Source organism: Pantherophis guttatus, chromosome 4 (genome assembly GCF_059756535.1).
Source record: "Pantherophis guttatus breed Tessera chromosome 4, ASM5975653v1, whole genome shotgun sequence".
NCBI classification, from domain to species: domain Eukaryota; kingdom Metazoa; phylum Chordata; class Lepidosauria; order Squamata; family Colubridae; genus Pantherophis; species Pantherophis guttatus.
Window position 1 is genome coordinate 73,033,507 of NC_142066.1, and position 242,695 is coordinate 73,276,201.

The 242,695-nt window shown below is 39.8% G+C and overlaps 2 protein-coding genes and 1 pseudogene across 3 annotated transcripts; 2 read left to right on the top strand and 1 right to left on the bottom strand.

The window, feature by feature from the left end:
• Positions 1-25,477: 25,477 nt before the first annotated feature.
• EGFR (epidermal growth factor receptor) lies at positions 25,478-231,054 on the top strand. 2 transcript variants are annotated; one of them, XM_034416501.3, is made up of 28 exons: positions 25,478-26,378; positions 149,117-149,268; positions 150,961-151,138; positions 151,967-152,125; positions 155,996-156,064; positions 157,779-157,897; positions 158,702-158,843; positions 159,832-159,948; positions 177,378-177,504; positions 177,592-177,665; positions 179,203-179,293; positions 181,159-181,358; positions 186,732-186,864; positions 190,478-190,577; positions 196,260-196,417; positions 200,820-200,855; positions 201,966-202,107; positions 202,531-202,653; positions 203,712-203,810; positions 208,883-209,068; positions 211,414-211,569; positions 213,372-213,447; positions 214,898-215,044; positions 219,272-219,369; positions 220,284-220,451; positions 220,638-220,685; positions 221,033-221,138; positions 225,078-231,054. In XM_034416501.3, exons 1-28 carry the CDS (start codon positions 26,240-26,242, stop codon positions 225,461-225,463), a joined length of 3,729 nt encoding a protein of 1,242 aa, XP_034272392.1. In that variant the 5' UTR covers positions 25,478-26,239; the 3' UTR covers positions 225,464-231,054. The 2 variants fall into 2 exon arrangements, with proteins under 2 accessions (XP_034272392.1, XP_034272393.1); XM_034416502.3 differs by having other exon boundaries at positions 221,036-221,138.
• Positions 49,070-50,982, top strand: LOC148114163 (uncharacterized; annotated as a pseudogene).
• On the bottom strand, positions 53,257-61,494 carry LOC148114164 (uncharacterized). The gene is made up of 3 exons (XM_087891574.1): positions 59,116-61,494; positions 55,965-58,098; positions 53,257-53,420 (listed from the first exon to the last, which is right to left on the bottom strand). The coding sequence occupies exons 1-3, from the start codon at positions 60,778-60,780 to the stop codon at positions 53,257-53,259; spliced, it is 3,963 nt and encodes a 1,320-aa protein (XP_087747700.1). The 5' UTR covers positions 60,781-61,494.
• Positions 231,055-242,695: the final 11,641 nt, after the last annotated feature.

The following is a 242,695-nucleotide window of genomic DNA, read 5'->3' on the forward strand; positions in this document are numbered from 1 at the left end:
AAGCACCTGAGGGTAGGACAAGAAGCAATGGGTGGAAACTAATCAAGCAACCTAGAACTAAGAAGAAATTTCCTGATGGAACAATTAATCAGTGGAACAACTTGCTTCCAGAAGTTGTGAATGCTCCAATACTGGAAGGTTTTAAGAAGATATTGGATAACCATTGTTCTGAAGTGGTATAGGGTTTCCTGCCTAAGCAGGGGGTTAGACTAGAAGACTTCCAAGGTCCCTTCCAACTCTGTTATTCTGTTTTTTGAGCCTACCAATAGCTCTTGCTAATGCCCTATCCATTAGTTAGGAGGCTAATCATGATCTAAGGCAGTGAAACAATTGCATCTGTAATGAAGCAATTGCCATTGCTGTCAGCTTCCTATAAAATGTCACAACATTGTGGAGAAGGCTGAAGCCCACACGAAGCACCAACATTATGTAACTGCTCATGAGAGATAGTGGTGCCATTGGAAGGGCACAGTATCTGATAACAATATAACTATTGGTGAATCCCTCCCACTTGACTCTTCATTGAAAACAAATAGGAAAATGCAACAGCCATTCGAGTTTATGATTAGTAATATTACTAATATTAATCATTAGGAATCCCTGGTGCTCTCTGAACATGGTTGTTAGTTTGCAGACATGTTTCATTACCTGAGTAGGTAACATCATTACTGCTAAGAAGTGTTTGTTCCCTGTTTATATAGTAGCTTTCCCTTCTAGCTAGATAAAAGTGGAAGTGTGGTTTAGTTAAGGTATTGGTTTTTTTGCTATACAACCCCTCTTCGTCTAATTGTATTTTTACCAGGAACCCAAACATACAACATAGTCCAAAAAATTAGTCTATGGATGTAAAAAAGTACTGTGACGTCAAATGAAACCATTTTCATATATTTTAAGTCTTTAATTTTTCGGTAGTGGGGATTTGATCAAATGTTCGTTACTCTCTGTGAGGTGTCCAATATTTTCTAACTTTTTTGATTGTGTAGTTTGTACAAATTACAAAGAAGTAGCTAGGCAACCAACAGCAGTTCCTTTTCCTGACAGCATAACCTCATTCTTGCCAAAATTATCATTGGCCCAAGATGATGTGGCTAGTATTTGATGGCTTTATTCTTTATGGAAAATTAATAGAGGCAGACATGTCCCCACATGTCATTGCTGTGTCTGAAAGAAAGTACTGGAAGAATAAACAAATATTACTGTAGTGGATTAAGGAATGGTGGTATATAGTGGAGTACTAATGCCATGTTCTGGATTGTTAGGGCTAATGAGTCACTAATGTGATTGGATCACATTCACATAAACTCCAAAAGAAATATTTAGCTCCTCAGACCTGGGGGCCCCCGGGCTGCACTGTAAAACTCCAGTTCACTATAGCTCATACAGGTCAATAATGTCTCCCAGTAATAATTCTGCAGTAGCAGATAAGCTATGCATTTGCTCCCAACATGGATATTTCTGATTTCAAACCACTAAATTCTAATCCTAAAGACACAAACTATCATTTATTGATCTGCAAAGTATTCTACAGCCTTCCAAGTGGAATATAAATGGTATTATATGAATGCCTGGACTTTATGAGATTCCAGAATCAACTCAGAAGAACCATGTGCTTTTCAATATAACAAGTCTTATAGGCTGTTTGAAACTACCAATATCATCCCAATCTCATGATTCATGATGTTATGCTAAAATAGGCATACCACTACAACTGGCATTAGATATCAAAATGTGCTTTGACTTGCAACGTAAAAGATGTGTGCAAATCAGACACATGTAAAATGTATGTCTTTATGCATATATTCTCCTCCTTAGTACCTCACAAAACTATGTCTAAAAATAATTTTTAAAATAAGAATGTCATAATTCATCTGAATAATCACAGAAAATGCAATACACCAACTTTTCTATAAAACATAATATTGCACCAGTGCTTAGCATAATTTTTTTATCTTAATCAAACATATTAGATTTTATTAAATAAAAAGTTTATTTACTACCTAGTTTCTTTTTTAAAAAAACAACCATTTTTTCCATTCAATCATGTTCAATTCTCAAAGACCTTTTGTTATATCTATAAGAAAGGATGTTATGGATGAATAAATATCAATTAACAAATAAACAATTAATTTTGTTTTTCAAATGTTCTTAACTCATAAAGACGAGCTGTTTCAGAAAGAAGGTATATTTATTAAAAGAGTAAGATGACCTTTCCTGACCCCTCTCTCCAGCTTTCTTGTGAGAAGTTTTATATCCAAATATATTTTATTCTTTTATACTGTTTCCATCTTTCCTTAAAATATTAACAGAATCCACAATGATCTGAAAATCAATGTCTCCACTACATAATTGACAGTCAAGCTGAAATTAAGTTAACCAACTAAAATTAGCAAACTTCCTCAAACCACCAAATAAATTACCTAATACACATATCATAGGATAAAGTCTGCAAACAGAGTTAATTAAATTAGGTCTTCCAGAGGAACTGCATATTCACAAAAATAAACATACCTATACACACAGACATACTTCCCTTCCTAGAAAAAGCATGTAGACCAGGGGTGGGTTCTACTTAGCTTTACTACCGGTTCACAACGGGATTGAGTTCGCTGATGATGACATCTGGGGTGGTGGGTGGGGCTTCCCACCGGTTTTACTACCAGTTCTTGTGAACTGGTAGGGGCAACCCACCACTGATTGACACCCTGGACAAGCTCCCCCTGTAAAAATCTGATGCTGTACTCCATTGCTCTGCAGCTTGCCCCTAAAGTCAAACTGTTTTGCTTTTAAGAATAAATATTTCTTCTTTCCTCACAGCTATCTGGTTCTCATTTTTATTTTATCTTGCACAGCTCTAGCTTGAGTTAGAACCTCAAATTATTCCTATGACAATGTGGCAACCCAGATGAGACTCCAGACTAGCCTGGCCAATAGACCTAGCCTGGGTAAGTTCATCCAGCTAATAACAGACTGTGTTTGTGGATATTTGTCCCGGGCTCTGACTACTTGGCACTGGTAGTAAAGGGGCTTTGAATTTTGAACCAGACAGTTGCTTGAAAAGAAGAAGTACCTCCAAATTTCTAATTTTTGTACCCAAGGAGTGAGTGAGTGAATTGTGTGTGCTATTTATGGGTTTTCCCCTTCTTTCCTTTCCATTACTGTTTGATTTTATGCTCTGTGCCTTTTCTAACTACCCTCAAACTCTTGTGCATTTCACCCGACTGTGACCAAGAGGAATTGACATCCCAAGGTGCTGTGAATCATAGTAGGTTGCATGTAGAAGACTGGATGTGCAAGTTTTATCAGGGTGATTGCTAGTGTCATTTCATATCAAAGCCATATATATAAGATGGGGGAGCTACGTACTTTGCTTAGGAGGTCTCCCAACTGGATGCATACACCCCAACCAATAGGGACATGCATGTGAGGTAGGGACAAGGAAAAGGGAACTTTGGCTTTGCATGTTTCCCCAACCTCTTAATTAGGAAGGTTGCTAGATGCCTGAATTTAGGTGGATGGACGCCTGGTTTAAACGGAAATGAAGAAAGCGAAATGCACAGGATTTATGTAAAAAAAAAAAATAGACTAAGATATAGAACGAGACTAATAATTTAATTCAATTTGTCAAAACAAAGGTACTTTCAATTGTAATTAAAAAAAGAACTATTTTCTTGAAAAAGTTGTTATTGAATAGATGAATGTTTCTATAAATTTAAATTGAAAGAGACTACTTTATTGTATATGTATGCATATTGTAATTTTATGTTTAAAGTAAAAAAAGTTAAAAAGATGAGTTAATTATGCTGTTTTAATGATCTATGAAAACCAATAAAAAGCAATATATTTCTTTCTGTTACTTCTCTTTACCTGTGTGTACCAGCCTCTAAGTAAAAGCTGGAGGGTGGGAGTGGGGGGACAGAGACTCTTTAATCCCTGCAGCCTATTCTGAACCTTTTTGCAACTGCTAAACATTTCTTTCCTCTAAATCTGTTTATGAAAACTAAGCTATGAGGAATAATCTTTCCACCTTGGTTTGCAAGGCTAGCAAGGCAATGTGGGGGAAAATCTTTTCCTTTTCATATCCCTTCCCCCAAGAAATGGGACAAGAATTTTTGTGCGAATGTCTTGATCAAAAACAGTTTCCTGTCTGTAATTTGTTTGTCAATGCTTCAAGGACAGTCTGGTAGATAATTTAATCAGTCCTAAATTTAGACAGCTGATTTCTTCTATTAAATCCTGGTTAACTTACAATTTTTCTTATCTGATATGCTAATTAAGAGGAAGAAATTGAAAACCCACAACCCAGCAAAATCTTGTTTCCAAAATTCCATTACAAACTATATTAAAAGTAATACTAACCCCATTCTGTTTTTGTATTTGTAAACTGCACTATGAGAGATGAGTGAAATGTATGGATAAGCAACATAAACATAGCTGCCATGTTTATAGCTTTACTTTTCATAAATGTATATGTTTTGTTTGTAAGAAAGTTAATCATTTGTAACTGTATGTGGAGAGTTTGAGAAAGGAATGCCATGTTTTAGAAGAGTAGTCTAGATAGGATTTTGAAAAGCAGCAAGAGAAAACCTTATACTGTATATGGTGTTGGAAGAAATATCCATCTGGTTCAGTTCCAAGTGGGGAGAAAGAACTGGAAACATGGAGACTGATTGGAAAGATGGTTTATTGAGGAACAGGACCACATGGATTTGAGGTCCTGGGCAGCTGGCCACATGGTGTAGAGAGAGAGAGGTATTTATACCCTCTTTTGGACCTTGCCCTTGAGCTTCCTGTTCCTGTGCAAAAAAAATGTATTCTATTGATCGTCAGACTTCCAGTGGTCATAGCTGAGGTTGTCTAAGATACATTTGGTTGAATCTTGCTGGGTTATGCAATGAAGGGGCTTGGTTGTGCCATGAGGTGAGCTCTGCTGATAGATAATCCTATTATGTCCTGGAGGGTCATGTCTTAATCTCAGCACCATGAAGCTGAAGGTCTAATTGTCTTGTAGATAGGCTGGCCCAGTCCTGCTGGGGCTATTAACAAAGGTGAGGGCTGCTTTTCAAGAACATATTTTCCTTTAGGGAAATAAAATATTCTGTCTTTTTAATATTTCATTCTTCTAGGAGAGGGGTGGATGCTAACTTTTTACAATGGTCAGTAATAAGAAAGTTTAAGAAAAGAAATTCTAAAACTAGCTTATGTCATGTAGCAAAATTTAAGTGATTTTTGCATTTTAATTGATGTATCCTAAATAATGCATTTGGAATTACAAAGAGGAGAGTGGTTGTTGCTAACTGTGTGATAAACTTGTTTTCTTTTCTCTCAAAACCAAGGAAAAGAAGGTAAACAAATTTGTGATGAGAGCCAGTTTGGTTTAAGGCACCAATCTAATCTAAAAAGTAAAGAAGGTGGGCTCAAGTCCTACCTTAGCCATGAAGACAGACTTTGGGCAAGTTATTGTCTCTTAGCCATAACAAAAAAGGCACATTTTTGCTTTCCCAACTGTTATTGCCTAATCTTTGTACTGTTTGCCTAATCTTCTGTGCTGCCTCCAAGACAAATTTGCACTTCAGCCTCTTTCAATAATCCCATCACAGGAATATTTCAGCATTGTTGACTCCATGTGGACCAGTAAGAAAAAAAATCTAAAAGTATATGATTTTTTTCCTCCTTTTACCTGTGTTTTGGCTTTTTTTTAAAAAAATCCTAAATAGGTCATGTGAGCAAGTTTAGTGGGTTTCAAGTTTACTGGGTTTCATTTTTGTCCCTTAACATGGCGTCTGATAAGGATGAAGACGTACCCGCCCAGTTTGCAAAATCTTATTCTGGGTAATTATTAAAAATTGGGGAAGTATTACGTACCTTTACAGTTCAAGTAAAAACAGTTAAAGCCTTGTCTTAGAATATAGCTGAATGTAAATAGTCCTATCCTAGTATGGCAATAGATTCAAGACAAGAGACTTACCAGATTCTGAAGTTGGAAACAACTCAAATTAATTATAGCACTGATCATTTTTAAAGTATTCTTTTAACAGCTAATCTGTATCCTGTTGACCATGGGAGTGGAAGCAGTGGTGGGATTCAGCCAGTTCGCACCACTTCGGGAGAACCGGTTGTTAACTTTCTGAGCAGTTTGGCAAACTGGTTGTTAGAAGAAATCATTAGGGCAGAGAACCGGTTGTTAAACTATTTGAATCCCACCACTGAGTGGAAGCCACTTTGAAATTAAGCCATCTTGAACCTCAATCAATGATTTGATGACCCTCACCTAGTCTATGCCTAGCAAGAGAATGTTTCCCCAAGAGAGATGGGGAATTCCATATTTGGAAAGAAGAACTTGCTTTCCTGCTGGTGGACATAATTGAGAAAAATACGTCTGAAAAATGCCCAACATCAATATGGAACCTGAAATGGGCACTTAATAACAGATTTGAATCCACTGGGTATAGATGTATTGTGAGTGTTAATGGAACCATGGCTTCCCCACAATAATATTAACAATTTTCTTTTGATTCAGTATACTTCAATAGAGAAACTGCGGTCATTTCAGAAAGAGTTCTCTTTCTGTATTGGACTTGGTTAACATTCATCAACCAAACTGCCTGCCTGATGTTTACTGAACCTCTTTCTGCTGATCATCATAAATGCCAAGACCATCCTACCAGCAATAGAATTGATTGGATTTATATTGGGACTCATGAAACAGGGAGGTATTAGGAAAAATTGGATATTCATTTGTATACTTGTAATTATTGCCATGTTCTAATAGATGCAATTATTATTGATGAACTTTGTATCCACAATGCATATGGCCAAAACAAGATCTTAAATGATCTCTCATCAAGTGAAATTCCGGGAAAAAACTGCAGAAGACTGGGTGTGGTAGATTGTGAAAGTTGTCCCTTGTTGAGATAATTAGCCTTGTACTGACCTTTTCAAATTATATTTCTTCCAAAATAATTTCTTTAGTCCATAGAACATAGGATTGCATAGTTTGAAGCACTATACTATTGCTTTTCTTCTAACAGTGTTAATTAATGAACCCCTCTTCCTAAAGATTATTTTCCTTATGTTACAAATAGACAAAATGTATGGTTATAAACTACACCATTAATAGTGTACACACACACACACACACACACATACACACAGACGATTACGAGAAATTTTATATCCAAATATATTTTATTCTTTTATACTACAGTATTTCCATCTTCTTAAAATATTAACAGAATCCACAATGATCTGAGAATCAGTGTCTCCACTAGATAATTGACAGTTAAGCTGAAACTAAGTTAATCAAATAAAATTAGCAAACTTCCTCAAACCCCCAAAATAAGTTATCTAGACCTAATCCGCATATCAACAGATAAGTTCTGCAAATACAGAGTTAATTAAATTAGGTCTCCCAGGGGAACTGCATGTTCACAAAATTAAACATACAGTATCTACACACACACACACACACACACACACACACACACACCCCTCAAGTGTCACCCTAGAATTAGCAAATAGACACTTCACCCTGGAGAAGCTCCCCGTATAAAAATCTGCTGCTGTACTGCATTTCTCTGCAGCCTGTCCCTAAAGGCAAACTGTTTTGCTTTTAGGAATAAATATTTCTTCTTTCCTCACAGCTTCATTGGATTTCATTTTTATTTATTCTTGTGCAGCCCGAATTGGAACCCCAAATTATTCTTCTGACAATCTTAAGGTTAAGTAATTATGCCAGTTCCTAGCCTCCTCCTGATTACATATATAGTGTTGAGTAAATCAGACATTTATATTTGTCCCAGACATTGTGACTGAAGTCAGAAGTCATAACCATAAAGCAGCATTGGAAAATGAAAGTGAAGGAGAATAATGTCATTCTTTTTCTGAACTGGTACTCCCATCTGGTTGAGGTTAAAGAAAAACTATCTGTAAACACAGAAGGTAATATACAAATTCTATATGAAAATAGTCTTGACAAGTCTACTATCTTTCTTCTACAAAACATCTAGTTTTGTAACAGTATTATTAACAGACGTATTGTGGGTGGAATAAGTATTGCAATTTGACATTAAAAATTCAAAGACGGCTGTTCTCTTTCAACCCTCCTACTTGGAACAAAATGAGAAGCAGTTATTGATTACTGACATATGTCCTTTACAAATATTTGAATTAAGAATTGTTGTGTTTTTAATAGAGAAAAAAGATTTTTGATCAATATGATCAAATATTTTGAAATTGTTCTGCTCATAACATAATTGTTCAGATCTTTCCCCTCTTTCCTTTCTCTCTCTCTCTCTCTCTCTCTATTATTATTATTATTATTATTATTATTATTATTATTATTATTATTATTATTATTATTATTATTATTTCAATTTATATACCGCCCTTCTCCTATTGGACTCAGGGTGGTGCACAGCCAAGGATAAAAAACATACCAATACAAAATTTAAAATCAATTAAAAGAATTATACAGCTTTGGCCCACAATTTAAAACAATCCAATTAAAACCCAATTTACACTTAAAAAGCTAAAAAGCTAAAAAGAGCTAGAAAGGGGGGGGTGTCACGCCAGCCCTGCTTGATGGAAAAGTTTTTAGGGCATGGCGAAAGGCCCGGAGATCTGGTATCCTTCGTATCTCTGGGGGCAAATCGTTCCAGAGGGCAGGTGCTGCCACAGAGAAGGCCCTCCCCCTGGGGATCGCCAGCCGACATTGCCTCGCTGACGGCACCCTGAGGAGTCCCTCTCTGTGGGAGCGTACTGGTCAGTGGGAGGCTATCGGTGGCAGAAGGCAGTCTCGCAAATACCCAGGTCCGATGCCATGGAGCGCTTTAAAGGTGGTGACCAACACCTTGAAGTGCACCCGGAAGACCACTGGAAGCCAATGCAGTTCGCGCAGGATAGGCATCACATGGGAGTGCCCCGTCGCTCCCATAATCCCCGTGCGGCCGCATTCTGCACCAGTTGGAGCCTCCGGGTGCTCCTCAAGGGGAGCCCCATGTAGAGAGCATTGCAGTAGTCCAGGCGGGAAGTGACGAGCGCCTGAGTGACTGTGCGTAAGGAGTCCCGATCCAGAAAGGGCCGCAACTGGCGAATCAGGCGGACCTGATGAAAAGCCCCCCTGGCCACGGCCGTCATATGCTCTTCCAAAGACAGCCATGTATCCAGGAGGACACCCAAGTGCGAGCCCTCTCCGTGGGGGCCAATGATTCGCCCTCAATAGCCAGCGTTGGCACCAGCTGGCTATATCGGGACGCCGGAAGCCACAGCCACTCGGTCTTGGAAGGGTTGAGTCGAAGCCTGTTATTCCCCATCCATATTATGTTTACTGATTGTTAGTTCATATTATATAATTAATAGTGTTGCAATCATACTTTTTCGGTTATGGATTTTTATATCATAAAATAAATATAAGGCAGAACATGAGAATAAATCAGCAAAACTGTAAAAATGGAACAATTGGGAAACTATGGAGCAAATAAATAAACTTATTTTGATAGATCACCTAGAACTGTAAACAGGAATTATGCCTGTTTAGTTTTTAGATTCTCTTACATTCTTTCCACAGCACTGCATATATCTACTTGCTTTTCTCTGCGTCAGTTTAAAAACAATGGATGTGTGTTTCTCCATGTTTTTCAAATTTGATCTGAATTTCTAAGTCTTCATGATATTCTATTAATGTTTAATATTAATAGTTATGTATGATTTTAATTACTTCCTTTTTTTAACTCTTTTTTTTAAATTTCTACACAGGCTCACTTAGATAGCTTGGATATGAATATATGTGTGAATGTCATTGGAAGAAACAAAAACAAGCCTTTAAATCATGTCTGGTACATTTCCTGTCATTATCCTGTCAGATAATGTTAATTAAAACATTATCAGCTTCAAACTGAACTTTGTTCATTGCCCTTTGATTCATAAGAAAGTAGATGCTGCTAGAAGGTTATAACATTGAATCTTACAGTTATAAACCTATCCATCTAAGATAGTATAACTCGTAAGAAGATAATGCCTTGATGGATCAGACCATACATCTCTTTCATCTAGGATCTTAGTTCCCACAAAATTCAACCAAGAATTTCTAGAAAGTCCACAAACAGGACACAAAATTAAAAAACTTAATAATATAAAACTTTTTGCATAAATATAAAGGCATTTCAGTTAAACTAATTAAAGCTATTCATTAATGGCCTTCACCGATACCAATATGAAATTCTCATGATATCTGTTTCATTATGTAATAATTATATTAAATACCTAATACTGCTTGCTGACATGGACAAGCAACTTCAAGATTAACTGTTTTGTCAACTCATGCTATGAACAGTTCATGCATTTAAAGATTCTGCACAGTAGCTTAGTTGTACATTGCACTCTTCTGGACTGTGATGTTGTTCCTGGAATCTGTGGAGCCACTCTTCCAGTTTAGGACTCACAGCCTTGGGTGCTCGTACCACACTGGCATGACTTTGACCTTTACTTTACACATCCTCTCTGGTTTCTCCTTCAGGCCCTGGTATTTCTCTAGCTTCTCATACTTCTTCTTCCTGATATTTCTGCCACTTGGCACCACTTATATCTATCACTACTGCTGCCTTTAGGTCATTCTCTACTACCAATGTCTGGTTGATTAGCTAATACATATCTGTCCATCTAGATCTGGGCATCCCACAGGATTTTAGCCCTCTTATTCTCCATAACTGTCTGTGGAATCTCTCTTTTACACTTGTAAGGGTCTAGCTCATGCATTATGCAGATGTTTCTATACAATGGCAGCTTCTTGATTGGATCATTCAAGACTGATCAAGACTGATCAAGACTGATCAACACAGCTCTCTGAAAAGTTAGACAAGAGCACCACAAAGTTTAAGTGAAAATTACTCTGTGATTACTTAAACAGAAAGACCAATTGTTTTCTGGAACAGGAGAGATCAACATAAGATTTCTACAATCTTTGGTGGTAATAAGATAATGCCTGTCATCTTAGGACCTGTATAAAATAAGCAGTATTTCATGTAACCTTACAAACTACAAGAGGTTTCTTATAAGGATCTAATATATCTCAAGTAAATCATAGGAGTTTCAGTTGAATTTAATGTGATTAACACTAGTTGTATCATTCCTTAAGTTAACAGAAAGTGAAATGTCCATTTTTCCCACAAAAAGTGCACATTGAATTTTTCATTCTGTTGCATTAACTGTAGGGTATGGGATCTTAACTAATTTCTTCCATTATCTTTTTTCTGCCAACCAACTTCCCATTTGCCCTCCAAAATATCCTCTATAATGGTTACATATTCAAAAACTAATTTTCATATTTGGCTCTAGTGTCAACAGTCCCATTTGGCACATCCAAAAAAAGAAACTCCTGGAACATAGGAACTACCAAGAGTAAAACTTTATTGAAAGATACAATTAGGGACAGCAGAAGCAAAGTCAGAGCTGAGGTTCTCCCATGAAAACCCACATAGGTAAAAACTTTTTCACGCCTGGGCCATCCACAGTTTATTGTCCACCAATTACACACAGTTCTTTTGTTTTGGGAAAATAGTCTGTGTCGGCTGGTAGTTCTGAGAACTTGGCCTTGGTGGGTATCTTCTCTCCGGTGGCAGAAGGCTTTTGTACATTACTTAACCCTCCCCCCCCAGGAATTTACCAACCTTCCTCCTGTTTCTGTTGAGCAAACTGTGAACTGGGAGTTGATGCAAGCAATGATGAAAGTGAGTCATTTTTGACAAGAGCTAAAATGATAACGGGCACTTGGGGTGAAAATATGGGAAACTATTATATTAATAATTACTTAAATTAAGTACCAGTAAATTAAAAATCCAAGTGTATTTTTATCCACAGGGGGTGACAGTAATGATATCAAAATAAAATTATATTCTTATACCTTGCATGTACTGGTTTACCTCAGGTAGCAAAATGCCGTGACTATACTCTCCCCAAGATCAAAGATTATTTGGGGGCAAGAAAGAGGATCTCATCTTTTTGTTTTTAAAAAGACTGTGCCAGTATCTGCGTGATTAAGTATCATATTGCTTAACCTTTTTCTGAACTCAGAATTCTGTTTTCAAGAGTCTCAGGCTTCTAAACACCACACCCAGGATTAAACAGGAAATTTAAAAGCACCTACTGAACATAATGTAAATTGGCTTTCAGAGCAGCTCTGCTTTTATACACATACAAACCAGGTGAGCAATTCAGAAGAAGAGCAACAAAATCTGACTAGTACATTTACCTTCTACATGCCTTCTTGATGTGTTGGAATTGCTCCAATCTCAGAATGCCTGTGTTTGGAATTCTAAGAGTTACAACAGTTCCAGCTTTACTCAATGCCAGGTTGGAGAAGGCTGGATAGTAGAATTATACATCGATTCTGAAGCACAACAAATATCTCTTGTGAACATTTGCTAGTTTGAATTTTACATGAGCATTTGGTAAGTGACTATTCTCTCAACTTCAATCCATGCACAGCACAAGGATTCACATCCCATTGACAAGATTGTTGAAAGATTAATTGAGGTAACTACAGTAAGAACACATAGCACATTAAACATTTATATACTGTATATTGTAAACATAAAAGTGCTACATAATATACATATGTGGGAAAAGCTATATATTCTTATTTAGTCAAAGTGAGGAGATTTTAGTCTTTGCTACTGTGTCATATTTTGATGGAGGGTTTTTTTAAAAAAATAATTCTGTGCTCATCACAGCTGACAGAACTATTTCAGGCAGTTGTCACCCTGGTAACCATCTTTGATATGTTACAAAAATATTTCTACAGGTGAAAATGTACCACTCAGAACTTTAGAAAAGAAGATATTCTAACAATTTTAAGTCTCACAACTGAGAGAAAAATGAACAGTATGAAATGGAAATACTCAAGGAATTGGGGCAATGGACAGGGTTCAATGGGCAATGGGGATAAGTACTTTCTAGAGGTAGTCTGCTAATCATTTGTTGGTTGTGATGGTTTGAAGTTACAATGGCACAGAAAAAGTGACTTATGACTGTTTTTAACACATATGACCATTGCTGCATCCCTACGGTCACATCGTCAAAATTTGGACACTTGTTAATTACCATGTATTTATGATGGCTGCAGTGTCCAGGGGTCATGTGATCACCTTTTGCAACCTGCTGACTAGCAAAGTCAATGGAATTCACTTAACAATCAAGTTACCGTATTTTTCAGAGTATAAGATGCACTGGAATATAAAACGCACCTTAGTTTTTGGGGAGAAAAATAAGAAAAAAGCTGATTGGCAGGTGGATCGGCCCCCAATCAGCTTTCCCAGAGGTGAATTTTAGCAACAGGTTCCTTGGTTGTGAGCTCTGTGCCTTGCTTTTTTTTTTTTTTTGCTTTTTTTTCTGCCTCTAAAATTTCTAAAACTCCATTTCAGAAAAAAAAAACTTTGTTTTCTGCCTCTGAAAGCCTTCGAAGCAGCTTCAGAAAAAAAGCCTCTGAAGCTCTGTTTAGGGGCTTCTTTTCTAAAGCTCTGTTTGGGGGTTTCTTTTCTGAAGCTTTGTTTCTGATGCTTTTTCAGCCTCTGAAACCTTCGTTTGAGAAGCTGGGCAGGGCTACATTTGGAGTATAAGACGCACCCAGATTTTCTCACACTTTTTTTGGGGGGGAAAGGTGTATTTTATACTCCGAAAAATACGGTATTAACTTAACAACTGCAATGATTCACTTAACAACTGTGGCAAGAAAGATCATAAAATGGAGCAAAACTCACTTAACAACTGTCTTATTAAGCAATGGAAATTTTGGGCTCAATTATGGCCATAAATTGAGGACAACCTGTATAGGAGATTTATGAACACAAATATATCCATTCAACCCCTCTGAGAGATCTGCTCCTTCTAGGGAAGAGATGAAGTCATAAGGAGATATAATCCATTCTAAAATCCATGTTAAACAATTGACAAAATTATGATTTGAAGTTTGGGATGCTAGGCTACTTCATTCTCTTAATTTCTACAAATTCTGGAATTGAATTCTTGGTTTTTTATTTGGCCATAAACATTATTTATCTGTACAAGTCACTGAATACTTTATTTTCAAGAAACATTGGAATCATATGAAGAAGAAAAAAAATTTTTTTTAAAGGTAGCATATTCAATTCAATGAATGCAATTCTTCCTGTCCAAGGTAAATCTAATATTTTTCTTTTAAGAAATAAACTACTGTTATATTTTCCAAGTTGATAAATAGTTATTTTTAAATAAATAAATCCATTCTGACATCTCAAAATGACACAAATTAGCTGTGGACAAATCTGGTTTCTGAACTTTGAGGATAGTGTCTGTGGCATTCTTCAAACTGGGAAAAAATTAACATGCTCCCTTAAAAATTAAAATAATGTTATTTGAGAAGTTATGCCCTTTTCAGTTTTAGACGTAACAAATGTCCAAATTTATATTCTCCCTTTGACAGAAACATGGAAGAAAGGAACTGTGCTGGAATATATGAAAGTTATATTGTTGCTAGAGAACAATCCATCCAGATAAGTTGTAAAAAGAGATGTTATTGTAGGGAATTTTCCACATCCTCCTAAATTAACAAAGCCAGTTTTAACATTTCTCAAATATTGTAGAACTAGTTATTCATATATAAAAAGAGTTTTTCTTTTCAGACTTGCTCATTTTAGACAATGTTGGTAGTTACAATACAAACTTAAATGATCTGTCAATTGGCAGTAATTGGCAGTAGTTAGAAAGAGAACTGCTAAAAGGAAAAGATACATTATTATTACTCATTTCTGTTTCACTATAAATAGAACATAAGCAAATAAATAGATATATGTAATAAAATGCATGAGTGATCTTGAGAAAAGGGGGGAAGAGATGCAGCCTAGGAACAGAATTAGACAAGAGGGACAAAACCCATAGTCACTTAAGGGTTTGAGAAAGGACTAAGAAAGGACCTCTCTAATGGAGGTAAATTAAAAGTAGAGGAACAATTAAAAGTAGAGGAGAGTACATTTGTATTTTCAGACTTGTAAGATTCTCTTAATGTAGCCTTAAAATAAAGTAGATTAAAGTGCATCCAGTTAAATTTCCGGCCTGATCTACTTGGAGTGGCCAAAGGTACAATGGGAAAGGAAGATGCTTTTAAAGAATTTTGATACACTAAGAAGATAATAACCAAGCTGCACACTGCTGCAACTATAAGGACCCAACCTTGTTCGTGAGAATTATAGCCATCTTTCTGTAGAAGAAAATCCCCCTGAAAGAAAAGAATATGATCCCCCCAGAGTTAATTCTCCTTTTGTTCTAATAGAATTATGAATTTTCTTAATCCTTTGAATGAAATCATTTTTCAGTACATTTAAATAGATCCAATTTAGGATGCTTATGTATATTTATTTATTTATTATTTATTTATTTATTTATTTTATTAGATTTCTATACTGCCCTACTCCCGAAGGACTCAGGGCGGTGCACAGCCAAACAATAAAAACACATACATACAAAAATTAAAATAGAATAAAATCAAATTAGATAATTTTGGCTCCGACAAATTTAAAACCCCAAACTTTTAAAACCAATTTAAAATTGAATATATAAAATACTAAAAGATATTTAAAATTTTAAAAATCTTTTATAAAAGAGGGGGAAAATTAGGCCAGACCAGCCTGGTGAAATAGTAAGGTCTTTAAGGCGCGGCGGAAGGTGCGCAGATCCGGGATCCTCCGTATCTCTGGGGGGAGCTCGTTCCAGATAGTAGGTGCCCCCACAGAGAAGGCTCTCCCCCTGGGGGCCGCCAGTTTGTTTGGCTGATGGCACCCGGAGGAGCCCCTCTCTATGGGAGCGTACCGGCCGGTGGGAGGCTATTGGTGGTAGTAGGCGGTCCCGCAAGTACCCAGGTCCTAAGCCATGGAGCGCTTTAAAGGTGGTAACCAGAACCTTGAAGCGCACCCGGAAGACCACCGGGAGCCAGTGCAGCTCGCTCAGGAGGGGTGTTACATGGGAACGCCATGTCTCTCCCATTACCACCCGCGCAGCCGCACTCTGCACCAGTTGGAGCCTCCGGGTGCTCCTCAAGGGGAGCCCCATGTAGAGAGCGTTGCAATAGTCCAGGCGGGAGGTGACAAGGGCATGAGTGACCGTGCATAACGAGTCCCGATCCAGAAAGGGACACAACTGGTGAATCAGGCGAACCTGATGAAAAATCCTGCCGGTCACGGCCGTCAAGTGCTCTTCTAAAGACAGCCGTGAATCCAGGAGGACGCCCAAGTTGCGAGCCCTCTCCGTGGGGGCCAATGATTCGCCCCCAATAGTCAGTGATGGCGTCAACTGACTATATCGGGACGTCGGAAACCACAGCCACTCGGTCTTGGATGGGTTGAGCCTGAGCCTGTTCCTCCCCATCCAGATCCGTACAGCCTCCAGGCACCGGGACATCACTTCAAGGGCATCATTGGGGTGATCCGGGGTGGAGATGTACAGCTGGGTGTCATCAGCGTACTGATGGTACTCCACCCTGAAACCACGGATGATCTCGCCCAGTGGCTTCACATAAATGTTGAACAGGAGAGGCGAGAGGACCGACCCTTGCGGCACCCTACATATGAGGGGCCTCGGGGTCGACCTCTGTCCCCCTGTCAACACAGACTGCGACCGGTCAGAGAGAAAGGAGGAGAACCACTGCAACACAGTGCCTCCCACCCCCAACTCTTCCAACCGGTGCAGCATGATACCATGGTTGATGGTATCAAAAGCCGCTGAGAGATCTAACAGGACCAGGATAGAGGAGCACCCCCTGTCCCGAGCCCTCCAGAGATCATCAACCAATGCGACCAATGCCGTTTCCGTGCTGTACCCGGGCCTGAAGCCCGACTGGAACGGATCCAGATACGTTGTTTCATCCAGGTGCTGGGGGAGCTGTTGCGCGACCACACTCTCAACAACCTTTGCAACAAAACGAAGGTTGGAGACCGGACGATAATTTACCAACATTGCCGGGTCCAGGGAAGGCTTCTTGAGGAGAGGCCTCACCACTGCCTCTTTCAAGGTGGCGGGAAAGTCACCTTCACCCAGCGAAGCGTTTATAATCCTCTGGAGCCAGCCTCGTGTCACTTCCCGGGAAGCCAGTACTAACCAGGAAGGACACGGGTCCAATAAACAAGTGGTCGCGTTCAGTCTACCCAGAATCCTGTCCACGTCCTCAGGGGTCACAGTATCAAACTCATCCCAGATAACATTCTCAAGACCTGCCCCTGTCTCTCCCCCTGAGACTACCCAGTCGGAGTCCAAATCTTCCTGAATCTGAGTGATTTTGTCATACAGATACTGAACAAAATCCTCGGCTCTACCCTCCAAGGGGTCCTCCCGCGCTTCCTGGTGGAGCAGGGAGTGGGTCACCCTAAAGAGGGCGGCCGGGTGATTATCTGATGATGCAATAAGAGCAGCAAAATAACTACATTTTGCTGCTTTTATCGCCACTAAGTAATTCCTAATGTGGGATCTTACTAGTGTCCGGTCAGATTCAGAAAGACTGGCCCTCCAACTACTCTCTAGGCGTCTTTTCCGGCGCTTCAACTCCCTCAGCTCTTCGGTAAACCAAGGAGCCAATTGAGATCGGCGTCGGGTCAGAGGCCGCAAAGGCACGACCCGATCCAGAGCACCAGCAGCCGCCCTATCCCAGGCGGCTACCAGGTCTCCAGTCGAGGCATGTGCCAGAACCTCAGGAAATGGCCATATTGGAGTATTTAGGCAAGTAACAGGAAATTAGAATAGAAAGGAATGAGCTGGAAGGGACCTTGGAGGTTTTCTAGTCCAGCCCCCTGCTCAAGTAGGAGAACCTATACCATTTTAGATAAGTGACTGTGTAGACTCTTCTTAAAACATCCAGTGATGGAATGCCCACGATTTCTGCAGGCAAGCTGTTTCACTGGTTAATTGTCCTCATTGTTAGGAAGTTTCTCCTTAATTCCAGGTTGCTTCTTTCTTTGATTAATTTCCAACCATTGTTTCTTGTTCTGCCCTCTGGTGTCTTGGAGAATAATTTGACCCCCTCTTCTTTGTGGGAGCCCTCAAGTACTGGAATACTGTTATTATGTCACCCCTAATTCTTCTTTTCTTTAGACTAGCCAAACCCAAATCCTGCAGCCGTTCTTCATTTTAGTATACAAGCCTTTGATCATCTTAATTGCTCTTCTCTGAACTTTTCCCAAATCTCAATTTTTTTTTTCTGTAGCATGGTGATAAAAACTGGTTGCAGTATTCCAGGTGTGGTTCTCCTTATAGGTTTTATAAAGTGGTACTAGTATTTCATGTGATCTTGATTCTATGCTTCTGTTTATACAACTCAGGATTGTGTTAGCTTTTTTGGCTGCTGCTGCACACTGCTGGCTCATATTCAAGTGAAGATCCACTAGGATTCCAAGGTTCCTCTCAGAGTTATTGTTTTTGAGCCAGGTTTCAACTAATGTGTCCTTATGCCTTTGATTTTTCCTGCCTAAATGTAAAACTTTGCTTTTCTCCACATTGAAATTATTTTGTTGGATAGGGCCCATTGTTCAAGTTTGTCAAGATCTTTTGGATCCTGAGCTTGTTTTATGGGGTATTGACTATTCCTGCAAGTTTAGTGTCATCTGCAAATTTGATGAGTTCTCCTTCTTTCTCCCTCATTTAAGTCATTTATGAAGATATTGAAGAATATTGGGCCTAAGATGGAGCCTTGTGGTACCCCATTACTTACTTCTCTCCATGTGGGTGTAATACCATTAAGAACTATTCATTGAGTATGGCTTGTCAGCCAGCTACAGATCCATCTGGTTGTGATGTTGTCTATTTCACATTTTTCTAGCTTACCAAGAAGTATTAACAATAATAACAGAAACAACGTTGGAAAGGACCTTTGAGGTAATCTAGTCCAATCCCCTGCTCACACAGGAGACCTGTACTGGGGATTCGAACCACCGAACTGCCGACCTTTCTGATCGACAAGCTCAGTGTCTTAGCCACTGAGCCACCTAGCCAGGCCTAGTAGATTGTAGTCTACTTTGTCAAATGCCTTACTGAAATCTAAGTATACTATGTCCGCAGCATTTCACTGGTCTACTAATATAAATCTAAACTAATCTAAAATAAAATTGATTCAAACTTCCAGTTAAGGATAAATTTCTGGTGAAAGCTATTGGTACATGAAATCACTTGTAAATTTTTCTCCATATCAGCAATATACTCAACAGAAATAGATTAAGATGAAAAACATACCAACAATCAAAACATGCTTAATTGCAAATTATTAGGTGTAAAATAGTAACTTTGATAGGGGCAAAATTAAATCCTTTCTTTCTTTCTAATCTTTAATTTTCAAAGCTAATTATTTTTAAAGACAGCATAATAGTAATCACTAAAGTATGAGAACTTTTTTTCCATTGCAACCAATGAAAAGGAAGAGAAAATGATTAAGGTTCTCTTACTAAGTCTCGATTTGACTTGAAGGGTGTTGTTGCTTACCTTTTATGATGAATGATTTCAACTTTTCATGATTCCATTGCTGTATGTTTCGTTTATGATGAGCTATGATGACTTATTAACATGGTCTGGGCAAATACATGCATACATTCATTTAACAAGTTAAGATTTAATAAATGGTACGTGTGGAGCTGGATTCCAAATGCCATCTCACAATAGCTGGATACAATTTCACAAAATTCAGTTTAATTAAATATCCATCAAACTATTAAATATGGCAATAATTATTTCATGTTATGAGAATTAAGAAGTATTATTTTTTTAAAAAAATAAATACAATGATGCTTTGACACAGAAAACCCTCTGACTGATTAATTGACATGACCAGTGGTGGGATTCAAATTGTTTTACTACTGGTTCTGTGGGCGTGGCTTGGTGGCCGTGGCTTGGTGGGGGTCATGTGACTGAGTAGGCGTGGCCAACTTGACATCACTCACCGCAAGGTAGGGTGGCACCTTGCTCTGAGTGACATCAAATTGGCCATGCCCACTCAGTCACATGACCCCACCAAGCCACGCCCACCAAGCCACACCCACAGAACCAGCATAAAAGTTCAGCCAAATCTTCTAGCATTCAACCTGGCTACCTCTCTCTGCCGCAGCATTCAACCTGGCTGCTTCTCTCCCCTTTCTTGGCCTCATACACACAGAGCAAACAGGCACATATCTCACGCCACCAGAGGGAATCACATCCCAGTGCCGTGAGATGTGTGTATGCTCTGCGTGAATTCCTGAGAAGAAGAAGACTTGGCCAAACTTTTCTGCCTCCCTTCACAGCAGAGCTGTGTCCCTTTATGGTCCCCCCTACCCCCTCGAAGTACTTTAAAGGGACAGACTGTGGTGGCTGCCTTCTGAGAAGCTCTGATGTGACACTGTCCCTCCGGCGAAGCAGGCCGTTCTCTTGGCTGAGTCTGGCAATAGGGTGCAGCCACGCATGCACAACAGCAGGCAATGGGGTGTGCGTGTGTGGCTGGTGCAAAGAACAGGGCGGTGATGGAACTTCAGGCCTCTTTTTTGGCCTGTAGGTTTTTGTAGTTTCGGCGCAAGAAACCTCTTTGCCAGCCAGAACAGAGCTGAAGTGGCGGCTGGAGGCTTCTTGTGCCAAAAAAGAGGCAGCAGCTGCAGGTTTCTTGCACTGAAAACTATAGGCCGAAAAAGAGGCCTAAAGTCTTGTCGCCATCGTCCTGCCCTGTTCTTCACACTGGCTGCACAAACGCACCCCATTGGCTGCCGGTGCTGCTTGCGGCCAGATCCAGCCAGGAGAACAGCCTGCTGCACCGGAGGGATGGTATCACAGCAGAGCTGCTCGGAGGGCAGCCAAAAACTACTCGTGGCTGGAGGCTTCTCATGAAAGGTAGCTGAGCCTTGCCATGTCCCCCCTAATAAGGCACGGATGAAGGTGAGCGAGGTGGAGAGCGAGCGGGTGGCATGAGGCCAGAGGCCCCGAGGAAGGCCAGATCTGGGGAATGGCACATTCCCCGACCCAGCCAAGGTGAATGGCGAGCGGGTGGAGGCTCTGGGGAAGGCCAGAGCTGGGAAATGGCATGTTCCCCGACCTGGCTGAGGTGAATGGTGAGTGGGCAGTGTCTCTGGGGCCTCAGGAAATGGGGCATCCCTGAGCCTCCGCCCTGATCCAAGGCAAAGGAAGAGCGGCGGCATGCTTACCTTTGGTGAGCAGAGCCGGCGAGGTGCAGAGGCAAGGCTATTAGCTGGGCCACATGGCAAAGACAACATATATAGAGCAGGGTGGGGCAGGGCAGGCAGGGTAAGCAGCAAGTGGGCAGGTCGAGCAGTGAGTGGGCGGGTGGGGGTTAGCGGCAAGCGGGGAAGCAAGCAGGCAGGGGGCAGGGCCAGCCAGAGATTATATTTGCCAGTTCAGTGAACCAGTTAAAATTTCCACTAGCAGTTTGCCTGAACCAGTACAAACTGGCTGAATACCACCTCTGGACTTGACAAACACGGAAACTGATATCCTGAAGAAACAAACGTGTAAATAACAAAAATACCTAAAAAGAAAGAGGTATCAAAAATACCATAATCATCAGGTCTAATATCATAAGTTGCAACATATGTAGGGATTCTTCTAGAAACATCTGGTGACCTGACCACTTGGAAGAGTCCTTTTTTCTATGCTGGCATGAGAATGGGAGAATAACATTGCCTGGGTGCTAAAATATATGAAAAGAGACAGTCCAAGATCACATGGGATACTGTTTCTATTTCCACCAAAAAATAAATTCCTCTGGGATATATTATTGAATCTTCCGTCTTGCTAACAAAGTTAGGAAAGCACTGTGGTAGTGAGGGTACAAAGTCTTCCATGTTGGTACAATAATTGTTTTCTAAACAGTTGGCATGGGAGAATGGTGTGCCAAACTGGTCTGCTCGTGTAAATGTTGAAATTTTGCTTAGACTGTGCTTGGATATTGGTATCAACAATGTTTGGTTTCAGCTCACTCCAAGCTCTCTTCAGGTTCTTAGGATCAAAGAGCAATGTTTTACATCTGTGCTAATGTCTGTTTTCCTATAAAGACATAAAGGTGCACTTCAAGGTCTCCAGAATACTGCCTTAAAAAAGTAATTCAGTCCAGTATTTCAAGCAATAAAACCAGACACAAGTTTTCATTGAAATTAGGCCTCATTTCCATTTCACGAGGGAATTTGATACACCACAAAGAATTTATAAATATAGACTGAACTGTCCTTATTGAACTTAGCTCAGGAGTAGCAAATCTGTATATTATATAGCAGGACTTCACAATCCCATTTCTGAAAATTGACATTGTACCACAAACAGAGTTATTTCCGTAAAATAACTTAAAGTACCAATTGTGCTTGAAAGTATATTAGCTTTGGTGGTAACATTTCTACGTTATTGTTACCACTTCTCCATGCTTGGAAAGCTACAGGGCAGTCTCTGAATATGTCAAATTTATCCTCCCCAAAATAATAGATAAACTACCCTGCCCAACACAGCAAGAGAAAAGGACCACTTTGATAAATTACAAATCTTTGTGGGCCAGAACAAAGTACCTGGATTGCTAATCAGCTGTTCTGCTGCCAGTGTAATAGTGGAAGTGCAGCAGCAAGACTTAAAAGATGTTCAGAAACATATCTTTTGAGGAGTGGAATCTCTACATTTATTCCTTTTTAAAAAAAGATTGGTGGGTGGGTTGCATTCAGGGCTGCATACAGTCCATCTAACTAGCATTGTACAGGTGTGGAATTTAGGACAGAGCGTCTGTCTCAAGGGTTAGAGAGTATATTGCTGCAGCATCAGCATTTAAAAGAACAGAAACAGAACAATAGTTTGCTGATGGGGAGGGGGGAGTGAAATAGGTTCTCTCAAAATTTGAGTCACAAATTGACTTGAGGAAGGGTGCTAAATTGCAACTTCACTCTTTTGTGAAGTCACATTAATTTTAGTAATTAATCACCTTCTCTTAAAATAATCTATTCTTCACATATCCCATCCCTTATTTATAAGCAAATTCATAAAATTTCAATCCTGATATTAGAGTTTACCAGAGATAACAACATATCTCTTTTACCCTTGATCAAATAAATCAACTTTGTATGCATTCCTTTTACTTCTAACAATCTTGATCTTTTGTCACTTAAAATAAAATTGACATCTTTTCACTTCTTCTTTGCCCCTCTTATAAGATCCTTCAAGTCTTTAACAAGCCTCTTTTGTAAATTCAATATAAGAAAATTATCCAGATGACACTCTTGGTTTGTAATTTGTATATCCATTTTAATAATTAACATATGATCCAGTTTCTTGTGTATGTCACTGTAAAATCTTTTTCCATTCTTGTAATTTGCCATTTTAAATTCATTTTCAAATCAATCTCAGTCTTGTCAGATAAAACTTGTACTCTGGCCAGTGGTGAGATGGGCAGCTATATAAATTAGACAAATAGAACTTATTCCTCATTCATAACATCTTTGAAACACAACCTATCTCTAGAGATAAATACTCTTAAATTTTACTTCTATAATTTGTCTGCAATTGCATGTTTTTCATAGAGAATACAATATTGACTTACCATTATTTTTTTTAATAATAGAAGAAAAATGTAGAGGTTCATCTCTTGTAATTACTATTTACTATTAAATTCAGTTTTTCAAATTCTTTATTTGAAGGTTAGTTTTTAATGGTTTCTGCTTTTTATCCTTTTCAAGAAAGTATTCTGCACTTTTTTATTTTGTTTGCTTGTACTGTCATTATTTCCCTTTAACGTATCTTTAGCATCACTTTTATCCAATAGATTCCCTAAGTGGTTTTCTCCTTTTACAATATTTAAACAGTAATATACTGTTCTTACTCATGGAATAGCTATTTTGTTTTCCTTTTCAAACTGTCTTTACAGCTTTGGAGTAAGTAGTAAGGAAAAGAATCATAACTGTTATTGACTGCCAAAATATATTGTAAACTCTGTATAAATACAGGAACAGAAACTACAGTTCCTGTTAAACTAGGAAAAGAAGAGCTGTTCTTGACTATTTTTTTCTCAAAATTTTCCTTTTGCCCAATATTATCTTTCTATTACAATTCTCTGTAATGAAAGAAATCCCTTTTAATCTTTGAATGCAGATTGTGGTGAACAGCATAGGAGACATTTTGTTCTCTAACCCATCCTTATTTATTTCTGTTTGCTGATAATCTACCAGAACAATCCACAATGAAAAAGCCTAGAAAAAGAATAATCTTGCCCAGTATCCTAATAAAAAGTTTCCTGGGTATGATGAAGGTACACAGGCAACTCTCAAATCCAAATGAAAAGCATGAAGATGGAGGTAGAAAATTATACACTGTATATACCTTCCTCGACTGATGAACTAGATAAGTGACCAAATATGATTTCAAGGAAATCAAGAACTGGATCATGAATCTGATGCTGCCATATTTATTAGTCATTAATAACCATTTTAAGGCTGAGCAAACAGAATATATATGGACATAGTGAAAACATAAAATTCAATCAGATCAAGTATGGTAAGACAACACAAAAACAGGGTTTCCTAGCTTCTCTTGTTCAGCCTTCTTCAATTAAAAAAATGGGTTTGGAAAAGCATTTTGTATATCTCTGTGTGTATCGAAACTTTAGTAATGAGATTCAGAAACAGGCATATAATAATATGGTGAGATGCAATTTTACCTACCAGATTGGTCATGGTCCTTGATCAATAAGGACTGTGCTAGTGTTGCAGTAGCTGGAAACCTGGTGATAAATGGGCCACACAATTCAGCAGTGTTGTTGCTAGGGTAGCTAGGCTAGTAGCTAGGGTCAGCAGGTGCAGGGCTACTGGAAGAAAAGTTGTTTATCCATTGCAAATATACAAAGAAAGAAATAATTATGTTTTACAAATCATTGAAAAGATGATATCTGAAAAGAATGCAACAGGGTCCTAGACCTAGACTACTTGGAATGTGAATTAATATTTTAGGCTCTGTTTGAATGTACTAACTAGTAGATTGGTGGAATGGGATAAAAACAAATCTCAGGAATAATCCATCAATCTCATTCCTTTGCATGGCCTGGATTCATTAATAACACCACCACAATTTGCTAGTACTGTCTATAGTAAAATAAGGATTGCCAAACAAATTTACACCACTGTAATTTTCTGCCAGTTCAAGGACAAAGCAATTGGAAGAGCTCTAAGTCTTCAAGATGTAACAAGATTTTATTTTTACACAACGGAATGGCTTCAAAAGATCACTGGAATCCAGTGACTGGCCAAGGTGTTGCACAAGCTGCTCTGGACAGTAAGCTTGTTTCCTGACTCCACTTCAGTTTAGCTACAGCTTTCCTCCAAAGTACAGACTGCCTAATGACATGTTGGTTTTTTTTTTTCTCCTGCTAGCACAGATTTAATCTGATTTCTTGGAACAGCGGGAAAGCCGCAGCCGCAGGTAAATCAGTAGCGCCGTCACTGTGGCAGCAGCAGCAGATAAACGAAACCATAGGCGGCGGCCCCCTAAAAGTGCACGAGAAAGCGCACATGCGTATTACTCAACTCAGCCAGCTGGACAGGAATTTCTGGCCCTTCCCATCACTGGCACTGGACAGGTACAAAACTCCACCTGAACGCAACGCAGATAGAGCCTCTCCCCCCACACCCAGTACTTTTTTCTTTCTTATAGTTCCCGCCTCTTACTTTTCATTGGTTTGCCCAACTACTCAAGAGGAAGTGTGTGAGATGTGCGCTAGGAGGAAAAAGTTTTGTTTGTAATCTTAGCAAAGAAGAGGGGGAGGATTGATGGAACGCGGATATTTTTTTAGTCTACTTTCTTTCCTTCGTGTCGTGCGTGCGGCTCGGCTGGGAGTTCTTCGCACGGTGTTTACTGTACGTTGGCCCCTCCTGCAAAAGGGCGCGAGCTTCTTTGCCCCTTGCGCGAACGCGGAGCGGGGCCAGCTTCCCGAAGATCGTTCACTCCTTTGCTCAGTCAGCGAGTGAGCGCGCGGCAGCCGCAGCCAGCAACCACTGTAAAAAGAGCCTCCTTTCGCTCCTCCTCCCTTTCTCCCCCACTCCCTGATCTTGGAATTGCCTCAGTCTTTCGGCATGGGTAGCGGTTGAGAGACTGAAGCAAAAAGAGAAAGGTGTTGCTGAGCAGAGTTAGCGAGGGAGCGATCGAGAAAAAGCGCAGCGAGAGGATTCACACTCTCGGACCATAGCCTCACTTTGCCGAGCGCGGGCGCTCCGGATTGTTGCCGCACACATCCAGGATGGGGCACGGAAATCGCCGATCTCCGGGAGTTTCAGCAACAGGCGCGGAAACTTTACGGTCGGCACGGGTCTCTACTGCTGTTGTCCTCTTCGCTTTGCTATTGAGCACCTTTAGCTCTGCTATAGACCAAAAGAAAGGTAAGTCTGAGACGAGAAGGAGCAAGTCACCCACCCAATTCCGCGTATGGGAATTTCGCCAAGAAAGGGACTGGGCTGTAGCCTGGAATCTGTCTTCTGGATGTATGGTGGGAAAGCTGTTGTTCAGGAGCACACTTTGCACATGTTTGGTTATGTTCATGTTGTGGCCTCTGTATAATCACTTTGGCCAAGAGCGTCCAGCGATCATTTGCATTCCCTCATTATTAAGCTAGGCCAGTATGACTTCCTACCATCTCTGTATTTCGCATGTGATTAAAAGCACTCGTTAACTTTACCACTATAAAGTTACTCTGGTCACACTGTAACTCTGGTGAGTTAAGTATAACATTATCTTGAGGATATTTTGAGATTTTCTTTTGTCTCCTTAAGATTTAGCGCGTCTGTCTCATCATTGATTATCAAAATGTGAGTTTCAGAAATTACTCTTGATACTTATTAAATGTTAAGTGATGGAAGAGGCCCAAGGTGGAAGAAATACTTCCCCTACTCCCTTCCCATTTTGACTTCAGGCTTTTGAAGGTGAGCTTGGTCACTCTAATGAAGGTGACAAGTCAACAAAAGAACCACAGAGCTGTAAAGTCACCCTCCCATTGTTTTCATATTTTTTTTTTGCTAGCACAATCTCAGAAAATTATCAGAAAACAAGAACAGCTTTTTAAAAAATAAATAAAGATTAATATTTAATTGAATGGTGAACCATATATGTGTCATGTGCCCTAAACTCAAATTTTGTCCTATGCTTCTTCATAGACATCTTTTATACTTCATTGGATGATATTTTTCTGTAGTTATATTGCTGCAAGTAGTCTATTAAGGTTTAGATACAAGATTCTCCTGGTTGTTATTCTGAAGAATATAACCAAAAGCTTCAAGGCACTCCTCTTTTTGAAAGAGTAAATCTCAAGTCCTTGAAAATTCAACAGGGATTAGAACTTGGCAGAAGAGACTGACCTCTTGTTTATATGACCCCTGTAAAAGACTGATGTGTGAGTTTCACAAGAGTGTACATACTCTGCACAGAAGTATTGCTGAAAAATTATTGTGCTCTTCCTGTAACGTGGGGAAAACCACCAGTGATTCATAGGAATGTCTGACCCCAAGAATCAGAATTCTGTACAGACTTGAAATTATAAATTCAAAATATGTGTTTTTGTTTGATTTTTTTAAATAAACCTTTCACTACTAGGTGCTTTATATTTTTCTAAAATGTAGTTAAATGTAGTATAGTGAAATAAATAGTTATATCATGGTCTGGGAAGGGAAGGGAAAAAAATGTGTTGTTCCCAGCCCAGATAATTTTTCAGATTAACTTGGTTGAGAGCCATTTTATCTTCTGCTGGATTTGCCTTAATGTGTTTTCAGGCAATAGTTTCTTCTCCTTTCACCTGGCCTACAGTTAAGTCTGTGAACAAAGCTTTTTTGTTGTTGCTGTTGTTGTTAAATAAGTTAAAGTATCAAGGAAGTAGTGGAAAGGATTCCTGTAATTTATATGTTGGCCAGTTGATGGTTTTCTGTCTGCTCTTTAATTTCTTTCACTTTGTGAAGTTTTGAGAACAAGCAGCCAGTTTTGGTTCCAGGCAAATCATCTTTATTTTGGAAGTCTTCCAATGGAGAAAAATTTATTTATTTATTTATTTATTTATTTATTTATTTATTTATTTATTTATTTATTTATTTATTTATTTATTTATTTATTATTGAATTTCTATACTGCCCTGAGTTTTTCCTCTGTTTCCTTTCATTGCCTTTTCGGAGGGAGGAAAAAAAAGGTAACTTAGAAAATATTCTACATGAACTAAACAAAAGTGATGTAAGTATTTCATGACTTGGGCAAATAAAACTATCTTAAAAAAGAAAAACACCTCTTTGAATAGCTAATTGCACAATCTTAAAATCAAGAAGCTTCATTTTGATCAACTCTGAAGAGCAAGTTTATACCTGCCAGTGATGTAATTGGGGCAGGGTTGGGTTGATTTTTTTTTTCCTTTATGCAATTCACATAGGTGAGAGTTGAATTGAGATGGGATAGGAGAGTTGAATTGAGAACTTGGGAGACAAAAATGAAAGGAGAATTTGAAAAAGAAACATTTAGAATAAAATTAGAATTTCCAATATTATGAAGAGGTAATCACATTGTTATCTCTGTTAACTGCTTTGACTCAGAAATATAACCAAACATGATAAATATTTTAAAAGAACTGACATTATTCATGGGATCATGGAAATGTGAATTTGCCATCAGTTTGGCAATCTGGTTCATTTTGTAGCATTTTGTAGGCGCAGTATTCTTCGTAAAGCTTTGCATAGTTTGATCCTGTTTTCTTTAAGAAAAGCCTTGAAATCTTGGCTCATTCAATAGAGTGATTTCACTAGAGTATCTTCACTTGTGATCCTGATTTGAACTGATTGATTGGGTAATTGTGTTGTTTTTTTGACATGTATTCTTAACGCTGTGCTATTTTTCTATTTCTTGTGTGGTTTTGTGTTGTATTTATTTATTGTATGTCAGCTATGCCTCTTGAGGTTACTAAATAAATAAATATTTGCTTTTATTTAGTTTTGGTTTTGTATTAATGTTTGTTATACATTGTATAATACTCCTGAAGACTGAAACATGCACATGATATTTTATAAGTAATATTAAAAATAACAGTTAAGTCTTTGCTCCAAGGAGCTTATAATCAAAACTTACCACTTCAGGTAAACAAAAAAGGACAATAAATATGTAAGTGAATAAAGAGAGTTAAACAATAAGCTTCATGGAAAAGCGAATTAATAATTAAGGAACTGCCCTTCAATGAAACACATAATGGAATATTCTCCTCAAATCTGTACCTGTTTCCTCTCCTAAGGAAGAGACAAAAACTGATAGTCTCGCTGTAGATTACAGTTATATTTGTTTCTCCTGTTGCTAAAATGATAAAAGATTTTGAAATATCTAATTATGGGATAAGTGTTTCTATGCTGGGGTAAACATTCCAATCTTATTTGCTTGGAATGTTTAATTTTGATAAAATGATTGATCAATATAATGTAATAAAACTAATAGGAGATATGTAGAGTATAGAGAAGTATTCAATGCAGATGAAATACATAATGTTTTCTCCTTTTTTCAGAATAGTATAGCTTTGAGTTGCCCAGGAAAGTTGATACCTAGTATCAGCATAAATAAAAAGCAATACTTCATGGATAAATTATTGACTTAACACTCTTCAGATATACTGGGACTGTAGGGGAAGACTGTAGTACCACAAAATTTATGATGATGCAATATCTATTAGTTTATAGCAGTTCATCAATCCCTTTATAAAGTTTCAGTTTGAACATCAACTCTCAAACATGTATGAAAATAATGTAATAAATACCACTTTAACTAATACTTTCCAATTATTAGTAATTACTATTTATTGATAATTGAAAAGTACTTGTTAGGTAGATAAAAATGCCATATCCAATCTAAACATCTGGCTTACTGCATCCAATCATATAACAAGAATAATTAATCCTATCATCCCTAAGTCATCAGTAATGGCCACTTTGGGAAATCCTGGTTTAGAGGCTGTTAAGAGTTTAGATGAATATGCCCATTGTGTTCTTAAGTATCATATTTCCACTTTTGATATTTTTGACGATTTAATATTATTCTTAATTCTTGGTTGATAGATACTGAATCCATTGCCTGTGAGTAAAGTGAACAGTAATATGCTATTGAATTCTACCTTCCCTGAGCAACTCCCATGGACATTCAGATTTAATTTACAGAAGGGACTTGCTGGAACATACTGGGAGATTTTCTAGAGAAGAAATGGAATGTGTTACTAGATGAATGTAAGAATGTAAGAATGTAAGTTGTAGAATTTGGATTTCACTCAGAAGTCTGTTGAATGCAAAATTTTGACTTGGTCTACAAAAGGGTTTTATATTCTGGGTAAAATGCACATTAAGTATAAATGAACTATATATCGTAAATGCCAGCTATATTGTATTCCAAACATCTTCTAATTATTCAGCTGGAGGTTTGCTCTCTTGAAAATGCTGATCTCAGTAGCAAAATTTAATATAACAGTTCAAACTCTACTAAAAATCAAAACTGCAAGTAATCTTTTTTTCTCAATTCAATGTGTTATAAGAGATGCATATATACAATCAATTTCCATTTCTCCAACAATAAACAAACAAAGAAAGAAACCTTTGCTTGCATTCTTGGGGGAAGTGGGAAAGAAAGGCAAAAAGGTTAAAAATGTGTATGCATTACCCTTTCATAAATATACCATTTGAACTTAAGTATTCTTATCAATGCTTACATTTCAAAGTAAAATTTAAAATTATATATTACTTCTTGGAAAAAGTACAAATAGGCAGTCTTTAAGTCTGTAATTCTATGTCTTATGTTCAAACTTTTTTTTTGGCTAGTGAAATTAATCACAAAGAGTTTCATTAATATAATCAAATTATGATCATAGAGATGTAAGTACAAAAGGAGATTAACTCAATATATGTAGCAATCTTGGGTTTTCCACCATCCAGTTAAAGTATAATTAAGAGAATCACTTAAAGAGGACAAAGTATTTTTCTTTATGTTTCAAACTACAAGGGAAATATTTTTTCTTGCAATTCAATATTGATCATATGCAAAACAAACTTTTAATTTTGCTGTAGATTTCTAACGCATATACAAAAACACACAATTTGTTCTGCTCTGGATCTTAAACGTATTAATTTTCTGTACAATTAGAGGAAACTCATGTTAATCCAATTTTGTACTTTGTGAATGCAAAATATATACAATTGGTACCCAGAGAGAACTCAATTTTGTTTTTGATTGCATTTCAGTCCACAAAGGTAATGTGAAGTTAATTTAATTTAATTTAATTTATTTTTAATTATTTAATTAAAATTAAATACAGTTTATATAATTTATTTTCAGCCATGTTTTAAATAATCTTTCCCTTTTGTCATATTAAAAATTAAACATTGTTAATATTTTTGGAAATCCTTAGGGGCTATACCTAATATTTGTATTGATTGATTAGATTTCATCCAGGGGATTTATAAAGTGTTGAGCTCTATTCCTTTAATTTTATTCTATTTCTTTAATTAATATTCTTTTAATATTCATGAGTTGAGCCTCCAAAATGATTTGTATATCAGTGTTGTACAACATAGAAAAATAAGATCCCACCACAAATCTCACGGTTTATTAAAACATAATATGGCTAGCAGGACTTGAAAACCTAAACCTAAGCTACTACATTAAACACTGCCTTTACGCAGAAATATGTATCAGATTTTGCTGAAGCTTTGATGAATCTTGGTTTCAATGAACTCAATAAAAACAGGGAAGATGTCATTTTTGGGGTAAAACAGCACAGTTGAATAGAACATAATGTTTCAAAATCTGAAGCCGCCTTACAGCATAAACTTTAGACAAGAAAGTGATCCCTTTTACTAAACTTACTTTTCTGTATTCTCATTTCCCCCCCTTTATTTTACATACTCTAGATAACAGTATATAAAACCAAAAAACTTTGCTTTTATCTGATAGGATATTGTTACCCTCTCTCCCAATCCATAGCTGTGCATGTTATTTATTTGCTCATTTAAATTTCTCAATATTAAACTAAAAGCTTAATTTGAACTGATAAACCTATCAATATGCAACAATAAAGCAGATAATATAAAAGTTAAAACAGACATCAATTAATAAGATTCAGGAAGTGAATATCAGCTTCTAAAAATAGGTCCTCTGTAATGTTTAAAAATAATCAAATCGTAAACACTATGCATTAATGGAGAGGGAATTCTACAGTACTGGACTTGCTACAGAGAAAGCTCTTATCTTTGTTGACATCAGCTGGTCTTTCTTGGCAATAATCTCAGAATGTCCTTGGTTAATAAGTAGCATTCTCAAATGCATAACTTATTTTAATCAAGTTCATTAGAATGTTAAAATAAAATCTGATTGGATCCTTAATCATCATCATCATCATCTCCTCCTCCTCCTCCTCCTCCTCCTCTTTCCCTTCCTCCTCCTCCCTTGTCTAGATCAAACTTTAAACTGCCAGAATGAAGCCTCCTACGTGGCTTTATCATTGCCCCAAAATAAGTCATTATTAGTACATGTTTCTGATATAGCTGACATACCCACAGATGGGCCAGGCTCTATATCCACATTCACATAGTGTGTTGTTATTCACTAAGAGCCTCCAAGTAATGTAAGGAAGGTCAGATCCTTAAGCTATATTCTCCTTTAATGTTATTTCTTGCTCAATGGTCTCCTCCTTCCATTTTTTAATTCAATTTTGTTCTTGTTGTATCCTAAAGAATGCTTGTTCTTGCCATAAAGCTGTTCCTAGATCTGAATCGGTGGGCTTGGGGCATATGTCCATTCAGAAGATATCGAGGATCACTCTCTTGCTTAGTTCTCCCAGCATCTGCTGCTACTTCTCTCCTGATCTTTGGTGGTGCAATGCCATTGAGAAAATATAATATTGAGATAATATAATATCTCAGTTGATGTAGGTTTGAGACAACCTGTCACTAAACTTACTTTTTCACTAAGGCAATATCAACTTGTTGATGGCAATATCAACTTGTTTTATATGTGCAGTTGTGCCCCACACTGGAGCAACATACTCTGCTGCAGAGATGCTCAACACCAAAGCTGATGTGCGCAATGAAGATGGTTGAGCTCCCCATGTGTAGTTTATCAATTTCCTGATGATATTGTTCCTTGAGCTGACTTTAGGCTTAGTGTTCAAGAAATCCTGTTTTCTCACAATTAAATGTCATTTTGTTAGATAGGCCTAGTGTTCAAGTCTTCTGTATCTTGAGCACTGTATCTTCTGCAGTGTTAACTATTCCTGCCAGCTTGGTGTTATCCATAAATTTTATGAGTTCTCCTTCTATCCTCTGGTCTAAATCATTGATGAAGATATTGAAGAGTACTGACCCTAAGACAGAGCTTTGGGATACTCTGCTGCATACTTCCCACCATGTGAATACAGTTCTGTTAAGGACTACAGGTTGAATGTGGTCAGTCAGTCAGTTATGAATCCAGCTGTCTAACCCACATTTTTCTATTTTATCAAGTAGTAGGTTGTGGTCTACTTTATCAAATGTCTTCCTGAAGTCCAAGTAAGTTATATCTAAAGCATTTCACTGGTCCATTAATTGTGTCACTTAATCAAAGAATGCAGTAAGATTTGTCTGGCATATCTGTTTTTGCCAAAACAGATATGCCAGACCTTGCTTTTAGATGTTCACAAATTCATTGCTTGATTATCTTTTCCAGAATCTTCTGATAGGTCTGTAGTTTTCTGGATCCATTTTTTTTTCTTTTTTAAAGATGGGAACTATATCAGCCCTTTTCCAGTCATCTGATAATTCCCCAGGATCTTTGAAAGGGCTGTGGTTCAGTGGTTCTGAGATCAAGTCTGCTAATTCCTTCAGAACCTTGGGATGTAATCCATCTGGTCCTGGTGATTGAACTCATCAGAGTGGATAGGTGTTCTCTTACTATTTTCTTGCTTATTTTGACTTGCATTCCTAATCTGAATTTTACAGGTTTTTTTTGATAGGTTGGACTTTCTTTTTTACTTTTGTGTAAAGACAGATGCAAAAAAATGAGTTAAGCGGTTCTGCTTTCTTTCTGCTGCTCATCATTTTCTTGCCTTTTTTCTCCCATTAATGAACTAATCGTTTCCTTGACTTTTTTTATTTTTTTATATGTTGAATTAAACTTTTGTTTGTTATTTCTTACTTTTGTCATAAGCCTTAGTTCATTTTGAATCTTATCTTTCCGGACTTCATCTTCACAGGTTCAGATTGTTTGCTGAACTTTGCCTTAGTTTTGTGCCCCTCTTTCCACTTTTTATACTTGTCCTTTTTGTCTTTCAATTTATCAGACAGTTCTTTGTGCAGCCCTGCTGGTTTCTTTTAAGATCTCTTATTTTTCTTCTTTATTGGAATTTTGCCAGACTGGTTTTTATAATCTCACTTTTCAAAATTTCCCAAGCTTCTTGGGTTGTTTTCCCCTTGAGGATTTTCATCTATGGAATCCTTTCCAAGCTCTCTCTAAGTTTATTGAAATCAGCTCTCTTAAGTCTAAGACTCTAATTTGACTTTGTTCTATTGCTTGTGCTAGCATAACATTGAATTCCAATACTGTATGATCATTCCCCCTAAGGTTCCTGTAACTTCAATGCCTTCTATCATTTCATCTCTGTTAGTGAGACTTAAGTCCAATATGGCTGATCCCCTCATTCCTTTCTCTACCTTTGGGGAGAGTTGTCTGGTAAGTGCAGAATTTGTCTCCCAGTTGATGTCAGGATAATTGAAGTCCCCTATTATTATGGTGGTGTACTTTGTACATACAGCAAAAGGTTCATCTGTTTCTTTTGGCTGGTTGAGTGGCCTGTAGTATATACCTATAGCAATGTCGTTATTTTTCCTTCTATATTGACCCAAATGCATTCAGGATGGTTTTAATCATTGTTCTACTGTAGAGATGGGCCATTCAGTTGCCCCAATTCCACCCCAAATAAAGGGATTAAAGGGTTGTAAAAAGGAAAAAAATCATTGGTGTATTGGCATTTGAGTCCTTTTTGACTGACCCTGTGTTTGTTTTCTACATAACCTGTTTTGTGTCTGAGCTCCCTTTCATCCTTATCACCTATTTGATTAGTGCACATGGTATGGCACACACAATCAAAAGCTTGATTTTTCTTAACGGAAATTAATATTCTTAATTGCACAAACCTCTATGTTAGGATTAGAGACCCTATTGGTTTTAGATTGCTGGAGATAGAAATGTTCTGTATCTGTTCTGTAAATGTTCTGTCCCCATTATTCAGTTTACCGTATTTTCCGGCATATAAGACGACTTTTTAACACATGAAAATCTTCTCAAAAGTCGGGGGTCGTCTTATACGCCGGGTGTCATTCTCCTGTAACCAGGCAGACCATCCCGAAAGGCTCTGACGAGCCTTAAATGGCTCTGACAATCCAAGCCCTGACGATCTGCTAATCAGGCAACTCAATTGGGATCGCCAGAGCCATGGAGAAGGAAAAAACTTTTCTTCTTTCACATGGCTCTCACGATCCAAGCCCTGATGATCTGCTAATCAGGCAACTCAGTTGGGATCGCCAGAGCCATGGAGAAGGAAAAAAGTTTTTCCCCTCCAGCTTGCTTACCTTAGCTGCTTGCCTTGCTTCGCTTGCCTGAATCCATTCCATCAGCAAGCCACTCCCTGCCTGCAACACAGGGGAGTTGTGGACTTCAACTCCCAGAATTCCTCAGCCAGTAAAACAAAGCTGTCTGAGGAATTCTGGGAGTTGAAGTCTACAAGTCTTAAAGTTGCCAAGGTTGGAGACCCCTGTTCTATTGGGTAAGTTTTTTTCCCCTTTGGGATCTTTAAAAAAAAAAAGTTAATTGGGGTTTTTTTTAGTTGTTCTTTTTTAGACCTAGGCATTTAAAGTTTAGGAAGTTTTAAATTTAGCTTTCATATAAAAATAAAAATAAAATAAAATAATATTCGTGCAGCTTTCTGAGATTTAGTATGTTTTTGTAGTGTTTCACTCTAACTACACAAACACACAAAATCTCACAAAGCTGTATGTGGAATTTTGTGTGTGTAAAGTGTAAAAGTTGTTTTTTGGAGCTTTTTGTGGCTGTGTGAGGTTCCTGCTTGTTTCAGGGGCCATTTTGGGTCTAGCACAGCTGCTTTTACATTGTGGATGAGCCAGTTGTGTTGTGTTGTGTTGTGTTGTGTGTGTGTAAAGTGTAAAAGTTGTTTTTTTGGGCTTTTTGTGGCTGTGTGAGGTTTCTGCTTGTTGCAGGGGCCATTTTGGGTCTAGCACAGCTGCTTTTACATTGTGGGTGAGCCAGTTGATGTTTTTTAATTTTTATTCGGTGTGCGTTGGAAGAGGGGTAGTCTTATACGGCGAGTATAGCCCAAACCCTATATTTTAACAGGAAAATTCGGGGGTCGTCTTATACGCCCAGTCGTCTTATACGCCAGAAAATATGGTAAATGCTTTTCCAGAAAACTCCTGAATTTAGTACTAACTAACTAATACAGTCCCTTTCTGTGATGAGTATAAACTCATCTCTTTAGCACAGCTTTTCATCAGACCAACTGCAAACATCATGATTAACGTAACCAACCTTCTACTTTATACCAGTCCTTTAGCCACACATTGAATTCCACTATATGCTGACCTTTTCCTTTTTTGTTCCTTATATACAGGTGAAAACTCTTAAAAGATGAGACTATAACCTATCTTGCTAAGTTCATACCCAAGCTCTGGAAATCCTTCTGCAGAGAAAATACATCTTTTTCAGACAGTGTCAAGATGCATAACAACATCACTCTTTTTACTAGCACTTTTGACTATCTTAACAACATGCCTTTTTCTCTGCTGGCAGTAGCACCAGGCAGACATCTCACCTCTTTCAAGACCTCTACATTGTTTCCTAAATTGACACTTCTTATAATTGAGTCACCAACTAGAAGGTGGCTTCTCTTTTTAGATACCTTAGACACCTCACATGACTGATTTGCAATACCTGATTCACATGTTTCCTTATCCAAAACAACTTCTTACCCTGCTCATCACCATCATTACAGACAACTAACTGAACCTGCCACCTTAGTATTCATATTAAATTCAGGAAGGGCACTGTATCTATTATTGAGGGGCACACCAAAGGTTTTGAGTTTATGGTCCACAGTTCTTTCTTTGCCAAATCAAATTGTCCATACTATCCTTCTCCTGCAATGACTTTGTAATAAGGGGAGCTAATCGTGGGGGCAGCTCAATAGAACACACTGGCTGAATTTTAATTTTTTTCAGCTTTTAGCTAAATAGTCTTAACTTTCCAAGTAAATCCAATAATCATAACCTATATATAATCATGTCAAAAGTTATCAGCTTTTGTTTACAATAAAAATATATATTATGATATCACATCATACATGAAAATTAATATTACTATATATAAGAAATAATTGTTGCAAGTTGAAACATGGGAGAAGTCTTATTCAGATCTGATGTTCTATATCTTTTTCTTTGCAAGAAAATGAAATGAAAAATTGTATTTTTACAAAATAAGCACATATTCATATTTTTATCAATCTAATTGTCACACTGCACCTTTTATTCTTATTAAGTTCATAACACAATAAAAATTAAAATATGCTTTTAAATGTTAAAATTTCTATCAATAAGACAAATTTTGTCTACAGATTTGCATGCAATCATATTTTAAGATTAATTGCCTTATATAACAGCTTCCTTTACTTATAAAATCCTTATCGTTCTTATTATTTTATGTAGTGTTTTAAGCTTTTGCTTTACAAAAACCAAAGTGGTTTATAAATGTGAGTTAAGGGTAAACATCTCTTATTTGTGAATATCAGAATATCTGTGGACATCTGGAAGTATTACAGAAAGGTGGTTTTGGCACTCTTGAATATTGTTGTTATTATCTGAGAAACTTATCACATGTTTTAGTCGTATATTTAAATTTAGCTGAGTATCTACTTCTTCATAGTAGGTTTCTGTTTATAGACTTGAAACTTTTTGCTATTATGTAAGGTAGTTTCTCTCAAACAAGCTCATTTTGTAACTAGTTGGACAATTCTATGTTGTGTTCCGGGTAACAATAGGGAGTGGTTTAATAATTGTCTTTTTCCAGGATATTTTTTCCTGTTTCCCAATCTAATCAATAGTTACATGATTTTCTGATGGTCTCCTATCGATGTATTTTTTAAAAATCTAATCCTGCTTATCTTTTTCAGAATAAACCAACAGCTTACTGTAACATTTCTGTAGAACCTTGTAGAAAGCAAATGTAAACACCATTTTTTTGGGAAAATACAAAATAATAATTATAAAATAATATAGCAAAATAATCAGAACTAGTAGCTTATTTAGTTCATTTGCACGGTGTTTGATAATAAACTGGAGTTACAGCATGGCAATATCTTCCATAATCAACAGGCTTTGTTCTACTTAGCATCTGAAAAATATGCTTTAATGCCATAACTATTCTTTGTTGTTGTAATTCCTATCATAAGAACTGTAGTAGGAATTATCTGTAAGAAAATTAACTGTAATTTTAGTCTTGTATCAAATGTCTTCTTTATGAGAATCAGGATATGATGAAGAAGAATTCTAATATTTATAAGTTTGTTAGAATGTTTAGAACATTAGAAATAAGCAAAACAAAATATCTTCCTCCTGAAGTCTCTGTGATACAAAAATTATTTTTTTTCAACCTTTTTGTTGTCTGGGGGAAATCTTATATTGCATATGTGAGGTATCTTCACTGCTCATTTAAATTCCTGGAATCTTGGCTTTCTACATGACTTTGAGGATTGTAGGGCTTTCAGTATTCAATTGTTCAAATGTTTCTTCAACTGCCTTAGCAAACTAGTAAGGCTGTAATTGTGAGTGTAAGTAGTAATTAAAACAGTGATAGGCAATTTAAAGGCTTGAGCAAAGTCAGGAACCAAAATAAATATTTCTTTACTTAGTAAAACACATTCCATGGTTTACCATGTGATGCTAATTACAGATTTTTTTTTAAAAAAAAAACTTTCTCTTTCTAATTTCATACCAATATTATATTACACATTATTAGAAATGGATCAGACATGTTGATTGCTGATACTTTTCATTATTGGAGTATATAAAGTTCAGTTCAGACATATAAAGTGACTAGAAGTTATAATTATATGTCAGAGTAACAACAAGCCTTGAGCAGGCTCATTTCCTTCTATTATATAAATCTTTCATTTGAAGGACCAGACATGAGCACTTTCTTTTTTGCCAAGTCCTTTGAAAATGGCAAATAATACTTAAATTCAGGCCAGTGACTTCTGCATTTATTTGATCTGTCTTTTATACTTTTTCAATAATGTTATAAAAGGCATTGTGCCAGGATTTATTGATTAGATAAAGTTCTGATTGGTTTCAGGAAAGTTGCTATAATAGCTTGCATGTACATAGATATCTTTCATTTGGATATAAAAATATCCAATATAATTTAATTGCAGAATGCATCATGTGGTATCCATTTCTGTATCTGAATATTTTAATGCCTGAACAGAATCATTGATATCATCATCATCATCATCATCATCATAAAATATGTAAAAGAATATCTTATTATGGTTCTCAGCTTTGTGTATTGTGAGAGAGCTACGCCAGAGGTTCAGCCATATTGGACAGATCTCATCAGAGGAGCCAGAAAAAAGTGTCCCTCCCATAAATAATACAGTGGGATATAATTTATAGAAACCCATATTGGATCTGATTCATCCAAGTCAACAAGGACCATGGTAGTAGGTGTTGTCAGTCCTGGATATCTGATTACTACAGTATTCAGGATAGCAACAATATTGTTTGCCTGTCACAAATATATAAAGATGAAAAACAAAAAATAATGATCCGCTTTTACAAATCAAGACCAATGAAAAGAGGGTATCTGAAAAGAATGTCTGGAAAAAGCATCATCACCCAGAATCAGAAATACCAGAGCACACGCTGGCAGTGATTTATAATAAGATGGAATGGAATGGAATGGAATGGAATTTTATTGGCCAAGTATGATTGGACACACAAGGAATTTGTCTTGGTACATATGCTCTTGGTGTACATAAAAGAAAAGATACGTTCATCAAGAATTATAAGGTACAACACTTAATGGTAATCATAGGGTACAAATAAGCAATCGAATCATATTAGGAAACAATCAATATAAATCAAAAGGATACAAGCAACAAAGTTATAGTGCGCGCACTCCCGTTGCAAACCGGTAGTAAAGGTATGTAGAACCCACCCCTCATACATATTGAAGTCTTGTCAGACATAGGTCAAAATATAGATAGAAACCAGGGGAAGTTGGCAGTAGAGGGAGCCAGTATAGATACTGAATCATTTTCGTTCCCAGATCAGACATCATCTCCTCTCAGAAAGAAAAAAGCACTCTAACTAAAAAAGAAGACTTGAGACAAAGAATGAGCATCTAAAAGAACAACAACCAAAAAATAGAATAGTGTTACTTGCATTGAAGCTTGTTCCAAAGAAACAGCTAGCACAAGTATTAAAAGATACTAATACTGTGATATCAAAGATAAGCACCAGATCACTGCAAGAAACAAACCAACAAATTGACAGCATGCCTGCAGTTATAAATAAAAATATTGGATGCAAAATCAAAAAAGGAAAAAAGCCACTGAAATAATGCACCACCAAAATAGAAGATCAGGTTGGAAGATAAATTAGCAAGCTAATATAAGATATAAGCAAATTATTCATTTGTATAATACATAAGCAACTATATAGATGAAAGAAAAGAAGAATAAGAAGTCCAAAGAATATCTGATCAAGAAGTAGCACCTAGAAACAAGGAAGATCAAGGAAATAATAAAGCAGCAAATAATAGCTATAGCCAGAAAGATCAGCAGATACAAAGCTTGAATTTCACATTAGACAAAATCTTAAATTTCAGTCAAATCAGAAAGATGTTTCCCAACCCATCAGTGGATAGAAAGCAGTGGACCAGTCACCAGCTGACAAAGAAAAATCACTGCAGTTTCAGGCACAGCTATAGAACAACTTAAAGAAATACAACAGCTTTGATAAAATCATGCCATAAATATTAAACAACAAAAACATATCCCAGGCTATCCTACCTCCTTTACATGGGTGATCTGAAGCTATACGGAAAAACGCAATTTAAAATAGAATCGCTGCTCAACACTTTACAATATCTTGTAAAGCCAAGATGTTGTTTGGATTGGACAAATGTGCCATGCTCACCATCAACAGGGGAAAAATGGTGAAAATTGAAGGAATAAAGATGTCAGATGGAAATTATATTAACAGTTTGAATATCAGGCTATTCTTCAACCTGACATCTAGCAGACTGAAGTCAAGAAGGTTAGAAATGAATACATTATGACACTGGAAATCTTAAAGTCTAAACTCTATGAAGGAAATGCCATCAAAGTAATTAACACTTGGGTAATTCCAGTTATTAATTATACAGCGGGAACAGTGGACTGGACTCAAGCAGAACTAAAAGCCCTAGATAGGAAAACTAAAAATACCAGCAATGAATCATGCTCTTCATTGATGCAGTGACGTTGACAAACTCTACGTACCAAGGAAACGACAAGGATGTGCAATATTGCAGGTACACAGATAGCTGAAAAAGAAAAAAAGGGATTGGAAAAAAATATGAAGGACAGTGAAGAAGATATACTGAAGGTAGTATAGCATGAAGGCTTATTGACTACTGGAGAGATCAATTTAGCTACAAGAAAGACCAAATGATGAATAGAAAAGAAACATATGGCAAGGAAAAGTATTACATGGCCAGCACATTTTAAAAAAAAAATAGCAGGGAAAACAGATAATAACAAGACCTGGTAAAATGGCTAAAAGCAGGAAAGTTGAAAAAAAAGACAGAAGGGCTAATTTTGGCTGCACAAGATCAAACCTTAAGGACAAATGCATACAAAGCCAGAATTGAGAAGACAACACTAGACAGCAAGTGCCACCTGTGCAAAGTAGCTGAAGAAACAATGGACCATTAGTTGGCTGCTGCAAGAAGGTTGCACAGACTGACTAGAAACAACAGCATGCTAAAATAGCAACAATGGTGTATTGTATCTGCAAGATATATATTTGCTTGCCAACAAGATATGGTGGTACTGTAAAATAGATAAAGTAGAAACTGAAAAAGCTAAAACTCAGGGACTTTAGAATTCAAACAAACAGCTTCAGCCCAAGCTGAAACTTGACAATTAAAAAAGTCTGGATAGTACCTGGAGACAGGTGACAGTGGACAAAAGTACCAAATCCAGTCTAAACATATGGTTGACTATGTGACAACAAGAAGAATTGTACAAGAATAATAGTATGATTCCATGAGAAAAACAGGACTGGTTTGCTACATGCAATATGAAGATTTGCACACAAAGTGTTACAATGTCCAAAGAGACTTGTTTATGGGATATATGTTAGAAAAGCATAACAGCACACTCCTGCTCTGTGATATGCACAGTCAGAATGCAAGTTGCAGAGTGGCCCCATAAGCGCCACTTCTCACTAATATAGCTGCACTGGATAAGATAAAGTAATGTTTATGTGATCTGCTGTATTGTGAGTGTATCTTTTCCATAGGATGTATCTTTGCCAGGATGACCTAGCACGGAATGGGACAACTCGCCACAGCCAACTTGCCATGGCTACAGTAGGTTTTTTCAAATGCCTTTATATCCCTTTATACGTGGATAAACACATAGGTGGATAATAAGACCATTGAATTTTTAATTAAAAAAGAATGAAAAATTGTGAAAAACATAACATAATGAAAAATTTGAGAGTTGGCTTATTCACAGATGAGCTTATAGATACTATATATGGTACTATTCATTATATGCCAAATTGCAAAATATAGGACATAAGAAGCATGAATATATTCTAAACTTGTTTCAGAATAAAATTTGAGATAGACCAAAACTGAGTCCAAGAAGTTGAAATGCAAGAAAAATCCAGTACCACACATATCATGAAATCCCCTCCATATAGTAGTACAATGAGTTTGAATTATTAGCTGAGGTTTTCTTTAGTAAGGCAGGCCTGAAGGTTTTCAGACATAAACTAAATAAAAATGTGATGAAATATTACTTCTACAGTAGAAAAGGTATGATAATCCAGAATGCAATATTTAACACAAATTTAAGAAACTATTACTGTCATAACTACAGTATTACACTTTTTAATTCAGAATCATTCAATTAACCCATAAGGGATTTCTGTATGCTTAAGCTTTATTTGTGTATGTGTGTCCCCATGTGCGCACTGATTTTTACGTTTTATATACTATGTCACTCTTCAGTGCAACTGAAATGTCCTCCCCCGCCTCCTTCTCCTTCTCCTTTCTCTCTGTCTCTCTTCTCTAATTGAAAATATGGAAACAAAAGGTGGAGGAAGAGTTATGATAAATAACTGGTTTTAGTGGTTTGGTCAGATATTTCAACATTGCCTTCAGCAAAGACATAAGAGATTGCTTAAATTAGTAACTGGTTTCTTGAGATCACGCTGAGACAAATTCTAACCCCATTAAATGGAACTATGGTTGGTAATAAAAAATATTGCATCCAGACAGATAGGCTAACAAGTCACAGACAATCTGGTGTCCCAAAACTTTTCTCTATTTTTCTTTTAAGATTTATTTTGTCTAGAATATTAACTGTGTGATTTTTTTTAACTGTTACAAGACAAGAGAGGAACAGAATGTTTTGAAAAAAAGTTCAGATATGATAATCATTTGCACCAACATGGTACTAATCTACTCCAAATGTAGACTGCTAATTTAACCTTGATTTATACTGTGAGTGAATAATAAAAACAGATTTCCAGTTGTTCCTGACCTGTGGGCCAGAATACAGTGAATCTGAGATTGCCTGAGATAGTTAAGCTAGATAATATTTATTATTTGTTCTGTACTATTCATTCATTCTTCCTCTGCAAATTGTATTGATAAATATCAGTGAAAGGATAACATTTGTACGTACAGTGTGATTGTCTGTAGCGAGAAGCTTTTGTGCACACAAGTTTCCACATGAAACTGAATATTAATAGTAAAAACCTATATGAGAACATGAAGTTTCAACATTGTCCCTAACTCTGATTTGTATAGGATGAGCTATCTGTTACAATATATGGCTTGAACAGGGTTCCTACAGTGAGGAATTTTGGACAGATTCTTGATTCTTGAACCAAAGACCTACATACAAACACCCGCGAAAACCTGAGAAAACACACACACACACACACACACACACACACACACACACACACACACACAGTCTCCCATAAGTCACAGAAGAAACAACATAAAATGTCTGACAGGTCTGAAGGTGATGAATAGAGATTTCATCCCACCATGGCCATTTTAACATCTTTCAACATAGGAAAAAACCCTGATTGCAAAAATATCGCACATTTATACCTATGAATCAAAAGAAATAAATATTTGACCTCTACAGGGAGGAGTCACAAAATATGGGTGTGTCTGGCTGAAGAGGTCTAAAAAGGCCGAAATAGTGCTATCCCAGTCTCCCATAAGTCACAGAAGAAACAACATAAAATGTCTGACAGGTCTGAAGGTGATGAATAGAGATTTCATCCCACCATGGCCATTTTAACATCTTTCAACATAGGAAAAAAACCCTGATTGCAAAAATATCGCACATTTATACCTATGAATCAAAAGAAATAAATATTTGACCTCTACAGGGAGGAGTCACAAAATATGGGTGTGTCTGGCTGAAGAGGTCTAAAAAGGCCGAAATAGTGCTATCCCAGTCTCCCATAAGTCACAGAAGAAACAACATAAAATGTCTGACAGGTCTGAAGGTGATGAATAGAGATTTCATCCCACCATGGCCATTTTAACATCTTTCAACATAGGAAAAAACCCTGATTGCAAAAATATCGCACATTTATACCTATGAATCAAAAGAAATAAATATTTGACCTCTACAGGGAGGAGTCACAAAATATGGGTGTGTCTGGCTGAAGAGGTCTAAAAAGGCCGAAATAGTGCTATCCCAGTCTCCCATAAGTCACAGAAGAAACAACATAAAATGTCTGACAGGTCTGAAGGTGATGAATAGAGATTTCATCCCACCATGGCCATTTTAACATCTTTCAACATAGGAAAAAAAAAAACCCTGATTGCAAAAATATCGCACATTTATACCTATGAATCAAAAGAAATAAATATTTGACCTCTACAGGGAGGAGTCACAAAATATGGGTGTGTCTGGCTGAAGAGGTCTAAAAAGGCCGAAATAGTGCTATCCCAGTCTCCCATAAGTCACAGAAGAAACAACATAAAATGTCTGACAGGTCTGAAGGTGATGAATAGAAATTTCATCCCACCATGGCCATTTTAACATCTTTCAACATAGGAAAAAACCCTGATTGCAAAAATATCGCATATATATATGTATATACATATACATATACATATGTGTGTGTGTGTGTGTGTGTGTGTGTGTGTGTGTGTGTGTGTATGTTTTCTGAGGTTTTCGCGGGTCTCTGTATGCAGGTCTTTGGTTATTCGGGTTTTCTCCCGTGTAAAATTGGAGGTGTCTTGGCAACGTTTCGACAAAGTCTCATTCGTCATCTTCAGGCTGGTGTTTTCGGCTTCGTGCTTCTAGGAGCAATGTGTGTGATCGCAGCTGTGGGAGTGGGAGTGGGAGAACTCACTGCTTATAGTTTTAAAAAAAAATGCTGTGCTGTGCTTTTAAATGCAATTTCAATTGCCTGGCTAATCAGCAACATTCCTAGTACTGTAGGGCAACCTCTTGTCTATTTGTCTTGGCACCTTCCTTGTAGCCTAACTCTAATGGTACTTCTCTCTATATGACTGAATAGAGAAAGAAACATACTCTAAAGTATTATACTTCTGTAAAATATAATTTTATAAAATAAAGTTAACTGCTATAAGAATAACTATAAGAATAATTTATGTTGGAAAACCACTTTTTTAACTTGCCTACCAAAGAATGCACATAAGAAACAACATGTCTATTTACAAACTTTAGTTAATGCACAGCCTCAAAAGATTCTTATTTTTAGTGTGTCCTATTGATATATATATATATATATATATATATTGTATTCTTAGACCTCAAATAGGTTTTCCAGTTTAAACTAGTTTAGTGGCCATAAGCCATGCATTAAGGCTCCAGAGATAGATACAGGACAGAAAAAAGCTGGAGATAGCAACACATTAAGTATTTAAATTTGGATTTAAAGCATGGGATACCATGCTACCAAGAAATAACCAATGTCAGTGACATAGTAGATTTATTTCTATTTATTTCATAGTAGATTTATATAACAACTGCTCCAGACATTGAGATGGAGCAGAATGAGTACTGTCCTACTTTCAGCCTGTTCAGTAGTTACAAAAATCCATCATAACTGTGTGCTTCCTTTCCTGACCTCTTTGCTTATGTTCTCCTTTGTAATGTGCAAAATAAAAGTCAATTTGAGACAAGGAACACTTGTATTTCTTTATATGGTGTCAGTGGCGCTTATTAACAGCAAATAATGTTGAGTCTAGGTTAAAGATCTGCTTGGGTTTCTCAGTGCCAAATATCAACAAGGAATTATGTATTAGAAGTAACTCTCTTATTTTTTATTAATATGTGTTGTGTTTACCCTGGGAATGAACATGCAGTTCTGCATTATTATGCTGACATTCTGACATAAACTCATTTTTTTTGCCTGATGCATTGCATTAATAATTTGAGAATTTGATGGCAAATTTCTCTGGAAGTACTGAGCAACTTGAATTTAATTACTCAATATTGTGAGCAGTATGTTCTTGCATGTAGAAATGCTGAAAAACTACAAGATTGTCAGTTTGATTAAAAGTAAACATGTTGGTTAGTCAGCTAATTAATTTTCCTTCAATCTAAAAATATTGTATCCAAATTATTGTAAGGGTAGTATGTCTATTTTCAAGCATTCTGGTTTTCCATTGTAAATTTGAAAATCACAATGGACTTTCCTGCAATTTTACGAATTATTCAACACATTTTAGTTAACTAATTGCTCTAAAAAATAGAAATAAAGGATAACTTTGAGGAAGGACCTAGGGATTATATGAGTTCAGATTTAGCCCATCAAATTTGGGAAGATATTCTGTTGGGTTAATTACCTTTGTATATGATCATAGCATATTGCTAGAATAATGATCCTAAGATTTGAAGATAAATTGGAGGTGAATAATAACAAAGTATTTACAAGAAAATATCCAGGCAATTTTCTTTATTTGTAATATCTAGTACCGGAATATTAATTATACAATCATAAAAGTAATTAGATTTAGACAGTACTGAGAAACCTGCTTTGCTTTAATTTTAAACAATTCTTCAAATTATACGTTATGAGTGTTCCTTTAGACATTGGACAGATTTAATGATTCAAACAGCTAAAATTGATTTCCAAAGGTGTCTTAGTAACTAGTAACTGCACTGATGATGTTACATATTTTGGAAATGAAACATCTGCAAGAAAACAACCAAGCTTAGACAGCACCAAGGACCCCAGCAAGCTAATAACTAAAATTAGTTTTAAATTGTGCCAACATCACTAGCAGAATACTTTATTTTGAACTGAGAAATATTCAAGTGATCTGTCAGACCTGCCACAGTTTGCTCTCTCAGAAACTCCATTTAGTTGAAGCAAAGAAACTTTTACTGAAAGAAACTGGTTGCAGCCAAGTCAGGTGGAATCTGGGTTCCCACACGAAATATAAAGCTGTTCTTTCCAATTCCCAATCCCTCCCCCTATGACCAGTCCCCCGGTCAGCCAATGTGATGCCAGTAAAATGGTTTGAGAAACTCTGAGATATGAAACTAGTAATATTCCATTTTCAGGGCAAACACCATTGAAGATCCTGGTACAAGCCGGTTTGGTGATCTAGTCTTCTTCCGTTGTTATTCCCCCCTCCCATTCTCCCCCCCCCCACCTCTCAGTTTCCCACCATTTGAATACACAGGTATGGATTGCTCCAAATGCCTCTCTCCTTCCTTCCCCTTTGATGGCAGGAATCCAGCAAGGCACCACGCCTACAATGGAGACCCTAATATGATCAGCAAGAGAGATAGATAAACTATAATAGAGAAGTTTTAAATTGTAGATGATAGTTCTCTTCCACTTTTTTTAGCCTTTCACTATCATCATCTATTAATGACGAAATTTACAAAATGCCTACAAAACAAATATTTCTTATTATTTAGTACTAATTTAGTTACACAGTTAGAGCACATAAAAGATACCTTACAATCTCCTGTGCGCTGCTTGGAGAGTCCAAGCAATGGGTTCAAGTTTAGCCTGGTTGGCCAGAGACTGAGTTGAATTTGCCTAGCCACGCCTCTTTCTCCCATGAGCCTCCAGTGTTTCAACTCAGTCGGCCTAAAGAGACTTGCTTTAAATTTTTCTGTCTTAGAAAAATTATTTAAAATACTGCCAGCCACAGAAAGAAGCCTCTTTCTCCCTTTTCTCTTTAAAATTACCACCAACAGCCTGAGGTGTTTTCCAGCTGCAGCCGGGAGCTCCGTGGAGCTAATTAGCTCTGGAGCTAATCTCTTGCCTCAGGGGCCTCTCCTAATTGCCGCCATTAACAGCACAGCGGAGGCAATCTTCTTAAAGGCAAAATTGACTCCTAGCAGCTTTTAAAGACAAATTTGACTTCTACCAGCTCAGAAACGGAGCAAAGCCTCAAACTTTTCAGAAACCTTCAAGGGATCTTAATTAGCAGTCCTGGTTTATCGGAAACACAGCAAAGAGCCACGTGAGTTTTGGCAATCGGGCCTAGCATTGCTGGCTGATTTACTGCTATTGCCTTTATGGTTTGGGGATTGTTGTGTCTCTCCCGCACCATTGATTACTGCTGCCTTTCTCTCATAGCATTATTAGAGCTGGTCATTGATCAGTCTCACGCTTAATACCTAACAGCCTTTCTCTCATAGCATTATTAGAGCTGGTCATTGATCAGTCTCACGCTTAATACCTAACAGCAGTGGAAAATTGGCACCATATTTACAACTACTGGAGTGAGGAATAATATCATTATTATAATCATTGTCCTAGTAAAATCCTCTGATTGAATTGTCTTTTTTGCTTGTCATTCCAAGATGGCGGATTGCAGCTCCTCTCACTCCAAAAGTACTGCATCCCATTCCTCTGCTTCTAAGAGAGCTAAGTCTTCAGATCACAGTAAGGCAATTGGGGCTCAGCCTGGGCCTTCCACCAGATCCAAGGCCCCTTCTTCCACAGCTGTTGATAAGGATGCAGAAAGAAGGCAAAAAGCCTTAGAGAAACAATTTGCAAAGGAAAAAAAGCAGGCAGAAGCCTCCTCAGGCCTAGGCCTTGTCATTGTTCACCCAGAGCCTAATATCCCTCCAATTCAGGATATACCTCCTTCTGCTTCAAACGAAGATAGATTGAATTGGTCTCCAGATATTACCACAGATCCTCCAACTGAATTAATTGAGAGTGCTGTGGAGGTTATTCCCATATCAGAACAGGACTCATCTGATCAGGGAGTTATTCCAGTACCTAGGAGGTCAGCTCCCTCAGCTACTTTCACCCCTACAGTGGCGGGGCTCCACCTTGAGGTAAACCAGGCCCCTGTTCTTTCCCAGGAACTCTGCCAGATGTTAGCTCAGACCATTGCCCAGGGCATTGACTCTGCCCTGCTTAGAAGGGGCTTTCCTGCTCCCGACTCAGCTGGTACCACTCCCAATGTACACCAGGCCCACCAGAATAGGGTTTATTCCCGGACCCCTCACTCGCCTCATGATTCTCAGGGCAGTGAATGGTCTTATGCTGGGGAGGAGGAAGAATTCGCAGATCATGATCTTTCTGAAGATGAAGGCAGATCTCCAGACAAACCAGCCTTCGCTGGCCTTTCAACCCTAGCATGTTCAAGACCTTGTTATACAAGGCCAAAACCACGGCCAATCTAGGGGTTGTGGCTGGGGCATCTGACCGCTCGGCTGAGCAGGATCCACATGCTCGATTATTTACAGAACCGGTCTCTACCCAGGACGCTGTTCCTTCTCCCAGATTATTCATAGACATTATTAAGAAGCAATGGCTTCAACCTGGGTCCTTGTCTAATCCCAGCAGATTAGACAAAAAGATGTACACTGTAGAACAGGAGGTAGAGGACTTGCTTAAGTTGCCTACAATAGATACTCCCTTTGCCAATCTAGCATCTTCCAATATTCTCCCCTCAGACTCTGCAGAAGGGCTGAAGACCGAGGATAGGAAAGCTGAGATGTCAATTTGTAAGACACATCAAGTAGCTGCCTGGGCGATCAGGTCAGCCACGGCAGCTTCCTTCTTTAATAGAACCTCCCTCCTTTGGCTGCGCCAAATGCAGGCAAGAGCTCCCCAGGGAGATGTCAGGTTACACCAGGACATCAACAAGTTAATTGCTGCAGCAGAATACTCTGTTGATGCAACCCTTAATGCGGCTAAGTTCGCTTCCAGGGCACTGGCCTCTAATGTGACTTCCAGACGTTTATTATGGCTTCGCCATTGGCAAGCCGATATGAAATCCAAATGGAAATTGGCGTCTGCTCCTTTTCAGGGCAATAATCTTTTTGGTGATGTTTTAAATCCCATTTTGGTAGAGACCAAGGATAAAAGGAAGGTACTTCCCCTGTCTCACAGAAGGACAGACAGGAGATACTCTCCATATTATCGCAGGCAGTCCTTTCGTGGGGCGGAGGGCGGTTACTCCACCCCAACCTATCAGAGGACTTACCCTCCAACTTCAGACCGATCCCAGGATAGGGCTCAGTTCAGGGACAGGTCTAGACTACCCAGTCTAGGAGACCCTTTCGAGGGGCCGGCGGTAGACCTTACCGCAGGTCCAAATGACTCCCAGTCACACGTTCCCATTGGAGGCCGCCTCTTGAGGTTCTCAGCCCAATGGGAGCTCATCACAACCGACGCCTGGGCTCTGCAAACCGTCTGGCTTGGTCTCACATTGGAGTTTTCATCCCTTCCTCCAAGGAGATCATCTCTTGCACTCTTCCCAGGGATGCCACCAGGAGGTCTCTGATGGAAGCCGAGATCCTTCATCTACTCTCCATCCAGGCAATAAAACCGGTGCCTGTCTCGCAGAAGGGTCTCGGTTTCTACTCGATCCTCTTCTGGTCCCCAAGACATCGGGGGGTTGCAGGGGAATACTAGATCACAAAAAAAAAAAAGACTCAACAAACACATCAAATACAAGAGATTCAAGATGCAATCCTTAACCTCTATTCTAAATTGCATCAGACAGGGGGATCTGCTTACATCCATAGATCTAAAGGAAGCCTACCTGCACATACCAATTCGGATTTCACACAGGAAATATCTCAGATTCTGTTACGCAGGGCAACACTTCCAATACAGGGCCCTTCCATTCGGCCTGTCCTCTGCTCCCAGGACGTTCACAAGCTCCTGGACATGGTGGCAGCCCATCTGCGGGCTCGCCCAATCAGGCTTCAATGTTACCAAGACGACATTTTGATTCAATCTTCATCCATCAGGCAGGCGAGACAGGATTTGTCAGAGACTATTCAGGCTCTGCAACTTCACGGGTTTTCAATAAATCTAGAAAAGAGCCAGTTAATTCCATCCCATTCTATCCATCATTTAGGTGTCCGGATAGACACAGTCAGTTGCCAGGTTTTTCTATCACCAGAACGTCTAGTCAGCATACGGGCCTTGATACATCGGGTCAGGTCAGCCAGGTCTGTCTCCCTCGCAGTATTGTCCCAGTTACTAGGGAAAATGATTTCATGTCTGGCCATCGTTCCTTGGGCGAGGTTACATTCCCGAACCTTACAATGGTTCCTCCTACCGAGCCAACGAGCAGGCATCAGTCACTCCACAACAAGAGTCAGAATGCCTCCAAAAGTTCTCCACTCCCTGAACTGGTGGACGTCACCTTCTCTAGAGAAAGGCTATCTCTTCAAGGAACCGCCACGTCTAACACTAACTTCAGATGCCAGTCTATTCGGCCGGGGGGCTCACCTGGGTTCCAAGATGGCACAGGGCAGATAGTCCCCAGAGGATCTGTTACACGACATAAATTGGTTGGAATTCAGAGCTGCCCACCTAGCTCTCCGTCATTTCCACCTCTAACCAACCGTCACGTGTTGCTGTTAACCGACAATGTGACCGCCAAGGCACATGTGAACAGGCAGGGAGGCACCTGGTCCAAGGACCTGATGTCCGAAGCAGCGAGCCTCGGCGTCTGGGCAGAATCACACCAGACTTGTTTCACCAACTGACGACCAGGTTCAGCCAACCATGCGTGATCTGTTGGCAACACCAAAGAACACTCACCTACCACAGTTCTTTTCCAGATTTCCGACGCCGGGGGCAGAAGCAACAGACGCCCTTTGGGCGCCCTGGCCTCGAGGCCTTCTATATGCATTTCCTCCGACACCTCTACTACCAAGGGTCATCCAGAAGCTTCTGGATGAGCAGGCAGAAATTCTGTTGGTGGCTCCGCAGTGGCCCAGAAGGTTTTGGTTTGCGGATCTGGTGTCACTGTCAGTGTCCCGCCCGTGGAGGATTCCACCAGACAGGATTGTCCTAAGCCAGGGAGCAGTTCAACATCCCGAGCCGCAGTGGCTCCAACTGGCCGTCTGGCGATTGAGCGAGAAATCCTGAGGGACTCCAGATTCTCAAGCGAGGTCATTTCCATCATCCAGGCATCTCGTTATCCGTCTACCACCAGGATTTACGATGCCACTTGGTCAACCTTCTCTAGCTGGTGCCGAAAATCGCACATTCCTTCCAGGGCAGCTTCTCTTCCGGACGTCTTGAATTTCCTACACTCAGGATTCAAACGGGGGCTTACTGCCAACACGCTCTGCAGACAGGTGGCCGCCTTAGCGACTATTCTACAGGGAGAGGTTCCTGTCTCTCTTTCTCAACACCCCAAGTTGAGGAGTTTTCTTCGGGGAGTTGCTAACTTACGGCCTCCTCCAGTCCATAGGTATCTTTCCTGGGACTTGCCTCTTGTTCTGCAAGCACTTACATCTGCTCCGTTCGAGCCCTTAGGATCCGCCAGCCTCAGAATACTTACCTTGAAGGTCACCTTCTTGATAGCAATCACATCTGTGAGAAGGATCTCCGAACTGTCGGCACTGTCGGTACGTGGAGATCTATGCATCTTTTACTCCGACAGGGTGGTCCTCAGGTTGGACCCGACTTTCGTACCAAAAGTCAACTCTTGGTTTCACAGGGCACAGGAGGTGGTTTTACCTAACTTTTGCCCTGACCCAGGACATCCTAGAGAACGACGTTGGCACACGCTCGACGTTCGTAGGGCACTCCGGAAATATATTGACAGGACCACATCATTCAGGCAGTCTGAATCACTATTTGTATCATTCCAGCCTACTGCCATGGGGAAGAAAGTTACCCCATCTACAATTGCGAGATGGTTCGAAGCTTGCATTGCAATGGCTTACGAACACCAATCTACTCCAGTGCCTAGAAACATCACTGCGCATTCAACTCGTAGCGGTGCCACCACGGCGGCCTGTGCTACTCAGGCTTCCATATGGAGATCTGCAGGGCTGCAACTTGGGCTTCTCCCACTACCTTTATCAGACATTACAAGTTGGACCTTTTGCCTCAGCTGAGGCTTCGTTTGGCAGAAGAGTCCTGCAGCAGGTTCTACCAGGAGAATGACACCTGGACCGCTCGGACTCCCGCCCTAGGGATACTTAGCTTGGGTATATCCCATTGCTTGGACTCTCCAAGCAGCGCACAGGAGATTGAACATTGGAGCTTACCTGAATGTTCGATCTATGTGCGCTGCAGGAGAGTCCAACCCCGCCCTACTGTAGCGGTCCAGCATCCAACACTTACTTATAGTGGACATTCTTCTATCATCTTGCTACGTCTTCTACAGACCTCTTCGTCGAAACACTGAAGGCTCATGGAAAAAGAGGCGTGGCTAGGCAAATTCAACTCAGTCTCTGGCCAACCAGGCTAAACTTGAACCCATTGCTTGGACTCTCCTGCAGCGCACATAGATCGAACATTCAGGTAAGCTCCAATGTTCATTCTTTTGTTTTCTACAAGTTTACAGATCTGATCAATTACCACACATAAAATAAAAGAATATCACTTCTTTTCTCAGATGTACAATATATACAATATAAAAGCTGTGCCCTTGACTAATTGCTGCTATAGGAACAAAAACAGAGCTCCAGTATGATTCATGGAGGACAATTTTTAAAGGCCAATTTTTCCATGTGCAGTAAACCAAAAATATGTAATTTAAATACAACTTGATTTTTCAAGGATTTGTGGTTTTTCTATTTTAGCAGTATATATTATATTAATTCAAACAGCAATTGGCAGAAGAAAGCTCAAGATGGTTGGAAACATGAGGAAGACATCTTCATCATACAGTGGATAGACAATGGCTAGAATGATGATGATGATTATATTCATTCATTCCTACACATCACATTTAGGTTGCAGTCCTTTGCATATTTGCTTATCAGGAAGCCCACATTAAGCAATAAATTTCACTGGCAAACTGCAACGAGTGATTTATCACTACATCCCTCCCCCCCCAAAAAAATCAAACATTGGTTTAATATCTATAGCCTGCCAATGAGACTTGCTTTTGAAAGAATTTTAGTCATGGGTAGCATAGAAAAGGAGAATGTAATTTTTTTCTAGTCACCCCATCATGAAATCTCATGCTTAAAAATATCATTGTGTTATGAAAAGTGATTAAGTTTTTTAAGCTTCAAAAAAATCATTCATGTTTTAGTCACCTCATGTCCGGATTACTGTGGTGCATTGTATATGGGGTTCCACTTGAAGACCATCTGGAAGACCCAGCTATTCCAAAATACAACTCTGCTGCAAGCTGCAATGGGTACCAATTAGCTTCAGTTACAATTCAAGGTAGCGGCTATCGCTTTTAAAGCCCTTCATGGCATAGGAACTGGTATTGGAAGGACCGCTTATTTCAACTTGTCAGGATGGGTGCATTTTGGGTCCTGTCAATAATGTTGCCTTATGCCTTACAGGAAGTACCTGTACTCACTTGGACTCAGTTGGACTCCGGAATGATTTCCAGCCTGAGATGGATGTGGTACCCACCTTCATGTCATTAAGAAAACTTTTAAGACCGGTTGTTCTTCCAGGCCTTGGGATAGGGTGGTTATAGAGCTCTATATTTCTGAGGAAAGTTTTTCTGGTTTATCTCTAGTCAATGTTTTGTTCTTCGAGTCAGTTGTGATCAGAAGTGTGGTGGCACAGTGGTTAGAATGTAGTATTGCAGGCTAATTCTACCCACTGCCAGGAGTTCGATTCTGACTGGCTCAAAGTTGACTCAGCCTTCCATCATTCCGAGGTCAGTAAAATGATGACCCAGAGGGCAATATGCTGACATTTATAAACCATTCAGAGAGTACTGTAAAGCACTGTGGAGTGGTATATAAGTCTAAGTGCTATTGCTATTTTATATGTTTGGATTTTTTAACTGTAAATTGCCTAGAATTCTTCAGGAATTGGATAGCCTTAAAGTTTGGGGACATAAATAAATAAATGATTTAAATATAATTAAGAAACATAACATTTTAAAATTTACAAAGCCATTTAGGAATAGTTGTCAACTTTAGGTTTTATATACTTCTAGGTGCATAAAGCTTAATATAATTATGTATAAAATATTATTGGTTTTTATTTTTCAGTTAATAATTCAGTAAATGGGCGTTGTACTTACCTGATACGCCTCTTCTCTGTCCTGGCGCCCACGGCAGTCATGCCTGGGTAGTGACACGGCTGTTATCCAATGACCGAGTCTTCTGGAATCTTTAGCACCGCCCCTTCCTGCTATGATCCAGTTTTGAGGCGAGGCTGTCCAGAAGACCGGAGTGTCTGTAGAAACAAAATAAAAAGGTAACAAATTCCCACCCCCGGAACCCAGGGACGGCCGGAACGGGTGGGGCTGACTGCCGTGGGCGCCAGGACAGAGAAGAGGCGTATCAGGTAAGTACAACGCCCATTCTCCTGCAGGGCGCCCACGGCAGTCATGCCTGGGACATACCAAAGCATGATGTCTCCTAGGGAGGGAGAGGCCGGACCTGCTGCAGAACTCTCCTGCCGAATGCTGCGTCTGCCGAGGCGTAGACATCCAGGCGGTAGTGCCGAATGAAAGGAGAGACAGACGACCAAGTAGCGGCCCGCAAATCTCGTCCAAAGGCGCCTGCGTGGACCAGGCAGCGGAGGTGGAGGCGCTCCGTGTAGAGTGAGCCGTAATATTCGGAGGTACCGGCAGCGACTGTGCCTCGTAGGCCAGCGCAATGGTAGCTCTGATCCACCGTCCAATGGTAACAGAGGAGACACGGGAACCCATAGTTGCAGGTTGAAAGGAGAGGAAGAGGGCCTCTGACCTCCGGAAAGTGGCCGTACGAGCCACATAGATTTTGAGAGCCCTGCGGACATCCAGCTTATGCCATAGGAACTCCTGGGGACGGCGAGGGGAAGGGCAGAAGTTAGGAAGTGTAAGCTCTTGCGACCGGTGAAAAATGGTGTTGATCTTTGGCACAAATGCAGGGTCGAGGCGAAGAACTACCCTGTCTGTATGGAAAATGCAGAGGTCAGAGCGGACTGACAGAGCAGCGAGTTCAGAAATCCGCCTAGCGGAGGTTACTGCAACCAGGAACGAAACTTTGAACGACAAAAACTTCAGACCAACTTCCCGTAAGGGTTCAAACGGAGGACCCGTTAAGGCACTAAGAACTTTGTTCAGATCCCAAGAAGGGAACCGGTGAACCGTGGGAGGACGGAGATTGGTAGCACCTCTCAAAAAGGATCGAATGAGAGGATCAGCAGAAATGGGCGAGGAGGACGAACATGACAGAATTGATGATAAGGCGGCCACCTGTCTCCGTAGGGTGTTAGGAGCTAGACCCGCAATGTAGCCCTGGTGAAGGAAGTCCAGCAGATGAGGGATAGTCACGTCCATAGGAGAGATCCCTTTCTTGTGACACCAGGATGAAAACACGCGCCAGGTGGAGCCGTAGATCCGGAGCGTCGATGGACGGCGGGCGGCCTGGATGATGGGAATAGCGTCCGGGGGAACCTGGGCCTTCGCTAAGAGGAGCCGCTCAGCCGCCATGCGGTCAGTTGGTAGGACCGGGGATCCGGATGGAGCAGGGGGCGTTGGTGGAGCGTTATCCGATCGTCGGGAATCCTCCAGTGGGGAGTTACTGACAGGCCCAGAAGATCGGCAAACCACGGTTGGCGAGGCCAGTGTGGGGCCAAAAGGAGAATCTCCGCTCGCTCCGCTACGATCTTTCGCACGACCTTGGAAATTAGGGGTAGAGGAGGAAAAGCGTAGAGCAGTTGATTCTGCGGCCAAGGACTTCGGAGTGCATCCACCGCCTCCGCTCCCTGACATGGAAACCGAGAGAAGAAGCGGGGAAGCTGCTGGTTGCCGGGGGCCGCAAACAGGTCCATTGACGGGAGGCCGAACCGGGTGCACAGATCTTCGAACCAGAGGGGATGCAGGCTCCATTCGGCCGGATCGATGAGGGAGCGACTGAGAGAGTCCGCTTGAGTGTTGGCAGATCCGGATATGTGCTCGGCCCGAAGCGACGACAGATGGGTCTCCGCCCAGAGCCCCAGCCGAAGAGATTCCGCCATGAGGGACCGAGACCGAGTCCCCCCTTGTCGGTTGACATGAGCCTTGGCCGAGACATTGTCCGTCAGGATGAGGACGTCCCGACCCAGGACATGAGGCTCGAATTCGAGGAGGGCTAGACGAATAGCTCGCAATTCTAGAAGGTTGATATTCATGGCTCGTTCTGCTTGAGACCAGAGACCCTGAGCCAGGTGCGAGTCGAGATGAGCCCCCCAGCCCGAGAGGCTGGCATCTGTAGTGACCACAATCCTGTGCTGGTCTCCGAACGAAGAGCCCAGGGAAATGGCCGACGACATCCACCAACGTAGAGAGTCTAGAACCGGTGGAGGAAGGACAATTCTGGAGGCCGAGGTGTTGGTGAAGCGCCTTTGGTAAGGAAGAAGCAGCCACTGCAGCTCCCTGCTTTGGAGGCGAGACCACGGCACAATGTCGTAAGTGGAAACCATCTTACCCAAGAGGCTAGAGAGATCCAGGAGAGAGGCGGAGCCCCGCCTCCGAAACTTGGAAGCCATGACGGAGAGACTAGCCTGGCGCTCGGGTGACAGGGTAACTTGGAGACAGGTTGAATTAATAACCGCCCCTAGGTGTTGTAAGGATGTAGAAGGTGATAGATGGCTCTTGGACCAATTAATGGAAAAGCCATGCTTTTGTAAGGTGGAGACGACCAAGGCAACATCCTCTCGGGCCGAAGGTAGAGACTTAGAGAGGATGAGGATGTCATCCAAGTAAAAAAGTATGCGAATGGGGATAGAACTAATGTGGGCCATTAGGGCTGCCATAACCTTAGTAAATACCCTAGGGGCAGAGGAAAGGCCAAAGGGCAAGGCAGCATATTGAAAATGCTGACCGTTATACGAAAACCTGAGGTACTTGCGATGGGCCGGGAAAATGGGGATGTGGAGGTAGGCCTCCGTTAAGTCAATGGAGGACATAAGGTCATCCTTCCTAATACAGAGCAGAATAGTGTGGAGTGACTGCATTTTAAAACGGCGGTATCTAATGTGCCGATTGAGAGATTTTAAATCAAGGATAGCCCTCCAATCCCCTGATGTTTTGGGGACCAAAAATAGGCGGGAGTAAAAACCCCGGCCACGTTCGTGGGAAGGTACAGGCTGAATGGCCTTGATGGCGAGAAGATGGTGGATGGCCTGAGAAAACCTAGCCCTTTTAACAGGGTCCAGAGATACGGGGCAACGGAAATAGTGATTGGGAGGGGAAGACTGAAATTCGAGCTTAAGGCCTAATTTAACTGTGTCCCTGACCCAGGAGTCAGAAACCGATAAATCCCACTGGTTGGAAAAATGGGATAATCTACCTCCAATAGAGGAAGCTGGTAGATCTCTAGCGGAACCTTCTAAAGGGGCGACCCCTCCCGCCACGATATGAGGACCTCGATGTAAACCGGGGTCCCTGTCTGACCTGGTCTCCGGAAGGTTGTGAAGGTCTGGAGGAGAAGGAACGGTGAGAGCGGTGCTGGAAGAAGTTGGGATCGGAGCCTCGAAAGGAAGAACGACGAAAGGAGCCCTGAGGTCGGGTCTCAGAACGACGAGACGCAGAAGGAAGGATCTTACGGTGGTCCTTTGTCTCGATTAACAGTGGATCCAGCGGGGAACCGAATAACTTGTCGGCTGCATAAGGAGACGAAGCGAGACGCCACTTATTCCTGGCGTCCGCCTGCCAATTCCGGAGCCATAGGAGGCGTCTCGACGTGATGGAAGTGCCGATGGCCTTGGCTGAGAATCTGGCCGCATTAAGCGTAGCATCTGCGGAGAACTCGGTTGCTGCAATTATTTTATTTATATCTTGATGGGCACGATGGTCGGAAGCCGGAAGACGGTCTTGCAGCTGGCGTAACCACAGGATAGAGGCCCTGTTAAAGAACGATGCAGCGGAGGAAGCTTGGATGGACCAAGCTGATGCTTGGTGGCCTTTGATGAGGGTTCTTTCAGCCTTCTTCTCTTCAGGCCGCAAATATTCCTCCGAAGGTCCCGTTGGGAGAGAGGTAGAAGATAAAGCCACAACTGGAGTATCGACAACTGGAACTTGTAGCAGATCGGAAAAATCTGAAGCCATGTTGTAGAACTTACGGTCCAAGTTGTTAGGAATCGGACCGGTGCTGGGAGAAGACCACTGGCGTTTTAAGACTTCCGAAAAAAGTTTGGGAGCCGGAATAGTATCCGATTGCACCTTGGGTTCCTGAAAAAGGACAGATGTAGGATCAGCTGGCCCAGGAGGGTTGGAAGAAGAAGAAGTCTCAATGCCGAGTCGGGTGGTGATCTTGGCTTTGTACAGTAAAGATCGAAACATGTGGGGCTTGAAGAGGCCCACAAAGGCTGGCTGGTCTGGCTCAAGCCCTTCGTCTTCTGACAGGTCTTGCTCAGGCAATTCCCCTTCTTCTGACACCGAATCCTGACTAGCGGAGTCGTGATCAGAGACCTCAGCGACAGATTCCTCATTAGAATGGGGGGCAGGAGACCGAGAGATGGCCCTATCCGATCTCTTAGGAGCCGCCGAAACCTGAGCCAGAGCAGGATGTTGCTGGAGGCCTTGAGCAATGCCCTGGCAAATGGCTTCCGAGATAAGATCGGCCAGGGATGACCGCATATCAGGGGGCAAATCGTGAGGCCCAAGAGAAACCTGAGGTCCAGTAGAAGGAGAAGGTGAGGCAGGAGGGACCTGAACAGGATCTGGGGAGCACTGGGCCTGGTCTTGGTTGTGGGCCTGGTCTTGGTTGTGCCCAGTGTCAGAAGGAAAAACCGAAGCCACCTCAGCTGTATCTATGACATCACCTTGGACAGACCTGTCAGGAGACAAGGCCCTAGAAATTCCAGATTGTTCAGGGTGATCAGAAGGAGGAGCTGTAGAGGAGCCTTGAACAGCCTTGGAATGAGCCCTCTCGAAGGCCTTCTCCATGGCCTTGTGGCGCCTGTCCTCGTCTCTGGAGCTGGCAGAGGATTTATGGGGGGCCGAGGATTGGGGGGCTGGGGCCCTGATCTTGCTTCTGTGGCCCGTGGAGGTACCCTCCCCAGGGTCCTCCTGCTGGCGGCGTTTTCCTCTGCCCTTAGATTTGGGTCTGTCAGCCATCTCGTCCCAAATCTCTCTTAAAATGGCGCCCAATGAGTTCTAAGCCCCAAGGGAATAACCCTTCTTCTCGCTAGCCTTACGGCTTGTGCGCGAGAACTATTAGGCGCGGAATGTAACTTCGCGCTAACCAGGACCACAGGCGGAAGATAGGGCCGTCAGTACCTGGATGCCGCTGTTGGAAGGCGAGGTGGCTGCCTGGTTGAGGCAAAAAGGCGCGAAAAAGCAAGCCGCGCCTGTCCGCTGAGGTGTAGATCGCCCCGGGGATAAGAAGCTAGCCGGCTCCGAAGCGGCGAAAAAAAGCGGCGCGGAATCCCTTCTCGCGCCTCTCAGCTGTTCGAATCGGCGGGAATTTCAAAGGGCGCGCCGATCCAGGCCGATAGAAGAGGCGCTGCTGCTGAGCGCTCCAGCCCCCGTTTCCAAGCCGAATGGGGCAGCAACGCGGCGGAGCAAGCTAGGCGAGCTCGTGCGCGTGGGTGGAAACCCGGCAGTTTCAAAGGCAGCTCCGCTATTGCGATCTCAATCCAGGTGGTGAAATTAGAACAAAGTTTTTGCAGAGGCTTTGGAGAAGCTACAGACACGACTGTTATGGAACAGACCGAGTCGAAAAACTGGATCATAGCAGGAAGGGGCGGTGCTAAAGATTCCAGAAGACTCGGTCATTGGATAACAGCCGTGTCACTACCCAGGCATGACTGCCGTGGGCGCCCTGCAGGAGAACTATTAAAACAAATAGTGAGAATTCAATGCTCTCTGCCCTAAATCAGAATATCTATTGGAATACTGCTTTTAGAATTGTATCTTTCTTTAACTTATTTCTTATAACAGCATACCCTATGGAACTATATATTTTTTAAAATCCTGCTGAGTTGTGATTAGGAGCAGTTATTTTGTATTCAGGAAGAAAAAATGTGGTCACTTTTTTTTTAACTTGAAACTTCACATCATTTGTATTTGGTTTGTGTATGTATGAATTTACAATTCCAGCATTTTATGGTAAATGACATGCAGAATTGCAACCTTTCAGAGTTTATAAAAAAGTGAACAGATGATTGGTTTGACTCTTGCCCTCACACATTCAGAAAATGGCAAATATTATCTAAATATTATCTAAGATAAAGAAGATATAATTTCTAAGTTAGATCCTCCCACAACCCTTGTGTGTCTGTATTATGTGTATGTGTTTACTCTCTGTCTCTCCTTAAAAATTGGCTCTATTTCAGCAAAAGACAAATCTTTTTTTAACTTTCTAGTAAACTTGAAAAGCTTTTTAAATGTTCTAGTAAACTTGAAAAGCTTTTTAAATGTAAGATTCCCTAAAACTTTGAGAAGAGCAGTGCATTTCATATGATAATTAGTCATGGAAAAATAAAGACATTTATTTAATAAAATAGAAAAAGAAAGAAGAAAAATATCTTTGTTGACTTTTTCTACTTGGTTAAAAACTCATAAAATTCTGCTATAGGTTTTCTGCTGTAATGATTTTCATTGGAATATGATAAATAAAGTTTTCTTTTGTGTACTTTTGTAATTACCTGCATTTCAAGAGACAATGAAAAGTCACAAAAGCAGAATACCTGTACAGTATTATTTCTCCTAGGCTATCAGAAGCAGATTAAGATCTTCTCACTTGCTTGACTAGATTCAGTTGATAGATACAAGATTACAGTAAAAGTTGCTGTCAAGCACCAGGGAAATCAGGAGATTCAAGCAATTCAAATGAGTACAAAGTTTTATTGCAAGTTTAAGTTCTCTACAAAAATCTGATCAACTAATCCTTTACAAAAATCTGACCAACTCCTAACAGCAGAAAACCTATAGCAAAATTTTATGAATATTTGACCAAGTGGGAAAAGTCAAGAAAGATATTTTTTCTTCTTTCTTTTTCTATTTTGTTAAATAAATGACTTTATTTTTCCATGACTAATGTGCGGGAGATAAGATAGGTATTCAAGATTGACTGGACTTAGATCTCTTGCAGGCGTGCAGAGACTCATGATTTATGACACATTTCACGCCTCCCTCAGGCTCAGTCCGGTCATCTCCTATAGTTGCAATTGTTTGATTTAAACTATTGGCTAGAATGGAAACAGTGCAATAGAAGCAGTTATTTATTTTTTTTAAGTGTGAATTTGTGACATCTACTGTATAGCAATGTCAAAATAGTATGTATTTTAATATTTTTAAAATTATATTTGAAATATATTAATTGTAATAGTCATTAATTAATAATTGTTTGTATTCTGTTTTTAAAAAGAAAGAAATGCCTGGATACCTTATGAAGGAAGAAAACACCATGACTTATTTTGAAGCTATACAATAGAAAAAAACTATAGCTCATTAATTTTGGCAGGACAAAAACTGTTTTAAATAGCAGCAACCAAGAGTGATAGACCTATAAGTTTTGGGAGCATGGGGGAAAGGAGGATCATGCCCTTGCCTCTGTAGCATTGACCACTCAAAATCTCTTTCCCCTTCACTATTCAAAGTGCTTTTTGGTAAAGAAAGAAATGTATTGTTATTGCCAGTAGAATGAGGTATAGGTTTTGCAAAATCACTGTATTGGAAGAAAAAAAACTTTTTTTTACTGTATTGTTCTCTGAGTGACTACTGTTTATAATTTTAAAAACAGCATAATATCGTTTTTACATAGTAGTTTGTAGTTTCCTTTTTAAACTGAGAACTAGTTATTCACTTACCTTCACAGCTAGTGGTCATATTGGCTGGGAATTCTGAGAATTGAAATTGAGTTGAGAATTGAATTTAAATTGATTTAAACTGAAGTGTATACTTTTTATTCTCCATTGTGGGTGGAGACAGCAGCCAGGATGGGGTGTGGTCATCTGTTAGGCCGATAGACTGAGCCCATCAAATTTGCTAAGTCCCGCCCTTGTTACCGGGCAAACCCAGCTTTTGGCTCAGTCTGTCAGCCTAGACAGGCGTGTGGGACTGATCCTCTTTTTTTTTTTTTATTGAAAAAGTTTTCAAATACAAATTTCCCCCCCCTTTTTTCCCCCCTCTCCCTCCCCCTCCCTAACCCCCCCTCCCCACCCATCCCCCCCGTGACTTCTTCATAACAAAAAAAAAACCTAATTCATAACAGATTACTTACTCCCTCCTCTAGATATTAACCTTTACTTACTAAAAATATTATTAATATTATAACATCCCCCTTTATCCATACATATCAAAAAAGAGAAAAGAAAGGGAAAAAAAAGACATTATACTATGACATTATAAAATAACTTCTCCACTTTAAAACTATACGATAAGTCCTACTTTAACATTTAATCTTCTATATATATTACTATAACATTCCAAAGCGGCCTTCCCCATAAAATCTAGTTTAACATTTATTCCACTCTATCCATTTCCTCCACTCCCCTAAATATAACACTTAAAAATCCCTTTTCTTAGACTAATCAATCTACTAAATAGCTTATTCACCCACTATCATGCAAAATTGCCATACACAACATTTCTTAACATCTTTAATTCACTGCCCACACTTCTTAAAAATATATGTCTATATTTTCCATTATATCTAAATAAAAAAAAAGAAAAGACAATGACTTTAAATTTATAATCCATATAGTATCTTCTTTGAGGTCTTTCCACTGAATTGGTAGAACCAACATCCATAATCGGTAACATAGCTTACTGGTGCAACAGTTTATTCAGGATCTTCAATCATATCTGCCCCCATCAGTAGTAAATATCTTCTTATATGTATAAAAGTAAAAACAACCACCCGAGTGACATTATAATTATATTCCATATAGTAATAATTGTGGGTTTCATCAGGATTATTAATTCCCATCATCGTAGTGGGTAACAACCCGATCTTCTGCATGCCCCAGCATAATTCTCTTGCCTTGTGATTCAAGATAATATAATATGTTTATCAACACAAAAAGAAATTCCAAAATGGATAATTCAAATCCATCAGTTTAAGGCTCGTTTCACGTCCCCAGATTATGGCCATGCAGAGATCTGCCACAAACCTCAGGATGATATTAACCAATACGTCGCCTCTTCTGTGTTTACACATAATCGTTCATATTTTAAAATCACTGGCTTCACTGTTGCCTGATTAGAAATTTCTGTTTTTATGCCACCTATTTCTTTTTTTCTTTTCTTTTTGTGGGTTTGGTTTCCATCCTGGTTCCCTTTCTATAAAGTGTGTATCATCTGGTCGGTTTTTATTCTGCTTTGTAGATTGGTCTTGTTGGTTTTGCTTTTGTATCTCATATTTCTTTTTTATCCCTTGTATATCCCCTAATTGGTTTCCATGTTTATCCTTGCCTTGATAAGTCATCACATTAAGATTAGATGCCTCTTCTCTCAAATTTGTAGATAGTCCAGCTGGGGTATCCAATAAATCCAAAGGCAATTCATCTGGTACAGTCTCTGTAATTCGATATTTTACCTTTATTTCCGGCTCCTTCTGCTTATCCTGTATTATACCTGGAGATGTTAAGTTCATTTTCAACCTATTTTGATAAAATTCTTCCGCTCTTTCAACAGTATTTAGCTGATATCTTTCTCCTTGGTATCTAAATATAATATCCACTGGGGCGTCCCACGTGTAGGAGATATTTCTCTTTTTTAACTCATTCACCAGAAAACCAAATTTCTTCCTTTCCATCAATATCTTAGGTGGGAGTTCCTTGTAAATCCAAATCTTTCTTCCATACAATTGCAAATTAGAATTGAAGGAGTTTTGAACGATATTATTCCTAATCTCCTTATCTGTAAAATAAATCACCACATCTCTAGGCCATTGCCTTTGCTTAGCAATCCAGGAGTTGATTCGATAAACTCTGTCGATCCTACAAAACACTTCGTCAGGTTGAACTTTTAGAATCCCAGCTAGAAATTCAGAAGATATTTTCCTTAAATCATCTCTATTATTTTCCTGCAAACCTCTTAATCTTATTGCATATTCTGTAAAATTATATTGTACCATTAGAATCTCTTTTTCAATCTTCTGTTGCAGATTTTCTGCATTACCATACTTTTGATCAGCATCCATTTTAGGTTTTTCTTCTAAGCTATTATCCTGAGTGTTTGTCAAATCATTTTCAATTTTTTGAATTCTATTGTCCAATTTATCTTGAATTTCTTCCATTTTAGACTCTAGTACATTAGTATTTGCGTCCAACTGTTTCATAAATCCTGTAAAACCATTAACCACTTTTGAGAGTTTTTTCTCCAAAAAATCAAACTTAGATTTCACCAATTCTTTAATTTCCTGCTTAAATTTTTCAAATTGCTGATTCACAATCTCCTCCCTTCTTTCAATCTCCTCTATAAAAAATTCTATTATATTAAAGTCAGGTTTCTGAGACTGAAGAATTAAGACTTGTTCCTTTAAGTTGTTGGTGGGGGGATCCCCCCCTTCTTGTTTATCTGACTTTATGAGTCTCAGTGCCATGTTTCCGCCCAGGCAGGCTTTGTTAAAAAAAAAAGCAAGAAAGAAAAAAAAAAGGGACTTCTTTCCAATCAACAACAATATCAGGTCTCCAAGGGAAAAAAAAAGAGAAAAAGACACAGGAGCAAAGTTTTGTCTACAAATGTAGCCAGTGGTATTTATTCCGCTACATTGTAATAATAGAAAACGGAAAGACTTTCCTTTCAGCCTCTCCTCCAGCCAACGCCATTTTAAAAGGCTTCTTTTTTTTTCCTCTTTCTTTTCCTCCTCTCTCTTAAGTAATTTTTTTTAAAAAAAAAATCAGTAAAATACTTTCAGTTCAATATTACAGGTCCAGCTCACATTTTCTTTGAGTAGTCTGTTAAATTTGCAGGCTTGCTTTTGACGCCTGGCTCTGCATCAGCAGAGGTCTCCCAAAGCCCGGAGCGGCGGCTGGGGATACGGGGCATCTCATCCGCTCCATCCCAAAAGTAAAAAAAAAACTTTTGGGACTCTGCAGAGAGTTCTACCCACCCCTGCCGGCTCTATCTCCGTTTCCTCATGGAAACGGAGTTTTTTCGAGCCGCCATTCCGTTGTGAAGGCGGCTCTAACAGGCGATGGAAGCTGACGATCCCAAAGGAACGTCTGGCAGCGGCAAACAGCAACCCGGAAGTCCAGGGGGACTGATCCTCTTGATCATTTTCTCCTTTCCTGGCTGCTTTCTCAGCTTTTCCTAACTACTTTTCTGGTTTGACTTGGACTGTTTATTGGATCTCCTCTGGACTTCGATTTCAACTTGGCAGTAAGCAAATTCCCCAGTAACTGTCTTTGCTGGCTACTTGGGGGTGGGTGGGAATTCCTCCGCGCCCCTTCCCTTGAGTTGGGGAAATCCCTGGGAGCATTGTGGAGTGATCGCACTCCCTTTATCACCACAACTGGCCGTTTCGGGTCTTGGGGGCAATTCTAGCGTCTGTGGAGCTTTGCGCCCCCTTTTCAAACCTCCCGGTGGCCATTTTGGATTTTAAACTGCTCCGCTTTTTTTCTTTTCGCCTAATTGTCAGCGTTTTTAGCTGCCTGTGGAATTTTTAACGCTCCCGAAGGCATCGAGGGAGGCTTGAAGCCTTTCCCTTTGATCACTGTCGCCCTTAGTGGCCAAACCTGCCCCCAGGCTTTCTTTCGACGGCGCAAATCAGCTGGTGGAGCCCATTGGCTTTAGGCGCCTTTCCCCTCGGCGCAGCTTGAGTGGCTGAGGATATTTTTGGCGCGATTATTGTTTTCAGAGCCTGGCGGAGCTGCACGCCATTCCCTGCTGTCATAGGGAATTTACTGTTGTTTGCTGACCTGCCTGGCCTTAATTGTGAAATCGTGGCTGGTGGAGCTTTGCGCCCCCTCTCTCTCTCACGTTTTGTTGGTGGACTGTGCGTGCCTGGGCTAAGAGAACACCTTTGAGTGGGGTCTCGCACCCCCCCTGGTCCTCAGCTTTGCGAGCCATTAATAGTTCATCTCTGCTTCGCCCAGGTTTTTTTCTGACCAGTACTCGTGGAATTTTCTACGCTCCCAGGTGTTATATTTGGGGCTAAACCATTACTGATTGCTGCCACCTTCCTTTGGCCTGTGCTCCTTGTGTCTAATCTTTAACAACTATCTGACAGTCCTCCTCACTGTCATCAGGCCTAAAGCCTCCCATAAGTCTAAACATTGTCACAAGGCAAGGAGTTCTGATTCTCACCATCATCATGGAGTTTCTCCTGCTACTAATGAGGTCCCCTCTGGATCTTCTTCCAGACCAGACCCTTCTGGCTCTTCTCAGCCGCTCAACAAGGCACCTTCCCAATTTCTGCCTTCCCGTGCGGAAGCTCGTAGGGACAGGGTCCTAAAGAAGATTTGCGCCAAGGCCAGCAGCGCTCAGTCAGTAGCCAAGGAGACCCCGTCAGTCTTGACTCGCCCTCCTATGGGATCTGATTCTGCTGCACAAGGGGATCGCCTTTCCCTTCAGGACTGCCCTGCGGTTATTGAAACTACTGATCTATGGCGCTCGTCTGCGCCTACGGCTTCTGTTCCTCCTCCGGAATCATCCCCAGCTCAACCAGCTGAGGAAGCTGTTCCTGCCGGGATACAACATCATTCTTTCCCGTCTACAGAACAGATACAGCAGATGATTGCTGCAGCGGTTCAACAGTCGTTGGCTTCGCACTTTCAGTCCACTAGTAGAGCGGCCTCAGTGCGTTCAGTCGTTTCTCCTTCTCGAGAGGATAGGGATCAGGAAGATGTTTTGTCCATTGATGCTCCTGACTCACCCGTGTCTTCTATGGCCAGCAGATCCCCTTCACATGCGGCTGATGAACCCCATGACCTGGAACTCTCAGAGGATGATGATCTGCCTCCTGAACAGCCTGCCTTTACGGGTCTTTTTCCCCAGGCCTTGTTCAAATCCCTACTACATAAAGCCATTGCTACGGCCCAGCTTAGCTCCCCTTCACCACTGCCAGTTTCTGATTCTGCACCCAAGGGTACTTTAAACCCTTTCTTCGCCGAACCAGCTAGGACTGTTGATACCATTTCTACTCCTCCTTTATTTCTTGATGTTACCAAGAAACAATGGTCTTCACTGGGTTCAGCCCCGACGCCTACGGCAGCGGATCAACGAAACTTCAGTATTGCTCCGGACCTAGATTCTCTCCTTCAGGTCCTCAGTGGACGCTCCCGTGGTGGCCCTCTTACCTCACTCAGCGGTTCCTGGTGATCCTGAGGAGGGCCTTCGTCCGGAGGAGCGCCGGGCTGAACACGTACTTCAACGAGCTCATCAAGGTGCTTCATGGGCCATCCGAGCAGCTTCAACTGCCTCCTTTTTTAATCGAACGACGCTGTTATGGCTTCAACATTTGCAAGAGTCGTTGACTACAGAGGACGTTCGAATACGACAGGATTTAAACAAAATTATTGCTGCCACACAGTTCTCGGCGGCGCTACCCTGAACGCCGCTCGCTTTGCGGCCAAGTCTCTAGCGTCTTCGGTTACTGCACACCGTTTAGTTTGGTTACGCCACTGGCAGGCTGACGCCAGACATAAATGGCGCCTGGCATCTGTTCCTTTCGCTGCCCCCAAACTGTTCGGGGACTCTCTGGATCCTTTCCTCTCCGAGACAAAGGACAAAAAGAAATTCCTCCCAGTTGTCTTTCGCAGGGGGGATTCCAGGTTCCGCCCGTACACTCCTCGTCCCCAATCTCGCCCGTATGACCGATCTTCCTTCTCCCCTTCCCTTCCTAGGTCACAGGGGAATTTCCAGCCTAGACAACGGGGCGGTCAGGACAGACCTTCCAGAGGTAGGACCTTTGCGCCCAAACGGCCCTTTCGAGGGGGAGGAGGTCGTTTCTCCGGTCGCTGTCGCTAAGTGCATCCCAGACCCTCCCATAGGGGGCAGATTGGCCCTTTTCGTCTCCACTTGGGAGGGTTCCACGTCGGATAAATGGGTTCTGGCCACCTTAAGGTCTGGGTTGGCCATTGAATTTCTCTCCCCTCCTCCGAGGTCTTTTGTGTGCTGTCCGCTTTCTAATGATACCCAGAAACGATCCCTTATGGATTCGGCGGTTCAGCACCTCCTTTCAATCAGGGCTATTCAACCAGTGCCCTTGATTGAGAGGGGCACGGGATTTTACTCTCGTGTCTTCCTTGTTCCCAAGTCCTTGGGGGGGGGTGGAGACCCATTCTGGACCTTAAGCGACTCAACCGGTATGTCCTATACCGGAAATTTAAGATGCACTCACTTAAATCTATCCTGGACGGTGTCAGGAGGGGCGATCTCCTCTCTTCTATAGACCTCACTGAGGCCTATCTCCACATCCCCATCCTCCCTTCCCATAGGAAGTTCTTTAGGTTCTGCAATGGGGGGCGCCATTTTCAGTATCGGGCCATGCCCTTTGGCCTTTCCTCTGCTCCTCGTACCTTCACCAAGGTACTGGCTGCCCTGGCAGCTTCCCTTAGGGCTAAGTCTATTTGTCTACAATGTTATTTAGACGATATCCTAATTTTGTCTCCTACTCCGCAACAAGCTTCCTCTGACCTGCAATTCACTCTCCATGCCCTTGCTTCTCACGGGTTTTCGGTTAACTTGGAAAAGAGCCAGTTAGTTCCTTCTACTAATTTGGTTCATTTAGGGGCCCTGATAGATTCCGTGGCGGGGAGAGTTTTTCTCTCGAGCGAGAGACAGGAGAGTTTGAGATCCCTTGTCTCCAAAGTTGAACGGGCTTCATCTACTTCTCCCCTGATCCTGTCCCAGCTCCTGGGCAAGATGATTTCCGCCATTTCTATAGTTCCTTGGGCCCAGTTACACTCGAGGGAACTTCAGTGGTTCCTGTTACCTCTCCAGAAAACGGGTAGGGGTACCTCTCCTGTGAAGGTTTCTGTCCCTAGAAAGGTGATTAGGTCCTTAAGGTGGTGGCGGTCTCCAGCACTTTCCCGAGGTTGTTTTTTCTTTGATCCACAGAGAGTGGTGGTGACAACGGACGCCAGTCTCCAGGGCTGGGGTGCACATTGTCAGGGTCACCTGGCTCAGGGCGTCTGGACCTCTGTCGACTCCCATTGTTCCATCAACTGGTTGGAACTGCGAGCGATCTACCTGGCACTTCGGACTTTTCATCATCTCGTGTCCAACTCCCATGTCCTGGTCCTCACGGACAATATCACAGCGAAGGCCCATGTCAACCGTCGGGGGGCACGCGTTCTCTTTCTCTAATGTCGGAGGCATTGCGGTTGGGGCTCTGGTCGGAGATCCATCTGGCGTCGTTACGGGCGGAACACATCTCCGGTGTCACCAATCTGCAAGCCGACTGGCTCAGCCGTCAGCGGCTTGCTCATGCGGAGTGGCGTCTCAACCCTCGTCTCTTCCACCAAATCACGACGCATTTCGGGATGCCGGTGCTCGACCTTTTTGCCAAAAATTAGCTGGCTGGCATGCGCATGTGCGCTGGAGCTGAGCTAGAGCAACACTCGCATGCCCACAGATATTTCTACGCATGCCACCTGTGGCATGCATACTATAGGTTCGCCATCACGGGGCTATATCAATAAGTGAATTGACACTTTGGGCCCCATTTGGACGTTATCACTGACTTTTGTTGCCAGCAGTTTATACATTAATGGCTGTGTGTTGCATTATTTTGAGGGGACAGCACATTTATACTGTTATAGAAGCTGTATACTCACTACTTTACATTGTAGCCAAGTGTCATTTCTTCAGTGTTGTTACATGAAAAGGTATACTTAAATACCTACGTTTGGAAGGCCTGCAGAGTGCTCCTGAGGTCTGGGGAGGGCAAAAACACGACACGTGAGGAGTTTGGGAGGGCAAAAATGGGCCTGTTTTCATGAAAACAGGGCCCACAGAGGGATTGGGAGGCCTGCAGAGTGCTCTTGGGGGCTGGGGAGGGCAAAAATGCGTCACTTGGTTTGGGAGGCCAAAAATGGGCCCGTTTTTTTGTGAAAATGGGCCCGTTTTTCACAAAATCGGAGCGAGCAGAGTGTTTGGGAGGCAGAGTACTCCTGGGGGCTGGGGAGGACAAAAACACCCCTGTTTTTGTGAAAAATGCCCTGTTTTTGGCCTCCTAATCCCCCTGTGTCACATTTTTGCCCTCTCCAGCGCTGAGGAACACTTTGCAGAAATACTCTGAGCACTCAGTTTTTGCAAAAAATGGGCCCATTGTTGGTCTCCCAACCCCCCCACGTGTTGCCCTCCCCAGCCCCAGGAGTGCTCTGCAGGCCTCCCAAACACTCTGTTCGCCCCGATTTTGTGAAAAACAGGCCTGTTTTTGCTGAAAAACGGGCGGGGTTTCAGGAGGCCAAAAACGGCTGTATTCAGTGTATAAGATGCACCAACATTTCCACCCTTTTTTAGGGGGGAGAAAGTGTGTCTTATACTCTGAAAAGTACAGTATTTACAAAATGTGAGGGGGTGTACTCACTTCTGTGACATACTATAACTGTGGAGAGTGCAAGCCTCGGTCATGTCAACTTTTTTCAGTCCTGTCATCATTTCAAATAGTCACTAAATAAACAATCATAAGTTAATAACTGTCTTTCACTAAGCCTTATAAATTTCCAATAACTAGATTACAATTATACATTAGAAGCTGCCTCAGGGTTGTAAATATCTTCATTGAAAGCCTAATGTCTACTATTAACTGAAGAGATGAATGGCTGAGAAATGTACTACATTTTTCCGAATACAATGTACTATTGTATTGTAGTATTGTATTGTAAATGAACTATTACTATAATACATTTTCCTGAAAAATATGCTGTAGTAATCTCCTCTATTTTTCCACAAAAATGTTTGTGATATGTTGTGATTTTTTTCCCTCCTCAACTTTACTTTCCTGGGAGAGTTGGATGCTTGCAGCTGTGCAAATTGGCATGCTGCTGCTTCTTCAACAGATGTTCTTACTGAAATGCTCAATAATACAGTTGTGTTCTGGCCAGATGTTGGAGTATCTTCAAACTTATGAAAACAATGTTTTTTTTCATTCCATTCAATTCTTTGTAAATTAATTTTACACTTTTATTGAAGTATTGCACATTTCAACTTGAAATGTTACACATCTGAATGAGCAACATATCTCTTTACTTGCTTCTTTCATCTTCTAGCCTTAAAAATGCAGTTTTTAAAAATGAAGTAGGAATTGAGGTGGAGATCTCCCCAGGCTTGCCTTTAGTTATGATAATTTTTTCCAATGCATCAATTAGGATATAGTACCCTTTTCATGTATCAGACACAGTACTGGATCTGCTCAATTGTCTTCAGTTTCTGGTTGACTCATTACTTTCAACCAACGTATATCAGCCCTTAGATTGACAATATTAATTCTAATAAAGGAGAATATTTGTAGCTCAGGGTTGACATGAGGGTCCTTGGTGCTCTGAACTTGCATGTTTTCTTGCAGATGTTTCATTAACCAAACTAGGTAACATCATCAGTGCTGTTGATGTTACCTTGTTTGGGTAATGAAATAACTGCAAGAAAACAAACAAGCTCAGAAAGCACCAAAGACCCCTAATATTAATTCTAGAGTGTGGCTTCTTTTCTAGGATTAATCTGATAAACATTTTTAATAAATGAACGAATTCTTTTGAGGGCTAGATTTCTATAAATAATGATTCCATGTGAGATAGGATTGTTCAATTAACTTCAGCAAAGTATTTTCCAAATCAACTATTTAGAAGTATAGCATACATGCAAAGCTTGAGAGTAGAGTTTGAAGAAAGTGTAAAAGAGTAGAAAAGTACATACATTTGTATTTATAGAACAAGTTATTCAAGGGAGTAAGTCATAGCCAAAGAAAGAAGTTGACTATCAATTCTAGAACACTAATCATATTGAAATGTAATGAGATTTTGCTGCTGTCAACACAGGTACACGTGAGAATTCATAGATTATTTTTAAAACAAAGTGTGTAGACAAAACTGCAGTGTACTTGTAATTTGTATGTGTAATACACTCCTGTTCTATTCATTGATTCTTTATTATTGAATATATTTTTCTTTGCTTAAAATCGTATTCCCTGACAAAAACTGGAACAGTAATAATAACTATCATTGATCAATCAGAAAAAGGATTCTCTAGGACAGTGTTTCCCAAACTTGACCCTTTGAAGATGTATGGACTTCAACTCCCAGAATTCCTCAACCAGGCATACTGGTTGGGGAATTCTAGGAATTGAAGTCCATGCATCTTAAAATAGCCAAGTTTGGGAAACACTGCTCTAGGAACAGAACAAGCATATTGAAAGCTATCTTATATCAAGTCAAACCCTGCTCCATCTGATTAGTTTGTAAAGATTGGGGGTGGTTCTGTTAGGAAGATGTTATTTTGGTAAATTAACTCCGCAAATTACAGCAAATCATGAATATATGCCTAGAATATCCACTTCCAATTCTGGAAAATTGATTTCTGGAAATCAGCTAGACTACTCCCAAATGGCCAAATAGGGAGTGGTCCAGGGGAAGGATGACATGTCCATGAGAGTTCTGGAATGATCAATCCCTGGAGATGGAATATGTTACACAGACCTAGTATATGTTGTGGTTCAGATGACTAGAGCCAACATTGTCTTGCCTTTGTACACACTGAATTGTTTTTGCAAATTAAATAGTTGGCAACTAGTATTACTTCAAACAATTTTGGAAAGTGACTACTATTTTTTCTTTATAAAATGGTGAGTTTGAATTAGCTATAACATTGCTTAGAATAATAAACATATATTAACTCGCTTACAGTACTTAGTTATATACAATATAACTCTCCAACTTGCTTCTGTTCTTTACCATCTTTACTATCTAATAAGATAGTAAAGAGTAGCTCATCTTTCTAATTATTGATAGAATCATATTTGCTTAGATTGATGATCATGCATAAGTGTTTAGGAAGGCACATTCACCATTTAATCATTTCAGTTATGTAGTTTTATTTAGTTTATAATATAACATACAAAGAGAATACAAAAGGAAATATTAGGAAGATTAGGAAAGGAAAAAGGGAAGTGAATAGTGGGGGAAAGGAAGGGGAAAGGAAAAAAAGGCATTGGCTTCCAACTCCTTTGGTGCAGTAAAAAAGGCATTACGATTTACCTTCAACTTTTTACTTTTTCATAATAATAGAAACTAGTCATTTCTGTAACAACAAATCTATCTAATCGGTAAAACTAAAGGTCAAAGTTTCATCTTTTTCCACCTCGAGCACAAAGTCCAGAATGGTTTCCAAGTCTAAGAAAAGGTGTTTGTGTAATCTTTTCATGGATAGACAAGATATATAGATAATCCTCGATTTATGACCACAATTGAATCCAAAATTTCTGTTGCTAAGTGAAACAGTTGTTAAGTGAGTTTTGCCCCATTTTACGAACTTTCCTACCACAGTTAAGTATCTCATTGCAGTTGTTAAGTTAGTAACATGGTTGTTAATTGAATCTGGCTTCCCCATTGACTTTGCTTGTTAGAAGATTGCAACCATCATAAATATGAGTCAGTTGCCAAGTGTCTGAGTTTTGATCACATGACTATGGGAATGCTGCAATGATCATAAATGTGAAAAAGGTCATATGTCACTTATTTAAGTGCTGTTGTAACTTTGAATGGTCACTTAATGAACTGTTGTAAATTGAGGACTCTCTGTACAAGAATTGCCCACAACATCAAAGATTTTGCATAGGTCCTCCTAGGACTAATACTCATTTTAAAATTCAATTTACAATGACTACTCTGAACTCACGACATTTCCTTAATTTAAGTCTATATAAATGCATATTTTTACATTACCAGTATTCTCTATCCAGAAAATGAGGGATAATACTCACCACTAATAAATAAAAAATTAATGTCATAATTGGACTTCCGATTTGGCGTCGCGGCGATGTAGTCGGGAAAACCCTGACTGGCTAACCGCTGCTGACAGGTCTGCAGACCTACCCTGTCCTGAAGGGACACGGGAAAGAGAGGGACCCCTTGGGTGGCCGAGAGGAACGGGCAAGTTCCTCGGAGGCTGGAGGCAATCTCGGCGGGGGACGCAGCCATGGTGGCTGCCTCGAGACTGCAATAAATCAGGACAAGCAAAGTGCAGGAGGAAGGAAGAAAGGACGATGTGCTTCGGAGCCGAGTGAGTGACACCAGCCCAGGCGAGAAACAACATGTTAATGAGAATATTTACAAATAAGACCCCCAGCCTTACCTAGTGGCTGAAGATCTGAGGGGCTTGAAGATTTTGTAAAATAAAGAAGTTTAAAACCCTTTAAGAACTTTATTTCACCACTGATTGATTGGAGTGAACTGCTTATTAACTAAATAGAGCTGGATATTTGAACCTTCTTGCTAAAACCGAAATGAACTTGAAAAGAGAAAAGTGATAATTAAGGTTTTGTCACCTTTAAAAACCAGACAAAAAGATCAAACGGATTGTTACATAAATGTTTCAAAATGGCGATTGAAGTTGTGACTAAGTGAAAGTGTTGATTGCGGAAACTTGTTTTTTCTTGAAAAGAACCTATTTGTCTTGTTACATATTGTGGATTACTTTGAAAAAAGCTATGATTTTTTGAACTTTGGAGATTCCTATTCTGTCGTTTAATGTCTTTACAAAGAAAGAAGAAATACAATGACTAATTATTATTATTATTATTATTATTATTATTATTATTATTATTATTATTATTATTAATCGAATTTCTATACCGCCCTACTCCCGAAGGACTCAGGGCGGTGTACAGCCATGAAATAAAACACATAAATATACAAAATTTAAAATCGAATAAAAATGAATTAAATAAATTTGGCTGAATTAATACCCATAATTTAAAATACCCCTAATTTTAAAATACATTAAAAATTTTAAATTTACATTTAAAAGGGAGAAGATTTAGGCGAGGCCCGCTTGATGAAATAAAAGCGTCTTCAACTCGCGGCGGAAGGTGCGCAGATCCGGGATCCTCCGTATCTCTGGGGGGAGCTCATTCCAGATCGTCGGTGCCCCCACAGAGAAGGCTCTCCCCCTAGGGGCCGACAGCCGACATTGGCCGACGGCACCTGGAGGAGCCCTTCTCTGTGGGAGCGTACTGGTCGGTGGGAGGCTGTTGGTGGTAGTAGGCGGTCCCGTAGATAACCAGGTCCTAAGCCATGGAGTGCTTTAAAGGTGGTAACCAGAACCTTGAAGCGCACCCGGAAGACCACCGGGAGCCAGTGCAGCTCACGCAGGAGAGGTGTTACGTGGGAGCTCCATGTTGCTCCCATAACCACCCGCGCGGCCGCACTCTGCGCCAGTTGGAGCCTCCGGGTGCACCTCAAGGGGAGCCCCATGTAGAGAGCATTACAATAGTCCAGACGAGAGGTGACGAGGGCATGAGTGACTGTGCGTAACGAGTCCCGATCCAGAAAGGGACGCAACTGGCGAATCAGGCGAACCTGATGAAAAATCCTCCCAGTCACGGCCGTCAAGTGCTCTTCTAAAGACAGCCGTGAATCCAGGAGGACGCCCAAGTTACGAGCCCTTTCCGTGGGGGTCAATGATTCGCCCCCAATAGCCAGCGATGGCACCAGCTGACTATATCGGGACGTCGGAAACCACAGCCACTCGGTCTTGGATGGGTTGAGCCTGAGCCCGTTTCTCCCCATCCAGATCCGTAGGGCCTCCAGGCACTGGGACATCACTTCAAGGACATCGTTGGGGTGATCCGGGGTGGAGATGTACAGCTGAGTATCGTCAGCGTACAGATGGTACTTCACCCTGAAACCACGGATGATCTCGCCCAGCGGCTTTACATAAATGTTGAACAGGAGGGGCGAGAGAACCGATCCCTGCGGCACCCCACATATAAGGGGCCTCGGGGTCGATCTCTGCCCCCCTGTCAACACAGACTGCGACCGGTCAGAGAGAAAGGAGGAGAACCACCGTAAAACGGTGCCTCCCACCCCCAACCCTTCCAGCCGGTGCAGCATGATACCATGGTCGATGGTATCAAAAGCCGCTGAGAGATCTAACAGGACCAGGACAGAGGAACAACCCCTGTCCCGAGCCCTCCAGAGATCATCAACCAACGCGACCAATGCCGTTTCCGTGCTGTACCCAGGTCTGAAGCCCGACTGGAACGGATCTAGATAGGACGCTTCATCCAGGTACTGGGGTAGCTGTCGCGCAACCACACTCTCAACAACCTTCGCAACGAAGCAAAGGTTGGAGACTGGACGATAGTTAGCCAATACTGCCGGGTCCAGGGAAGGCTTCTTGAGGAGAGGCCTTACCACCGCCTCTTTCAGGGCGGCGGGGAAGACACCCTCACCCAACGAAGCATTTATAATCCCCTGGAGCCAGCCTCGCGTCACCTCCCGGGAAGCCAGCACTAACCAGGAGGGACACGGGTCCAACAAACATGTGGTCGCGTTCAATCTACCCAGAATCCTGTCCACGTCATCTGGGGTCACAGGATCAAACTCATCCCAGATAACAGTCTCAAGACCTGTCTCCATCACCCTCTCTGGATCTATCGCGTCAGAGTCCAGACCTGCCCGAATCTGAGTGATTTTGTCATACAGATATTGAACAAAATCCTCGGCTCTTCCCTCCAAGGGGTCCTCCCGCGCTTCCTGGTGGAGCAGGGAGTGGGTCACCCTAAACAGGGCGGCCGGGCGATTATCTGATGACGCAATAAGAGCAGCAAAATGAGAACACTTTGCTGCTTTTATCGCCACTAGGTAATTCCTAATATGAGATCTTACCAGTGTTCGGTCAGATTCAGAAAGACTAGCCCTCCAACAGCTCTCTAGGCATCTTTTCCGGCGCTTCATCTCCCTCAGCTCCTCGGTGAACTAATAAACTTTTAACTAACTGGCGCAGCAACAAAAGACTTGGCGCAAGAGCAGAACTGAAGAAACTGATGTTTTACTGGAAACAGACTTTATAATAGAATTTAAAAGGATATGCAGAGTTTTAAGCGTGGAAGTATTGACTTTGAATTGAAATGTATATGGACAGATAAGGAAACGAAGAAGCAAAATAGATAAATTAGATAGCAATGTTTGAAAGTTTAATTGTTTAAATCAGCGGTTCTCAACCTGGGGGTCGCGACCCCTTTGGGGGTCGAACGGCCATTTCCCAGGGGTCGCCAAAGCCCTCTCTCGCCCCCCCCCACGCCTTCACTCACCCTCACCCTCTGCCGGATCGCCCGGTCGCCGTTCGTTTACCCCGCCCACTCCCAATCTATTGCTGCCTCCGGAGTCCCAGCTGATGGCTAGAGGGGGAAAAAACTTTAAATTCTTGCCGCGGGGCTTCAAAGAGCGGCCCTACTCTCAACTGTTTTGCGGAGGGCTCTGTTGCTAGCTAGCTGCAAAGAGGTAAATTCCTGGAGCAGATTTTTTCCCTCCTAGCTATGCTGAGAAAGGGAAATTGAAAGTAAGCAGGGTCTTGGCTGCAACGTGACAAAATGAGGCAGAGAGATTTCTTTTTCCTCACCAAAAAAGGTAGGTGCAAACTGCAAACAATGGGAAATTTAGGGCAAGAGGAGGTTCAAGATTTTAAAACACAGAAGAAAAAAAGCTCTATTTAACTAGGGAATTGTAATAATTGAGATACTATTAATTGTATATTGTGTTGAAAGCAGAAATGGTTAAGTTGAGGTTTGGAGGAATATATGGAGGAAATAATTTGGTTTATTATTATTGGTTAATATAATTAATTGATTTGTAAGAAATTGGATTGCATGGAAATAATTGGAATATTCATGTTCATATTGATTAATATACAAAAAAAGTAGCTATATAACTAATTGATTTATATTAAAATGTTGAATTTGTATTAAACAACTGTATTACATAATTAACCAATGTGAGGATGGATATAAAAATAGATGACAATGGGAAGGGGTATAATATAGAATAGAAGGGAAAAATTGAATTTGATTAAGATTAGAGATGAGGATGAAGGGTAATATTGGTTTTTTAAAAAATAGATGAGGAATAAATATGGTAAAAAGGAAATATAAAAATTGTAAATTTAATTGAAATGACTAAATACTGTGTTGGAAGAAATATCCTTCTGGGTTCTGCTCCAAGTGGGGAAAAAGACACTGGAAACATGGAGACTGCTTGGAAAGATGGTTTAATGGTGGACAGGATCACATGGCTTGATGGGGCCCATTGTGTTAGTTTCTGTTGCTATTGTGTTGCAAATGTCCTTTGACAAAGAATTGAGTTTCTGCCTCTGGCCCATTAACAAAGGGTGGGGGGCAGGAAGGTGGGAGTTGCTTTGTCTGTAAAATATGCTTCTCCATTTCTCATCCAGGTAGGGAAATATAATATTCTGCCTTTTTAATATTTCCCAAAATATTTCATTCTTCTAGGAAAGGGGTGGATGCTAACCTCCTACAACTGTTTAAATTTGTGAACCGGCCAAATACTCTGTTCAAAGAAAATACGTTGTTTGTATGTGTGTTTCTAATTATTGCTATTTATTGCTATTTGTTCTCTTTTATTCTTTAAAGTTTAACAATTCATTCTTTATCTTAATATCTTAATATTTGTTTGGGGTTGGCTTTCTTTCCTTTCATCTTTTTTATTGTACAGCAATCTTTCTCCTCAAACCTACGACCTCTCTCTTTTCTTTTCTTCTTACTTTCTCTTCCTCCCCTTCTTCTTCTCCTCCCTACTTCCTCTTCCTTTCTCCTTCTCCTCCTCTCTTCCTCCCTCTCTTACCCTCACTCCTACTCTAATTTCCCTTCCCTTCCTTCATCCCTCTCTATTGCTGTATCCTTTTATGCATATGGACTACTCAAAGGGCTGAAAAAGTTATTTTTGACTGGTCCTCGCACTTTTGACCAGTCCTCGAATTTACGACTGTCCTCACATTTTACGTTTTTTGCCCTATCTTATACCATGTTGAAGAGAAGCAGTTGTGAAATGAATGACATGGTTGTTAAGAATGCTGCACGGGCATAAATGTGAGGATGGTCATAAGTGTGAGGACCAGTCAAAAGTGTGAGGACCTGTCAGAAATGACTTTTTTCAGCCCTCTGAGTAGTCCCTATACATATAGCCATGGCCACCCGGTCACATGACCAGCTAGCCATGCCCACAAAATAAGCCACGCCCACAGAACCGGTAGTAAAAAAATTTAGAACCCACCCCTGGTTGGGGGTCACCACAACATGAGGAACTGTATTAAAGGGTCGCGGCATTAGGAAGGTTGAGAACCACTGGTTTAAATGGTTTAAAATTTAAATGAGCTTTAAATAAAAAGAAGTGTTTATGGTAAATAAAGATAGAAATATAATAAAAATAGAAGTGGGAAGCGAAGGTGACTAAAAGTGATATGTTCATAAAAGCACAACTTGTTGCAACATGTTTTAGTTCTAACTTGATAACAAAGTAGTGAGTGATAATTATGATCAATTGTTAAATGATTTTAGATGATATATTAAGATATACAGATGGAAGTTATAACTGTGATTGCATTTAACACATGTTGGAAATGATTAATATTAAGAAATAAATGGGGATACACCCTGGAAGAGTATAGTTGGAAACAGTGGATTAATAGACATCATATGGAAAAAGAAATTTTTAATAAATTAGAAAAATAGAAGTTGGAGTTAATGGAAGAAAATATTCTGAGAAATCAGCCAAAATATGCCATGCTGGAAATCAGCCAAATAATAGGTGAAGTGATGGAAGAGAATGAGGAGAACATACTGAAGAATAATTATTAATAAGGGGTGAAGAAGAAAATATTGGGTGATAATTAAAATGAAATGGTAAATTTTGAGGGGTCTGTGTAAAAGTTTAAGAATATGATAGGATGAATTGGGTTTAGAAAACAAGAAAAATAGAAAGAAATTTTGATTAATAAATTGAAATAAAAATTGAGTTGTATACACTTGGAAATTAAGATTTGTGGTGATAAATTGTAAGATAAATATAATAGAATAGATTGTTTTTGTGTTTAATGTTGATGTTAAAAGCAAGGGGGGAAAATTTAGATAGAGCGGTATCGAATTTTGATTTATAATTGAATTTATAATTGAATATAAAAATGCGCTCTGTTTTAGTAGGAGATTAAGTTGTATAATGAGTTAATAGAAAGACTTATTAAGATGTTAGAATTTATGTTAAAATTGTTTGTTCTTATTTGTTAAATTAGTATACCCATTTGTGACCGGACCAAGACTTCGTTCTTGAAAAAAAAAAATTATGTTTATGTTGGAAAAAAATAAATTACAAAAAAAAATGTCATAATTGACAAGAAATTCTCCATATTTGTTCAAATATATTCATGTTTGTATAAATTAACAGGTTTTTCCCTATACCAGTTTGTTTGTTTGTTTGTTTTATTTACTTACTATTTATTTATTTAGTGTATGACATATCATACATGTACTAGCAATACAAATTAATATTTCAGCTAGATTAGTACAATCCAAAAGAATATGAACGTCAAAAAGATCTCTGTTCAAATATCAATGTCTAGCCTATCTAACCATTGAAGCGTAGCATTGTTTAAATTTAAAAAATCAGATTTTGGACTGGTATATGCTTTCAGCTTACAGACAGTCACAATGTGATCTGCAGTTTGACATGGGACCTCAAAGTCATACTGAGGGGAGGATATTATACCCCATTTATATAGAGAGCCCCGGCATACATATGGCATGTGAGGTATGTATCTTATACAAGAGTATCCACTGCTGACATAGTACAAAGCTAGCACCTTTTTGAGGAGTCATTTGTATCTCTTCTATAACTGGGCATTCAGCAACTCATTTGGCTTTCCATTGAGACTTGATGTTGAAGTTGTTTTTATGCAAGTGCCGGTGGGAGCTTTCTGGATTTGAGTCTTCCTGCTGATAAATGAGGAATGTCCGCAGGCACCAATAGGAGTGAGGAGTTCATAATTTCTCTGTATTCTCTCACTATTGCATCTTTCCTTTGTAAAGCTGGCTGCGCTGTATGGCTCAGAACAGAAAGCCAGCAAGTTGGAATGGTTTTCATACATTCATTTATAATCCTCATGATGTCATTGAATCTGGCGTCTAATTTACTAGTTTGGCAGCTGTTAAGACTTACAGCAGCATAGTATTCTGCTGCAAAGTAGACCAACTCTAGGGCTGATGACCTGAGGGTAGGAGCTGAGGCTCCCCATTTAGTTCCACATAATTTCTGTAGTATGTTGTTCTTAGTATTGATTTCTGCCATCATATTCTCTATTTCTTGTAGGAGAGAGTCCGGTCCAATGTTACTCCAAGGTACCTTGGATGAGATCATAGGGGAGTAAGTTGTTGTTTAAGTAAACCTTTGGGGCTTCATATGCTAATTTGTTGTTAAGGTGGAAAGACATAGTTACTGTTTGCTAGTGCTAGGAGTGAGCCTCCAGTCAGTGAAGAATTTTCTCAAGATTTTAAGATCTTTGGACGGGAGGCTATCGGCCACCTCCATGTGTTTTTCTTGTATTGCTATGACCAAATCATTAGCATATCCAAATTTGTGTTCCCTGTCACTGGCATATCTGATATGTATAAATTGAATAGCGTAGATACTATTACAGAGCCTTGTAGGAGGAGTCTGTTGTTTAATCTTCTAACCTTACTTATATTGTCCCCCATTATTATTTGAAAGGACCCATCACTCAGCATGTTATTAATTAGTTGTTAGGGATTTTTGCAGTGGATAATATGGCACAGTTTGTATAACTGTCCTTCCAAGTTTTGCTGTAGCCACAGTTAGTTCTATGAACTTAGTTTTGAGGCCTCATTGGAATCCTGCTTCAATATAGCCTGTTAGGCGTAGCACCTGGCCTACACAGCTCTGGTTTTGTCAGAAGGAATAAAATATTGCCTCACATGTCCTTATAAGCGTGGTAATACATATGACATACAGCTTTCTCCCAAACTTCAACAAACAGATTTTGTTAAATCCTCACAGTTACGACGTCTCCGGAGCCTGCCCTGTTGCTACCCCTCTTCTATTGGCTAAGATATGGGCTGCCTTCAAGTGGGAAAAGCACAGTGTTCTTATTGGTTGTTCTGTCTGACAGCTTGCTATTTAAGCAGCTGTCAGACGGCTTCAGTTTGCTTGTTACACACACATGCACTCGGTTGTCTTTTTATTGCTGTTAGCTTGTTAGAAATAAAGTGTTCGTTCAAGCCTAGCCTCTGTGTCCATGCCTTGTTCTCCGGATAGAGCATTGGCAACGAAGGTGGGATTTTGAGGTTATGACTGCTGAAGTCACAACAGAGCTGTGGTAACCCAAGCGAAGCGGTACCTCAGTCATGAGCGATGAGACGTCGCTACAAGGCACATTTCCGAGCATACACTGACCATGTCAACCTTCTTGCCTGTGTTCTCCCTGTTCGTGCCTGCGTCTGAGACATGGGACACTTATATGGAGCGATTCGAATGTTTCCTGCAGGCGAACGCTCTAACCGATCTCTCCAGTGCACGTAAAAGGAGATATTTCCTAAGCTCCTGCAGGAGCGAAATCTTTGGAACTGCGAGGGCTCTAGCCACCCCTCAGCAAGTCTTCGATGTACCATGGGAGATGCTTTTAGAGAGGCTAAAAAACCATTTCTCCCCGACACCGTCACACATCACGCAACGGCATGCATTCTGGCAACGCTTTCAAACTGAAGGGAAGTCTGTCAATGACTATATGGTCTCCCTGCGATCAGCGGCCCTACATTGTGAATTCCACGACCTGGATGAAATGCTGCTAGCCCAGTTGGTCTGTGGAATCAAAGACTTGAAGCTGCAGTGGCGTCTGTTGGCCCGATCTGAATTGACCCTTCAGATAGCCCTGGATGAAGCCAGGGCCACCAAAATGTCTGACTATTCGGCCGCTGAAATCCAACGTTTCCAGATGACCTCCGCAGCCACTGCTAAGCCTCTGTCCACTATGAGGGCTCTGATCAGGACGAGTCCTCCGACGATGAGGGGGAGGGAGTGAGCCGCCTTAGGACGATCCGCCAGAAGAAGGGAGCGCCTAGCAAGTTCCCAAAGTTCCCTCAAGATAATTGCTTGGGCTGCGGCGGCAACCATCGCAGAACTGACTGTAGATTCAAGACCGTCATTTGCTGCCATTGCGGAAAGAGGGGTCATTTGTCCCGAGTCTGTAGAGCGGCCACCCCAGCGTCTGAGGCCCCGTCTGTGGCAGTGATGGATTGCCGCCACGGCCGGAAAGCGGCTGTCCACCGCAATGAGTGTTTCGCAGTGACCCACTACGAGGAACCGCTGGAAGTCGCCGTAAGCCATGCCACCTCAGCTCCCTCTGCTAATAAGCTTTTCCTCACGGTGGTTCTAGAGGGAGCTGCCTGCCAGATGGAGGTTGACACCAGCTCCTCCACATCTCTGATAGCGTGGTCTACACTCTCCAAATTATTGCTGGGGGTCTCCTGGCGCCGGCTCAAGCCCTGCCCCGTCATCTTAAAAGACTATCAGGGGAAGACCATTTCAACCTTGGGCTATGACACCTTCCAGGTGTCTTATCAGTCCTTCTCTGGCAAGCTGCTGTTGATTGTGTTGAAGGAGGATCTTCCCTGCCTATTAGGTCTGGACTGGTTTGCTGCCTTAAAGTTGAACATCTCTGGAGTGCAAGCAGTGTTTCCTGGTGTCTCTTCCACCCTGGCCCGCGAGTTCGAAGATGTTTTCTCTGACCACCTTGGTAAATATACGGGGCGCCCCATTTCGTTTAATTTGGACCCCCAGGTGATGCCAGTCCTCCTTAAACCCCGAAGGGTGTCACTGGCTTTGCGGCCAAGGGTGGACAAAGAGTTAGATAAACTCATCACCCAGGGTATCCTAGTTCCCGTAGATCATTCCAGCTGGGAGACCCTTATAGTCATTCCCCTGAAGCATGATGGGTCCATTAGAATTTGTGCTGATTATAAATGTTCTATAAATAAGGCTTTACAAGCCAACCCATACCCGGTGCCTGTAGTACAGCACTTGTTGCATTCGCTGGGTCACGGCCGGGTGTTTGCCAAGCTGGACTTGGCCCAAGCTTACCAGCAGCTCCCAGTTGATGAGCCCATGGCTCAGACCATTGTTACTCACAGGGGTGCATTTAAATGCACCCAACTCCAGTTTGGAGTCAGTGTTGCCTTGAGGCACCAGGTCCTGGCCTACCTCCACGACTCTCATCCAGACATTGTTCGTATGAAGGGCTTGGGTCATAGTTACATTTGGTGGCCCGGTATGGACCGCGAGATCGAGGAGTGGGTGGCTACTTGCCCCCAGTGCCAACTGTCCCGATCGGCTCCTCCGGCAGCCCCTACCAGGGAATGGGAAACTCCCCGGGCTCCTTGGGCCATATGGATTTCGCCGGCCCTTTCCAAGGCCACATGTTCCTGGTCATAGTGGATGCCTACTCCAAGTGGGTGGAATTAGCTCTCATGCATTCCACTACATCAGAAGCTGTCACCCAGGTCCTAGAGGGGTTGTTCACAACACACGGCTTGCCAGACACAGTAGTAACCGATAATGGGCCCCAATTCACGTAGGCACCCTTCCAGCTGTTTATGGCTAAATTGGGCATTCGCCACACCATCACAGCCCCATTCCATCTGGCCGCTAATGGTCAGGCGGAACGAGCCGTAAGATCAGCCAAGGAGGCATTAAGCCCCCTGGGCCCTTCAAATTGGCACCAAAAGATCACCCAATACCTCCTAGCACAGCATACAACTCCCTGTCCGATTACTAAGGCCAGTCCAGCAGAAATGCTCATGGGCCAGCAGCTCCGGACAGTATTGGACTGACTACACCCTGCATATGCACCGGACATTCTAAAAGGGGACACTCCCCAGTGCTGGACCTTTGCAATTGGGGATCCGGTATATGCCCAAAACTTTGGGACTAGTGTTAAGTGGCTACCTGGGCACATATGCCAACTAACCGGACCCTACTCTTATAGGGTCCAGCTTGACGATGGACGAGTATGGTGGCGGCATGTGAATCAACTTCGGCGGAGAGCCATTCCCACAGCAGGCCTTCCCTGCGAGCAAGCGGAACCAACACTAATAAACTGCTGCACACAGACTCTCCAACCAACACTCCGCCAAAAGTTCCCCTGAAACCCGATGCGTTCTCGGCGGCAAACTCACCTGTTGAAGACAGTTCCCCTGCGATGGCGACAGTTCTGCCCACTCCGTAGCCTTGGCCCACCACAGGTGAAGAGGACAGCACTCTGGCTCCGCCTCCACCGGCGATCGGCCCCGAATTGAGAAGGTCGAGGCGGAGCCAATGCTGGCCAGCGTATTTGGACTATGCATGCGCCATCCAGGTGGGGAGGGGTGTTAAGTCATCACAGTTACGATGTCTCTGGAGCCTGCCCTGTTGCTACCCCTCTTCTATTGGCTAAGACGCGGGCTGCCTTCAAGCGGGAAAAGCGCAGCATTCTTATTGGTTGTTCTGTCTGATAGCTTGCTATTTAAGCAGTTGACAGACTGCTTCAGTTTGCTTGTTACACACACACATACTCAGTTGCCTTTTTATTGCTGTTAGCTTGTTAGAAATAAAATGTTCGTTCAAGCCTAGCCTCTGCGTCCATGCCTTGTTCTCCGGATACAGCAGATTTCCAAATGAGAAAGGTGTGCCAGAAATAACAGGTAGTTTTTATGCCTTTCTAAATAACTTCTATAAAGAGAAGTCCCTCCCTCTCCCACACATTTTTTTAAAGAAGCTTTATGCATTTAACTCAAGTTGCTATATCAACTCCAATTCACGCAAGCTAAAAAAAATAAACTAGTGGAAAAAAAACACTGTGTTTTCCAATTCCAGCAAACTATAGTAATCCAATCATTACAGTTTACTGATTTCAGGTTCATGTTCAGCAATAGTCTTGAGACTTATAAAGCTAAAAATGCTTTGGGAAAGATAGGTAGCTAGAAAATTATATCTGAGGCACAAGAAATTTATATTCTTTCCATGACATTTATGAAGCTATATATAAAAATTATCAATTAAACCACAACTTAAATAAAAGTAAGTACCCATTGTTATAATTGAAGCTTCCAAGTGGATTATCATAGCCAGAGAAATAACAGTAGTAGTCATTTTAACAGCAAATTTCTCCTCTTGCATTCAAATATCCTAGTACTATTACCAGAAACATTACTATTCCTGAAAAAGATATACAAAAAAGAAGAATATATACATACATGGAAACTGGTGAAGAGGGACAGTTGCCTCTCCCAGGTGAACTATATCCAAGATGCTCAGCTTTCACCTGAAAATTCATTTTAGAATTGGTGGGGCAATATATATCTGTAGTCATTAACGGTAAGTAATGTCTATTTCTTTTTTCTAATGTGTTAAGTCAATAAGGGTTTCTACAGGAGAGGCATGGCTGCAATAATATAAAGCCTATCCATATTATTGCTATATTGCTTCAGGAATGGCTTAAAGATGCTATATGAAATTAGTCCTAGGTATGATTTATATACATTGCCTTGAAAAAGAATATTTCCAAAAAGTCCGGGTAAAGCAATTGCCTTTTCTAACACTGCTTCCTTTCCCAAAAACTTGAATTCCAAATCCTTGCAAACCCTATCTATTTCTCTCCATCTATCCTCATTGCAAAAAGCAGCACTGAAGTTGAGTGGTAGACCATCTGTTTGAATAAAGACAATCCCAGGTTTAATTCCTGGCCTTTGCAGGTACTATTAGGGAAAAACCCAGTTTGTAACTCTGTCATTCTACAGGAGGAAAAGGAAAAGATAGAATATGCAATACATTGAAGGTTATCAGATAAAGAATGTGCTGCAATCTCTCAGTTGAAAAGGATCTATTATGATTGGCTTGGAAAATCTGTCTACATGAAAGCCAGTCATATCTACTCTAGGCAAGAGATCATCAGCCAAGCAGCTATAAAACTATTGTCTATTATAAAACTATTGAGTGTAATTTATTACAATCAATTATGTTTTATTTTTTATGGAATGAAACTGATTTAATGAAGGTTTATTATGCAAAAAAATTGAGTTTATATGAGAAAGTAATCTGGGAAAACTAGTCCAGATACATCTCTTAAATTAAAATCTAAACTATTGCAAGTAGATGATTTGTTGTGATTTTTTTTCTTGGTGATTATTAATATCACCAGTAACTTGGGCACCATAGTCTGTAAAGTTTTATTAAAATGCAGACATTTAGTACTTTGAACTTTTTAAACAAATTATTGTGGACATAGTATACTTATGTTTCAGTAAGGCATTTGACAAAGTAGACCACAACCTACTTCTTGGTAAGCTAGAAAAATGTGAAATAGACAACATCACCACTAGATGTGGTGACAAACCATACTCAACAAGTATGGCTGACAAACCATACTCAACAAGTAGTCCTTAATTGTACTACATTCACATGGAGAGAAGTAAGTAGTGGGATACCACAAGACTCTGTCTTAGGCCCAGTACTTTTCAATATCTTTGTAAATGACTTAGAAAAGAGAATAGAAGGTGAAATCATCAAATTTGTAGATAACACTAAACTGGCAGGAATAGCCAACACCCCAGCAGAAGACAAGATTAGGATCCAAAAGATCTTGACAAACTTGAACAATGGGCCCTATACAACAAAATGAATTTCAGTGTGGAGAAAAGTCAAGTTTTACATTTAGGCAGGAAAAACCAAAGGTATAAGTACAGATTAATCAAGACTATCAAATTTATCAAAAATAAGACTAATTAATCAAGACTATCAAGCAGACAAAAAGTAGTCAACAAGCGGTGTCCCCCAAGGCAGCATTTTAGGACCCACACTCTTTATACTTTATATAAATGACTTTTGCGATCATTTTAGAAGCAACTGCGTTCTTTTTGCTGATGATGTAAAACTATTCAACACCACTGACAATGCTCCTACTCTACAAAAAGACCTTGACTATTTGTCAGAATGGTCAAACAATTGACAACTCCAAATTTCAAAGCTCTGTCTTACACGTTGGCAAAAAAAATCAGAACACAAAATACAAGCTGGGCGGATACTACCTAACAGACGACCCTCACTCTGTCAAAGACTTTGGAATACTCATCTCAAATAATCTAAGAACCAGAGCTCACTGTAACAGCATTGCTAAAAAAGTATTAAGAGTTGTTAACCTAATCTTGCATAGCTTCTTCTCCGGTAATATTGAACTGTAAACTAGGGCATACAAAACTTTTGCCAGACCAATTCTTGAATACAGCTCATCTGTCTGGAACCCGCACTGCATATCAGACATTAATACAATCGAATGAGTCCAGAGATATTTCACGAGAAAAGTCCTCCACTCCTCTGCTCGCAACAAAATATCTTATGCCACCAGACTTGAAATGTTGGGCTTAGACAACTTAGAACTTCGCCGTCTTCGGTCTGACCTAAGCATAGTATGTAAAATCATCTGCTACAATGTCCTACCAGCAGGGCCGGATTTTTCTATAGGCTAACTAGGCTTCAGCCTAGGGCCTCAAGATCAAGAGGGGCCTACATTCCCTACATTCAAATTGTTAGCAAAATTAAAATTACACTTTCACTATAGGTGAAAGGGCCTCATAAGTGGAATAGCCTAGGGCCTCTTTTCATCTAAATCCGGCCCTGCCTACCAGCCAATGAATACTTCAGCTTCAACCAAAATAATGCAAGAGCACAAAATAGATACAAACTCATGGTAAACCTATCCAAACTAGAGTGCAGAAAATGTTTCAGTAACAAGGTTGTCAACGCCTGTAATGCACTACCTGACTCTCTGGTTTCTTCCCCAAACCCCCAAAACTTTAACCTTAGACTGTCCACTGTAGATCTCATCCCATTCCTCAGAGGTCTTTAAGGGGTGTGCATAAGTGCACCAGTGTGCCTACCGACCCTATCCTAATGTTTCCTTTTATTCGTATCCATTTCATGTATTTATAATTATGTTTACACTTATATCTGTTATAAAATGCAGGCTTGACAAAATACAAATAAAATACAAATAAAATAAAATAAAATAAAATAAAAAGACCTGGCTCAAAAACAGTAAGTGTGAGAGGGATCTTGGAGTCTTAGTGGATGATCACTTGAATATAAACCAGCAGTGTGCAGCAGCAGCCAAAAAAGCTAATACAATCCCGGGTTGTATAAATAGAGTCATTGATCAAGATCACGTGAAGTATTAGTACCGTTTTATAAAACCCTAATAAGACCACACCTGTAATGTTGATACTTAGGAAAAAATTCAGAGAAAAGCAATTAAGATGATCAAACTTCCCAACTGGAAGTTGGGAAACGAGCCGTTTCTAGCCTCTGGAGCGCCTCCAGTAGGGTGGGGAAGGCCGTTTTCATTCTCCTGAGGCTCCTAGAAAGGCTCTGGAGCCTGGGGAAAGTGAAAAACAGGCCTACCGGGCCCACTATGCCATCGTGTGCCAAAAGCAAGGGGAGCACGGGAGGGTCATGCACGCATGCACGGGGGGTGCATAGAATTATACGTATGGGCATGTACATGTGCGAATCCCCCCTCGTACTCCCCCTGCTTTTGGCATGCAATGGCAAAAAGGTTAGCCATCCCTATAGGCTCTCCTGCTTGAGCAGGGGGCTGGACTAGAAGACCTCCAAGGTCACTTCCAGTTCATTCTATTCTATATAGAACATCTAATTTATTGAAATCATGAATATTAACAGCATGTTGACATTCATTTAGGCAATGCTGGCAGAAATATATTTTACTAAAGAGAAAATATCATTAGGTACAGTGACAGAGCTGTTCTTTACTGTTTTCACTTATCTATATACTTTCTGTATAGATTATTACTGTGTTTTGTTCATTTCAGTAATAATTTCTAACACATTACCATTCAAGGGCAAATTGGAAAACTTCTGAGAACGTAAGGAAAATTCTGCCTGTGACATTGTGTAGTTTGCCTGTATGTTCAGTACAAACCGCAATGAGCAGAAAATGTTGAAAAGTGTACAACACCAGTCTTCAATGCATGGGTCCTGATACACAATACCAGTCACAACACCAGTCTTCAATGCATGGGTCCTGATACTGGGCAGAATTATATAAGTCACATAATTTATGTTACGGTTTCATAATACATCTTTTATCATTTGCCTTCCTTCTGCTCAGGCAGATGTCTGTGGCTGTTTTCTTCTCTATAAAGCATTTTCTTTCCAATACAGCCTAACCTTGATTTCATCTGGAATATCATTGCACTACTTTGAGGTTTTGGAATTAATCTTTTTCATAAATTGTTCTGAAAAGTTTGTAATGGTACTTAAATTATTATTCCTCCTCACACTCTGCAGTTTTAAACTTTTACGAGAAAGGGCGTTGGTCTTACCTGATACGCCTCTTCTCTAGATGGTGCCCACGGCAGTCATGCCTGGGTAGTGACACGACTGACAACCAATAGGACCGAGTCTACTGAATTCTTAATACCGCCCCTTCCTTCGTTATCCAGTTTTGAGGCGAGGTTGTGCAGTAGACTGAATGTGTCTGTAGAAATAAAGCAGAGAAATTAAAAGCCACCCACCCCCAGAACCAGGGACGGCCGGAAAGGGTGGGGCTGACTGCCATGGGCGCCATCTAGAGAAGAGGCGTATCAGGTAAGACCAACGCCCTTTCTCCTATGAGGCACCCACGGCAGTCATGCCTGGGACATACCAAAGCCAGATGTCTCCTAGGGAGGGAGAGGCCGGACCTGCTGCAGGACCCTTCTGCCAAACGCTGCGTCAGCTGATGCATAAGAGTCGAGCCGGTAATGTCTTATGAATGGAGACACCGAGTACCATGTGGCAGCCCGACAGGCCTCCTCCAATGGAGCTTGCGTTGACCAGGCGGCGGAGGTGGAGGCGCTCCTGGTGGAATGCGCGGTGATGTTATGAGGAACAGGGAGCGAATGAGCTTCGTAGGCTGACGCTATGGTGGCCCTGATCCACCTTCCTATGGTCACTGATGAGGCATGGGAACCCATGGTAGATGGTTGAAAGGAAAGAAAGAGGGCTTCTGTTCTCCGGAAGGAAGCCGTACGGGCCACATAGATCTTGAGGGCCCTCCGGACGTCTAGTTTATGCCACACGGATTCCTGGTGTCAACGAGGGGAAGGGCAGAAGTTTGGAAGAGTGAGCTCCTGAGATCTGTGGAAGATGGTATTGATCTTCGGGACGAACGCCGGGTCCAGGCGAAGGACTACCCTGTCCGTGTGGAAGATGCACAGATCGGAATGTACGGACAGAGCCACGAGTTCGGATATCCGTCGGGCCGAGGTGATAGCAACGAGAAACAAAACTTTAAAGGATAAAAATTTTAGGCTGACGTCCCGTAGAGGCTCGAACGGCGGACCAGTCAAGGCAGAAAGGACCTTATTTAGGTCCCAAGTGGGAACCCATAGTTGGGCGCAGGTTAGTAGCTCCCCATAGAAAGGACCGTATGAGAGGTTCATTGGAGAGAGATTTCAACGAGGAACAGGTAAGTATTGATGACAGGGCGGCTACCTGACGTCGGAGAGTATTAGGGGCTAAGCCTGAGACGAAACTCTGGTGAAGAAAGTCCAGGAGCTGGGCGACTGTGACGTTAGTGGGAGAAATGCCCTTCCTGCGGCACCAAGAAGAGAAGGCACGCCAAGTGGAGTCATAAATCCGGAGTGTAGAAGGGCGGCGAGCAGCCTGAATGATGGTAATGGCGCCAGGAGAAATCCGAGCCTCGGTCAGGAGGAGCCGCTCAGCCGCCATGCGGTCAGCTGGAAAGACTGCAGATCCGGATGGAGGAGAGGGCCCTGGTGAAGGGAGATCCGATCGTCGGGAATCCTCCACCGGGGGGGGGGAGACGGACAGAGACACCAACTCGGCGAACCACGGGTGGCGAGGCCAGTGAGGTGCCAGCAGCAGAACCTCCGCCCATTCCATGACTAACTTCCTCACGACCCTGGACAGAAGGGGAAGAGGAGGGAAGGCGTAGAGAAGTTGTCCCGGAGGCCAGGGGCTCCTCAGCGTATCCACCGCTTCCGCCCCTCAAGCGGGAGAAGAAGCGGGGAAGCTGATGGTTGTTGCTCGAGGCAAACAAGTCCACCGTGGGTCGGCCGAAGTGAATGCACAGGTCCTCGAAGAGGAGAGGATGGAGACTCCACTCGGCTTGATCGATGAGGTTGCGGCTGAGAGAGTCCGCTTGGATGTTGGTCTTCCCCGAAATGTGTTCGGCTCGAATGGACGAAAGATGGGATTCGGCCCAGAGACCCAATTGAAGAGATTCCCGCATCAAGGATCGGGACCGAGTGCCCCCCTGCCGATTGACATGGGCCTTGGCCGAGACATTGTCCATTAGGACCAGGACGTCCTGACCAAGTATCAGAGGCTCGAAGTTGAGAAGAGCGAGGTAAATGGCCCTCAATTCCAGGACGTTGATGTTCATGGCCTGTTCCGTCTGGGACCAAAGGCCCTGTGCCATGTGGGAGTCCAGGTGGGCCCCCCAACCTGAGAGACTGGCGTCTGTAGTGATGACAATTCTGGGAATTTCTCCGAACGAAGAGCCCTGGGAAATTGCTGACGACGTCCACCAGGTCAGCGAGTCTCGAACTTCCGGGGACAAGAGGATACTCGAGGCCGAGGTGTTGGCCCGTCTCCGTTGGTAGGGGAGTAGTAGCCACTGCAGCTCCCTGCTGTGGAGGCGAGACCATGGCACGATGCCGTAAGCCGAGACCATTTTGCCTAGAAGACTAGAAAGACCCAGCAGAGAGGCGGAGCCCCGCCTTTGGAACTTGGAGGCCATGTCAGCTAGGCTGGACTGGTTCTCCAGGGACAGAGACACCCGAAGAGAATCGGAATTAATAACCACCCCGAGGTGTTGGAGGCTTGTAGTGGGGGATAAATGGCTCTTGGCCCAATTAATGGAGAAGCCATGGTGTTGCAAAATGAAATGACCGAGGTCAGATCCCTGGTAGCTTGGGACTGGGTTTTAGAAAGTATGAGAATATCGTCTAAATAAAAGAGGGTGCAAATAGGGATAGAGCTAATATGGCCTATGAGGGCAGCCATGATTTTAGTGAATACCCTGGGGGCAGAAGAAAGGCCAAATGGTAATGCAGCGTACTGGAAGTGTTGGCCATTATACGAGAAGCGAAGAAAATTTTGATGGGGAGGGAAAATGGGTACATGGAGGTAGGCCTCTGTTAAGTCAATGGAAGACATGAAGTCTCCCTTCCGAATGCAGAGCAGAATGGTGTGGAGAGACTGCATTTTAAAACGGCGATATTTGATATGCCGATTCAGGGACTTCAAATCAAGGATGGGCCTCCAGCTTCCCGATGACTTGGGAACCAGGAACAAACGGGAGTAGAACCCCCTGCCCCTTTGTTGGGAGGGAACAGGCTGAATGGCCTTAATGGCCAGGAGATGTTGGATGGCCTGTTGAACCCTAGCCCTCTTAATAGGATCCAGGGAGACGGGGCAACGGAGATAATGGTTAGGGGGTGGGGATATAAATTCGAGTTTAAGGCCAAATTTAATGGTGTCCCTGACCCAAAGGTCCGAGACAGAGATATCCCATTGGGTAGAGAAATGGGACAAACGGCCGCCAATTAAAGAGTCAGGAAGAGCCCTAGCGGGAACGTCTAAAGGGGCGGCCCCTCCCCCCACGAAAGGAAGGTTTCGATGTAAACCTAGCCCCTTGTCTAACCTGGTTTCCGAACTGCTGCTGAGACCTGGAAGGCAGGGAACAATGGGAACGTTGTTGGAAATAGCTGGAACCAGATCCTCGAAAGGAAGAAGAGGAACGAAAGGAACCTTGAGATCGGTAGTCAGATCGACGAGCTATGGGTGGAAGAATTTTACGGTGGTCCCTCGTTTCTATTAGCAGTGGGTCCAGCTGGGAACCGAACAACTTGTCAGAGGAGTACGGGGAAGAGGCCAGGCGCCACTTATTACGGGCATCAGCCTGCCAATTCCGGAGCCAGAGAAGACATCTAGATGTTACAGACGTACCCATCGCCTTGGCTGAGAAGCGAGCGGCATTAAGCGTAGCGTCGGCAAAGAATTCGACCCCACCTAAGATTTTATTAATGTCTTGATGGGAGCGGTGGTCGGATGCAGGAATGCGGTCTTGAAGCTGGCGTAACCACAAAATTGATGCTCGATTGAAGAAAGACGCCGCCGAGGAGGCCTGGATAGACCAAGCAGAGGCTTGGTGTCCTTTAATGAGGGTCCTTTCGACCTTCTTGTCTTCAGGTTGTAAGTAATCTTCCGATGGTCCCGTAGGGGGAGAAGAAGAATATAAGGCCACGACAGGAGAATCGACTGCGGGTACTTGCAGAAGACTGGAAACGTCTGAGGCAAGGTTGTAGAACCTTCTGTCCAAATTGTTTGGGATGGGGCCCGAGCTGGGAGATGCCCATTGACGTTTGAGAACCTCTGAAAACAGTTTAGGCGCAGGTATCACCTCAGATTGAACTGTGGGCTCTTGGAACAGGGCCGAGGCTGGATCCGCTGGAGCAGAAGGCGCCGATGAATCCGAGTTACCGGTACCTAGGCGGGTGATCATCTTCGCCTTGTAAAGTAATGAACGAAACATGTGGGGCTTGAAAAGACCCACGAAGGCTGGTTGATCAGGCTCTAGGCCCTCGTCTTCTGAGAGGTTTTGGTCAGGTAGAGCTCCTTCTTCAGAGAGAGAATCCTGACTGGCCGAATCCTGATCGCAGAGATCCACTGGCTCGTCATGGAAATGGCGAGGTCTAGCTTGGGCCGCCATATGATGAACAAGAGAAGTAGGGGCCACAGCCTGATGCTGTTGCAGGCCCTGGGCAATCCCCTGGCGGATAGCCTCGGAGATGAGATCGGCCAAGGATCCCTGCATATCCAGCGGCAACTGAGAAACTAGTGGAGCTGGCTGAGGATCAGGAGCCAATGAGATAAGCCTCTGATCAGCCTCGTTTGGGGGAGGTGATTGTTGAACTTGCCTCTGAGGTTCCTCAGATGTAGATGGAAAAACGGAGGCTACATCAGGAGCGCTGGCTGAATCATCTTGAACTGAACGGTCAGGAGATAAGGAGGGCGGGGGCCTGGAATGAGGGCCAGATCCCGAGTTGGATGGGGCTGGAGAATCCTGCGCCGCCCTGGAATGCGCCTTTTGGAAGGGCTTCTCTATAGCCCTGTGGCGCCTATCCTCGTCCCTGGAAATGGCAACCCCTTTTGAATGAGAGGAACGGTCAGAAACAGGAGCCCTAGACTTGCTCCTGTGGCCAGTTGAAGGGCCCTCCCCAGGGTCCTCTTCGTGGCGCCGCTTGGCCCTTGATTTGGTGGGACAGTCAGGAACGGCGGCCATTTTAACGAGTAACATTAGGCAGGCAAGAAAATGGCGCCAACGGCTCCAATAGGGAGAAAACAAGCCCAAGTGCCAGTACCTCCGATAGGAAGGAAGGAGCCCAAATCCAATCGCTGCAGCTGCTCGCCCAGGTCTCGCTAGCTCAAGGCTTCACCGCGAGGGATATAATGGGCGCGGAATTGCATCGTCGCGCCCGTCAGCTGCAAGGCGGGAAAATGGCGCCGCCTTGATTGACAGCCGCAATAAGAGCGGACTGTCAGATATCGGGAGCCGGCAGAGAAGGCAAGGAACGGGCGTGGAATTCAACTTCGCGCCCGTCAGTTGTAGAGCAGAGGCTGGAGCCGCTCGTAATTGCCGTTGCAGGTTGTTGCGCCCCTCAGCTGCAAGGTGGGAAATGGCGCCACCTTGATTGACAGCCGCAATAAGAGCGGACTGTCTAGATATCGGGAGCCGGCAAAGGAGGCAAGGAACGGGCGCGGAATGCAGCCTCGTGCCCCTCAGCTGTTGAGCGGAGGCTGGAGCCGCTCGCAATCTTCGTTGCAGGTCCGGATGGGCAAAAGAACGCGGCGGAGCGAGTCAAGCAAGCTCGTGCGCGTGGGTGGAGGAAGCTGCCAGCCGGCAGTCCTTGCAGCTATTAAATTTAAAATAGACTCCGCAAGGCTCAAGAAGCTGTAAAACCAATTCTAAGTCCTAATTAAGCCAGAAACCTACAGACACGACTGTCCAGGTGCAGACCGAGTCGAAAAACTGGATAACGAAGGAAGGGGCGGTATTAAGAATTCAGTAGACTCAGTCCTATTGGTTGTCAGTCGTGTCACTACCCAGGCATGACTGCCGTGGGCGCCTCATAGGAGAATATTATTTTTGCTTAAAGAGCAGGATAGAAGCCAGAGACAAAAATGATTTTAAAAACAGATGGCATAAACTTCACCTGAATAAAAATTAAAAGTTATACCAAAGAGAAAAAAGTGAGCTAAATATATTTCAGATTCTTATTATGTTCATTTCCATTTGTCCCACTCTATTTTTTAAAAGTAGTATGCATGCTGATACGTTTGAAAATCTTAAATGAATCTTAAATGAGTGCGTGCTTTGAGATTCAGTATAAAAAACAGATGCGCTATTGAATGGCCCTTTGAATGTGAACATGTATGAAAAGCCTATTTTTGAAAAAGAAAACAATCATATAATTAAAATGGAAGGGAGAGAGGTACGAAAAATCATGCATCAAATAACTTTTAAGCATTTATTATGCAACTACAAGCACCCCTTAGGAGTGGGATATTCTTCGTTCTGTCAAATGAAGATTGGAAAGGAAGCTTTTATATTATGAAATGTATTGATCTTTCTATTTTATCAGAATAATTAGCACAGCAAGTGACACCCTGGAAATCACTCTGGTTATTGGCAAAAGATCAGTTAATCTTTCTTTGTTTCTCCATTTTCCATTACATCATTTTCCAGTTTCTTAGTTTTCATAAAAGAAAGCCCTTTGTTCACTTGTCTTCCCCATGTACTTTAATTGAGTTAGGATAGATAGAGATCTAAATTTGCAGCAGTATGCAATGATAGCAGAATTAATCCAGACTTTTACAAAACTTGGGTTAAGAAATATGTGCCCTTATGGGAATATTATCAGTAGTATATATTAGATATTTTAGTCCCTGAGTTATTTGCCCAATGCTGACTTTTGTAGGTTTATTTTTAATTGCATTGGATTTAATTCCTATGCTGCCCGGAATTGTTTTGGCCTATAAATTTGATTTATATATAAATGAATTAATGTATAAATGCCGGAACAAACCAGAATTCTTTTTTGTCTTTTTCCTAAACATTATAAATAGATCAGTCCTAGAAAAGAACAAATATATCTTACACTTCTTTCTTCATCCACATTTTAAGACCACTTCATCAATAGATTCCTGACCTCTGGTTATATTTTCAGTAAGAGATTGCACAAACACGAGAGTGAAAATGTAACCAGATTTTCTACATCTTTTTGTGACATTAGCTGTTAATTCTGGTATTCAGCTTTTATAAACAAAGGATTTGTAAGTGAAAAGCTCATTGTAGGGTGGATGATCTAATTTGTCACCTGCTGGGTTTAAACTGTTACTATATATATTATAAACTACGTAGGAGTAAATAAAATATGTAGCATACATATGTTTTAACATTTAAAATATGAATTTCTTCAGACCTTTAACAGACAAATGCTATCATCTTTCATAAAGATAGTTCTTGGAAATATAGTGGTACAATACAACAAATTGATAATAGATTTGTACTGCACCACAATCAAAAGAAATTTACATATATTAGATGAAATAATCTAACATATCTAACAAAACATCAGTAATAAAAGTATATAAAAAACAAACAATAAAATAAAGTAAAAATTTAAAAAATCACCCAATAATCAGTCATTTTGCTTCTGCCAATTTATCTTAAAAACGTTTTTAATAACTTGCAGAAAGCCAAAATAAGGGGGGAAATAAAATTTTTGATGAGAAACTGTTTTAAAGTATATGTAGACCCACATAAATAGATGCACCTAGAAGTCTACTGTGGTTCATTGTCAATAATCTAGACAAGTGATCATGATGGAATCACTTATGAGTAAGGATTGTTGTTGTTTTTTTGAAAAAAGTTTTTTTTATTTTTAAAACAAAAACATAAAACACATCTTTTCCAAAATGAAGCATTGATCTAGTCACAAATTAATACAAATCATTAACAAATCTTATTTTTCAATTAACACAACTTAATATTTTACTCAGTTATTTCCCAAAATTCTATCAATTTAACTATGCTATTGTCCCAAAAATCCGTTACTTAAATTTTAAATCCTAACCAAATATCATTCCATTTTTCTCTTTCTTTTTGCTTAGATGGATATATTTTAACAATATAAATCATTACAGTTATTGTAAGCATTTAAAAAATATTTTAACTATTGCTCCCAATATAATCATTTTCATTACTTTACTATTAATCCTAACACAATCATTTCATTTTTACTATTCCCAGCATAAACATAATTTCCAGCATAATCATTTTATTTTTACTGTTGAACCCAACATTATCATCTTACTTTCTGTTATTAAACCCAATTTATTCATTTCATTTTTACTGTTAATCTGAACATACTCCTCCTTATTTTGGCTGTCCTACCCAACATAATAATTTTTATTTTTTGGCTATTAATCCCAGCATAATCATTTTATTTTTACTGTTAAACCCAGCATCATTATCTTTGTCTTTGTTGTTAAACCCATCATAATCATTTCATTTTTACTGTTACTCCCAGCAAAATCCTCTTTGCTTTGCTGTCCCACCCAGCATAATCATTTTTGGTTTTTTTGGCTATTAAATACAGCACAATCATTTTTGGTTTTTGGCTGTTAAATACAGCAAAATCACTTTTATTTTTTGGCTGTTAAACACAGCATAATCATTTTTATTTTTTGGCTGTTAAACACAGCATAATCGTAGTTAATTTTACTATTAATCCCAGCATGGTCCTCTTTTGATTGTGTCCATCCATCTATACATTGTTTATTTCAGTTAATCAAATTTGTCATTATCCTTTTTTTTAAACAGTTTAACATTGAGACATGGTTCTTACTTAAAACATACGTTTGTATATATTTATAAATCTCTTTTAACATGCTTAATTTCTCTTATGTTCTAATTTCCATCAATATTTCAATTTTATATATCTATGTCATATTCTTCTCATATTCTTACTCATCCATATTTGTCTATAAAAACCTCCTTTTTATTATTACTATCCATCTATCCATTGTTTCATTTTTAAACACCTTGTTTTAATCTTCCAGCCATGTATTCCTTATTTCTTCATTTTCTCGCCTGCTAGCATATATTTCCTTCCATTTTCAAAGTCTTCAAATTTTGTCCTCCATATGTCATATTAAATCTTTTTCTTATTTTTATTCCGGATATAATGAATCAAGTTCCCTTCTCTTGAGCCTGCGCTAGATCCTTCTTTTATTCCTGTGACAGTTTTTTAATTTATTATTGTTCCAATTATAGGAGTTCCATTATAATTTCCTTTTCTTTTCACCAAAATCAAACTGTCTGCAGACAAGAAGAAAAACCTCTTCCACAAAATCCCAAGGTTGTTATCTGTAAAGTTCAGAATTTTCCATAACAAAGACGAACTGCAATGTTCCTTTTTAAGCCAGAAGGTGTCCCTCTACAATCCACATTTTCCATTAGTCATGCAAATATCCATTTTGTTTCAATTATATTGGGACAGTGCGGCCCAACATAATTCTGTATAATTCTATAATTCTGAATTATAATTCTATAATTCCCAATATAATACTGTCCTAGTATAATTCAATTATACTGGGACAGTGCAGCCGCTGGAGCTTTGGACCGCGTTGTGCCTTTGCGGCCTCTGACCTGGCACCAAACTCACCTAGCTCCTTGGTTCTCCGAGGAGCTGAGGGAGATGAAGCACTGGAAAAGACGCCTGGAGAGCGGTTGGAGGACCAGCCGTTCCGAATCCGACCAAACACTGGTGAGGTCTCATATTAAGACTTACCTAGTGGCGATAAAAGCGGCAAAATCTAGCTATTTTGCCGCCCTTATTCCGTCATCAGATAATCGCCCAGCCGCCCTCTTTAGGGTGACCCGCTCCCTCCTCCATCTGGGAACGCGGGATGATCCCTTGCAGGGTCGAGCTGAGGATTTTGTGCGGTATCTGCATGACAAGATCGCTCAGATTCGGGAAGGCCTGGCCTCTGACTGGGTAAGTCCAGACGAGATGACTGAGGCAGGTCTTGAGAGTGTTATCTGGGTGGAGTTCGATCCTGTGGCTCCCGAGGATGTGGACAGGATTCTGGGACAGCTGAACGTGACCACATGTTTATTGGACCCGTGTCCCTCCTGGTTGGTGCTGGTCTCCCGGGAAGTTACATGAGGCTGGCTCCAGAGGATTATTAACGCTTCCTTGAGCGAGGGTGTCCTACCGGCCGCCTTGAAAGAAGCGGTGGTGAGGCCCCTCCTCAAGAAGCCCTCTCTGGATCCGGTTGTTTTGGCTAACTATCGTCCAGTCTCCAACCTTCATTTTATTGCGAAGGTTGTTGAGAGTGTAGTGGCCCGGCAGCTTCTATAGTACCTGGATGAAGCTGTCTATCTAGATCCTCTCGGGCTTCAGGCCTGGGTACAGCATGGAAACGGCATTGGTCGTGTTGGTGGATGATCTCTGGAGGGCTCGGGATAGGGGAAGCTCCTCTATCCTGGTCCTGTTAAATCTCTCAGCGGCTTTTGATACCATCGACCATGGTATCATGTTGCACCGGTTGGAGGGGTTGGGGGTGGGGGGCACTGTTTTGCGGTGGTTCTCCTACCTCTCTGACCGGTCACAGTCTGTGTTGGCAGGGGGGCAGCGGTCGACCCCGAGGCGCCTTGTTTGTGGGGTGCCGCAAGAGTCAATCCTCTCACCCCTTCTGTTCAACATTTATGTAAAGCCGCTGGATGAGATCATCCGTGGCTTTGGGGTGGAGTTCCATCAGTACACTGATGACACTCAGCTGTACATCTCTACCCCAGGCCACCCCAACGATGCCCTTGAATTGATGTCCCGGTGCCTGGAGGCCGTGTGGGCCTGGATGGGAGAAACAGGCTCCGACTCAACCCTTCGAAGACCAAGTGGCTGTGGCTTCCGGCGTCCTGATATAGCCAGCTGGTGCCATCGCTGGTTATTGGGGGCCATCATTGCCCCCCCTTTGGCTCCCAATTGGCCCCCTTTCTGTGGGGGCCATCATTGGCCCCCACGGAAAGGGCTTGCAACTTGGGCGTCCTCCTGGATACACGGCTGTCTTTAGAAGAGCATATGACAGCTGTGGCCAGGGGGGCTTTTTATCAGGTCTGCCTGATACGCCAGTTGCATCCCTTTCTAGATCGGGACTCCCTATGCACGGTTACTCAGGCACTCATCATTTCCCACCTGGACTACTGCAATGCTCTCTACATGGGGCTCCCCTTGGGGTGCACCTGGAGGCTCCAGTTGGTCCAGAATGCGGCCGCGTGGGGGATTATGGGAGCGACGGGGCACTCCCATGTGACACCTCTCCAGCGCGAGCTGCACTGGCTTCCTGTGGTCTTCCGGGTGCGCTTCAAAGTGTTGGTGACCATCTTTAAAGCACTCCATGGCTTAGGGCTGGGGTATCTACGAGACCGCCTTCTGCCGCCAATAGCCTCCCACCGGCCAGTTCGCTCACACAGAGAGGGCCTCCTCAGGGTGCCTTCGGCCAGACAATGTCGGCTGGCAACCCCAGGGGGAGAGCCTTCTCTGTGGCGGCACCTGCCCTCTGGAAGAACCTACCCCCAGAGATACGCATGATACCAGACCTCCGGACTTTTTGTCGGGCTCTGAAAACACATCTATTTCATCTAGCTGGCTTGACCCCATCCTTGCGGTTTTAAATTAATAATTGGTTTTAACTGGGTTATTTTGAATTGATGGCCAAAATTATTTAATGTTTTTTAAATTGCTTTTAAATTTTATATGTTGTGTTTTTACCGTGGCTGTTCACCGCCCTGAGTCCTGTTGGAGAAGGCGGTATACAAATTAAATAAATAAATATAACAATCCAATTTAATTACTCTTCCTTTGATTTTAAGAATATCAAATCATCTTCTTTTTTTAAGATCCAGTTCAAATTTTAAAATATCCAGTCTTTCACCATGTCTCGATATTTAATCCCATTAATTCTGTTCAAGAGTTAGTTGTTTGTCGAGTCTTTGTCTCTTTAAAGTTACATTTTAAAATTTCCATAGCCCCTTTGTTGTTTTAAGGCTAGGGGTCTTATAGTTAAAAATATTGCTCTAAGCGTTGTTACAAGCCTGGGTTGGTTGTCACTCACCCGACTTCAAAAAGCTCCATTTCACTCCACTTTCCTTCTTCACATCTCTTAGTCCAGTTGTCCCAGCTTTGTGACAGCCGCCATGGCTGCCACCACCACCCCCGCCGACTCACAGAGGGTTCCCTCTGACCTCTGAGGAATTTGCCTGTTCCTCTTGGTGTCCGAGGCACCCCTCTTTCTTCCCTGTCTCTACACGACGGTTCCGGTCTGAAGACCCATCGGCGGTGGTTCGGCAGCCGGGGTTTTGGCGGCGCTCATCAGAGCCCGCTATTTCCCTGACTGTCTCGCCGCGACACCAAACGGATGTCCATGAGTAAGGATTGTTTTACTGTAAACAGGGCAGCACCTGGTGCTTGGCAAATGTTCCCCTCACAGAGAGATAGCTCTGAGTCCCCAAGACACAATACACCTAATTCAGAGAGCAACAGCTCTGTCTTGCGAGGGTTTAACTTCAGACAATTTTACCTATCCAAAGACACACAGACTCCAGGAACTGGATCTCCTTTACAGCTCAGGTAATAATGTTATATTCAACATTGATAATCCCCCCCCCCCAGTGAATTATCCACAGGAGCTAAAAATGCTGTGACTGTGCTATATCCAGACTGAAAAGAATCCATATATTCTACTTCCTTTTGGATACTCTTCAATTGTACATTGACCATAGTAATCTAGAAATAGTAGGTTAATCTGGTTGATATGTGTTAAATAGACAGATCCAGGAAAACTCTCTTAATGAAGACACAATCAGCCATGTCAAAGCTGCCTGCACTGCTGCTGTATCTCAAGACAAGGGATTGACCACCTCCTGATCCATTTGGATGCTTCTCTGGACCTCCAAAGAGCTAGCATTTTAAATATCAAACATAGAGATGCCTGAGAATAAACATTGGAAGACCTGATTCAGTTCATAGACCAGAGGCCAAGAATCCAGATAACATGACAATGTGGGATCTGGTTACCTTATTGGATTTTGCTTATGAAGTCTAGGACTATGCTAATTGGTCACAACAGCCACTGAAATATCTATCTATTCTAAAAAAGAATTGTCTATACTAAATAGCATGCAGAATGACAGCCCACCAACAAAGTAAAAGAGGATAAATAATAATGCTTCTCTTTCTTTATTGCTTTACCGGCTTGAACCTGAACTCCTACTGATTTTGGTCAACTTCATTATTCATCCTCATCAGCACTCCATATGTTTCTCTTGCTGATTCCTTTCTTTGAAGCCTTTCCAATGAATTAATTGTGTATATCTGACAGAGAAAGGCTGTTCAGACTACTATCTTGTCAAACACACAGGCCACATCCTGTTATTAAGGCAACCAAGACGCAACAGAATACTTGCAGGATCACTGAAAAATAAGTTTACATAAGTATCTGCAGGAAACTATCCAGATCCATAAAGTTCCTGAGGCAGACCATTCTAATTAGTTCTTTTTTACCATGGAAAAGATGTGGGTGGCCATCAGTTTTATTGGGACCAGAAAGTGATCTGATCTTAACTAAGGGCAGATGAAAATGCCTTTTCTGTTCAGATCAACATCCATTTGTTCTGACAAAAAAAGAACTAGCTCAAAAGTTTGACCTCCTTTATGTATTATGTATGTATTGAGATTGCTTGAGATATGCCCATTATTCTGATAGAGGCCATAAACTCCCAAGATTTGTTCAAACTAGTCCTGAAATCATGCAAATTTAAGTTACCCAACACCAAAAGCCCACATACTTCCAGTGCCAACTATATAACTAGATCAAATAGTTTAGGAAGAAAATATATTAGATAGTAGAACAGTAGAATTCCATTGCAAAATATTTTGTACTGTCTATTTTATATCGCTCTTATAAGACTTGTTCCTTTTATTAAAGAATGCATATTTTTCTTTTAAACATTTAAACATATTTGTGTTAATCATATTTAAACATCCTAGAATTTGCATTAAATGACAGCAAAGGAAGCAAGACAATAAGGGACAAGAATATACTTTATCTTTTAAATTTACCCAGATGGCAAAATTATACCTTACTGCTCTATGGGTCTACTACAACCATCAGAATGACATAATAAATAATACTATTGTTTAATATTATTTATTGTTTTATTGTTTAATAATAATAAGCTAGCAGATAATTGCTAATTTTCTGTTAAAATAAAAATTAGCATTTCCAAGAAAAGCTGGGATAAAAATCCATGATGAATCCTTTTGTTGACCACTTTCCCCCCCTTATGAATTTTAACTTATTTATTGAGGATGAAAGAACCAAAGGTTTAGGTTTAGGTTTATTTGGATTTATATACCATCCTTCTCCCGGAGGACTCAGGCGGTGAACAGCCAAAGATAAAACACATACAATATAAAATTTAAAAAGAATTTAAAACATATTAAACAAATTTGGCCCATACTATTTAAAACACCCCTTTTTTTAAAAGCAAATTTAAATTAAAATTAATTAAAATTAAAATTAAAAGGCTCTGAGGTGCCTATTGTGTAATAATTAATAAATTTAAATTAGTAAATGTTAATCTATCTTCTTCTGAAAAAAAATCTTCACACTCATTGCAGTATGTGACAAGCTTTTAGAGATGAGAACAATATTTTTATTACAATGACACATCCAAGAATATCTGTTTAATTCTGAAGAACTGCAAAGTTTTTCATAGTTCCATGGCAACCTGATTGAAAAGATTAAACATGACATTCAAGTTGCATAGGGCAGGTAAAATCTGTGCCAAAAAACAAGAGAAGGAGAGCAGGAAACAAGAATGGAGTTTAATGAATTGGAAGGATTAACAGCAAGGATAAGTATTGAGCAAACCAGGAATTTGGCTGGGTTGTACATTTTCCATTCACTATATTTTGGAGAGTGCTTATTTCTTTTTCCTTTTCTTTATTTCCTAAAGCCAAAAGTACATTTATAGAGGCCTTCGAATGACAAATTAAATTATAGGCCAAGATGAAGCTCAAATTCAGGCTTTTATTGTATGTAACTATATGAAGAAATTGAACTTGCATCTTGCTAATGCTTCTGCTTTGTGTTCAATACACTATGCTGCTTTTTAATATGTTAGAGAATCAAGAATTTGTGATAACATGTGAAAATGAAAATGGCTGAATAGCCATAATACAGGAATGCAACAACTTTTTTTAAAAAAAATTCAGACACACTTCAGTTCATTTATGACTTCTTATGTAGGTGTATCTGATGCAGACTAACACTGGAGAACAGTACAGATTTTGTAGGCTATTTATATATGTCTCTGTAGTTTTGTATAAATACAGTTGAAAATTAGTTGGTGTATTGGTTAATACATTGAGCCAGTCACTTTCTCTTGGCCTTAGGAAGGAGGCAATAGCAAACCACTTCTGCAAATCTTGCCAAGAAAATTGCAGAAACTTGTTCAGTCAGTCTCCATGAATCAGACAGGGTTGAATGGAAGAAAAAATGAATATAGTTACAACTATTTAGGTATTTAAAGCCAATCCTGTATAGCGGCAGCGTGCATTACAAAAGTAGGAAATGCTCATTAATTTATGGGCATTTGGGTGGCCTTCAGACTGAAATTGCTTGGGTCCAATCATTGCACTACTTTGTTTTCATTTTGTATAACACTATATATTAATGGAGATATTATGCCTTTGTAAACCATGGTATATCATAAATTTTGTTTAATAAAATATGTGAACATAGATACTGTGTTCAATTATCTACTTTACAGATTATAAAAATAAAATAGGTGAAAATAGTTTGTAACTGTTTATACTTTTATGTACTACTTGAAAGAATTGTGAGATATAAATGGACAAATGAATAAAATTAATAGCTCTCTAAGATGTAATATGGGTTCAGATCTGCAGCCTTAGCTTGATTTCAACAGGTCAGAGCTCCTACTGCAACTCTTACATTAGTGACCATATTTTTTGGCCCTTTTCATCTTGTATCAACAATCCACACTATAACTATATTTTTATTGTACTATTTCTATAATTTATTTTTCACAACAGACATTATATATTTTTACATTAACACAACTTCTCAGTGTCTTCTTCAATATTTTGTAATCAACTTCTTCCATGTTTCATGACTTTGCAGGTTCCATCTTGATATCTAAGTCAGTCCCATTTCTCTGTTCCCGTTTCCTTACCACTTTACCTGTCAGCTTTTTGATAATTTACCTCTATTAATGAGACCCAGTTGGTATAGTGGTTAAGACATCAGAGACTCTGAATTCTACTTTAGGCACAAAGCAATTTGAGCCATTCACTCATTCCTAGGAAGAGAAGGCAATAGCAAGTTGCTTCTGAAAATTGCAGAGACTTGTCCTGGCAGTTGATAGGAATCAGTAGTGATCTGAAGGCATGTGCACACCTCTCTGCCTATGTTTTTTTTTCTTGATTTGATTCTTTGGCTAAATATCTCAGCCTGTCAAAGTAGAAATATTACCATCCCACCTTTCTATTGTATATTGGATTCTTTTATAAACACAAACATCAATGTTTTATATTTACATGTAGTTTCTGTGGCCGGAAGATGGTGGCATGTTCACACGCAGTGGTCCCGATTCTGGTGTGTGGTGTTTGGAATAATGTGTGTATGGATGTGTATGCACAGTGTAGTGCAAGGGGCAAAATTTGCCTACACCCGTGCAGAGCTGCTAAACATCGGGCTCGCAAATCAATCAGTGATTTTCAGCAGTCCCACAACATACCGAACTGCATGGTGAGGCCTCCAGGATCTCCATGGTATGTTGTCAGGTCGGGGAGGCACAGATGAAAGTGAAAGGGGAAACAAAAGCGTGGCTGTAGAGCCGGTTTGCTGGTTTGGCTTCAAAAGCAGCCTCACAGACTAGTACTGCCTAGTGTCTATTAGACAAATGCCAGCTCGCTCATCCACAAAATTGACAAATTAGAGCTGCAGATGGCAGCAAACAGGCATCTCCGTGAAAGCTGTGTGATGGTTGTAACAGAGACCTGGCTACATCCATCTGTACCTGATATGGCAATGGAGTTGACAAGCCATGTTACTTATCGCTTCGAAAGAAATGGCGACTCTGATAAGAGCAAGGGAGGAGAACTCTGTATTTATATACACAGTTACTGGTGTGTTAACAGCAGAGTTTGCTCCCCAGATATGGAACTAATGACTATCACATGTAGGCCATTTTATCTGCCTAGAGAAATCACTGTGATAATCATTATAGCTGTTTATATTCCACCTGATGCCAATGTCAGTATGGCACTTTCTAAGCTATATGACGTCATCTCCAGGCAGCAGCAAACTCATCCAGAGGGCACTTTTGTCATGGCTGGGTCTACAATCAAGCGTGCCTAAAGACAGTTCTCCCTAAGTTTGTGCAGTATGTGCAGTTCTCCATCAGAGGGAAAAACACTTTAGACCATGTGTACTCTAACTTGAAACAGGCATACAGAGCAATCCGCCTCCCTCATCTGGGTACATCCGACCATATTTCACTCCTGTTATGCCCAAAGCATGTCCCTCTCAGGAAAAGAACTGAGCCAGCCATGAAAATGGTTAAAACCTGTCCAGAGGGCGCTCTCAATCAGTTGCAGAACTGTTTTGAAACTACTGAGTGGAGTGTATTTGAACATCAAGACCTGCATGAATACACTGATGCTGTACTCTCTTACATCAAAGTGTGCATTGACAGCATAACAGCGGACAGGTGCATCAGAGTTTATGGAAATTGTAAACCCTGGATGACTGCTGAGGTACGGATGCTTCTGAGAGCCTGGGATTCTGCCTTTAAGGCAGGGGACAGTGAGAGATATAGAGAGGCCAGGGCAAACCTCAGAAGAGGCATTAAGATGGCAAAACTACAATACAAACACAAGGTGGAGAACCATCTAGCAGACAACAACCCGAAGCAAGTGTGGCAGGGACTGCAGCGCCTAACTAATTATACAGGCAACACGAGGAACATGGTCAATGCTGACACCTCATTGGTGGAGGAGTTGAACACCTTCTTCGCCTGCTATGAGGTTAAAAGACCATATCCTGTAGCTGCTGCCCGCCGGCCTTTGGATTCCCAGCCACTCACTCTACAAATACCAAGTGAGAGCTGTATTGAAGGCTGTGAATCCTTGCAAAGCTGCAGGCCTAGATGGGGTGCTGGGGATAGTGCAAAAAATTGTGCTGATCAATTAGCAGGGGTCCTAACAAGGATCTTTAATATCTCCCTGCAAACGGCCTGTGTTCCATCATGCTTCAAAGCAGCCACTATTGTCCTAGTCCCAAAGTAAACAGCAATTAACTGTTTAAATGACTACAGACCTATCACATTAATGTCTGTAGTGATGAAATGCTTCGAGAGATTGGTTCTCCAACACCTTAGGACATGCCTCCCACTGAACTTTGACAAATATAAGTTAGCCTAAGGTAAGGTGACCAGACGTCCCGCTTTTGGCGGGACAGTCCCGCTTTTGAGCAATTTGTCCCGCGTCCCGCGGTGTTTTAAAAAAGTCCCGATTTTTCATTCTGCCTCCTGAGTCCCCGCTGATGGCTAGAGGGAAAAAAAACTGTTTAAACTCTTGCCGCGGGGCTTCAAAGGGCCGACCTACAGCTGATCAGTGTTAAAAAAAATGAGTAGACCCCTGCCTGCAAAAATAGAAAAAACAGCCCCTACAGCTTCCGCTAGGTTAATTAGCTGCAAAAAGTTCCTGGAGCAATTTTTTCCCCCCTAGCTTAAGGTGACCAGACGTCCCGCTTTTGGCGGGACAGTCCCGCTTTTGAGCAATTTGTCCCGCGTCCCGCGGCGTTTTAAAAAAGTCCCGATTTTTCATTCTGCCTCCTGAGTCCCCGCTGATGGCTAGAGGGAAAAAAAACTGTTTAAACTCTTGCCGTGGGGCTTCAAAGGGCCGACCTACAGCTGATCAGTGTTAAAAAAAAATGAGTAGACCCCTGCCTGCAAAAATAGAAAAAACAGCCCCTACAGCTTCCGCTAGGTTAATTAGCTGCAAAAAGTTCCTGGAGCAATTTTTTCCCCCCTAGCTATGCTGAAAACAAAGGCGAAAGCTAAAGTAAAGCTGCAACGTGACAAAATGAGGCAGAGAGAGATTTCTTTCTTTTTCTTTTTCTTCACCAAAAAAGGTAGGTGCAAAAAACTGCAAACAATGGGAAATTTAGGGCAAAAGAGGAGAGTTCAAGACTTTAAAACACAAAAGAAAAAAAGCTCTATTTAACTAGGGAATTGTAATAATTGAGATACTATTAATAATTGTATATAGTGTTGAAAGCAGAAATGGTTAAGTTGTGGTTTGGAGGAATATATGGGGGAAATTATTTGGTTTATTATTATTGGTAAATATAATTAATTGATTTGTAAGAAATTGGATTGCATGGAAATAATTGGAATATTCATGTTCATATTGATTAATATACAAAAAAGATAGTTATATAACTAATTGATTTATATTAAAATGTTGAATTTGTATTAAACAACTGTATTACATAATTACATAATTAACCAATGTGAGGATGGATATAAAAATAGATGACAATGGGAAGGGGTATAATATAGAATAGAAGGGAAAAATTGAATTTGATTAAGATTAGAGATGAGGATGAAGGGTAATATTGGTTTTTTTAAAAAATAGATGAGGAATAAATATGGCAAAAAGGAAATATAGAAATTGTAAATTTAATTGAAATGACTAAAAGCTGTTTAAATTTGTGAACCAGCCAAATATTCTGTTCAAAGAAAATACATTATATGTTTGTATGTGTGTTTCTAATTATTGCTATTTATTCATATTTGTTCTCTTATTCTTTAAAGTTTAACAATTCATTCTTTATCTTAATATCTTTATATTTGCTTGGGGTTGGCTTTCTTCCCTTTCATCTTTTTTACTGTACAGCAATCTTTCTCCTCAAACCTACCACCTCTCTCTTTTCTTTCCTTCTTACTTTCTCTTCCCCCCCACCCTCTTTTTCTCCTCCCTACTTCCTCTTCCTTTCTCCTTCTCCTCCTCTCTTCCTCCCTCTCTTACCCTCACTCCTACTCTAATTTCCATTCCTTCATCCCTCTTTATTGCTGTATCCTTTAATGCATATGGACTACTCAGAGGGCTGAAAAAGTTATTTTTGACTGGTCCTCGCACTTTTGACCAGTCCTCGAACTTACGACTGTCCTCACATTTTACGTTTTTGCCCTATCTTGTCACCATGGTGAAGAGAAGCAGTTGTGAAATGAGTGACATGGTTGTTAAGAATGCTGCACGGGCATAAATGTGAGGATGGTCATAAGTGTGAGGACCAGTCAAAAGTGTGAGGACCTGTCAGAAATGACTTTTCAACCCTCCTGAGTCGTCCCTATACACATAGCCATGGCCACCCGGTCACATGATGAGCTACCCACGCCCACCCAGTCACATGGCCTCCAAGCCACGCCCACACAATAAGCCACGCCCACAATGGTGTCCTTCTTACCAATGTTAAAATATGTTCACCTTACCCTATACACATAGCCACGCCCACCCAGTCACATGACCAGCTAGCGACGCCCACAAAATAAGCCACACCCACAATGTCCCTCTTTACCAATGTTAAAATCTGGTCACCTTAGCCTACGGGGAAATAGATGCCATAAGCTACTGCTTTACATTCTGTAGCGAGCCATCTGGAGAAACCCGGGAACTATGTCAGGATGCTTTTCATAGACTATAGCTTGGCCTTCAACACTATTCTGCCAAGCATCCTTATTGAAAAGCTGACTGACTTGTATTTTCCCTCTTCCATCTGTGACTGAATCAAAGACTTTCTGAGGGACTGGCCACAAACAGTGAGGGTTGGGTCTGTCATATCCACCTCCCTGAAGCTTAGTACTGACTCCCCACAGGTCTGTGGGCTCAGTCCCTACCTGTATTCACTGTACACACATGATTGTGTCAGACTCATCTACTGTGATCATTAAGTTCGCAGATGACACCACTATACTGGGTCTTATTACAGGTAAAGACGAAACAGCATACATGAGGGAAGTTCAAAAACTATCCACATGGTACTTAAAAAACAACCTGCACCTGAACATCAGCAAGACCAAGGAGATGGTGTTGGATGTCTGGAGGAAGAGAGGGGAACCTGTCCCACTTTACATTGAGGGGGGCTATGTAGAGAGCGTTTCCTCCTTTAAATTCCTGGAGTCCATCTCAGTGAAGACCTCACCTGGAACAACAACACGATCCAGATAGCCAGGAAGGCCCAACAGAGACTCCATTTCCTTAGGGTCTTGAATAAAACAGGGTGGAACAACAACTCATGACCTCCTTTTACTAGTCCACAATAGAAAGTGTCCTTACTTATTGCATCATGGTATGGTACGCTGGTCTGACAGCCGCAGATAGAAAAACATTACAGAGGGTGATGAGCACAGCACAAAACATCATGGACTGTCCCCTGATACCACTAGATGAGATCGCTAGGGCTCACTGCCTTAGAAGAGTGAGGAAAATTGTCAGAGACAACTCCCACCCTGGTCATCACTTGTCCTACCATCAGGAAGGAGATATAGAAATATAGCCAGCTGCACAAACAGGCTGAAGAACAGTCCGTGGACTGTCAGATTCCTGAATGAGAAATAATATCATAACTATGATAGACTTGCAGGGCTGGCGCAATGTGTAACATGTTCACACTGGTGAAATAGGACTGGGTGTTTTGTTAATATGATTTATTGGATTAGGAATTTTCTGTCTTCACTGTGAGTTGTATTGTGTTGTGATTGAGGGAGGTCAATCTCATTGTACATATGTTGTGCACTGACAATAAAGATTTGAATTCCTCCAAAAATGGTGGTACTAAAATACTTTTGTTTTGTCCTGTAATTAGAATGTTAATTATCTGGCATCAAGAATTTTAATTTCAAACTGCAGCAACAATCTTCATTTCAAATGTCAGTTAAGTAATGAACGTTATATAGCATTTCAAGTCACACTAGGATATAGCTGTTTTTGTCCTGACGGTTCAATCAATTTTTCTTCTTAACTAAATTATGCTTAGCTATACTACTTAAGAGTAAATTAGGAATTAGGAAAAAATACCAGGGTTTAATTAGAGCTAATGAACTACCTTTTGAATTTCTATATGTTGCTAGTTACAGTGATGGATTTTAAAACTCTTATTTTTACTACTTTTATTTCTGTATTTTCCACCACTGCTGGCTTCCCTTTTACAGTTTCTTTGCATAAATAAAAAATGGTGACATCATATAAACCCACACAGTGTGGGAACCCACTAAATGACTTCCAGGCGGACAGGACTGATTTCACCTTTTTTATGAAGCATTTTATTCTTCTATTTCCATTTAATGTGCAGAATCCCTGTTGTGTTTAAATGATGTCTTTCTGAAACTGCCTAGATAGATGTCTGAAATCCCTTTATTTGCAAACTCTGTAAAGTTTATTGTCTATATGAAGAATCATATACTTCTCCTAATTTATAGATTATGCACCCCAAAGACTGTATAATTTGTTTGTTAGCTACATGAGTGGAAAGAAATCAAGAAAGGAATAATAGCCACTTTTTCCTTTCTCTCTTTCCAACTGCTTTCCTACTCTGTCCATCTTTCCCACATCCTTGGCGCTTGCCTTTCTTCCTGCAAATCTTGACTTCAGCTGACATCTATATTTGTATTCCATCATATTCAGCTTACTCTATATTTCTCATCCATATTGTTTTTGGCACAACTCTATCACCTTACTCCTTCCAACTTGCCAAGTTTTAGTCCTATACATACTGGATGATATTTCCTATAGCCCAATTTTATTCCTTCTTTTTCCAGCATCTATGCTTTATGTATGTTGTTCCCTGTAATTGGATCTGCCTTGGCACATATTGCCTGCATTTCTTAGCATCTTGTTTTATTATTTCCCACCAAATGATTTGTGTTTGGCTGTAGCTGATGTAATTTGAATCCTGTGTGTCTCTATCTGGATTTTTTTTTCCAGAAAGAAAAAACATTTTCTCTTTGGTCCTAACAACTTAAGTCACAAACATTTAAAATGGTGCTTTTGGTATACATAGACACAAAAAAGTATATTAATTTGCAACACATCTACAAAGAGCTCATTTGTTTTAAAAATTTCTGAATGTAAAGAATGTATAAAGAATAATTATGAAAAAATGTGTTTTTACCAAATATGCTAAGCTTTTTTGTTTGTTTTGTTTCCTTTAAATCATATCTGATTCTCAGAAACCATTTAGAAAAGTCTCTGCAGTTTTCTTGGCAAGTTTTTTCAGAATTGCTTTGCCATTGTCTCCTTCCTATGACTGAAAGAAAATGACTGGCTCAAGGTTACCCAGCTGGCTATATGCCAAAAACAGGACTAGCACTTATGCCCGTGATGGTGAACCTATGGCCCACATGCCACAACGCGGAGCCCTGTCTGCAGGCACATGAGCCATTGCCCAGCTTAGCTCTACCCTGCATGCATGCACGACTCCCGCTGGCCAACTGATTTTCAGGTCTCTGCTGCGCATGCACGGGAGGACAGGGTGCATGTAGGAGATGCATGGGGGATGCATGCAGGGTCGGGGGGTCGTGCACACATGCACAGGGGGCAGGGGCAGTACGGGGAGGTGCAGTGCATCCCCCACGGACCGTTTTGGGCCTAGCAGGCCTCCCTGCAGCCTCCTGTGACCAAAAATGGGTCACGGGGGTGGCCCATTTTTGGTCCCAGGAGGCTGCAGGGAGGCCTGCTAGGCCCAAAACGGTGTGGCGGGGTTGCATGTGCATGTGTGGAGGGAGTGCGGAGGGTCATGCGCAGAGAGCAGGGCATGGGGGAGTCACCCGCGCATTGCATTATGGGTGCAGGCATGTGTGTGTGCTATTGCATGCGCTCACACTTTCAGCACGTGACGACAAAAAGGTTAGCCGTCACTGACTTATGCTATTTTGGTTTTTTGTCTGATTGATGCCTTAACCACCACACCAAACTGGCCTTAGGCTACTTCTCAGTTATAATGTGATTGGAGAAAGAATTACCAAAATAAATTCTTCTAGGAGATGGCATATTGTGAAATTGTACCCTTTAAAAAAGTAAATATAATAGAAGAACAGACAATAATCAAATTATTATTTTAAAATATTTAAGTTTTTTTTTAAATTAATTATGTATGTGTCTATGTACACACATACAATCAAATAATTAGAAACTGGAAGAGTTGGTAGCTTTTCCCCCTCTTTTCTCATAATCTAATAAATTACTTGATAAAATCTGTCTTTTGATTTTAGCCAAAACCTAGAATAGTACTTCTTCACACAATGCAATTTTTTGCTATAGGATTTGATGCAAACTTAGATAAATATTTTGTATCACTGTGAATAAAATATTTTTTCTCATTCTTATAAGAGCCTTAGATGAAAACATATAGGTAGTCCATGATGGACTTTTCCAGGGATATTTATGACTTAGTTCCAAGGTTTTGACAACCTGCCCACTCTGGTTACAGTTACACCCACATGGCAATTTGCAGTGTCCTGCAGTCACATGATTATGTTATGAATTTTTTTTTTGGTAAAAATTTACATTTACATCCAGTTTTCAGTAAAACCAGCCTGTTGTGAACAATGAGTTTTCTTAATGACTGCAGTGGCTGCTTTACAACTGTAGCATCCCCTTAACAATCACTGCAGAAAAGGTAGTAAAATTGGGTTTGTCACATGGGTGATCTATTTTTGAATTATTTTTTTATATCAAATATGCTAAGAAAAAGCATTGAAACAATGATTTCTGCTTTAAAGAATCTTAAAGGGACTTCCGGTGGCTCCGCAAAACGCCGACGGAGCTCCTTTTAGGAGCTCCAGCCCCGTGACTCCGTATAGCCGCTAGAACAGCGAAAATCAGCTGTCTAGCGGCTTTAAAACTCTCCCCCAGGGAAAAGGGGGAGAGAAGAGCAGAAGGGTCTGGGTAGAGCTCCCCTAGACCCCCAGGTTTGTTTTTTTTAAAGCCTGGGGTTTGCAGGGTGAGAGCTCCCTGAAAGCCCTTCAAAGCTCCGGAGCCGGGATGAGTCTGCTTAAAAATAAGCAGACCGAAGCGTCACAACCACACCAGCAGAGTAACTAGGAAGATAATAAAGAATTTGGATTTTGGATTTTGGATGCTGGCAGAGTTAATCCAGGAGACTAAAAATGCAAGTATTGTATGTTAACTCCGTTTAAAAAGGGAAAGATGGCACCTTCACTTATAAGTGAAAGTCCTTGTTAACATCAGTAACATTGTTAAAGCTATCGGGTTACTTAAGAAAAAGATTTAAAGTGGAAGTGGAATGGAAAAGACTGTGGTATTGATTTTAACTAACTCACATCCCTAATTTGCCTGGAAATAATTTGAGTTAATGATCTGTTAGCCGAATTAATACAAACATAAAGAGACAATTGAAAAATGGCTGAAATTAAAGATGGATTATATGAGTCAGCAAATTTACAAGTAGTGAGCGAAGGACTTAAAAGACTTTTTAAAATCTTTTACTGCTGAGATAAGACAGATAATTAAAAGAACTATTCAAGATTTTAAATTGGGGAATAATAATGACTTGCTGGCTGAAAAAGAGGAAGAAATTAATCAGGACAATGTGCCTGGTATAATAACCTCCATTTTAGCCCCAACAATGTCTCTTTTGGAGGACAAAAGAGACATTGTTGGGGCTAAAATGGAGGTTATTATACCGAAATCACAGGTTTTGGAGGAGGCTTCCATTCAATTAACTGAGAAACAGCAAGAAGACTCTTTACTGCAGGTTGATAAATATTTTGACAAGTTTTGGCTCTACAGACAGAATCAATATATAAGGAATGAACTGATGGACTACAAATGCAGGAAGAGTCGAAATGGGGGCTTCAAATTAAAGGAAACAACCCCAAGAAGAGAACAAATTCCTAAGACATACCAACTACAATTTCAAACCCAAAAATTGAAAATTTTATTGAAAATAAAAGCAGGGGGAGGAGTAATGCTGAAGAAAGTATTATTGAAGAAGGACTGGAAAAAATATAGAAAGAAAGACTGGTCATATTTTGGAGATTGTCTCATGATGTTAAAAGATTTAATTAAAGTTGGAACGGGGAGGAGCAATGCTGAAGAAGAAAGTATTATTGAAGAAGGACTGGGAAAAAATATAGAAAGAAAGAAAGACTGGTCATATTTTGGATATTGTCTTATGATGTTAAAAGATTTAATTAAAGTTGGATAACTTTTGAATTTTATGGTAGTTTTTAAAGTATTGAAGTTTAAAGGTAAAAAATATAGAAAGAAAGAAAGACTGGTCATATTTTGGAGATTGTCTCATGATGTTAAAAGATTTAATTAAAGTTGGAACGGGGAGGAGCAATGCTGAAGAAGAAAGTATTATTGAAGAAGGACTGGGAAAAAATATAGAAAGAAAGAAAGACTGGTCATATTTTGGATATTGTCTTATGATGTTAAAAGATTTAATTAAAGTTGGATAACTTTTGAATTTTATGGTAGTTTTTAAAGTATTGAAGTTTAAAGGTAAAAAATATAGAAAGAAAGAAAGACTGGTCATATTTTGGAGATTGTCTCATGATGTTAAAAGACTATTATCCATATTTTGGATAACTTCTGAATTTTATGGTAGTTTTAAAGTATTGAAGTTTAAAGCTGGATAACTTAAAATTTAATGGATAAGCTTTTGAAAGTTTTGAAACTTATATTTTGGAGAATGTTCTGTTAATGTATTAAGAGATCTTAAAATGTTTAAAATAAAATTATGGGTTTTTTTTTTTTACAAATGTGAAATGTGATAAGAGAATTTACAAAAGGAAGGTTGAAGTATAATTTTTAAAAGGGGAGTTAACAAGTGTGAGAGAGTTTTGAATTCTGTAATAGCTAGCATATTTTAGCTTATGTTTGTTAAATGCTATATCCTGTTTTTGCTCTGGGAAGTCGGGGGGGGAATTGGGGAGGAGAGGTTGGGTGGGGATAAAATGATGTATGATAATTGATTGTGTAATGTTTGGTTGTTTGAATATAAAAAATAAAAAACTTGTTATAAAAAAAAGAATCTTAAAGGAAACATAGGTAGTTCTCAGTTAACAACAATAATTGCAGCAGGCATCTCTGCTATAAATATATTTGCAAAGTGAAGAAAATAATGTGAACGGTCCATTTACAACAGCAGTTCCAACAGTTCCAGTTGTAATTATTAAGTGAATCACATGTAGTCTTTAAACACATGACTGCAACTTATGACTTTGTGCCTAAGATCATAATCATAAGTTTATTTGTCAAGCATATATAAGATAACAGGTAAAAGTATAAACATAATTTGAATACATGAAAAGAGTAGGTAAAAAGGAATATTAGGACAGGAATGGTAGGCACGCAGGTACACTTATGCACGCCCCTTATTCACAGGCTCCTGGTTTCTAGTCCCTGGTCCCTATACCAAACTGATTCTATACAGAGTACAGCAAATTCTTTCATTTTCCATGACTGATACTGCTTTTTTTCTTTCCATTCATTTACATCTTCAAGAATTATTGTGAATAGTAATGTGAAAAGTAACTACAATCCCATTACAAGATTAAGATTGTCAGGCATTAAAATAATGTTGTAGAAGTATTGTTTCAATATTAGAGTTTAAATTAAAAACAACAATATAGAATTTTTCCAACACAACTACTTCTCTTTTAGCTCTGTGTTTCTGGAATACCCATAAATGTGTATGAACAATTACCATTTCTGGCATGAAACAAAGTTCTGAGCAAAATGTAGCCATGATATAAGTAATCTGTTACATTCATTATATGTCTTGAAGGGAGTGTGGGAAAACAGATGGAATGCAGCTTTATAAAATCCATTTTAAAAGCATGCCTGCATAGTATTGTATGCACTATTAATGATTATTATTTTGAATTCCTTTTTGCTGTAGTAGTGTTAATCACACATTTTAAATAATATCCAATTCAATATTGATTGTTTGAAAAATGAAGTGACTATAGAAAGAATAATTTTATTTTATAGCATTATATTGCTTGTTAATTATTACTGTATAAAAATTATATGAACATTTATATCTTAAATATATATATATTTCATACAATAGTTACATATACAAGTACTTATTATTTCTGATATGATTAGTTAAAATTAAAAAAGAAGGGTACTTTTATTTGCTTTTGTGGATAAATAGCATGTTGTTCTCGTTGGGAAAAGGGGTGAGGGGGGAATAGGGGAGACAAAGTGTTAAGGGGAGGGGAGGGAGCGAATGGTGGCAAACTTAGACTGAAAGAAAGAAGAAAGAGAGAAAGAGAAGGAAGGAAGGAAGGAAGGTCCTTGGACCATATTCAGAAAACTCGATTACAAATTTAGGTGTTCAGGGAATCGGATCAGAGAGGATAGGGGGTGCAAGTTTGGAGAGCTTTAGGGGTTTTTCCAGGCCAGAGTGATTGCAAAGATCTTAAGGCGTTGGGTGGTTAAAAGCACTGAAGTGTATAGTAGCTTGGGATAATAGTTGAATAAAGCTTGGACTGAAGAAACTCTTATTTACCTTAAGTCTGGTGATCTAGTTTACTACTAATAACTATTTACTACTACTACACACTTGGCTTTATGTTTAAAAGAGGTCCTGCTCAAATAAAATGCACAAAATGTGCTAAACTGTGAATATAATCTTTATTCTACAGAACTCATGGTTTGCCTGATCTAAGAGTTAGATTTGTTATGGGATTTTACTCATTATTTGCAGTATAACTACCATCTGTATAATTTTCAAAATGCTTAGTTGGAATCACAACTACACAAATGTAACAGTTGATCCCACAGAGTAAAGTGCAGTAATTATCTCTTTGCAGTGATTAATACCTCTGGGCAGGAAGAGAAAATACTCGATGTAAAATCTTGTTGAAGTATGTGTGCCTATGTGTTGATCCGTGACATGTGGAACATTATCAAAATTGCTTATCTGCAGACACTTTGATCAAAAATTTACCCGAGAATTATAACAAATTGCTAATATAAACTGAACCATAAATGATAGACTATAGTATAACCTTTTCTGGACCAAGTGCCCAAAGCGCATGTTTGGGAACGCCCAAAATGCAATGTGCGTGCTGCCCCTGTGCATGCCCCTGCCCTGTGCATGAGCATACCCCCCACGGATGCCCCCTGCCCCCACACATGCCCCCTGTGCATGCGCACATGTTCCCCCGCACTCGCCTCCCCATGTGCGCACAGGCCCCCCTGTATGCCCACACCCCCTACGCATGCACAGCAGAGACTCAAAGACCAGCTGGCCGGTGGAGGGCAACGGCTCGCATGTCATCAGGCGCTGCATGCCACCTCTGGCACACATGCCATAGGTTCACCATCATGAATATACTATAACTCTTCCACCAAGCTACCAGGTTTACTTGTTTCATACTGACTCCCGAGGATGTGGACAGGGTTCTGGGTAAGATTAGTGCCGCCACGTGTTTATTGGACCCGTGTCCCTCCTGGTTGGTACTGGCCTCCCAGGAGGTTACACGAGGCTGGCTCCAGGGGATTATAGGTGCTTCTCTGAGTGAGGGTGCCTTTCCTGCCACCTTGAAAGAGGCGGTAGTGAGGCCCCTCCTCAAGAAGCCTTCCCTGGACCCGGCTGAATTAGCCAACTATCGTCCAGTCTCCAACCTTCGTTTTGTGGCAAAGGTTGTTGAGAGCGTGGTGACACGACAACTTCCCCGGCACCTGGATGAAGCTATCTATCTAGACCCGTACCAGTCGGGCTTCAGGCAGGGGTACAGCACAGAAACGGCATTGGTCGCGTTGGTGGATGATCTCTGGAGGGCTCGGGACAGGGGTTGCTCCTCTGTCCTAGTCCTATTAGATCTCTCAGCGGCTTTTGATACCATCGACCATGGTATCATGCTGCAGCGGTTGAGGGGGTTAGGAATAGGGGGCACCGTTTTGCGGTGGTTCTCCTCCTTCCTCTCTGACCGCTCGCAGTTCGTGTTGGCAGGGGCACAGAGGTCGACCTCGAGGCGTCTCGCATGGGGAGTGCCGCAAGGGTCGGTCCTCTCACCCCTCCTGTTCAACATTTATGTGAAGCTGCTGGGTGAGATCATCCGTGGTTTTGGGGTGAAGTGCCATCTGTACGCTGATGATACTCAGCTGTACATCTCCACCCCAGACCACCCCAACGATGCCCTTGATGTGATGTCTCACTGCCTGGAGGCCGTGCGGGTCTGGATGGGGAGGAACAGGCTCAGACTCAACCCCTCCAAGACCGAGTGACTGTGGCTTCCGGCGCCCCGATATAGTCAGCAGGTGCCATCGCTGACTATTGGGGGTGAATCTTTGCCCCCCACAGAGAGGGCTCGCAATCTGGGTGTCCTCCTGGATGCGCGGCTGTCTTTAGAAGAGCATATGACGGCCGTGGCCAGGGGGGCCTTTTATCAGGTTCGCCTGATTCGCCAGTTGCAGCCCTTTCTGGATCGGGACACCCTGCGCACGGTCACTCACGCCCTTGTCACCTCCCGGTTGGACTATTGTAATGCTCTCTACATGGGGCTCCCCTTGAAGAGCACTCGGAGGCTCCAACTGGTCCAGAATGTGGCCGCGTGGGTGGTTATGGGCGCAACCCATTGTGCCCATGTGACACCCCTCCTGCGCGAGCTGCACTGGCTCCCAGTGGTCTTCCGGGTGCGATTCAAGGTGTTGGTTACCACCTTTAAAGCGCTCCATGGCATAGGACCCGGGTACCTCCGAGACCGTCTTCTGCCACCAATAGCCTCCCACCGACCAGTCCATTCCCACAGAGAGGGTCTCCTCAGGGTGCCATCAGCCAAGTTATGTCGGCTGGCGACGCCCAGGGGGAGGGCCTTCTCTGTGGGAGCCCCAGCCCTGTGGAACGAACTACCCCCGGAAATTCGTAAGATCTCCGACCTCCGGGTGTTTCGCTGCGCATTGAAGACCATGTTGTTCCGCCAGGCCGGACTATCAACACAATAGTTTTAAATTGGGGTATTTAAAATTTATTGGGGTTTTAAATCTGAGCCACTTTATTTAATTATTTTAAATTTTATATTGTTGTTTTGTCTGTGTTTTTAAATAGGCTGTACACCGCCCTGAGTCCTTCAGGAGAAGGGCGGTATAGAAATAAAATTATTATTATTATTATTATTCATACAATAAACCAACTCTTCCCTCCTCCTCCTCCTCTTTCTCATCCTTCCCCTCCTCCACCTCCACCTCTTCTTTGAGTAATCTATAGCTATGCAGCTAAATCAATCATAAACCAACCATTTTATACTTCGATTCTGTTGTGTATTTTTTCTGTGACTTGTTTATATACCAGACATTGATTCTTTGCAACCAGGGGTGGGATTCAGCCACTTTGGACTGGTTCGGGCGAACCAGTTGTTGGATTTTGTGCAGTTCGGAGAACCCACCCCACCCTGCCCTATATAGTTTCTTCCCTTTGCCACGCAGCCCAACTACTCTCTGCGCCTCGCCTCCACACCTCGCCCGCTCTGCTCACCAAAGGTAAGCATGCAGCGCGTACGCCCTTCGTCTTGAGTCAGGGCCCAGGAATGCACCATTTCCCAGCTCTGGACCTACCCCAGGCCTCCACCCAGATGCTGCCACTCCCTTCTGGCCTCAAATTATAGCACCCCCAGGCCAAAGCAATTTATTCAGGCTGCAGCCTGCCATGCTAGGCTGAAGGGCTGCTGGGCGGCGCAGGAAACCAAAGCGATTTGGGAACGGACTGGATGATTCATCTTACCTGTAAAAAGTCCCAGCCGGAAAGCGCTGCAGTGGAGATCTTGCAGCCGCTTCTTCCATCCCTTGCCGAGCCTCGGTTGCTCGTGGAGATGCTCCATGTGCTCTCCAGATCAGTAGCTGCTTCTCTCCACTGCTACTCTTGCTGGGAGAGAGAGTGTCTTGTGCAATTTAGCAGCTGTGAGCCGCCACTTTCCTCTAAGTCCCAACCGGAAAACACTCCAGCTGAGAGAAACAGCATTTGACATGGCTGCTGCTTCTCTGTGCCGCAGCGCTTTCCGGATGGGACTTAGAGGAAAGCGGCAGCTCACAACTGCTAAATTGCACAAGACACTCTCTCTCCAGCAAGGGTAGCAGTGGAGAGAAGCAGCCGCTGCCCCAGAGAGCAGAGATGGAGGGGAGCAGTCCCCAAAAAGCTGTTCAGTCGAGCCTCACCGCGTGGCAGAAGCCGTGCATGCGCAGAAACCGTGCACACACACATGCACAGAAGCCACGCATGCATACATGTGTGGAAGCTGCGCGTGCATGGAAGCCATGCACACGCATATGCACACACACACACACACATGCACACGCACATGCACACACACTCATTTTTGATGAATCGGTTGCTAACTGGGTTGAATCCCACCATTGTTTGCAACCCCATAAATAGATTTTTTTTTATTGAAAAGTTTTATAGGAAATACAAACATTTTCTCCCCCCCCCCTACCCCCCTCAACCCCCTCCACCCCCCTCCCTCCCACCCCCCTTCCCCTCCTTGCCCCCCACCCCCCTCCCTAGACTTCCCAGAACAGGCACAGGGTATAGCTTTCACAAACATAAAGCTAAAATATGCTAACAAATTATTGCATTCATATTCTCCCTAAATCTTTAACTCGTTATAAGTCAAAACTATAAACATAAACTACTTAAAAATATTTCATTCATAAGCTATATGAATCTTCTTGTTCGAATACTTTTTTTGTATATAGTCAATCCATCTTCTCCATTCTGATATGTATCTTTCATTTGAATGATCTTTAAGGTATGATGAAATTTTTGCCATCTCTGCCAAATGCACCACTTTTAGTGTCCATTCCTCAATGATAGGTGGATCTTCCTTCTTCCACTACTGTGCCACCAGTAACCTGGCAGCTGTTATTAGATTCAAAACCAACTTAGTCTCTATTACAGTACAATCCGTAACTATTCCCAACAGAAAAAACTGTGATGTAAATTTAATTTTTTTCCTTAAAATATTTTGAATAATCCACCATATTTTTATCCAAAAAGCCTTAATTTTTTTACATGTCCACCATGTATGAAAATATGTAGCATCTTCACACTCACATCGCCAACACTTAGGTTGTAAATTTAGATACATACAGGCTAGTTTTTTGGGGTCTAAATGCCATCTATAAAACATTTTGTAAAAGTTCTCTCTTAAGTTTTGAGCTTGTGTGAATCTTACATTTCTAACCCATATCTTTCCCCATCTATCCAACATTATTGGTTCACCTATGTTCTGTACCCATTTTATCATACAATCCTTCACTAGTTCTGTTTCCGAATCTATTTCCACTAATACATTATACAGCCTTTTAATATGCATTTGACCTTTATCTTTTATTTGCTTTATCAAATTCTCATCCTGCTGCAAAATACCAGTTTTTTGATCCTCTCTCCATCTGGCCTGCAGCTGACCATACTGAAACCAAGTCTTAATAATTCCTTCTTCTCTTAATTGTTCCATAGATTTTAATTGTAATCTAACTCCTTCCTTATAAAAGAGTTCCTTATATGTAAACTTATCTTGCTTTTGCTCCAAATTTATATTCTCTATTGCGTGTCTGGGTACTGTCCATATTGGTAACTTATCCTTTAGTTTATATTTATACTTTTTCCAGACACGCAGTAGAGCATTTCTTAATATATGACTTTTAAAAGTCTTATCTACTTTCTTGTCATACAATAGATAAGCATGCCAGCCGTAGACCAGACCATACCCTTCAATATTCAGTATCTTTTCCTCCGTTAAATTTATCCAATCTGTAATTGCTGAGAGGCTTCATAATACAGTCTTAAGTTGGGCATTTTAAGACCACCTCTTTCTCGGGTGTCTTGCATTATCTTTTGATTAACTCGTGGTTTCTTCCCTGCCCACACAAACTTGTTTATACCCTTCTGCCATTCCTTCAGATTTTCATCTTTTTTGAGTTTAGGTATCATTTGAAAAAGAAATAAAAATCTTGGTAAGATATTCATTTTTACAGTGGCTATCCTACCCAGCAAAGACAGGTGCAATTTTTTCCAATTTTCAATCTCTTTCTGTATTTTTTGCCATAACGGTTCATAATTATATTGATATAATTTCGTATTTGCAGTCATAATATAAACCCCTAAATATTTAACCTTCTTAACTATTTCAAATCCTGTTAGCCTTTCTATCTCTTCTTTCTGGCTTCTGTCCATATTTTTAGCTATTATCTTTGTTTTAGCTGTATTTATTTTAAAACCAGATACTTGTCCATATGAGCAGATTATATCCATCAAGGCTGTAATCGATTGTACCAGTTGGGCTAAGGTAACCACCAGGTCATCCGCAAATGCTTGTAGCTTATATTCATGCTGTTTAATTCTAATTCCCTTTATTATATCAGTCCCACGTATTTTATTTAATAAAATTTCCAGGGTCAAAATAAACAATAATGGAGACAAGGGACAACCTTGCCTTGTTCCTTTTTCTATATTAAAATTATTTGTTAAACCACCATTGATTATTATTTGCGCTGTTTCTTTTTGATCTATTGCCTTAATAGATTGTGTAAAATATTCTCCAAATTGCATCCTTTCTATTAGTTTTAATAAAAATTGCCAATTCAATCTATCAAAAGCTTTTTCAGCATCCAAAAAAACTAGCACTGCGGGGACCTGGTTATTCCTTTCCAAATACTCTAATAAATTAACAATTTGCCTTACATTACTTTTCATTTGTCTCCCATTTATAAAACCAGTTTGATCATGATGAATCATTTGCTGCATAACTGTCATTAATCTATTTGCTAATATTTTGGCAAAAATCTTATAGTCTGTATTTAAAAGTGAAATCAGCCTATAGTTTTTAGGTTCTGTATAGTCTTGCCCATCTTTTGGGATCAACGAAATAAATGCTGTCTTCCAAGTTGGAGGTACCTCTCCTCCCTGTTGTATATTATTGAATAATTCCTTCAATGGTTCCACCATTTCCTCCTGTAAACTTTTATAATAAATAGCTGTCAAACCATCCGTTCCAGGAGCTTTACCCACTTTCAACTGCTTAACTGCAAACATAATTTCCTCGGAAGTTATCAATTGATTTAAGCTATCCCTCTGCTCTTTTGAAGTTATATAAATATTCTCTTTCTGCAGATATCTATCTATATCTATATCTTGAATTTTATTTATTATTTATTTATTTATTTATTATTCGAATTTCTATACCGCCCTTCTCCTTTCGGACTCAGGGCGGTGAACAGCCAAAATAAAAACATTTATACATAAATACGATTAAAAATAGATTTAAAATAATTAAATTTGGCCCATAGTTTAAAATTTATCAATTTAAAATCCATATCAAAATTTAAAACCAACCATAAAATCATAAAATCAAGAGAGACCGGCTAACTGAAAGAGATGAGTTTTTAGGGCCCGACGAAAGGTCCGGAGGTCGGAGATCACTCGTATCTCTGGGGGTAGATTGTTCCAAAGGGTAGGTGCCACCACAGAGAAGGCTCTCCTCCTGGGGATTTCCACCCCGAGGAGCCTAACAAAGTTTAATTTATGTGTATTGTTTAATGGACTATTAAATTGGCCATACCCACCCAGTCACATGACTACCTAGTCATGCCCACCCAGCTGGTCCAGCCTCCCAACAGTCTGAGGGACCATGAATTGGCCCCTTGTTTAAAAAGTTTGAGGACCTCTGATTTAGAACAGTTGTTTTAAATGGTTGTTAGCTGGTATATTTAAAAAGCTACTGCTTATTTCAAAATGTAGTTCTGTTATCTCTAAATAGTAAATTGAGAACTAATACTTAAATATACACCCAAGAAATCTAATTAGTAAAATTATAACTAAAATAAGAGCAATACAAATTTTATAGTAACATCTTTGGGCATCTGTTCTAATTGTAATAATCATAAGTTTCCCTTGACCACAGTCTGTCTTACAGGAAGCTTCTCTGATATAAAATATGAGCTAAGGATGAGAGAGTTAAAGAGGTGGGTGGGCATTTAGTTGATACTGTCCCAAAATGAGTAGTGGATGCACTTCTTTAAAAAATTTCCTCACATATTTTCAGGTAGAAAGATTCTACTCCTAGTGATTTGGATTCGATTCCCACCCTCCCTCCCTCCCTCCTTCCCTCCTTCCTTTTTTCAGTGTTCCCCATAATTGTGTACTGTGTATATATTAAGTAGCAATCAGAAAGGGTTCAGAAAAAGAAGCAGATATGGTGAATTGACTGGTCAATTATACTTTCTTAAAAATAGTATCATGCAAATATCTGAAAATTATGCAGAAATTAGCCAAATAATATAGTACAGTCAAATTAATTTAGTGCCTGATTATACTTGTACGTTATAGAAATGAGGATGTGATGTTCACACACATTTAGTGGAACCAAAATGACAAGGTGTTTGATGCCAATCTAAAATATTTTCTTCCTGAAGTCTGATGCATGTATATAAATTTGAGTTTTGCATGATGATGTCAATATTTGTGTATTATAACGTCTGTCTCCATGATGCTCATGCTCACATTTTTGGACTCATAATAATATTTTTTCTTTCAAAGGAGAGTATAGTATTGTAGTATTTGTTTTAGCAAAATCACACACAATTTTAAATAGCTTTGAAATGTTAGTGAACATCTCTGCTTTCTCTCTGAAATGAACTCCATATAACAAGTCTTCTTCTATTATGATTAATGATATGCTTCTATGAAAATCCTGTCTGTAGGTAGCTCTGTTTTTCATTATTTTGAAGACAATAATTACAAAAGTTAATACATTTAGTACAGAAACAATTAAATTTGCTCTTGATTATATTAATTTAATGTCAAAATTGTTTAAAAGAGAGCTGTACTTCAGCATGTGTAAATAAACCCAGTTTCTTCTGTGTGTAGAATTAATAATATATTCTGCACTTTAAAATATTGCATTAAAATATGCAGATTTTTGTTTGGTAAGGTTTTACTATTTTATCAGTTGGACATATCATAGAAAAACTATAAACACACACACACACACCATAAACAATCTGGGTCCTCATTTTACTGACCTCAGGAGGATTGAAGGATGAGTCAACGTTCAGCCGGTGAGAATCGAACTGCTGAACTACAGGCAGTCAGTAGTCAGCAGAATTAGCCTGCAATTCTGCATTCTAACCATTGCACCACTATGGCTCATAAAAAGCTATAACTATAAGCTATAAGTATATAGCTTTTTTCATATTTGCTCATCAATTTTTATTTTCTTTAGGAAAATCAAATATGAAGTGTATTTAATATATATTTAACGTGACAAATAAATAATTGGATATCTTAATCTCTTATCAGAGAAATCTTTAGTGTAAAATTTAAACACTGAAAATCTGAGAGGCTTAAGGGGCATATATTTGAAGATGTACCACAGATGGATCTAATTAATGGAATCTATCTGTCTCGTCTCTTATGACTGTTATGGTTTATGTACATTTAGCAAATATCTGGGATTCTGTGTTATATTTTATATTCTAATCACTGTTTTTTGTTACCGTTGTTGAAACAAGTGCTTCTGGGGCTCAAATAAAAAATCAAAGCAATCTAACTTGAGTAAATTATAATATATCAGTTCTAGAGTCTATAATTAGTGTTGATATTTATAATTAAATTTTAGTTTAAATTTAAAAACATACATTAAGTTCTAATTAAAGGAAAGAAGACTTATGAGAGGATGGTTAACTTATTTTGTTATTCTAAATCATAATCTAACTGTAACATAAACCCTTCTTCCTTGAAGGTGTAAGATTCATTCCACTAAGAAAGCATCTGATACGTTTCTTACTGCTTCCATCCGCTGTGTTCTGTTCCCCAGGCATCTGGCTCCACTGGGGACAGGCAAATAAACTCTAGCATGCAGGTTTTCATGCAGATTATATTTATTTCAGGTATCCTCAAACATAGACTTACAATCATGGTGACTCAAGGTGAGGTTCATCCAAGTATTTCAAAATCTATCCCATTTCCTAGTGTAAAATGACGGTAGTTCTGTCCCCCTGTTCAGAAAGCATGCTTTTCTCTTCTGTGGTAGTTCAAAATGGCCGGGTCTTTGTTCTGCACCCAGGCAGAGAGCCTCAGTGGCCAATCAGACATACAGATATGGTCACATGTCATGGACTATATTTCCCATAATGCAATCTCTTAAGGAGATAGCTCTTAATCCTTAAGGTAACTAATTCACTATGATTCACTATCTGAAACAGCACATGCTGTCTAGTGTTACTTTCACGACTATTTCTTGAACAATAGAGTTTCTTACAACATAAGATGAATATATTTATCCAAAGACAGCAAAATTGTTTACTCCTTAAATGTGGTATGCTAATGAATATGTTTTTCACATTAATAAGAAAGAACATTCTGTTTGCTGAATCATTTTCTGTATTATTAAATAAAACCTCATTCCTAATGTATGTCCCACAGGATAACATCTGGTGATAACATATTCCTTTGGAACTGTGATTTCTATTGGCAACATAGAAAAGTGAAAACATGCATCCACTACTCATTTTGGGACAGTATCAACTAAATGCCCACCCACCTCTTTAACTCTCTCATCCTTAGCTCATATTTTATATCAGAGAAGCTTCCTGTAAGACAGACTGTGGTCAAGGGAAACTTATGATTATTACAATTAGAACAGATGCCCAAAGATGTTACTATAAAATTTGTATTGCTCTTATTTTAGTTATAATTTTACTAATTAGATTTCTTGGGTGTATATTTAAGTATTAGTTCTCAATTTACTATTTAGAGATAACAGAACTACATTTTGAAATAAGCAGTAGCTTTTTAAATATACCAGCTAACAACCATTTAAAACAACTGTTCTAAATCAGAGGTCCTCAAACTTTTTAAACAAGGGGCCAATTCATGGTCCCTCAGACTGTTGGGAGGCTGGACCAGCTGGGTGGGCATGACTAGGTAGTCATGTGACTGGGTGGGTATGGCCAATTTAATAGTCCATTAAACAATACACATAAATTAAACTTTGTTAGGCTCCTCGGGGTGGAAATCAGGTTAATGAAGGGATGTGACTGCCTTGGAGTGTGTATGAGGGATTTTTGTTTGTGTGTGTGTCTTTCTCTCTCTCTCTCTCTCTCTCTCTCTCTCTCTCTCTCTCTCCCTCCCTCCCTCCCTCCCTCCCTCCCTCCCTCCCTTTCCCTCTCTCTGGAGGCCAGGGAAGCCAAAAACGGACCCGTTTTTGAACCTCCTCATCCTCCAGAACCACTCTGCCATCCAAAAATGGGCCTGTTTTTGGCTTCCTGAGGCCTCTGCACATCCCATTTTTGGCCTCCTCGGCCTCCAGAAGACGGGGGGCAGCAGGTATGTGGGGGGGCAGCCTTGTGGTCCTGCGCGGGCCGGATTAATGGCTTTGGTGGGGCATATCCCGCCCGCAGGCTGTAGTTTGAGGTCAGTCTGCAACCGAGTCTCTTCTGACATGTTTAATAAGAGAAGGTATCTCTCATCACAGTTATAAGTAATAAGTACCCAATATTAGGTTCTTGTTCTTTATAAAGCTTGTCTTTTGGGTTTACTTCAGAGTTTGAAATGCTTATCTATTACAAATCAGTTTATCATACATTCATAAAATGGGTGTCTATACTCTGTGTTTTTATTAAAAGGTAAAGTAAATTTTGAGTTAACTGGAGGGCTATAGAGTATAGATTTTACCAATTTTACTATTTTTCTATATTAGATTTTATCAAACTCCTGGAGATATTTCAGGAAGTAACAAATAATAAAAAGTCAAATACTATGATCTTGTTTACAAGTGCTTCATCTAGTATACTCGCCTAAGAAAATAATATCGTTTTTATTGTGCCATCTACTATAAGCAATCACATTTTGACTATGAATGGCAAAGCTTTACATATACAGCTGACCAAGTATAGACTTACCAATGTATAGTGCCGTGGTCACACAGTGATTAGAATGCAGTATTGCTACTACTAGGAATTTGACCCTAACCAGCTAAAGGTTGACCCATCCTTCTGAGATTGGTAAAATGAGGACCCAGTTTGTTGGGGACAATATGCTGACTTTGTAAACTGCTTACAGAAGGCTGTAAAGACTATGAAGCAGTATAATCAGTAAATATAACTACTATTGATAGTGCTATTGTTACCAATAAAGGAGAATACTTGTAGCTCAGCATTGAAATGAAGAGTATTTGGTGCTCTTTAAGCCTGGTTGTTTTGTCCAAACATTTCATTACCCAAATTGATAACATCATCAGTACACATCATCATCAGCAAGTATATAGTCTTTTATGCAAGCCTAGATCTCTGCATTATCAGTTACACAACAGCCTTTTGCAAATTTGTATAGTAAAATTAAAAGTTTTGTCCAATGATCTGTATTATGCAAATACTTTTCCAGAATCAAGTCCTAACACTATTGTGCTACTGATTCTAATAAACTATTACCAAGGATTGGCTGTGAAACAATATTAACCAAGCAATACATTTGAAAGTTAGAATGTCAAATAAAATACTTTGATTTTGCATTTTAGATGGTCCTCAACTTATGACCACAGTTGGGACCAGAATCTTGGTCACTGCATGAAGTGGTCATTAATTGAGACATCATGTAACTGCTTCATTCAACAACTGCAATCCTGATGTCCTGGTTGAGGACCTTAAACAATCTCACATCCTTAAGCGGATGGAATCCAAGATGTTATAATATCTTTCTGTTCTGTCAGCAAATTTCCTTTTTGGTTTTTTCGTCCTTTTTCTTCATTCCACTTTTTATTTACTTTATTTATTTTTTATTTATTTGTTGATTAATATTCCACATTTTCTACAGGAACTCAGGGTAACATAAATGGTGCTTTTATTTTATGCATAAATCATGTTTTTCCAATCTGCTTTGACTGAGGTTGGACCGGTCTCAAGTCACTAGTTATTTCTTTCTTTCTTTATTTATTTATTTATTTGATTTGATTTGATTTCTATACCACCCTACTCCCGAAGGACTCAGGGCGGTGCACAGCCAAACAATAAAACACATACATACAAAATTTAAAAGTAGAATAAAATCAAATTAAATAATTTTGGCCCCAACGAATTTAAAACCCCAAACTTTTAAAACCAATTTAAAATTGAATGTATAAAATACTAAAAGATATTTAAAAATTAAAAATCTTTTATAAAAGAGGGGGAAAATTAGGCCAGGCCGGCCTGATGAAATAGTAAGGTCTTTAAAGCGCGGCGGAAGGTGCGCAGATCCGGGATCCTCCGTATCTCTGGGGGTGGCTCGTTCCAGATAGTAGGTGCCCCCACAGAGAAGGCTCTCCCCCTGGGGGCCGCCAGTCGGCATTGTTTGGCTGACGGCACCCGGAGGAGCCCCTCTCTATGGGAGCGTACCGGCCGGTGGGAGGCTGTTGGTGGTAGTAGGTGGTCCCGCAAGTACCCAGGTCCTAAGCAATGGAGGGCTTTAAAGGTGGTAACCAAAACCTTGAAGCGCACCCGGAAGACCACCGGGAGCCAGTGCAGCTCGCACAGGAGGGGTGTTACATGGGAACGCCATGTCTCTCCCATTACCACCCGCGCAGCCGCACTCTGCGCCAGTTGGAGCCTCCGGGTGCTCCTCAAGGGGAGCCCCATGTAGAGAGCATTGCAATAGTCCAGGCGGGAGGTGACAAGGGCATGAGTGACCGTGCGTAACAAGTCCCGATCCAGAAAGGGACGCAACTGGCGAATCAGGCGAACCTGATGAAAAATCCTCCCGGTCACGGCTGTCAAGTGCTCTTCTAAAGGCAGCCATGAATCCAGGAGGACGCCCAAGTTGCGAGCCCTCTCCGTGGGGGCCAATGATTCGCCCCCAATAGTCAGTGATGGCATCAACTGACTATATCGGGATGTCGGAAACCACAGCCACTCGGTCTTGGATGGGTTGAGCCTGAGCCTGTTCCTCCCCATCCAGATCCGTACGGCCTCCAGGCACCGGGACATCACTTCAAGGGCATCGTTGGGGTGATCCGGGGTGGAGATGTACAGCTGGGTTAGCTACCATGGGTAAGGTGCCCACATGCTACCACCACCCCCAGCCTCAAACTACTGCCCCCCGGGCCAAAGCAATTTATTCGGCCTGCGGCCTGCTGCACTAGGCCAAAGGGCCATGTGGGGGCGGTGTGGGTGTAGGAGGGCCAAAGCAGTTTGGGAATGTACCGGATGGTGGTTGTTACCTGCAGGAAATCCCATCCAGAAAGCACTGCAATGGAGATCTTGCAGCTGCTTCTTCCATCCTTTCCCGAGCCTCAATTGCTCGTGAAGACACTCCTGTGCTCTCCTGGTCGGCAGCTGCTTCTCTCTGCTGCTGCTCTTGCTGGGACAGCGTCTTGTTCAATTTAGCAGCTGTGAACTGCCGCTTTCCTCTAAGTCCCCTTCAGAAAGCACTGAAGCACAGTGAGGCAGTGTTGAATGCTGTTTCTTTGTGTCACAGTGCTGCCTGGATGGGATTTAGAGGAAAGCAGTGGCTCACAGCTGCTAAATTGCACAAGATGCTCTCCCAGTGGTGCGGAGCAGCCGCTGCCTCTGAGAACAGAAATGGAGGGGGGCAGGCCCCGAAAGGATGCTCAGTCAAGTCTCGCTGCATGGTAAAGCTGTGTGTGTGCGCATGCGTGGAAGCCACTCACATTTTCATGGGGCCGCTCTGGAAACAGTGAAGGACTGGCCCACGGTGCCTTTGCCAGGGAAAACAGAGCTCCCTTTTCCCTGGCAGAGGGTGCAGGAGGCCATCACAGCTGAAAAAAGAGCTCACGAGGGCTGCGTGTGGCCCTTCTGGGCTCTTTTCGCTGACAGGGTTGCAGGAGGTCGTCACAGCCGGAAATGGAGCTTGGGAGCCCGTGTTCACTGGCAGAGCACTCAAGCCACCACAGACACCCACAACACAAGTGACATCAAAATGGCCATGCCACCCTGCCCATGCCCACCCCGTTCCTCTAGGTCAAACACAACTCTGATGCAGCCCTCAATGAAATCGAGTTTGACACCCCTGACTATATTTATGCATTTGGTTTTTCTTGCCTAAATGTAGAACCTTACTTTTTTCACCATTGAATTTCATTTTATTAGATAGCACCCAATGTTCAAGTCTATCAAGATCCTTCTGTATCTTAAGTCTTAACTTCTGGAATGTTGACTATTACTGCCAGCTTGGTGTTGTCTGCAAATTTGATAAGTTCCCCATTTTTCCCCTCATTGAAATAATTGATGAAGCTGTTGAAAAGTAGTGGACTTAAAAAAGAGCTTTGGGTACCCCACTGCATACTTCCCTCCATGTAGATGTAGTTCCATTGAGGACTACACATTGGATGCGGTTGTCAGCCAGTTACGAATCCATCTGGTGGTGGTGATGCTGTCTAACCCACATTTTTCTATCTTATCTAATAGTAGTTAGATAAGTGGTCTACTTTATCATTTTATTTTATTTTCATTTTATTAATGAAAGAGCATGTAACCATGACATGCAGATTTCTCCATTGACTCTGCTTGTCAGAAGCAGGCTGTGGTGATAAACCTACATACCTACTGCTTCCAAAGGCCTGAATACCGAACATAAAATTTCATGGATGCTATAACTGTGAGAAAGTGTGAGAACCAGTTGTAAAATTACTTTTTCAGCTGTGATAACTTTGAATGATTACTAAACACAGCAGTTTTTAAACAAAATCTGCCTATAGTGCAAAGTGGGAAGAAAGTTAATCCTTATCTAGCATCTCTAATGCTGTTAATTCTGTTTCTTCCCAGACAAAAATTTCTTCACTTCTTATGTTATTCAGGCAGACTAGAGCTCATTACTAATTATTTCCAAACTATGGTTTTTCCTAATACTTAGCGGAAATATTTTTTTCATTGCAATTTCCATTCAGAGTAATAGTGAATGATTAAACTTCATCATCTGTATGGTAATAGAGTTGCCTTGCTGGAATTCAGTGTTTCATATACTAGAAACAGAATCCATTGGGGTTTTGAGAACATATGGTTCTCCTAGTTCCAAAATGGCTGCAGTGGTGGAAACAATCAGGACAATTGAAAGCAAAGACATTTTGCTATAGGGTGGCAGTTTCCTTTGAGTCCTCTTGAGTTCCTCTTTTTTCTTAAAAGACTCTTTAAAGGTCAGCTTGTATATGGAAGCTATTTTTTTCTTCAAAGCCTTATCTAGGGTTTCTTTGTACTGTAAATGGTGATGCCAGGATATACTTCTGTGTAAAAACTTACCTAACTGTAATTTTCCAAGCAAAAAGAAAATGATTGATCCAGATTATTTATTTATTTATTTATTTGTTTAAATTTCTATACCGCCCTTCTCCAATATAGGACTCAGGGCGGTGAACAGCCAAAATAAAACAAGACATACATACAAAACATACAAAATCTAAAAACTGATTAAAATAATTAAATCTTTTGGCCGTAATTAAAACAATTCCAATTTAAAATCAGTTTAAAATTTGACTCAAGCCAGCCCAGCTAGTTGAAATAAATGGGTTTTCAGGGCCCGACGAAAAATCCGGAGATCTGTTATTATCCGTAACTCTGGGGGGAGGTTGTTCCAGAGGGTGGGCGCCACCACAGAGAAGGCTCTCCCCCTGGGGGTCGCCAGCCGACATTGTCTGGCGGACGGCACCCTGAGGAGGCCCATTCTGTGTGAGCGCACTGGCCGGTGGGAGGCTATTGGTGGCAGAAGGCGGTCTCGTAAGTACCCCGGCCCTAAGCCATGGAGCGCTTTAAAGGTGGTCACCAACACCTTGAAGCGCACCCGGAAGACCACCAGGAGCCAGTGCAGCTCGCGCAGGAGAGGTGTCACATGGGAGCGCCTCGTCGCCCCCATAATCCCCCGCGCGGCCGCGTTCTGGACCAGCTGGAGCCTCCGGGTGCACCCCAGGGGGAGCCCCATGTAGAGAGCGTTGCAGTAGTCCAGGCGGGAAGTGACGAGTGCCTGAGTGACTGTACGTAGGGAGTCCCGATCTAGAAAGGGGCGCAACTGGCGTATCAGGCGGACCTGATAGAAAGCCCCCCTGGCTACGGCCGTCAAATGATCTTCCAAAGACAGCCGTGCATCCAGGAGGACGCCCAAGTTACGATCCCTCTCTGTGGGGGCGAGTGATTCACCCCCAATAGCCAGCGATGGCATCAGCTGGCTATATCGGGACGCCGGAAGCCACAGCCACTCGGTCTTGGAGGGGTTGAGTCGGAGCCTGTTTCTCCCCATCCAGGCCCGCACGGCCTCCAGGCATTGGGACATCACTTCTAGGGCATCATTGGGGTGGCCTGGGGTGGAGATGTACAGCTGGGTGTCATCAGCGTACTGATGGAACTCCACCCCGAAGCCATGGATGATCTCACCCAGCGGCTTTACATAAATGTTGAACAGAAGGGGCGAGAGGACCGACCCTTGTGGCACCCCACAAGCAAGGTGCCTCGGGGTCGACCGCTGCCCCCCTGTCAACACAGATTGCGACCGGTCAGAGAGGTAGGAGGAGAACCACCGCAGAACGGTGCCTCCCACCCCCAACCCCGCCAGCCGGTGCAACATGATACCATGGTCGATGGTATCAAAAGCCGCTGAGAGGTCTAACAGGACCAGGATAGAGGAGCAACCCCTATCCCGGGCCCTCCAGAGATCATCCACCAATGTGACCAATGCCATTTCCATGCTGTACCCAGGCCTGAAGCCCGAGAGGATCTAGATAGACAGCTTCATCCAGGTACCGGGGAAGCTGTTGCGCCACCACACTCTCAACAACCTTCGCAACGAAGCGAAGGTTGGAGACTGGACGATAGTTAGCCAAAACAGCCGGATCCAGAGAGGGCTTCTTGAGGAGGGGCCTCACAACCGCTTCTTTCAAAGCGGCCGGCAGGACCCCCTCACTCAAAGAAGCGTTAACAATCTTCTGGAGCCAGCCTCGTGTCACCTCCCGGGAAGCCAGTACCAACCAGGAGGGACACGGGTCCAATAAACATGTGGTCACGTTCAGCCGTCCCAGGACCCTGTCCATGTCCTCAGGAGCCACAGGATCGAACTCCCCCCAGATAACACTCTCAAGACCTGCCTCAGTCATCCCGTCCGGACATACCCAGTCAGAGGCCAGCCCTTCCCGAATCTGAGCGATTTTGTCATACAGATACTGCACAAAATCCTCAGCTCGACCCTGCAAGGGGTCATCCCGCACCTCCAGATGGAGGAGGGAGCGGGTCACCCTAAACAGGGCAGCCGGGTGATTATCTGATGACGCGATAAGAGCGGCAAAATAGCTAGTTTTCACCGCTTTTATCTCCACTAGGTAGGTCTTAATATGAGACCTCACCAGTGTTCGGTCAGATTCGGAGCGGCTGGTCCTCCAACTACTCTCCAGGCGTCTTTTCCGGCGCTTCATCTCCCTAAGCTCCTCAGTAAACCAAGGAGCTAGGTGAGTTCGGTGCCGGGTCAGAGGCCGCAAAGGCACGACTCGGTCCAAGGCCCCGGCAGCCGCACTATCCCAGGCGGCCACCAGGTCCTCAGCCAAGTCATGAGCCAGAATCTCAGGAAATGGCCCAAGCTCCATCTGGAACCTATCAGGGTCCATCAGGCGCCTGGGGCGGAACCATCCACAAATCATTGAGAGTAAAGTGGCATCCTGATTATACCCCTGTTTCCCTGAAAATAAGACCTATCCCCAAAATAAGCCCTACTTAAGAGCCTGCACAGCCAGCCGCCTGCTCATTCTGTCTGGTTGCTCATAGTGCCACGGCCACAAGGTGAGGCGGAGGAGTTGAGCTGCCTCACGCCCCACGGCTTACCTCAGGGCCCCTGCAGTCAGCCATCCATGCCCCGACACCTGCCTCGTGGCAGCAGCACCGTCAGCCATGTTCAGCAGGCATCCACATGGCCACTGGCCCACTTCTGCTCTCTCACAGCTACAATGGAACAGGAAGCTGAGTGGTGTGGTGCCGCGGCCATATGATGTGGCAGATGTCAGGCCATGGATGGTTTGGTTGTGGGGACCCTGAGGTAAACCAGTGCAGGGCACATGGGGCAACTCTGCCCCCCACTTCACCTCATGGCCATAGCACTAGTACATCGCTCGGCCTCCTGCTCTGTTGCGGCCATGAGTAAGCAAAAGAAGCCCCTGCTGAAAGGGGCTGCCAGAACTGCCACTGTGAGGTGAGGCAAGTGTCAATGTGTGGGTGGCCTGGCTGTGTGGGCCCTGAGGTAAGCCATTGCAGGGCACATGGGGAAGCTCCATCCTCCACCTTGTGGCAGCGGCACTGGCACACCTTGCAGCCACCTTCCCCGCCATGAGCAAGTAGAAGAAGTGGGCGTCCCATACGTAGAAAAAAATAAGGAACACCCCCCCTGAAAATAAGCCCAAATGCTTATTTTGGGGCCCAAAAGAAAATATGATCCAGTCTTATTTTCGGGGAAATGCAGCATTTATCTCTTACCAAAATGGAACAAATGTTGATTTTAAAAATTACAGTTTTTCCAAACTTTCATTATTCATTTTTATTTTAAGTAAACAAATACATGCACACCCATACACACACTCTGTGAAACATGACAATCATAACAAACTATAGGGTGATTCATCAGGAAAGTAATGAGCTGTTGGATATCATGATGCTCTCAGAAATCAATCTGATTCAGGTGAAATGCAGCCCTGCTAGGAAATGACCCAGAAGCTATACGTATTTTTGTGCAACTGCAATATTAATTCAGCAAATAATTTCACTTGAATGAAATACAGACATTGTTTGAGAAACTATGCTCCCATGTTTGTTGGCTTGTTTTCTGGGGATATAGAACAGTAGAAAATGTACAAGCAGATAAAATCATTTTTATGCCAATGGTTTTCCATAAGGAATTAAATACATCTTTTTTTCTCTTTGGTGCAGTTGGTACACCAACTGCATAAAAGAGAAACTAGAATATGTCCAATACATTGAAGCTATGGAGTTTTATGGATTGTTTGATTTATAATAATAATAATAACTTTTATTTGCGGTCACATACCAAGATTGTTTTGATTTATTATTGAGCCATGGTGACACAGTGGTTAGAGTGCAGTACTGCAGGCTACTTCTGCTGACTGCCAGCTGCCTGTAATTTGGCAGTTCAAATCCCACCAAACTCAAGGTTGACTCAGCCTTCCATCCTTCTGAGGTAGGTAAAATGAGGACCCAAATTGTTGGGGGCAATATGCTGACTCTGTAAACCGCTTAGAGAGGGCTGTAAAGCACTGTAAAGTGGTATATATGTGCTATTGCTATTGCTAGTACAGGACTAGTTGAAATTAATTATGTACATAGGATGATCTAGCCCAGGGGTGTCAAACTCAAGGCCCGCTGGCCAGATTCAGTCCGTGAGTGCTTAGATCTGGCCCGTTAGGCCAGCCTGGAAATAGCAAAGGACTGGCCTGTAGTGCTTCTACTAGCAAAAATGGGGCGCAGGGTGTGTGTGACGCTCCCCATGCCTCATTTTCAGCACTCTGCCAGCCAAAACAGGGCATGAGGGAACAAATTTTTAGTTTAACAAATCTAACTCACATAAGCATGAGTGATTTTTTCTGGTGCAATTGTTACTCCTAGGTTATGTAATTTAAGTGGCATTTAAAGAAACAAATGTGAATTTGTTTGCATAAGTGTTCCTATGAACAACAAAGTTATATAATAGTATTCCAGTTCTAGTTCAATTTTTAACTAAAGCCTGTGAACTTTGAAGAAGAGCAATATACAATAGCTGGCTTTATCCATTTGTAAAGTGTTTGCTAATATACAACAGCCCTATAGACCAGGGGTCCTCAACCCCCAGGCCATGCTCCACTATCAGACCATGAGATGTCCAAAATCCGATCGGCCAAAGCAGTGGACAAGTGTATGCGCATCTTCCCTTGCGCAAAATGCAGGCAAGTGCATGCATATACACTCCATTTGTGCCATGAATCTGTTACATAGAAAGTCAACAGTAAAGATACACAGTTTAATAATTCACTATCCCTTTAACATGAATCAGATCAACACAAAGGTATAAAAAGAATAATAAAGCATTAAATGTTGACTATGGCAGAGTTCCCCAACATTTCCAGCTTTGCGGATCAGCTGGGGGGGAGGGGATGGTTCTCCATGTGCTCAGGTGCTTCTTGCTGCTCATGCAGGTGGAGATGTACGTGCAGGCTTGACCACCACTTCCACGGCCTGGTTCCAATGGGCTCAAGGCCTGATAGTAGGATGCGACCCTGGGGTTGGCGACACCTGGGCTACGGTACCAAAGTTCCTGCCTATTTCAATGTGGAAAAGGTGCTCCTTGTCTGTACAATTCCTGTTCTACATGAAGAAAGTACCATGGGAGTTTGACCCAGGTGAAAGTGCTGTCCCTTAATCACAAATAGCCATTTACATTTTAGCTTAGTTTAGTATGCAACGCCACAGCCTTCTACCCCAGAGAGCAATCCTTTAACACTGCCATACAAAAGCTAGCTGAGAGGATTCATTCTCTTATTCATAAATAAAAGAATAAACAGGACATGCATTATCTCTTGTACCTCTTGCATTTCTTCCAAGATAATGTGAACTCATCCCTTCCAAATTTTGCCATCTCCTGCTATAGCAACTTTCCAAAGTCCAACTAAAATCAATGGGCAACTTTTACTTCCATTCCTAGAAGGAAAAAATATAGCATTAAAAATGGATAGTTCATCTGTAAGTCAATTGTTGCTTTTATTTTGTCAGCAACATTGCTTTCCAGTACAACATAAGTGTTTGCCATAGAAGAGATTAAAAGATGCTCATAGGCACTTACTGGTGGCAAGAACATTCCTGTTTTAGATATATACGTGGAGGAATTTTGTTGCTTATAGAATTACAGTATTCTGTAAAATGTTATAGGTTCATCCCTCATAGTAATTCATGAGTTGTTTAATGATGGATTGTTAAATGTCATACATGTGACTAGGCACACTAAATTTAATATAAACAAACTATATTATGACATAGTTTATGTTTTTCTTCTAGCCAGGTTTTCCCTACGTAACCAAGGTTTTTTGTAGCTCCAGCTAAGTAGAATCACATCTACTCGGTTCTGGGCTTTTTTCTTTTCTAACAGCTAGCAAGCTCTAACTGCTAGGTGGGAGACCTAAATAGATCCATTTCTAGCTCGTTTGCTTTCATCAGTAGGCCACACCCATATCTTATGTATCCTCCCTGTAAAGGTACAGTATCAATTTTCTTACTTCTTCGTAGGGTTTATGTGTGTTTTTCTTCTAGCCAGGTTTTCCCTACGTAACCAAGGTACCTTTACAGGGAGGATACATAAGATATGGGTGTGGCCTACTGATGAAAGCAAACGAGCTAGAAATGGATCTATTTAGGTCTCCCACCTAGCAGTTAGAGCTTGCTAGCTGTTAGAAAAGAAAAAAGCCCAGAACCGAGTAGATGTGATTCTACTGAGCTGGAGCTACAAAAAACCTTGGTTACGTAGGGAAAACCTGGCTAGAAGAAAAACACACATAAACCCTACGAAGAAGTAAGAAAATTGATATAGTTTATATATATATATATATATACACACACACAGTTACTGATTCAAAGCAAGTTGAGTTTTAAACCTTCCTTTAGCTACATGCAATATATGAATAAAAATTACTATGAAATTACAGAAGAAATTTCTTCTTTATCTTTTCTCTAGTTTCACTAAATAGTTATTTGCAATAGGTTTGCTAATTTTACTTTCTGATAAATATCAAGTTCATCAGATTAACTGTGATTAATTATTATCTAACTATGGCTGGGAAGCAGAGACCAAAAAGCAATATTTGTAGAGTTGAGCATTTATGAGTTACTGAACTCATAATTATGTTTCTACATGTACTCACAGATTAGGCTATGACGCAAGGATGATTGGTCAGTAGTCTTATTGTATTTGTACTTGGAATTGACTGAGTTTTAATAGGACAAACACCCATAGCTGTACACAAGGGTGTGATCAGGAGATGGTTCAACAGGTAATTGTAAAGTCAGAAAGTAAGCTGATTATGAACTGGAGCAAAGGAAATGAATCATTGAATCAGAATCATTCTTGTTTCACTACTTTTACCCTCTCCAAAGTATATATATTTTTAAATCCTGATTATTTCAGAAATAGTGTATAATTTCCATTACTTTATTACAGATTAGGGTGACACCGATTATTAATTAAACCTAAAAGTATTTCATTCAGTTTTGTTCTTTGTCATATAGCAAGAAAAACTTGGAAAGTTTTATTTGTCAACCTGTATTACAACAAAATTGTAATGAATTTTCAATAGGAAATTAAGATACATTAAAAAATTAAGATCTATTATCATATATGGTGGACTTGTAAGAAAATCAAGACATTTTGGATAAAAATTTGGTGGGTGATGCAGAACATTCTGAAAAAAAGGTTGAAATTTACTCCTCAATTGTTTTATTGGGCATAACGATGGATTGTACAGTATTAGAGACTAAATTGATTTTGAACTTCATATCAGCAGCCAGACTATTGGTAGCGCAATATTGGAAGAAGGACTTTTTGCCTACTATTGAAGAGTGGATACTGAAAGTAACGAATTTAGCAGAAATGGCAAAAATTTCAGCGTATTTGAAGGACTATACACAAGAAAGATACGTATTGGAATGGAGAAGGTGGATTTATTATATTCAAAATAAGTATCAGACAAGAAAATATCAAATAGCTTATGAATGAATGTTAAAGTACTAGAAGTATTATGTTATCTATAGTGGAGTTAAGGCTTCAGGGGGGGATCTAGTAGTCTTAAGGATAGATAGTTTAATTTAGCTTATGATTGTTAATTGAAATACCTTGTATCTTGCTCTGGGAAGTCTGGGGGGAGGGTGGGTTGAGGGGAGGGAAAGGGGGGGAATATTGGGGGGAAAATTTTTCTTTCTGTAAAACTTTTCAATAAAAAAAAATTAAGATCTACTTATATTTTTCTTCCACAATATTGTGTGTTCCCAACTTCCTCACCTTTTATGGCATATGAAGGTTTTCCATATTCATCTGTCTGTCTATCTATCTATCTATCTATCTATCTATCTATCTATCCATACATACACACGTGTGTGTGTGTGTGTTATATGTTATACACACACACACATACATATACATATGTATATGTGTCCCTTTCATGGATTACTGCCCTGCCGTGGCGAAGGGGCTTGTGCAGCGCAATGAAGCTATGAGCCCCATGCAGGGCCCCCCACAACGGACAGTTCATAGCAGAGAACTCTGACAAAACGTGATCCACTGGAGGAGGAAATGGCAACCCACTCCAGTATTTTTGCCATGAAAACCCCATAGATAGTACCAAAAGGCAAAAAGATATGATACTGGAAGATAAGCTCCTCAGGTCAGAAGGTGTCCAATATGCCACTGGGGAAGAGCAGAGGGCTAGTACTAGTAATGCCAGAAAGAGTGAAGTGACTGGGCCAAAGCCAAAAGAACGCTCAGCTGTGGATGTATCTGGTGGTGAAAGGAAAGTCCGATGCTGTAAAGATCTAGTCTCCATAGGAACCTGGAATGTAAGATCCATGAATCAAGGCAAGCTGGACATGCTCAAACAAGAAATGACAAGACTGAATATCAACATCTTAGGAATCAGTGAACTAAAATGGACAGGAATGGATGAATTTAATTCAGATGAAATCAGGTATACTATTGCAGGCAAGAATCCATCAGAAGAAATGGAGTAGCCATCATAGTCAATAAAAGAATAGGAAAAGCAGTACTGGGATACAATCCCCAAAATGACAGAATATTCTCAGTTCAAATCCAAGGCAAACCATTCAACATCACAGTAGTCCAGGTCTCTGCCCCAATCACTGTGCTGAAGAGGATGATGTTGACCAGTTCTATGAAGACCTACAACACCTTCTAGAATTAACACCAGAAATGATGTCCTTATCATCATGGGGGATTGGAATGTTAAAATAGAAAGTCAAAAGATAACTGGAATAACAGGTAAGTTTGGTCTTGGAGTACAAAATGAAGCAGGGCTCAGGTTGATAGAATTTTGTCAAGACAATACGATGGTCATAGCAAACACTCTTTTCTAACAACCCAAGAGATGTCTCTACACATGGACATCACGAGACAGTCAACACAGAAATCAGATTGACTATGTGCTCTGCAGCCAAATGTGGAGAAGCTCTATACAGTCAGTAAAAACAAGACTAGGAGTTGACTGTGGCTCAGATCATGAGCTTCTTGTTGCAAAATTTAGGCTTAAATTGAAGAAAGTAGGGGAAAGCACTAGGCCACTCAGGTATAAACTAAATCATATCCCTGATGAATATACAGTAGAGGTGACAAATAGATTTAAGGAATTAGATCTGATAGACAGAGTGCCTGACGAACTATGGACGGAGGCTCTCAACATTGTACAAGAGGTAGCAACTAAAACCATTCCCCAAAAAAGAAATGCAAGAAAGCAAAATGGCTGTCTAAGGAAGCCTTACAAATAGCTGAGGAAAGAAGGGAAGCAAAAGGCAAGGGAGAAAGAGAAAGATACACCCAATTGAAGGCAAAATTCCAGAGAGTAGCTAGAAGAGATAAGAATACCTTCTTAAATGAACAGTGCAAAGAAATAGAAGTAAACAATAGAATAGGGATGACCAGAGATCTCTTCAAGAAAATTGGAGATATAAAGGGAATGTTTCATGCAAAGATGGGCATGATAAAGGACCAAAATGGCAGGGAAAATCTTAAAAGACGATGCAGTAAAAGTGCTACGCTCAATTTGCCAGCAAATTTGGAAAACTTCACAGGATTGGAAAAGGTCAGTTTACATTCCAATTCCAAAGAAGGGCAATGCCAAAGAATGTTCAAACACCGCACCATTGCACTCATTTCACATGGTAGCAAAGTTATGCTCAAAATCCTACAAGCTAGGCTCCAGCAGTATGTGGACTGAGAACTACCAGAAGTGCAGGCAGGATTTCGAAGAGAAAGAGAAACTAGAGATCAAATTGCCAACATATGCTGGATCATGGAGAAAGCTAGGGAGTTCCAGAAAAATACCTACTTCTGCATCATTGACTTTGCTAAAGCCTTTGTTTGTGTGGATCACAACAAATTGTGGCAAGTTCTCAAAGAGATGGGAGTACCAGACCATCTTATTTGTCTCTTGAGAAATCTATATACGGGTCAAGGAGTAACAGTGAGAACTGGACATGGAACCACTGATTGGTTCAAAATTGAGAAAGGAGTTTGGCAAGTATACTGTATACTTGTATACTGTATACTGTCACCCTGCCTATTTAATTTATATGCAGAGCACATCATGAGAAAGGCGGGGCTAGATGAATCACAAGTTGGAATTAAGATTGCCAGGAGAAATATCAACAACCTCAGATATGCAGATGATATCATTCTAATGGCAGAAAGTGAAAAGGAACTAAAGAGCCTTCTGATGCGGTGAAGGAGGAGAGTGCAAAAGTTGGCTTGAAACTTAACATTAAGAAAACTAAGATCATGGCTCCCGGCCCTTTCAATCATGTGAGGCCCAAGGCAGGTGGACATGCGCTAGACCTCCTAGGTTCTCTCCCATTCTTGAGGCATTCTGTGCTCTACTTTACAACCCACCCATTCATTTAACATGAAGAAAGCAGGAATGACTGGTTGTTTCTTCAGGCAGTTCATTTAATGTTTGTCCTGACTTCTGACCTTAATGGGCAAGCACTATTATGATCATAACTCAAGGACCACCTGTACAAAATCTTTTGAACATATCCTTTACATATTGTTCAACAGGATGTCTGGAAATTATTCTGCTACATTATTTCTATGGATCACTGGTATTAACTTTACTTTATTGGAAAAAAATCTATAATGTTGTACAGCTAATAATAAATAAATATATATATATTTGTTGATAAGTTATAACAAGACTATTGAATTTCTGTTTTAATATATAAATACCAAAATATTTTCCAATTCATTTTTTTTATTTAATTGCTTTTTAGTTATTGAATTTTCCATGTTTTAGCTTCTGTTCTGATTTATTCAAAGTATAGCTCATTAAAATAACAATACCAAAAACATTTCGATTTTTAGAAGCTTTCAAGGTAGATAAATGAGAGTTCTGGGTTTTGACGCAACTATAATTGCTTACATATATTTATACTTTGACAGTAAACCAGATAAGCAGTGCCTCTCCAGTTACAGATCCTATTTTGTGTAATACTACAGCTTGGCCTCAGACATTCAGATGACTCTTCCAACCTAGCTTTAAGAAAGTTTGTGAAAACATAGTTCAGGCCTCACGGATTAGTGTATTATGTTGCTTCCTACACTAAGGAACCATGCTTAATTTTGACGTGTGGATTGGGATATGAATGGTATTCGCAATTATTTTGTTTTACATATTGTTTTTTTCTATAAATCTGTGGATTGTTGTTTTTTCATTATTTACTTTAAGCTTTTATTTTGATTTGAGTTTGTGGTAGCAGTTACAATGATTTTAATTTTTCTTTGTTCTTTACTCCAATAAAGAAAATAATTAGCAAGTAAAGGATGCATACAGAATATTTTTAATATAAACTTATCCCGAGACAGCAGTGCATCATTAAATTAGGTACTTTTGAAATATAATGGAATAAATTGAAATATTTGTGTATTGAGTATTGGGATTTCTCATATCTCTCAGACTTGTACTGCTTTTTATTATTCATCAATAAAAAATTCAAAAAGTTTAATAAGACTGTACAAACAATTTCAGCACTAGTGAGTATGATAAGTAGTTTCTTATTTTGTGCAACTTATTGAAGCAGGCAGTCAGGGTCTAATTCTGCATTGCCTGGTCCTTGCCAACAACATTGTAAGTACTTGCTGCCTTCCGGGTCATGAGACTTCAGAAGTAAGTTGGCAAGACTTGAAATTGGATTTTTAACAAAATATTTGGCATTCTTTTTTATTATTATTGATGCCGTGGGATTTTATTTTATTTATAACTTGGCTTTATTATTTTTATAAATAATTCAAGACAGTGAACATATCCAACACAACTTCTTCTATTTTCCTCACAACAGCCCTGGAAAATGGGTTAGGCTGAGAGAAAGTGACTAATCCACATTCACCCAGCTGGTTTTCATGGCTAAGGTGGGACTGCAGTCATATTTAAAATTGGGCTGCATAAAAGTAACATATATATGATGTGATTAATGGTAATATTTTTTCTAGAGTAAATGCTTTAAAAGGTAGGTCATATACAAATTATATTTAATGTAATTGAGTAATTTTTCTTTCATAAGTCAAAAATAGCTGTATTCATCTCTAACAGTTTGCCAGATAGGTAACAATGGAAGGTAAGACACACAGTAATTTCTTTTCTTTATTGAGCACTAAGCCTGAATAACCTTAATTGTTCTCCACATAGAGCTATTAATCTTCCCCAATGAAAATGCATAATTAGGCCTTTCAAAGTCCTTATGAGTGTCATTGGGAGGGCCCCAATATATTAGGGATTCTAAATTTTGTTAGTTGTTGATCCATAAATCCTGAAAGTTATAATTCATTAGAGATAAGGAATGTCTAGTTTTGAATTCCTCAGTTTTTATTTACTATTATTATCTGCAGTTTTCTCACAAAAACCTTTGCTTAATTTTAATGGTTATTAAACCATTAAATTTATTTGCTAATTTATTGATACTGTTTACATTTAAATCCATCCTTTTATATATTAAAGGATCTTGTTTTTGTTTTGTTTGTCCTTGTTTCTCTTGCCCTATATATTTTATAGAGTTTAAAATATTTTACATTGAATCATAATTTGCTACGATTGAAGGAATGGTATTGGTTGAAATGTATTAACAGTCATATTTGCTTTCCAAGTACTATTAAATGCATGTCTTCAGAATGATTGTTTGAATAATAATCATACTATTATTATGTGTATAATTACTATAATTAAAATGCATATACACATTTTAAAATATATAAATTAAAACTAAATGCATATTGTATGCAAATAATCATAAAAATAATAAAAATATCATAAGAAATGCCTTCATTTTTTCTATAACATTCCTGTTTCAGTTAGAGATAGATGTAATTTTAAATTTTATATTCTGATCCCAAGTGATGGGAATAATTTCAGTAAGAAATTTTACATTGACACAATTTGGAAAATTCATATTCTGCACATAGTTTACCCGTTTTGCATGCAGATTTTCATGTTCATTATATGTTTATTCTTTCTTCAGTTTGTCAAGGAACAAGCAATAAGCTAACCCAACTTGCAAGTGTGGATGACCACTATAACAACCTTAAGAGAATGTATGAGAACTGTGAAGTAGTGCTTGGCAATCTGGAAATCACTTATGTGGATTACAACTATAACCTTACTTTTCTAAAGGTTTGTAAAATGAATTAAATTGTTCTAATCTGAATGGGAGATGGGGAGAATTATAATGCCTTTACCTGCCTTTGAAAAGAGCAATATGCATCTGGATTAGGAATCAGTTTTATGTTGTGGACATTTTGTTCCAAATGTTATTTTCCACTCCTAACATATGATTCTGTTACATTCTAATGTTCTACATGCAGTTTGTCTGCACTCTAATTAATTCTTGGAGCTAACTATGGGAGCTCTAAGTAATACAACATAGGGAAGTCAGGAACAATCCATTCTCACACACTCCCATGGAACACATGAAAAATTTTTGTTATATTAAATTTGCTCAAGATATTACAATCAATGAAAATATGAGCCGCGGTGGCACAATGCTTAGAATATAGTACTGCATTCTACTTCTGCTGATCATTGGCTGCCAGCAGTTTGGCAGTCAGGTCTCACTGGCTCAAGGTTGACTCAGCCTTCCATCCTTCAGAGGTCAGTAAAATGAGGACCCAGATTGTTGGGGGCAATATGCTGACTCTGTAAACCACTTAGAGAGGGCTGTAAAGCACTGTAAAGTGGTATATAAGTCTGAGCTATTGCTACATGCATTTCAAGCAAGCTCTACTTTCATTGTATGATTTCCTATGATTAGTTGTTGTTCAGTTGGTAAGCCGTGTCTGACACTTCATGACCCTATGGTCCATAATACGCCAGCCCTCTCTGTCCTCCACTGTCTTCTGGAGTTTGCCCAAATGCATGTTCATTGCATAAGGACACTATTTAATCAACTCATCCTCTACAATCTCCTTCTCCTTTTCCCTTCAATCTTTCCCAACATCAGGATCTTTTCCAATGAATCCTTTCTTGTCATTTGATGGCCACAATTTATTGGTGGCCAAAAAATTTGAGCTTCAGCCTCAATATCTGTCCTTCCAAAGAACAGTTGATTTCATTTAGGATTAACTCATTGGTCAATATGAATTGGTAAGAGGTCCCTTTAACTCATTTAGAATTCAATAATGCAGGCAATTAAGAGCATACCTCAGTGTGTCTCCATAATTCTGCTACTTTGCAAACTGCACTGGCTTTTCAGATGCAATTCATGGAATTAGTCTTGAAAGCCCTTCGTGTCACAGAGATTGGTCATTTGCAGCTCATCTATTTCCAATTATCTCTGCCTTTTTAATACTTTGGCATTCTTCAGATCCCATAACTTAATATCATTTGGTGGCACCAAGGAGATACGGAATGGAATACTATTCCCTCTTTCAATTCCCTTGCTCCAGATAGCCCCAACATGGCCTGCTCTTTTTAAGACTTTGAAGCCTAGCTTTTCCTCTAGGAACTGGAACAGCTTATCTGGTTTAATACATTTTGGTTATTAAAATGTAGGTCTCTCAAAATTTATGTCTTTAATTGAATTTTATTTCTGTAAGATTATTTGTTGTTTTAACTTTATTACATCTTGAGTCCCAGCTATATAAACAGAATAGATAAACATTATCTTATATTTCTGGAATTTATCCTTGACTCTTGATGAGTTATTTTGAATTTATGAATGCTATATAGAAGTTACTTAATTTGCATATTACATATTTGAGGGAGGTGTTTTTCCTAAATATATTTAGCAAGTGTAAGGTCAAAAAAAGAATTTGCTTTAGTCTCTGTCTCTATATTTTGCATACCTTTGTCTTCCATACCTTCCAGAGTATACAAGAAGTGGCTGGCTATGTGGTTATAGCAATGAATGCAGTGAAAACTATTCCTTTGGAGAATCTCCAGATAATACGAGGGAACACACTTTATGAAAATGCTGCACTAGCAATTTTATTAAATCACAATGGTACAACGGGACTTGAAGAGCTGCCATTAAGACACTTGGCAGGTAAGAAATTTAGAAGGAAAGAATAAAAATTTAACAAATGCTTATATTATTAATAAAATATTTTTGAATTGTTTGTAAGTATAATACTGCAATATATACTCTTGAAAGAATGGTTTTGAATCAACACACAACATTTAAGAGTTGCCTTGTGACAAGATGGGCAACTAAATAAACAAATAAATATGCAGTACTTTTTTAAATAACAAATGGAAGGAGCCACAAATCTTTAGTACTAGCACAAATAAGGATTTTTTTCAATAGCTGAATTTGTTTATTGCTACTATCATTAGAATATTTTTGAAAACCCTTGAAGTGATTTACAGTAGTTTAAATAGCTTCTCAGCCTTGTGGCTAAGTTTAGTGTAGTAATTTAAAACCAATATTTCAAGATTAAAACAGTCAATTGAGAAGACAGTGAAGGGACACTAATGACTGGAGAAAGCCACAATGAATGAATGAATGAATGAATGAATGAATGAATGAATGAATGAATGAATGAATAGAAACATGCTATATTAAAGCCTGGTACATATAGTAAGGGAGTCATTCCATTGGATTGGTGACAATGAAATGGTATTGCCAAGAACTAGATTTATAAAGAAACTACTTTTCCCACAGTTATTAAGTGAATTACTACAGTTGATAAGTTAGTAAACTAGTAGTTAAATGAACTTGGCTTCCCCATTGTCTTTGCTTGTTGGAAGGTTGCAAAAGGTTGATGATATTTCATCAAAATCAATAGGAATGATCATAATTGTGTAATTTTTAAAATATAAAAATCAAACCATGTGTAATAATCTGTGTCTTTATCCTAATTTCTTTTGGCAGAAATTCTAAATGGAGGAGTAAAGTTCAGGAGTAACCCTTACCTCTGTAACATGGAAAATGTCCTATGGGATGACATTTTTGATAAAAATAATATTCGGAGTTTTGTACAGTTTGACACCAGTGAAAAAACAAAGGGGTTAACAGACTCTCACATATCCTGTAAGTGTGCACAGGAGACACAATTCATGAATTTTACTAAACTAATTCTAAAGAAACAGTGCAGGGTTTATTTCATATAACTTTATAATAATAATATATGTTCGCCCAATAGAAAAATAAACTCTTTTTAAAGAGTTATTTATTTAATGATTTATATGCCTTCTGAAACTATATTTAGTATATACTTTGCAATATTTTTAGGATATGAAAGGACTAATTTACACCTTTATTGTACTGTAAAATAAAATGTATTTGAGTACAGAAATATATACAAATGTGTATTGTTTGGGATTTACAAAAAACATATTTATTGTCTTTCACTATATTTGACAGTTAATCTTAAAAGCAGGGTATTAATTCCTTTATAATTTTCAGCAGCATTAAACTTTAACTTACATGAAGCATAAAGTTGTTCTTTAAATCAATTTAAACTGTTGTCAACTTGCATCCCAGATGTTTTTGTACGGGGCAGGAAAATTGGGGAAGAATAAGTAATTTAAAACATATTTTAAGTTGTCTATTGGTATAAAGACATACATTTACATAGAAAAGTGACTTCCAGTGGTGCTGCTAGGGCGCAGATGAGATGCTTACAGGTAAATTGGGTATATGTGTAATTGATCCAGCTTCTCTAATTTATATTAACATTTCTGTATCAGATTATGTATTTTGGAGATGGAAACATTTTAGGGTTAGGCCATCTTTTCACACAGGACTAGGGGCTATCTAATGTACAAATAACTTCATGATTAGCTTTTTTAGGTAACAATTTTGCAGTACCTAAATAGTTCCATTACATCAGATCCTTTATTTAGTCTGTGGAAATGTGGAAACAACTTCAGTTATGATAGTCTGTACCCTTCCAGAAAAAATATTCTGATTGTAGCAGACTCTTCTACTCTGCTGGTTTTCTTTGTAAGAAAAATGGTTCTTAAGTGTATTGAATATTGTCAGTACAAATACAACATGAACTGTATATAAACAGAATTCCTATATGAATTTACCTCTAAGAGCAGCCTTACTGTGAGAATGATGTTGCATCAGCTGGTTCTGGAATAATATTTGGCAGCCCTAAATTGGGGATATTTGTAAACAGTTTCTTGACAATAGAACAAAATTATAAATATTTTCTAAACAGTTTTAGGAATAGGTAATATAGAATTATCAAATTAACAAATTATCAAATTATCAAATTTGGTAACTTTGCGTTTTAAAAATGTTTGTTTCTCTCTCTCCCCCCCCTCTCTCTCCCCTCTTTCCCCCCTCTCTCCCTCCTCTCTCCCTCCCTCTCTCTGTGGGTGGGTGGGTGGGTGTGTTTGTGTGTGTGTGTATCATGCATATATGTATTTTTGTACACATTATACTACCTCTGGCAAACTTTGGCAGCATTTGAGCATGGATTCAAATTAATGAATAATTAATGAATAATTATTAATTATTATAATTACTATATTAAACACAGAATGAGACAATTTACTGTGGCCGGCTCACTGCAGTCATCTTTCTATAGCCAGCTCAGCCTGGCCAATTCGACATAGCCAACTGCCAGAGGACAACTCACTGTGGGGCAATTAGACACAGGATAACTCAACGTGAGATAACTCTACTGTTATCTGCCACTGTTTCTTTGACATTATTTTAATTCTTGTCATTCACAATTTAATGAAGAATCATTAAAGAAAGGATGCGAAAGGAGAGACAAAATGAAATGTAAATGACAAAAATTAAAATAATGTCGAAGAAACAGTGGCAGATAACAGTACAGTTATCTCACGTTGAGTTATCCTGTGTCTAATTGCCCCACAGTGAGTTGTCCCATGGCAGTTGACAGGGCCAAATCAGCCACAGCAAGACGAGATGGCCATGGCGAGATGCCCACAGCAAATTATCCTGAACTCTATTAAACATGCTTTATGATGTTTATTCATGCATTGTTTCGGTTTCACCAATCTTTTTTTCAAATCAGAACTGTATGTTTTGACAAATTATCAAATTCTTTTTTTTTTCTTTATTTTGTTGAGATAGAGATACAGGTCAGAAATTGACATGAAATTCAGATCATGACCTAAAATGCTAGGTATCTTAAAACACACTGTATATAGTTTATTAATTATTTATTTTCTTCTCTGCACTAAATGATTGCAAAACAATATTTTTCCCATCATTATTATTTTTTTTAAAAAAAACTATGCAAATTCTATGTGTTAAATATTGAAACCATCACAATTCCTCTTTGTGCTGTTAAAAATTTTACTATTGCTATTGGAATTTTTCACTTCCTTTTGTTTGAGCTAAATTCAAACAGTCTTAAATCACCTTTGTGCTCTAAAGAAAGGGCAAAACATAGAAGACCAAGGGTTATCATGATTCTCATAATAGAATCATTTTTTACTATCATTTGTATGTGGTATTTGTATCACAGTACTGGCTGAAACATCTTGGGGTGCTGATGCTACCACTCTATGAACAGCAACCTTGGCTTTGGTTTATTCCATAGCTGAATATTGTGCCAGCCTGTGGCTTAAAAGTACCCACTTACAAATGGTCGATGTCCAACTCCACCAGACAATGTGTAGCATTTTTGGCATATTGCATCTCATTCTGGAATTTCTGGACAGAGGAATGGTCCAAGGTACCTTCTTGTTGCTTGTCCATTAGTGATATTTGGTGTTCTCTGAGCTTGGTTGTTTTCTTTCATTACTGAAACCAGGTAATATCATAAGTGTTAGTCTAGCACTTTGGTAATGAAATGTCTGCAAGAAAGCTCAGAGAGCATCAAGTACCCCTCATTTCAACCCTGAGCTACAAATATTCTCCTTTATTGATATTAGTGATTCTTCTACCAAACCACATGGTTTTAATTTGCTTCGCTCTGTTTGGATGAAATTGAACAGGATTAGGTATGATACTGGAAAATGTTCCTCTGCTCTGAATCAGTAGGATGGAAAAATTCTCTTGTTGGATTTGGTGTCGATATGCAAACTATTAAGCATATTGTACAAGTTTGTCCTTGAGATGTGTTCTCTGGTTCGCTAGATGATCTGTACGAAGCAGTGCCAGAGATGATCACCTGGATAGCTGAATCCAGTTATGAGGCCACTACACTATCCCCATAGAAGTTTTATATATAATTACGTGGACTGTGCATATATGTTTACTTCTCTTCTGTCATGTTCTCCTCATATACTAAATAAAAAAAATAAAACCATAGTTCTCATTTTTGCTCATTAGCAACTTTACATGTCATTGTTTGCTGTTCTATAGAAATAGTTAAGTTAGAAAGTTAAAGTTATTTTTTTGCTTCATAATATGGAATAATTCATGAAATAGAATTGCTAGCTATCCCAAATTGTATTGCGATTACCACTCCCAGAATTCCCAGCAGCATAACACTAAAATGATTTGATTTCTTTATAAAGAAATGTAATTATATCTTAAATTTGGAAGGAAAAAATCCTCCCAAAATGTATTTGTTTCCTTGACACAAGGTTTCATTTATTTTGCTGATACTCATTCCTACCCTTAGGAATCAATATTCAGCTTTATTGCAGAGCATATATAAATAATTTTAAATAAATAGTATTGATAAGTAAATAATTTTATTTAAAGGGCCCAATTTTCAACTATTAGTAAACCTGACATCACTGATTATTTGGATGCAAGTAATAATACACATGAAAGCTAAGCATGGAAAGATTTTGCAACTGGTAAAATATTGGGTTTGGGATTCATAATGCAAGGAATGTGACTTCAAAACTGACAACTGTTACTGACTTGCAAAAAAAAATCCTATAAAATTTGAGCTTTTCATAAAAATAAGCATGAATACATTTATCATGTTCAGAGACATTCTGTATTTTTTTCCCTTAGGTTCTCCTTGTCATCAGAATTGCACAAGAGGACATTGCTGGGGTGCTGGTGAAGAGAATTGCCAAATATGTAAGAACATAGATTGATTTTTTTCCTTCTGTTGAAATAGTATAGAATAGGGTAGGGTAGGGTTAGATAGGATAGAGTAGGATAGGATAGGATAGGATAGGATAGGAAAGGAAAGGAAAGGAAAGGAAAGGAAAGGAAAGGAAAGGAAAGGAAAGGAAAGGAAAGGAAAGGAAAGGAAAGGAAAGGAAAGGAAAGTGATTTAATGTGTAAGTAAATTATTGGTAAGTAGACTTTTTGTATCTTCTGGCCTCTTCTCTTATACCATAATAATCAGCTGATTACGCCTCATTTTGCAAACTGCAAAACATAAATCTTGTTTCCATTGGTTTTAGATTCCTAGTCCTCAGAAAGAAACAGTGTACAGGTAGTCCTCGACTTATAACCACAATTGAGTCCAAAATTTATGTTGTTAAGTGAGACAGTTAAGTGAATTTTGCCCATTTTACAACTTTTCTTGCCACAACTGTTAACTGAATCACTGAAGTTGTTTAGTAAAACAGCTGTTAAATAAATCTGGTTTCCCCATTGACTTTGCTTGTTAAAAACACAGTTGTACACACCCTGGAAGTCTTCTAGTCTAACCTCCTGCTCAAGGAGGAGATCATACACTACTTCAGACAAATGGCTTTTCCAGTCTCTTCTTAAAAGCCTCCAGTGCTGGAGCACCACAATTCCAAAGGCAAGCTGTTTCACTGGTTGATTATTCTCACTGCCAGGAAATTTCTCCTTAGTTCTAGGTTGCTTCTCTCTTTGGTTAGTTTCCAACTGTTGCTTCTTGTCTTGCTTTCTGTCCTTTGGAAAATAAGTTGACCCCCTCTTCTTTGTGGCAGCCTCTTAGATATTGGAACATTGCTATTATGTCGCCCTAGTCCTTCTTTTCACTAAACTAGACATACCTGTAGCTTCCTAATCATCTTTGTTCTTTTCTGCATTCTTTCCAGAATCTCAACAACTTTTTTATATTGTAGTGACCAAAACTGGATGCAGCATTCCAATACTAAGCATTCCAATACTAAGGCCTTATTAACACTTCTCGTGATCTTGATTCTCTCCCTCTGTTAATACAGCCTAGAATTGCATTGGCTCTTTTGGCAGCTCCAGCACACTGCTAGCTCATATTTAAGTTATTGTCTACTCAGACTCCAAGATCCTTCTTGAGTTACTGCTTTTGAACAACGTTTCACCTAATCTGTACCTGTATACTTGGTTTTTATTGCCTAAGTGTAAAACCTGGCTTTTGTCTACATTAAATTTTACTTTATTTGATAGGGCCCAATGTTCTATCTTCTGGGAAATTGGCTATTCCCGCCATCTTGGTGTCTTCTGCAAATTTGATGAGTTCCCCTTCTGTTCCTTCATGTAAATAGTTTATGAAGATATTGAAGAGTAGTGGGCAAAAGGTGGCAAAAGGTTATCACATGACCCTGGGACATTACAACCATCATAAATATGAGTTAGTTGCCAAGCATTTATGTTTTGATGCTTACATGACCATGGCGATGCTTAAATGGTCATAAGTTTGAAAAATACTCATAAATCACTTTTTTCAATGCATTGTAACTTCAAATGATCACTAAATGAACTGTTGCAAGTTGAGGACTACCTGTAACTAAACAGTGACTCAATCAAATAATATTTGTGTTTTCTGAAAGGTGTTCATTTTTTTATTTGTAAAATATGATGCAGTTTAACTTGTGGTATTTTTAACTTTCAGTAACTAAGATTGACTGTGCAGCACAGTGCTCAGGTCGATGCAAGGGAAGATTGCCAAGTGACTGCTGTCATACTCAGTGCGCAGCAGGATGTACAGGTCCTAAAGAAAGTGACTGCTTGGTAAGGAAGCTATAGACACTTGCATAGCATTTTAGCAATATAAAAAAGGAAATTAATCAGATTAGTGCGTTTAGATTTTTTTTTCAAGTATTAACTACAATAAATAGAGAATAAAGCAATAAAAAGTAATATAACAAAAATAATAAAATTAAAAATTAAACTTTGTGCTTTAATCTCATTCTTAAAGTATCCCAAGAAATTCAGTAAGGTTGTATTTCAACAGTGTAGCCATTTCTTTTAGTTATAATTATCCTAGCTGTTATTAGTTAGTCCCATATTATATTTACATTTGTTTCTTTGGTCTCCCCACATCTGTCCTGGAAGAGAAATATAGGAAAATCCCATATGAATTCCATTATTTCCCTTGTGAAATGAATGCCATAGAAAACATAGCCCATGTTCTTCTGTATTGCCAATTCTACAAGGCTATTCATAACCAGTTGATTATTCCTCTTTTACTTAAATTTCTGGAACACTTGACAGCTTTTATTTACACTGTCTATTACACCATCAAATAAATTTATTTCTCTGAAAGTAGCAAAATGTTGCTACATTATGTATGAACTTTCCTACAATAGTTCTTGTTGTTAAAGGGTAACATTTTATTGAATGTATTTTTATTGGTCAATGACCAAAATAAAGTTGTCTGTCTACACGAACGCTTGGATGGATGGAATATTCTCTGAATTAAATTCTCTGAATTTAATCTTACCTAATTGTTTAAAATCCACTGCTGTCATTTCCCGTCATTGTTAAAACAAAAGATGGTTCTTTTTGTATATTATTTGGATTACCTTTTTATAGGCATGTCGCAAATTTTGGGATGATGCAACTTGCAAGGAGTCTTGTCCACCTTTACAAATATACAATCCCTATACTTATCAGTTGGAAGATAACCCAGAAGGAAAGTACAGTTTTGGAGCAACTTGTGTAAAAAACTGTCCACGTAAGTTAAATAAATATTAGTATTTATGTTAAATATTATTTAACAAAGCTTTCTTAAGTTTCTTTCTACCTTTCATTTGGTATGCTTCATATTAACTCCAAATTTATACCTCAAGAGGTTATTCCTTTATGCTCATCTATCCATTCCAAAATGAAGCATCAGAAGTATAGTACTAGGCAGGCAGTGCTAAACTTGTGAAAAATAAATGAAATACTGGAATATGTTTTGAAAGTTTATTTATAAATGTATACATCCATAAGAATTTACTCTTGAGATTTCATTCAGTGGAGAAAAGAATTTGGGGGAAATCTCATAAATTAAGCAAGGGGTTCATATGTAAGGAAGGTGTATGAATATTCTGTCAGTACCTGAACAATCAGCTCTTTGACAGATGTAATTTATATAGCTTCCACAACAATTTAATTCCAAGTATCATATGGGAATCTTTTTATATGGTGTTTTTCAGTTAGAAAATAGATTCTCAGTTACCTCTAGAATAAGAACACTTTTGAAAAATAGTAAAACTGATTTTAGCATTGCATCCATCTAGGATATTTAGGTTCCAAATCTATCTTATTCTATCTATCTTAATTTATTTTAATAAGTGGTTCTCTTCACTTTTAATGTACATATGCAATTCACTGAAATGTTTCAAAGGTGTGTTATGGAGAAGCTACTGCTATGAAGTATACTCACAGCTATTCAAAGTATTGGCAAGGTTCTTTTGCACATCAGTCCATTCTGAAGTTTACATTTGATCTGCCATTTTTTCCCAATATATTAAAACTTACTTAAATTGCATACCATTTATATTGATAAGCTTATAGTTGATTTGGAGAGTATGTTTGTGTACTTTTTTGGTAGAATATGTGTTTTGGCTGAAAATAAAAAATATTTCCAATATTTTGGAAATAATACAAATTCTGTGACAAGTCTCCTTTTTTCTCTTATGTTTGTCTGTTGTTTTCCCTCTCTTAATTTTTTCTAGATAATTATGTAGTAACAGATCATGGCTCATGTGTCAGATCATGTAATGCAGACTCTACAGAAGTGGAGCAGAATGGCATTCGAAAGTGTAAAAAATGTGATGGTCCTTGTAGCAAAGGTATGATGGATAGAAAATGAAATTATGCAACAACTCAAAGGATTATCACTAACAGTAGGCACTCTACATATTAATATGATGCCTGATATGATGCCTGAGAAGCTTTAATCATTTCACTAGATTTATAATGTTAACTGCAGCTGTTTTTTTTTTTTATTTTATCAATTTAACATTTTTATTGAGTTATAAGATAAAATAAGATACAAAATAGGAAAGTAAATAGGAAAGCAGTGGGGAAGAAGAGAGGGAAAAGAAGTGAGGAAGATTAGGAAAAAGAAAAAGAAGCATTGACTTCCGACTCTCTGTGTTGCAGGAAAATAAGGCATAAATAACAAATCACAACTTTTTGTTTTTTCATAATAATATAAACTAGCCATTTCTATAAGGATCTATCGGTCTAAACAGTAAAACCCAAACTCAAAGTTTCATTCTTGTCCATTTCAAGCACAAAGTTGAGAAGCAGTCTCCATGTGGAAATAAAAGTGCTTATATTCTTTTCTTTAATCTAAATAGCTGTTGATTATACTATTAACATGTAAATTGATGTTAAGTCCATATAATGGAATCATTGAGTTGGATGGGGCCATTTGGCAATCAAACCCATCCCTTTGGTCAATACAAAATCAGTTTATTAAGTTTTCCTTTTGTAAAGCCATCCAGCTCATGGTTACATTTTTCGGAGGATAAGATGTACTTCCCCCCTCCCCCAAAAGAAGTTTTTCAAGCTTTTTTTCAGCCCTAACGAGGCGCTAACGAGTGAAGCAATCTTCCACGCTTCGCCTGCTTTTCTCATTGCTTCTCTCTGACGATCAGCTGTGCTTTAGAAGCTGTTTTTTTATCCCCAACCCACACGCACTCAAAACCAGCGAACTTATGTGCTGAAGCTGACCAGATGAATACCTGGCAGGCAGATTTTTTTTTTCCTATTTTCCTCCCCAAAAACTAAAGTGTGTTTTATACTCTGGTGCATCTTATACTCTGAAAAATACGGTAACTTGGATAGGGTATAATAAAAAATAAATTAAAAAAAATCTGGTAAAAGAAATAGCCATTTTGAAGTAATGCAATATATAAGATTCATTATTCAGTGTAACCAATGTCAGGGAACAGCCAGGTTTTCAAGCACTTTTAAACACGGCGGATGGCAGCCCAACAAATCTCAGAAAAATGAGATTCCAGATGACAAGTGTTGCAACAGAGAATTTAATGTCAAGGATTCCTGAGAGATGACTATTAACTGTCCATTTGAAGATAGGAAAGGAGAGACTTCCCCCAATTGATTTCACAATCAAATTGTTCCTAGCATTTACAGGTAGTCCTTGTTGAACAATTACTCATTCAAACTTACAATAGTGGTGAATGAAGAGTAGTTGTGGCTGTCACAATATCTCTGGGGTCACATGATTGCAACTCAGATGCTTGGCAGTAATAGCCTTGCAGTGTCCTGTGATCATGTGACTACCATTTGTGACCTTCACTGCTGCCTTCCAACAAGGATACTGATGGGACTTTGAAAATGGTGATCACATGATTGAGGGATGTGACCATGTGGTATTTGCCTAATGACAGCAGTGGGGATTGCTGCAGTGGTGGGTTGCTCCCGGTTTGGACCAGTTCTATAGAACCGGTAGTAAAACCGACGGGAGGCTCCACTCACCGATCCCAATGTTATCAGGAAGCTTCTGCACAGAAGTGTGCGTGGCCCCGTTGCGAACCAATAGTAAAGGTAAGTAGAATCCATCCCTGGACTACTGGAATTGCTGTTGTAAGTCAGTGCAAAAGCATGATGTCATGTTATTGCACTGACTAACAACAGCAATTCCAGCAATCTCCGCTGCTGTCATTAGGCAAATCCCACATGGCCACATCCCTCAGTCATGCCTTATGATCAATTGCTTTGTGATGGAGTTGCTGATCCAAATTACTGTCAGTGAGGACTATCTATTTCTAATATTTATTGTAATTTGTGCTCCTATAACTTCAACTTTTATTGATACTTTGTATTTTGATTTACATCATTAAGTTTAATGTACCAGTTAACATACTCTCCTGATTATTCAACATATGAATTGCCATCTTGTGTCTCATATTATGTCTTTAATTTTTACTCTGATTAATGTTTCTGCCTGTATTCATTTCATTGCAGCAATTTTGGTTGTACTGAGGTTTGAATTATTCTAATTTGGCTATTTTGAAATGGTATCATTACACTATCTTTTAAGGAGAAAGCAGGATGAAATATTTCTTTGTAAAAGATTTATTTTCAACACTGTTACTTTGTTTTTTTATTAACCCATTGCAAGTTCTATTTTATTGTAAATGAAATTACACACAGTGTTAGATTTTAATTGACCTGGTTTTTTTCTGAAGTAAACTGGTATTGCTAGAATAATTTGATATAATAGAACTTCAGTATTAGAATAAATGCCTGCTATAAAATTCAATATATTTAAATATAATTTAATGAATCCTATAGGACAATTTTTAAATATAATGTATGTACACTACTTTTAGATTGTTATAAATTTAAATAAATCAATTCAAATATTTTTCTGTTAACTACGGTTTATTAAAATGAAAAAAATAGGATATACATAATAAATCTGGAACTGAATGTGATTTTACAGAAATAGAAAAAATATAATGCATAATTAAACTCTAAAAATATATCTATTTTAATGCAACACAATGATTTTTCCACAGTAAAAGATGATACAATCTATTATCTAAAATATCTCTATGATTACTACATTTTTTGGAGTATAAGACGCACTGGAGTATAAGACGCAACCACCCCACCCCTGTCCTTGCGCCTTGTGCCTACACTCCTCCCTCCTCAGCCACCTTCTCCTCCCAAACGGTCTTCGTGGCCAGAGGGGCTCCATCCGCACTCAAGGTTGGTTCCCCCCCCACCTTGCTCTCTTAAATTGAATTGCACTGAGCAGCTGGGGGGGAGGCGTGACAGAGAAATGTCTCAGCTCCCCACAGCCACTTGGCATTTTGACTACCCGAAACAGATCAGTGCCGGCTGCTACTTTCTCCCAGGATCATTTATCAACAAGTCAGAAAAGCAGTGCAGTTCAGTTTAAGTGAGCAAGGGGGGGTGGGGTGGAAAAACCAACTTCAACCTTCTTCCAGCAACAGGAGAGTGTGCTTTCTCAACGTGCCCAGAGTTATCTTCTTCCCCTTTAGCCACCAAGAAGGAGGAGGGCACACGGCTCTGCAAATTGCATTGGAGAATCGGGGAGGAAAACACCTTACATCACAGAAAATGTGATGCATGAAAGCAAGGCTCTTGCAAAGCAGGCGCTTCTGCATGGATAAGCATAAGACAAGGTGCTCGCCGCTCAGCCTGCCCCTTCTCCAGACAACCCAGGCTGAGGGTGGTCAGCTTCTGCTCCTGGCCCAGGAGACAGATCTGGCCAGGAGGGAAGTGAGACTGGAAAAGGAGGAGGAGGGTGTGTGGCTTTGCAAATTGCTTTGGGGAATTGGGGAGGAAAAAGAGCATTGCCTCCATGCATTGTGTTTTCCAGCGTTTTTCTCCCCAATTCATGGAAGCAATTTGCAAAGCCGCACATCCTCCTCCTCCTTTTCCGCAGTCTCACTTTCTCTTTCCTCCTGGCCAGATCTATTTCCGAGGCCAGGAGCAGAAGCTGACTGCCCTCAGCCTGGGTTGTCTGGAGAAGAGGCAGGCTGGGCGGCGAGTCACCTTGCCTTACACCTCTCACACAGAAGCGCCCACTTCACAAAAGCATCGCCTCCATGCAATACGTTTTCTGGCATTTTCCTCCCCGATTCCCCTATGCAATTCGCAGAGCTGGGCACCCTTATGAAAATGCGGCGGTGGCAGTTTTCGGCCGGTTCCAAGCAGCACCCTAACTGTTTCCGCTACCCATCTCCTAGCATGCAGTGACTGAAAATGCGATGCTCATTTTTGGCAATGTGAGGATCCCCACTGCCTGAAACCGCCAGAAAATGCAAAGCACAGAGGCTGACAACCTCCCAAGGGTGGGGGCCGGTGGGTGGGTGGGGCTACATTCAGACTATAAGATGCACCCAGATTTTCACCCTCTTTTGGGGGGTAAAAAGGTGTGTCTTATACTCCGGAAAATACTGTATGTATCTTTGTTAAAAATAATAAAAATAATAATATTTGGACTTTATTAAATGGAACTTAGGATAGATTACATGTATTATTTACTTATTTATTGAATTTCTATGCCTCCCATTTCACTGATACAATGACTGTGAATGGCTTGCAATATAATTAAAAATTTAAAGTTTTAGACAACAGTTAAAATAAGAAAAATTACAATGTTATAAACCAAGGTGATGGGCAGTTTGAAGTTGAGGATCCAATCAGCCTCCACAACATATGAAGTCTCTGTCAGGGCCTTAAGCCAAGCAAAGCAAAAAAATTTGGCTCTTTCAGATATTCAGGAATATGGGGCAGACCTTATCTCTGTGGAGAGAATATTCCAGAGAGCAGAGGCCATGGCAGAAAAAGCTCTTTTCCTGGACCCCACCAGCCAAAATTCTTTTGCTGGCAGAATAACAAAAGAAGGCCCTTTCCACGGGAATGAGTGGGGCAGGCTAGGCCCATCAGTTTAAAACAGTTCCTCAGATACCCTGGATTTATGCTATAAAGGACGTTAAAGGTAATGAGAAACATCTTGAATTGGACCTGGAAGCAAACTGGCAGCTAGTGCAGCTCATGTAACAATGGTGTCACATATGTCACTCGAGCAGTCTCCAGAACTGTCTATGCCACTGTATGTCTGTACCGAGAAAGGACACAACTAGCACACAACACAATTGTCACATGCTCTTTGAATCAGGAGTCATGAATCTAGGTCACGGATGTCAAACTCACCGCGTCACGTTGCCATCACATGATGTTTCGTGACGTTTTTCACATTCACAGAGCTGGGGTAAGTGGCCTGTATGTAATGCATCCAGCCCATGGGCTACCAGTTTGACACCTCTGATCTAGGAGAACCCATAGATTGTGCACTGGATATGTCTGGCATTATGCAATTTTATCAAAACTAAAGATGACAAACCCCCAGATCAGGGGTGAAATCCAGCAGGTTCTAACAGATTCTGGAGAACTGGTAGTGGAAATTTTGAGTAGTTCGGAGGATCGGCAAATACTACCTCTGGCTGGCCCCAAACTAGGGTGGGAACGGAGATTTTGCAATATCCTTCCCCCAGGAAGGGAGGGAACGGAGATTTTGCAGTAACCTTCCCCTACCATGCCCACCAAGCCATGCCCACAGAATCGGTAGGGAAAAATTTTGGATTTTACCCCTGTCCCAGATTCCAAAGCTCCTTGAACCCACTACCACTCCATCTTTTTTTTTTTTTATTGCAAAAGTTTTACAATTACATTTTCACCCCTTTTTTCACCACCCCCCTCCCCAAACTTCCCATCCTCCCTAACCCTCCCTAACCCTCCCCCCCCCAGACTTCCCTATTATGTACTCATAACTAATGACACTGATATATAAGCTTGAACCCATCCCTTCCCCTGTATAATTTTTCCTCTTTGTCTCTTTACATTAAAATATTTCTAATACATTATTTTCAAATAAAAGCTATTTGATACTTTCTAGTTTGGTATTTGTTCTGAACATATTCTATCCACCTTTTCCATTCCCATTCATAAGTCTCTTGTGAACAGTCTTTTAAATATGCTGAAATCTTCGCCATCTCTGCAAAACTAGCCATCTTCAAAGTCCATTCCTCGATAGTGGGCAAAGCTTCATTCTTCCAGTATTTACCTATCAACAATCTTGCTGCTGTTATCATATACAATATCAGTTTTGTTTCACCCCGTGTAAAACCCTTAACTATACCCAATAAAAACAACTGTGGAGAAAATTGAATTTTTTTCCTCAAAACATTCTGCATGACCCACCAAATTTTTATCCAAAAAGCCTTAACTTTCCTACAGGTCCACCAAACATGATAATACGTAGCATCCAAACATTCGCATCTCCAACATTTTGGCTGAACATTAGGGTACATACATGACAACTTTTTAGGATCTAAATGCCATCTATAAAACATTTTATAAAAATTTTCTCTCAGATTTTGCGACTGTGTAAATTTAACATTCTGAACCCAAATTTTTTCCCAAGTTTCCAGCATCACTGGTTCTTCAAAATTCTGTGCCCACTTAATCATACAATCTTTAACTAATTCCGTTTCTGAGTCTCTTTCTAACAAAACATTATAAAGCCTTTTAATATGCATTGGACCTTTCTCTCTTATATGTCTAACCAATTCTTCCTCATGCAACATAATACCAGTTTTTTGGTCCTCTTTCCATCTCAGTTGTAGTTGATTATATTGTAACCAAGTTAAATTAAACCCTTCATCCAACAGTGTCTGTAATGTCTTCAGCTGCCATCTGCCCGCATCTGTGAAAAGAACCTCTTTATATAAAAACCCCCCGAGTGACATTATATTTGTATTCCACAAAGTATGACCAAGATCCAGCCATAGCGGTATTTTGTAATCCCATTTGAGTCGGTGCTTCTTCCAAACTCTCATCAAAGAGTCTCTAAGTACATGACTTTTAAATACTTTATCTACTTTATCATCGTAAAATAAATAAGCATGCCATCCAAATTCAAGATCAAAACTTTCTGCATTCAATATTCCAGTCTTTTTACTTCCAAACCAATCACTTGTTGAAGTTAAAGCTGCTGCATCATAATATAACTGTAGGTTTGGGAGTTTAAGGCCTCCTCTTTCTGGAACATCTTGCATAATTTTCAATTTCACTCTCGGCTTCTTCTCGTTCCAGACAAACTTATTCACACCAGACTGCCAAACTTTCAGTTGTTTATCACTTTTAAGCACCGGAATCATTTGAAACAAAAACAGAAATCTTGGCAAAATGTTCATCTTAACTGCTGCTATTCTTCCAAGTAAAGACAGTTGCAGCTTTTTCCAAGTCTCCATGTCTTTCTGAACCTCTCGCCACAACACCTCATAATTATTTTGAAACAATTTCATGTTTGATTCTGCAACCTGAACTCCAAGATATTTTACCTTAGGTACAATTTCAAAACCTGCCCTCCTTTCAAGCTCATGTTTGCGATCTTGTGTCATATTTTTAACTATCATTTTAGTCTTTTTTGAATTCAGTCTAAAACCTGAAACTCTACCATAGTCTTGTATAATGTCCTTCATCAGGATTGTTGATTCCATTGGTTGTGATAGGGTAACAACCAGATCATCTGCAAATGCCTTTATTCTATAATCCTCTTGCCTTATCATTATGCCTTTCAAAATTTTAGAGTCCCGTATTGTATTTAGCAAGACTTCCAGTGTTAAAATAAATAAAAGTGGGGACAACGGACATCCCTGTCTTGTTCCTTTTTCAATTTTAAACTCTGTCGTCAGACTTCCATTAATAATAATCTGTGCCTTTTGCTCTTGATAAATTGCTGAAATCGCCTGTATAAATTGGTCCCCAAAGTCCATCTTTTTTAAAGTCGTTAGTAGAAAATTCCAATCCACTCTATCAAAGGCCTTCTCTGCATCCAAAAAAACCAGCACTGCAGGAATCTGTTTATTCTTATCAAGATATTCCAATAAATCTATTACTTGCCTTACATTATCCTTCATATATCTGCCCTCAATAAATCCCGCTTGATCCTCATGAATCACCTTTTGGATTACTGGCATCAACCTGTTGGCTAATACTTTCGCATAGATTTTATAGTCTGTATTCAAAAGAGATATTGGTCTATAATTCTCTGGTTTTTTAGGACCAACTTGTTCTTTTGGTATCAAAGATATATAAGCAGTTGTCCAGGATGGGGGTATTTTACCCCCTTGTTGAATATTGCAAAATAAATCTCTAAGTTGTCCCACCATTTCAGCTTGTAAAGTTTTGTAATACACTGCGGTCAAACCATCCGTACCAGGAGCTTTAGCTGTTTTTAACTGTTTAATTGCTGCTATTATCTCCTCCTCTGTTATAGGGTAATTCATTCTTTTCTTTTGTTGATCAGTAATTTTTGTAACTCTCTTGTCATTTAAATATTTTTCTATAAGTCCATTCTGCACCTCCTCTTTGGCATATAGTTTGGTATAATAGTCCACAAAAGCTTCTTTAATTAATTTTTGTTGAAAAATTTCTTTCCCTCCAATATCAATACTATCAATAGTCCGTATACTTTGTTTTTTCCTCAATGTGTAAGCCAACCATCTGCCCGGTTTGTTAGCGTTGCAAAATGTATTATGCTTCGCATATTGTAAGTTTGTTGCAACTTGTTCCGCCATAAGCATTTGAAATTGGTCTTTCAAAAGTTTTATAGCACTTCGTATTCTTTCATCTGTTGGGTTTTTAATAAGTAACTGTTCTTTGTTCTTTATTTCCGTTTCCAATTCAGATCTTTTCTTTTGTCGGAACAGTCTATGTTTAGAGTTCATGTAGATAAGTACCCCTCTCATATAAGCTTTACTTGCGTCCCAAACAATTTCAATTGGGGTACCTTTATTCAAATTTGTTTCAAAAAATTCTTTCAAATGCTTTTTAAGTTCTATTGTATTTTTTTCATATCTAAACAAGTTCTCATTTAATCTCCAAGAACGTCTCTCAACCTTATCCATCTCAATTTCTATCCATACAGGGCTATGGTCAGTCAAAGTTCTTGGAAAAATCTTTGTTCTTTTTGTCTTAACAAGTAGATCATTTGACAACAGGATAAAATCAATCCTAGAAAAGGATCTATGTCTATCAGAAAAGAAAGTGTAATCCAATTCTTTTGGGTTATGTATTCTCCAAACATCTTTTAGTTCCATATCTTCTTTCATATCAAAAAAAGTCTGTGGTAGTCTAATTCTAGACTTTGCCAAACTCTTTTTATCTAGTTTAGAATCAATTACTCCATTCCAGTCTCCCATAATTAAAATAGATCTATAGTCCCATTGCAATATTTTAGTATGTAACATCTTATAAAAATAGTCCTGTTGTTGATTGGGAGCATAAATTCCAATCAAAAGAATTTGGCCATTTGCTGTAAACAATTCAATTGCTACAAACCTACCATCTTGATCTGCTTCTATAACTTTAGCTGTTAACTTTTTATTTACATAAATAACCACACCATTCTTTTTCTGCGAAGTTGAAGATATAAAATGTGCTCCTAGTTTGGAGTTTATCAAATATTTTTGATCTTGAGTTGTAATATGCGTTTCTTGTAAACATATTATATCATTATTAAATTGTTTCAAATATGTAAATAGTTTCTTCCTTTTCTGTGCTGAGTTCAACCCATTGACGTTCCAAGATAAACACTTAAAGGTCATCAGCCTCTTTCTGGAGCACAGAGCAAAATGCTTGAAGATCATCCGAAAGCTTCGATCTCGCTCCTCCCATAGCTCCACTCTCTTGTACAGTACTCTTAACTGCCTTCTTGTCTTGTCTTTCCTGTTGTTGTTGTTGTTGCTTTTGTTTAAGTAGCTTAGATTGAGCTCTAGTTATACGTTGATCTTTAACTTCAGTCAACTGAATCAAGTCCAAAATTGGAGAAGAATCAAACAAGGGCTCACTCAGAAAACCTCCTTCTGCACCTTGCACTACTTCTAATTCCTGCTTGGACTGTTCTTGCAATTGCCTCTCTTCACTCTCTTTAATCTCCAAAACTGTGGATGTACGTGGAGATGGTGTTCTTTCCTTAAGAATAGTAGTGTAAAAGTGTTGTGCCTTCTCCACGGTATTCAACCGATATCCTTCTCCCTTATATCTAAAAATTATCCCAGCTGCGTCCCACCGGAAGGGTATCTGTAAATTTCTCAGTTCCTTAACAAGAAAACCAAATTCTTTTCTGGCTTTCAGCATTTTAGGAGGTAATTCTTTAAAGATTTCAAGTCGTGAACCCCCCACTTGTACAGAAGTATGAAAAGATTTTTGCAGGATATCATTTCTAATTCCTCTATCTGTAAAGTATATGACCACATCTCTAGGCAGTTGTCTTTGTCTGGCCACCCAAGAGTTCACTCTATAGATTTTATCTATTTTGTGAAATACCACATCAGGATTAACTTGTAAAATCTTGGCCAAGGCTTCAGAACAAACTTGTCTCAAATCCTGTCTCTCCCCCTCTCGAATTCCCCGAAGCCGTATGGCGAATTCCATCGCCCGGAATTGTATCATAACAATCTCATCTTCAATTCTCTGCATTTTATTGTCAACTTCATCAATTTTATAATCATTGTCTTTCATCTTGACATTAACTTCTGATTTAAATTCTTCAACTTTAAAATCAACTTTCCCAATAAATTCTGCCAGGCCAGACGCCACTTCTGATATTTTTTTGGTCACCTTATTTTGATTCTGTTTCACCATATCTTTAACTTCATTAATTTCCTGCATAAATTCCTGATGTGATTTTTGAAGTTTATCATCTATCTCCTGTTGACATTTTAGAAATTTATCATCCAGAGTTTTAGAAATAAATTGTTTTAAATCTCCCACATCAAATTCTTTTTTCTGGGTCTGTAACTGCTGTGCAGAGGGAAGCTGCGTTTCTTGTTTATGTGTGGGGGATCCCCCCCCTGCTGCCTTCCCTTCCTGCTTCTTTGAAGCCATCCTGCCACATAGTCTGGATTTTCTAAAAAGGGAAGTTCCTTTTCCTTTCCCTCCTGCACAAAGACTTCTAAAAAAGTCCCCCAGATTTGATCAATTAAAAGCTAAAGTAAAACAAAGTCCAATATTAAAAAGGGAGAAATTTTCCACTTGCTTCTCTTATAGCAAACAAGGCAACTTTGCAACAACTTGGAAACTTGTAACACAAAATAACTTCACCAATCCACACTCATTGGCTCGTTAACTTTAAGGCTAAGCGCCATGTTTTTTTCAAAGCACTTTCACTCACTCAAATTTGTCTCAGTTTGAAAAGTCAACAAAGCGCTAATACTTGCGTTTCCAAGTTTCAGGGTTCAGATAGGTTCGCTGTTTGTTAAAGCTGATTCTTTTCAAATTACGTTTCCTGCAGCCGGCTTGTTTTGCGGAGGCAAAATCGTACCACGTCGCCCGGAGTTTCCGCAGGTTGGGAGGGAGCCACACCCGTTCTCTCCCCAGAAACAATTCCCTGGGGGACAACGGGGGCTCAACCTGTGCCCTGCAATCTCTACTTCTTCAATCCTTAGGATTTTGAAGCTTTCAAGCCGCTTCTGAGTAACGAAGCGGCTCTACGGGCGGCGGGACTGGCGGAGCTCCGAAAGGCACCGCCGTCGCCGAAGGCAGAGAAACCGGAAGTTTCCACTCCATCTTATCCAGGTTCATCTGAAGCCTATTGTCCCTCACCTAAACCCCTACAGCCCTCAGGCTGGGAGAGGATAGTTATTGTATCACTTGAATCACCAGATATGGTTAATTTGGACAGTGTACAATAAATACTTTTTTAAAAAAAATCTGGTAAAAGAAACCGCCATTTTAGAGTAATACAATATATAAGATTCATTATTCAGTGTAACCAAAGAACTGAAGAAGCTTCTTGGATGAGAAACAAAATGTTTTCAAAGGGAAAAAAAAAACAAGAAAGTCCAATTGCCTTTTTGAAAATACATCTTTGGAACTCCTTTCTAGAGGCTTTTGCCAAACAGGAAGGGCAAGGATTAGTAGTTGCTTTAACAGCTCCAAGGACCCTGTCCATTTCCTCAGGTCTAACAGGGTAAAAATGTTGCTCCCTAGGCATCTCTAATAGACCTGCTCTATTATTCGGTGCTAATTGAAAATGAATTTGAGTGATTTTATCCATCAGCTGCTTGATAATTCATCTGCACAGACTTGTAAATGCCCTTCCCAAAAAGGGACTGAGTGACCTTAAATAGGGCTGCCAGGCGTCAGTCTGTGGACACAATTAGTACAGAGAAATAGTTAGATTTCACTGCTGCTACCGCCACAAGGTAGGGTTTAATAGTGTCTCTGAGTTGTGATTGGCTGGATTGGTTCTTTGTCTTCCTCCTAGCATTCTAACCATTTTATGGGATTATTATCCAGGGAGGTCTTATTTTCAGGGAAACAGAGAACTCCCCCAAAAAAAGTGGTGTTATTAGCTAGTTTTAGAAAATATACTTTTCCCAAAAGTTTCCACAATTTTGGCCACTACATATTTGTGTTAAAATATAGGCCTTCATTATTTAGTTGTTCAGCATTTTAGTCCACCATTCTGATGACAATAATAATATCGTTAATACATACATAGTGTCACCATCTTTCAACATCTAATCTTTATATCTAGATACTACTTTTAGTATATTATATAGAAATATGTATAATAATATTCCCTCTATTTCTTGTTTCTGCCTCTGTTCTAGCTCCTAGTAAAGCCAATCTTGTGTTACAAAACATTTCCTCTATCCATCATCTCTTGCCAATTTTAATATCTCAATTCTTATTGGTTTTTTGACTTACCTCCCAAATTCCTCCCTTGGCTCTTCATCTCTATCTACATCTTTCCGCTTAACCTAAGTATTTCTTCCATCTCTACTATCTTTTGCTGCCAAGCCTTCAGAGGTCTGCCCAAGTCTCTATTTTCTTTTCAAGAATATCTTTCTGTTTATCCAGTGTCATTTTTGGTCTTTCAGTATGTATTTTCCCTGAATTGTTTCATAAATTTTTATTGCTTTCTTTTTCTTCTCTTCTTGTTTTATTTGTTTATTTGTCTGTTCTATCTTTCGCCCTGGTCTCTCTATTATCTCCTCTATTTCCTGGGCTTTTTGATTATTATTCATTATCCCATGTAGGACACTTTCTAGCTTCCTGTTAATGTTATTCATTAAATCCTTTATTTAATTCTTTTTAAATAATCCAGGAATATTTCCAAATGTCTCCTTAAATTCACTCTATAAATTCAGTCATAACTCCCGATATTTGAATTGCAATTTATTTAGATGACTTCCGTGTTCTCACCAATAGAGCTCCAGTAGTCATGAAGTAAATAAGTATAGAGCAGTAGATAGCACAGCAGTCCTCGAGGTGTTATTTATTTCCATTTTCTCCTGTTTTATCAGTATTTTTCCAGGGTTATAGGAATATAATGTCTATTCCATTCACCCATAGGTGGTGTCTTCAGCTTAATGTTCAACGTTACACAGATTCTAACAGGGGATCTATCCTTGAAGTTCCATTGGCATTTATTCAAACAAATAATCCAAATTCTAACAAGTAATTCCAGCATTTTAAAATGCCTTATTACCAATAAACATTAGAGATCCAAACATCCTATGTTTTTAAAGGTTTTGCGCTCTCAAAATCTTTTCTTTGGGGTCTGTGATTTTTCTCTCTGTAATTGTTCGCCGCTTAACCAAACTATTAAAAGAGTCTCTTTTCCAGAATTTATTTTCTTTAGAGTAGGTTTTAGGTAAAAAGAAAAAAAAGAGTCAACTCACCCAGTTCCAGTAACTGTTCATCCACACTGCTCCAGCACATTCTTTGTGGCTGTCGTCTTCATTGTTGGATGAGAGGGAATTAGCCCTGGGTCAAGCAGGAGAGCCACTGCTCTCCACAACCTGCAGGGCACCACTCCACTCTTCGTCACTCCCACAGGGTAACTTTAGCCCCTTATGGGATTTGACACGAGTTCACAGAGCCCCATTCTTTGTGTCCAATAGCTCTGTGACATCAACTGGAAGTCTGTATTCTATATAATTCTAGATCACCCACTGCGCATGCATGCATGACCAACCCGTGCTCCCCCCACCCCCCCACATGTGCGCATGACCCCATGTGCTCCCCCCACACAAACGCGTGCAATCTCCCATGCTCCCCCAATCTCCCACGCAAGCGCGCACAACCCCCTGCGCTCCCCCACCCCCATCCATGACCCCCCTGTGGTCTGGCAGGCCTCCCTGAAGCCTCTTGGGACCAAAAACAGGCCACCGGGGGCACACTACACCTCCCGTGGCCTGTTTTGGCACAGGGAGGTGCACCACTTCCCCCACGCTCCGCCCAATGCATGCTCATGAGACCCCCTCCCATCTCACCCCCATGCCAGAGACCTGAAAATCAACTGATTGGCAGGAGGCACGTGCGCATATGTGTTGAAGCTGAGCTGGGCAATGGCTCACGTGTCTGCAGAGAGGGCTGCCCGTGCCACCTGTGGCACACATGCCATAGGTTAACCATCATGGGCCTAGGTTATAAGAAGATTGCCACGACCATTAAACTGAGCTGCAGCACGGTGGCCAAGACCATACAGCAGTTTAACAGGACAGGTTCCCCTCAGAACAGGCCTCACCATGGTCAACCAAAGAAGTTGAGTGTCCATGCTCAGTGTCATATCCAGAGGTTGGCTTTGGGAAATAGATGTATGAGTGCTGCCAGCATTGCTTCAGAGGTTGAAGGTGTGGGGGCTTAGGCTGTCAGTGTTCAAATCATACGCCGCACACTACATCAAATTGGTCTGCAGGGCTGTTATCTCAGAAGGAAGCCTCTTCTAAAGATGATGCACAAGAAACCTCACAGTTTGCTGCAGACAAGCAGGCTTAGGACATTGATTCCTGGAACCATGTCCTATGGTTTGATGAGACCAAGATAAACTTATTTGGTTCAGATGGTGTCAAGTGTGTGTGGCGGCAACCAAGTGAGGAGTACAAAGACAAGTGTGTCTTGCTTACGGTCAAGCAAGACCTTGTGACTCCCGAGGACGTGGACAGGATTCTGGGGAGGCTTAGCGCTGCCACATGTTTATTGGATCTGTGTCCCTCCTGGTTGATGCTGGCCTCCCGGAAGATTACACGAGGCTGGCTCCAGGGGATTATTAACGCTTCTTTAAGCGAGGGTTACTTTCCCCCCCTCTTTGAAAGAGGCGGTGGTGAGGCCCCTCCTCAAGAAGCCCTCCCTGGACCCAGCTGTATTAGCGAATTATCACCCAGTCTCCAATCTTCGCTTTGTGGCGAAGGTTGTTGAGAGTGTGGTGGCACGACAACTTCCCCAGTACCTGGATGAAGCCGATTATCTAGATCCGTTCCAGTTGGGCTTCAGGCCAGGGCACAGCACAGAAACGGCATTGGTCGCATTGGTTGATGATCTCTGGAGGGTTCGGGACAGGGGTTGCTCCTCTGTCCTGGTCCTATTAGATCTCTCAGCGGTCTTTGATAACATCGACCATGGTATCATACTGCGACGATTGCAGGGATTGGGAGTGGGGGGCACCGTGTTGCGGTGGTTCTCCTCCTTCCTCTCCGACTGTATGCAGTTTGTGTTGACGGGGGCAGAGGTTGACCTCGAGGCGCCTTGTTTGTGGGGTGCCGCAAGGGTCAGTCCTCTCGCCCCTTCTGTTCAACATTTATGTGAAGCCGCTGGGCGAGATCATCCATGGTTTCGGGGTGAGGTTCCATCAGTATACTGATGATACTCAGCTGTACATCTCCACCCCGGACTACCCCAATGATGCCCTTGACGTGATGTCCCAGTGCTTGGAGGCCGTGCGGATGGGGAGAATGGGGAGAAACAAGCTCAAACTCAATCCCTCCAAGACCGAGTGGCTGTGGCTTCCGGTGTCCCGGTATAGTCAGCTGGTTCCATCACTGACCATTGGGGGCAAAATCCTGGCCCCCTCAGAGAGGGCTTGCAACTTGGGTGTTCTCCTGGATGCACGGCTGTCTTTGGAAGATCACATGACGGCTGTGGCCAGGGGAGCTTTCTATCGGGTTCGCCTGATGCACCAGTTGCGTCCCTTTTTGGACCTGGATGCCCTGTGCACGGTCACTCATAGTCTCGTCACATCCCGTCTGGACTACTGCAATGCTCTCTACATGGGGCTCCCCTTGAAGAGCACTTGGAGGCTCCAACTGGTCCAGAATGCGGCCGCGCGGGTGGTTATGAGTGCGACTCAGCGCACCCACATAACACTCCTCCTGCGCGAGCTGTACTGGCTCCCAGCGGTCTTCCGGATGCGATTCAAGGTGTTGGTTACCACCTTTAAAGCGCTCCATGGCTTAGGACCAAGGTATATACGAGACAGCCTTCTGCCATCAACAACCTCCATCAACAACCAACAACAACAACATCAATGGCCAATATGCTCCCACAGAGAGGGGCTCCTCAGGGTGCCGTTGGCCAAACAATGCTGACTGGCAACACCCAGGGGGAGAGCCTTCTCTGTGGGGGCACCAGCCCTCTGGAATGAGCTGCCCGTAGAGCTTCGTGTTAGCCCCGACCTGCGTACTTTTCGCCATGCCCTTAAGATCCTTTTGTTCCAGCAAGCCGGACTGGCCTAGTACGAATTTTATAATGGGTGTATGTGTGTTTTAATTCGCGGGCCAAATTTTATATATTCGATTTTAATTGGTTTTAAATTTTATAAATCTATGTGTTTTAATATGGCTGTAAATTACCCTGAGTCCTTTGGGAGAAGGGTGGTATAGAAATCTAATAAACTTCAAACTTCAAGCATGATAGTGAGAATGTCATGGTCTGAGGCTGCATGAGTGCTGCTGGCACTGGGGAGCTACAGTTCATTGAGGGAACCATGAATGCCAACATGTACTGTAACATACTGAAGCAGAGCATGATCCCCTCCCTTCGGAGACTGGACCGCAGGGCAATATTCCAACATGATAATGTCCCCAGACACACCTCTAAAATGAGCACTGCCTTGCTAAAGAAGCTGAGGGTAAAGGTGATGGACTAGCCAAGCGTGTCTCCAGACCTAATCCCTATTGAGCATCTGTAGGTCATCCTGAAATGGAAAGTGAGGTGTGCAAGGTCTCTATCATCCACCAGCTCCCTGACGTCATCATGGAGGAGTGGAAGAGGACTCCAATGGCAACCTGTGAAGCTCTGGTGAACTCTTATGCCCAAGAGGGTTAAGGCAGTGCTGGAAAATAATGGTGGCCATACAGAATATTGACACTTTGAGCCCCATTTGGACATTATCACTTAGGGTTGTACTGACTTTTGTTGCCAGCAGTTTAGACATCAAGGGCTGTGTGTTGTGTTATTTTGAGGGGACAGCACATTTACACTGTTATACAAGCTGTATACTCACTACTTTACATTGTAGCCAAGTGTCATTTCTTCAGTGTTGTTACATGAAAAAATATACAGTTCTTAAATATTTACAAAATGTGAGGGAGTGTACTCACTTCTGTGACATGCTCTGTGTGTGTGTGTGTGTACACACACATTTGCATACATACATACATACATACATACATACATACATACATACATACACATACACACTCTGTGGTGATTTGTTGTAAATATTTGATCAATTAATTAAATAAAACATTATAAGGAAATCTTACAAATGTTGTTTATCCCTGTTTTTCTTGGCTTAAATCGAATTAATTGTGTATCTTGTTGCTGCTTTGTACTTAGGCATGATTCTAATCCTTAATCTGACATGAAATACCTTGAAAGCATTCCTAACATTCTATGTTTCCTTTTTTCTCAGTGTGCAGTGGAATTGGAATAGGTGAACTGAAAGGTGTTCTTGCAGTAAATGAATCCAATATTGATTATTTCAGGAACTGTACCACAATCAATGGTGATCTCACATTTCTGCATGCATCCTTTTTTGGGTAAGTTGCTGATTGGTCAAATGTTATCATAAAATGTACTAAAAATCTGTTACATCATTGGTCAAGGATTCAATTATTCTTTTATAGTGATGAATACACAAAAACACCTCCTTTGGATATAAAGAAATTGGATATTTTTAAAACTGTTAAAGAAATCACAGGTTAGTAAGATGTTTTAAATTTATTTATTTATATGAATTTAAATATTGTAGATGGTCTTTTAAACATTCAGTTATTTCTATTCATTTAATTTCAAGGCTTCTCAACTGATGCAAATTTTAAGTAGTTTAAAATTTAATTTTAAAAAATTAAAAGGACACAGCATTAAAAAAAAAAAGAACAAAGCTTACCATAAAAACAGAACCAAAAAAACCCGAGAGGTACAACCACCATCCTAGTTTTAGGTTAGGTCTTTAACCATTTTTGGAAAGTCAAAAAGATGGGAGAAGCATTAATTTTCAGGTGCGGTAGAATAAATCATTCCACAGGGGAAGAGTCATCACTGAGAAGGCACACTTCCTCAGTCCTATGAAGACACTGCTTAATCAATAGAACTTACTTAGCAGGACCTACCATAGCTGATCACACTGGTCAGACAGAAACATATGGAGAAAGCATATGAGAAAGCTCTCAAGTAATCTATGCTATGATAGCATTATAGAGAATAACCAATATATTGAATTGCACCAGAAGTCAACTAGCAGCCATTGCCTATCACCAAACAATGGATCATATGTCTGTACCACAACATCCCACCACTACTTCCACCTAGCCTGGCTAGATGGCTCAGTGGCTAAGACGCTGAGATTATCGATCAGAAAGGTCGGCAGTTCGGCGGTTCGAATCCCTAGTATAGGTCTCCTGCGTGAGCAGGGGGTTAGACTAGATGACCTCCAAGGTCCCTTCCAACTCTGTTACTGTTATCTGTTAACACTGCATTCTAGATTAATTATAGCTTCAGAATGGTGCTCTCAGGAATAGTACAATTACATTAGTCAAATATTCATGTATGTTCATGGTAGGAAATTTGGTTAAACTTTCTAGATTTAATCATTCTACTCAACTGCAAATCACACTCAGTAGATACTCTGCTGAGATACTTGAACATTTCTGTATTTAGATTTTTTTTACATTTGAAATATGTTTATAGTAGATCATCTATTTCAGAGTCTGGCCAGTATACTTCTATAGTCAAGGTTTTTTAGTGTGGTAGTCTATTAATTTGTTCTTCACAGACTGATGGACAAGAAATATACATGTTCTTGATTGTTTAGGAAAATTATAGAAATGAAGGGAACATTTGTCCTTTTAAAAAAATATGCTTACCATTTAAGATTCTTTCCAAAATATTAAGCTCCTATGATCATCCATTTTATGCATTTCTGAAAAGGTCTTACATAGTAAAAGAAATAAGGGTCAAAGTATTCTACAAAAATGATCAAATTTCCAAGGTGAGTTGCTAAGGAGTACTGGGTTTTCTGTAGTGGCTTAGTCAGCTAAGTTCACAGCCCTGCCTTCACACTGTTTAACTGACTTGGTTGCCTGCATGTAAATTGTTTACAAAGTAAGGTTTAAAATAACTCTGTACTGAAGCTTCCTGAAATGTCATGATTCATTTTGATGTTCTTGTGAAAAATAAAGAGGAAAGACATTCTTCTTTGTCAGAAATACTTTGTACATGTTGTTCGTTTGTTTTAGGGTTTCTATTGATCCAGGTTTGGCCTGAAAATGTCACTGATTTGAGTAGCTTTGAAAATCTGGAAGTAATACGAGGTAGAACAAGACAGTTGTAAGTACAACAGCATGCCAAAAACTTGTACTTATGTATAGTTGTGATATTTTAAAAAGACCAGATCATTGTTCTGTCATAGATCAGTTGCTAGTTTGCAGTTGAACTGAAACTACAGTGGAATGCATCAGCACTACTACCACTATTTCTTCTTTTTTTCTAAGATGGTTTGAAATGTTTAATTCATTCTTTCTTCTGATTCTTTATCAAAGTTACTGTTTAGAAGAGTGTCCATCAGATTCAATAATATGCAGGACTCAAAGTTCCCATTTAATTTATTCTCCTATTCCTGTTTTCAGTTGTTTATTCTTAAAAGAAGGTTTGCAGTTGCAGTGAGAAAAATGTTATCTACAACCTTTTAATCTTTCTTCCTTTTTTCAGGGCTCAAACCTTTTCAGGCCTCAAACCTTTTTCAGGGCATTTGAAATTGCTTAAATGTAATTGCAAGGCAGGGGGGGAGAAGTTGATATAGATCAGGGGTGTCAAACTCAAGGCCCCTGGGCCTGATGCGGTCTGTGATATAGTTGGATCCGGCCCACAGGGCTGTTCTGGAAAATGTAAGGCGCATCTCTTCAGCTCAGTCTACCCGCGTCACTTTGGCCCGATCTATCCAGGGGTGAAATCTACTTAACTTCCTTACTGGATCGGAAATGCACATGCACACCCTCATGTCATAATGCATGCGCACACCTGCGCATGTGCAAAACCTTCTGCACATGCGCAGAAGTTAAAAAAACATTACTTCCTGGTTAAAACCAGGAAGTAATGACACCCACACAGTGATCGCTACCGGATCGCCGAACCACAGGGAAAAATCGCTACTGGATCGGGCAATCCAGTCCAATCCAGGTCTATCTGTATCGCTTCAGTCTGATCTACTCAATGTGAAGAGGAAACATCGGGCCAGCATGGCTTCAGTCTGGCCTACCCACATCATTTTGACCCGGTCTACCCAATGCGAAGAGAAAACATCAGGCCAGCATGACTTCAGCCTGGTCTACCCATTGTGAAGAGGAAACATTGGGCCAGCATGGCTTAGGCCCGATCTACCCGCATGGCTTTGGCCCGGTCTACCTAATACAAAAAGAAAACATGCCAGCAGTTTGGGGAGTGGCATCAAGCTGGCCATGCCCACCCAGCCAGCCATGCCTAATGAGTGATGTCTAGCTGGCCATACCCACTGAGTCAGCCATGCCCTCCCGGCTCCCCAAGGTCAACCACACCCCTGATGTGGCCCTCAATGAAATTGAGTTTGAAACCCCTGATATAGATTATGATCAACCTGGGAACAGAATGTTAAAGCAATTTCCAAACAAAATAGATGCATAATCTGTATTGGGTTCTGCATGCTAATTGTGTTGTTTTACTGACTGAAAATACCTTCAGAAATATTTCCACTTAAGTACATTTTAAATAAATAGATAAATTGAAAAAAATGAGCTGTTTCTCCTAACTCATAGCAGACTGGATTCCAGAAATTTTTACTATGTGACCAGCTATTTTTGTTCTATCTGGAGTTTGATGTGAAAGTTGGAGAACTCCAGTGAAACAAACTGCTCTCTGATCAGACTTGAAAGTATACAATGTAATATTGATTTCTGGATTGTCATTATAGACTAGGAAACAAGAAGTAATGGCTATTTTAGAAATCTCCTGGTACTCTCTAAAAGTACCAGGAGATCAAAGTTCTCTGCCAATTCTCATCTTGGCTTTTACTATTACTTTTAACTTACAAAGCTCAGTTGAAACAGATCAAATATTGTCATTAGACTTTCTGTTGTACACTGCCTACTTACAGAGTTAGGGATCATTCTAAACTTAATAAATAAATTGTTTGATATATTTTCCTAATCTTTCTACCTTAGAGGTCAATACGCTCTTGCAGTAATCAACCTGAATATCAAATCTTTGGGACTACGGTCTCTCAAGGAAATAAGTGATGGAGATGTAGCCATTTTGAAAAATAGCCATCTTTGCTACGGCAATACGTTGGATTGGAATAAACTTTTTGTAACACCAAAACAAAAAATAAAAATAAGCAAAAATGGAAATGAGAGTGAATGTGGTAAGTGCATGTGGTTCATGTAACTATGAATGGTATATATTTCTGAAAAATCAGTTTATATTCTTAAAATTAATCAGATCACATGGTTCACCATATTAGTATATGCATTTATCTGTACATTTGAGCTGTGCAAACATTATTTCTTTAAGGCCTCTGCTGGCTTTTAGAGCATGCATGCACATGTGCAGAAGCTAGGTCTGCCAGCATTCTCATATCATTTTGCCAACATCCTGACAGGGGTTTCTTCTCTGAATCTACAGACATGCTGGTAAAACTGGGAAAGTACTTATCCTGTGAGCAGTTAGCTATGTATAAGTGTAAATGGTAAAAATGTAGGTTTGTATTCTAGCTCCCAAATGTTCCTATAGTCTATCCAGCAAAACAAATTATTTGCTGGCCAATCCTATTGGCCAGTAAATATACCTTGTTCTATGTTGATTTCCACTTTAAGATAATTATTTATTTATTTATTTATTTATTTATTGGTTTGATTTATATGCCGCCCTTCTCCAGAGACTCAGGGCGGTTTACAATGCGTTAAGCAATAGCCTTCATACTTTTGTATATACCTGCTTAGTAGGGCTTTCAGCCGCCCCTAAGCAGTGTTCTTTTTTATACAAAGTCAGCTTATTGCCCCCACAATCCGGGTCCTCATTTTACCTACCTCGGAAGGATGGAAGGCTGAGTCAACCTTGAACCTGGTGAGATTTGAACTCGCAGTAATTGCAGGCAGCTGGCAGCTAAGTGCTATTTAACAGTACTTTAATCCGCTGCACCACCAGTTAAGGCAAATTGTCGCTATTGCTTTTTCATATGTTGGTTGAAGTAAGTTTATGTGAGCAGTGTCTATGCCTTGGTTAAGCAATTAATTGCTTGTTGGAATACTGAGTCAAACACCTTTTCATATTCAATAAAAGCCATGAACAGAAGCATAGTGTATTCATTGTGCCTTTCAATGACTTGTTGAACAACCTGGATATGATCCATTGTGTTGTAACATTTCTGAACCCTACTTGCTCTTTTAGCTGTGCATCATTTAATGTTTTCAATATTCTTTTTGCTATTATCTTGATAAAAACCTTGTAGATGACTGAAAGAAGGCTTATTGGGTGATAATTCTTTAAATTAACTTGGGCCCCTTTCTTGTGTATAAGAATCACGTCAGCATTTTTTTCCTCTCTGAAGCATCTCAAGGATAGTTTTGCTAGTGTAAACTGTGACCACCAGCTTTCAGTATTTCAACCGTAACACAATCATTTCCTAAAGCTTTGCCATTTTTCATTGATTTTAGGGCACTTGATACTTTCTCTACTATGATACCTGGCATTTCCTCTTTTGTGGGAGCTGTTACTTTTGAGTGATCTTGATCTTTCTATAGCTCTGAATAGAATTTTCTAATTATTTCTAGAATAATTTTCCAATAGAATTTTCCAATTGTTTCTAACATTTTCTGTCTTGTTCTACACACAGAGCCATCTTCACGCAAAAATCTTCTTTCTTGTATTTATAAGCTTGTGTTTTCCTCTATTAATCCGTTTGTTTTCTTCAATTGCCTTTTTCACAAGATTCACATTCAACTGTGAATGTGAATGTGAATTATTGCGATTCGATAAATCGCAATAATAAAATAAATAATAAATAAACTGACGTGTTTTTTCTTGGATATGTTTTCTTATGGCCTTGCAAAGTTCAAATTCTCCAGTTTATTGGTGAAACTTCCAGTATTCTTCATTGTCTGTTGTTTTTTCATTAAATCAATAGTTTTCTCAGAGATTTCTGACTGCACAAAGTGCTTTTTCAATGGAATATAGCATATTCAGGGATGCTTTTGGCTATTTGTTCATTTTGGTCCATAATGTTCATGTGGGGAACCAGGCAGGCCTGGGGGGGGAATCCAGGTGTCTCTGGCAGAGGGGGCAGGACCAGGGCTAGTGCGGGGGCCTGATTCACTAGAGGAACAAAGATGGTGGGGTCATGGCGAGGCAGCCCAGCCAGTCACCATCACTGCCATGTCGCGGCCCCTGCGCATTCAGCCCCCACCTGCTCCCCCTTTCCGTTTGCCGGGCCATCAGGGGGGCAGGCAGCTACCACAGTGTGAGGCAAGGCATGTGGCGGAGTGGTGCCATGTCATGTCCACTGCATGCTCAGCCCTCACTGGCCAACTTCATCTTCCAGCTCTGCCATATACATGGTACAAGCCTTCCACCCACTGGCCTACCCCTGACAGCCAGTGAATGGGAAGGGTGGGGAGTGCCCATCCCCAAGAGCCAGCTGGGATTCCCCAGCCCACATAGTGCAGGTGGGTCTGAGCACCACAACCCTCCAAGCATCAGGCAGAGACAGAGGTACAGTGTGGGAGGCATGTCCCAGCTGTACAGCCATGGGCAAGCAAAGACAGATGGTGGAGTCGCATCGAGAAAGCCCAGCTGGATGCCACCATGGCCATTGCACGCTCAGTCCCCACCATCCAACCTTATCCTCCAGCCAGCTTGCTCCCCATCCTTCCCATTTGCTGGGTCCATGGGGGGGGAGAGTGGTAAGCTCACTGGAGGACGAGGTTGGATGGAGAGTTTAGCTCGTACCATTCTATAGTCACTTCCAGCGTTAAAGCAATTGATGACAGTACATTTGCAGAATATAGTTTTATCACGTGACATGACAACCTCCCCCTAAAGAGAAAAGTTTTCGATCAGTGTGTATGACCTGTTTTAACATGTGCCAACGAAACATGACATTAACTTCACAATCAATACAAAAGCTGAGTAGCATAAAGAGCCATTAAAAGATACATACTCGACTTCACAAGACAAGGTAGAAAGATTTGCACATGGATTAGAGAATGAACAAAAATATATGATGCCATCAAAAAAGTAAAAAAATTGAAATGGGAATAGGCTGAACACTTAGCAAGAAGAACTGATGGCAGGTGTACTAATGCAGTCATAGAATGGGTTCCACTTGATAAAAAGCATCCACAAAAGAGACCTAAAACAAGATGGAGCAATGATATCAGCAAATATTGTGGGCCCAACTGGCAAAGGAAAGCTCAAGATTGTACTGGTTGGAAACATGCAGAAATGGCCTTCATCCTGCAGTGGATAGACAATGGCTAAAATGATGGTGGTGGTGGTGGTGGTGGTGATGATGATGATGATGATGATGATGATGATGATGAATATATGGTCTACAATACATGTAATTAAAATTTTTGATAAGACTAGATTTGAAAAGAAACTTGAGGTTGTGTGAGACTTTGAAAAGCAATGTAAGTTTCTTGCATGCATCGCCAAAACAAGTTAGTTCAAAATATTTACAGATAATGTCATATACAATAGGATACCAGCGTTATCGCAAGAAGCCTTGATGGTGCAGTATTGCTGGCAAACTACCCACAGCCTAAAGTTTGATCTAGATGGGGCTCAAGGTTGAATCAGTCTTCCATCTTTTCAAGTTCAGTAAAATGAGGACTTAGATTGTTGAGGGCAATATGCTGACATTGTAAACCACCAGAGAATGCTGAAAAGCACCAGAGGAATGTATATAAGTCTAAGTACTATTGCTATGTATTAACCCAGTTATTGATGCAAAGCAAGATGGGTTTTGAATCTTCCCTTCAGCTATGTATGTATGGCTAAAATGTATGAATAAAAATTACTATGAAATCTCAGAACATGGAAGAAATAGCATTGCCTCTTTACTTTTCTCTAGTTTCCTAAGCAGCCATTTTCATTAGGTTTGTTAAACCATGTTTAGTTTTACTTTCTGGTAAATACCAAGTTCACCAGATTAACTGATTAATTATTACCTAACTATGGCAGGGAAGTAGAGACTAAATAGCAATTGCAATAGCACTTAGACTTATATACCACTCCATAGTACTTTACAGCACTCTCTGAATGGTTTACAGAGTCATCATATTGCCCCTAATAATCTGGGTCCTCATTTACCAACCTCAGGAGGATGGAATGCTGAGTCAGCCTTGAGTCTGTCAGCCTCAAACTCCTGGCTATGGTTGGTGTTAACAACAAATGGTGTAATAGTCTTCAAAGCACTGCACCATTACAGCTCCAAAAGCAATATTTTTAGAGTTTATTTATTTATTTATTTATTTATTAATCAAATTTCTATACCGCCCTACTCCCGAAGGACTCAGGGCGGTGAACAGCCAAGATAAAATACAGATAATACAAATATTAAAAAATCCCTTAAAATTATTAAATATTTCGGCCGAAACACAGATTAAAACACCCAATTTATAAAATCACAAATTAAAAAATTTAAAAAATGGGAGTTAGGCCAGGCCAGCTTGCTGAAATAGAAAAGTTTTGAGAGCACGGCAAAACATGCGCAGGTCTGGGATCTTCCGTATCTCTGGGGGGAGCTCGTTCCAGATGGTAGGTGCCCCCACAGAGAAGGCTCTCCCCCTGGGGGCCGCCAGTCGACACTGTTTGGCCGACGGCACCCTGAGGAGCCCCTCTCTATGGGAGCGTGCTGGTCGGTGAGAGGCTATTGGTAGCAGAAGGCGGTCTCGTAGATACCCTGGTCCGATGCCATGGAGCGCTCTAAAGGTGGTAACCAAAACCTTGAAGCGCACCCGGAAGACCACCGGGAGCCAGTGCAGCTCGCGCAGGAGGGGGGTCACATGGGAGCGCCACGTCGCTCCCATAACCACCCGCGCGGCCGCATTCTGGACCAGCTGGAGCCTCCGGGTGCTCCTCAAGGGGAGCCCCATGTAGAGAGCATTGCAGTAGTCCAAGCGGGAAGTAACGAGAGCATGAGTGACCGTATTTAACGAGTCCCGATCCAGAAAGGGACGCAACTGGCGAATCAGGCGAACCTGATAAAAAGTCCCCCTGGCCACGGCCGTCATGTGCTCTTCTAAAGACAGCCGTGAGTCCAGGAGGACACCTAAGTTGCGAACCCTCTCCGTGGGGGCCAGTTAAGCATTTATGATATATTGAACTCATAATTGTGTTTCTACATGTAGCTCACAGAATGGGCTATGATGCAAGGATGATAGTAGTCTTATTGTATTTGTACTGGGAACTGACTGAATTTTAAGAGGACAAACACCTTCCATCCTTCTGAGGTTGGTAAAATGAGGATCCAGATTGTTAGAGATGATATGCAAATAATACTGACATTGTAAACTGCTCAGAGAATGCTCTAAAGCACTGTGGGGTGATACATAAACCTAGATGCTATTGCTATGCTAATGCTATTATCACTGTTCCCTAGCTGGGTGATTTTTCTGGATTTTGGCAACTGCTTGGATTTCAACACAGAAACTGTAATTGTTTAAATAAACTTAGACCATTCCATGCACATTTCTCCTTTCTGGTAAACTGATAAATACTTGGTTTTGTCTTTTAGCTGCTACAGGACAAGTTTGCCATCCCTTCTGCTCAAATATAGGCTGCTGGGGCCCGGGACCCTTCCAGTGCTTTTCTTGCCATGATTTTATCCGCCAACAGGAATGTGTAAAACACTGTAATGTTTATCAAGGGTAAGAGTTTCAAACATCCCATGTAATGAAGAAGTGAAATCCTTTCAATTCTACAATAATGCTTATGTGAGAAGATGCTTAATAAGATTTTGAAACATTAAGTACTTTTCCTAAATAAAACATCTCATTAAATTCAAATGAAATTTCATCTTAGTAAACATGATTAGGTTTGCATGACAAAGTCATTTTGGATCATAATGTAATGGACAGTGACTGTAAAAAGAAATTATTGTATATTTTCTGCAACAATGGCCGTCAAGAGGACATTCTGCAAAATATAGTGCAATCTAAGATCTTCTTTGTGTGATGTAGTACCAGAGACCTCTGAATACCATTCTTCAGTTGTTGTTTTTTAACAGTAACAGAGTTGGAAGGGACTTTGGAGATCATCTAGTCCACCCCCTGGTCATGCAGGAGACCTGTTTCAGAAGGTTGTTTCAGAACAACTTATATTGTTGGTTATCCAAAACACCACCACCAAAAAAAAAAAAAAAAAACCCACTAGCCGAGTTGTGCAGAAATTTGATTTCAATAGATTATAGTCATTCAAGCTAATAACTGATAAAGATTCTGAAAATGAACTACTGTAATGTTAAGCATGCAATGCTAAAACATTTAACATAATTAGTTCCTATAAAAATATTTTTCTTTGTTTTTCTGCTGCTATAGGTTCCCAAAGTTAAGTAATCAATTGAGGAAAAACAAAATGAATGCACAATATGAAACTTTATAAATAACTTTATTTAAAGTTAGATGTTATCATTCACAAAAAAAGTTTCTTACATATATTGTGTTGACCTAAATAGCAAATTTTGCATCAAATTATAGGTACAGTTTAACCAGTAACAAATAATAAAGTTTATAGTTGTTTAAGCCATCTCTTTCAGTTTTCATGTTTTAATCATTCATTAAATGATTTCAGAGATGAGATTCTCTAACAGATAAAACCTGGCAACTTATTTTTATGTGTATTTAGGCCACTGCCACTACATGAAACCTAATTTATCCAAAAATTATGAAAGCCAAAGTGATTTTAGCATAATTGTGTTATTCATAGTCCTATAAATATATATATTATGAGCTTACTCTCCTTGAATTTATGTGTTGTCTGTTTGTCAAAATCCTTAATATAAATTATAGCATATCATCAGAATTCTCTTTGAATAAAATGATTTTATATTAGTCACAGGATTACCTAAATGAAACCATAAAGTGTTCAGCAATGTCCAATGAACACAGTAAAAAAATCTATGGGTATTTCTAATATTGCAAACTTACCTGGAAGTGCATCTCTCTGATATTTCCTTACAATGAATATTTTTTTTAATAATATACCTTCTTTTTAATAGTTATGACATGGTCAGAATTTCTTGCCTGTTTAAATTTGAATAATATGCTTTCTTAGTGCTGACATATTGGAAGATGATATAAATGCTTCTCTGAGTGAGGGTGTCTTCCCAGCCGCCTTGAAAGAGGCGGTGGTGAGGCCCCTCCTCAAGAACCCTTCCCTGGACCCAGCTGTATTAGCTAATTACTGTCCGGTCTCCAACCTTCGCTTCGCGGCGAAGGTTGTTGAGAGTGTGGTGGCGCAACAACTCCCTCAATACCTGGATGAAGCTGTCTATCTAGATCCATGCCAGTTGGGCTTCAGGGCGGGATACAGCATGGAAACGGCATTGATTGCATTGGTTGATGATCTCTGGAGGGCTTGGGACAGGGGTTGTTCCTCAGTCCTGGTCCTCCTCTATCTCTCAGTGGCCTTTGATACCATCGATCATGGTATCATGCTGCGATGGTTGGGAGGACTGGGAGTGGGAGGCACCGTGATACGGTGGTTTTCCTCCTTTCTCTCTGACCGTACGCAGTCTGTGTTGACGGGGGGACAGAGGTTGACCTCGAGGCACCTTACTTGTGGGGTGCCGCAAGGGTCAGTCCTCTCGCCCCTCCTGTTCAACATTTATGTGAAGCCGCTGGGTGAGATCAACCGTGGTTTTGGGGTGGAGTGTCAACTGTATGCAGATGACACACAGCTGTACATTTCTACCCCAGACCACCCCAATGATGCCCTTGATGTGATGTCCCATTGCCTGGAGGCCATGTGGATCTGGATGGGGAGGAACAGGCTCAGACTCAACTCCTCCAAGACCGAGTGGCTGTGGTTTCCGGCGCCCGATATAGCCAACTGATACCATCGCTGGCTATTGGGGAGGAGATCTTGTCCCCCTCAGAGAGGGTTCGCAACTTGGGCATCCTCCTGGATATGCAGCTGTCTTTAGACAATCATATGACGGCCATGGCCAGGGGGGCTTTCTACCAGGTTCGCCTGATTTCCCAGTTGCGTCCCTTTCTGGATCGGGACACCTTATGCACGTTCACTCACGCCCTTGTCACTTCCCGTCTGGACTACTGTAACGCTCTCTACATGGAGCTCCCCTTGAGGAGCACCCGGAGGCTCCAACTGGTCCAGAATGTGGCCGCATGAGTGGTTATGGGAGCGACTCGTCGCTCCCGGGCAACACTTCTCTTGCGCGAGCTACACTGGCTCCCAGTGGTCTTCCGGGTGCGTTTCAAAGTGCTTGTCACCATCTTCAAAGTGCTCCATGGCTTAGGACTGGGATACCTACAGGACCGCCTTCTACCACCGAATGCCTCCCACCGTCCGATACGCTCTCACAGAGAAGGCCTTCTCAGGGTGCCGTCGGCCAAGCAATGTCAGCTGGCGACCCCCAGGGGAAGAGCCTTCTCTATGGGGGCTCCTGCCCTATGGAATGAGCTGCCCCCGGATATAAGAAGGATCCCCGATCTCCACACCTTCCGTCGTGCTCTGAAGACTCTATTGTTCAATCAAGCCGGTCTGACCGAATAAATTAATGTTAATGGGTTTTAAATTGGTTTTACAGGGGTTTTAGTTACGGGTTTTAATAATGGCTAAATTGCTTTAATTATTTTACCGGTTTTTAATTTTTGTGATGGATTTGTTTTAATATGGCTGTACACCGCCCTGAGTTCTTCGGGAGAAGGGCGGTATAGAAATGTAATAAAATAAATAAACAAACAAACAAACAAACAAACAAATAAATAAATTTTTCTTTTGGAAGATATGGATTGTCAGTGTGGTAAAACCTTGTCAGGCTGATTAGCTGCTTTAAATTGTCTCACCATGATGCTTTTGCATAATTATGTTCTGAGATTATTAACAGTTAATAAAGACATCATATATTGAGAATCCACTTAAATGCAGAAGAAATAGGACACAAGGAAAAGAATTGCAGATATAATTTTTAAGGAAGTCAATTAACAATCAAAATATTTTAATGTAGTTTGTAATAGTTTAATTCATCATGTCAAAGCTCTGTCTTTACCCAAAGACAAGTAATAGTTTATGATAAAAATAAGTTTTGCATTTTAAGAAAGGGATAATTTTAATAGAAGGAAGTCAGAAAAAGTAAAAGAAGGATCCAACATTGGTTTAATTGATACATGTTGCTGTTTCTTTTAAATTTTCTTGCATTTTAAATAAATATTTTAGAAATTGCTTTAGTAAAAATATCTTGAAAAGTATGAGACATACATATATAAATAAATGACATATTTCTTTTTCTATCCCTTTTAGAATGCCTCGAGAATATGAACAAAATTCTGAGTGCTTTCAGTGCCATTCAGAATGCCTTGTGCAAAATTCAACTGAACCATATTTAACTTGTACAGGACCTGTAAGTGCACATATTTTTGTAGTTCTTAGAATATTTCGTAGAATATTTGGGTATATTATATTGTTGCCCCATGCAAATATCGGTGTGCTCAAAATAGATAATGTTCAAAGGATACATATAATATTACTGTAGGGACCTAAAAGTATTCAATCCTAAACTTTTTCTTAGCCTATATGATAATTGAAATGAATAAGGAGGCCTGTATGTAAAGGCCTATATAGGCCTTTACATATAGGCCTCCTTATTCATTTCATCAAAACGAGTAACAAGCAGAGCGGAGCAGGTTTAGAGCATACTTACCTTTTGTTGTACCTATAATTTCAAATATTATTTATCAATAATTTTTATCGTTTTTTTAAAAAATATTTAAATTGTAGTGGCTTTAAGCCTGGGATTTAAATTGTGATGCTTTGTCTTAAAATATTGCACTAAATTACAATTCTTGTGTTATCTCAATTACTACAAACTGTGAATAACATAATAAGAATGCCAGAAATCTAACCAGACAGGTTTCAAGAGAATTAGGAACAGCCATCACAAACTAAGAAAGGTTCTAAAACATACAGGAACTGATCTCAAAAATCTAAGCAGGGTTGAAACTGATTAGATGGGGGAATCACAGTATAATCTCAGCTGAACACTTGATTGGGAAGTAACAAAACACCCATAGATGTGTCAATGGCATCACTATTAGCTGAATTTGAAGAAGAGCCTTGGTAGTACAGGGGTTTAAGGCACCCTGTTATTAAGCTGGTTATTAAGACCAGCTGCCTGCAATTACTGCAGGGTTCGAATCTCGCCAAGGCTCAAGGTTGACTCAGCCTTCCATTCTTTCTAAGGTAGGTAAATTGAGGACCCAGTTGTGGGGCAATAAGCTGACTTTGTATAAATATACAAAAAGGATGAAGGCTATTGCTGAGCACATTGTAAGCCGCCCTGAGTCTTCGGAGAAGGGCGGCATATAAATCAAATTAAAAAAAAAAATTCAGCTAAGATGAGATTTTTTCCATGGAGATCGCAAAAAAGAAGGAAGTTTGGTTAATGCAGGATGGAGCAGTGAAGTTATTCCAGATACTGCATGCAAAATTACTGAAAAATATTTTGAAGAGCTTTACAACCAATGATTTCTCTGCTTATTTGATTTCAGCCAAATATCATGCTTGCTGCAAAGTGCATGGAATTTGCACACAGGTTGCATTCTGAAATGAAAAAGAGTGAGCTCAGATTCTCATGAGGCAAGGGTGTCACGTATTGGGGAAGGATATTTTTCCCAGTAGAGTTGTTTTCCTCTGGTAACTTGTGGGGAGGGGGGGAATTAAAGGGGATATAGAAAGACGTTACCTAGCTTGGAAACGAAATGTTTGGAAACCAACCCAAAACCTCAGGGAACGAACTTCCACCCTCATCCTACACACGAGCTACATATATTTTCCACTATTGCAAACTTACATGGGTATGTAATACTCAGATTTGCGGGAGAGTTTTGGGAGAGTTTTGCTGTGAGATGATCGTTGATATGTGAACAGCTACACTTCCTCCACAAATGCCTCTGCAAACAAACAACCCCAAAAAGCATACACTACTGGCCACTATTCAATTTCGAAACTAGTCTTCCAAAACAGGTGTAAAATGCTTTGATTCATAATCACTGAGGCCACAACTGCCTGGAAAAATGCCAACACATCATTGACGAAATAAAAAACCACATGCCTCAACTCCTGACAGACGGACTTTAAAATGCATGATCCACAGGAATGCTAACAAAATACAAATGCAAAAATGCAGTTCATTACATCAGAAACTCAATTCTATCACCCCAAAACCATAAGACAACAATTCAGAACTGTGGATCAAAAATCTATCCAGCAGACACCTCCCCCCCCCCAATCAGATGACAAGAAGACCATCTTCACACATGGCCTTAATTCAAACCCATTCCTAGCCAACCTCGAATCCATTCTAAAAACAAACCACCTGGACCAAAAAACATACAAAGACCTTAGGCAAAGAATCATCTCCAAAGTAATGCAACAGACAAAACAAAACACTCAGCCAAAAAGAAAAGACAGCAGTAAAGAAACTGAAGCAAGACAAAATCATCGTCATTCTACCAGCACACAAATGTAGATGACTGTGGTCATGGGAAAAACTGACTATTCACCAGCAAAATTGAAACTATTTAAATGATACCGACAACTACCAAATAAGCCACAAAGATCCGACAAAACACCTAGGGAACAAAATAAAAGACACCCCCCCAAATGGAAAAAGAAAAACAGCTAACACCATTAGAGAGAAAGCACATGCAAGCACAAGATTTCTCCGCACCCAGATTCTACAGACTCCCCAAAATACACCAGAATGCGATCTCCTTATGCTTCTCCTTATGTTATGACTCTACCCAGAATACTGATGTACAAACTAGTAAAAACTCTGCAGAGGAAAACTCAGATATCTGGTCAATGACTCAACCCACTCAATAAACTCCCCAGAACAATTTCTTCAACTCATCAAGTACACCAAGATCAACAAGGAAGAAATCATGGTCTCCTTTGATGTCACCGCAGTCTTCATCTCGATTGACATTGACCTGGTTAAACAAATCATATATCACTTATTCACCAAAATCACACCCACAAAGATGACTCCATCACAGAACACTCCATGTCCATAGAAATCATCATGAAACTTTTGGATCTATACGTGCTTCAAATTCAATGGGAAAATCTATAAGCAAGTCCAAGGCACCCTGATGGGATCAGCCATATCAGGCCTAATAGCAGAAACAATCATGCAACAACTCTAATCCATAGACCTACCTACCAAAATTTTGGACATGTGACATTGGCAATACCTTCATCATCATCGAATACTCCCAAATTGAAGAAACACACTACCTATTCAATAACATATGCCCCGGGATCAAATTCACATGCAAAGAGGAAAAAGACAAAAGAATCCCATTCCTTGACTTTGACATAAGAAGAGTAGACAATAGAGAACTGGTGGTGCAGCAGACTAAAGCACTGTTATTAATATCAGCTGCCTGCAATTACTGCAAGTTCAAATCTCACCAGGCTCAAGGTTGATCAGCCTTCCATCCTTTCTAAGGTAGGTAAAATGAGGACCCAGATTGTGGGGTAATAAGCTGACTTTGTATACATATACAAAAGTATGAAGGCTATTGCTTAACGCATTGTAAGCCACCCTGAGTCTCCGGAGAAGGGCAGCATATAAATCAAATTAAAAAAAAACTGGAAACCCACATCTACTGCAAACCCACTCACAGGGTCCAGATCCACAGCTCTGCAAGCAACTACCCCACTGCACACAAAAAAAGCTGCATCCAGACCCTGTTTGGAAGGTCCAGGACATACTGCAGCATCACAGCACTAAGAAAAGAAGAAGAGAAACAGCTGCTTGCCATCTTTCTCTGCAATGGCTATCCAAAAAACTTTGTAAAAGTTTTTACAAACTTTGTAAAACACAGCACCCAAACTACACGCACCACACAGCAACCACCTCGCAAAAACTAATCCTGCCATACACAAAAGGGGTGTCAGAAATGATGGTCAGAATCGCCAACCTCTAGGAATCACAATAGCCCACAAACCCACAGCCACACTCCACCAGTAATTATCCAGAAACAAAGACAAGTTACAGAAGGATGAAAGAATGTAATTTACAAAATCAACTTAACAATGGCAAATAATTCTACGTGGGACAAACATTATGTCAATTGAAAACCAGAATCCATGAGCACCAGCTGGCAATTAATTGACATGTTCCCAAATCCCTAATCGCTATCTGTTGTGACCCAGGCCCAAGTAGGTAGTAGTCGACGCAAACAGTTCCAAAACAAACAAACTTTATTAGAACAGCTGAGAATTAACTCATTCTCAGCGTAATCCAAACTAAATCAAAACAAACTCTTCATAACACAAATTCTTCAGTCTAATCACCAACCTTGGTATAATTAGGCAAACTGTCAAAGGCTTCTCTTGACAAAAGTTTAGAAGCAGAAGACGCCAACCAGAGATAAGTGTAGCAAGACAAGAACAAGTCTATTAACGTTTTCTGACAAAGAGCCCAAGAGCTGTTGCTGGTCTTTTAAGCCTTATGGAAGGGGCCAATCATCTCTTGGCCCTAATCCCGAGTTGTTCTCTTTGCTTTAGTTGCTCTTGCCTTCTGGCAGCTCTTCTATACGTGCACTAGTAACAGGCTCCTCCTGTTCCTTTGCCTCTCTACTGTCAGCTTCTGGAGGCTCTGGAGTCCGCACCTCACTCCCCGATGGCCCTGGCTCCATCTCTGCCTCCGACGCAGAGCCCTCATCCCGGCCTTCCCCAGCCTCCAGGACTGGCCCCTGCTCTTCCCCATCCTCATCGCTGTCCAACTCCGCTGCCAGGTCCACAGGCTGCTGGCAGACCACAACACTATCCACACTGACATCAAACAGCACCAATTCAATTGGAGCAATACAAGAATCATCAGCCACACTACTACCTGATACACTTGTGAGTTTATCGAAGCCAGGCACTCCACAAGCAATTCCATCAACAGGCACATTGACCTACAACCAGCTTATGAACCCTTCAGAAGTCAAATGAACCACACAGCCAACTAGCAATAGCACCAACTTTCAGCCAACCCACACAACCCCCCAAACAGCACTTCACTTCCCAATGACCCTCCCTGATATGACCTACACATCACAAGACCCATCACAAGACTCTTAATGTGACTCTCTCATCACAACCCCTACTGACTTCACAAACCCTTATTAGCAGAAGAACACCAACACTGACATTCCCTAAATTCCACTGAAAATGATACCTAGCCTGGTGACAAAACATTCAGAAACCAAACCACAAGTTGAACCTCCATCCTTAGATCAAAAAGTTTTTTGGAAATTTTTAAGACTATCAGGAAGTTGATTTATATTATAAACTTCAGATTGGCATGAAATCAAATATTCTATATGTTTATTTATAATAGTGAAATTGTACTCTGTATTGAGTTATGCCTCAGTATTATAATACTAATAATAACTATTCATTTGTAACTTCTAGCATTATGAAAACATTGTCTAATACATTTCTAACCACTTTCTGATGCTGCTACAAAATATTAAGCATGAATAAATTCCTTTTTCTTCTTTCAATTCTTCTGAAAAATTGAAAGGCAGAGTAGGGCATAGTTGGAGATCTGCAATCACTGTTTTTAATTACAAATAATCCATCTAAGCACTTTATATCTATTTTTCACTGCAACTAATCAGGAAGGGTATCAAGCAAATTGGATTTGATTCATTTTGCTCAGAAGGGAGAGAAGACATGTTATATTTAAATGTCTTGATTAGCCCATTAGAAAAATACCAGTCTGAATTATCTTTATAATTGTAATTAGATGAAGCAGATGGCCCTGGCTTTACCTAAAAAATAAAGTATATAATTAGTATTTTCTTTAAAACCTCTAGTACAAAATATTAATCATAAGATGCAGAAAAATAAAAGTAATAATAGAATTTTTGAAAATAACTGACCTGCAGATATTTCAGATTTTAAAATCCATCATTCTCACCCTGCAAGATTTCTTTTGTCAATTCTTGAAGCTCCACACATTTGATGGTGTAGTCTGACTACATCATTCACATCGATAAAAAAAACTGTGCTTCTTGTCCAGGGTCCCGGCAACTGCTTGAAGTGTGCTCATGTAACAGATGGTCCACATTGTGTTAAATCATGCCCAGCTGGCATTTTGGGAGAAAATGATACCTTAGTCTGGAAATATCCAGATGAAAATTCAGTATGTCAGTTGTGCCATCCAAATTGTGTTCGTGGGTAAGTGATATTTTTTTTCTTAATTGAAACTTAATTGAAAAGATAATATGTTGTACTGTTATAAAATTTCAATGTATGAACAAAACAGAACCTTAACTTAATCAATGCATTATCAAACATAAATACAACTGATGCTATAATTTATTTCTTTATATTTTTTATGGTTTAAAATATTTTTAGTTTGGTATACAAACTAAAGAAAACTCAATTTTCTTTCAGAGGAAAAATATCAACTTTAATGAGGAAATTTAATCAAGATAATTACATGAGTAAAAGCATTATTGTAATGTTGCCCAACATTACTATTCTCTTCTGATTTAAGCCTTCTCCCCATAGCTATACTGATACTTTTCAGAAGTCCACAAGATATTGTGATTATTCTCTTTAGCTATTTAAGTTCTTCATTTTATAATGGCCTATTAACAAAGCTAAAATTTTGAGAATTGGAATTGTAGTGACATCTGGTGGGTAGTTAATATAAAGTATTTCAGGGACCACTAATTTCTAGATTGTAAACCAGTCTAGGAATTATGTGTCCACAGGCATTAAATCCTATTGATTTTATACTAGTAATTGTAATTTGGTAATGACAGTATTCCACAAGAAAAATTCCTAGTTTTTCCTTAAATGTCACTTAAGCTACTGTAAACTCTCAGTTTAATTGACCTTGCTTTAGTGGATTTCAAATACAATGGACAAATTATTCCATTCACATTTAGTGGATAAATATCCATTAAATTAAAGTTTTATGGTAAATGATGCCATTGATTTCAATTGTGTAGTAACAAATTGGTACAAAAACATATGTTCAGATTTAGTGAACTCTGCATGGTTTGTTATATCGAAGTTATACAGTATTCCATAGATACGCCTTTACAGAACTGATATTTTGAAAGAACAGGCAAGTATATGAAATGAAATGAAATTTATCACAGCCACAGAAGAATCACACATGCTAGATTTTTTTAAACTAATATACTGACCATCACATTTCATCCAGAATAAAACAGCAAGTTATAGTTCAGTTTTAAAATCACATAAGCTACGTCCTCTTTGATATCAAGTATGTCTTTAAACTGAGTGACTTCTTGGTCAGTGTAAATAATAGTCCTGCCAACACATACCCAACAATGTATAGTTATTGAGAAATTCTTATGTGAAAACAAAGTTGACTTCCTTGAAACATTACATTAGTCATATAGGATCTTTTTTTTTTTGCTGGGAACATTAACCACACATGACCTAAGCACATGAAGAGACATAATCACAAGGATCCTGGTTATCAGATCAATGTGCTACTAGAAATAGTTGTGATTCTCTAGGAAGATTCTACAGATTTGGCCCCTACGTGTATAAACATGCCACCCACATGGAAATTATTTGCTCAAAAGTGACAGTCATGTGGCTAGTATATCATGAATGTAAAACATCTCTACGTAATTAAGTGTATTGCCTTATTCTTAAAAGCAATGTAATCACAACACAAAATAAGTTCATGTTCTAAAGTTGTAGTTATAAGAGTGATCCTAAATGAAACATGATTGAATAAACTGATGGAAAACTTGGAATGCAGATATTATTAAACTAATTCAATTTACAAAGATTATTTCATAATTCAATCTATAGAGATACTTAGCAGATTTTGATCACTATTCGAGATGATTATGCAGCTGATGTTTTCCAATATAAAATGACCATTGGATAATAGTTTTAATAGTTCGCTTTGTCACAATGATGCTGTAATGCATAGGTAGTGCAATTCTTCCTCTTTTGTCATTGCAGTTGCCAGTAATAAGCCAGAAGGAGATAATATTACAGTCAACATTGATTATTATATCTATAGTGATAGGGATCTGTCACAAAGATGGGAAAGCTCTAGGTAAGGCTAGGACTTTTGTCTAGACTGGAAAGTAAAAAACATTTCAGAAGAAGGGAGTGGCAAACTACTTTGGTACTATTGCCAAAACAACAACAACAACAACCACGGGGATGTGTCCACAATCCCCAGGTCATAAAGTTTGAATTAAAAGACAATATTGCTTTGTTTGTCTTTGGGCTTAAGCAAACCAGTCTGTAAGGACCTGCCCAAACTGGGCCTTCAGGAAAGCAAAATTCTCGACTCCATTGAGTTGAATCAAAAAAACTTTTACTGAGACAAAGAAGTTACAGTAAAGTCAGGTAGAATCTAAAGATCCCACACAACGCACAAAGCAATTCTTACATTTCCCCAAACCCAATCCCCCTGACCAATCCACTGGCAGCAATGTGATGCCACAATGATGTTTTGAGAATGCTGAAGTGCTGGACAGGTAACAGGTCACTCACAGGACACGATCGCCTTGGAACCAGACTGGAACCAGGTGGGAGGAGTCTGCTTTGACTGTGAAGACAATTCCCCTCCCTAATCCCCAAGTGGTTATAGCAAAAGAGCATGCAAAAAGTGCCAGCAAGCCTTTCCTCTCCCCAACAGAATGGCAGGACACAATGGTGTAGCTGACATGCTGCCCACCTAAACAGCCACATTAGTCCTTTAGAAGAAAACAAAAAGGGAGAGAAGAAGATTAAAATTTCATTTAGATTTATCAGGATATTGATTATGAAAGCACTTTAAAAGTTTAGGACCTCTAACATGGCACTGGTCAACCCATTCAATTTGGGCTTCTGGGAAATCCTTCCAAGCTACTAAATATTGAAGGTTCCCCCTATGTTTATCTCTGTTATGACTGGTCAGGTGGCGGTGGAAGCTTAGGTCTGAGGGGGAGGTGATCAGGTTTTAATAAGCTGCAGACAGCTTATTAAGATGACACTTCCCTCCAGCTGGACCTCTCCAAATGAACGGAGAAGGTTGGGAGACTGATCAAGACTAAGGTGGTCCATAGGCATCAGAAAGAAGGAGGCCTGGGAAGGAAGAACCAAAGGGATAACTCTCACCTGAGGCAGCTGTCATGACCGAGATGGGAGGGACAGCCAGAGCTGGAAAAGCTCAAGGGAAATTGAAGAATTGCTTTGTGCTTTGTGCAGGACCTTCAGATTCTGCGTAATGTGAGGACCTGCTCCAACTGGACCCTCAGGAAAGCAGAACTCTTGATTCCATTGAGTTGAATTCTTTTCAAAGAACTTTTATTGAGTTCTGTGTCACACAGAATCAGTCTCATGCAAAGCACAAAGCAATTCTTCCGTTTCCCCAACCCCAACCCCCCGATGAGTCCACTGGCAGCCAATATGATGCCGCAAGGATGTTTTGGGAACACTGTAGTGCTAGACAGATAACAGGTCACTCCCAGGGCAAGACAGCGCTGGAACCGGCTGGAGGGGATCTGCTCCATCTCCGAAGACAATCCCCCTCCTAATTCCTTAGCGGTAAGAGCAAAAGAGAAAGTATACCAGCCAGCCGTCCCCTCTCCCTCCAACAGAATGGCAAGACACAATGGTGTACCTGACACAATCATGTAGAATCATGTCATCATAGCTTTATTTCAGAGTTACATTTGTGATTTGTAAAAAGCATTTTTACAAAATTAATTTGATTGAGAAATGTGGAATAATGTTTAAGGTCATTTTGGGTTGTATACCACTATGGTCACCATAAAAGATAGTCTTTTAATTTCTTTATTCTTGATCATCTGGGAATATAATTTAAAGTTCTGTATAAATATTGATAATAAATAAAATCTCTTGGTCTCACCTACCTACTTCCATTGATAGAATGAAGATAGAACTTTAAATATTTCTTACAGAATTATTTAAATGATTGCTTAGGTGCTGAATGTGAAGTTGTTAGAGAAAAAGGCAGAATATCTACTACTGTTTCTTATTAAATAGTAACAGCAAGTCAACAAATTTATTTATTTATTCATTCCTTCATTCATATATCAAACTTCTTTGCTGGTAGGCAGGCCTTCAGCTCGGTGATGTAGGGTTTTGATAACTCCCGTTTTGTGCTCCAGTGGGTGGTGAGAATCAAAATGTAAATATTAATCTGTGTGTGATCCACCCACTAGAGCACAAAATGAAAGTTATCAGAACCCAACCCACTGAGCTGAAGGCCTGCCTACCAGGAAAGATGGGAAAGAAAAATAAGTAAAACACATCAAGGAAGCCCTCAGAACACGTGGCTATCCCAAGTTGGCTTTCATCTGTCCAGTTGCCTCTTGAAAAAGCACCTTTGGGACAGAATGTTGCAGATTACTCAAATTCAAAGCTTTGGCTTAAGCAGAACCTGCCCTGAACAAAAACATTTGGTACAAGATTCTTGATAACTGTCTAACTACTTTATTTATTAATAATCACATGGTTTTACAAAATAATTACTGATATTCACAGGACAAACAGTTAAATGTTAAATTAAAATATTCTAGTCTCTTTTTAATTCTGTTCATTTTTATTTTCCTTGCTTTTATAGATGCAAAGGACCTGGACCTGAAGGCTGCCCTAATGGGTAATTATTGTTAACTAATGTAAAGTCAGATGTCCATTTATAGCTGTATCCAATTAAGCCAAGAATATTGTAGTAAATCAAAGCAGATTTTAATAAAATGGATTCTTATACACAAAGTTTATCTCTTTAGTTGTAGCTTTAGAAAAGAGACCCAAATCCACTATTAGTTTATAGCAGTTTACACAGTTTTTAATATGAATGGTCAGTAAGGAAGAGATAATGCATTCACTGTACTTCAATCATAGCATGAAGATATTAGCCAATAGGAAAGAGGTCATTAATCCAATCATATTTTTTAAAATCAGTTAATGGATAGAAACTTTCCACTATGCTAGAGTTGCTTCTTCGGTCCTAACCACATAATCACATCTTTATTTTGTACAACATTAATTTCCCTAATGTCTAATTTTTTAATTATAAGTAATTTTCTAATTATAGAAAATTCCAGTATATAGTATATGAAGTGAGCATATTTTTGTTTCCCTTCATGGAAATATAAGTATCTATTGTTATATTTATAGAGTAATACCTACCTTAATAGCTGTATTGATAGATACAGATGATATAACTTTATTTTTATGTTCAGCAAATATTATAAGGATGCATATCAAATTATAGTTTGATGGTCATAATTTTATAGAAATGACATTGAACTTCACAAATCATATATGTTCTTCATTCAGTAGTCTAGACCAGGAAACTAAAACCAAGAATATTAATACTATCTTTATTATTTATGGTTACAGCAACAAAATCTTGCAAATCTGACAGTACTTCCTCTTTCCTGTACCATTATCTTCCAGAAAGCTAAGGAGGGTCAATTCTGAAGTGTTTTCTCCTCTCCCATTCCTGCTTTGGACTCAGATTTCTCTTATCAGACTTTTGTCTAGGCTACAAGTCTTCTTCCTGTTCCTCAAGGTTATTCTCACAGTCCATTACAACTTCATTGCTTCAGACTGCATTGGGGGAAACTACTGCCTAAATATTGCATTATATCAAGTTATATTTTATTCCCTTTCCTTTTTAAAAAATGCTCTAAATGCTCACATATGATCATGAACTGGATTTATCAGTAACATAGAAGCAATAATTACTGTTTCTGTCTTTTAGATCTAAAATCCCATCCATTGCAGCTGGAGTTGTTGGGAGCATTCTTTGCTTAGTTGTTATAGCCCTGGGTATTGGTCTTTTTGTGCGCAGACGTCGGATTGTTAGAAAACGTACTTTGCGCAGACTGCTGCAAGAAAGAGAGGTAAATATAACTAAGGATTCAGAAGAAACTAACTAGTATGGATTCACAATGCACTAGCATCTCAGAGACTTTCTAAGTTGTCTGTTATTCCGTATTTGTTTCAATAGGAATCATGAGCTTTCTGTCTAGGATGAAACCACATTCTTCTAGCTCTCATAAAAGAATATAGTATTTCTAAATATTTGTATGTTCCTAATAGTATTAGAGCTATTATAAGGTCATGATGGAATTTCTAATGACGAGGAAGCTGATAATTTTTTTCTCTGCAGTGATTTGCCAAGTATTGTTATAGATTTATAATAATATAGCGCAAATAGGTTTAAATCATTTGTTTTACATTTTTCAAAAACCAACTTTCCTTGTACACTTTATGGTTGAAAAGAAATTATCTCTTCTTAAGCCATGTTCTTTTTGATTCAATAGCTTGTTGAACCTTTGACACCAAGTGGGGAAGCACCAAACCAAGCACTTCTTCGAATTTTAAAAGAAACAGAATTTAAAAAAGTAAAAGTCCTTGGCTCTGGAGCTTTTGGTACTGTCTATCAGGTAAATTATCATTTTTCTAAATATGTATGTACCATATTTTTTGCATTATAAGATGCTCTGGACTATAAGACACATCTAGCTTTTGGGGAGGAAAACAAGAAAACAAAATCTGTCTCTGCCTTTCAGCAATTTGCAGCAAACAGCAAACAGTCTGGTCAGCTTCAGCACAGCCTGATTTAGCACAAATAGCTGATTAACAATTGGATCACCCTCTTGGAATACCACCGATCAGCTGTTCCAGGCTGCGGGAATAGCTGCTGCCCATCACCGCCTCCGCACACCCCATTTTTTGCCTCCACATGCCCCATTTTCAGCCTCCGCATGCCCCATTTTCAGCCTCCACATGCCCCATTTTCAGCCTGTTCCAGGAGGCAAGGATCGCTGCCGTCACCACCATTCAATAGGACATGCAAAAAACAGGACATGCGGAGACCGAAAATGGGGCACATGGAGGCAGCAATAGGCAGCAGCGGTGATGGGTGGTGAAGGCGATGAGCGGCAGCAGCGATGGGTAGCAGAGATCACCGCAGCCTGGAACAGCTGATCAGCAGTATTCTGGGAGACTGATCCAATCTCCAATCAGCTGCTCGTGCTAAATTAGACTGTGCTGAAGCTGACCAGGCTGTTTGCTGTTTGCGGCAAGGAGGCAAATTGCTGGGAGGAAGAGGCTGGTGGGTGGGTGGGGCTTCAGCAACATTCACTCTATAAGACGCACAGACATTTCCACCCACTTTTGCAGGAGGAGAAGTGCATCTTATAGACCAAAAAATACAGTATTTGTGTCTGTATATAAGTGAAAAATCAGTTCAGTATAAACTTATTTGGAATTAAGACCCATTGACAATCCATAGTAAATGTACATAGAATCATACTGTTGCACACCCAAATTATCATACATTTTAAAATATATGTACATTTATATTTACTGTCTTAATCAAATACCTTTTATCTAGAAACCATGTAATTTATATGGACGTATTAAAGTCTGTTCATAATCTATTTTACTTTCTAATTGTTTTAATTTATGTTAAATTTACTCATTTTGATTTTTTTAACAGGGTCTCTGGATTCCAGAAGGAGAAAAAGTTAAAATTCCTGTAGCCATTAAGGAATTAAGAGAGGCTACATCACCCAAAGCTAACAAAGAAATTCTTGATGTGAGCTTTCTTTTTCCTTGTTTTTTGAAGATTTAAAATATCATCTGTAGGGACTTTATAGCATGTAGATAAATACTAAGGCATTATTGGTGAAGGCAAAGTATTTATGTCAGTTGGAAGAAATGTTGAAATTTCTTCCAACTGATTTTTATCCTCAACGGGGCTAGGCAGAGAGACTATGTTTGGACTTCTTCAAATGACTATAGGTAGTCCATGACATATGCCCATAATTGAGCATGAAGTTTATTTATTTATTATTTATTTATTTATTAAATTTATATACCGCCCTATTCCTAAGGGACTCAGGGCGGTGAACAGCGAACGATAAAAATACATTTAATACAAACGTTAATAAAAAACCAATTAAAATATACTAAACACTCTGGTCCTAGATAATTCAAGACATCCCAGTTTAAAATAAAATCAAAAAGCAATATAAAGGGAAAGTTAGGCCAGGCCGGCCTGCTGAAACAGGAATGTTTTGAGGGCACGGCGGAAAGTGCGCAGATCCGGAATCTTCTGTATCTCTGGGGGGAGCTCGTTCCAGATGATGGGTGCCCTCACAGAAAAGGCTCTCCCCCTGGGGGCCGCCAGTCGACATTGTTTGGCTGACGGCACCCTGAGAAGCCCCTCTCTATGGGAGCGTACTGGGCGTGAGAGGCTATTGGTGGCAGAAGGCGGTCTTATAAGTACCCCGGTCCTAAGCCATGGAGCGCTCTAAAGGTGGTAACTAAGACCTTGAAGCGCACCCGGAAGACCACAGGGAGCCAGTGCAGCTCGCGCAGGAGGGGAGCCACATGGGAGCGCCATGCTGCTCCCATAAGTACCCGCGCGGCCGCATTCTGGACCAGCTGGAGCCTCCGGGTGCTCCTCAAGGGGAGCCCCATGTAGAGAGCATTACAGTAGTCCAGGCGTGAAGTGACGAGGGCATGAGTGACCGTATTTAACGAGTCCCGATCCAGAAAGGGACGCAACTGGCGAATCAGGCGAACCTGATAAAAAGACCTCCCGGCCACAGCCGTCAAGTGTTCTTCTAAAGACAGCCGTGAGTCCAAGAGGACGCCTAAGTTGCGAACCCTCTCCGTGGGGGGCAATGATTCATCCCCAATAGTCAGTGATGGCACCAATTGACTATATCGGGACGTCGGAAACCACAGCCACTCGGTCTTGGATGGGTTGAGCCTGAGTCTGTTCCTCCCCATCCAGATCCGTACAGCCTCCAGGCACTGGGACATCACTTTAAGGGCATCATTGGGGTGGTCCGGGGTGGAGATGTATAGCTGAGTATCATCAGCATACTGATGATACTTCACCCCAAAACCACGGATGATCTCACCCAGCGGCTTCACATAAATGTTGAACAGAAGGGGTGAGAGAACCGACCCCTGTGGCACCCCACATACAAGGGGCCTCGGGGTCAACCTCTGCCCCCCTGTCAACACAGACTGCGACCGATCAGAGAGAAAGGAGGAGAACCACCGCAACACGGTGCCCCCACCCCTAACTCTTCCAACCGGTGCAGCATGATACCATGGTCGATGGTATCAAAAGCTGCTGAGAGGTCTAATAGGACCAGGATAGAGGAGCAACCCCTGTCCCAGGCCCTCCAGAGATCATCTACCAATGCGACCAATGCCGTTTCCGTGCTGTATCCAGGCCTGAAGCCCGACTGGAACGGATCTAGATAAGCCGATTCATCCAAGTACTGAGGAAGCTGTCGCGCTACCACACTCTAAACAACCTTCGCAACGAAGCGAAGGTTGGAGACTGGACAGTAATTAGCCAACACTGCTGGGTCCAGGGAAGGCTTCTTGAGGAGAGGCCTCATCACCGCCTCCTTCAAGGCAGCAGGGAAGACACCCTCTCTCAAGGAAGCATTTATAATCCCCTGGAGCCAACCTCGTGTAACCTCCCGAGAGGCCAGCACCAGCCAGGAGGGACACGGGTCCAATAAACATGTGGCCGTGCTCAGTCTGCCCAGTATCTTGTCCACGTTTTCCGGAGTCACAGAATCAAACTCTTCCCAGGTAATATTCTCAAGACTTGCCTCCATCCTCCCTCCCGAACCTACCCAGTCAGAGTCCAAATTTTCCCGAATCTGAGCGATTTTGTCATACAGATATTGTACAAAGTCCTCGGCTCTACCCTCCAAGGGTAGAGTTACAGTCATAAATTGTAAGTCGAGGCATGATGTGACCAAAACTAATTTTTTGACATTTTTTGCATCAGTCATTTGCAAACAAGATAGTCATTAAGTGAATTAATTTTCCCAATGGATATTTTTTTTACTGAAACCAGAAGTAAACACTAAAAAACAACAAAAAATATTGCAATTGTGCTCAAAAACCCTGGGATACTGCAAATGGCCATAAAAATATGCCAGTTGTTAAATGCCCAAAACTGACCAACTACAGCTATTGTAACTTTGAATGGTCATAAGTAGATTTGGGAGGATGATCTATTATAACTTCAACTAGTTGCTCAGTAGCTGATGTAAGTTGAGGACTACTGTATTTAGTGTTCCACTCTATAAATTTTTGACAAATTTTATGTAGATGAATTGAAATTTACAAAAAAAAAAAACAAAGGCACATTTAGGTGGGCTTAGAAAAGATTAGTTTGTTTCAAGTAATTACTTTGTGGTGCGTAAGAAATGCTGTCCTTCCTTTAACTTATCTACATAATCGTAAAATATTACTATTATGAACATACCACATATGTAGACATACGTCCCATTTCAGAATGAGCAAAGTTATGCAAAGTTAGAGATTCCAAACTACAGTTTAACAACAAAAACTTCAGTCTATTTTTTCAAAGCATTTTGAAAGTGCATGGTGACACAATGACTTCAGCATTCTTTCTTAAAGGAGTTGATAAATGTTTGTTTTTATAATATCAAATTTAGACACTGTCAAATATTGAAACAGTTCCACATTCTGATGGCTGATAGGTGGTACAACCCATGCAGAACAAATTTCTAATTTGGCAGAATTCAGGTTAATGTTTATAAAGATTTGGAACTTTCAGTCAATTCATGGAAATCGGTTAAAAAAATTATAAAATAATTAATGAAATAGGGGTCTATAAAAGAGGAAGCAAAGAAGCATATGTTTATAATACTAGATTTATTACAGTGGAATTAAAAATATTCAGGCTAAGAAAGAACTGTTTAAAAGATCTTTGCAGAAACATTTATAGCATACTGTATATTTGACCCAGGCATATAATACATTCCATTTTTTTAATATTCTGGATCCTCTAATTGAAATCGCCCACTCTTTCATATATAAACTAAATGCTATTTTTAAGAAATGAAGCGTTTTGCTTTGTTTCCTTCTTTCTTTGATTTGGGGCATATTCTGATTTAGCAGCCTCATGCTACAGAGACATTTGTGGCATATGCACTGGTTGCTAAGGAGCCATTGATGAAAATGGATTCTTGTGCTATTGTGGATCAGATGTAATATGTAGACGTATGCAGATAGATCCATCTCCAAATCAGCATGTTTTCTGCAATTGCAGAGAAAATGTCATGAGGGGAAGAGGGAACTTTTATTTCTGTTGTTTGCATGGGAAAACCTCAGATTCAGTTTACTCTACTTCTGTAACTATTTAAGCTGCAGTAAAATATACTCTTGGCAAAACAAATGGCGAGGAATCTTTCTTTGCTAGATGACTGAGACTGATGACAGAAAAGCACATTACATGATAATGAGTGATTCAATATATTATGACTAAGATATTATTTGATTGGGATCAGAGAATAAATAGACCTGATGAAATCAAAAGAAAAAACTGAGGTGTCTTTAGTTTAGGTTGTTGGCCACAAGGAGGCAGGTGCAACTGAACAAACAAGCTTCTTCCCTCTTTATCCGATTTAAATCCTTTAAAGCCTTTGCTGTGATACTTTTGAGAAGAGGTGAAATTTGATTTATTGGGACTAATTTTTGTTATGGTTTCTTTTAACATGGTCTTCATTAGATAATGACAATTGTCATAATGTAAAATTTCCTTACAGTAAGTGTGAACATATATATTTTCTCTTTGCTGGTCTATGACTGTATTGGTTGATTTCATATATATATTCTGTTTTCCTTGCTATTCTCCTTTTTTTTTATTTGTACAATGCCTGTTAAGATCTTTATAATCTAATTTACAGGTTTGGAAAATGTAGTGGCAAATTACTTTCTTATGTTTTATGAGGTTTACATTTGTTTATTAATTATCAGGAATCCTAGTAGATTACTGCAGTGAATGGACAGAAAAGCATTAATATATGTGTTGGAGCCACTAATTTAAAAAATAATGTTGTTATTTAATTAAATTGATTAAATTGTTATAACATATAATGGTTTTTTGTTTTATTTTTATTGAACCTTATTACAATTAAGCTACTTTGATTTTATTTCAATATTCAGCCTGAGATGGTAATTTGCAATTTACAATTATACTTAGTTAAAAGTTGTCATTTGGATATGTGGATATCTTGTACCTATTTAGATCATGTCTATTAATGAAGAGAAAAAAATACTGACTACTTCCTACTGGATTTCTATACTGATGCAATCAGCTTTTTAAATGAGACAAAAAATTAAAATATAATTGTCCTATGTTGAAATATAATAGGTGTCAATTCTAGCCTTCAGATTAATTCTCATTCCACAGAGAATTTAGCATGATTCGAATTATTTCTGTCAATTAATTAATTGTAATAATTTGTAATTTATTTATTTATTTATTTATTTTTATTTCTCAAATTTATTTGCTGACCATCTCATAGTTCAGGTGACTCTGAATGGCTTGCATCAAGATAAAACCAACATTCAATTATCATAAATAAGGGTCTTGAGAGGAGAAGTGGGGTGCCTTCTCTGCTAGTGCACCAACGGCCTCCATCCAGCAGTTTCTCCTTCAGGACCCCATGCCAGACAGAATAGCCAGATTTTAAGGCTTTTCCTGAAATCTAAAAGAGAGGGTGCAGATCTTACCTTCTGAGACAAGATAGTATATACTAATATTGTAATTTCTTACAGAGTAGGTAATTTGTGTCTCCTCCTACCTCTTTTGATTAGGAAGCATATGTGATGGCAAGTGTTGATAATCCCCATGTGTGCCGTTTGCTGGGAATTTGCCTCACATCAACTGTCCAACTCATCACTCAGCTGATGCCCTATGGCTGCCTTCTTGACTATGTCAGAGAACACAAAGATAACATTGGATCCCAGTACCTTCTCAACTGGTGTGTGCAGATTGCAAAGGTATATTAACAACAAACTTCAGCTAGTTCTCTAAAAATGTCTAGAACCGTGGTGGCTAACCTATGGCACACATGCCAAAGGTGGCACGCAGAGCCCTCTCTGTGGGCACGCCAGTCATTGTCCCAGTCCAGCTATACCACGAATGTTTGTGCCCCTCCTGCAGGCCAGCTGGTCTTCAGGTCTTTGCCGCGCATGCACGGGGGGTGGGGCACATTGCCAGGGGGTCAGGGTGCATGCACGGGGGGCGAATGCATAGGGGGTCAGGCGCATGCGCAGTGGGGTGCTCACATTGCATTTTGGCAGTTCGCGCCAGTGGTGGGTTGCTCCTGGTTCAGTCCGGTTCTATAGAACCAGTAGTAAAACCAGTGGGAGGTGCTGCCCACCCGCCACAACATCATCATGGGTGAACTGTGCATGCACAGAAGTGCATGTGCATGCGCAAAGTGCATGTGCATGTGCAGAAGTGTATGTGCGCTCCCGTTGAGAACTGGTAGTAAAGGTAAGCAGAACCCATCCATGGTTTGCGTGCTTGCTTTTGGCACTTGGTGCCAAAAAGTTTAGCCATCACTGGTCTAGAACATTGACCTAAATTTAGATTTGTTACTCTGATCCAGCTGATGCCTACAAGCAGTTCTTGGTTTTTAGTTTCACATGCTAAATTAACCATAAAGCACTTCCAGCCATTGTAAAATGTCACACTTTCCCCCTTTGCAGTCAAATGATCATAGACTGGGTATTGGCAATCTGTTCACACTTATGACCAGTTGCAAAAATGACTTGCATAGAATCTTCTGTTCTAGTCAATGGAAAAATCAGCAGGGAAGATTGCAAGCTGTTGCTGCCTGCTGAGAAGATGCCCTCTTGTCTTCTACCAAGGGGAGCTGAATTCCTTTGGTAAAATGAAGAAATGGAATTTAGATCCCAAAGATACGAGCTATGTTTCTGACACTCAACCAGAGAAGTTCTCTTAACATGCAGAAGGAAGCTGAAATCCTCTAGCAGGAGCAGACACCTAGAATATCTCTGCTCCATTCCTGTAGTCTGTTGGAGCAGTCCTTTTCTGCAAATGGAAGGAAACTGAACTCCTCCAGCAGGGTGCAGAAATAGAGCTCAAACTCTGGCAAGCTGCCAAAATGTATTTGAGCTCAGATACATTCCTGTAGCTTGCTACAGTAATTTTTTCTCTACACTGTGGGCAACTGAACTTGACAAGTAGTTCTTTTGCTCCATTTCCAACCCAGGAAATTACTTAATAATCACAACCAGGAGTGAATGAATGAATTTATTTATTGATTAGCCCTTGGGCCATATCAAAGTGCAGAGTTCCAGAAACAAATCATTACAAAAGTTTGGTAAAACAATTTAAATGAAATTGGAATAACGCACAATTAAAAATGCAATTAGAATAAAATATGATCTAAAATGAAATTGAAATAAAATACAATCATTTGAGATACAATTTAAATATGATTAAAATTATTTTATAATGTCACCCCTGCATCTACCCAATCAGTCTTACAACTACTATTAAAATTACATTATTAGATCAAATGGTCTTTCCTACAATCTACCACATTCTGCTGCACCAACTTTGTCCTTTTTTCCATCAACTTTACCGCAAATTTGGCAATCCATTTCACCAACTGCAAGTTAGAACCTAACAGACAATGTTGCAAAAAGTGCTCTTTAGACTTAGGGGTGCTGGTATAAAAGATCCTGCCCAGCTGATGTTCCCTCAAATCTGAGTATAGTGGGCAATCACAAATTACATGGGACGTTGTTTCACATACACAGACTCTTTCTCTTACAGGGATATCCGTATACCTACCCCAAAGCATGTTTGTTTGAAGTTGGTCTAATCTCAATTTGGTAAAAAATCTCCTTATGATGGAAAATAAAGGCATAGTTAAATATTTTTCTATTTTAAAAATTTGTTTATTGGCTGATAACCAGGGGCAAACTTTTACTGCTGTCACCTGTGCAATATCCGATTGGGCACTTATGTCCTTAAATCTCTGTGCAATCCAATTTCGGATCTGCCTATGATCGTACTGCTGCCAATTTAAAGGAATACCAGAGTTAGATACCTGCTTCAGAACTCTTGAAAACCAGTTATTTTTATTGGTTAAATTATTGGAGTGCCAGGAATGTGTTTTAATTAATACATATTAATATAATCTTGCTCTGCACATTCACTCATTTTTCAATACTAATGAAAAAGCAACAGCTTTAGTGTGACTACCTCAATATTCTGTAAGAACAAATTTCATTTTCTTAATATTTTTTGCAATGTGGCTATATATGTTGTGTGGTACAATAAGTTGCTTTACTGTTAACATGTTTAGGGAATGAATTACTTAGAGGAACGTCGTTTGGTACACCGTGATTTGGCTGCCAGAAATGTCCTTGTTAAGACTCCCCAGCATGTGAAGATCACAGACTTTGGATTGGCCAAATTACTTGGTGCAGAAGAGAAGGAGTACCATGCCGAAGGAGGCAAAGTAAGAGCATAAATTTATTTCTTCCTTCTGGTTTTCTTTATACAATGTTGAGTTTTCAGATACTCAAGTTCAGTTTTCAGTCACTTTGAAGAGTGATGAAACTATATTGACAAATAAACTATATATATATATAATCTATGCAGAATAGGTCAAGCTTAGAAATATAGAATTTATCTATATTTTCTTTGTTTGCTTGTTTGTTTAGTTTTCTGGTTGGTTTTCACATCCTGCCATCTCAAAGAGCCTAATTCTAGGCAGCTTTCAACAAATAAAAACTAAAAACACCATAAAGGTGGGGTTCAAATAAATAAATAATATAAATGACAGCCAAGGAGCCAAACCAACTAACTGACATGGACCTTAACAAGCTGATCCCCAAGCTTAGGAACATATCCATGTCTTGAGGGCCTTCCAAAAGTCAGTAAGGTTGAGGCCAATCTATTCTCCAGGGAAAGTCATGTTTCAAAAGGCAGGCACAGCAATAGAAAAGCTGTTCTGTCCCTCTTCCTCACACAGGCAAAAGTAATACCAAGCATGCCTGCCAATATTTTATTAGGTAAACAGATTAGAATTCCTGGCAGACCAAGGTTTTGGCAGCAAACTGCCGAATGCCTGCCAAGACAGTTTTCACTCCCATAAAGCAGAAGAGGATTTATCTTCAGTCCGTTCCAGGAGCAACAAATTATCCATGAGACAAGAATTTAGTCAATGTTCAGTCCAAAATATATCCAAGCCGAATTTCAGAGATCACGATGTGACTTTCAGGGTTTAACTCTGTCTGTCACAAAGCCTGAAGAGCAATCCCACCCACTTTTATTCCTGGTGGGGCATGGCTCCGTGACTCAGCTCAATCTCTGGCCCTCCCATGCCTCTTCTGTTGCTGCGTACGCTTCTCCCTCCGACGCTGCCTGGGATCAAGCCAGGATTCATCATCCTCGCTCCCTATCAATTGGTGCTCTGATATGCCTTCCTCCTGGCACATCCCAGGCTGTTCCTCCTGGCCTCGGATGGAACCTGAGGCATTGCCAGAAAGGAGGGTCCTGGAGAGGGAGGCCTTGTCAGTGATTCCCCCTCACCTTCTGAGTCCTCCTCCTCTGTTAGGACAGGCTCGGGAATCGGGGTCACAACAAAAGCCCTGCTTCCTGAGTCCCACAATTTATTTATTTTTTACTGACTTCTTGATCAAGTAGGAAGAGGTAGCCATCCCACAAATTCCTATGCCACAAACAGCTTTATAAGCAACAACCAGTACCTCCAAAATTGTACCCAGAAGCACACTAGAAGTCATTGTACCGTACTGAATAGAGATGTAACATGAGTACAGCAAGTTGCATGTTGAATGCTGAGAAAGACATTACTTCTTCCTGAGAAAAAGACAAAAACCACACTGGAATTTTAAATTGAGAAATATGCCATCATCCACCAAAACAGTTTTACAATTCTCAATTGTAGAACTATTTATTTATTTATAAATTATTCATGGCTGTCACTCAACTCACACATAGGTGACAGCAGGTGGCTTACAATATTAAAAATTCACAACATAAAGAGCCCACTCCATCCCCTACATTTAGTAAAAATACATATGAGCATTTTTTTTCTGGCAATGCTTCTTTCAACTTTTCATATTCTGAGCAGTAGTTCTAGGTTATATAAATATCATACTTATCATGAATTGCTGGCTAGCTGCAATGATATGGATAATACAACTAGTTGCGAGCATTAGTACATACTGTCATACGTTTTAAAATAATGAACTTCATTATTCTTATCTGCTTGCAATGGTTCCAATCTCTTTCTAGGTTCCAATTAAATGGATGGCTTTGGAGTCAATTTTGCATCGCATTTATACCCATCAGAGTGATGTTTGGAGCTTTGGTAAGTGTAAAACATGCTGGTTCTAAATTGGTCACTGAGCTGATTTGCTTGCTGTATAATATTTCTTCTTGTAGAGACACAGGGATAATGTTATGGAGTTGCATCTCTCCAAAGAGCCCTTGATGCACAAAATTATTATAACAGCTGGTTTTTAATAGAAGCAAAATTTGGATCATTCTGTCAAACTTCTATTGTTCAGTATGTGTGGAAGGAGATTGTGGTTTGGGTTTGGTTTGGTTTGGTTTGGTTTGGTTTTTTTGCATAAAGAAGCATTTACTAACGTGGTTTTTTGGACATTCCCCATGATATATTATCTGAAGAAGAACAAAGTATCACTATGTTTGTCCAAACAATTTGGAGTAGGCAGTAAATAACACCGCAAACCAGAATAAGCCATAGGGACTCTAAAATATGCCAGGAAAGGAAGGAAGTTCAACAGTTAGTCAACAATCATGGTTTTGTTATGTACCTCTCTAAGCAAAAGTGCAAATAGTATAAAGTAGTAAGATGAAACTATGGATCTACCCACATATCTGTATTTTTTCAAAAGAAATATTATGGCAGGGAGTGCATCTTCGTCTGATTGAAAGTCATGTGTGCAGTAATTAAAATGTTGGACTGGGATCCAGGTTTAACTCTCAATCCAAATTATATTGCTCAGTGAGTGATTTCAGACCTATCATTTGAAACTTAGATGGCAAGTTCAATTATCAGAGAAATAAATACTACTGAAAATGCAGGCTTGACAGTCTGAAGTTGCTCAATGAAGCAACTGTGTTGCTCAGTGAAGCAAATCCTATATGCCATCAGCTTTTCAATAATGTTTATATGGATATTTCCCCCCAAAGTTTCTGATTATTGAAAATCCAGGATTGTTGTTTCTTGCAGCCCATTGTAATGCTAGTAATCATATTCAAATTCATAAAAGCAGCCTATATCATAAATTGCATATATTACAAAAAGAAAAAGAGGAATTTGGCTGTGTGCACCAGTTCAAAATACTGCTAAGCTGCTATTGGTTCATTGAATTAAAACAAAATGCTACTACAGTTCAAAAATTGTGTTAAGACAATTTTTGAGAAAATTTAAGACAAAAACTATTTTTGTCTAAGACAATAATTATTCTACCTGAATTTACCAAAAAAAGAAGAATGTATTGGGTTCAGATATAAAGTGATGCTTTAAAGAAATTGAATAGTGTTTTTGCTTTTCTGAAATATAACATTAGAAAATAATTTCATTCTTTTTAAGAAGATTATTCTTTTATGTCAATTGGAAAACAAACAAATGGTAATGAGCCCTTAGTGCTTGAAATCATTAACATTAACAATATTCAATTCATTGAAACTTGTTCCTTGAGCAAATAATCAAGTTATTACATGCTATTAGTATTTGGCTTTCTAGTTTACTGGATGAGCCTTTCAACTTTCTGTGGTGCTCTATATTTCAGGTGTTACTGTTTGGGAATTAATGACATTTGGATCTAAACCATATGATGGTATTCCAGCCAGTGAGATTTCCTCTGTCTTGGAGAAAGGAGAACGGTTGCCTCAGCCCCCTATATGTACAATTGATGTGTATATGATCATGGTCAAATGTAAGTCATTCCTGTCTATCAACCAAATTACTTTCACTTGTTTGCTTTAAATAGAGTATTCACTCTTCTAAATACATCTAACATTTGATCATAGTTGCAATTTATTTATTGCAAGCTTTCTGGCATAATCCTGTCTTTTTTTTTTTTTAATTTGATTTATATGCCACCCTTCTCCGGAGACTCAGGGTGGCTTACAATGCATTAAGCAATAGCCTTCATACTTTTGTATATTTATACAAAGTCAGTTTATTGCCCCCACAAACTGGGTCCTCAGTTTACCTACCTTAGAAAGGATGGAAGGCTGAGTCAACCTTGAGCCTGGTGAGATTCGAATTTACAGTAATTGCAGACAGCTGGTGTTAATCTAGTCTGCTGAGCCACCAGGCCCCCTGGTCTTCTGCTTCTGTACAAAATAATGTACAGTTTTAGGTGGATTAATCTTACTCATATTCTTCCATATTCTCTATGTATGATGCTATCAAACTAAAGGCTGATGCTTCGTATGAACAATTGGTTATTCATTCATAAACCACTTCCATTATTAAAGAACTTTTCCCAAAAAATTAGCTTGAAAAGGAAAATATTGTAATTGATTATCCAGTTGCAAAGATATATGTGTAGCAGTGCAAATTTGAATTAGGACTAGAAGACCTAAATTTGAATCCCTATACAACGTTCATTGACTGCTTTCACATATATTATTACTCAGCATTACAAAGTTGTTAATTACAGTGATATATAAAATTGTTCTGATGGATCCAGTGGAAAAATGGTTCAATAACTATAATTTTAAAAAATAATATTCAGTGTATCATAATAAGAGAACTAAGAAATCCACTTCTCTTAGCAGGAAATGCAAGATTAGCCAAAGTATGAAAAATAATTGTAGACATCACTGTAATATTTGTTTCTCTAGAAACCAATAACTGAATTCTAAAAATAGAAAATGCATCAAAAAGACCTGTAAATTATTATCTCAGCTGGAGAGACAAAAGCAATCCTTCAGATACCAAGATCAAAGACAGGCTGGATAGATATAGAAAATCACTTTGAATTGTAATTGGAAATAATCTGGACCCAGTTGAGATCCTTTAATACTGAAGAACACATGTTATTCATGAGTGGATATGCAATATCAGCTACGATCAAATATGTTCAATTCACCTAACTGAAATGTTCAAGCAGAGAAATACAAAAGTTGTATTTTTCTGAAAGGGTGTCACTCTCTTTTTGCTTGCAAATGTATGAGATATCCAAATTGTTATCAAATGTTATGCAACTCAAAAGACTTCCTGGCAGAAGATTGGAGGTCATTTCCAATTTTGACTTAAAAATTAGTGACTTTGATACTAGCTTTTTTAAATTTTAATTTTTAATTTTTAAAAAAATATTATAATGCAGAAATATTTATTTTCAGAAGTGATTGTTCCAGAACAGCCTTTATATACTGTAGCTCTATAGATAGATAGGAGATCTCAGATTGCCGTTTATTTTTTTTTTACATATGATTTTAATGCTTTGATATTTACAGAAGGAAGGAAGATGGGGTTTTAGTAGGATTCTAACTAGCTGTAATAATTCTTTCTAGACAGTAAAAAACATTTACAAATAGCCCACAAGGTGGCATAAAAACACTTCATTCTGAATTTTGGACAATTTAGTCTGCTGATACATTCAAAGCTGAACCAATAGATACATTTTGGAAATTCAAATGAAGATTAATTATTAGTTCTTTGCAAAACATTAGCCTGAAAAAAAGATATTAATACAGTTATTAAACTATTAAAGCATTTGGGTAGACAGGATTTGTGCTGTTTAAACATTTTATTAGATTATAGAATAAAATACAAAAGCAAGTAGGAAGGCACAGTGGGGGGAAGAAGGGGAAAGAGAAATGAGGAAGGATTGGGGTGGGGAGGGGGAAAAAAGTGTTGACTTCCGGCTCCCTCTGTTGCAGTAAAATACATAAAGCATTAACATCAAACCACATTTTACTTTTCCATAATAATATAAACTAGTCATTTCTATAAAAACAAATCAATCTTATCAGTAAAACCCAAAATCAAAGTTTCATTTTTTCTCACCAATCCAGAAGCAGTCTCCATGTAGCAACAAAAGTGTTATATATATATTTTTGTTTAATCAATTTAGCCATTTCTGCCAACTCCATCAACTTCTGTAACCATTTGTCCAGAGTGGGAGGTCCTTCCATTTTTGTGCACACTGTAGTCTCGCTGCTGTCAACATGTATAAGATCAAACTTCCGAATTTTTTCTCCAAGTCTTTTTCCATTAAACCCAAAAGAAAAGTTTCTGGTTTCATCTTTATCTTTGTTTTAAGAATTTTCTGTATTAAAATATGAATCTTACTCCAAAATTTCTTTGCTTTATCACATGTCCACAATAAATGATAAAAAGTCCCTTCTTTATTTTTACACATCCAACATTAATTTGAAATACCTTTATATGTTCTAGATAATTTATCAGCTTTAAATACCAGCAATACATCATCTTATAGAAAAAAAAATTTAAATTATAGTTTAGTGTAAATTTTAAATCTTTCGTCCACATATTTTCCCATTGTTCAAGCATCACATTATATCCAAAATTTCTTGCTCGTTGACTCATATAATGTTTTACATGTTCACTTTCCAAATTCAATTTCAGTAACATTTTATAAATCATAGCAATAATATGTTTGTCACTACCACACAGTAAGATTTTCAATTCATTTGTAATGAAATCAAACACATAACTCTTTTTATCTAATTTAAATCTTTCTTTCAGTTGTTGATATGTAAACCAGTGGCTAGGTAGGGTTTATGAATGTTTATGATATGCTTGAAATCTATTAATGACATCAAGACACAAAGCTTCATTTATAGGTTATGTTTTTGTATTATTTTTTAAAAATGTATGGCATAGCAGCGTACATACTATATCAAGTCTTTGGTGCTACAAGTTTTGTTTTATCTTGTTTTACTGGTTTTTCAAGTTGTCATTTTGAAAATCTCTAAAATCCTTAAATAGTTATTTAGGTAATTTCCAAAAGTGATTAGGAAGTGAGCTTAATGTCATTTAAAAGGCTCTGCCATGTTTGAGAGCACTATGCATTCAAAACATGGGAAAGAACTGTCCTGCAGTCTCCTTGTAGGAGTAGCCATCCAGAGCACAAATGGGCAATCTCCCATCCTTTCCTTATCCAGAGAACTTCCCTGGCTGTATTCCCTGATTCTTCAGCAGTGGTAGGATTCAGCCAGTTCACACCACTTTGGGAGAACCGGTTGTTAACTTGCTGAGCAGTTTGGCAAACTGGTTGTTGAAAGAAGTCATTAGGGCAGAGAACCAGTTGTTAATTTATTTATTTTTTTAATTTGATTTATATGCCGCCCTTCTCGGAAGACTCAGGGCGTTAAGCAATAGCCTTCATACTTTTGTATATTTATACAAAGTCAGCTTATTGCCCCCACAAACTGGGTCCTCATTTCACCTACCTTAGAAAGGATGGAAGGCTGAGTCAACCTTGAGCCTTGGAGAGATTCGAACCAGCAGTAAATTGCAGGCAGCTGTGTTAATAACAGGGTGCTTAGACCACTGTACCAGCAAGGCTCTGGTATTACTTGAATCCCACCACTGTTCTTCAGTCTTTGCTGTGGTCATCGTCTCTGCTCATTCCAAGACATCTTAGTTCACCATTGCTCTCCTGGAGGAATATATAGCCACAGTTTACAAAATCTAAGGAAACAATAAAAATAATTAACATAAAATAACACAGCATCTCAGAGATAAAACTGCCATAATAGTAACAGAAGGTCCTCTGAGCCAGATCTTAAGGACCTTCTGGAACCCAAAGAAAGTAGGCACTGTCCATATCTCTATTTTTTCTCTATTGATTTTCTCTGTCCTGTTTTGCACCCTAATCTGAAATGGGAAACGGCAAGAATTATTCCAACTCTTCCAAGATATTCCAATTTTTCCAATTTTTTCATGGTATTCAAGAAGGGAAATCTAAATACAAAGACTCTGAAATATGCCATCAGATTTTCATTCAACATTGTTATTTTATTATACAGAGTACTTATTATGATTGTTTCAGAATCAGTATTATGATGCATAATTTAAAGTCTTTTTAATAATTTACCTGTTTCCCAGCAAATGATTCTGTACTTTGAAGCCATTTTATGGCCATTTCCCCCATAATTTGTTTGTGTTGTTCCTATTATCACAGGTTGGATGATTGATGCAGAGAGTCGTCCTAAATTCAGAGAGTTAATAGCAGAATTCTCCAAAATGGCTCGGGATCCACAACGCTATCTCGTCATACAGGTGCTGACCATGAATAACATGGTGTTCACTTTTCAAGCAAAATAGTACAACGGGCTCCAAATTTTTTAAAAATTAAATGGACAAGTGGTATCAAACTGTTTTGAAATTCTTATATTTTAAGTACCGGTAGGTCAGTAAAAACACTGTAAAATAATAGTCATTTCTAAATCTAAAAGCAAAGGTATGAATATGTTGGTTTCATTTTAAACAATATTTCGTATTCAATACACTTGAACTGATTCTGATTATCTAAATCAGCACTTTGTAATCCCAATTTAAACTTTGAAAGTTATGTATTATAATGGCATACATTGATCTAAAATGCTGCATACCGATGATCAGGCTCTTGGTTCACAGATTGCATTCTATCCAGATATGTAATAAATACAAAGAAATTATAATTTATGGAAAAGGAGTTTTATTTTAAAACTAAGAACAAGAGAAAAAAATTACATTTTAACCTATTTTCATATAGAAAGAGACATTGAATAAGCTGACTAAATCTCTCTAACCACCATTCAATTCCCTCAGAATTTTATTACCAAAGAAATAAAATAAAAACCAACTTCTAGCTAGAAAGCTTAGGGTTTTCTGCTTTGGCTAAATATTTGAATAATGTATATGGAATCAAAATATTTCAGGTGGCTTCCATATCTTCTCTGGAGTCCTTATCTAAGAGTCTTTCTTCTCAGACAATAGTAACCAAATGCTGGATAAAGTACCTTTTATCTTTAGAGTAATTTACAGTATTTCCCAAGAATATAGAACCATTCTTCATCTCAGTCTAAATTTATTTTTTATTGTTGATTGGTTGGAATATTTTTGATAATGATATTTTAACACTCAAATTGTAGTAAGACTTAATGTTATAGAGGTGCAGTTATTCATCCTAACTGGAATTTGTTTCTGAGTAGGGAGATGAAAGGATGCACCTGCCCAGCCCAACAGATTCCAAATTTTACCGGAGTCTAATGGAAGAAGAAGACATGGAAGATATTGTGGATGCAGATGAATACCTAATTCCCCATCAAGGATTTTTCAGCAGCCCATCAAACTCACGAACACCTCTCTTAAGCTCATTGGTATGGGACTGTTTCTAAAGTAAATTCCATAGTCAGGGGGTCATAATTAAAAATGTTGGAGGTTGGCCCACAAACTTGGAGATTCACAGTTACTTCAAATGGGGGGGGGCTTCTATGTTTAGCATGAAATGGTCTAATATTCTTCATCTGTTAAAATTCATGAAACATTTTTCTCTTTTATTTTAGAGTGCTACAAGCAATAATTCTGCAGTAATGTGCATAGATAGGAATGGGGTAAGTTTGATCAATTCGGAGCCATGGAGAGTAACGTCTGAATTGTTTCATGGTTGTTGTTGGGTTTTTTTTGCCATCCATTAGAATATAAATAAGCAAGTCATTGTTTGGAATTAGATTGCCTTTTTATCTCAACAATGGATTGAATCTTATTATTATTAATCTTTTGATTTTGTTACATTGTACTATGTTAATTTATTTGATTCTTTTTGTTAGTTTTTATTGTTTTAAATGTGGTTTTATATTCTGTAAGCCACCTTAAGTCGCCATGGGCGAATAGGCGGCAATATAAATTAAATAAATAAATAAATAAATAAATAATAAAATCTGAACTTTATTACAATTAGCAGGGACATCCAGTGAGAGAACACAGCTTTGTCCAGAGGTACAGTTCAGATCCAACTGGAGTTTTCCTAGATGACAGTCTGGATGATGGCTTTCTCCCTGCTCCAGGTAAATACACAGACTCTGTTGAACCTTTGTGTTCTTCTCTGATAACATTAATCAAATGAAGAATAAGTTTTTGAATGTGATCCTGTGGAAACCATCAAAGCACCATTTAAAATTAGACAGTCGGGTTTATTAGGTTAATCACAAAAATTCCATTTAGAAGAAGGTAGATATTAAAACTTACAAAATAAATGCAGATAAAAATAAACAATAACCAAGTAATGTGATTGGTTATAATGGATTTTACAAACAGTAAAACAATGTAGCCACATTCAAACACAGAGATGGCTAACAACAGCTGTACCAAATAATCAAAACATTTACTAAGGGGGCTACGAAATATAGCAATCTATTTATATAAAATGGACAATGCAAATATACATAAATTGTATTTTCAACTGCTCCTTCGTCGCAAGAACAGAATCTTAAAGAATAAGGGATTTTCCTGAACTTTCCTTCAAGAATGGTTGTTAGAAGTAAGTTAAAACAACCTGAGGCTAATAGTATCTTAAATGTGGAAGTGAATATTTGCTGGTCTAAATACTTTGCTGGTCTAAAATAGTGTGATTGACTGCTGAAAAAGATATCCAAGGCCAACAAAATCTAATTATCTTTCTCTTTCTATAATACTTTATTTAAGGCTTGACATTATTAGTAATATGTCCTATAAAAACCATAACCCTACAATAATTTATTTTGCTTAAGTCAATTTAAAATTATCAGCCAGGATCAAGGAGATTAGGTTCACATAAAAAATAAAATAATACTTTCAGCCAGAAGTAAAATAAACAGCCACATGCTGGTTTCTGCTTTAATCACACCAACTTCATGAGCACCAACGTTAGACACACTTCACACCATTTGGAAAATAATCCTTAGGAAATTACTTTGTAATTTCAAACATATTTGTAGCAAAAGTGCTCAGTAATTATTTAATGATTTAGGCCCATATAGCTCCTTTGCTCATTCTTTTGCTACAAGTATCTTTACAGCAGCTGGTATAAATAATGTCCTAGAATAATTAAAACAATTTTGGGGAATTGTTAACAATATAATCCTATGCTTACCAAATGAGTCAAATAAATATTTCTATTATTTATTTGTTTGTTTGTTTGTTCAGTTAGGTGCTCATTCAGTTGTCATGCATAGAATCTAGACTGCCACGTATTTAATTTTAGTTTGGGAATAATTTTTTCCAATGCTTCCTCTGTATAATAATCAGCCAAAGTATGCAAAGCTGGTTTGAAACCAACTGGTACATATTAACTACTATATGCTTTGCATATAAAAGGACCTCACTGTGTTTATAAATGTGTTTTGGTGGATGGTATATGAAGTTACTTAACTTAGTCACAAAATAATTGTTAAATAAGTTAAATAGCAAGACTATCATGATACAGCTCTGCCTAACATGGACAGGAATTTCTCTGGAGTAATGTCCTTTCACACTCCCTGAGATTTTTAATTTAGAATTTTCATAAACTTTTGCATATTGACTGCAGCAAGCATCTGTCTACAGTAGAATTTTTAAATCAGTACCATTCTAGATCTAGAATAAAATAAAATGCATACAGTCAGACTTGGCTTTAACAATATTATTTTCCACTATATGTTATGTATGATTAAAGCATGATCCATAATCTAGCTTTGGGCTCTAAAACCTATCTACTCATTAGCCAACATATGAACAAAATACAACCCAATATATGTTTGTTATAAGTATCCTGGGCACAAAGTGTGCCATTTAGTGTATATTTAAAGAGGGATGCATCTCTAAATTGGCAGGCAAATCTGAATTGCTTTTTTACAAATAGACATTATAATAGCAAAGCTGCACTCCCTTGAAATCGGAGCAATATGATCCATGAAGGTAAATCTGAAATAAACTCTGGATAGTCAGTTGATGGCATATAAATTTAATAAGTAAATAAACAAACAGATGCTAACAGCAGCATCCATAATTCCAGATTATTAAATATCTATATACCACTAAAAGTCTCATTCCTATAACCTTTAATTGGTCATATGTTTTCTGTATACTACTAAATTTCTCATTCCTGGCTGAAACAATGCACGATAGGGCAGTTTTGAACCAAGGTAGTTCAAATGAGCTAACTTATAGAATGTGTCCAAGATTTGGGATCTATGACTGCAGAGTGAATGAAATGTGGGAAAGTTGTGGCTGTTTCAGTGCTGCTGAGCTACTACTGTGTCACATGGTACTCATTTTGAATGTTTTGCAATCGTTTTCCAGCTATTCTCTCAATCCCCTTTTTCCTCACCAGCCATACCTGCCTGCTGGCCTTGGGTAGGGTAATGATGATTTAATAGCTGACCAGCTGCTGTAATGCTGTAATACTGAAATGCTGTAATCATGATGTAATGATAGGAATGAGTCAGCAGGGTTATTTGACTGTTACTACTTTAAGAGTCTGTATTATAAGAGAGGCCCTGTTGGGGCATATCTCTCTCTCCGTGTGTGCTTCCATGCTGTATTTGCTCCTGGGTTGTCTCACATAGTCATACTGTGCGCACTTTGACAGGGTTGTAATTTCTTGCTGGCTTTCTCACTAACTTTCACCCTTACCACAAGTAAAGTAAACAGAAAAGCTAGAAGGAATTCAAAGATGAGTAGGCAGGCCAGCAGAAGGAAGGAAGCAAGCAAGAATGGTTTTCAATGTTCCTTGCCAGCTTCCTCCCTTGCCTGCCTATGGGGAAGCCAGAAGAAGTTAGAAGTCACTCCCATTGCTTTTTGCCCACCCATAGTAATTCAGTTTCTCTGTTTAAGTAAGGAAATGTCTCAAAATGATGACCCAATGGGCATAAATTGTTTAGCCATTTATAATTTCAGCAGTGATAAATCATTACCTGGAGATTTGATTTAATCATAATCTCCAATTTTCTCTTTAGACTACTGAATAAGGAGAGGAAACATAAATCTACTTTTTGATGGTAACTGAAGTTACAAACAGAATCTAGTCATTTGTTCCCAGTTGTTGCATTAAAATCACCAATAAGGATTATTTTAAAAAAAGAATAAGAAAATAATACATTTCTTAAATACACCTTTATGTTGGGGGCGATAATGTTAATGTAAGAAAGATCTTCTATAGTCAGCACTGTTATATTATCTTTATCCAACATCACTTCATGAAGCCTTGTAATAATGTCCTGTTAATTTTGTTTTGTCTTTTAGACTTTTGTTTGTTTTTCAATGTCTTGTAGACTTTTGTTTTCCTAACTGCTGTCCTATCTGCCTGAGATTTTTACTAGTAATCCCATTTCATCCCTTCCAACCTATATAATAAATTGTCCATGTTGTACCTGGATTCCATTTGTTCATAGGGAGTTTAATATTGAAATGTGTCCTGGCTTCATTAACAATAATCCCTGAGAATAAATTTTGTACATAAAGTTTCATGTAAACCCAGAAATAGAGCCATAGAAAAAACACTAGAGAAGCAGAAAAATAAAATGAGAGTTCAAAAACAAACTCATAAAAAGATTTTTGCAACTAGGAAATGTGTTGTGACTTCTCAGAGCACTATTGCTTCAGTGACTTTACATAGACCTGCCAGGTGCAGCTACCTCTTTGTGTTACCAAATACTGTTATAATGCTTTTATTTTGCTAGTTTGTCATCAGAGGCCAGCATTCACAAGGGCTATGTGAAGGAGACTCATTTGATTTTAAAGAAGATACATCTTTACAAATGAATAAAATTAATTGCATATTGTGCTGTTTGTAATATATAAATTTGATTTTTAAAATGCAGTAATTACATAAGTTAGCATGATGTCTGTCTCCAGAAGGCTGTATCAATTGAATAATTGATGAACAATGCCTCATTAATAGAAATTTGCAATTAAATAAAGATAACATGTTGAGTCATATATACAGTTCTTAATACATGTTTTATATTGTCTTTCTAAAATCATTTCAGAATATGTAAACCAGCAAATGACCCCAAAAGAAGCAAGTGCATCAGCTTCTATGGTACAGAATCCAGTCTACAATACTTTCTCCCTTCCGATTGATCCAAAGCCTATGAATGATGCAAATCATCAAAAGCTGCACAACACAGCACTGGATAACCCAGAATATCTCAATACAAGCCTCTCACCTTTGGCTAACACAGTTTTTGATAGCTCCTCCTACTGGGACCAGACAGTCAACCACCAAATCAATCTGGACAATCCAGACTATCAGCAAGACTTCTTGCCCAGAGACAACAAGCCTAATGGCATTGTTAAACTTCCTCCAGCCGAGAATCCAGAATACTTAAGGGTAGTAATGCCAAAAAATGAATACATTGAAGCCTCAGCATGACCATGGTAGAGATTTTATATTGTCTCAGCAATGCAGGAAAGAAACACAGATGAAATAGTTGTTTGCTATATAGAAACAGACTATGGTTAGATTAAAAATCATTACATTTTGTAGTACACTTTTATCTTCCAAGTGTCTGTACAGTTTCAGCAAGTTTTTGCCTAGAATTTCATTTATTTCTATGTTTACAAAAGATGCAACAAAGAACCAAGAAATATCAACCAGCAAGCAATGTTTTTTCTTAAGCTATATATAAGCACAGCATTTTTCTGAATATTAACTGCTGTATTAAGCATCCACCTTAAGTCCTTTTGATACAGTATCTGATACAGTATATAGGTCATTTGTGGTACTTCTTTAAAAAGCCTTTATGAAAAGAAAATGACAAGTTTATGCCATGTGGATCATAGTGAGAGGAGCACAGGGTAAGTGGAAGGATTTAAGACTCAAATCGTTTTGCCAGTCTCCTTAATAGAGTTACCAGCAGTTTGATTTAAAGAGAAGCTTGTTCTTATGCTTCAGTCCGGCTATTTGAACACCAGCTTATTTGCTATTTTATTTGCAATGAAAATAGTACTTTTTAAATGTGAGAATTCTGCTCAATATAACCTTTGATTACATTGGGAGAAAGAATGCCTAGTTCTTCATACAGCAGCATACACTGCCACTACTACTGTTGGGAAATTCTGCAGGTTTCAATTCAGGAATGTTGATAAAATTCAAAAAGTTAGACATTCAGGAATGATCATCAGGTACTCTGTCGCATGTCTCTGTAATACTTACTCCAGGTATGAGCAGCATTGTTGTCTGTTGTGGTTTTGTGATTGTATCTTAGTTTCATGATTTTAAAGATATGAAAATTGAACTTAAATATCTGCAAATGGAAAACATTGACTCTTGTTTTGCACATACAAACATTCCACTTCACTGCCTTGCTACATTTAAATGTAGCATATATATAAAGTGGTGAGGAAATGCCATTTGGCTAAAATTTAATTATTACATACATAACTGCATGCACTAAGGATGGATCTTGGGGAAATCTATTACAAAAACTGAAAAAAAATTATGCTGTGACTCAACATCCATTTATTATGAATTTATGAAATTATTGGTAGAGAAAAAATATTAATCTTGGCGATAATTGCATTGAGGAGAGATATTTCTGTACCAAAATTCATCATTATACGATAAATAAAACCAGGAGTTGTATGAAGCATAATTCAGCAGCTGCATTTAAACAGGTAAATTAACTTATTTTCCCAAAATTTCCCATCAATGTAGGATGGTTTTCAGGCCAACCTGATCATTATATATTAACCTGATGTTCCAATAATACAATGCTTGTACCTATTTTTACTCAGAACTAAGTTCAACTGAATTCAATACAGTTATCTCTCTAATAGTATATAGGATTGCATTCTAGTAGTGTAACCAGTATAGGCCTAATTTTAAAATAAGATCTATTATGAAATTTGGTGGGATTTATTTCTGTACTAATATGCATAATGTTGTAGCTTGACTAAGCCTGGCTCCATTGACTCTCCTGGTCTCTTATCTCCTAGGAGAGGGTGGCAATGCTGTGTAATACTGTTATCCCTCTTAGTTTGAGTTTATGACTGATATAAAGCCACTATATAACAATGTCCATATTGTTCAAATAACGGTGAACATAATCATTATAATCCCTGGTTTAATTACAAATGAAAAATCATTGAGCAATAACTATTCCTCTTTTTAAGGATACTATAAATTCTGCTAGTAAAATACATGTGGAAAGTAGCCCTGGGTATAATTTATTATTTTGGATTATATGCCAGGAAATATAAGGTAAAAATCATCACATGGTGTTTGAAAAAAACAAATCACACACATGAATGTATCATCAAAATGTTAGTGATGTTCTAAATAGTTCGCTATGAAGCACAAATCATCATGAATATCTATTCTTTACAATGTTGTTGACTTGGCTCTGGGTAATGGAAATTAAAGGCTATAGAAACTATAAATATATCTGGAAACTCTGAATTGGAGAAAACAAATCCAGTATCTTATTGTGAAAGTATTTCAAATATTTTACATATTAATTGCATAGAAGAAACAATAATTCCTTTCCAGATTTAAAGTTGCCTGCATATATGCTGATGATGGATGCTATCTATTTGATTGTATCAAATTTTCAGCAATTCTATGAACCATCTCTCTCCACATTGTATAACTTATTTTACTTGTATTATGATCTGGCAGTGTTGGCTTTGATTATAACTAGCAGCCATGTTTTTATGGTGGCCTCATTTCCTTTTACTAATGATTCCGAACTTAACTGCATTTTCCAGTAAGTTTGGCCAAAATATATAAGGGAAAATGATTCTGGCTCTATGTTTAGTTTTATATGCTCCATATTTGCTTGTTTGTCACATTTGCTATATAAGGAATGTGCAAGAGCCTTTTCCAACACCATAGCTTGAACAAGTCAGTTTTTTTCATAGTCCAACTTTTGCAGCCATAGGTAACTATGGAAAATATGATAGTGTGAGCTAATTCTTGTTTAGTTGCCAAAATGCATACGTACTACATACATGAAATGAGCTGTATATTCATTTCCTGCTCTAATTTGCAGGAATTTGCCACAATTCTGTACCATTTTTATGCATTCTATATGCATGATGTGAAGTAAACAAATTATTTTGCTTATATAGCAGGAGATATACAATGTAAAACCACTTTGGATTGCTACATGTAATCATTTTTCCTTTGAAAACTGATACTGATTCCCAAGCGAAAGATTTGTGTAAATTGTGGTTATGTAGGAAGTCATCCTAAGTGCAAGATATCTTGCATTTCTGAACAATGATTTCATTTTGGGGACTTGGATAATAAAAGAAAAACTATTACCTACCTCTTCAATGTCAACAGTTGTTAACATGCTCTAATTTTCTATGATTTATATTTCTCTGTGAGAAAATACATTAGAAAAAGTGACAATTGTCTTTTGTTTGTTCTTCTCAGCCATGTTTAAATTGTGTATCAATAGTGTGATCTATATATCATGCTTCCAAGGGACAACCCTGCAGATGTAGAATCTTCAGTTGCTGTTAAATATATTTCTTTCTCTTTAAGATTCATATTACCTTAAAACTTTTTATAAAACTTTTCATATTCTTTAAAATTCACTTTTTATCTGATATCAGATTTTTTAAAATAAGTCTTTTTAGAAAAAACAATCATATAGCTACACTACACTAAAATACATTTCTTTTTACATAAAAATGGATATTTGAATGCTAGAACTGACTAGAGGACAATGTCCTGCTAGAGGACATTGTCAAGAAGACATTCTTGTTATAAATTCATAAATAGAAAAATAGTTATTACAATTTTCATAGGTTCTCATTATTAATGTTAGAGAACATTTGTGATTGGGCATGATTAGAGTAGACTTCTCCTTTAAACAACGAGGTATGTAGAGCAACATCAGTAAGTGAATGGCAAAAATTGCTCATCTCTTTTTAAGATAGGCTTCAATGGAAACTTCAACATTAATATGGATCCAGGGGAATGGTAATACGACAGCCATTTTCATTAGATGGTGTTTAAGAGGCTGGACTGCTACCAGAGAGACCCAGAAAGACTTCCTGGGTAACCTTTAGCTCAACCTAGTTCAAAAGTTGCTTGGAGAAAATGAAAGGAAGGGAATATTCTATATACTATATAACTTTTCCAAAGAAAAGGTAGGATATAAAGATAATTTTAAAAGTACAGAACTCTACTATAAAAATAAAGGGAATTGTATAGTTTTGATAAAATTTATATAATTCCAATGGAAGAAAATATCTGTAGCTCAGGGTTGAATTGTGGAGTCCTTGATGTTCTTTGTGCTTGCAGATGTTTTATTTCCCAACTAGGCAACATCAACAGCACTACAATGCACTATTTAGAAAAAGTCAACTTCTGTGACCAGATTCACTAAGGAAAAACTGTGTACACAACATGTAGGTATATATGTAGGTAGCTATTTGCTGTATAACAATGTAATTTGCTAGCTAGGAACGGGGTACATATTCTGGCCCAGAGCTCATAAGTGTTTCACCAGGAATTAGAAACTGAATTCAAAACGATCCTGTGGAATTATTGTGAGATCATTAAAATACATTAGCTTTATGTAGAGATTAAAATAGGTCTATAAAGTATATGTAGTGTTTGTTTAGCTTTCAAACCACTGACTTGCATTTCTGTCCCAAATGGACTTTGTGCAGGAATAATATCAGTTATACAAGAATAATGCAGAATGCATATCATTAGCTTGAGCATTGTAAATATAGTCATCTATGAAAGCAGTTTGTATACCAATTGAGAAATTCTAATCCAATTAATTGGAGCAATAGACAAATTAAGAAATAACACAAATAAATAAATGCCACATTTTGTATTGGTGTTCATTGTTAATCTGTGTATATCAAGTGATGAAAAATATTTGTATAATTCTTTTCCATCTTTTAATATGAGGAATGTATTGTAATATAGCGTATTACATTTGTTGTGTGATAAAGGACAGCCTTCTGGCGTTATTGATATTGAAAGGTCTGCTTTTGTTTGTTTTTTTAACTTGATACTTGAAATTATGTCAACATGCAGAATGATATGGAAATTAAGAGAATTATTATTATTGTCCCAATGTATTCATATAGAATCATATTCTAGCAAAATTAATGGAAATTGGTCCTTTAAAATGTTGGGGTAAAAATATTATAACAGTTATTTACAGCATAGATTGACCTTTAAGATGTTCATTCCTGCTGTCCTGTCCAATAATCAACAATAACCATACAATCAAGGCAGGGACATTTATTTGAGGCAATCTGGAGAATTTTTGATTTCCAGTGTGTTATTTCTGGATACATTAATAGGTATTCCAGAAGATTATCTTCCCAGTGTTGAAAATACAATAATTCAGAGATATCAGCAGGAAGGAATTAAAATCAGAGATCATATCGAGAGAGAAAAAGACAGACAGAGACTGTGTCTATGCTACAAAATTCCACTGTTTGGTATTATGTAAATGAATTTGTGTCTCTCTAAATAATACTGTTTGATAAAATGCTAGACATTTGAACTACTTTGATCTGCTTTGTCTGCTTTGATTCTTTACAATTCCTAAATTTCCAGGGAAAGAATAAATGGGATTTTTTTCTATATGCTCTGCATTATAAATGTAAATATTCTTTTCTTCATAATCTGAGAGAGAGACAGAGAGAGAAACAGAGACTACTGTACAGAGAAGAGAAAGTGGAAACAGCATTTATGAAATGACAGTAGTGTCTTGATAATTCCATATTAGATTAAACCTAAAGAAATGCATTTTATAAAACTTTTCAAAAGAAGCACTTTGTAAAAAAGAAATGGCCACTTTAATATTTTATGTTTTTTCTTACAGTCCATTCTGGAAGTGGCAGTGGCATAAGCTACCAATATTATTTTTAATGCAAAATACTTTTAGTCGTAAATTTCACATTCCTTGTTTTCAGAAATAACTGTAATTTGTTTTTAAGCATGGTTGTTTGTATCTCAATAAAGCCTATGAAACAACCCTCTTTCAATTTGTTATTATTTAAAGATGTGGGTTTAGGCAATCACTTTTTAGGTAGTGGTCATATAGCCATTAGATTTTTCAGGAGACAAAATCTGGGACACCCTACTATCTGTCAGCCACTATGTGAGAGTAAAAAAATTCAGAACCAGAATTTCATTATTTTCAGGCACATAGAAGATACTCAGGTCACATTTTTCTGCTTCTGGAAAGAATTGCTATACTTTAAAAGCACCTAATAAGGAACTAAAATATGCTAGTCACTACTGGAATGAATTCATTGATAAATAGACGGATTTTAATTCTCAATTGCGGTCATATAATGAAATATTATATTGAAAAACTACAATATCCTGTAATGTAATGTAAACCACCACAGATAGCATACCACAAATCAATGAAATATACTATATTTTAGTGGATATTATATGACATCTATTCTTCAGTATGATCTGTATGTGTGTTTTGCATACATATGTATGCATATATGTACTTTTATATATACATTATATGTATATATAATGTATATATAAATATATATACATGTAATACATGAGGAGCCTGATAGTACAGTGGTTTAAAGCACCCTGTTATTAATACAGCTGCCTGCAATTACTGCAGTTTCGAATCTTACCAGGCTCAAGGTTGACTCAGCCTTCCATCCTTTCTAAGGTAGGTTAAATGAGGACCCAGTTTGTGGGGGCAATAAGCTGACTTTGTATAAATATACAAAGTATGAAGGCTATTGCTTAACGCATTGTAAGCGTTTTGTTCTGGAGATGAGTGTCTTGGCTACGGAGTTGACTTCCTCACACACCTCAACAGCCTACACCCCAAAATACAGTTCACCATGGAAATAGAAGCGAACAACCAACTTCCCTTCCTGGATGTCTTAGTCTACAAAAAATCCAATGGCTCCCTAGGACACACCATCTACCAGAAGAAAACACATACAAACCTCTATCTGCACGCACTCTCACACCACCACCCAGCACAGATCCACTCTGTAGCCAAGGCACTCATCAGCTTAGCTGATGAACAACACCTAAAAACCGAACTACACACTCTCACTAACGTACTAACATCCAATGGATTCCAAAGAAATAAGATTACCAACCTAATCCAAAAAGAAACCCCCACTAAAATCCAAGACAGAGAACAAGAAAACGGCAAAGCCTTCCTCCCATACATAAAAGGCACCACAGACAAAATCAGCAAGATCCTCCACAAACACAATATCAAGACAGCATTCTGCACAAACCGAAAAATATCCACCATCCTAAGAAACCCCAAAGACAAAATTGAGTTAGAAAATCAAGGAGTATATGAAATCCCATGCACCGCCTGCCCCACCACATACATCGGACAAACCAACAGAAGAATAAGTACAAGCATTGAAGAACACAAGAACTCAGTCAGAAAAGAGGAACCAACTTCTTCCCTGGTCCAACACCTCAAAGCCAAAGGACATGATATTGACTTTAAAAAGACCAGAACTATCGCCAAAACTGAACACTTTAACAACAGAATAATCAGAGAAGCCATCGAGATAGAAAAACGTCCACACAGCATAAATAAATGAGATACTTCCCGCCTACCAGCCATTTGGAAACCCGCCCTTATTGCCAAACGTGTCCCTAACACTAAGAATGACACCAGACCCACACTCATGAGAGCCACACAGGATGTAACCACCACACATCCATGCAGAAAGCAGACTCAAACCCACACTGAGGATGAGGCACGACCCCAGACCAGAAGCCAGACCACAGCTGCATCATTAGCCACTTTAAACCCCTCCAATCCATACATGAAGCAGACTGACATCCACCATGAAAAGGTGGCACGGCCACGAACATGAAGCCAAACAACAGCAACACAGCTCACCAGCTCAAATCCCCCTGCTACTCAGACTAACCCGAGCACAACCAAGCCCCCACCTAAACAGAACACACACCCAGCCAATCAGAGCACAGCCAACCCCCCATCCAATCAGAGCACAGCCAAACCCCCAACCAATCAGAACACACCTCCGCCCAATCAGAACACAGCCAAGCTCCCACCCAATCAGTTCACACCTCCACTGGCAGTTAAAAGGAAGAAACAGCTGCGATCACACACATTGCTCCTAGAAGCATGAAGCCAAGAACACCAGCCTGAAGATGACGAATGAGACTTCGTCGAAACGTTGCCAAGAAACCTCCAGTTTTACGCGGGAGAAAACCCGAATAACCAAAGACCTACATACAAACACCCGCGAAAACCTCAGAAAACAATTATATGTAATGTATATATTATACATTAATTGTACTTTTTCAGTTTTCTGCTGATGTTAATAAACAATCTCAGCACGAAACTGCAGAATCAGAAATATCACCCTGTATAGCCCTTTGGAAACTCTAAGACTTTGACTGTATCCTCAAAGATGCAAATGGCATTACTAGGAAGACGCAGTTAGTCTCTCTTATACTCTTCATGGCACATTTTGTTCCATTCTTTTGGTTTTGCTTATTTTTATTTTGTTAGACTGCACTGCTTGTAATAAAAAGGCTTGATGAATAGAAAACCTAAGTATGCATGAAACTCTAGGTGACCCTTTAAAGTCACTGAACCTACTCCCAAATAAGTATCAAAAGACTCCAAAGTTCCACATAACTTAATCAAGTGACACCACTGAAAAAGGCACGACAACGTCAAGATCAATTTTAGAATTGGCATTATTTAGCCTTCATATTCCTTCCAGATTTGCAATTCATGACACAATTATTCAGCTTCCAGTGCAACATTTTTGATAGTACCTTTTTATTTTGATTATTAATTAATTAAATTTCTACATAACCCTTCTCATCATTTCTCAACTTTCTTTCAACCCTTAGGTCTCAATATGTCCGAAGCATTTGTACAAGCCAAATAATGTGTAGACTAAAAATAATGCATGTCACAAACTTGTCAGTTGATTATTTTTATAAGTGAATGGATGAGTGACAGATTTTGCTTCAAGCATTCAAGCTCCTTAGTTGCCATTTTTTACAAATACAATATAGCTCTGGAAAATGATATATTATCACAAATAGCTTATGTCCATATTTATTATTTTGCTTGTTTGTTAAAGCAGTTTGTATAGGCATGATTCAGAGCAGCATAAAAAAACATAATAGCATACTTTTATTTGAAAAAAACAAAAAAAATTGCACAGGAAAGAATTTCAGAATCCCAAGCAAACAAAATAATGAATACAGGAACAATATCTGGTGCATTGCCTGGAAAAGCCAGGTCTTAAAGCTTTTTGAAAGACAAGCAAGATTGGGGTATTCCAAATCTCTTATTGTTGCTATTCCATGCTGATCCTGTAATTGCCTTACAGACTTTATCAGTGAAAATTCATAATCTATATTTATTCCTCCGGCCACTGTACAAATTGGAACACAAAATTTGAGTGGGGGGGGGATTGGTTCCTTAGAAAACGAAGAATAACTTTTTAGAGGATTCTATGTTTTGCATCAGAATAAAACAGGATTCAGTAACCTTTATTCTTAAGGCAAGTATGTTCTGGAGATTAAGTGCCAGTTTGTTCACAATATCTCCTGATATCTCCTGAAAAACTTACATGTTGTATTTCTATTAAATTTCAGTGAGAATTCAGGCAGAATAAAAGATACATAGAATTGTACACCCTGTTCCTGCCCATTGTATTTTATAAGCCCTGCTGTTCTGCAAAGGAATAATATTTCTAAAGTTCTCTTGTTATGATTTTTATTCAAAGTCTACTGTAGGCTTTGGGCAGCTCTCAGAAGCCTCCTATTAAATTTTACGGGATTATCAAAGGCCTTCTTTAAAAAATGGCTACAAATATGGAGGATAGTGAAATAAAGCAGAAAAAAGTCCCAAGGAATGATATGCTCACAAAAAGCACTGATTGACAGTGCTAGTTACAATGAAAACTTGGTTGTATCTAGGCTGCATCCCAGGTCAGTGATGTTGGATGGAGAGAGCACTTGAAGAAGATTTAAGACAGGGCAGGTCCATGTTTTGTAACTAGCTATTAGCTATTAACTATTAATCTATTTCTTTTAACTTAGTTCTAGACAAACAGCTGGAAGGAGAAAGCAACAAAACAGAACACCTTTGGTTTTTCTGGACCATCACATAATACCTTTCCTCCCCCATCTCGCTCTCCCCTGATAGGAGAGGCCCATGTTAATAAATTGGCAGCACATCCCTGCTTTTATTGTTTATGCTACAGCTGCTATTGGCCTTGGTGTGAGTTTTCCTAAAATTTTTGGTAAAACTAATATTGTTCTTGCTGGCAGCAATCAGACAGGAAATAGCTTTGCCCTGAAAGTCAGCTAAACTAGTATGGAAGACTGCTTTGGTGAAGGAGGAACAAACTGTTGAATAAACTTGGTGTTATGTATTGATACTTTTGAGCGGGAGTTTCAAACCTGCCTACGTTTCTGATTGGCTGACAGTCCCTCCAGGATTGTATATAAGGAGGGCTGCAGCCTCTGAGTTTTCGCTGAAGTCTCACTGTAAATTAAAGAGCTGTTGTTACTTGCTCGGTTGTGCCTCTCGTTATTCCCAAATCACTTCATTGACGATGAAGGTGGGATAGAGGTCACAACAAGCGAACCAGTGAGACCACGAGCTTCAGCTAGGCGACGAGGCGAACCACAGGAGGCATACCGAACATGTCTGCCTACGTTCCGCCCAAGCCTTTTGATCCGACCCGCGAAAAATGGGTCTCGTACCTGACGAGGTTCGAATGCTCGCTCGAAGCCAGCGACATGCAAGGGCTCTCCGCTAATCGGAAGAGGGCCCTCTTCCTAAGCCACTGCGGACCGGACGTGTTCGAGATGGCAGAGTCACTGTGCGAGCCAACGCCGGTCCAGACCGTTTCCTGGGACACCCTGATGGCCACGCTCCGGGCTCACTACGCTCCCGTGCCCTCCAAGTTCGTGCAACGATACCAACTCAGACAGCGCGTACAGCGAGAGGGAGAACCGGTCAGCGCATACATGGCCAGCCTGAGAAAAGCCGCAACCCATTGCGACTATAGAGACTTGGACGACGCGTTGCTTGAGCAACTCATCTGTGGTGTCCGGGACATTAGGCTGCAACGGCGCCTGCTCGCCAAGCCTGATTTAACGCTTGCTGGAGCCCTAGACGAGGCCAGGGCTCATGAAGCCTCCACAAAAGCCGCAGAAACGCTGCAGCGTCCGCTGACCAGCAAAGACAACCCCAAGTCTGCCCCGGTGCACAGAGAAGACGCCGGATCCAGCTCGGAGTCCGAGTCGGATGAAGACGTCTTCCGAATGGAGCACCAGAGAAAGGACACTGGCAGCCCCCGGCGAAGCTGTCCCAGCTGTGGAGGGCACTATGACAGACTGTCCTGCAAATATAGGGAGGCTATTTGCAGGCGTTGCGAGAAAAAAGGGCACTTGGCGCGAGTCTGTAGAGCCATTCTGCCCAGAAAACACCAACCACGTGAGCGCCGCAGCCAACCAGAATCAACGCACCAGAAACAACCAACGAGAGAAGGCGGCGCGAAAAAACGGCGCGAATTTGAACCTCGAGATGGCCGCAGCATTCACATAGACCAGGCCAGCGCGGAAATCGAGGACAAAGTCAGCACGGTGGTCGAAATCAACGGCAAGCCATGCTCAATGGAGATCGACACCGGATCGGCTCTCTCCATAATGTCTTGGGTGACCCTAAAGATCCTCCTGCCGTCGTTCCGGAAGGACCAGCTCTCCAAAAAGAGACTGCGCATCCTAGACTACCAGGGGAACCGAGTCCCCCTCGAAGGCGTGGGCACGTTCCGAGTCACCTACGGAGACTACGAAAGAGACCTGCCACTGACCATCGTCACGAAGCAGCTTCCCAGCCTTCTTGGCATGGGGTGGTTCCGAGCCCTCGGCATGGGCTTCACCGGCATCCACCAGATGCTCAAGTCATCGTTAAAAGACAGTCTCCTGACCGAGTTCCAGGACGTTTTCGGGGACACGTTGGGCAAGTATGTGGGGACCCCTATCTCCCTTAATTTAGACCCCAACGTAGCCCAAATAAGACTCAAGGCCAGACGGGTGCCTTTCGCATTGAAACCAAAGATCGATGCGGAACTGGACAAACTGATTAAACAAGGGGTGTTGGTTCCCGTTGACCATGCAAAGTGGGAAACCCCTATAGTGACCCCAGTAAAGTCTGACGGCTCAATTAGAATCTGCGCCGACTACAAGTGCACGATCAACAAGGCTTTGCAGCCGAGCGCCTATCCGGTGCCGATCGTGCATCATCTACTACACTCCCTGGGGCCCGGAAAATTTTTTGCCAAATTAGACCTGGCTCAGGCCTATCAACAATTACCAGTTGACGATGCCACGGCAGAGGCACAAACGATTGTTACTCATAGGGGTGCATTCAAATGCACCAGGCTCCAGTTTGGGGTGAGCGTCGCACCCGGCCTGTTTCAAAGCACCATGGAGCGCCTTCTGCAAGGGCTTCCCGGAGTGGTGCCCTATTTTGATGACGTTCTAGTCAGCGCTCAGGACGAACGTCAGTTAGGGGACAGAGTAAGGAACGTCCTTTCTAGATTTAGGGAAGTGGGACTAAGGTTAAAGAAAAATAAATGTATGATCGCTGTCCCCTCCGTTGAATTTTTGGCTCAGGCCTATCAACAATTACCAGTTGACGATGCCACGGCAGAGGCACAAACGATTGTTACTCATAGGGGTGCATTCAAATGCACCAGGCTCCAGTTTGGGGTGAGCGTCGCACCCGGCCTGTTTCAAAGCACCATGGAGCGCCTTCTGCAAGGGCTTCCCGGAGTGGTGCCCTATTTTGATGACGTTCTAGTCAGCGCTCAGGACGAACGTCAGTTAGGGGACAGAGTAAGGAACGTCCTTTCTAGATTTAGGGAAGTGGGACTAAGGTTAAAGAAAAATAAATGTATGATCGCTGTCCCCTCCGTTGAATTTTTGGGGTACAGGGTGGACGGCACAGGCATCCACCCTACCGAAAGCAAGGTGAGAGCAATTAAGAGCGCACCTGCCCCCAAGACCAAAGCTGAGCTCCAAGCCTTCCTTGGACTGCTCAATTTTTACTCAATGTTCCTGAAAGACAAAGCTACCGTTGCAGATCCCCTACACAAACTATTGGGGAAGAATGTACCATGGGTCTGGGGGAAACCACAAGCAGCCGCTTTTGAGGCAGTTAAGAGACTTCTATCAGAAGACAGTTTCCTAATCCAATACAACGCAGCGCTACCGCTTGTATTGGTTTGTGACGCCTCCCCCGTAGGAGTTGGTGCCGTCCTGGGCCATAGACTTCCGAACGGCCTAGAGGCGCCCATTGCGTTTTACTCTCGCACCCTGTCAAGCGCAGAGCGAAACTATAGCCAATTGGACAGAGAGGCTCTGGCTGCAATTGCGGGGGTTAAAAAGTTCCACGAATATCTCTTTGGCCGGCAATTCGAACTTGTGACTGATCACCGGCCCTTGCTAGGACTTTTGGCAGGCGACAGACCCACCCCCGCTGCTCTGTCCCCACGTTTGACTAGATGGGCTATTTTTCTTTCGGCCTATTCATACCAGCTTGTGCATCGACCTGGACAGACCCTGGGTCACGCGGATGCCCTCAGCCGCTGTCCCCTACCTGACTTACTGACCAATCCAACACCTGAGGCCTCCGTCCTTCTACTGGACACATTAACTTTGGGACCTATTTCCTCTGCCGAAGTGGCTAAAGCCTCAGCCAGGGACCCAATCATTCGTACTGTGATGGGGTGGGTGCTAAAAGGGTGGCCGGTCAAGGTGGACGGGGGGGACTATCAAGGTTTTGTAAACAAACGAAACGAACTGTTTACGCAAGGGGGTTGTTTGTTGTGGGGTGATCGGGTGGTAGTGCCAACAAAACTACGAATGAGGGTCTTAGAATTGTTGCACGAAGGGCATCCGGGCATTGTCCGAATGAAAAGTTTAGCCCGCAGTTACGTTTGGTGGCCCAACATGGACCAAGTTATCTCTGAGTGGGTGGGGAAGTGCAGACCCTGCCAGGAGTCTCGCCCCGATCCCCCGGTAGCGCCCATCCGAGAGTGGGAGAAACCAAAAGGGCCATGGGGGAGGATCCATATTGATTTTGCTGGCCCCTTCCACGGGCAAACATTTTTAATTGTAGTAGATGCCTTTTCAAAATGGCTCGAAATCATTCTAATGCCCTCTACCACAGCCGAGGCTGTTATTAAGGCCCTTCGCAAGCTGTTCGCCACACATGGCCTACCGGATACCCTAGTATCTGACAACGGCCCTCAGTTCACAGCAACCCTGTTTGAGGGATACTTGGCCGGACTGGGCATCCGCCATGCCCTATCGGCCCCGTTCCACCCGGCTTCTAACGGATTGGCCGAACGTTTTGTAAGGACGGCCAAAGAGGCCCTATCCAGGCTAGATAATGGGGACTGGCAGGCCAGGATAGATCAATTCTTAGCTGTCCAGCATGCCACACCATGCACAGCCACAGGGAGAAGCCCAGCAGAGCTCCTCATGGGCAGGAAGCTCCGATGCGTGTTAGATAGGCTTCACCCCAACTATTCGCACGAAAATTTCAAGGGAGAGACCTCCGGACTAAGACAGTTTCAGGTTGGGTCCCCGGTGTTCGCTCGCAACTATGCCAGCGGACCTCTATGGGTTGCAGGAACCATAGTGGGCATAACGGGCCCGAAATCTTATACGGTAGACGTTGGGGTAGACAGACTCTGGAAGCGCCACATAGACCAGCTGAGAAAAAGGGTAGTCGGCGAAGCAAACATAAATTTAGACATATCCGAGCCTAACTATAACAACTTTCCCAAAACAGCTAACTCAAGCCCGGGTTCGTGAGAATACTTAGCTGACAAGCCCTGGTTCCAGCGCCGCCCCAGCGAGTCGCCACTCCCAACCGGGGATAACCACGCCCCGGACAAAATCCAGGAGGTTCCATTGGCGGAGCCGGGAGAGACAGAAAGTCCCTCCGACCAGCTCGACGCCCCACCAAACACTGAACTGCGCAGGTCAACTAGGACAAGAACTCGCCCCGGGCACCTGCGAGATTTTGTGTGTACTTATGTAAATTTTTGAATGACAGTGCCTTCTGGGAAGGGAGGGGTGTTATGTATTGATACTTTTGAGCGGGAGTTTCAAACCTGCCTACGTTTCTGATTGGCTGACAGTCCCTCCAGGATTGTATATAAAGAGGGCTGCAGCCTCTGAGTTTTCGCTGAAGTCTCACTGTAAATTAAAGAGCTGTTGTCACTTGCTTGGTTGTGCCTCTCGTTATTCCCGAATCACTTCACTTTGCATTCTTTTTCTTTATAAATGTACACAGCATTTCTCTCTCATCAACAGAGACCAAGAAAGCCTGAGAATAATATTAAAAAATGAGTCAGTTTTTATTGGTAAGATGTATGGTAAGAGTGGACAATTGGAATTTCAAAGTTAATTTTTACAGTGCATCTTGGAGAATGCCTTTTTTGGAATCTGGGTAAGACAAAGTAGGCTGAGGCTTAAATTAACTTCTAGCCTCCCAGAGTTACCCTGTAGAAAAATAGGTGGCCAATAAATTAATTTATTAAATTAAGGACAACTCTGGGCGGCTAGAATCCTGGCAAATTTGAAGTGCCATTTCTTCATAAATTATTTGGTAAAATATCAGTTCTTGTCCCAGCTGTGGATGGATTCACACTCCTGCTGAAGGAATAGGTCTATGACTTTGTGGTCCTCCTGAATGCACAGCTAATATTTAATCAACAGGGAGAGCCAAGCTAAGGAAAACTTTGCCCAACCTTGGGTCGTGTAATTGCAGTGTAATTCATGCATTTAGAAGAGAAAACAAAATATCATTTTGGCACCTAACATAGAGATATCCTAGGAAAACTACAGCATACAAAAGGAATCAATCTACATTTGTTCAGAAGCTGAAGTTAAAAAGAAACAAGATTGTTTTGCATATCCATTGAGTACAACTAATTACAAGAGGAGCCCTAGGGAATATGCTGTTAGGAAAGCCCAGTAAATCTTTTTTTTAAATAATATCTTGAAAGCAGCTTTTTTTCTACGTATCTGTTGTTTTACTCAATGGAAAATTTCTGTCAGCTTTTATTTCAGGAATTAAGGAGGATATACTGCTTATTGGTCAGTAGCACTAACACTAGATAAGATAGATTCCCTAATAGGAAATCATAAGATGATGATAATGATGATGATGGAGTCCTCATCCTGAGGAGGAGGAGGGGGGAAGGAGGAGGAGGAGGAGATGAAGATGAAGGAAAAAGAGGAGGAGAGGAAGAAAGGAAATCCTGATGTTATCTTGGGAAATGCAAAGCTGGTTTGTTTATACAGCATTATAACACCTTCCATCCTTCTTCCAAAGATTTGTCCAAGAAAAGAATGATGCCTTTCTCTACAGGATTGGTTTCAAAGATACATTGAGCAAAAAAACTCATTCGCTGAATGACTGGTATGTGGAGAGTGTGTTTCTAGCCCCAAGGGGCATTTTCATCCAAGACATCAGCAATAACTGCAGGTGCAGAATGGCAGTGCAAATAAGCAGTACCCTGCTACCCTCCGCATATCGTCCACTTACCCAATTTGTAAGGGGAAATTTCACATTCAGGACTAAAAAATGCTATCTTAATCAATTACTTTTAAAGCTTTTGAGAAATCCAAGAGAATCAAGACTCTTCCCTGCTAAAGGAAGATCAGGACAGCCAAGGAAATTTCAGTGGGAAATTCAAAATGGATTTACATGCTACTTAGGCATTTCTCTAGTTGAGGAGATGCTAACAATTGCTATCAACAACTAAGCTTTTCTTTAAGGGACATATCTTCAGAAGCATAAAACAACTGAAAGAAGCAGTTTCAGAAAATGTGGAGCGCACTGGTCCTTACAATTGCCAAAAACAGAATACAATTGAAAGCATGGTTTCTTCATCAACACCATAATCATCATTGAACTTTAGAAACAATCATTCACAAAGCATTAAAAACTTGGTTTTGCCATTAAGTTAAGGCCCTGGTAGGCCCAATTCTTCGCCATGGTTTATTAAGCATGAGATATCATGAGTGTTTTTGACTGCTGGGTTATTTTATGTTATTTCTATTGTTTTGATTTTGATTGTTTCAGCTGTGTTTTTATTTGGTTTTTAACTTTTAGTCACCCAGAATCATGCATGCTAGATGGGCAGGCATATAATTTATTATATAAATTAATCAACTATACTATGCCCTGTTACAAAGAAGCTAGGTCACTTTCTTTCTGAGAAGTATTGGTTACTTCCCAAATCCATTTAGACAAGTCGTTCTTTTTCAATGTATCAAACCACAAGAGTTAAAAAAGCATATTCCCAGATTACAATTATCTAACCACTAAATCTTAACATTCAAAACTTGTCAATCAATACCAAAGTAAAAACCTCTAAAGACAGACTAAAGCAAAAAGGGTTCTAAGTTAAAATGGAGGTGAATAATTTTGTGTTTACTAATCATGAACATAAGCCTGTAGTCTACAGATATAAACTGATATAGATATAGAAACCTGATGCAGCAGCTGGAAAGCCTCTGTTAGTCACCTACTGCAAGGATGTGAAATAGCAGAAAATGGTGTCTTTATTGCCA

Excerpts from the sequence above, each read along its gene's own strand:
- LOC148114164 (XM_087891574.1), bottom strand. The coding sequence starts at position 60,780 with ATGGCTGACAGACCCAAATCTAAGGGCAGAGGAAAACGCCGCCAGCAG. Across the intron at positions 58,099-59,115 it reads CACAACCTTCCGGAGACCAG|CAGGGAGCTGCAGTGGCTGC; the intron begins GTCAGACAGGGA and ends TCGCCTCCAAAG. Across the intron at positions 53,421-55,964 it reads GCCGTCCCTGGGTTCCGGGG|TAGGCTGGAATGATACAAAT; the intron begins GTGGGAATTTGT and ends TCCCCATGGCAG.
- EGFR (XM_034416501.3), top strand. The coding sequence starts at position 26,240 with ATGGGGCACGGAAATCGCCGATCTCCGGGAGTTTCAGCAACAGGCGCG. Across the intron at positions 149,269-150,960 it reads ATAACCTTACTTTTCTAAAG|AGTATACAAGAAGTGGCTGG; the intron begins GTTTGTAAAATG and ends CATACCTTCCAG. Across the intron at positions 221,139-225,077 it reads TGGCTTTCTCCCTGCTCCAG|AATATGTAAACCAGCAAATG; the intron begins GTAAATACACAG and ends AAATCATTTCAG.